General features: G+C 46.9%; 10 protein-coding genes and 1 pseudogene across 34 annotated transcripts; 5 read left to right on the top strand and 6 right to left on the bottom strand.

Moving 5' to 3' along the window:
* Positions 1 to 87104: 87104 nt before the first annotated feature.
* On the bottom strand, positions 87105 to 102956 carry PPP1R3F (protein phosphatase 1 regulatory subunit 3F). 4 transcript variants are annotated; one of them, XM_012106715.5, is made up of 4 exons: positions 101488 to 102956; positions 91936 to 91988; positions 91639 to 91718; positions 87105 to 88877 (listed from the first exon to the last, which is right to left on the bottom strand). In XM_012106715.5, the coding sequence occupies exons 1-4, from the start codon at positions 102474 to 102476 to the stop codon at positions 87582 to 87584; spliced, it is 2418 nt and encodes an 805-aa protein (XP_011962105.3). In that variant the 5' UTR covers positions 102477 to 102956; the 3' UTR covers positions 87105 to 87581. The 4 variants fall into 4 exon arrangements, with proteins under 4 accessions (XP_011962105.3, XP_014960390.2, XP_042098319.1 ...); XM_015104904.4 differs by having other exon boundaries at positions 91639 to 91721; XM_042242385.2 differs by lacking the exon at positions 101488 to 102956 and adding an exon at positions 92785 to 92906.
* On the top strand, positions 102721 to 121097 carry FOXP3 (forkhead box P3). 11 transcript variants are annotated; one of them, XM_060407206.1, is made up of 13 exons: positions 102721 to 103025; positions 103508 to 103630; positions 105630 to 105665; positions 105813 to 114159; positions 114679 to 114783; positions 114873 to 115011; positions 115393 to 115654; positions 116513 to 116600; positions 116777 to 116857; positions 117633 to 117783; positions 118457 to 118533; positions 119728 to 119829; positions 120029 to 121097. In XM_060407206.1, the coding sequence occupies exons 4-13, from the start codon at positions 113821 to 113823 to the stop codon at positions 120176 to 120178; spliced, it is 1494 nt and encodes a 497-aa protein (XP_060263189.1). In that variant the 5' UTR covers positions 102721 to 103025; positions 103508 to 103630; positions 105630 to 105665; positions 105813 to 113820; the 3' UTR covers positions 120179 to 121097. The 11 variants fall into 11 exon arrangements, with proteins under 11 accessions (XP_060263189.1, XP_060263192.1, XP_042097466.1 ...); XM_060407209.1 differs by lacking the exon at positions 102721 to 103025 and having other exon boundaries at positions 103364 to 105665; positions 105813 to 105975; positions 113928 to 114159; positions 115393 to 115480; positions 115550 to 115654; XM_042241532.1 differs by lacking the exon at positions 102721 to 103025 and having other exon boundaries at positions 103364 to 103630; positions 115393 to 115480; positions 115550 to 115654.
* Positions 121004 to 135831, bottom strand: CCDC22 (coiled-coil domain containing 22). The gene is made up of 17 exons (XM_004022084.6): positions 135679 to 135831; positions 134401 to 134578; positions 128580 to 128712; positions 127717 to 127820; positions 127502 to 127568; positions 127225 to 127403; positions 125026 to 125220; positions 124455 to 124517; positions 124242 to 124361; positions 123419 to 123538; positions 123209 to 123325; positions 123002 to 123103; positions 122587 to 122694; positions 122237 to 122332; positions 121961 to 122020; positions 121806 to 121880; positions 121004 to 121378 (listed from the first exon to the last, which is right to left on the bottom strand). The coding sequence occupies exons 1-17, from the start codon at positions 135726 to 135728 to the stop codon at positions 121265 to 121267; spliced, it is 1881 nt and encodes a 626-aa protein (XP_004022133.1). The 5' UTR covers positions 135729 to 135831; the 3' UTR covers positions 121004 to 121264.
* LOC114111211 (small ribosomal subunit protein uS2-like) lies at positions 130140 to 134393 on the bottom strand (annotated as a pseudogene).
* A 1361-nt stretch (positions 135832 to 137192) lies between the features above and the next one.
* CACNA1F (calcium voltage-gated channel subunit alpha1 F) lies at positions 137193 to 164390 on the top strand. 3 transcript variants are annotated; one of them, XM_027962784.3, is made up of 48 exons: positions 137193 to 137294; positions 138869 to 138873; positions 139343 to 139448; positions 139886 to 140025; positions 140278 to 140420; positions 140525 to 140677; positions 141875 to 142071; positions 142184 to 142287; positions 142816 to 143006; positions 143254 to 143337; positions 143450 to 143543; positions 143709 to 143735; positions 143884 to 144044; positions 145169 to 145394; positions 146379 to 146586; positions 146684 to 146804; positions 146921 to 147002; positions 148317 to 148359; positions 148544 to 148595; positions 149504 to 149651; positions 149877 to 150006; positions 150496 to 150555; positions 150771 to 150877; positions 150960 to 151047; positions 151639 to 151746; positions 151840 to 151892; positions 153598 to 153744; positions 154527 to 154728; positions 154819 to 154977; positions 155903 to 156013; positions 156460 to 156543; positions 157358 to 157378; positions 157588 to 157716; positions 158040 to 158105; positions 158363 to 158454; positions 159105 to 159264; positions 159495 to 159622; positions 159907 to 160003; positions 160191 to 160293; positions 160557 to 160658; positions 160840 to 160970; positions 161202 to 161333; positions 161813 to 161982; positions 162683 to 162790; positions 162902 to 163029; positions 163134 to 163246; positions 163628 to 163825; positions 164105 to 164390. In XM_027962784.3, exons 1-48 carry the CDS (start codon positions 137220 to 137222, stop codon positions 164333 to 164335), a joined length of 5718 nt encoding a protein of 1905 aa, XP_027818585.2. In that variant the 5' UTR covers positions 137193 to 137219; the 3' UTR covers positions 164336 to 164390. The 3 variants fall into 3 exon arrangements, with proteins under 3 accessions (XP_027818585.2, XP_027818583.2, XP_027818584.2); XM_027962782.3 differs by having other exon boundaries at positions 137193 to 137244; positions 138716 to 138965; XM_027962783.3 differs by having other exon boundaries at positions 137193 to 137244; positions 138716 to 138965; positions 142816 to 142973.
* Positions 164391 to 168507: 4117 nt separating this feature from the next.
* SYP (synaptophysin) lies at positions 168508 to 180660 on the top strand. The gene is made up of 7 exons (XM_027963106.2): positions 168508 to 168598; positions 169745 to 169810; positions 170925 to 171049; positions 174142 to 174337; positions 175034 to 175225; positions 176530 to 176860; positions 179036 to 180660. Exons 1-6 carry the CDS (start codon positions 168563 to 168565, stop codon positions 176854 to 176856), a joined length of 942 nt encoding a protein of 313 aa, XP_027818907.1. The 5' UTR covers positions 168508 to 168562; the 3' UTR covers positions 176857 to 176860; positions 179036 to 180660.
* Positions 180661 to 182362: 1702 nt separating this feature from the next.
* PRICKLE3 (prickle planar cell polarity protein 3) lies at positions 182363 to 191374 on the top strand. 2 transcript variants are annotated; one of them, XM_042242021.1, is made up of 10 exons: positions 182363 to 182461; positions 183942 to 184027; positions 184721 to 184827; positions 184915 to 185098; positions 186999 to 187112; positions 187432 to 187569; positions 188383 to 188586; positions 188679 to 188865; positions 189628 to 189927; positions 190508 to 191374. In XM_042242021.1, the coding sequence occupies exons 4-10, from the start codon at positions 184991 to 184993 to the stop codon at positions 191110 to 191112; spliced, it is 1656 nt and encodes a 551-aa protein (XP_042097955.1). In that variant the 5' UTR covers positions 182363 to 182461; positions 183942 to 184027; positions 184721 to 184827; positions 184915 to 184990; the 3' UTR covers positions 191113 to 191374. The 2 variants fall into 2 exon arrangements, with proteins under 2 accessions (XP_042097955.1, XP_027818694.1); XM_027962893.2 differs by lacking the exon at positions 184721 to 184827.
* PLP2 (proteolipid protein 2) lies at positions 191362 to 194413 on the bottom strand. 3 transcript variants are annotated; one of them, XM_027962895.2, is made up of 5 exons: positions 194215 to 194413; positions 193007 to 193159; positions 192806 to 192901; positions 191980 to 192070; positions 191362 to 191782 (listed from the first exon to the last, which is right to left on the bottom strand). In XM_027962895.2, exons 1-5 carry the CDS (start codon positions 194308 to 194310, stop codon positions 191760 to 191762), a joined length of 459 nt encoding a protein of 152 aa, XP_027818696.1. In that variant the 5' UTR covers positions 194311 to 194413; the 3' UTR covers positions 191362 to 191759. The 3 variants fall into 3 exon arrangements, with proteins under 3 accessions (XP_027818696.1, XP_042097956.1, XP_060264343.1); XM_042242022.2 differs by lacking the exon at positions 191362 to 191782 and having other exon boundaries at positions 192721 to 192901; XM_060408360.1 differs by lacking the exon at positions 191362 to 191782 and having other exon boundaries at positions 192707 to 192901.
* A 3083-nt stretch (positions 194414 to 197496) lies between these two features.
* MAGIX (MAGI family member, X-linked) lies at positions 197497 to 201536 on the bottom strand. 6 transcript variants are annotated; one of them, XM_042242024.1, is made up of 7 exons: positions 201238 to 201390; positions 200935 to 201150; positions 200268 to 200414; positions 199344 to 199426; positions 199031 to 199267; positions 198751 to 198922; positions 197497 to 198049 (listed from the first exon to the last, which is right to left on the bottom strand). In XM_042242024.1, exons 1-7 carry the CDS (start codon positions 201284 to 201286, stop codon positions 197739 to 197741), a joined length of 1215 nt encoding a protein of 404 aa, XP_042097958.1. In that variant the 5' UTR covers positions 201287 to 201390; the 3' UTR covers positions 197497 to 197738. The 6 variants fall into 6 exon arrangements, with proteins under 6 accessions (XP_042097958.1, XP_042097957.1, XP_042097960.1 ...); XM_042242023.1 differs by having other exon boundaries at positions 197497 to 198064; XM_042242026.1 differs by lacking the exon at positions 200935 to 201150.
* Positions 201537 to 209113: 7577 nt separating this feature from the next.
* Positions 209114 to 235726, top strand: GPKOW (G-patch domain and KOW motifs). Of its 2 annotated transcripts, XM_060408361.1 has the most exons (13): positions 209114 to 209266; positions 210127 to 210273; positions 211895 to 223645; positions 224553 to 224707; positions 224807 to 224931; positions 226773 to 226882; positions 227688 to 227901; positions 228303 to 228432; positions 228975 to 229101; positions 229304 to 229427; positions 229516 to 229585; positions 230122 to 230207; positions 230300 to 235726. In XM_060408361.1, exons 3-13 carry the CDS (start codon positions 223485 to 223487, stop codon positions 230432 to 230434), a joined length of 1437 nt encoding a protein of 478 aa, XP_060264344.1. In that variant the 5' UTR covers positions 209114 to 209266; positions 210127 to 210273; positions 211895 to 223484; the 3' UTR covers positions 230435 to 235726. The 2 variants fall into 2 exon arrangements, with proteins under 2 accessions (XP_060264344.1, XP_011962112.1); XM_012106722.4 differs by lacking the exons at positions 209114 to 209266; positions 210127 to 210273 and adding an exon at positions 224149 to 224238 and having other exon boundaries at positions 223450 to 223645.
* On the bottom strand, positions 234514 to 234873 carry LOC105605472 (large ribosomal subunit protein eL36-like). Its single transcript, XM_060407982.1, has one exon. The coding sequence runs from the start codon at positions 234871 to 234873 to the stop codon at positions 234514 to 234516; it is 360 nt and encodes a 119-aa protein (XP_060263965.1).
* Positions 235727 to 244404: the final 8678 nt, after the last annotated feature.

The following is a 244404-nucleotide window of genomic DNA, read 5'->3' on the forward strand; positions in this document are numbered from 1 at the left end:
TGTCAAATATATCATTGGCATCAGCATTGCCAAGATGGCTGCCTAACATCACCGAGGCCATCTTCAGACCCTTACTGCTTTCTCTGTGAAATCATTCACAATCTTAGTAGATCGGGTCAAACATTATAAAAATATTGGTGAGGAAATTTTGCTCAAGACAGGTAGACAGATCTGGTCTTATTTGTTGTTATCATAACCCAGGAAAAGCTATAAAGAACTCCTGCCTCAGAAACCATTTGAACATTTCCAAATGGATTTCTTTCAATTGCACAAATCATAAAATTTTGAATAATACTATAGGGGATTAAGATATGCAAAAATATACCCCTTTAACACAAGGATTATTTGGAACTGAAGGCAACTGAGGATCAACAGATGCAGAAAGAAACCTTCTCAGAGTTTCCCTTATCTATCTAAAAGCAGCAACCTCTGGGAAGCAAGGCTACCATAAATTCCCTCTTCAGGGTGCGTCAACTCCCAGGAGAGCGATCAAGAGTAAACCCACCATGAATGCCCTCTCTCAGGAAGTTTCAGTCATGAAGAGAGAAAGACAACTCAAACCTGAGCCTGCGTGAACAAACATCACAAACTTATCTCCCATTTGTTCTCCTAAGAACCCATTTGTCTCTTTCCTAAAGAACTTGTTTGTTCTCCAAATTAGAACCTTTTCTCCCCTTCCCTGTGCCCTTTCCTACTAAAGCTTATAAACCCCCAATTCTAACCACCCCTTTGAATGACTTATCACTCAGCATTCCCTCTTGTCTGCACATTGCACATGCAGATAAACTGTTTTTCCTCTTGCTAATCTTTTTGTCAGTTTCATTCACAAGCACCCTGGTACTGAACTAAGAAGATAGAGGAAAAGTTTTCCTCCCCTACAACACTTTAGTCAAGGTTTGTTAGTTTTATGCTCGGGTTGAAGTCTTCCCTTGCAAAAAGGCTAATACCATGCCACAAAAACAAAAAAGAGAATAAACTTTGTTTTTCCCACCTGGATAGTATGTTATTACTCTCTAGTGATAGATAATCTCACTTTACAGGTGAAATTCTTAGGCAACTGTGTAAAACATAAACTTTCTTGTCTACAATGACTGATAAAATTTTGGCCAAATCTTTTAAAATCAAAAGCATCCCAATTTTCAGAACAGTTTAATCTCCCTGACTTAAAATCTAACCATTAGCTCTAATGACAATGCACTCTTCACCTCAAGACTCCTCAGAAGCTCTCCTCATAGGAAATGATTCCAGGCCCTGCAGGACTGTTGTGACCTCTCCTCTGTCAGGCTCCACCTTGTTAATACTTCAGGTTTGTCAATTATTGTCCAGAATGACATCATATGTTCAACAGGTACACAGTGTGACCAAATATACCTTTACATGATTTGCAGTCAGGAGACTAGGCTACTAAGAAGAAACACCAATGAAAGTCTGCTTTAGAACTACACTGGAAAGGACCATTTCAGGTCCTTTTAACTACAAGTACTACATTAAACTTCAGGATGTTGCTGGGGAGGAAGAAATTTCCCTCAACACTTCTAGGTTTTTCTGGCTGGTCTAAGAATTAAATTGATATGAGGCACACTAACAGGAAAAAAAAATCAAACAAAAATTTAATAACATATACACAAGGGAAAGATCCAGGAAAACTAACTTATGAAAATGACCAAAACTGTCACCTTAAATACCATCTTCAGCTTTAAAAAATAAAGAGAATGTTAGGGGTAATGGTTTGGGACTTTAAAGGGGAGGAAGGCAATTCATGGGAAGCTAGAAAAGGAAGTGTTTGACAAACAAATGTTTGCCAGACCATATTTGGGCTTCCCTGGTGGCTTAGCTGGTAAAGAATCCACCTGCAATAGGGGAGACCTGGGTTCAATCTTTGGGTTGGGAAGATCCCCTGGAAAAGGGAAAGGCTACTCCAGTATTCTGGCCTGGAGAATTCCATGGACTATATAGTCCATGCGAAGAAGGCGATGGCACCCCACTCCAGTACTCTTGCCTGGAAAATCCCATGGATGGAGGAGCCTGGTAGGCTGAAGTCCATGGGATCTCGAAGAATCGGACACAACTGAGCGACTTCACTTTCACTTTTCACTCTCATGCATTGGAGAAGGAAATGGCAACCCACTCCAGTGTTCTTGCCTGGAGAATCCCAGGGATGAGGGAGCCTGGTGGGCTGCCATCTATGGGGTTGCACAGAGTTGGACACAACTGAAGCAACTTAGCAGCAGCAGCAGCATATAGTCCATGGGGTCGCAGAGTCGGACATGACTGAGTGACTTTCACTTTCACAGAGATAGTGGAACACAGAGAGGACTCATCTCTAGGCCCTGCCTTGAGTCTACCCCTACACAGACACACACCCGGCTGGTATTCATTGCAGGTATGTTTGTTGTTACTGTGTCCGACTCTTTGAAACCCCATGGACTGCAGCACGCCAGGCTCCTCTGTCCTCCACTGTCTCCTGCGGTTTGCTCAAATTCATGTCCATTGAGTTGGTGATGCTTTATTCCGGAAAACAGGCCCTTTATTTAAATTCTTTAAGCAGCTAAGGGAGAGATAAAAATAAAGACTTCCTAAATCTTCTATTTCTTAAAAACAATCAGCCTAAATTAATCCTCATGCCAAAGAGACACTTTTGGGGATGGATGGCAGATTTTGCTGCCCTATAGTATGCATCCAGGGGTACATGCAAGCTGGTGTCAATGACACCATAAACAACACAACTGTGCCTGTTCCATGTACACTCCTGGGATTTTCTTTGGTATAACAGATGGATCCCCTACACTTGTCACATTAAAACATGCAGTACACTTTGGTTACACTGATTCAGCCTTTCCAAGCATTCTAAATAGTACTTCCCAGTGCTTTCATTTTATTAACATTTTGACATTTTATCTTATCAGGAGATATCCAAGACGCTATCTCACTGATTTGTACAGGGATTTATACTCTGGCTGAAAGTGAAAGTGAAGTTGCTCAGTCGTGTCCGACTCTTTGCGACCCCATGGACTGTAGCCTATCAGGCTCCTCTGTCCATGGTATTTTCCAGGCAAGAGTGCTGGAGTGGATTGCCATTTCCTTCTCCAGGGGATCTTCGCGACCCAGGAATTGAACCCGGGTCTCCCACATTGCAGGCAGACGCTTTACCTCTGAGCCACTAGGGAAGCCCCACTGGTTATACTCTGGTTAGGAGTTGCTGAACTAGATCATGTTATCCATGTTACCAGACTGGCTCAAATAGCAAAAGGAACAGCTCAAGCATAAATTTATCAAAAGTTTTGTTTGCTCACCAGCCAAGGTAGAGTCTGAGAGATGGGTAACACATCTTTTTGTACTTGAATAAATACCTTAGGCGACATGGAAAAATCAGTCAGTTAATTCAAAAGCCACTTCCTTACCTAATATTATCCAAATTAATCCTTGTGAATAGCATTCTTGGTTGGACCTAGGCAAACTAAGTCGTTGGACATAAAGTAGATTGAAATATTTGTTCTTCGTATCATCCTTAGGCTTTTTGCCCCCCACCCTCCACTATCTAACATCCAGGTTCTTAAAATGTTCTTTCACAACCATGATCCCAAAACAACAGTTAACTCATAATCAGCATCAGAAGGAACATGCTATCCCCATGGTCAACCTACCCTGGTTGCTGAGTGACTTAGAGGGCTCGTTGAGAAATCCTGGGAAAGTTGCAGCTGAGATGGGGGTGCTAAGTGAAGACAGTGAAAGATTTAGTATACATTGCTTAGAGTTAAATTCCCAAGGTCTTCTGGGGAATCCATAAACAACCAAATTGCTTTTTTTGAGGACCCAGTCTGCTGCCCATGGGCAGAACATTCCATGTGGCCCTTTGCTGGTGGCCAGCTCACTCAACAAGAGGAAAACAAAGTTGACTATTTCAAAATATATTTGTGGTTTTCCTTCTTTCCTCTCTCATTTTTCTTGTAGATAAATCCTTTGTTAGATAAAATCAATCTTAGTTTTTTTGTAGTCAAGTAAATCAGTGTGATAATAATAAACGATGTCTTTGGATTCTTCTTTGACATACGTTACCTATTTTCTATGAGCCTCGGTTTCCTCATCTTGTAAAATATACAGTACACACCTAGAGGAAATTAAGTGAAATCACCAAAGTGCCAGTGCCTTCCCTCCCAGATACACTTGATGATGAAGGCATTTACTCAGGCAGTCAACAAACATGACAGGTAGAAAAGTGCTTATTAAGCAAAATGCTTGGTAGATTCCTAATCAATTAATGAACCTTCATGTGTGTTAAGCTACCTGTTCTGGGGAAGGTACAAGAGGACAGACAAAATCCCTTCCTTCAAAGAGACAGAAGATGAGCTGGGGAGATAAAATACACACACAAATCAATAGTTTGAGAATGTGGCCATAGTGGAATTTAAAAATTTGAATAAGCTGTGGAAAGACAAAGGAACATGAGGGTACTTACTCCAAGACTGCATGAAAAGTTTCAGTTATATAAGTTCGCTGTGCCTCAGTTTCCTCAACTGTGTAATAGGAATAGCAATGTCTACTTCAGAGAGTTCTGTGCTTTAAGTGTGATAATAGGTGAAAAGCACTTAGCAAAGTGCCAGTATAAACCAGGCAATAGTATAAACCAGGCAATATATAGTAGTTGTTGGCACTGTGATTTCAGTTATCTATTGTTAACCTTTATGTGCTTCATTCTCTCACATTCCCCTCCTGCAACCATGCTGCATAATACCTCTATGCCCCATTTCAAAAACACTCCCTGCATTTTCTGGCTTCTACCTTGTTTTTTCTGAATATGCCATCACTCCCTCCCCAGACTCAGATCCCTCCCAAATACATTCAGAACTCATCTACCTATCACAGCCCTTCTGAGCTTTCAATATTAAATCAGTTTTTTATGAATTTCATGTAACCGTTAGAACATCTGTATTAGTAATACCTACCATGCACTGTGAAACAATAGTTATTCACTTAGCCAAAGCAACAATGAAAAATTTCAAAGGCACTTCAATATCCTAAGAAAACTTATATCATGTACAAAATTCTTCTCTCGGGTTTCACTTTCCATAAGCCTTGGTTTTGTTTTTTTTACTTTCCGTATCCATCACCTTTCCCATTCAGAAACAGTCACCTGTAAGCCAAACCTACTTTCTTTTCTCTTAATAAAGTGTAATTTCATTCCTCATCTTCTTTACTGAAAACACACACCCTACTTTTCTTAAGTAACCAAGAACTGACCTTTATATTAGCATTTTATAGATGGGTGAGCATTAACTATTAACCCAAAGCTGAAGTTTCAGGCAAGGTGGGCTGTGTATCTCAAGTACATAAGAGTTAACTTCAAGTCTCTTTTTAGGCTTTTTTTTTTTTAAATGAGCTAGCTGTTTTTAATTGCATATGCAAAAAGAACCAGTTTTGCAATTTTATTTTTATTTTTTTAATTTTAAAATCTTTAATTCTTACATGCGTTCCCAAACATGAACCCCCCTCCCACCTCCCTCCCCACAGAGAAATTTTGTCTTAGCCAGTCTTCTCCAGAACCTAAAGAATATTGTGGCCACATTGTCTCTCTTTCTGTGGTCTTACTTTTGATATTACTTCTTAGAAGTAGAGATATCTCATATATAATGTGTACACAGACATAAATAGGCAGGTTAGAGACGTCATGGCTTCATTTAAAAGCTTAGTTATGAATCAGGTATTACAATATTAACTTACTAGTTTATAAGCAGTTGTTATACACTGAGGTTGCTTGTTCAGATGCCCAAGGCCTGTTGTCTGTAAGTTTGAATTAGGGAACTTTTTAAGTGTCACCTTTTTTTCCCTTGCCTGCAGGTCCTTGAAGCCTGTATTTACATTTTGGTTCAGATATTTGCAAAACAAAGACAGCTGCTTAGTTTTTCAAAGAAAGTTCTGTTACCAAAAGTTACTAAAATCAGTGACAAGATTTTTTAGTCAAACTGAAATTTACTTTATGAAGTTCTGTGTTCTATACCTTTAGAGTTAAATTATTATACCTTCAGAGCTTTGTATAAAGCAATCAGCAAAGTCCATTTGAATTTATAAATTGAGCCAAAGTAAAATTACTATTTTTATATAAAAGGCTCTGAGATCCCTGGAGTTGGATAGAGCCTAGGAAGTCAAGCCATTTTTACCTGTCTTAAAATAATTGCTGGACAGATATCTCAGTGTAAATTTTTCTAGGCCCTTATATATATGTAACTTAAAACTGAGGTAAGTAGAACAGACTTGTTTGACTATTAATGTTAGGGCCCAGTCTAGAGATCTCCTTAAGAAAATTAGAGACCAAGGGAACATTCCATGCAAGTTCAGTTCAATCAGTCGTGTCTGACTCTGCAACCCCATGGACTGCAGCACACCAGGCTTCCCTGTCCATCACCAACATCCGGAGCTTGCTCAAACTCACGTCCATTGAGCCGGTGATACCATCCAAGAATCTCATCCTCTGTCATCTCATTCTTCTCCTGCCTTCAATCTCTCCCAGCATCAGGGTCTTTTCCAATAAGTCAGTTCTTCTTCACATCAGGCGGCCAAAGTATTGGAGCTTCAGCTTCAGCATCAGTCTTTCCGATGAATATTCAGGACCAGTTTCCTTTAGGATTGACTGGTTTGATCTCCTTACATTCTAAGGGACTCTCAAGAGTCTTCTCCAACACCACAGTTCAAAAGCATCAATTCTTTGGCACTCAGATTTCTTTATAGTCCAACTCTCACATTCATACATGACTACTGGACAAAACATACCTTAGACCAGACAGACCTTTGTCAGCAAAATAATGTCTCTGCTTTTTAATATGATGTCTAGGTTTGTCATAGCTTTTCTTCCAAGGAGCAAGCATCTTGTTAATTTCATGACTGCAGTCACCATGTGCAGTGCTTCTGGAGCCCCCCAAAATAAAGTCTATCACTGTTTCCATTGTCTCCCCATCTATTTGCCATGAAGTGATCAGACCAGATGCCATGATCTTTGTTTTTTGAATATTGAGTTTTAAGCCAGCTTTTTCACTCTCCTCTTTCACTTTCATCAAGAGGCTCTTTAGTTCCTCTTAGCTTTCTGCCATAAAGGTGGTATCATCTGCATATCAAACTTATTGATATTTCTCCTGGCAATCTTGATTCCAGCTTGCGCTTCAACCAGCCAGGCATTTCTCATGATGTACTCTGCGTATAAGTTAAATAAACAAGATGACGACATTCAGCCTTGACATACTCCTTTCCCAATTTGGAAACAGTCCTTTGTTCCATGTCTGGTTATAGCTGCTGCTTCTTGGCCTGCATAAAGATTTCTCAGGAGGGAGGTAGGGTGGTCTGGTATTCCCATCTCTAAGAATTTTCCAGTTTGTTGTGATCTACATAGTCAAAGGCTTTGGCGTAGTCAATAAAGCAGAAGTAGATGTTTTTCTGGAACTCTCTTGCTTTTTCTATGATCCAACAGATGTTGACAATTTGATCTCTGGTTCCTCTGCCTTTTCTAAATCCACTTTGAACATCTGGAAGTTCTTGGCTCACATATTGTTGAAGCCTCATTTGGAGAATTTTGAGCATTACTTTGCTATCATGTGAGATGAGTACAATTGTGTGGTAGCTTGAACATTCTTTGGCATTACCTTTCTTTGGGATTGGAATGACAACTGATATTTTCCAGCCCTATGACCACACTGAATTTTCCGAATTTGCTGGCATATTGAGTGCAGCACTTTCACAGTATCATGTTTTAGGATTTGAAATAGCTCAGCTAGAATCCCATTACCTCCACTAGCTTTGTTCATAACCGATGCTTCCTAAGGCCTACCTGACTTTGCATTCCAGGATGTCTGGCTCTAGGTGAGTGATCACGCCATCGAGGTTATCTGGGTCATTAAGATCTTTTTTTGTATATTTCTTCTTTGTATGTATTCTTGCCAGCTCTTCTTAATATCTTCTGCTTCTGTTAGGTCCATACCATTTCTGTCCTTTATTGTGCCCATCTTTACATGAAATGTACCCTTTGTATCTTTAATCTTCTTGAAGAGATTTCTAGTCTTTCCCATTCTATTTATTCCCTCTATTTCTTTGCATTGATAACTGAAGAAGGCTTTCTTATCTCTCCTTGCTATACTTTGGAACTCGGCACTCAGATGTGTATATATTTCCTATTCTCCTTGCCTTTCACTTCTCTTCTTTTCTCAGCTACCTGTAAGGCCTTCTCAAACAACCATTTTGCCTTTTTGCATTTGTTTTTCTTGGGGATGGTCTTGATTCCTGTTTCCTGTACAATGTTACGAACCTCTGTCCATAGTTCTTCAGGCACTCTGTCTATCAGATCTAATCCCTTGAATATAATTGTCACTTCCACTGTATAATTGTAAGGGATTTGATTTAGGTCATACCTGAATAGCCTAGTGGTTTTCCCTACTTTGTTCAATTTAAGTCTGGCAATAAGGAGTTCATGATCTGAGCCATAGTCAGCTCCCAGTCTGGTTTTTACTGACTATATAGAGCTTCTCCATTTTCATCTGTGTTGACTGAAAAAGAGGTACAACTTGAAAGTTGTGAGTTAAATTTAATTGGGGCAAAATAAGGACTGCAGCCCAGAAGGCAGCATCTCAGATAGCTCTGAGAGACTGCTCCAAAGCGGCAGTGGGGGAAAGTCAATATGTAAGGTTTTGGTGAAGAGGGCATTCAATGCCATGAAGCACTCATTTCACAAAAGGTTTTTGTTAGTCATGAGGATCCGATGTCACCATGAAGGGATTTTATTGCTTCTCTAGATATGAGGAGATACAAGCATTGAAATCATAAAATCTGTTCCTAAAAACATCCAACTATCTAAAGACCTGTCCCAACAGATTCCCTGGAGCACAGAGTGCCTCACTCCACTTTGAACTCCCTCAGGGATTGTTGAAGGTCAGCCCTAAGCTATAGCAGCATGGGGTTCAATCTCCGAAGAGGCAAATGGCAAATGGCTTTATTGTTCAGTCACTGGCAATGCTCTTGGCAAGTGCCAGTTTGTAGTTGACAACTGCAAAGAATATAATCAATCTGATTTTGGAGTGTTCCACGCAAAGATGAGCACAATAAAGGACAGAAATGGAATGGGCCCAGCATTAGCAGAAGATATTAAGAAGAGGTGGCAAGGATACATAGAATAACTGTGCCAAAAAAAAGATCTTAATGACCCAGATAACCCCGATGGTGTGATCACTCACCTAGAGCCAGACATCCTGGAGTGTGAAGTCAAGTGGGTCTTAGGAGGTATTACAAGAACAAGCTAGTGGAGGTATGGAATTTTAGCTGTTTCAAATCCTAAAAGATGATGTTGTTAAAGTGTTGTACAAAATATACCAGCAAATTTGGAAAGCTCAACAGTGGCCACAAGACTGGAAAAGGTCAGTTTTCATTCCAATCCCAAGGAAGGGCAATGCCAAAAAATGTTTAAACTACTGTACAATTGCGTTCATTTCATATGGTACCAAGGTAATGCTCAAAATCCTTCAAGCCAGGCTTCAATAGTATGTGAACTGAGAACTTCCAGATGTACAAAACAGATTTAGAAAAGGCAGAGGGACCAGAGATCAAATTGCCAACATTTGTTGGATCACTGAAAAAAAGAGGTTTCCAGAAAGAAATCTACTTTTGCTTCATTGACTATGCTAAAGCCTTTGACTGTGTGGATCACAGCAAACTGGAACATTCTTAAACAGATGGAACATTCTTAAACAGACGGAACATTCTTAAACAGGCAGGCAGACCACCCTACCTGCCTCCTGAGAAACCTATATGCAGGTCAAGAAGCAACAGTTAGAACCAGACATGGAACAACAGACTGGTTCAAAATTGAGAAAGCAGTACCTCAAGGCTATATATTGTTACCTTGCTTTCTTGCAAGGCTGAATGAAGCCCAAGTTGAAATCAAGATTGCTGGGAGAAAAATCAATAACCTCAGATATGCAGATGATACCACCCTAATGGCAGAAAGCAAAGAGGAACTAAAGAGCCTCTTGATGAAAGTGAAAGAGGAGAGTGAAAAAGCTGGCTTAAAACTCAACTTTCAAAAAACTAAGATTATGGCATCTGGTCCCATCACTTCATGGCAAATAGATGGGGGGAAAAATGGAAACAGTGAGAGACTTTATTTTCTTGGGCTCCAAAATCACTATGGAAGGCAGCTACAGCCATTGAGATTAAAAGACATTTGCTCCTTGGAAGAAAAGCTATGAAGAACCTAGACAGCATATTAAAAAGAAGAGATATCACTTTGCTGACAAAGGTCCAAAGCAAGTAAAGCAAACCAGTCAATCCTAAAGGAAATCAGCCCTGAATGTTCATTGGAAAGACTGATGCTGAAGCTGAAGCTCCAATACTTTGGCCACCTGATGTGAAGGGCCAGCTCATTGGGAAAGACCCTGATGCTGGGAAAGATTGAGGGTAGGAGGAGAAGGGGATGACAGAGGATGAAATGGTTGAATGGCATCACTGATTCAATGTACCTGAGTTTGAGCAAGCTCACAGAGATAGTGAAGGACAGGGAAGCCTGGAGTGCTGCAGTCGGTGGGGTTGGAAAGAGCTGGACACAGCTGAGCCACTGAAAACAAAGGGAATCCCTCTTGGCTCATTAACTTGTCAAATCTGATTTTAATCATGTAAATATCCATTCTGTTTACTCCATTTTAAATAATAATCCCCAATTTTTTTAATTTGAGGCAAATCCTTTTTTTAAAAAATAATTACCTCCTTGAAATAACAGCTAGAATTCTTCCAAGTTTTTTTCTGTTGATATTCTTAATTGTTCTTAGACATTGAGGGGAAGGTCTGAGTGAGGCTTCCAAAACCAGTTTTTCTCATTCTCAGGCTAATTTGACTTTTGTTTTATAGGTACCAAGAAAACAGTTGCTTACAGTGAGAGCACTCTACATTTAAAAATTTGTTAGTTTCTCTGATTTTAGAAGGATCCATCATTTGGCCACCAATAAATTATAAAAAGACCTCATAAGCCTAACACAAACAAACACACAATAGAAAAACTTAGGAAGATCAGATAGAACATTTACATATGAAAAACACATAGAAATGTAAGTTTCCCCCAGGATGCCTTTTTTTTTAAGTTACAAGCCAGCTTTTTTTCCTTCTCATCACCTTAATTAATTACATATGCAACAAAATGCAAAGAAACAGAGGAAAACAATAGAATGGGAAAAACTAGAGATCACTTCAAGAAAATTAGAGATACAAAGGGAACATTTCATGCAAAGATGGGCACAAGAAAGGACAGAAACAGAATGGACCTAACAGAAGTTGCAGATATTAAGAAAAGGTGGAAAGAATACAAAGAAGAACTATACAAAAAGATGTTCATGACCCAGATAATCGCAATGGTGTGATCACTCACCTAGAGCCAGACGTCCTGGAGTGTGAAGTCAAGTGGGCCTTAGGAAGTATTACTATGAACAAAGCTAGTGGAGGTGATAGAGTTCCAGCTGAGATTTTTCAGGTCCTAAAAATGATGCTGTGAAAGTGCTCCACTCAACATGCCAGCAAATTTGGAAAATTCAGCAGTGGCCACAGGACTGGAAAATGTCAGTTGTCATTCCAATCCCAAAGAAGGGCAGTGCCAAAAATGTTCAAACTGTTGCACGCTTGAGCTCATTTCACATCCTAGCAAGGTAATGCTCAAAATCCTTCAAGCTAGGCTTCAATAGTACGTGAACTGAAAAGTTCCAGATGTTCAAGCTGGATTTAGAAAAGGCAGAAGAACCAGAGATCAAATTGCCAACATCTGTTGGATCATAGAAAAAGGAAAAGAATTCCAGAAAAACATCTATTTCTGCTTCATTGACACACCAAAGCCTTTGACTGTGTGAATCACAATAAATGGAAAATTCTTAAAGAGGTGGGAATATTAGACCACCTTACCTGCCTCCTGAGAAACCTGTGTGCAGGTCAAGAAGCAACAGTTAGAATTGGACGTGAAACAACTGACTGGTTCCAAATTGGGAAAGGAGTGTGTCAAGGCTGAATGTTGTCACCTTGCTTATTTAACTTACATGCAGAGTAAGGTAAGGTAAAGTGAAGTCGCTCAGTCATGTCTAACTCTTTGCGACCCCGTGGACTGTAACCTACTAGGCTTCTCCGTCCATGGGATTCTCCAGGCAAGAATACTGGAGTGGATTTCCATTTCCTTCTCCAGGGGATCTTCCCGACCCAGGGATCCAACCCGGGTCTCCCACATTGGAGGCAGACGCTTTAACCTCTGAGCCACCATATGCAGAGTACATCATGTGAAATGCCGGGCTGGATGAAGCACAAGCTGGAATCAAGATTGCCGGGAGAAATATCAATAACCTCAGATATGCAGATGACACCACCCTTATGGCAGATAGTAAAGATGAACTAAAGAGCCTCTTGATGAAGGTGAAAGAGGAGAATGAAAAAGCTGGCTTAATACTCAATATTCAAAAAGCAAAGATCATGGCATCCAGTCTCATCACTTCATGACAAAAAGATGGGGGGAAAAAATGGAAACAGTGGCAGACTTTGTTTTCTTGGGCTCCCAAATCACTGCAGATGGTGACTGCAGCCATGAAATTAAAAGATGCTTGCTCCTTGGAAGAAAAGCTATGACAAACCTAGATAGCATATTAAAAACCTGAGACATCACTTTGCCGACAAAGGTCCATCTAGTCAAAGCCATAGTTTTTCCAGTAGTAATGGATGGATGTGAGAGTTGGTCCATAAATAAGGCTGAGTGTTGAAGAATTGATGCTTTTGAGCTATGGTGTTGGAGAAGACTCTTGAGAGTCCCTTGGACAGCAAGGAGATCAAACCAGTCATTTCTAAAGGAAAGCAGTCCGAAATATTCATTGGTGGGACTGATGCTGAAGCTGAAGCTCCAATACTTTGACCACCTGGTGGGAAGAGATGACTCATTCAAAAAGACCCTGATGCTGGGAAAGTTGGAAATCAGGAGAAGGGGATGATAGAGGATGAGATGGTTGGATGGCATCACCAACTTGATGGACATGAATTTGAACAAGCTGTGGATGTTGGCAATGGACAGGGAAGCCTGGCATGCTGCAGTCCAGGGGGTCACAAAGAGTCAGACGTAACTGAGCGACTGAACAACAAGGCAAAAGGGGCCTTGGCAGCTGTGAAGGGCAACCTCTCTCCGGTTCTCCACCACAGTTCCAGAGTTCCCCAGCCAAGTCGGCAGGTGAGTCAGGTGTGATTCTGGGCAGGGCCCTGTGGCAGGAGCCCCTGGCTGTCCATTAGCCAAGGGCCCTACGGGGCCGCCTGCCCGTGACCAGATCCCAGATGAACCACCCAAGTTGTTGGAGGCCAAAATCTTGGCTTTCTCTGGCCACAGAAGCCAAATGAAAAATATGGGGACAGAGTTTGGAGGGAATAGAAAGATGGCTTTTATTCTCACTCAGTGGAGAGGGGAACACAGTCAGCTCATGCTGCAAGAACTGTGCTCCCTCCCCATGAATAGCCTAGGGGCTTATACAAGGCAAGGACTCACAGTCAGGAGTCAGTGATGAGGAACAAAGGTGATAGGATCTTGATTTATTCCTCTTGCATTGTTTCAAAGATAGTCATACTATGTCTGACGCAGGATGCAGCATGCTTGGGGCTGGTGCATGGGGATGACCCAGAGAGATGTTATGGGGAGGGAGGTGGGAGGGGGGTTCATGTTTGGGAATGCATGTAAGAATTAAAGATTTTAAAATTAAAAATAAATTAAAAAAAAAAAAACAAAAACAAAAAAAAACAAAGATAGTCATAAACTGGCATCAGTAACCCAGTAGTTGAGTTTGGCAGTTCGGTGGCTCTGAGGCCTTCTTTCTGATATGTAACTAAAAGGGGAAGGGTATTGTAAGAGTAAACACCAGATGGGAGATGTATTTAGCATAGAGTCTAAGGAAAATAGGTACTAAGTGTAGTTTCCGCAGAGTTAGGGGGCAGAAAAGTAAACTTAGTTACACACATTCAGAGTTAGGAGCAGTTAAAGTAAAAAGCTGGGAATGTTCAGGCCCGCTCACTGTTCTCTTTATATTCCTTGTTCCCAGGAAAGGGAAAGAGGAAAACTCATTCCTCCTTTTTCCTTTTCACTGCAACAGGAAGAGCTGGGATATATAGGAGTTTTTGCAACAAAGACCAGGTATTAATAATTGGAACTTTAAAAGATTACTGTTAATTAAAACCAGATATTTCAAGTTCAGAAATTTAGTGTTTTTCTGTGTAAGGGATGTAAGAGTCCAGGCTCACTGAACTCACTCCTTTGATATGCACTTCAGCTATCTGGGGCCCAAAAGTACCCTGTGCTTTCTCATCCTGAGTCTCTTCAGGGTGCATCCTTGGGTGGTAGCTGCAGGAACTGAGGGCTTGGCAGCAGGCAGGGAAGCCAGTGTGTCTCCATCCTGAATTCCCTCTGGGCTCAGCATCTGGGGTACCTGTAGTGGCTTGATGGCAGCAACATCCTTTGTTTACTGATAAGGCAGGCACCATTATTCATAGGCTAGCTTGACCCCAGAAGTCAGAAATTTTTGATTTGGCTTCTCCAAGATAAAAGACAAGTAACTCCCCCTGCCTTTAGAGGCCATTTGGATTCTGCATTGCAAGGGTAGGCCATCAGAGGGACTGATCTAGGAATGAGAACCAACAATCTAATAATCTTCATTAATCTGGCCTTCCCAGGTGGAGCTGGTGGTAAAGAACCTGCTTGCCAATTCAGGAAACGTAAGAGACACAGGTTCAATCCCTGGGTTAGGAAGATCCCCTGGAGAAGGAAATGGCAATTCACTCTAGTATTCTTACCTGGAGAATCCCATGTAGCCTGGCAGACTGCAGTCCCTGGGATCACAAAGAGTCAGACACAACTGAAGCGACTTAGCACACAAGGCATTTTGAACAATAAACCTTTCTGGTGAATGAAACCAGTGACAATGGTAACTCATAATTCCTGGTTGTATGTGTTCTGGTGCACATGTCAAAAACCAAGTGCTGCAAATCTGTGCTGGGTGACTTCCTGCATGTTCTTCAAGGTTTCAAAACCTACAGGCACCAGAGCACATTAAGCTCTAGCCTAGGCTGAGATAAGAGATTTCATTGTATAGGAACATGTGAGGATTCTTTTTAAACAAAAGCTAAGTGTTCCCTTTGGATGAATTGAATTCCTCAGTCTCACAGTGAAATACTGCATTTGTCAGTTTTGATTTATTATTTCTTTAAACATCACATCTTTGTGTGTTTATTAGTTTTATTAGAGATATTCTGCTTATATTTTTGAAAGACAAAGAAGGGCTCAGGGAGGGATTTTGGAGCCCCCTTAAGGGTACCCTTTCTCTCTGGTGAGTCCTTCCAGCTGTTTCTCTTCCTCTGGCTGCATCAAAAAACAAACCGGCAATCTTCTTCCAGCTTTTGCTATGGAGTTTATGAAAAGATATAGTAAATCTAATAACTTTGGTTGTGGTGTTCAAGCGGCAGTGGTGGTGAATGACATCTTGCTGACAAATGTGCTTCATGAAGACCAACTCTTACCTAGGGCTTTGGGGAAAATAAACAGGATAATCCAAAAAGACTTCTATGCAGTCATAGGAACCTGGAGCCATCTGGACAGGACAAAAATAAATCAGCAATGAAGCCTGCATGTATCTCAAAAAATTTGGGTGACTGAATTAACTTTACTCAGATTGAAGAGCAGAAGAAACTGGCAGCAGAGACCATTGAAACGACTGTAATTAACACTCATGGAGCAAAATGCTTTTAGAATAAAATGCTTTATATTGTCTGGGGCTAAAACCCAGATAATAAGTTGAAAGTTCCCCAGCTTGATAAAAGGCAAATCAAAGCATGCATTGATTGGAGGACAAACTCTTTTCTGGTACAGAAACACAACACAACAAAACAGAAAACAGAAATGTCATTTAATTGGTACTAAAAAAAAAACCAGAGGGCTCAGCTGAGCAGAGTTATTCAGCTGCCTTGTATTCAGAAAGCCAGTATCTGCTACCGCTCTCTGAGTCACTATGGACTTACATTTTTATATATGCTTAGGACTCTGGATTTAGAATGCGTGAATTTAACTCAGATGACCATTATATCTACTACTGTGGGCAGGAATCCCTTAGAGGAAATGGAGTAGCCATCATAGTCAACAAAAGAGTCCGACATGTAGTACTTGAATGCAGTCTCAAAGTTGACAGAATGATCTATGTTCGTTTCCAAGGCAAACTATTCAATATCATGGCAATCCAAGTCTATGCTCCGACCAGTAATACTGAAGAAGCTGAAGTTGAACAGTTCTATGAAGACCTACAAGAGAGAGAAGGGAAGAAGGAAATGACTGCTAATGGGCACTGAGTCTCTTTGGAGGATGAAAATGTTCTAGATTAGGTACATGTTCTAGATGATAGTACAACTTTGTGACTACACTAAAAAAAAAACCCACTAAATTGTACAGTTTTAAAAAATAACATAATTCCCTTTAGGAGTGCATTTTCTAGTTACCTCTTAAGATGGGTAATGTATGTCTTTTAACTTTTGCAGCCTTCCTGAATGCACATCCTTCTGGATACCTGTACAAAATGAACCTTCTTCTAGTTCCTTGTCAACGTCCCATGTTCTCCTGTAGACACAGCTTCAATGTCTTCTATCTTGGTACCTGAGCCATTAGTTATCACCCTACTAAATGCTAATAGAGGCCCAAATAGAGGAGTTGAGATTGTATCACAGGCCATTTTGTATAATAACCTATTTCAGGTCATACTGTAAGGACTACAAAATACCCTAAATTTAGGAATTATGTTTTCTTCTTTCCTCCTCTCCTGCTTTCCTCTATGAACCAGGAAACCAGTTGTCATGCTATGCTATGTCGCTTCAGTCATGTCCGACTATTTGTGACCCTATGGACTGTAGCTCCTTTGTTCAAGGGATTCTCCAGGTAAGAATACTGGAGTGAGTTGCCAGGTGCTCCTCCAGGGGATCTTCCTGACCCTGGAATCGAACCCGCATCTCTTTACATCTCCTGTACTGGCAGACAGATTCTTTACCACTAACACCACCTGGGAAGCCTCCGGTTAGTTTTAATCACATGAAGTAAACCCAGAAGGCCCAAGATTGCAGTTCTAGTGCCCTTTAGCTCTCTCGGCTTCACTTTCTACAAATATCAAGCTTGTGTTTAGGGCTTCCCCGGTGGCTCAGTCAGTAAAGAATCTGCCTGCAACACAGGAGACCAGGTTCGATCTCTGGTATGAGAAGATCCCCTGGAGAAGGGAATGGCAACCCCCTCCAGTATTCTTGCCTGGAAAATCCCCATGGACAAAGGAACCTACAGTCTGTGGGGTGGCAAGAGTTGGACACAACTTATGACTAAACCTCCACAGCTTGTGTTTAATTTCTCTCAAGTAAGGCTTCCCCAAAATGTCTGATGTACCAGTACCCAATAAATGGGCTGACCTGAAGATGGTAAAAGCCTCATGTTTTACCTTTCTCACTGCCATTAGCATTTTACCAAAGGTATACAGGTAATATATGTTCTAAATCAGCCCTCTTCAACCCTAGATATGCATTTAAATAAATTGGGAAATGATTTTTGACTACTGATGTCTGAACTCCAGGTGCAATTAATTGGTATTAGGTAGGGCCTGAAATTGATTTTTTTTTTTAAAGTTCCCCTAGGCAGGACCTCTCTTATATGTATACATGTATGTATGTGTACTTTTCTAAGTTCTAGTATAAAATGCATTAAAATGAAGGAAAAATAAAGCTCCCCTAGGCAACTCCAACAGGCAGCCAGAGTTGATGAAAACTGACTAAAAAAGGCTTGATTATTTTTAAAATTTAAATTTACTAATTACATTTGGGTTTCCCTGGTGGCTCAGTAGTAAAGAACCCACCTGCCAATATTCCTGGAGAAGGAAAATGGCAACCCACTCCAGTATTCTTGCCTGGAGAATCCTGTGGACAGAGGAGCCTGGTGGGCTACTGTCCATGGGGTCACAAAGAGTCAGACACAACAGCGACTAAACAACAACAATTACATTTTTTTATTGACATAAATAGCCACAGGTGTACGTGTGTCCACATCCCAAACCCCTCTCCCACCTCCCTCCCCATGCCATCCCTCAGAGTTGTCCAAGTGCACCAGCGTTAAGTACCCTGTTTCATGCATTGAACCTGGATTGGTGATCTATTTCACATATGATAATATACATGTTTCAATGCTATTCTCTCAAATCATCCCACCCTTGCCTTCTCCCACAGAGTTCAAAAGCCTGTTCTTTATATCTGTGTCTCTTTTGTTGTCTCACATATAAGGTCTTTATTACCATCTTTCTAAATTCCATATATATGTGTTAATATACTGTATTGGTGTTTTTCTTTCTGACTTCACTCTGTATAACAGGCTTCAGTTTCATCCACCTCATTAGAACTGATTCAAATGTGTTCTTTTTAATAGCTGGGTAATATTCCATTGTGTATGTGTACCACAATTTTCTTATCCATTTGTCTGCCAACGGACATCTAGGTTGCTTCCATGTCCTATCTCTTGTAAATAGTAACAGTTACATTTTTATCAAGCAATATAGATATAAAGTTTTAAAAGTCAAATGGTACTTACTACAAAGCTTTTTATAAAAGTAATTTCGGGACTTCCCTGGCAGTCCAGTGGTCAAGAATTCCCCTCTGAATGCAGCGGGTGCAGGTTTCATTCCTAGTTGGGGGGCTAAGGTCCCACATGCCTCACTGCCAAGAAGCCAAAACACAAAAAACAAAAGCAATATTGTAACAAATTCAATCAAGACTTTAAAAAAAAAAAGGACATGGGCTTAAAAATTATTTTTGAAAAAGCACACTCTTGCTCTATCCCTCCCCATCCCTGATTCTCATTTCCCAGAAGCAATCACATTCAACCCTTTGAACTATTCCCTGAAATTACCTACATCTTTTATCAGTGATATTACTATACAGATATCTTTTATTTTCAATTTTATTTATTGTGAGTTGATTTCCTACTATGGAAGATGACAGTCTACCTCTCTTCTTCTAGCATTCTGCATGCAAAAGTTTCTCTTTCATCTTCCCAGCATACTTATATCATAGCTTGGGATTAAAGCAGTATTCAGTGTTAACATATTTATGACTATGTAAATATAGTAAGATGGTAGACTTAAGCCCTAATGGATCAATAATTACCTTAAATATAAATAGTTTAAATTCATTGAATAAAAGGTTAGCAAAGTAGGTTTTAAATAATTAATCAAACTATATTCTGTCTGTAAGAAAGTCACTTCATACACAACCACATAGGTAGGTGGAAAGTAAAAGAATAGAAAAATATATACAATATATATCCTGTTTTTCAAAAGCAGAAGTGACTATATTAATATTAAAGTAGATTCCAGAGCAAACAAAATTACTGGAAATGAAAAAGAACATTCAGTTCAGTTCAGTCGCTCAGTCATGTCCAACTCTGCGACCCCATGAACTATAGCATGCCAGGCCTCCCTGTCCATCACCAACTCCCGGAGTCCACCCAAACCCATGTCCATTGAGTCGGTGATGGCATCCAACCATCTCATCCTCTGTCATCCCCTTCTCCTCCTGCCCTCAATCTTTCCCAGCATCAGGCTCTTTTCAAATGAGTCAACTCTTCGCATGAGGTGGCCAAAGTATTGGAGTTTCAGGTTCAACATCAGTCCTTCCAATGAACACCCAGGACTAATCTCCTTTAGGATGGACTGGTTATATCTCCTTGCAGTCCAAGGGACTCTCAAGAGTCTTCTCTAGCACCACAGTTCAAAAGCATCAATTCTTCGGTGCTCAGCCTTCTTCACAGTCCAACTCTCACATCCATACATGACCACTGAAAAAACCATAGCCTTGACTAGACAGACCTTTCCTGACAGAGTAATGTCTCTGCTTTTTAATATGCTGTCTAGGTTGGTCATAACTTTCCTTCCAAGGAGTAAGCGTCTTTTAATTTCATGGCTGCAGTCACCATCTGCAGTGATTTTGGAGCCCAAAAAAATAAAGTCTGACACTGTTTCCCCATCTATTTGCAATGAAGTGAAGGGACCAGATGCCATGATCTTCGTTTTCTGAATGTTGAGCTTGAAGCCAACTTTTTCACTCTCCTCTTTCACTTTCATCAAGAGAATGTTTAGTTCTTCTTCACTTTCTGCCATAAGGGTGGTGTCATCTCTATATCTGAGGTTATTGATATCTCTCCCGGCAATCTTGATTCCAGCTTGTGTTTCTTCCAGCCCAGCATTTCTCATGATGTACTCTGCATATAAGTTAAATAAGCAGGGTGACAACATACAGCCTTGACGTACTCCTTTTCCTATTTGGAACCAGTCTGTTGTTCCATGTCCAGTTCTAACTGTTGCTTCCTGACCTGCATACAGAATTCTCAAGAGGCAGGTCAGGTGGTCTGTATTCCCATCTCTTTCAGAATTTTCCACAGTTTATTGGGATCCACACAGTCAAAGGCTTTGGCATAGTCAATAAAGCAGAAAGAGATGTTTTTCTGGAACTCTCTTGCTTTTTGTATGATCCAGTAGATCTTGACAATTTGATCTCTGGTTCCTCTGCCTTTTCTAAATCCAGCTTGAACATCTGGAAGTTCACAGTTCATGTTCTGTTGAAGCCTGGCTTGGAGAATTTTGAGCATTACTTTAATAGCGTGTGAGATGAGTTCAACTGTGTGGTAGTTTGAGCATTCTTTGGCATTGCCTTTCTTGGGGATTGGAATGACAACTGACCTTTTCCAGTCCTGTGGCCACTGCTGAGTTTTCCAAATTTGCTGGCATATTGAGTGCAGCACTTTCACAGCATCATCTTTCAGGATTTGAAACAGCTCCACTGGAATTCCATCACCTCCACTAGCTTTGTTTGTAGTGATGCTTTCTAAGGCCCACTTGACTTCACATTCCAGGATGTCTGGCTCTAGGTGAGTGATCACATCATCGTGATTATCTGGGTCATGAAGATCTTTTCTGTACAGCACTTCTGTGTATTCTTGCCACCTCTTCTTAATATCTTCTGCTTCTGTTAGGTCCATGTCATTTCTGTCCTTTATTGAGCCCATCTTTGCATGAAATGTTCCCTTGGTATCTCCAATTTTCTTCAAGAGGTCTCTAGTCTTTCCCATTCTATTGTTTCCCTCTATTTCTTTGCACTGATCACTGAGGAAGGCTTTCTTATCTCTTCTTGCTATTCTTTGGAACTCTGCATTCAAATGGGTATATCTTTCCTTTTCTCCGTTGCTTTTCACTTCCCGTCTTTTCACACCTATTTGTAAGGCCTCCCCAGACAGCCATTTTGCTTTTTTGCATTTCTTTTCCATGGGGATGGTCTTGCTCCCTGTCTCCTGTACAGTGTCATGAACCTCCATCCATAGTTTATCAGGCACTCTATCTATCAGATTTAGTCCCTTAAATCTATTTCTCACGTCCACTGTATAATCATAAGGGATGGTCATACCTGAATGGTCTAGTGGTTTTCCTTACTTTCTTCAATTTAAATCTGAATTTGGCAATAAGGAGTTCATGATCTGAGCCACAGTCAGCTCCTGGTCTTGTTTTTGCTGACTATATTGAGCTTCTCCATCTTTGGCTGCAAAGAATATAATCACTCTGATTTTGGTGTTGGCCATCTGGTGATGTCCATGTGTAGAGTCTTCTCTTGTGTTGTTGGAAGAGGGTGTTTGCTATGACCAGTGCGTTCTCTTGTCAGAACTCTATTAGCCATTGCCCTGCTTCATTCCATACTCCAAGGCCAAATTTGCTGATTACTCCAGGTGTTTCTTGACTTCCTACTTTTGCATTCCAGTCCCCTATAATGAAAAAGACATCTTTTTTGGGTGTTAGTCCTAGAAGGTCTTGTAGATCTTCATAGAACTGTTCAACTTCAGCTTCTTCAGCGTTACTGGTCGGGGCATAGACTTATATAGCTGTGATATTGAATGCTTTGCTTTGGAAACGAACAAAGATCATTCTGTCCATTTTGAGATTGCATCCAAGTAGTGCATGTCGGACTGTTTTGTTGACTATGATGGCTACTCCATTTCTTCTAAGGGATTCCTGCCCACAGTAGTAGATATAATGGTCATCTGAGTTAAATTCACCCGTTCCAGTCCATCTTAGTTCACTGATTCCTAGAATGTCGATGTTCACTCTTGCCATCTCCTGTTTGACCACTTACAATTTGCCTTGATTCTTGGACCTAATATTCCAGGTTCCTATGCAATATTGCTCTTTACAGCGTTGAACCTTGCTTCTTCACCAGTCCCATCCACAACTGGGTGTTGTTTTTGCTTTGGCTCCATTCCTTCATTCTTTCTGGAGTTATTTCTCCACTGATCTCCAGTAGCATATAGCGCACCTACCGACCTGGGGAGTTCATCTTTCAGTGTCCTATCTTTTGCCTTTTCATATTGTTTACGGGGTTCTCAAGGCAAGAATACTGAAGTGGTTTGCCATTCCCTTCTCCAGTGGACCATTACATAATAATAAAAGGATCAGTTCACCAAGAAGAGACATTCAGGCAGAAGAAGCATATGTAGTCCAACACTAATTCATGATTTAAAAAAAAAAAAAACTCTCAGAAAACTAGAAATAGAGGGAAATTTCCTCAACTTGATAAAGAGTATTTACAAAAATTTACAGTTAATATCATACTTAATTGTGAAAGACGGAATCTATTTGCTCAGTCATGTCCAACTCTGTGCAACCCCATGGACTGTAGCCTGCCAGGCTCCTCTGTCCATGGAAATTTCCAGGCAAGAATACTGGAGCAGGTTGCCATTTTCTTCTCCAGGAAATCTTCCTGGCCCAGGGATTGAACCCACATCTCATGCATCTCCTGTATTGGCAGGCAAGTTCTTTACCAGCTGAGCCAACAAGGAAGCCCCACATAGCTACAGTAACCTAGGTAATTATTGTCTTAGCAGAGAGAAGGACATAGATTAATGAAGCAGAATTAAAAACTCATACAGACTCACACAAATACACCCAACTGATTTTTGCCAAAGATGTAAAGGCAATCCAACAGAGGAAGGATAGCCTTTTTAACAAATTGTGCTGGAACAATTGGATATTCATAAGCAAAAATATGAACCTTGGAACTTCCCTGGTGGTCCAATGGCTAAGACTCCATGCTTCCACTGCAGGGGGTTCAGGTTCTTTCCCCAGTCAGGAAACTAAGATCTCATGTGCCACGTTGCCAAGAAATAAATAATAAACCTTGACCCAAACTTCAGACCTTACAAAAAATAACTCAAAATGGATCTTGGAGTTAATGTAAAACTCTAAAACTTTTAGAAACAAAATATAGGAAAAAATCTTTGGGACCTCAGAGGACAAGGTGAAAAGTTCTTAGACTTGACACCAAAAGCACAATCCTTTAAAAAATGATGAATTGGACTTTATCAAAATTAAGCACATTTGTTTCATTGAAAGACCCTGTTGAGAAGATGAAATGACAAATTACAGACAGAGAAAATATTTGCCAACCACATACCCAGTAAAGGCCTTATATCTAGAATATATAAAGAATTCTCAGAACTCAACAATAAAAAAGAAGCAAACAATCCAACTAGAAACTGGGCAAAAGACATGACCATTCATTTCACCAAAGTGGAGATATGGATGGCAAATAAGTATCTGAAAAGATACTCAACAGCACAAGCCTTTAAGAAAATGTAAATTAAGATCACAATGAGATCTCAGTAGGCACCTATTTTAAAAAATTTTTTGAAATTTTTAAAAAATAGTGATAAATATCAAATTCTGGTGAGAACACAGAGAAATTGGATCTCTATATGTTCCTGGTGGGAATACAAAATGGTGCAGCCAGGCTGGAGAAGAGTTGGGGGTAGAGTGGATATGTACAAAGAAGTAATATGAAAGGATTATTTTGTGGTGATGGGAATCCGTTCTGTATCTTGATTGTGGTAGTGGCTTAGAATACACATATACAAAGAGAGAGAGATGCAGGGTGGTTTTAATAGTAAAAACTAAATGTAGCCTGTAGTCTAAGAATAATGGACCAATGTCAGTTTCCTAGTTTTGATGTTATAATACAGCTATATAAGATGTCAACCACTGGGAGAAGCTGGGTGAAGGATGAATTTACTGTTTTTGCAATTTTCTCTAAGTATGTAATCATTTAAAAATAATTTTTTTAACTTTAAGAAATATATCCCCCCAAAGTCTTTTTGATCTTCTAGAGTCTACTGTTAAAATGCAAATATCCCTGAGTGGGACAAATTCTTAAGCAATTGCTTTCCAGCGGGTCAGGAAGCAACAGTTAAAACTGGACATGGAACAATAGACTGGTTCCAAACAGGAAAAGGAGTACGTCAAGGCTGTATGTTGTCACCCTGCTTATTTAACTTATATGCAGAGTACATCATGAGAAACGCCGGGCTGGAAGAAGCACAAGTTGGAATCAAGATTGCCGGGAGAAACATCAATAACCTCAGATATGCAGATGACACCACCCTTATGGCAGAAAGTGAAGAGGAACTAAAGAGCCTCTTGATGAAAGTGAAAGAGGAGAGTAAAAAAGTTGGCTTCAAGCTCAACATTCAGAAAACTGAGATCATGGCATCTGGTCCCATCACTTCATGGGAAAATAGATGGGGAAACAGTGGAAACAGTGTAGACTTTATTTTGGGGGGCTCCAAAATCACGGCAGATGGTGATTGCAGCCATGAAATTAAAAGACGCTTACTCCTTGGAAGGAAAGTTATGACCAACCTAGATAGCATATTAAAAAGTAGAGATATTACTTTGCCCACAAAGGTCCGTCTAGTCAAGGCCATGGTTTTCCCAGTGGTCATGTATGGATGTGAGAGTTGGACTGTGAAGAAAGCTGAGCACCGAAGAATTGATGCTTTTGAACTGTGGTGCTAGAGAAGACTCTTAAGAGTCCCTTGGACTGCAAGGAGATCCAACCAGTCCATCCTAAAGGAGATCAGTCCTGGGTGTTCATTGGAAGGACTGATGCTGAAGCTGAAACTCCAGTACTTTGGCCACCTCATGAGAAGAGTTGACTCACTGGAAAAGACCCTGATACTGGGAGGGATAGGGGGCAGGAGGAGAAGGGGATAACAGAGGATGAGATGGCTGAATGGCATCACCGACTCAATACACATGAGTTTGGGTGAACTCTGGGAGTTGGTGATGGACAGGGAGGCCTCAGTTCAGTTCAGTTCAGTCGCTCAGTCGTGTCCGACTCCTTGCAACCCCATGAATCGCAGCACACCAGGCCTCCCTGTCCATCACCAACTCCCGGAGTTCACTCAGACTCACGTCCATCGAGTCAGTGATGCCATCCAGCCATCTCATCCTCTGTCGTTCCCTTCTCCTCCTGCCCCCAACCCCTCCCAGCATCAGAGTCTTTTCCAATGAGTCAACTCTTCGCATGAGGAGGCCTGGTGTGGTGCAATTCATGGGGTCGCAGAGATTCGGACACGACTGAGCGACTGAACTGAACTGAACTGATAGCTTTATCCAGCTCAGCTTGTTAGGTCATTTCCTGCCCCGATGGCATGTTGGGTTGTATCGGGGTACTTCAGGAGACAGAAGGAGGGAGCCCCAGGAGAATGGGGAAGGACCTCACAAGGAGGGTTGCATGTGCCAACCACCACAATGTTTGTCCAACATTAGCCAGCCCTGTCTCAGTATCTCTGCCAAAGCCCATTGGCCTCATCTACGCACAGAAGCAGCAAGACAGAAGTTAGCCTGCACCTGGATGGGAGGGGAGTTGGGGAAGAATGGATACATGTACATGTATGGCTGTGTTCCTTTGATGTTCACCTGAACCTCTCACAACATTCTCAATTAGGCTATACCCCAGTACAAAATAAAAAGTTTTTTAAAAATAAAAGTTATCCTGCAACTCAAAGTTTGCTTTGCTCTCACATCTGCCTTATGCTTGCTGTGTGCCTAGATTTCTCCTATGAAGACTAGGAATCATGCCATTGTGCTGTGGTAGTTTGAAATAAATGACTAAAGAAGAATTTGGGACTCCCCAGATGGTGCTTGTGGTAAAGAACCTGCCTGCCAGTGCAGGAAATGTAAGAGACTCAGGTTTGATCCCTGGATTGGAAAGATCCTCTGGAGAAGGGAATGGCAACCCATTCTACTATTCTTCCCTGGAGAATCCCATGGACAGAGGAGCCTGGTGGTCTACAGTCCATGGGGTCGCAAGGAGTCAGACACAACTGACTCCTTGCAAGCGACTTAGCATAGCACGGCACAGGAAAGAATTTTAAAGTACCATAATTGTAGTGATGCCAAAAGAATATTTTCTCACTGTGTGTGTCCCCCTGTCCTAACCTTTCCAGGTTCAGTTCCTAGGAGACTCACAATTTTAGCAAGTACTTTGCATAGTTACTAATACTTGAATTGCAACTGTTGTTGTTCAGTTGCAGTCATGTTCGACTTTTTAAGATCCCATGGACTGCAGTACACCAGGCTTTCCTGTCCTTTACTATCTCCCAGAGTTTGCGCAAGTTCATGTCCATTGAGTTGGTGATGCCATCCAACCATCTCATTCTCTGCTGCCCTCTTCTTTTGCCCTCAATCTTTCCCAGCATCAGGGCCTTTTCCAATGAGTTGGCTCTTCACATCAGGTGACCAAAGTCTAGGAGTTTCAGCTTCAGCATCAGTCCTTCCAATGACTATTCAGGGTTGATTTCCTAATACCTGAATTGTAACTATACCAAAACATTATATAAAATGCTTCATGCATAATATAATATTCCTTATTCACAGTTGGAGGAAGATATGATAGTTGGCATATGGAGGCTTGAAACACAGATCATTTTTATTGCCAGAATTTATTTTTGTTATACTATCCCATGGAGCCTAAAAATAAAAGTATGGTTGTAAAATTATAATAAACTAGAATTAAGAGGATAAAATACTATTTGTGAGTCCTTGTTTTGCAAATATTCATCAGTGTTTAATTTGTACAATGAATTCACAAAAACAAAAAATAAAAGTATCATAATTACAACTTGGATAATTAGAGCAGCTTGGGATTTCTGACAAGTTTAGGGTCTGAGCTTCTTTTTCAATTTTTATTGAAGTATAATTGATTTGCTATGTTGTGTGAATTTCTGCTGTACAACAAAGCAATTCAGTTATACATATATATATATATATATATATATTGTTTTTCGTGTTCTTTTTCATTATGGGTTATCACAGGATATTGAATATCATTCCCTGTGCTATACAATCGAACCTTGTTGTTTATCCATTCCATGTATGATAACTTGCATCTGCTAATCCCAAACTCCCAATCCTTCCCTCCCCTATCACTCTCCTCCTTGGCAACCACAAGTATGTTCTCTAAGTTCATGAGTCTGTTTCTGTCTCATAGATAAGTTCATTTGTGTCATATTTTAGATTGCATGTATAAGCGATATCATATGGTATTTGTCTTTCTCTTTCTGTCTTACTTCAGTAAGTATGATAAATGCTTGTTGCATCCATGTCACTGCAAATAGCATTATTTATTCTTTTTTATGGCTGAGTAATATTCCCTTGGGGGTCTGAACTTCTGACAGAAAAGCATCTGAAGTGGAGACAGGATCTCCAAATTCTTCAGCACTCAACAGGCTCCTCCTATCAGTCTAGATTTTTGCTCCAAAAACACCAGGCTTTAGGAGTCACTGAAAAGTTGTCCCCTTGCCAAACAGACAGAAACACATAGGCAACATCATCTCATTTTTCTTGAGAGGTTCATGTGAATGGCCTAACATCAAGGGAGAAGAAACTGCACCGTTCAGAGGAATTCTGGTTCTGACAATAGCAGGCCATTAATTTGGAGACAGAGATCACTGTTACAACTGAATGCCAGATGGGGAAATGTCAGTCTAACTGCTGACACAGTCTCAGCTGCTGGTATCTAAAACCAGGCCACACAGAGTTTGAGGAGGGAACAAGAGCTTGTCCTGGAAGATCGAGGGTGACAGGCTGAGGAAAGGAAATATGTGCTTTGTGACCAGAAAAAACTTTCTGGTGAGCAGTATTTCTTACATTCAAACTGCTCTGTGTTATGGAGCCTGGCCATGGATGGAACTAGTGCATGAAAAAGCAGAGAAGCACCTGTAAAAGCAAGAAGATCCAGAATCTAGAAAAATGGTACTGAGGAACCTATTTGCAGGATAGGAATAGAGATGCAGACACAGAGAATGGACTTATGGACACCATGGGGGAAGGAGAGAGTGGGATGAATTGAGAAAGTAGCATTGACATACATACACCACCATGTGTAAAATAGATAGCTAGTGGGAAGCTGCTATATAACACAGGGAGCTCAGCCTGATGCTCTGTGATGACCTATAAGGGTGGGAAAGAGGTTCTAGAAGGAGGGGATATGTGCATACTTAACAGCTGATTCACATTGCTGTAGAGCAGAAACCAACACAACACTGTAAGGCAATTATCCTCCAATTAAAATGCTTTTAAATAAATTTAAAAGAGAAAAAAAATCAGTTCTGAGAGACCAGAGATAAATTCATGCACCTCTTGTTGTTGTTTAGTCACTCAGTCCTGTCCATTTGCAACCCCATGGACTGCAGCAAACCAGGCTTCCCTGTCCTTCACTATCTCCTGGAGTTTGCTCCAACTTATGTCCATTGAGTCAGTGATGCCATCAACCATCTCATCCTCTGTCACCCCCTTCTCCTATTGCCCTCCATCTTTCCCGGTGTCAGGGTCTTTTCCATTGAGTCAGCTTTTCCCATGAGGTGGCCAAAGTATTGGAGCTTCAGCTTCAGCATCAGTCCTTCCAATGAATATTCAGGGTTGATTTCCTTTATGATTGACTGGTTTGATCTTATTGCTGTCCAAGGGACTCTCAAGAGTCTTCTCCAACGCCACAGCTCAAAAGCACCAGTTCTTCAGGGCTCAGCCTTCTTTATGGTCCAACTCTCACATCCATACATGACTACTGGAAAAACCATAGCTTTGACTATATGGACTTTTGTTGGTAAAGTAATATCTCTGCTTTTCAATAAGCTGTCTAGTTTTGTCATAGCTCTTCTTCCAAGGAGCAAGCGTCTTTTAATTTCATGGCTGTAGTCACTGTTACCATTGATTTTGGAGCCCAAGAAAATAAAGTCTTCCACTGTTTCCATTTTCCCCCCATCCATTTGCCATGAAGTGATGGGACTAGATGCCATGAAGTGATGGGACTGGATGCCATGATCATGGTTTTTGAATGTTGCATTTTAAGCCAGCTTTTTCACTCTCCTCTTTCACCTTCATCAAGAGGCTCATTAGTTCCTCTTTGCTTTCCTTCATTAGGGTGGTATCATCTGCATATCCAAGTTGTTGCTATTTCTCCCAGAAATCTTCAGTCCAGCTTCATCCAGCCTGGCATTTCACATAATGTATTCTGCATAGACGTTAAATAAGCAGGGTGACAATATACAGCTTTGTCGTACTCCTTTCCCAATTTGGAACCAGTGTGTTGTTCCACATCTGGTTCTAACTGTTGCTTCTTGACCTGAATACAGGTTTCTCAGGAGGCAGGTAAGGTGGTCTGGTATTCCCATCCCTTTAAGAATTTTCCACAGTTTGTTGTGATCCACACAATAACAGGCTTTGGCATAATCAATAAAGAAGAAGTAGATGTTTTTCTGGAATTTTCTTGTTTTCTCTATGATCCAACAGATGTTGGCAATTTGATCTCTGGTTCCTCTGCCTTTTCTAAATCCAGTTTATACATCTGGAATTTCTTGGTTCACATACTGTTGAAGCCTAGCTTGAAGGATTTTGAGTGCTTCCTTGCTAGCATGTGAAACGAGAGCAATTATGCAGTAGTTTGAACATTCTTTATCACTGCCCTTCTTTGGGATTGGAATGCAATCCACTCCTGTGGCCACCACTGAATTTTCCAAATTTTCTGGCATATTGAGTGCAGCACTTTAACAGTATCATCTTTTAGGATTTGAAATAGCTCAGCTGGAATTCCATCACGTCCACTAGCTGTGTTTGTAGTAATATTTCCTAAGACCTACTTGACTTCGCACTCCAGGATGTCTGGCTCTAGGTGAATGACTACACCATCATGATTATCTGAGTCATTAAGACCTTTTTTGTATAGTTCTTCTGTGTATTCTTGCCACTTCTTAATCTCTTAATATAGCCCCTTTATTCACCTAATCTCTACAATGGACATCTGACTGTGATTGTTGTAGCTCTGACCCTCTTTTCCCTGCTCTGATAAGAGAACTCCCTTATCCTGCAGGGAACTCATCATCCTTGCTGTTTGGTTGCAGCTGAAACCATCTGCTCCTCCTGGTCATAGGGCTGGGGCCTCCTATGTCCTAAGCAGGCCAGCATCCACCTTCCTCTGAGACATAGTGCTTGGATGAAGCGAGGGCAAAAGAGGAGCAAGACCATGGATACTGAACTAGTTATGGAAGCCAAAACTTGGCCCTGTGGGTAATCAGATTAGGGAAAGATGTTAGGATATACTAGAAAGAGACAAACACGGAGTTCTAATCTGAGAGCTTCCAGAGGAGAAGACATATCACCATGGCAGGTATCCAGGCTGATGAAACAAGACACAATTTTAGTTTTGTGAAATGGACTAGAGAGACCCAGAACCAATTTAGAAGCAAGCAGAGTCCAATACTAAGCCCAAAATGTTAAAGCAGGGCTCCAGAAGTTTTCACTGCAAACAGACAGTGTTTGTTACAGAGAATGAGGCAAGATTTAACCTTGAGATGGGAACTGAGGGGTCTTTTCAGGAGAAAAGACTAACAGTGACTAGAAATCCAGCTGGAAATGGCACTGCTACCATCTTGAAACCTCCTTCAGTTTATGTATGCCACTATTAGAACTGGATTTTGTTTTTAGCAAAGGGCTATTTCATTCCTTGTAAGAAAAATTCCTATTTGTATTGGGCCATCATTTAAATGGTTATTAGCCATTTATACCTTAGTATAAATTTGTTTACATATTTCCTTCTTGAGAGCAGGTTTTGACAGAAGTTGGAAGAAATTATTCATATAGCATGAGAGGCTAAGGGCTAGGCACTGTGCTATGCCCCAGAGGTAAAAAGATTAAACAAAGCACATGTGCTTCATCCCTGAAGAATTTGCAACCTTCTAGATTCAAGATGGAAAGGAAGCCACTAAAAGGAAAAATATGTGCAACAGGGAACCTGGATAGATTATAGAGAAATATTTTCTTATTTTCTAGTGTTTCCAAATGACTCATTTCTCCATGGAAATGTCCTCACTTCTTTCCTTAGCCATTAGCCTTAACTCTTCAAATAACATCAGGGCTTCTCGACCCATGCTTGCAGTCAGAAATAGAGATGCTAGGAAGATCATTTTGTCCAAGGAAAATGGTCTCACAAGGAAAACCAAGAATAGAGAGATAAAGCAACTGGAAGAAAACATGATGGGAGTTCATGACAAAAGTTCATGGGTTCCTCCAAACTTCTCAACAAAACCTTTTCACTCTACCACAGCATATCCTAACAATAGGCAGGGGGTGGGGCTACAATAACTGAGAAACCCCAGGGCACTTCAATGTGCACAACATGAAATTCAAATCCGTCTGTCTGGCTCTCAAAGCCTTCCATTCTCTTTGGTCTTTGTAACTGTACTACTTGATCTTGCATTGCTCATCTACTTCAATTATTTAACTCATGATTCCCAGGATAGAATCTGTACTTTCCTATTTCCATGCCCTTGCTCATGCCATCCTCTCTACTAGATATCCCATTGGCACCATCTCTATATAAAGTATTTCTATCAATTCTGTAGCACTGACTCATTTACTATTTCATCCCCAATTTCACCCTCCAGAAAAGATCACTAGCTATTTTTGTGCTTCTACCATTCCAATGGTTTTTTACCACATGCCACCTTCTCAGATGGGTGTTTTGTAACTGTCTTATCTATCCTAATGAAAGACAGGGACTCTAATGTGTATTAGAGAACTCTTCCAGCACTCCTAACACAGTACATTCTGAACATCATAGTATCTGATGAGGGACTAACCTGTTGGTTCAGTGGCTAAGACTCCATCTCCCAGTACAGGGGGCTTGGATTTGATCCCTCGTCAGGGAACGAGTCCCACATGCCACAACTAAGACCTACCACAGTTAAATAACATTTTTAAAAAATCTGATGAATGAATTAATTTGAATTCATGTCGTTGGCAGAAAGGTGAAGACCAAATCAAAGCAATTCCAAAGCTTAGCCTGGCAGAGGCGGGCAAATTGGCCAGAGAAGGAGAAACTGGAAGAAGGCTGCAAAGGAGCCAAATAAGTAACCTGTAAGTATCATGGAGTGAGGAGACAAAAGTAGAGATCCAGACAGTAGAACTGGACCTGAATAGGAAAGAACAAACTAGAAAGGCATTTCAAGCCAAGATGTGGGGCATGTAGGAGATGAAGGATAGGGTTTCATCTTGGGTGATTAAACATGGAGGTACGCTGGACATAATAAGCAGAGAACAATTGCCAAACTGTCTGTGCCTTTTTTCCTTCTTGATTCAAAGTCTAAACTTTGTTGATAATCACTCATTTTTTAAAAAAAAATTTGTTGAAAGGTCTTTGAAACCTTTAAGGCACAGATATGGAAGCTATGTTCCTGGTAACTCTGCCCCCTACATCCTCTCTTCCCATCTATGCTCTGTGTAGACATCTCTAGGCCACTGGGCTGTCAAGTGTCAGTACAGGCAGGGTTCTGGAACTCCACATAACCTCACTTGGTACTGAATTTTTATTTATCTTCCATTTTGGGGTTTCCCATAAAATGTTTCTTGAAAAGAAGATCTGCTATTTAAAAAGTGTTTCATAATACCCAGAAATTCCATTCCTTTTACAAGGAAACGAAAATATATGTCCATGTCTTGTATGTGAATGTTGATAGCAGCACTGTCAATAATAGCCAAAGAGTAGATGCAAGCCCAATGTCCATCAACAGATGAATAGATAAGCAAAATGTAATCTATCCATACAATGGAATATTATTCAGCCTTAAAAAGTAATGAACTACTGAGAATTCCCTGGGCTGGGAGTCCAGTGATTAGGACTCAGCACTTTCACTGCAGTAGCCCAGGTTCAATCACTGGTCAGGGAACTAAGATCCTGCAAGGGGCATGGCAAGGTGAAAAAAAGGTGGGGCAGGGGGGAATGAAAAACTGATCCCTGCTAAAAATGAGTGAACTTTGAAAACATTATGCTACATGAGAGAATTCAGTCACAAAAGGCTCATATTGTAAAATTCCATTCACATAAAATGTCCAGAATAGGCAAATCCATAGAAATAGTTGGTCAGTTAACCTTGGTGCAGTGGAGATGGTGAGGTGGGGGGTGGGAACAGAGACTGACTTCTAACAGGCATAAAGTTTCTTTAGGGGAGGACAAAATTGTTCTAAACTTGGATTGTGATGATGTTTGGTTGACCTTATAAATATATTTTAAAAACCACTTTTAAAGATGAATTGTAGAGGATTGGTTCAAGATGGCCGAGTAGAAGAACATGTGCTCATCTCCTCCTGTGAGAGCACTGAAATCACAACTAGCTGTTGCACAACCATTGACAGGAGGACACTGGAACCCACCAAAATCAGATCTACATCCTGTCCTGATTTGCTAAGTAAGGTTGTGCAAATGATCAAATTGGTACTCAAGGAGGAAGAATGAGAAAAAGTGTCCTCTCTCCTCCAAACTACAGGACAAATTATAATAAGTAACAAGAATAAAAGAATTCTGTTTCCTAGGGGAAAAAAATACCCCATGTCTAACAATAAAGGAGAAGCCACAGTGAGATGGTAGAAGGGGCACAATCATGATAAAATCAAATCTCATACCCACCAGGTAGATGACCCAAAAACTGGAGAACAATAATACCAGAGAAGTTATCCTACTATTGTGAAGGTTCTGAAACTCACATCAGGCTTCCCAGCCTGGGGATCCAGCAAACAGACTAGGAATTCCCAGGGAATCTGACTTTGAAAACCAATGGGATTTGACAGCAGGACTTCCACAGGACTGGGGAAAACAGACTCCTCTCTTGAAGGGCACAAACAAAATCTTGTGTGCACCAGGACCCAGGGGAAAGGCAGAATGACCCCGCAGGAGACTGAACCAGACCTGCTAGTGTGGGAGGGTCTCCTGCAGAGGTGTGTGTTCGCAGTGGCTCATCGCAGGGGTGGTGGCACTGTCAGCAGCAGTCCTGGGAGTTGCCCTTTGGTGTGTGCCCTCTTGAAGGTCACCATTAGCCCTACCATAGAGCCTGTAGATTCCAGGGCTGGGTCACCTTGGGCCAAACAACTAACAGGAGGGAAGCACAGCTCCACCCATTAGCAGACAATTGGATTAAAGTTTTACTGAGCACAACTCTGCCCACCAGAGCAAGACCCAGTTTTTCCCATCACCAGCCCCTCCCATCAGGAAGCTTACACAGCCTCTTAGCCTCATCCACCAGAGGGCAGACAGAAGAAGCAAGGACAACTATAGTCCTGCAACCTCCAGAACAAAAATCACAATCACAGAAAGTTAATTAATATGAAAATGCAAAGGGTCATGTCTCAGATGAAGGCAAAAGATAAAACCCCAGAAAAACAACTAAATGAAGTGGAGATAGACAACCTTCCAGAAAAAGGATTCAAGATAATGATAGTGAAGGTGATCCAGAATTTTGGAAAAAGAATGGAGAAGATGCAAGAAATGTTTACCAAAGACCTAGAAGAATTAAAGAACAAAAAGAGATGAACAAAACACTAGAAGGAATCAATAGCAGAATAACTGAGGCAGAGGAATGGGTAAGTGACCAGGAAGACAAAATGGTGGAAATCATTGCCACAAAACAGAATATAGAAAAAAGAATGAAAAAAAAATGAAGACAACCTAAGAGACCTCTGGGACAACATTAAATGCACCAACATTCACATTATAGGGGTCTCAGAAGGAGAAGAAAGGACCCGAGAAAATATTTGATGAGATAATAGCTGTAAACTTCCCTAACATAGGAAAGGAAATAGTAAACCAAGTCCCAGGTGGGATAAACCCAAGGAGGAACATACTGAGACACGTAGTAATCAAACTGACAAAAATTAAATACAAAGATAAAATATTAAAAGCAAAAAAGGAAAAATGATAAATAACATATGAGGAAACTTCCATAAAGATATCAGGTGACTTCTCAACAGAAACACTTCAAGAAGGGATTGGCACCGTATGTTTAAAGTGATGAAAAGGAAGAACCTACAACCAAGAATACTCTGCCCAGTAAGACTCTTGTTCAGATTTAATGGAGATATCAAAAGCTTTACAAACAAGCAAAAGTTAAGAGAATTCAGCACCACCAAACCAGCTTTACAAAAAATGCTAAAGGAAATTCTCTAGGGAAGAAATACAAGAGAAGGAAAAGAACCCAAAACAATTAAGAAATGATAAGATCATACATATTGATAAATATCTTAAATGTAAATGAATTAAATGCACCAACTAAAAGACATAGACTGGCTGGGTGGATACAAAAACAAGACCCATATATATGCTGTCTACAAGAGACCCACTTCAGACCTACAGACACTTACAGACTGAAAGTAAAGGAACAGGAAAAGGTATTCTGCACAAATTGAAATCAAAAGAAAGCTGGAGTAGCCATACTCATATCAGACAAAATAGACTTTAAAACAAAGACTGTTACAAGAGGCAAAGAAGGATGCTACATAATGATCAAGGGTTCAATCCAAGAAGATATAACAATTATAAATATATATGCACATATATATGTACCCAACACCCTCAATACATAAGGCAACTACTAACAGCCATAAAGGGAGAAATCAACAGTAACACAATAAGAGTGGGGTACTTTAACACCCCCACTTTCACCAGTGGACAGATCATCTAGACAAAAAATTAATAAGGAAATGCAGGCCTTAAATGACACTTTAGATCAGATAGTCTTGACTGATTTATAGAGTATTCCATCCAAAAGCAGCAGACTACACATTCTTCTCAACTGCATATGGAACATTCTCCAGGATTGACCATATGCTGAGCCACAAGGTGAGCCTTGGCAAATTTAAGAAAATTGAAATCATATCAAGCATCTTGTCTGATCACAATGTTATGAGATTAGAAAGAAACTACAAAAAATACAAACTCGTGGGGACAAAGCAATATGCTACTAAACAACCAACTGATCACTGAAGAAATCAAAAAGAAAATAAAAAGCTACCTAGAGACAAACGAAAATGAAAGTATAATGGTCTAAAACCTATGGGATGCAGCAAAAGCAGTTCCCAGAAGCTTATAGGATTACTGTCTTACCTCAAGAAACAAGAAAAATCTCAAATAAAAAGCCTAACCTTATGCCTAAAACAACTAGAGAAATAAGAACAAACAAAACCTAAAGTTAGTAGAAGGAAAGAAATCAGAAAGACCAGAGCAGAAGTAAAATAGAGACAAAGAAAACAATTGCAAAGATCAATGAAACTAAAGCTGGTTATTTAAAAAGATTTTTTTTTTAATTGACAAACTTTTAGTTAGACTCATCAAGACAAAAAAAAGGGAGAGGACTACTCAAACCAATAAAATTAGAAATGAGAAAGGAGAAGTTATGACTAACTCCACAGAAATACAAAGGATCACAAGAGACTACTATGAGCAACTGTGCCAATAAAATGGACAACCTGGAAGAAATGGACAAATTCTTAGAAAGGTACAGTCTCCCAAGACTGAACCAGGAATGAATAGAAAATATGAACAAACACATCATAAGCACTGAAATTGAAACTGAGATTTTAAAAAACTCCCAGTAAACAAAAGTCTAGGACCTGATGACTTCACAGGAAAATTCTATCAAACACTTAGATAGATAAGAGTTAACACCTAAGTGAATCACCTTTCTGTGCACCTGAAACACTGTAAGTCAACTATACTTCAATAAAATATATATATTGAGGAAAAAAAAATACTTAACACCTATTCTTCTGAAACTGTTCCCAAAAAATTGCAGAGGAAAGAAAACTTCCAAACACATTCTATGAGGCCACCATCACCCTGATACCAAAACCAGACAAAGATACCATCAAAAAAAGAAATTTACAGGGCAGTATCACTGATGAACATGAATGCAAAAATCCTCAACAAAATACTAGCAATCTGAACCCAACAATACATTAAAAAGATCATACACCATGATCAAGTGGGATTCACCCCAGAGATGCAAGAATTTTTCAATATCCACAAATCAATCAGTGTGATACACCACATTGACCAATTGAAGAATAAAAACTATATGATCATCTCAATAGATGCAAGAAAAGCTTTTGACAAAATTCAGCACCCATTTATGATAAAAACTTTCCAGAAAGTAGGCATAAAAGAAACATACCTCAACATAATAAAGCCTATACATGACAAATCTACAGCTAAAATCATACTCAGTGGTGAAAAGCTAAAAGCATTTCCTCTAAGTTCAGGAACAAGACAAGTATGTCCACTCTCGCCATTTTTATTCAACATAGGTTTGGAAGTCCTAGCTATAGCAGTCAACAAAGAAAAAGAAGTAAAGGGAATTCAAATTGGAAAAGAAGTTAAATTGTCACTGTTGCAGATGGCATGATACCATACATAGAAGGTCCTAAAGATAATACCAGAAAACTACTATAATTCATCAGTGAACTTGGTAAAGTTTCAGGTTACAAAATTAATAGAAATCTGTTGCATTTCTATACATTAACAATGAAAGATCAGAAAGAGAAATTCAAGAAATAATTCCATTTGCCATCACATCAAAAAGAATAAAATACCTAGAAATAAACGACCTAAGGAGACAAAAGACCTGTACTTCAAAAACCATAAGATGCTGATGAAAGAAACCAAAGAAAACACTAATGGAACTACATACCATGTTTGTGGATTGGAAGAATCAATATTGTTAAAATGACTATACTACCCAAGACAATCTACAGATTCGATCCAATCCCTATCAAATTACCAATGGCATTTTTCCCAGAACCAAAACAACAAAATCTTAACGTTTCTATGGAGACACAAAAGACCCCAAGTAGCCAAAGCAATCTTGAGAAAGAAAAATGGAGCTGGAGACATCAGGCTCCCTGACTTCAGATTACACTATAAAGCTACAGTCATTAAAACAGTATGGTACTGGCACAAAAATAGAAATATGAATCAATGGAACAGGATAGAAAACCCAGGAATAAACCTACGCACCTATGGTCAATTAATCTATGGCCATATGCAAGGAGGCAAGACTACACAATGTTGCAAAGACAGTCTCTTCAACAAATGGTGTTGGGAAAACTGGACAACTACAATGTAAAAAATGAAATTAGATCATTCTTTCTTTAACACCACACACAAAAATTAGCTCAAAATGGATTAAATACCTTAATGTGAGACCAGACACTATAAAACTCCTAGAGACAGAACACTCTCTGCCATGAATCACAGCAGTATCTTCTTCAATCTGTCTCCCAGAATAATGGAAAGAAAAATGAAAATAAATGGTATCTACTTAAACTCAAAAGCCTTTGCACATCAAAGGAAATTATGAACAAAACAAAAAGACAACCCGCAAATTGGAAAATATCTGCAAATGATGTGACCAACAAAGGATTAGTCTCCAAAATATACAAACAGATCATGTTGCTTAACAGCTTCAAAACAAACAAACCACTCAAAAAATGGGCAGAAGACCTAAAAAGACATTTCTCCAAAGACAAACAGATGGCCAAGATGTTCAACATCACTAATTATTAGAGAAATGCAAATCAAAACTACAATGAGATATCACCACACCAGCCAAAATGGCTATCATCAAAAAATCCACCAACAATAAATGCTGGAGCAGGTATGGAGAGAAGGGGACCCTCCTACACTGTTGGTGAGAACGTATATTGGTACAGCCACTATGGAGAACAGTATGGAGGCTCCTTAGAAAACTAAAAATAGAGCTACCATATGTCCCTTCAATCCCATTCCTGGGCATATATCTGGAGAAAAGCTAGATCCCAAAGGATACATGCACCTCAGTGTTCTTTGCAGCATTGTTTACAATAGCCAAGACATGGAAACAACCTAAGTGCTACAGAGGAATGGGTAAAGATATGGTACATATATTTGTTGTTGTTACTGTTTAGTCACCAAGTTGTGTCCGACTCTGATTCAGCCTTTAAAAAGAATGAAATAATGTCCTTTGAGGTAACATGGATGGACCTAGAGACTGTCATACTGAGTGAAGTCAGAGAAGGAGAAATACCGTATTACATCCTTCATATGTGGAATCTAAAAAGAAATTATATAAATGAACCTACAAAATAGAAGAGACTCATAGACTTCAAGAATGAACTTATGGTTGCCGGGATGAAGTATGGGGGAAGGGATAGTTAGGGAGTTTGGGATGGACATATAAGCACTGTTATATTTAAATAGATAACCGACAAGGACCTGCTGTGTAGCACAGGGAACTCTACTCAATGTTTTGTGGCAGCCTGGATGGGAGGGGAGTTTGGGGGAGAATAGATATCTGTATATGTATGGCTGAGTCCCTTTGCTGTTCACCTGAAACTATCACAACATTGTTTGCTAATCGACTATACCCCAAAACAAAATAAAAAGGTTTTTTTAAAGATATACAGAGTGTTTTTTTATTTAAAAAATTTAGAACCTTTTACTCTAGGGCAGTGGGCAGCAAGGAGATGATTTTGCCCCCCAGGAGACACTTGGCAATATCTAGAGAAAAATTTTAATTGTCACAAGCAGGGAGGTGCCTCTGGCATCTAGTAGGTAGAGGCCAGTGATGCTGCTAAATATCCTACAATGCACAGAACAGCCCCCACAACAAAGAATTATCTGGTCCAAAATGTCAGTAGACCTGAAGCTGAGAGACCCTGATCTAGGGTATAAGGGCTTTAAAAATAAAGATGATTGTCCCTAATACTCTCATCAGAGTTTGTTGTTGTTGCTCTTTTATGATATTTGCACCTGCACCGCCTATACGCCCATCAGACTCTGGAGTTGTTTCGCATCTTTTGTAACTAACCTCTCAGGCTAAAGTGGACACTGAGATGCATAAATTCCTGTGTTTATAGTAGTGATCAGCTCCTCTCTTTTCACAATGGTTAGAAAATACTTTAAGATTACAGTCAGAGATACTGAAAATATTTATGCAACAATTTTTTAAGATAGCTATGGCTCTACAAAATGGGCAGGGGCTATCTTAACATTCTAAATAAAGCATTATATAATAGAAAGTAAAGGAGAAGGCAGTGGCAACCTACTCCAGTACTCTTGCCTGGAAAATCCCATGGATGGAGGAACCTGGGTGGCTGCAGTCCATGGGGTCGCACAGAGTCGGACACGACTAAAGTGACTTAGCAGCAGCAGCATAGAAAGTAAAGAAACATCCATATTTTATAATCTATAAAATGCAAATTTATGCTTAAAAAAGAGACCTTACATGAAGTGCATACACAAGCCAGTAAGTTTATTTATCAGTATACAGTTGACCCTTGGACAATGTGGAGGATTAGAGGCTCTGACCACCCCAAGTATAGTTGAAAATCTGCATATAACTTTAACTCCACTCTCCCCTACACCCTCAGTTCCAGCAGTACTGTAGTGTATAGTTATTTGTCCCCCAAAATTGCATACATGTAATGGTGGACCCAGGCAGTTCTAACTCCTTTTGTTCAAGGATCAGTGGACTATTTATACAAAAGATGTATTGTGAAGCTAGGTAATCTGGTAAGACTACAGACCAGCTCCAAAAGAAGGCAAATGGGTGTGTGCTCAGTTGTGTCAGGCTCTTTGTGACCCCATGGTCTGTAGCCCACCAGGCTCCTCTGTCCATGAGATTTCCCAGGCAAGAATACTGGAGTGAGTTGCCATTTCTTACTCCAGGGGATCTTCCCAACCCAGGAATCAAACCTGCATCTCCTGTATCGCAGGTGGATTCTTTACCACTGAGCTATGGGGGCAGCCCTTATGAAGGCAAATGCCTGTGGAAAAATTTTGCAACAGGCAAGCTGAACTTCACGGAGATAAACTCTGTACAGGGGCAACTCTATAACACTGAGAAACCAGAAATACCTGTCTTCATTTGTCAGAGCCTCCCTTGCCTGCTTTAATGGTTTCCCTCAGGAACAGCTCTCACATGTTAGAAGCCTTATTCTTTCTACTTTAGCCCCATCACACTTCTAACAAAATCAATTGCAAGAAAAAAATTCTGACTAGGTCTTCACCTGGAAGTGTACATCCTATTGTGAATATGAGCTGGGGGCATGCACACTTCTGTGGGATTTGTCAGCAAGAGCAATATTTGACCAGCAATCTGCAACACTGTAGGTCTTGTTCTACTTCATATAAGCAGAATCATGCAGTATTTGTCTTTTTGTGACTGCTTTATTTCACTTAGTTTACTGTCCTCGAGCTTTATTCATGTTGTATTGGTAGCATGTGTCAGGATTTCCAGGATCTGTATTTTTTTAAGGTATAAGTCTCCACTGAAGATGTCACAGACTTGCTCCAGAACACTTGGAGTCTGAATTGGGATTCTCCCACTGGGGCTTGCTATAAAACTCTCCACCATCTTTTCCCATCACTGGATATTTGCAACATCCTAATGTCACTCATCTCACATGCTAGTAGAGTAATGCTCAAAATTCTCCAAGCCAGGCTTCAACAATATGTGAACCGTGAACTTCCAGATGTTCAAGCTGGTTTTAGAAAAGGCAGAGGAACCAGAGATCAAATTGCCAACATCTGCTGGATCATACAAAAAGCAAGAGAGTTCCAGAAAAACATCTATTTCTACTTTATTGATTATGCCAAAGCCTTTGACTGCATGGATCACAATAAACTGTGGAAAATTCTGAAAGAGATGGGAATACCAGACCACCATATCTGCCTCTTGAGAATTCTGTATGCAGGTCAGGAAGCAACAGTTAGAACTGGACATGGAACAACAGACTGGTTCCCAATAGGAAAAGGAGTACGTCAAGGCTGTATATTGTCACCCTGCTTATTTAACTTATATGCAGAGTACATCATAAGAAATACTGAGCGGGATGAAGCACAGGCTGGAATCAAGATTGCCGGGAGAAATATCAATAACCTCAGATATACAGATGACACCACCCTTATGGCAGAAAGTGAAGAGGAACTAAAAAGCCTCTTGATGAAAGTCAAAGTGGAGAGTGAAAAAGTTGGCTTAAAGCTCAGCATTCAGAAAACTATGATCATGGCATCCGGTCCCATTACTTCATGGCAAATAGATGGGAAAACAGTGGCTGACTTTATTTTGGGGGCCTCCAAAATCACTGCAGATGGTAACTGCACCCATGAAATTAAAAGACATTCCTTGGAAGGAAAGTTATGACCAACCTAGACAGCATATTAAAAAGCAGAGACATTACTTTGTCAACAAAGGTCCATCTAGTCAAGGCTATGGTTTTTCCAGTGGTCATGTATGGATGTGAGAGTTGGACTATAAAGAAAGCTGAGCACCAAAGAATTGATGCTTTTGAACTGTGGTGTTGAAGAAGACTCTTTTTTTTAATTTTTATTTTTACTTTATTTTGCTTTACAATACTGTATTGGTTTTGCCATACATTGACATGAATCCACCACGAGTGTACATGAGTTCTCAATCCTGAGCCCCCCTCCCACCTCCCACCCCATATCATCTCTCTGGATCTTCCCCATGCACCAGCCCCAAGCATCCTGTATCCTGTATTGAACATAGACTGGCAATTAGTTTCTTACATGATAGTATACATGTTTCACTGCCATTCTCCCAAATTATCCCACCCTTGGAGAAGACTATTGAGAGTCCCTTGGACTGCAAGGAAATCCAACCAGTCCAACCTAAAGGAGATCAGTCCTGAGTGTTCGTTGGAAGGACTGATGTTGAAGCTGAAACTCCAATACTTTGGCCATCTGATGCAAAGAGCTGACTCATTGGAAAAGACCTTGATGCTGGGAAAAATCGACAGCAGGAGGAGAAAGGGGCAACAGAGGATGAGATGCTTGGATGGCATCACGGACTTGATGGACATGAGTTTGAGCAAGCTCCAGGAGTTGGTGAGGGACAGGGAAGCCTGGTGTGCTGCAGTCCATAGGGTTGCAAAGAGTCGGACACAACTGAGTGACTGAACTGACTGACAATGAGGATCACCATTTCTACATCCTCTAGATGCTTAGAGGTGGCACTAATCTCAGCTATACCCCCAGGATGCAATATTTCTTCAGATTTAGTATCTTTGATTAGTGAAGGGAAGTGTTATGAGTTGACCTAAGTCCGCTTAAAGTTCATATGTTGAAGTCCTAACCCTCAGTACCTCAGAATGTGACCTTATCTGGAAATAGGGTTGTTGCAGATGTAATTGGGTAAGATGATGTCATACTGGAGCAAGATGGGCCCCTAATATAATATAATCGGTGCCCTTATGCAAGAGAAAATTTGGAGATACACACACAAAGGGAAAATGAGATGTAAAGATAAAAGCAGAGATTAGGATGATGCTGCAGAAGCCAAAGGGCACCAAAGATTGCCAGCAAACCACCAGAAGCTAGGAAGAGGCACAAATAGATTCTCTCTCACAACCTTAGAAGGAACCTACCCTGCCAACACCTTAATTTTGGAATTCTGGCTTTCAGAACTGTGAGCTGATAAATTCCTATTATTTAAACCAGCCAGTTTGTGGTACAGGCTAACAGGTTTCCAGTTAGCCTTCCACACTATCACAGCTCTTACCCTACAGGCCAAGGGACCAATATAGGAGTTGTACCAACTGCCTATGTCAGTCTCAATTATACATTCAAAGTCTGGCAAAATGACCACAGGTTGGGACCATGGACTCAGTGTCCCCACTGTCAACTAGACAAAGTCTCACTGGACTTGGGTCAGAACTCTGTTTATTACCTGGTCCTATACACCCCCACTCTGACAGTGAGGCCATGATGACATGAAGTTTCCAGATATCAATGTCAACTCAGACCGTATATCCAACAGTTCCCAGTGTAGCTGTCCAAGACCAGTTGCAGTTGCAGGGGTTCTAGTTCATCCCACTAATCTCCTTCTTCTAAGTTACCCCTCAGGAACATAGGTCCACCAGAACTTTGGAGGAGTAGCACCTGATCATATGTGCAGAAGTAGAGCCATGTGACACAAGGGGTGGTCTGTGCAGACACAAGCATGAGCCTCCCAGGCCTGCCTCCAGCTCCTTCAAGCTTCAGAAAACCACCTGGGGTACAGCCCTCCCAGGACTGTGCACAAGCAGTGTCAGAGGGAGGCAGGAGGGATAAAGGCCCGGCCAGCTCTGCCCACCACAGGACACTCTGATGAGCAATGCTTACTGCAATGGATTGAATGTTTGTGTCCCCTCCCCTCCCCCGCCTGCCCGCCACACACAAATTCATGTATTGAAACATCCCAAAGTGATAGTACTTGGAAGTGAGCCTAGGGGAGGTAAATAGTCATGAAGGTGGAACCCTCAAGTGGAATTAGTGCTTTTGTAAAAGAGACCAGATACCTATTGGTTCTTTTTCTTCCAGGTAAGGATACAATGAGAAGTCAGCATCATGTGACCCAGAGGAGGGTTTTCATGAGAACCTGATCATTCTGGCACCCTGATCTTAGACTTTAAGCCTCCAGAACTGTGAGATACAAACATCATTGCTGAAGCCCCCTGGCCTATGGTAATTTGTTGTAGCAGCCCAAATAGATAAAGATACTTACTTTAGGGTTCCCTCCCAGATTGGCTGGCCAAGGCTTTGTCAGGCTCTCAGTCATGTTTCTACTTCTCCCTCTGCCCTTTTCCACTTCTATCTCTCTTTTACAGGTGTTGGTCCTTAATAAATGTCTTGCTCCCAACTGTCTGGGGAGAATACAACATGTGACATCTGTGTTCATTCTATATTTGTACCAGAGTCATGTTTGTAAGTTTTTGAAAATTGTACTTTAACAGAGATTTCACAGGCAGTATACTGTGCTGTTGGAGAAGACTCTTGGGAGTCCCTTGGACTGCAAGGAGATCCAACCAGTCCATTCTGAAGGAGATCAGCCCTGGGATTTCTTTGGAAGGAATGATGCTAAAGCTGAAGCTCCAGTACTTTGGCCACCTCATGCGAAGAGTTGACTCATTGGAAAAGACTCTGATGCTGGGAGGGATTGAGGGCAGGAGGAGAAGGGGACGACCGAGGATGAGATGGCTGGATGGCATCACTGACATGATGGACGTGAGTCTGAGTGAACTCTGGGAGATGGTGATGGACAGGGAGGCCTGGTGTGCTGCGATTCATGGGGTCACAAAGAGTCAGACATGACTGAGCAACTGAACTGAACTGAACTAAACTGATAGGAGTGTTACAAGTGCAAACTCCTGGATGGAGCAAAGAAGTAGTTCTTTATTAAGAGCTGTGTGAGGTCAATTAATGTTTTTAATATCATCTCAAGCAAAACTTATTTTCTGGGTTCCTCTCCTTGGGAACCCATGGAGACTGGTGTAGAGAGGGAGCTACACTAAAGAAAATAAAGGGAAGGACTTCCCTGGTGGCCCAGTGGCTGGGAACCTGGGTTCAATCCCTGGTCAGGGAGCTAGATACCACATGCTGTAATTAAGTGTATGCATGCCACAACTAAGACCCAGCACAGACAAATTAATTAATTAATTAAGATAAATTTTTTTAAAACAGGAAAGGGAAAGGAACACTTCTTGTAACATTGTAAAACATTGTAAAACATGTTATATTCCTTCGCAGTCTTCACTTTTCTCTTTGAGAACCCTCTGCACCCCTCATTCTCCCCTGAGCGCTCACTGTGACCTGGGTTCCAAGCAAACCTCCAGGAACTTGTCCTTCATCAAACTCTTCTGCCCACTTCTGCCTACTGTGATGATGACTTCATCATCTCTGTGGGAAAGTGAAAGGCAAAGGAGAGAAGAAAAGATATACCCATCTGAATGCAGAGTTTCAGAGAATAGCAAGGAGAGATCAGAAAGTCTTTCTAAGTGAACAATGCAAAGAAATAGAGGAAAACAATAGAATGGGAAAGACTAGCAAGAAAATTAGAGATACCAAGGGAACATTTCATGCACAGATGGGCTCAATAAAGGACAGAAATGGTATGGACCTAACAATAGCAGAAGATATTAAGAAGAGGTGGCAAGAATACACAGAAGAACTATACAAAAAAAGATCTTAATGACCCAGATAACCACGATGGTGTGATCACTCACCTAGAGCTAAACATCCTAGAGTATGAAGTCAAGTGGGCCTTAGGAAGTATCACTATGAACAAAGCTAGTGGGGGTGATGGAATTTCAGCTGAGCTGTTTCAAATCCTAAAAGATGATCCTGTGAAAGTGCTGCACTCAATATGCCAGCAAATTTGGAAAACTCAGCAGTGGCCACAGGACTGGAAAAGGTCAGTTTTCATTCCAATCCCAAAGAAAGGCAATGGCAAAGACTGTTCAAACTACCACACAATTGCACTCATTTCACATGCTATCAAAGTAATGCTCAAAATTCTCCAAGCCAGGCTTCAACAGTACGTGAACCAAGAACTTCCAGATGTTCAAAGTGGATTTAGAAAAGGCAGAAGAATCAGAGATCAAATTGTCAAGATCTGCTGGATCATACAAAAAGCAAGAGAATTCCAGAAGAAAAATAATCTGCTTCATTGATTACACTAAAGCCTTTGACTATGTAGATCACAACAAACTGTGGAAAATTCTTAAAGAGATGGGAATATCAGACCACTTTACCTCCTGAGAAATCTGTATGCAGGTCAAGAAGCAACAGTTAGAATGGGACATGGAACAACAGACTGGTTCCAAATTGGGAAAGGAGTGCATCGAGGCTGTGTATTGTCACCCTGCTTATTTAACTTATATGCAGAGAACATCATGTGAAATGCCAGGCAGGAAAGCACAAGCTGGAGTCAAGATTGCTGGGAGAAATATCAATAACCTCAGATATGCAGATGACACCACCCTAATGGAAGAAAGCTAAAAGGAACTAAAGAGCTTCTTGATGAAGGTGAAAGAGGAGAGCCAAAAAGCTGGCTTAAAACTCTACATTCAAAAACCTAGGATCTTCACAGAACTAGAACAAATAATTTCAAGATTTGTATGGAAATACAAAAAACCTCGAATAGCCAAAGCAATCTTGAGAAAGAAGAATGGAACTGGAGGAATCAACCTGCCTGACTTCAGGCTCTACTACAAAGCCACAGTCATCAAGACAGTATGGTACTGGCACAAAGACAGACATATAGATCAATGGAACAAAATAGAAAGCCCAGAGATAAATCCACACACATATGGACACCTTATCTTTGACAAAGGAGGCAAGAATATACAATGGAGTAAAGACAATCTCTTTAACAAGTGGTGCTGGGAAAACTGGTCAACCACTTGTAAAAGAATGAAACTAGATCACTTTCTAACACCGCACACAAAAATAAACTCAAAATGGATTAAAGATCTAAATGTAAGATCAGAAACTATAAAACTCCTAGAGGAGAACATAGGCAAAACACTCTCAGACATAAATCACAGCAGGATCCTCTATGATCCACCTCCCAGAATTCTGGAAATAAGAGCAAAAATAAACAAATGGGATCTAATTAAAATTAAAAGCTTCTGCACAACAAAGGAAAATATAAGCAAGGTGAAAAGACAGCCTTCTGAATGGGAGAAAATAATAGCAAATGAAGCAACTGACAAACAACTAATCTCAAAAATACACAAGCAACTTATGCAGCTCAATTCCAGAAAAATAAACGACCCAATCAAAAAATGGGCCAAAGAACTAAATAGACATTTCTCCAAAGAAGACATACGGATGGCTAACAAACACATGAAAAGATGCTCAACATCACTCATTATCAGAGAAATGCAAATCAAAACCACAATGAGGTTCCACTTCACACCAGTCAGAATGTCTGCGATCCAAAAATCTGCAAGCAATAAATGCTGGAGAGGGTGTGGAGAAAAGGGAACCCTCCTACACTGTTGGTGGGAATGCAAACTAGTACAGCCACTATGGAGAACAGTGTGGAGATTCCTTAAAAAATTGCAAATAGAACTACCTTATGACCCAGCAATCCCACTGCTGGGCATACACACCAAGGAAACCAGAATGGAAAGAGACACATGTACCCCAATGTTCATCACAGCACTGTTTATAATAGCCAGGACATGGAAACAACCTAGATGTCCATCAGCAGATGAATGGATAAGAAAGCTGTGGTACATATACACAATGGAGTATTACTCAGCCGTTAAAAAGAATTCATTTGAATCAGTTCTGATGAGATGGATGAAACTGGAGCCGATTATACAGAGTGAAGTAAGCCAGAAAGAAAAACACCAATACAGTATACTAACACATATATATGGAATTTAGGAAGATGGCAATGTCGACCCTGTATGCAAGACAGGAAAAAAGACACAGATGTGTATAACGGACTTTTGGACTCAGAGGGAGAGGGAGAGGGTGGGATGATTTGGGAGAATGGCATTCTAACATGTATACTATCATGTAAGAATTGAATCGCCAGTCTATGTCTGATGCAGGATACAGCATGCTTGGGGCTGGTGCATGGGGATGACCCAGAGAGATGTTATGGGGAGGGAGGTGGGAGGGGGTTCATGTTTGGGAACGCATGTAAGAATTAAAGATTTTAAAATTTAAAAAATAAAAAAATAAATTAAAAAAAAAAAAACCTAGGATCATGGCATCTGGTCCTGTCATGTCATGGCAAATAGATGGGAAACAATAGAAACAGTGACAGACTTTATTTTGGGGGACTCCAAAATCACTGTAGATGGTGACTGCAGCCATGAAATTAAAAGAAGCTTGTTCCTTGGAAGAAAAACTATGACAAACCTAGAGATAGCATATTAAAAAGCAAAGACATTACTTTGCCTGCAAAGGTCCATCTAGTCAACGCTATGGTTTTTCCAGTAGTCATGTATGGATGTGAGAGTTGGACCATAAAGAAAGCTGAGCGCTGAGGAATTGATGCCTTCAAACTGTGTTGGAGAAGAATCTTGAGAGCCCTTGGACAGCACAGAGATCAAACCATTTGATTCTAAAGGAAATCAGCCCTGAATATTCATTGGAAGGACTGATGCTGAAGCTGAAACTCCAGTCACTTTGGCCACCTGATGCGAAGAACTGACTCATTGGAAAAGACCATGATGCTGGGAAAGATTGAAGGCAGGAGGAGAAGGGGACGATAGAGGACAAGATGGTTGGATGGCATCACCGAGTCTTGGACATGAGCTTGAGTAAGCTCCGGGAGATGGTGAAGGACAGGGAGGCCTGGCATGCTACAGTCCTTGGGGTCACAAAGAGTCAGACACGACTAAGTGACTAAACAACAACACCCCCATATACAAGTGCAAAGTAAAAAGTCATTAATCTGGATCAACCAGACTACTAATAGGTACTAATAGCAATGTAAACAGTACCCCCCCCTTGCTTTTTCCAGAAGAGGAGTATAATGCAGGGATTTTAAAGCCATATTGGGCCCAGTAATGCAGACTGTCATAAGTAGAGGCAACCACCAATTGTGGCTTCTCAGCAGCTGCTTTGACATAGAAAGACAGAGAAAGATCAAAGTGGGATTCCAAGAAAGAGTTAATAATAAGCACCACTCTGGGTTATGGCCCTTGGCAGCTAGAGTGACCTGGGATACTCCAGGGGCTGGAGAAATGGTGAAGGGATCAAGGAGGAAAGTGAGACTACTCAAGTCACCTGCTTACCCAGTCTGAATCTTGTATTCCGAGGCAATTCCAGACAAGTAACTGATTTAAACAGGCTGTTGGGACTTCCCTAGTGGTCTAGTGGTTAACAATCTGCCTGCCAATGTGCAGGACATAGGTTCAATCCCTGGTCCAGGAAGATCCCCATGCCGTGCAGCAACTAAGCCCACGCACCACAACTACTGAAGCCCTGTGCTCCAAAACAAGAGAGAAACCACTGCAATGAGAAGACCACGCATCACAACAAAGAGGAGCCCCTGCTCACTGCAACTAGAGAAAGCACACGCTCAGAAACAAAGACCCAACATAACTGATAAATAAATAAATATTTTTTAAACAGGCTGTTTATCCAGTCTGCCTTTGTCTTGGAGAAATTGGCTTCAGACAAATGACACCATTCTGATTAAAACAAATAGAAATCATTCAGAAATCTTGACAAAGATTGAAAAGACAATCAACTGAATACTGAAGACGGTATTGAATTGAATACTAGAGCCCTACTGACACAGTCAGTGAGAGTTATCTGGAAGACTACTTTTCTCTATGGGTTATCAATCAGATCAAGTGTGAAGTTCATTTATCCTCCTACAGTGTTGGTGGGAGTGTAAATTGGTGCAGCCACTATGGAAAACAGTATGGAGGCTCCTCAACAAACTAAAAATAGAACTACCACATGATCCATTAATCCCACTCTTGGGCATATATCTGGAGCAAACTATACTTCAAAAAAATACATAGACCCCTATGTTCACAGCAGCACAATTCACAATAGCCAAGATATGGAAACAACCTAAATGTCCATTGACAGAAGAATGGATAAAGAAGATGTGGTATGTATATACAGTGAAATACTACTCAGCCATAAAAACCAACAAAATAATGCCATTTGCAATAACATGGATGCAACTAGAAGTCAGTCAGAAAGAGAAAGACAAATACCATATGATATCACTTATATATAAAATCTTTTTAAAATATGACACTAATGAACCAATCTACAAAACAGAAACAGACTCACAAACACAGAGAACATACTTGCGGTTGCCAAGACAGAGGGGGTTGGGGGAAGAATGGAGTGAGATTGGAGTTAGGTGTAAGCTATTATATATAAAATGAATCAACAACAAGGTCCCACTGTATAGCCCAGGGAACTATATTCAATGGTGGTGGTGGTTTAGTTGCTAAGTCGTCTGACTCTTTGTAAGCCCAGGGACTGTAACCCATCACACTCCCCCATTCATGGGATTTCCCAGGCAAGAATACTGAAGTGGGTGCCATTTCATTCTCCAGGGGATCTTTTCGAACTAGGGATCAACCCCGCATCTCCTGCTTGGCAGGCAGATACTTTACCAATGAGCCACCTTGGAAGTCCCAATACAAAATAAGAGTTAAAAAAATAGCTAAGTTTTTTTTTTTTTTTAAGAGTGAGGTTCATTTCTGTATGCTTGTATTCATTTTTAGAGCTCGTTTTTCCTCCCATACTATCACAGGTCTACTTTTTGACTATGTAGCTTTCCCCACTTTAATATGCATCAGAAGAGAAAATCTTGGAAATATATGCAACACATATATTTCCAAATATACAAATATAGCAAACACAAATGTGTGTTGTTGCCTTTAGATAAAGATTTCTGTTGTGTTTTAAAATTAAATTGCAGTACGGTTTCAAGATAAACCTGGTTCGAGGCTTACTGTATTTCTGGAATTAACAGCAAAAACAAAACCCACATGGGAAAACATTTCACTGCCAAAGCACCAACTGCTGGAAAGTGGGTTCTCTAAGCAGCCCTGCTCTGTGGTCCTGGGCTCATGGGCCTTCCACCAGGGCAGGATTTTGTGAAATTTCCCTAAATCTCAAATCCGACGATGCAATTTTAGCAATGGAGAGAATGAATGACGAGTGCGAGGAGGTAAAATAAAGGTGCCCGCTGTACTTGTGACTGGCTTAGGGGCAAATGGGGAATAAGAGACTGCAGTTGTTCACTCGAGGTCAACCCCCATCACCCTGCACTCAAAGATACAGTTTTAAATTGTGCTACAGGAGAAGCTTCACCACCTTTGACAAGTGAAGAAACTGGCAAGCAGACAAGATTTGAAAGCTCCCGCTATCCGGAAAGCCCAGCCTCCACAGCCCAGAACTCTGCCCAAGCAACCACTGCGCCTGCGCCAAATCAGCAACCAATTGGAGTTTGGCGCTCGCCGCGGGGCAGGGGCCCTATGCACTCAGAAAAAGCTCCGGATTGGTAAAAACCCGCATTGACCAATCAGATCCCAAAAAGAGCTTCGAAACCCGCCCCGCCCCCCACCCCTCAGTTCAGTTCAATCGCTCAGTCGTGTCCGACTCTTGCGCCCCGGTGAACTGCAGCACGCCAGGCCTCCCTGTCCATCACCAACTCCTGGAGTTTACTCAAACTCATGTCCATTGAGTCGGTGATGCTATCCAACCATCTCATCCTCTGTCGTCCCCTTCTCCTCCCGCCTTCAATTTTTCCCAGCATCAGGGTCTTTTCAAATGCCTCTCCGTAGATCCAATCTCTCTCCATCATGTTCAAACCACTGATTCAAAGGTAAAACACTTGAAGGGCAGAGACCGAGAAGCTGCGAGGGAAGCCTCGGCAATGTGAAAGTCTCGGTCCAATAGAGGGTATCTGCCAGGGACTCGGATAGGAATAGGGAAGATGGGTATGGTGTGCGGACGGTCAAGGTACATTCCTGCCTCCATATGGAGCTTCTGTGGAAACCCCCTACCTGGGAGTGGTAGCGGCCCTTAGTGTCCTTCGCAGTGGTTTGTTCCAAAATAGATGCCACCTACCCAGTGGTACCTCTCAGAACTGACTATTCCGTCTGTGCCTCACGCAGTGGTATAACCTGAGTGCGTGCGTGTGTGCTCAGTCTTGTCTGACTCATTGCGATCCCATGTACTGCAGCCCGCCAGGCTCCTCTGCCCATGGAATTTCCCAGGCAAGAATACTGGAGTGGGTTGTCATTTCCTCCTCCAGGGAATCTTCCTAACTCTGGGATGGAACCCGCATCTCTTGTGTCTCCTGCATTAGCAGGCAAATGCCTCACCTGAGGCTCGCTTCCCTCATAGCTCAGTTGGTAAAGAATCTGCCTGCAATGTAGGAGACCCCGGTTCGATCCTTAGGTTGAGAAGATCCTCTGGAGAAGGGAAAGGCTACCCACTTCACTATTCTGGTACTGGCCTGGAGAATTCCATGGACTGTCTAGAGTCGGACACGACTGAGCGACTTTCACTTTAACTTACCTGAGGATACTGTTCTCTTACCAACTTCTCATCCCTGCGTCCCGTACGCCCTCTAGTGGTGTGATGAAGGAGGTTTCCACACAGATGCCCTGGGAACTGTTCCTTCCTTAGCCTCCTTCCACCCACTCCCTGGACCCTTCCATCCCTGTCTCTAACCCATGTCCCCAAATGGACCGTCCCAGGCCCTGACCCTAAAGGCCTTGCAGAAAGCGAAGGCGAAGGAGTACACCCATCCTCCTTAAAGCTGCTGCCCTGGAAGCAGGCTGAGGATGTCAGTAATTTGGATAGCAGTGTGGCAGCATCTATTTTAAAATAAAAACTGGAAATATCCTCCACTGTAATGTCAACTCCACGAAAGTAAGAGCATGTGGCTTTCTAGTTCCTCGAGTCTCCCCAACACCTTGAGCGCTATCTGGCACAAAGTAGGCACTCAGGTTGTTGACTGACTGACCCCTTTGACTAAGTAGTTCACTTCTAAGACTGCTGAAGAAACACACACATGTGCACATAGCTGTGTGCACAAGGCTGATAAAGGGAACTAAGGGAGAGGGTGGGGTAGACCCTAAATAACCATTTATAGCCAATAGCTTACAGAGTAAAATTAATGACTGGGGTTCATGTTATACCACACAGCACCTGCTGGGTATGATACAAAATGAGTGGGACCTGTGTGTGCCTACAGGAACAAGGGGTAGTGCCTTCTCCAGAACACGCAGTTAACAAAGAACAGCAAGTGGAATACGTGTGTTGCAGAGAAAAGTGTCTGACCCCATGAGGCTAGTGTGCCTGATCGCTGGAGGAGGAACAGGGACCAGGCTTTGTTCACCACAGGGCTTTCTCAGAAGCGGGGCTTGGGGAGGGCTGGCTTAGGAGCCTGGGGGTGAGCCATTCTGAATGTCATTCGTTTCTTCACAAATGCAGTGGGCTGCCAGTAATCTTTAGGACTTGGATGAAGCAAGAAGCTTGTCCAGACTGACAATGGAAGGACAGGAATCCCCAGATCCTAACTGTCTCTGGGTAGTCAGGCCCCTGGAGTGACCTTCAACAGGGCCCAGAATAAGGCCCTAACACCCAATTGAGCCCTTGCATTGCAGGGAAAGGGGGTTCCATGTTGCTTCGGGAAGGGACCTTTGGGAGCCACCCGGAAATCTTGGAGCCACTGTAACAGGAGTGTGGTCCATCGGGCTAAGGAATGGAGACTTAGCCCTAGGACTAAGGCTAGGGCTTTCTTAAAGTGACATGAACACTTTAAGAAATATGTAACAAAATAGGCACAATAAACTTGGGAGAATAGTGCTGTTATCACCTCCACTTTACATGTGAGAAGACCTTTATGCCTTCTTCCCCTGTGTCCCTTCTTGAACTTCCATGGGCTGCACTTCTAATTCAATGTTTTAAAAGGGTTTCATTAGCAAGCACTTATGAAATAGTTACTGTATACCAGAAAGTCTTTGAAATTCTTCTGAAATATTAACTCACATAATACTTCTCCCAACAACCTAATGAGGTCGGAAGTTTTGTTTTCCCCTTTTTTACAAATGAAGCACCTGGGAAACAGGTTTAGAAACCTGCCAGAGGTCACACAGCTGGGAAATCAAGGAGCCAGAATTTGCACCAAGGCCGCTGGATCTAGAGTTCCATCCTTGTAACCACACACCACAGTGCCTTATCATTTTCTTTTTGTGCTTGTGTGTGTGAGAAAGAGAGAGAGAGAGCACGTGTGAGCCTCCTTCACCAGACTATGTGACTCCTGAGGGTTTGCGTGATGCCTGTGGGGCTGCCGGCTTCCCAGCAGCCAGGATGTACTTGACATTGTGTGGGCATCCCTCAGCAGATGCTGACTTAATGGATTAACCCCTCCCCCTTCCATCCTGGAGCAGGCAGCCGGAGTGCCCTCAGTGTGGGCATCTAGGGGAGTGAGCTTCTGTGCACCTCACCCCAGGAAGATCCTTCTGGGCAGCTGGGAGTGGCCGAAGGGCCATGAGCCCATTCTGACTAGTACAGTTGTCTCAAATTTTCTGTAATATTGAATCATTTTTTGTTTTAAATGAAATGGAAAAGGCTATATCACTACACAAAATGAGAAGCAATGTATTACCACAGAAGGTAACTAAAAATAAACAACGAAAAACACCATATCTTATCATTCTAAATGCCTTTTCAAAAATATTTCAACATATCAGAAATCAAGAATGAATCTTACAGTCACTGAGATGAGAAGGCTGTGGGGCACAGTTTAATTCACCACACACTTTCTTTCTCGTGTGTTAGTCTGTGTTGGTTGCTCAGTCGTGTCCGACTCTTTGCAACCCCATGGAAGTCCACCAGATTCCTCTATCCATGGAATTCTCCAGGCAAGAATACTGGTTATTTAAAATAATGATGTGACACACTGTCTATAGCATCTGAGATTTAATGAGCTATGGTTAAAAAACATTCCGAAACTTTAAATTTTAAATTTAAATAATAATTTTGTTTTCAGTAATCATTGATCTGTCTGATTTGTAGTGTTCTAAGCACTTCTTTTTCCCAACTTTAGTGAGATATAATTGTTATATTCCATTGTATAAGTTTCAGGTGTGCAACATAATGATTTGATATGTGCATATATGATCACCACAATCAGTTTAGTTAACATCTATCACTTCACATAGTTACAATTTGTTTTCTTGTGATCATAACTTTTAAGATCTATTCTCTTAGTGACTTTCAAATACACAGTACAGTATTGTTAGCTATAGATAGTCACCATGCTGTACACTGGATCCCCAGGGTTTATTTATCTTATAACTGGTAGTTTGTACCTTCTGACTCAACCATTCCCCAGCCCCCACCCCGCCCACTCTACCCTCACCCTTACCTCTGACAACCACCAATCTGTGTCTGTTTCTATTAATTTGTTTTTTTAGATTCCACCTATTTATAAATGAGATTATTCAGTCTTTGCCTTTCTCTGTCTGACTTATTTCACTTAGCATAATGCACTCCAAGGTCATCCATGTTGTTGCAAATGGCAAAATCTCATTCTTTTTTATGGCTGATTCCAAGAATCTGTTAAGTGCCACCTCACTTCATCCTCACTAGGACCCTTAAAGAAAACCCTGTCTCCCCTGTCAGTGAAGATATTCAGGCCCAGAGAAGGCACTTAACAGACTCCGTTGTCCAGCTCCAGTGGAACAGAGCCTGGACAGGTGCCAAAGCCCATGAGGACAGCAGTTGGGGCCATCCTCACATTCGCACTGCCCCGGGTCCTCCCAGGGCTGTTCCCTGTCCTCATAGACCCAGCCCTACCCTGTGTCATCCCACCTCCCGCGGGACACTGAGCCCAGCTCCTCTCAGAGACCCCCTCCCTTTCCCCCCAGCCCTGAGGGAAGTGCCTTGAATGCCTGGTCTGGGTCTGGATTTTCTCTGGATCCTGGAGAGATTTTCAGTTCAGCCCTCACCAGGACTTTATGACAGACCCCTGTGTGTGGGCAGGAGAGAGGTGGCCTGCAGAATGTAGGGAGTAGGCAGGGTCCTAAGGGGATCCTCTGAGGCAGCACGGGTGCTGGGTGAGAGGCCAAAAATGGGCTGAGAGTGTAATTGAGGCCTGGGAGAAGGGCTGTGGGAGGGGCTAAAGAGGCCCCTGGGTGGGAGGGGAGGCCTGGTGGCAGGCAAAGGGAGGTTTGGGAACAGATGTGTTGAGGTGTCCTTAAGTCCTGGTCTAGACCCCTGTACTGACCTCCCTCCAGATGCCCACAGGAGACGGTCATTCTCCCTGGCTGCCTCCCCCTCATTCTCAACAACGAAGCCATTTTAATGGGGGACGGGGCTGCAGAGCTTTGTGCAAGGCATGCCCCATATGTCCTGAGGATCATCATCCCCTGAGTTTTATAGATACATAACCGCATAACTCTGTAGATTAAGCCACAAGTATAGCATACCATGCTCTCTGTGTGCATGTGTAAGAGACAGAGACATAGAGAATCAGAGAGTCAGAGACACAGAGAAAGGTGGAACCAAATAGCTTCTCTGTAGATTCATAAAAGGTAGTGATTTAGCCACTGCCTGCAGGCATGCTAAGTCGCTTCAGTCGCAGCCGACTCTTTTGCACCCTCATGGACTGTAGCCTGCCAGGCTTCTTTGTCCAAGGAATTCTCCAAGCAAGAATACTGGAATGGGTTGTCATGCCCTCCTCTAGAGGGTCTTCCGGACCTAGAGACTGAACCCACATCTCTTAGTCTCCTGCATTGGCAGGTGGGTTCTTTACCACTAGTGCTACCTGGGAAGCCCTGATCTGGCCACTAGCAAACCCTAAAATTCATCCTAAAATTCTAGGTCCATTAACGATCCATTCTAAGGAGGCCTCCCCTGACCTCTGGTGGTCATAGTCATAACTTGAGGCAGTGGCTAAGGGCACAGGCTGTGGAGAAAGCTGGTGTTCTAACCCTGGCTCCTCCACTATTCCTGTCTGCATGACACTGGGCAGATCATAGAACTTTGCTGGGCCTCAGACTCTCACTTGTAAAATGGAGACAGTGGCAGATATTATTCATGGAAAGCACTGGCACATGGCAAGCCCAGTGCAAACAATGACTCTTAAGATCAACATTGTCACGATTATTATTCCTAGGGCCATCTACTGTTGCTGTATTTTTCTCCTTTGTGGGATGGGGACCTGGCTACTCTCAGAGGTAAGCCCCCTCTCTCTACCTCTACGGACCCATCTGGAGACAGTGACAGTCACCACAAGGGCTTGGGGATGGGAAAGGAGGGTGTGATACACAGAATAATGGCCCCCCGCAAAGACGTCTACATTCTAATTCCCAGAACCTATGAATGTGTCACCTTACATGACAAAAGGGATTTGGCAGGTGTGATTAAGTTAAGAATCTTAAACTGGGGAAGATTATCCTGGATTATCTGGGTGGCCCCTACGTAATCACACAGATCCCTATAAATGAAAGAAGGAGGCAGGAAAATCAATGTCCGTATGACCAAATGCTGAGTCATAACAAAATCTTAACAAATTTAAAAGAACTGAAACAATGCACAGTATGTTCTCTGGCTGTGAAAGTGAAGTCACTCAGTCGTGTCTGACTCTTTGCGACCTCATGGACTCTAGCCTATCAGGCTCCTCTGTTCATGGGATTTTCCAGGCAAGAGTGCTGGAGTGGATTGCCATTTCCTTCTCCAGGGGATCTTCCCGACCCAGGAATCGAACCTGGGTCTCCCACGTTGCAGGCAGATGCCTTACCGTCTGAGCCACCAGGGAAGCTAAACTAGAAATCAATGACAAAAATATCTGGTAAATTTCCAAAGGTTTGAAAATTAAAGACATATAAATAATCCATGGGTACCTCAAAGCAAATTAGAAAATATTTTTAATTAAATGACAATGAAAACACAACATAATAGAATTTGTGGTATGCACCTAAAGCAATGCTTAGAGGAAAAATTATGACATTAAATGCTTATGTTAGAAAAGACAGTTATAGGAGAGGAAAAAGTTTCTCTTGACCCTCTTAGGGGGAAGATTAGATCATTGATGGGAGGCTTTGATGAGGTTCCAGACATGCTACTTCCAAATACGGCACCTTGGATTTTGAATACTTTAAGCTGAAGGGCTTTGAGAAAACAGAAGTAAGGAAGTAACTCTGACCTTCCCCTAACCCTTTTCAGACTCCCCTGGCTGGGTCTGAAAATTAAAATGACAAAGACATTCACTGAAGAAAAGTATGCAAATTTATTTAATATGAATTTTACTTGACATGGGAGCCTTCATAAGGAAATGAAGACCTGAGGAAACAGACCTGAGTAGTTTTATTCTAGGTCTGATGAAGCGAAGACAGAAATATGATAGGATCAGAGAGCATGTGATAAGTGTAGTAAACTGGGGAAAGTTAGCAAGACCTGTTTGTTCAGATGCTCCCTTCTTGTGGGTAGAGGGAAGGAACTTCTTATATGAGGGTATATGATCTGTTTCAGGGAAGAAGGGCAGTGGGGAGGTCAGGGTTATTTCCATACTTCTGCTGTTTTCTCAAAGTCCTTCAGCTTAAAGTATTCAATATGGCAAGATGCCATATTTGGAAGTAGCATGTCGTGAACCTCATTAAAGCCTCCCATCAATGATCTAAGCTTCCACCTCATGAAATTAGAAATAGGCAAACTTAAGCCAAGCTGACGTAAGGCAATAATACAGAAAATGAATCAAGAAAACAGAATAATAAGAGGGAAAAAAATCAATGAGGAACTTCCCTGGTGGCACAGTGGATAGGAATCTACCCACCAATGAAGGAGACACGGGTTCCATCCCTGGTCCAAAATTCCACAAGCTGAGGAGCAACTAAGCCCATGCACCACAACTACTAAGCCCTCGCCTGAGCCCTCGCCCCACAACTATCAAGCCCACAGGCTGCAGCTACCAAAGCCCACGCACTCAGAGCCTGTGCTCTGCAATGAGAAGCCACCGCAACCAGACGGCGCACTGCCACGAAGAGCAGCCCTGATGGCCACAACTAGAGAGAGCCCTCCCAAAGCAACGAAGACCCAGCACATCCAAAAAATAAATAAATAAAAGAAATGCAGATTTCTGGCCTCTTCCCATCCTAGACCTGTGAATCAGAGATTCAAAAAAAAAAAAAAAGAAAGAAAGGAAAAAACTGCCTGCCAATGCCAGGGAAACATAGTCTTCAATCCCTGGTCTGGGAAGATTCCACAAGCAACTAAGCCCATGAGCCACAACTACCGTGAGCCCTTGTGCTGTAACTCCTGAACCCATGCACCCTAGAGCCCGTGCTCCATAAGAAAAGCCACCGCAATGAGAAGCCTTGACACTGCAATGAGGAGTAGACCTTGCTCACCACAGCTAGAGATCTGTGCACAGCAATGAAGACCCAGCACAGCCATAAATAAATAAATAAATAATCTTTAAAAAACTGGTTCCTTGGAAAGATCAATGAAATTGATAGAATTCTAGCCAGACTGACCTAAAACACAAACAAAAATCAAAGAGAAGACAAATTACCAATATCAGGAGTGAAAAAGAGACAGAGGGGGAAATGGGAAGTTCATGTGTAATGGGTACAGGGTTTCAGTTTTGCGAAATGAAGACTTCTGGAGATGGATGATAGTGATTGTTCACAGTAATGTAAATGTACTTAATGCCACAGAACTGTACACTTAAAAGTGGTCTAAAGGGCAAAATTTGTGTTACTGTATCTTTAAATGCAGTTTTAAAATAAATAATTGTTTAAATGAAGCAATGGTTGTTACCAGGACCCCAAAGCAGAATGTTGCGTGCAGGAGGGGGAAGCTGCTTATCCACAACTGCTACAAATGCTTGTCCTGCAGCTATTGGAATTCCAGGTGCCCATGACCCTGACTGACCTGAACTGAGCATTCTGGAGGGGCTGATGCCTCTTAAGGGGAATTCATCCCCTGATCCTCAGCCTCACGATGCCCAGCAGACATAACCGGTGATTTCCGGTCATCCTAAAAGCCTTTGTTCCTGTGACATAGACAAGTCTGTGCAACTCTAAGCCTTACCCGGGACCTAGATAAGTATCTCTTCTCCAAGGTGCCCTGGCTGAGGGGGGTTGACACCAGTCTTCAGCAAGGCTTCTGACCCAGATACACAGCTCCTGACAAATGTCTGTGATCCAAAGCCAGAGCAATAAAAAGAGATTTCCAAACACTTTTAATGGGTAGACTTGAGTCAAAACAGACCAGATGTCAAGGATTTATCTTCTTCCATAAAAATAAAACCTCCCTACATCCCCTCATACCCTGCATCTTCTGTCCTTTGAGTGCCTCTTCACCTATATTTCTGAATCAGACAGTTATTGGGTGACTTGGGGGGAACAGCAAGCATCAGCCAGTTTTCCCTGGCTTTTGGCTCATTGAAAATGCTCCAAAGTTGATACAGCTTAAGAACTTCTGCTCCCATGGGCCATCTTTTGTCCTTTACAAAAGGTTGTCAAGGCTAGGGAATGCCAGGGTTTGTAAATCTATGGGCAACACACAACTCCAGTGCTCTGTAAACTCTTCCACTGGGGAGGGAAAAAATAAATTTTCAAGATTTTGTAGGAATTTGCGGTAATATTGGTATCAGAACTCAACAAAGAGATCTTAATTGGATTAGGTGTATGTTTATATTTTAAGCATCCATTCATTAAGAAAAAGTAGAGAAATAGATCTTTTTATTATTTTTTTATTTTTATTTTTGGCCACACCTCAAGGCTTGTAGAATCTTAGTTCCCCAACCAGGGATTGAACCCATGCCCCCTGCAGTGGTATCTCAGAATCCTAACTAGTGGACTTCCAAGGGATTTCCAAAAAGTAGATTTTTCTTTTTGCTCTTTGTATGTTTAAATTTTTTATTGAAGTGAAAAAACAGACTTCAAAAAGATCTCTTGGAAATCAGGTAGCTAATATAAAACATGTAATGGAAGACTTGAAAAAACAAGTTGAGCAAATCTTCCAGAAAGTTGAATAAACAGATAAAAGGAGTGAAACAATTTTTAAATCTTAGTAAAGGTGATCTAGAACTAGATTTTTAAAACTTTTCAGATACCGAAAACAGAGGAAAAGGCAGAGGAAATTCTCAAAGAAATAATGCAAGAATGCTCCTTAGAAATGAAGGCCATGTGTATCTAACACAAATGAATAAAGACTTAGACAAAGAGATGTTACTTAAAATTTCAAAATACTAAGTAAAAATAAATAGTAAATCCTTAAGAAAAAGAGGACAACCCAATAAAATATATACAAGAAATGTGAACAAACAAGAATACATACGGACAGACTTCCCTGGTAGTCCAGTGATTAAGAATCTGTCTGCCTGCCAATGCAGGGGACATGGGTTTGATCCCTGGTCTGGAAAGATTCCACATGGTGTGGGACAACTTAGCCCATGCACCACAACTACTGAAGCCTGTGCACCACAAGTAGAGAAATCCCACATGCAGAAACAAACAGAGACCCAGTGCAGCCAAAAATAAAAGAATACATATGGATGAAAAATTAGCACACGAAAATAGGTGCAACATACTAAAATGCGAATTCAAACCCCAAGGAGATGCCGCTCTAACCCTGCTTTTGTTGTTGTTTAGTCACTAAGTTGTATAGACTCTTTTGCGACCCCATGGACTGTAGCCCATCTTCTGTCCATGGGATTTCTCAGGCAAGAATACTGAAGTGGGTTGTCATTTCCTCCTCCAGGGGATCTTCCTGACCCAGGGATCTAATCTGTGTCTCCTACTTGGCAAGTGGATTCTTTACCACTGAGGCACCAAGGAAGCCCCACCCCTTTTAGAATGGCTAAAATAAAAAAGACTGACCATCCCAAGAATTAATGAGGATATGAAGCAACCCTCATATATTATTACTGATGAGAATGCAAAATTGTATAGCCACTTTGAAAAATATTTCAGCAGTTTGGCACTAAAGCTGTAATTAATAAATAAACTCCAGATGAATTAAAGAGAAAGAGTTTATGGCATAAGCAGAAAAAAGAAACATGTATGATGAGTGCAAATTAAGACTGAAGACAATATTTAAAACAAACAGATGGCTATAATGAGAAGTACACGGGCTTCCATGGTGGCTCAGTGATAAAGAATCCACCTGTCAATGCAGGTTTGATCTCTGGGTTGGAAAGATTCCCTGGAGGAAGAAATGCAACCCAATCCAGTAATCTTGCTTGGAAAATCCCATGGACACAAGAGCCTGGTGCGCTACAATCCATGGGGTTGCAAAGAGTCAGACACGACTGAGCACACACACAATGAGAAGTATACAGGGGTTCTAAAAGTCCTGGGTTCAAAACTAGCTGCACTGGGACTAGTGATTTGACTCTGAATAAGATATTTCTCTTATCCTCATTTATTTGACCTATAAAATGAGGATAATAGAACAGTGAGATTTTTTTAATGAAAGAGGGATAGTAACAGAGAGATGGAAATGTACTTACAGTCAAACAGTACCTAAAGCAAACAGTACCTGACCACCTGGGCTACAGAGCTCTCCTCTGTATTCTGAGCCTTCCCTGGCTCTCCCCTGCCCTGGCTCTCACCATACTTGTTCTATCACAGTCTTCTGGATGGTTCTCTACTCATTAACTCTGAACTCTTTTAAAACTTATATCCTGCATTAATCAATCATTCCTATGTCCCCAGAACCTGCTTCACCTAAAGCAAGGAGCTTGATTCCCAGCAGGTGCTCAAACAAGATTGTTTTTGGCTTTGGGTTTGGTTTGGTTTGGTTGGTTTGGTTTTGTTTGTTGTATGGGTTTTTGTCTGAGTGATGACGACACTAGATACCCAATCAAGTATATTGGATGATGGGGTTCAGGACACACTACCCCAAAATATGGCATCTTGGCATATTGAATATTTCAAGTGGAAGGAATTTAAGAAACAGCAGGTACAGGCAGGATTTTCTGAACTTTCTCTGAAACAGGTCATAAACTGTCATGTGAGAGGTGCCCTCCCTCTACCCAGAGGAAAGGAGCATCCTTATCTCCAAAGACACAGAGACACTGACAAGAATCTGAACAGACAGGCCTTGATGTTTCCCCTAGTTTATTACACTCGGCTCACATTCTTTTTTATCTTATCACATTTTCCCAGGACTCTTCATCAAATCTAGCATAAAACGCTCAGGTTTATCCACTTGAGACCTTGTAAAACTTATTAAATGAATTAATATGTTTTTCTCTTGTTATCTTTTGTTATAGCAGCCCCAGCCAAGAATTTTTAAGGGTAGAGAAAAAAGATATTTTCCCTCCCTACACCATTATTAAACCAGCATTTGGTTACTGGAAATAACATATTATATCCAAGATATTGTAGGAAATATCTCTGTAAATTTCTGTTCTTTTAAAGGGGGGGTGTGGGGAAAAAGGTGACCTCAGCAGGCCTGGGTTGCTCAATTCCTACACATACCAAAGAAAAGCCTGCCTCTGGGATTGGCACATGGATGGCTCCTAAGAGATAACTTCTGAGCCCCTGAAATATTTTGCCTGATAAGACTTTTTGTGTGTTTAAGACCTCAGCCCATGCTCTACCAGCAGGATCAAATAAGTTTATCCTAACAATGTGATTTATGGTAAATGTCTGGTTTTGCTCTGGGGAAATATGGTCTGAGTAGCCCAAGATCAGCCACATAAACTCTTGTGTTCCTATGTGACTGACTCCCAAGAAAAAAACATGGGCACCAAGGCTCAGAGAGCGCCCTGATTGGCAAAACTTCACATGTATTGTCCCACATCATTGCTGGGAGAATATATTAGGAATATGTCCCCATGCAACTCCTCTAGGAAGGGACCCCTGGGAATCTCGCACCTGGTTTCTCCTGGATTAAATCCCATACACCTTTTCCCTTTCCTGATTCTGATCTGTATCCTTTCACTGTAATAAACCAAACCATGTGTATAACAGCTTCTGAGTCCTGTGTGTCCTTCATCAGATCATCAAGCCTGAGAGTGGTCTTGCACAGGGAGCTTGTGCTCTTTACCCCACACTTTTGACAGAAGTATGTAGTACCTGTGTATTGCCCACTTTTCTATTTATAATGAATCTTTGTCACTGCTACTTTCTCAGATCAGCCCTAAGTTAGGCACTGCATCAGCTAATTCACTAGTCTTTCTATATAAAAAGAGGCCGAGGAACAGACTAGGCTCTCAATGAACACTTCTTGGATAAACACAACACTGCCAATCTTGTTATTAATTTGGCTCTGCCAGGTCTTAGTTGTGGCATGAAAACTCCAGCATGTGGGATCTAGTTCCCTGACCAGGGATTGAACCCTGCATTGGGAGTGCAGGCCCCCTGCACTGAGACTGCAGTGTCTTAAGTCACTGGACCACCAGGAAAGTCCTTGGTTATTTTAGTTCTAAATGTAAGGCATAGATGTCACTCAGCCTTGTATCAACAGAATCAAGTACGTGAACCCATACTTGAGATGTGAGAAGCCCAGTTGACCTCTTTCACCCTTATGAGTCTTCTCTCCTTGTTTTCCTCTTGCTTCGTGGCCACCTTACTCATCACTTTTTTTCTAGGTCCTTCCCCTGTGTTCCTCCTTTGCACTTCAACTACTCCTGTGTCTGTCTGCCCCATCAGTGTCATATCCCCTATGGCAAACACCATATGTATCCATCCTCACTTATTTCACCATAGCAATCATTTAGTGTCAATATTTTAATTCCTATTTTAGAAATGGAGAGACCCAAAGATATAAATACCTTTCCTACCATCACACAGTGCATGTCAGAGCCAGGGTCAAAACCAATGGCTAGTTCATGTCACAGCCTATAAGGAGACAGAGTAGGTAGGACCCAAGTCATTTGGCCTCAGTGAGATGCCCTGCTCCCTTTCCCTCTCCCCCCTGTTCTAATCCTTTCATCCAACTGTACAGCCTGGGGACTTGTCACATTGTGCAGCAAACTTGGATACCCTACATTTAGTCTTTTTATTTAAACCATAGATTTTCAGTCTTTTGGGGTCAGGAAGTATCTTTAACTCTGTATTAAGAGGGAGAAATAATTACATTTATCACTCCTTAAGCAGGGTGGATTCTCCTTAAGCAGAATCTTTAAAAAAAAGCAGTAGTGTCTTTTTCAGAACTGTTTCTGGGGGTGTGAAAATACAAATGGAAGCTTGGAGATGTAACCTGCTCTTCTTGTATATAGTTGGGGGTTTCTGAGTGAGATCTGTGACTGTTAAGGCAATAGAGAATTTTGCAGACTCGTGGCTGCTCCCACCCTACCTCTGAATAACTCTGAAGAGTACACACGTTTACAGGAGATGCTATGGCATTTTGCCAGGAGGCTTGTAGCATGTTTTTTCTGTCTCCCCATAAATTGTCCCCAAGAGGTTTACTGTTCTATTTTATGTAGCACTGTAAGATAAGCATATTATTTTTAAAGGTTTGTTTTTATATCGATGATTTCATCTAGAACACCATCTGGGTCAACATTTCATCTGTAATAGGTAGTCTGTGCTCCACTTATTGGGAAATCCTTCAAGAGAACAAAGCCTTTTAACAATTTTATATAATTTTTAAATTTTATAAAAAACATCAGATTATAACTGAAGTAGCTCAGATGGTGAAGCATCTGCCTGCAATGCGGGAGACCCAAGTTTGATCCCCAGGTCGGGAAGATCCCCTGGAGAAGGAAATGGCAACCCACTCCAGTACTCTTGCCTGGAGAATCCGATGGATGGAGCCCATCGCAGTCCACGGGTCGCAGAGTCGGACATGACTGAGCGACTTCACTCACTCACTCACATCAAATTATACCTGACACCATCAGTTCTGTACTCAACACTTCCAGAGCTACTCTGAGAAAAGAGCAAGGGTTTCGAACTTCAAACTTGAACCTCCAAATCTGCCTGTTACTGCAGTCAAGATAACTCAAGTTTTGTGAAAACAAACTCTTTGTGAGGCTGAGGTCATACATGCAGAGAACTTAGCACACATACACACTCTGTAAATGTGAGTTTTTATAGTAATTCCTATTATCGCTAAATAAAAAGAACTCAATAAATGAAGCTGTGGTCATAATCGTTTCTAGCTCCAGGGCAGCTCAGCTGGTAAAGAATCCACCTGGAATGTAGGAAACCCTGGATCAATTCCTGGGTTGGAAAGATCCGCTACAGAAGGGATAGGCTACCCACTCTAGTTTTCTTGGGCTTCCCTGGTGGCTCAGCTGGTAAAGAATCTGCTCGCAGTTCAGGAGACCTGGGATCAATCCCTGGGTTGGGAAGATCTCTTGGAGAAAGAAATCACTACCCACTCCAGTATTCTGACCTGGAGAATTCCATGGACTGTATAGTCCATGGGGTCGCATTAGAGTCGGACATGACTGAGCCAACTTTCACCTTCCAGGGTTGGTCAGCCATTTGTGACCAGACAGCACAAATCAAAATCAAACAGTGACTTTTAATTTTCTGTGTACTGAAGATTGATATCAGCATAGAAACAGGAGCAGGTAGTTTTCAGAGCAACATCATTCAAGGTATTTGGCAGGGAAGATGGGCACCTCACAAAATTTGAAGGGATGGGTTACTCAGTCTTGCAGCTCTAGAGAATTTTGAGGTTTTACATCCCAACTCATTGTATGAAGCTAGCGTAACTTTGATATCAAAGTCTAAGAAAAAGAATACATGAAATAAAAGCATATGCTAGGTCACTCATGAGGACACACATAATCCTAAACAAATTATTAGGACATAGATTACTCATGACAAAATTGGTTTATCTTAGGAATATAAAATTGGCTTAAACATAGAAACCTATCAATGTAATTCAACCTATTATATTAATAGAGGAAAGTGATCATCTCAATAGATGCACTTTATGTGTTTGATGAAATTCAACATATAATCAAGATGACTACTCTAAGCAAAATAATTATAAAATAGAATGATAATGATAAAGTATCTACCCAAAAAAAAGCAGTTATACATCATGGGGAAATACTGAAAATTTTCCATTTCTCATCAGAGATAAAACAAGGATGTACACTATCACCAGTTCTATACAACATCATTTTACTAGGTGAGTCTACCTAATGCCATGAGGAATGGAAATAAAAGCTATAATGCTTAAAATGACAGGAACAAAATTATTATTATTCAAAGATGATATGATTATGTATGTTGAAAATTGAAAATGACCTAAAGGTAAACTTTCGAACTTAATAAGCATATTCAGCAAGGTTGCTGGGTAGAAAAAAATGACACATAAAAATTATGTCTCTATATACCAGATCAAACAAAATACAAAATTTCCCAAAAAGGGGTAATTTTCAGTAGCATCAAATACCTAGAAATAAATTTAACAAAAGATGTATAAGACTTCTTTGGACAAAACTGCAAGGCTTTATTGAATTTTTTGTTTCAAACTTTGTCAATGTTATAGTCGTTTCAGATGCAATATTGAGAGAGTTTTAACAGCCACGTTTCCAACACAAGAACAGCCTGCATGGTTACAGTTTGTCTTCATTCAAATCTGTGGTTGCCCTTCACCTGTAAGTTAACAAACATTTGGGATTATTAGTTAGAACTTTATTGAGATGACACTAAAGGGATACAGAGGACACTACAGTTTTAGTTTTATAAAATGGACTAAAACCAGAACCCTAAGGATGACCAACCCTTGGCTTATCTACAGGTAAACCTCTGTAGAGACTTTGAAGGTAGACTTTCAGGCACATTAAGAGCATTTGCTAAACACATCACTCTTTCTGGCAGTACAGAGAAACAAAGAGACTATTCAAGTTCAGAAGTGATTAAACCCAATGCTTCTATTCAGAAGTAGTTTTAAGTAGAAAGTACAATTTTTTATATTTTTAGTAAAAATCCAACCAAACAACAAAAAAACCCAAGAAACAAAAGGAACTTTTTAAAAGTTCATTTAAATGTTTTGACTTGAAAAAATATTCTTAATATAGGGTATCTAAAACAATAATGACACACTTAGAATTGCTTAAATGAAAAACAGAAAGGTTGGTACTGCGTTTGTTTTGGCTATAATGTAGAAAAGTACAAAACTCTCTATGAGCCAGTTTAGCCCTTACCTAGTAGTAGGTTAACCATTTGTCCCTGTTTGCATCCATACTCCTGCTGTAACTATGAGTAGTGACTCTTTATACACACTTAAAAGCATTCCAGTTTGCATAATAAATTATGTGGTTACGCTAGTTTTAAGCCATTACCATCAAAGGTAACATCACATTGTGAAGGAAAACAGTACCATTTCTCAGTCTAGAAGGAGGAAAAAACCTGGAAAGCCAAATATCCAGATAGATAGATAATATAGTCAATATTTGTCTTTTTCATAATCCTTATTATGGACACTTGGCATTTTGTATTTTCATTTAAATTAGTGGGTCTTCTATTCACAAATATTTTTTTAAAGAGCAATCTCGATTTATTGGTTTTATTACTTTTCCTTCTCCTAATGATTCATACCTGTCTTAAGAATCCCCTTTCTTTCCCCTTAGGTTTATTTTATTACCTTTTATTATTTTTTTTATATTGAATGTTCATGTAGTTTATTACCTTTTCTTTTTTTAATAGCATATGTATTTAAGGCTATGATCTTCCTATGAGTACATCTTAGCCATGTTCAACAGGTTCCTGAAAGTAGTCTGAAAACTGTCTTGTAATGCAAAATGTCTTGTAATGTAAAATGGACCAGGACTGCAGGGTAACTTCTTCCCTAAACAACAAGTGCTTCACTTCAGTTATGATCTTTGAAATTCAATCTTACCAGTTTGATGCCTCAAGGCACAAAATTTTCATGCCACATTTGACATAGTTAGAGATGATTATATCAGTGTCCACATTTTATTAGGAACAATAGCTTAGTAAGACTGATAGTGGAGACAGCATACTCAGTTATGTTACTAACACTAACCTTGAGCATCCCTGACTACATGCATTCTCTCTACTTGATCAGCCACAAAGATTAGAAAACTAGACTATCTCTTGATATTTTATTATTTAGTTATTTGAGGCTTCCTTCAAGAAAGGATTTAAAATGCAACTGTTTATAATTTTGTCAATTATACATAAATAGAACTGGAAAAAAATAAAATGCAATTGTCATTAAGAGCCAGAGAATTCAGAATTCAACAGAATCTGAGAGGCATCAGAACTTGAACAGAAAAACAAACATCAAGCAAAGTGTTTTTGTTCATTTTCTTAGTAGTGATGAAACTTCAAATGTAATTTGACTCAGGTCAGGATTTGATGATTTATAATAAAAAATCTCATAAACCAGCTTATCTTTGTATTATATGCAACAGAACCAGAATAAGCAAAAATAAGAACTAAAAATAATTTTTCAATATCTGATTTGAAGTCACTATTTTCAGAAAAGCAAAGATGAGTTTAGAAGTTAAGGGGTTTGCCCAAGAGTCACACAAATTACGTTAAGAGTTGGTACTAGAACCTACTTCAGGACTTCAGTATATTTCATACAAATTGATGTGTGTTACAAATGCATTACATATTTGTTAAATGCAGAGCTCTATAAAAATATCTGAAAATTATTAACTGTTAGTTGAAAGGCTTATACTTAAAAGAAAATGCTTTTATTTTATAATTCACTATGGCTTTGACCCAATTTGTTTCTATATCTGATGTTCCATAAGTCAGGCATTTAAGCTCTTAACTACATTTCAAATCATCTATATTTATGTGAACTGTTATTAAAACAACAGTGTTATCCCTATATTATTAAAAATATAATATTGTAGAAAACAAACACTCTGTAATTCACATGCTTAATAAGATAACATACCTGCTTCCAGCATTTTCATGGGCTCTGGATTTGGCAGTCCCTTCCCCTCAATATCAGGACCATCTCCATGCTCAGGACCATCTCCATGCTCAGGATCATCTCCATGCTCAGGACCATCTCCATGCTCAGGACCAGTCTTTGGCTCAGCCAGTTCCTGTTGAGCAGCTTCCAGGGAAGGCCCTTGCAAATAAATAGTTTATCAATTAAAGAAATAAAACATGAGATATGAATAAGGGAATGGTAATATGCATTCCTTCAGGGTTATGAAATAAAAGCCTTAGGCTACTGCTACTGCAGTAATAAATGTGATGCATGAGAATCACAAGAGCATTATTTCAGGAGTCTGTTACCAAACACCAGGAAAACAGGGTTTTATTACCCCTCTTCCTTTTGCAAGACTGCCCTCAAACAAATTAGGTACTCCTTTTGTACTTATGCATACTGTAATTGTGACTGTACTTACCAATGACCTGTTGGATCTCTCTGACTAGACTGTGAGCTCTCATACATGGCATGAGCAGGTAACAATAAATATTGAGTTGGGGGAAGAAGTCTTTAGAAAATACCTCAAATTGATCAACATTCTGCAAACTGTTACGTTCCTCTTCAAAAATGTAGTGTTATGAATGACAGAAAACCAAAAGAACTATTCCAGATTAAAGATGATTAAATAGACATGACAACTAAAATACATTATATGATCCTGGACTGGACTTTGGATCAAAACAAATTCTATAAAGGGAATTAGCAGGACAACTGGAGACACTTGAATATACACTGTGCATTTAATGATTGCATATTCTCATTAATTTCTTGATTTTGATAACCATACAGTAATCAGCCAAAGAATGACTTTTTCTTTGTTCTTGGGCTATATATACATCACTGTACTTACAGTAAAAGGTCATAATATGTGAACCTTTATCTAAATGACTCAGTATTAAAAAGAGCCAACACATCAGTAAGTGTGTATATGTGTATGTGTACATATATACAGGGGAAGGGAAGAGGATATGAAACCAATGTGGTAAAAACTATTAACAGTTGGTAAATCTAGATGAAAAGTATCAGTTAATTTTTCTAGGCTTGCAAATTCTACGTAAATTTTATGTTTTAGAAATATAAAGTAAAAATTAAAGAGAAGATATGACATCTACATTGTACTTCAGGAAGACAAGAATTATGTTTAATTGTGGTTTAAAAACATATTAACAGGAAATTCCCTGGAGGTCCAGTGGTTAGGACTCTGCACTTTCATTGACAAGTGCCCAGGTTCAATCTATGGTCAGGGAATTAAGATCCCACTAAGTCATGTGGCATGCTCAAAAAAAATTTTTTTAGACAACAACAACAACAAAATTACCACCTTAACCATTTTTTAAGTGTATAGTTCAGTAATGCATCATGAACAGAAACTAGGAATAGACTTTACATACTTGTTTTCCTGTATTTTGAAACATTTTAAATGTCAGTCTAAGAATAATTATTTCTGTATTTTGCTGTAGTGTACTAAAAACAGTGAGCCTCAGCTATCTACAAAGCCTGAAGTCTACACCACACATAGGATTTCAATTACAATTAAAATGTAATTTTCTGAAGGGTTATCTGAGTGGATTTGTGGGTCTATAACAAATCTTACAGTTGTGATGCCCACCCTCTATTGTGGTAACCAGAAACTTACTTCATTAAAATAAATAATATTTAAGTCCAAAGGTCCAGTATGTAACTCTCCATAAATGAATCCCATTTTTGGTACCAAAAGTAACAGTGAAATTATGAATAACAGTCAAATATACAGTGAGAATAAAGGAAGTATGATAGAAGGAAATGAATGGGCATAGTTGCCCATCAAATTCTAAAAACTTTTAATAGTGGCCTGAGTTATGTGAATGCTTTGCTTCAAAATACTGTATATATGCAGGAGAAATAATTTGTCTTTATGTTAAGATTAACAGTCCTCCTTCTGAGGACTTTCCTGGTGGCACAGTAGAAAGGAATTCACCTGCCTTGCATAGGATATGGGTTCAATCCCTGGTCTGGGACGATTCCACACACTGCACAGCAGCTAAATCCATGTGCCACAACTACTAAGCCCCCTTGAGGCACAATTACTGAGTCTGTATACCACAACTACTGAGCACACATACTACAACTATTGAAGCCTGTGCCCTCTAGGGCCCATGAATCACAATTACTAAGCCTGTGTGCCACAACTACTGAAGCCCGTGGGGCTAGAGCCTGTCCTCCACAAATAAAAGCCACCACAATGAGAAGCCTGCACACTGCAACAAAGAGCAGCCCCTACTCACTGAAACAAGAGAGCGCCCACGTGCTGCAATGAAGACAGAACAAAACCAAAACTATTTTTAAAAAATCATACTAAACCAGTATGCCAGTACCCTGAACTATTCAGCTTTTATCAAACTTTCATGTAAAACTATCAATTACATAAACAATGGCCATCATTCATAACTAATTTCTCGAGTCTCTGTCTTATTACATTGAACTGGGCCAATACTGAGAAACATTACAGTACAGACATTTGAGTTTTAAGCAAAATCATTCACCTTTTTTACAGCCACATTCACGATAACGAGACTCAAACTTTGGAGTGAAATACAGATTTTGTATTCAATAGTCAAATGCTCTTTGACAAACACAATCCTTGAGCCTCAATTTTCTCATTTATAAAATGGAGGAAATTGATTATAGTGAGGGATTACTAAGCTGCGAACTATACACTCTTCACTTTTCCAGCCAATTTTCAGGCCATGTTTGAGATCCCTTTCTACTGCTTTCTTTCCACTACTAGTATATGATAATACAAGAGGCATAAAAGTGCGTGCATGCATGCGTGTACACACACACACAGAGGCATTCCTCTTCCCTTTCCCTTCACCTGGAAATGCAGATGCTCCTTCATCCTTTTTCTCTTGACCAGGTGTAACATTCTTTCTTTCAATTGATGGCCCCTCTTCAGGCTCCTCAACCTCGATCTACAGATGTGTGTGGCACAAATGAAAAGCTGTGTTACTAATACATGTCAACAATATAAATATACAAAATATAAACATATATTTGATCATAAATAAATCTAAAGACATTTTTCCAATACTACTCACACTTACTCTTAATAAACTTACTCTTCCCACAGTGAGGCTATTCTAAGAACCATTACCCACAGACTTCAGAAGCTATTTAAATCAACATTGGGATGGATGTGTGCAGTTTTGTTGTTAATAAGCTTGAGAAGAACGTCATCAGTCACATTCCCCAGGAACATAACAGCATACATCCAGGCAACATCAAAATGTAATCCTCCTGGATCAATGTTCCTTATTACATGGAATACCGTTGTCATTATATTGTTCAACAATACTTACAGGAATTAATGTCTAATAATAAAAAACAAACATCAAATGTTAAAATACTTAAAGCCACACTTACAACTGCCTGGGGATATGCACGACCAAAACCTCTTCCTTTAGGCCTGTACGTTGACTTTATTCTCCGACTCATATTTTCCACTGAAAACAGAATATTGTCATTTGGAAAATGCACTTAAGAGAAAAATTATATTTGAACACTTCCCTGGCCAAATCATGATGTATACTGTTTTTGTAAAGTTGAAAATATTTTCAAAATAACTCTGAAGGTAATTTAATTATGTGTGCGCTTTCCAGTTACAGCAAATCTGGCAACTTGCAAAAGCAACTGTTTATGTTATGGCTAAGCAGACAGAAAAATCATCTTAAAACACACAGTAAAAGAACATACATATATATATACATATATATATATGTGTATATATACACACACACACACACACACACATATACTTTTTTTTAATCACACCACGTGGCTTTTGGGATCTTAGTTCCCAGACCACGGTTTGAACCCAGGCCCACCACAGTAAAGCATGGAGTCCTAACCACGGAACGATCAGGTAATTACCAAGAATACATTTCTGATGAGTTTTGATTTCACAACTTGATTCACCATCATGGCGACATTTAGTGAAACACTGCTGGAAATTTAAAACTTGAGTGACTATTGATAAGAGTGTCACGCTCTCATTTGCCCAGCCCTTTCTCCTCCCTCCCCCACCATAAAATTTTATTGGAAAACAAAACCACACTCACTCGTTTACATTTTGTCTATAGCTATTTTTGCACTAAAATGGCAGAGTCGAGCTATGGAAATGAAGATTCTACGAGACACTCGCCTTCCTTCGCACCCTTTTCGAGGCATTACAAATCTCGCAATGCAGTCACAATCCCCACAGTGGTCAGTTTCTAGACCTTTCCGTTACCTCCTGCCCCGCCCCCAGGTCCCGAGGCCCGCAACCGCCTCAGGATTCTGTGCTGTGGTCAGTTCCAGAACCTCCAAAACCCAGACACAGCAAATAACGTACCCATGACTCGCCCCGCCTTCATCTGACTCCCTGACCTCGTCCGCCCACCACCCTCCCTCTCCACCACCAGGACAAGAGCTATGGCGACCGCGACACCTGTGAGGAGAAAGACAACTCGAGGACCTTTCCCCTCAGGGGCTAAAGACCGCACTGCCCGACTCGCCAGAAACCCGCTGGCTCACCCTCACACGCACGCACACTTAAACTCCAGGCAAGGAAGATCTGTGGCCCTACCTGGTGAATCTCAGCCAGGTAGTAAGAACCCAGACGTTAAGACGCAACCCGAACAGCTCGGCACCCAGAGCACGTTACACACGCTGCGTGCCAACGGCCCGGCGGGAAGGCACGCAACCCTGGGCATGCGCACTATGTCTCTCGCGTGCCACGTGGGCCGGTTTCTCCGCCCCTCCCCCCTCTCCGCAGGATGACTCTCCCCCCGCCCCCTCCCCTCAATGGGTAACTCCCGTTTCTGTGCTCTGTCGTCAGTTCTAGGGCCTCCAGGACCGATACTTCCAATAGCACAACAAGACTCACCCCACCTTCATCTGACTCCCTGACCTCCGCCGCCCACTGCCCTAACTCTCCCGCCACCAGAACAAGAGCTATGGCGGCTGACCTCGAGGGCCTTCCTCTTCAAAAGTTAAAGATGGCACCGCCTGACCCGCCCAAAGCCCACTGGCTCACCCTGACACACATGCACACTTAAACTCCAGACAGGAAATATCGGTGGACCTACCTGGTTAGTCTTAGCCAAATAGAAAGAAGCAAACGCTAAGATGCGATCTGCACAGCTCGGCACCGAAACCACGTTACACACGCTGCACCGCAAGGGCCAACGGGAAAGTGCGCAACCCTGGGCATGCGCAGTATGTCTCTCATGCGTTGCGTGGGCTGGTTTCCCCGCCCCTCCCCCTTCTCCTCATGGATGACTCTCCCCCCGCCCCCTTCCCTCAATGGGTAACTCCCATTTCTGTGCTCTGTCGTCAGTTCTAAGGCCACCAGGACCCAGATACCTCCAATAGCACCCCAAGACTCACTCCACCTTCATCTGACTCCCTGACCTCCGCCGCCTACTGCCCTAACTCTCCCGCCACCAGAACAAGAGCTATGGCGGCTGACCTCGAGGGCCTTCCTCTTCAAAAGTTAAAGATGGCACCGCCTGACCCGCCCAAAGCCCACTGGCTCACCCTGACACACATGCACACTTAAACTCCAGACAGGAAATATCCGTGGACCTACCTTGCTACTCTCAGCCAAACAGAAAGAAGCAAACGCTAAGATGCGATCTGCAGAGCTCAGCACCCAGACCACCTTGCACACGCTGCACCACAAGGGCCAACGGGAAAGCGCGCAACCCTGGGCATGCGCAGTATGTCTCTCGTGCGCCACGTGGGCTAGTTTCCTCGCCCAACTCCCCCAACCGATTACCACCCCCCTGCAACCACGGATGACTTCCATATCTGTGCTCTGTCAGCAGCTCCAGTTCTTCCAGGGCACAGGTGCCTCAAGTAACACCTCCAAGACTCGCCCTACTCTCTACTGTCCCTTTCCACTCTGGTGTACTGTTTTCCATTATCCCAGCCCTGCCACTAGGACGAAGGCTGTGGTGGCTGCCTGCGAAGTGAGATATAATGCCTGCTAAAACCAAAGTACAATATACTGCATAGAATTTACACATTCCCTGGTAGCTCAGCTGGCAAAGAATCCACCTGCAGTGCAGGAGACCCCGGCCGTATTCCTGGGTCAGGAAGATTCCCTGGAGAAGGGTTAGGCTACCCACTCTAGTATTCTTGGGCTTCCCTGGTGGCTCAGACAGTGAAGAATCCACCTGCAATGCAGGAGACCTGGGTTCAATCTCTGGGTTGGGAAGATTTCCTGGAGGAGGGCATGGCAACCCACTCCAGTGTTCTTGTCTGGAGAATCCCCATAGACAGAGGAGCCAGGCAAGCTACAGTCCATGGGATTGCAAAGAATCAGACATGGCTAAGCACAAGCCTCAGAACCTAATATTCAAAATGTCCAACGTATGATTCAAAATTGATCAGAAATACTCAAGAAAATAAAAATAGAACTACCATGTGACCCAGCAATCCTACTCCTGGGTATATATATCCAAAAGAAACAAAAACACTAATTGGGAAAGATGCATGTGCCCCAATGTTCATAGCAGCATTATGTATAGTTGTGAAGATATTGGAAACAGCCAAAGTGTACCCGAAGAGATGAATCGATAAAGATGCGTGATAGATACATACAAGGGAATAATACTAAACCATAAAAAAGAGTGAAGCAACCTGGAGGGATTTGGAGGGCATTATGCTAAGTGAAATGTCAGAGAAAGACAAATATTGTATGATATCACTTAGATGTAGAATCTAAAAAATACAACAAACTAGTGAATAAAACAAAAAAGCAGACTCACATAGAGAACAAACTACTGCATACCAGTGGGGGGAGGGGCAATATAGGGGTAGAAGCATTGAAAGTACACACTATAGGGTGCAAGATAGGCTTAATGTATTATACAACAGAGGGAATAGAACCAATATTCTATAATAACTGTAAATGGAAAGTAACTTCTAAAATTGTATTAAATTTTTAAAGTGGAAAAAAAAATTGCTCAAAATGTGAGAAACCAGGAAAGTCTGAACTTACATGGGAAAGACAATCAACTGACACCAATGTAGAAAAGACTAAGATGCCAAGTATTATCTGACATTGTCTTATTTTAAACATGTATTTATTTATGGCTGTGCTGGGTCTTTATTGCTGCTCATGGGCGTTCTCTAGTTGCAGAGATCGAGGGCTACTCTCTAGTTGTGGTGCACAGGTTTCTCACTGAAGTGGTTTCTCTTGTGGAGCACCGGCTCTAGGCGCCTGCTCAGTAGTCACAGCTCACTGGCCCTAGAGCACTGACTCAGTAGTTTTGGACACAGGCTTAGTTGTCCCTTGGCATGTGGGATCTTCCTGAACCAGGGATCAAACCTGTGTCCCCTGCCTTGGCAGTCGGATTCTTTACCACTAAGCCACCAGGGAAACCCTGATATCATCTTTAAAGTTTCTTTTTGTGCTTTGGCTGTGCTGGGTCTTGGTTGTGGCACACAGGCTTTCTCTAGTTGTGGTGTGTGGGCTTAGTTGGCCCTGAGGCATGTGGGATCTTAGTTCCTGGACCAGGATCCAAACCTGCCTCTGCTGCTTTGAAAATTGGTTTATGAACCACTGGTCCACCAGGGGCACCTATTTTTTTAATGCTTCAACAGATTAATCATGAACATTTTTGAAACAAATGGAGAAAGAGGAAATCTTGGCACAGAGAGAGAATAGTTCAAGAAATAAATGGAAATTTTAGAAGTGAAGAATATGATAGCCAAATAAAAATCTCAGTGCATGGGTTCAATGGCAGAATGGGGGTGAGAAAATAGTGTTCAACACACAAAAACTAAGCTTATTTCTATATACTATCAAGACACAAAACCAAAATTTAAACAGACACACACAATACTCTTACAACAGCTCCTTGAAAAATCTAACAGAACATGTACAGGATCTGTGGATGTTGAAAACTACAAGAAGCTGATGAAAGAAATAGAAGGCCTAAGCAAACGAATGTAGTGTTTATGGACTGACAGATTCGATGTAGTTAGGATGTCAATTTTCCCTGAATTGATCTTTAGATTTAATGCAATTCCATTCAAAATCTCAGCAGGAATTTTTTTAATACAGAATAATTGGTTCTAAAATGTATGTGGAGGACGTTCCCTGGCTTTCCAGTGGTTAGGACTCTCTGCTTTCACTGCCAAGGGCCTGGGGTTCAATCCCTGTTTGGGGAACTAAGATTGCATAAGCTGTGTGGCATGGCCAAAAAACTTTTTTTAATTAAAAAAAAAAGAGAGAGAATAAAATATATGTGAAAAAACAAAGAACTACAACTGTCAAAATAATTTTGAAAAGGAGGAACAAAATTGGAGGACTAATATGGTTTTTCGGGCAAAGTTGCTTCAGTTGTGTCCAACTCTATGGGACCCTATGGACTGTAGCCCGCCAGGCTCCTCAATCCGTGGGATTTCCCAGGCAAGAATACTGGAGTGGATTGCCACGCTCTCCTTCGGGGGATCTTCCCAACCCGGGGATCAAGCCCATGTCTTTTACTGTCTCCCGGATTGGCAGGCAGATTCTTTACCATAGTGTCACTTGGGAAGCCCCAACATGGCTTTTAAGAATTACTATAAAGTTACAATAATCAAGACAGTGTAGTATTGGCAAAGGGTTATAGACACAGCTTTGTAAAATATCAGTTAGTCATATTTGTGTGTGAAGGTGTGGCTATAAAGGGACAGCACAAGGAAGTTCTTTAGGGTGATAGGACAGTCATGTATCCTGAATGTGGTGGTACTTACATGAATCCACACATGTTAAAACTCACAGAACTCCCAAGGTCAATTTTACTGTATTATTTTTTTCATTTTTAATTTTTTTTGTATTTATTTATTTGGCTGTGCCAGATCTAAGTTGCAGCATGCTTGATTTCCTATCTTCATTGCAGCACGTGAGATCTAGTTACTTGACAGGGAATCAAATCCATGCTGCCCCCTCCAAATTGGGATGGCTATCTGCAACAGACCCTGACCTTAGACCAGAGTCTTCCAGGGTCCCCCAGTAGCAAGAGGCAGAGCTGACCTTAGGCTGCCCCCAGCTGTCCACTCACAGAGAAGGAGGCTCCAAGGGACACCCAGGCCTGGGGCTCACACACCCAGAGGCCTGTGACCTTCTCAGGTGTGAATGTTTCTGCCTCTGTCCCTCCTCTGTGTTCTCAGATACTTTCCCAGTCTTGGAGATGAGACGCCCCTGCTGGCAAAGGCAGGTATCGCTGTAATGTGGACAGTTGGTGGCTGAGCTGTGTGCCTGGTGATGCCAAGACCTCGTGCGGGGCCAAGGCTTTAGGCAGGCTTCCATGAATGAAAACAAAAGGCTGATTTAACTTAGCAGCATCCTTGGGTTTGGACCTGGACTCACCCTGCATCACAGACATCCAGAATGGGAAGTGGGGAGGTTATAGGAGGTGGTCCAGTAACAGCCAGGCTGAGGGCTGAGAGCTCAGGACAGAGAGAGAGGCCACTGTGAGATCAAGATACTGAGCCTAGTAATGAGGAGAAAGAGGGAGATCAGGAAGGCAAAGAACTGTACTCAGGGCTGATGAGAACATGGAAGGCACTCAGAGCCTCAGTTTGCCCATCTGTATAGTGGTGATAAAAGTTGAATTTACATCATGCAGTTGGTGTGAGAAAAGCATGATTCATGTAATGTGATCCACTAACGTCTGGTACAGAGTAACTGTGAGATTAATGGTGATGGTATTGTTATTTTTATTATTACAAGAATCACTCAGTCTTAAATAATTGTTGACATGCTCTTCTCCCCCATGGGGTGGGCATCTTGTCTCCTTCAGTGGTAAACCCCATTGGTCCACCTCTGTGGCTCCAGTGTGGGGACACTGGTGGTCACCAGAGAAGTATGGTGAAGGAGGGGGTATTTGATAAGGCAGAATAATGCCCCCTCAAAAGATGTCCATGTCCCAAACCACAGGACCTGGAATATGTCACCTTACATGGCAACAGAGACTTTGTGGATGTGATTAAATTTAAGTATTTTGAGATGGGGAGATCATCCTGGATTATCTGGGTGAGCCCAGTGTAATCATGAGGGTCCTTATAAGTGAAAGAAGAAGGCAAGAAAGAGAGTGATTTGATGTGAGAAAGACTCAACTGGTTATTGCTGGCTTTGAAGATGGAAGAAAGGGGCCAAGGACTGCAGGCCACCTCTAGAAGTTTGAAAAGGCAGGGGAATGGTTTCTCCCCGAGAGCCCCCAGAAGGCCCAGAAGGAATGCAGCCCTGAGGACACCTTGTGAGGCTTCTGACCTCCAGAACTGAAAGATAATACATTTGCGTTGTTTTAAGCCACTGAGTTTGTTGTAAATTTACTAATAGGAAACCACTAGATGGGGAAACACATATCCTCTCCACTCCCTTCCTTCCTCCTTCTCAGGCCCCCACTCTATCAGAAATGTCCAGTCCTGTGGCCCCTGGCCCTCGGATGAGATGGTGGCTCTGTCCCTTCCATCAGTCTCTGAGACAGGGGGAGACAGGAGGGTGCAGGTCCCCTGAGGAGGGTATATTGGGACCCAGTGCTTCTCAAGGAGGCAGACAGCGAAGGGGCCTGGGATACAAAGGAGGCCCCCACCCTGCCCATTATCCACAACTATAATAATACACATACTTGAGGGTAGACACAAAGTGTCATGAGCCAGTGATTGTGAGATCTAGAAGGGGCTGATAACGACTGATGTTTACTTGCTCAGGCCAAACACTGCCCCAGGTGAATGTGTTATCTCATTTAACCTTCACCACAACCCTGTGAGGAGGGAAAGTTATCACTCCTGACGACAGAGGAGCAAAGGGAGGCACAGAGAGATTGTGTAACTTGCCCATCATGTGACATTGTGGAAATTTAGTCCTGGACTGTGTCATTCCAGAGGCCCACCTCTTGCTCACCCTACTCCACTGCCTGGATTACTAGATTAATCAAATGTGGTCATGGGAAATTCCCTGAAGGTCCAGTGGTTAGGACTTGGTGCTTTCACTGTCAAGGGCCCAGGTTCAATCCCTTATTGGGGAACTAAGATCCCACAAGCTGTATGGTGCTATGGAAAAAAACATGTGGTCATAAATAAGGCCATTACACATGTTTTCTCCAAAGCCCAGTGGGCACTAACCCCCTTTTATGAATGAGAAACAAGGCCAGGAGAGGACAGATGATTTGCCCGAGGTCACACAACCAGGACTTGAGGTTCTGGCCTTTATAGCAGATTTACCAGACTCTAAAACCACATTTCCTCAATTATTATGAAAGTGAATGAGGTCCAAGGGAAGATGGATTCCAGAGTCTGAGGACAAAATTAGCAGATCCTATCCATCCCCTCAAACCTGTCAGTCCTAAAGGAAATCAGTCCTGAGTATTCATTGGAAGGACTGATGCTGAAGCTGAAGCTCCAATACTTTGGCCACCTGATGCGAAGAACTAACTCATTGAAAAAGACCCTGATTCTGGGAAAGATTGAGGGCAGGAGGAGAAGGAGATGACAGATGGTGAGATGGTTGGATGGCATCACCAACTCCATGGACATGAGTTTGAGCAAACTCCAGGAGATGGTGAAGTACGGGGAAACCCGGTGTGCTGCAATCCTTGGGGTCGCAAAGAGTAGGACACAACTGGGCGAATGAAGTGAACTGAACTGATCCATCCCCTCAGAGAGGTATCCCCACATCACCACTGGTGTCAGGAGATAAAGAATAAACAATTCCCGCAAATATGACTTCCACAGACAGGGCTGAGGGAACGTCAGTAACTTCCAGGACTGAAGGTCAGAGGACTCTGATTCCAGAGGAGGTTCTGACGGAAGTAGTCTACACTTTGCGGTCTAGACAAGGAAATTGGGGTGGCTCAGAGCCTGTGTGGAGGAGTCCCAGAGAGTCATATTACTCCTACTTCTCACTGCATTTTTAGTTGTTTCTTTGGTGTTTTTTTTACTTGAGAAATGTACATCTTAGTGAATATTAATGAATTTCATATCCATGAACAACCACCCAGATCAAGCAGTAGACCATTATCCACATTCCAGAAGTCCCCTGGATCCCTTCCCAATCATATTCTTCCCTCCTCCAGAAGTAAACACTACTATGACTTGATTATTATTCCCTTGATTCTCTTTATAATTTTACCAGTAGTAATGGATTCGCTTTACCTGTTTTCGAATTTTGTGTAAGTGGGTCATACAGTGTGTAAGCATTTATGTTTGACTTCTTTTGCTCAACAGTATATCTGTGCAGTTCATCCAGGCTGTTCCATGTATTCATAGATCTTTCATTCTCATTGCACAATATTCCATTCTACAAATAAACTATTTACACACTTCATGGCACTTTTGGTTTTTCTACTTGTAGTTTTTAATGTATTCTACATTTGAGTCTTTCATCAGTTAAATGTGTTTCAGTTATCTTCTCCCAATTTGTGGTTTTCATTCTCTTTATGGTAGTTTTGATTAATAGGCAGTCTTAATGTAATTGAATGTTTTATAGTTGTCATTTATGGTTAGTGTTTTTTCTGTCTTAAGAAAAACCTCTATACTATGTTAAAGTCTTCAAGCTCTTTTGTCTTTCACATTTAGGTCTTCAATCCATCTAGCATTATTTTTATTTGTGTTGTGAGGTAGGGATCCGATTTCATTTTTTTCAATATGGAAAACAGATTGTTCCATCTATTAGAAATCTAACCATGTTGGAAGTCTGATCCCACAGGACTTCCTTGGCCACATATAGCCTGTCAACACACAAGTGGGTCTGTTTCTGAGACTACTGTCTGTCATTGGTCTATTTGTCTACCCTTAAAGCAGTACCACACCATCTTAACTGCTATACCTTAGAATAAGTATAGGTGCCCTGGCTTGTTGGAACTTCCACATAAATTTAAGAATTATCTTGTTATGATACACAGACACAAATCTATTGAAATCATGACTTTATTTGTATTGAACCTATAAAACAGTTTAGAGGGAACTGAGAGCTTTATGACATTGAGTCTTCCATTCGATAAATACGTATATCTATTTAGTATTTTAAAATTTCTTTCTATAAAGTTTTATATTTTTTTCCAAGAATGTTGGATTCTTTTAATTCCTAAGAAGTTCATAAATGGTATCTTTATTAAAATTTTCTTTGTTGTTAGCATATAAAAGCAGTAGATTTTTAAATATGGATTTTGTATCAGAAATCTTAAAATTCTTTTTTTTTTTTGGCCTCACTATACAGCATGCTGGATCTTAGTTCCCCCACCAGGGATCAAATCCGTGGCCCCTGCAGTGGAAGCACAGAGTCTTAACCACTGGACCACTGAGAAAGTCCCAGAAATCTTAAACTCTTAGTAATTCTTATAATTTATCCATGGACTATTTTGAATTTTCTAAATATACAGTGGTATCATCTACAAATGGGGCTTCCCTGGTGGCTCAGTGATAAAGAATCCACCTATAATGCAGAAGACCCAGGTTCCACCCCTGGATCAAGAAGATCCCCTGGAGGAGGGCATGACAACCCACTCCAGTATCCTTGCCTGGGGAATCCCATGGACTGAGGAGCCTAGTGGGCTACAGAGTCCATGGGGTCTCAGAGTTGGACACGACTGAAGCAACTGTGCATGCACGCACACATCATCTACAAATAATGGCAATTCTGTACTTCTTTTCCTTGCCTTACTGTGCTTGCTAGGCCCTCCAGTATGATGCTGAGCAGAAATGGTGATAGCAGGCATCCTGTGTGTGTGTGTTAGTCGCTCAGTATAACTATAGACTGTGTTTGTGTCCCCTCAAAATTCAGAAGTTGAAACCCAATCCTCAATGCGAGGGTATTAGGAGGTCTTGTCTTTGGAAGGTGACTAGGTCATGAGAGTGGAGCCCTGCTGAATGGGATTGAAAAAGAGAGAATGAAAGTCGCTCAGTCGTGTCTGACTCTTTGAGACCCCATGGACTATAACAGTCCATGGAATTCTCCAGGCCAGAATACTGGAGTGGGTAGCTGTTCCCTTCTCCAGGGGATCTTCCCAACCTAGGGATCGAATCCAGGTGTTTCACATTGCAGGCGGATTCTTTACCAGCTGATCCACCAGGAAAGCCCGTGATGAATGGGATTAGTACTTTAATAAAAGACCCCAGAGAGTATCCTTATCCCGTCACTGTGTGGGGACACAGCAAGAAGAGAGCCGCCCATGAACCAGGAAGTTGGCCCTCACCAGACACCAAACCTGCCAGCACCTTGATCTTGGATTTCCCAGCCTCCATAACTGTGAGATATAAATGTTTTTGTCTATTAGCCACCTAGTCTACACTATTTTGTTATAGTAGCCTGAACAAAGATAGGAAGTTTTCATTTAGTTTAAAACATTTACATCTACTTTCTTTTTTAATATTTATTTATTTGTCTGCTTCAGGTCTTAGTTGCGGCATGTGGGATCCAGTTACTGGGGCCCTGCATTGGGAGTGCAGAGTCTTAGCCACTGAACCACCAGGGAAGTCCCACATCTATTTTCTAATTAATATCTCATTAATATTTCTTTCACTCAGAAGGTTTTAGTATCAAGGTTATATAAGTCCCATAAAGTGAATTAGAAATGCTCCCTCTTTTTCTACAATCTAGAATTGCTTTTATAAAATTGGAATTATTATAATTATTATACATTATTATTATTCCTCAGAGCATTTCACCACTGAAGCCATCTGAGACAGTGTTGGCAAGTTATATGTTTGCAAGTGATTTGTCCATTTTACCTAATTTTTCAACCCAATTGGCATAAAGTTTCTTTTTCAGACACTGAGCAAATTATCACATCAGTGGAAGGCCAAGGGCACACATCTAAACTTTGATACTTAACAAAGTCAGAGTATCCTCATTAAAAGGTGAAATATGGGTGTGTTGAAAGAATCCTCCTGCCAGCATAAGAGACACAGGTTTGATCCCTGGGTCGGGAAGATCCCCTGGTGAAGGAAATGGCAACCCACTGCAGTTTTCTTGCCTGGAAAATCTCATAGACAGAGGAGCCTGGCAGGCTACAGTCAATGGGGTCACAAAGAGTCAGACATGACTGAAGTGACTTAGCACACACAGCTGTTTTCTTGGCAGAGAAACTTGGGTAAACTCCGAGAGATGGTGAGGGACAGGTAATCCTGGTGTGCTGCTGTCCATGGGGTCACAAAGAGTCGGACACAACGTACCAACTGAACAACAACAAGCTGTTTTCTACTTCTAGACCTCAGCAATGCTATTCCCTCTGACGGGACGACACTCTTCCCTTCATCACCTGGTGGATTCCTTCTTGGTTTGTAGGGGAGAAGGAGGGTTGTTGTTAGTTTTGTTTTTTTGTGTGTGTGCCAAGTGGCTTACGGGATCTTAGTTCCCTGACCAGGGATGGAACCTGGGCTGTGGCAGTGAAAGCACCAAACCACTGAACCGGCAGGGACTTCCCATTTCTTGTTTTTCAAAATGCAGCTCAGGTACCACATCCTCCAAGAAGGCTTTCAGAGTCCCCACACTGGACTGAGCATCTGTCCTAGGGCCCCACAGCTCACTGGATCCATTGCTGCTAATGCTCTAACCACACTGTGGTACTAACCCCCTCTGTGTCTGTCTCCCCCAGTAGACCATGGGCCCATTCCTCTATGCCCTAGAGCAGAGCACACATCAACACTTGTGGAGCTGAAATGAGCTGTAAACACTGAATCATCAGCTAAGTTCTCTAGTCACGTCTCTGTATTTCCCCACACACATTTGTTTGTTCACTTATTTCTCTCAAAAGGTATTTATTGAACACTTACTATGTGCCAGGTACTGTTCTAGAAGAGTGGCCAGTGGGGAAAGAGGAAAACTTACAAGAGTGTGGTATCCTGGAAACCAAGTGAAGAAAGGATTTCAAGGTTGAGTTGATGGTCCACTGTGTCAAATACTGCCAATCAATCAAGTAAGATTGGGTCTGAGATGACTGTCAATAGCATAATGTGAGTATCGTCAGTGTCTTCAGCACTTTTGCTGAAGTGGCTAGGCAAAAAATCCAACTGGGGCTGTTTCAGAAAAGCATTGGAGCCCTGGAGGAGAAGGACTGAAGAAAGATGACAAAGTTTTGCTGTGAAGGCAAGTAAATAAATATATGGTGTTTTATTTTGCTATATAGTTTTTCATTTGCATGCAGTATATACATCTATCTTTTCTTTCAAAGGTTCTGGGTTTCCAGTTTTGAGTTAGAATGCAATGTCTTAGACAGCAACTCAACTATGACACATTAAGTCCTCTGTCCTTTCTGAGGTCATCCCAATCTTGAGGGCAGAGGGCTCTCCCTGTGTGTCAAAGGCTGTTTTTGTTTTTCACTAACCTCAAAACCTTGTGGCTGATTCACAACCAATTTCCCCTCATCCACAGCTGGCCACATGTCATAGAGTCATATGTGTGACATTAAACACTCATGTGGCCACCATTCTTCCTCCACCTCTCGCAGAAGGTGGAAAAGACCAAAGGATCTGCCCCCACTCCCGCAAGACCACCAGACTACATATTAGTACCACAGGTGAGATGACAAAGATCCTCAAGGACATACTGAAGCAGCAGCAGCAGGTATGACCACATCCCACCCCACCCATCCACCTCCACCCACTCTCCACCGTGGTCCTTCCACAGAATGTGGCCACCCTGCACATTTAGGCCCAAAGAGGAAAACACTGCACAAGACACATTGTTTCTCATAGAGTTCTATTGTGGCATATAATAATAGGTACTCTATATAAATTAAATTAAAAATAAAGCTCCAGCAGGTTGCACAGGTTGGCTGTTAATAAATACATCTCTGGGTAATTGTGCCCCAAGACCAGCTCATGACCACTCTCCCTCAACCAGAGAATTATACAAAAATAAATACAGGCTTGAGGGTGGGGTGGGAGGGGAGGACATGCCCAATTCCATTCTGCAAGTTCTTACACCATCCCCCCATGCCACTTCTCTCCACTGGTATTGCCACAGGGAACCCCATGCTCACTGGAGAGCTGAGGGACAGAGAGGCCTCTCTCCAGTCGAGCATTCTCAGAAGCAAAGGACTGTTCACTGAACAGACCACACATCCCATCTGAACCCTCTGGGGAGGGGGGCGGGTGATGCAGGGGCTGCCCCTCCCCAGAGAGGGGAAACCTGTTATTGCTCATCTCACAAGCAGCTCCTACAAGAACCAGACCAGACAGAGGCACAGTGCAAGCACCAGGAGGGACATACCATTGTTCAGAGCCACAGGGACCGCCACCAGCACAGCTAGGACCCCCAGAGTCTGGGTCAGGGGTCCCCAGAGCTGAGGAGGCAATACACACACGCTCTCTGCAGGGTCTGCTAGGGTAGGAGACCTCTTTGGGGGCTCAAGGCTTGGGCCTGAACCCCCTTCATCCTGGGGGCTTACATGGGGCCTGGCCAGGCTGGATGGACAGACTTCAGTCCCTAAGGGACCAAGGAGGGAGAGATCTTGCCCCTGCGAGACCAGAGTGGTTGGCTCCTGGCCAGATATAGAAATCAACCTGTCTGCCAACTCAGTGGTAAACTCCATCTGGGCTTCTGTGGCCCCTGAGGACCCAGTCACCCCAGATATCATCCTACTCACATGCAAAGAGTCAGAGTCCTTGCTCGTCCCCTTCTCTGGAGCCTCACTGAACTGACCCTCTATACCCAGAGCCACAGGGCTGTTACATCCAGAACCCTCTGCCCATGGGAGCCACACATCTCCCATAGTGGCTACCACAGAAGGGGCCCCCGAGAGGATTTCTGGAGGTGATTCCTTAGGGGTGTCCCCTTCTGGGCTGGAGGGTATGATGGAGAGCCCCTCTTCCCCCTCCCCCTCCTCATCAGGGTCCTCGGTGTCCTTGATGAGCTCCACACCGCGCCCCAGCCGGGCATAGTGCAGCGTGATCTCCTCAGCCAGGGCACTGTTCAGGGCCCGCTCAGGGCCAGGCCATTTCAAGATCAGGTCGCGGTCTGTGAGTATGCCCAGGGGATGGCTGGGGGACACCCCTCCATCTATGGAACCCTCCCCACCACCTCCTGCCCCACCAGCAGCCACGGCAGCCCGCAGGCGGCTCAGGTGGGACAGGTAGAGCTGCTCCAGCTCCTGGTCGATGGTGTCCTCTCCAAGCAGCTCCTCCAACCCACTCACGACCTCCAGCCCCCCAGGAGGCTTGTCCATGATAGCTCCCACTATGGGCTCCTTTCGGCCCCTTCCATTCTCGCTGGATACTTCCCACGTGGCCTCCATCTGTCGCTGGCTTGGTTCCAGGAGAGGCCCAGCTGCCCCCTCACTTGCATCAGGCCCCGAGGCCTGGTCCCGGGGAGAGCGACCCAGGCCACAGAGAGAAGAAGAGAGGGGAATCCTGATGGCCGGTGCCTGGGGAACCTCTGTGAAAGTCACAGGCGGGCTGCTTCTGGTGACATCACCTTCTTCTGGGGGTCTGCCAGTCACTGTAACTTCAGAAACCTGGAAACCATGTGGGGAGGAGGTGGGAGGGGAGAGAAAGAGAAGGGAAGAGGCAGGGAAAAAAGCAGAGACAGTAAGAACTGGTGACAGCCTGCATCAAGCCCCACAAGTGTTTCCAGATGAAATCTCCTTAAAGAACTATAATTTCCTTAACTCCAAAGACCATGCCTATATTAAAATAGATGGATAAAAGAGGACTTCCTGCAGATCATAAAGCTGAGGAATTCAGTAGGCACCAATATCTGGTGAACAACTATCAGTAAAAACTATTGGTTGACCTCCAAAACATATCCAGGACATCCATATGAATTCATGTTATTTTCTCTTTAAAAACATTGTATTTCCTAGCACTGTCTTTTGACAAGGCCTAGGAACAATGACCAGTCTAGTAGCAACAAGCATTCCTAGCTCCCAGATCTTGGTTTCTAAATACCATTCTCCACTAAAAGGAATCAGGGATCCTGAAATAAATGACTGTTTTTCAAGTCTGGGGCAGGAAAAGTACAAGATGAGGTTGTGACATATTGACATACCAGAATGTGAGAAAGTGCTCAAAGAATGTTGGGGATGTGTCAAAACAAGTCTGGAGCCAATGAAAATAAACTCCCACTGGCCAGAGACAGTTCAACTTAAGTAGTTAAATTTATTATCAAAATAAATAGGTGCAATGGTTGAAACTCATCAAATATGTTTAAAATTCATGAGTTAATAATTGGTCACCTTTGGTGTTCATTTCTTCTGAAAACTGGTAAATGAAAGGGGAAATTTTAAATATTTATCCAGCTTTTTCTATACAAACTATATATATCCTCAGTGTATATATGCTCAAGGTAGCCAAATAGTTGATATGAGAAAGCTTTTCTTTAGAGAAGAATTACAGCTAATAAATAAAATGGAAATAGAAGTAAACAGGATTGATTCTATTAAAATTACTTTAATAACAGATTTAATAAATTTATTTAATAAAATTAAGTTTAATAAATTAATTAAATCTAATATTAGATCAAATAAAATAGAATAAATTAATAAAAATTAAGTAGAAATGTGTTTCCACGTGGATGCAATCAGCCAAATCCAGTCTGTGGGAAACTCTATAGGACAAACAAGTCTTCATCAATAAACAAATTGTAAAATAGATTTAAAATTCTAAAAAGACTTATCAACCAAATGCAATGTGTTGACCTTGTTTGGACCCTAAAACACGTACAATATAAGGAAATTTGAACACTGACAAAATATTTGGTAATACTAAGGAATTACCATTAATCTTCTGAGGGGAATGATGCATTGTGGGGTTTTTTTTTTGTGAGTGCTTAATTTTCTGAAATATAAACTGAAGTATTCGTGGATGACATAATGTCTAAATCTCAAAAATAATTTCATAGGGAAGGCGAGAAGAAGGGGTGGGTGGAGTATAGAAAAAGTAGGAATGGATGTGCTAAAATTTGTTGAAGCTGGGTGATAAGTATATGTGGGTTCCTTATACTAGTTTCATTATTATTATTATTATTATTATCATTATTATTATTATTTTGGCTGCTCCTATGGCATGCAGAATCTTAATTTCCCTGACCAGGGATCAAACCCATACCCTGTGCAGTGGAAGCATGGAATCTTAACCACTGGACTGCCAGGGAATTCCTGGTTTCTTTACTTTGATATGTTTGAAAATCTTTGCAATAAAAAGTTAACACACACACACTTACATCTCTAGAATCTCTCTCTCTCCCTGCCAGCACCAGCATCATTCACCTGGACCACTGCAGTAACCTCCTCTTCCTAAGGGTCCCCCAGCTTCTGCCCTCAACCCCACGGTCTATTTTCCTCAAAGCAGCCAGAGGGAACCTGCTAAACCCTGTCAGATCACAGCCCTACTCTGTTCCCCTGACATGTAGAGTAAAAGCCAGAGTCCTCTCCACAGCCCATGAGGTCCCACACAATCTGTCCTCCCCAACCTCTCCCACCTCCCTCCTGCCGCTCCCCTGCACTCACTCTGCCCCTCTGCACTGACCTCCTCGCTGCTCCTCACACATATTAGCCACAGCCCCAGTGGGGGACTTTGCACTAGCCTGGGATGTTCTTCCCTTAGTTATCCACATGCCTCACTATTTCACTTTCTTCAGCTCTTCACTCAAATCTCACTGACCGCTAAGGCCTTCCCTGGCCACCCAGTCTGAAGTTGCAAACATCTCCCCTCCTCTAAACCCCCCTCCCACACACACATCCACATACTCTCTCCTTATCTCTTTATTTCCTTCCCTTAGCACTATCATCTAAAATACCATATTTTTAAAATTTGTTTTTTAATTGGTAAAATACCATATATTTTAACTACTGCTTTGTTTTATTATGTCTCACTCCACTAAAATGTAAGTAAACCCCATGAAGACAGTATTTTTGGTCATTACTATGTTACCAGTGTCCATAACAGTGCCTGGCACAGAGCAAGCACTCAATAAATATTTGCTAAACAAATGACATTTCTATAAGCCCAAGCAAATAACTGCATTCTACCCTTCTGCCACCAAGTTCTGACTTGGGGTCTCCCTCGACTCAGTGGACATGAGTTTGAGCAAACTCCGAGAGATAGCGAAGGACAGGGAAGCCCGGTGTGCTGCAGTCCATGGGGTCACAAGAGTCGGACACAACTTAGCGACTAAACAGCAACAAACTTCTACCGAGGGTTGACCCAGAGCAAGTCAGTCCCCACCACCCAGCCTCTCATCGGGCCACTCATCCAGAGGCTTCCAGGTCTGCTTACCTGAAGTGTCATCTGGGGCCACGGACGGAGAGGTGTAGGGGCCACCAAGGGACCCACTGTCTCCTGGACATCAGGACGCTCTGCTGGAAAGAGGAGGACAGTGTTGGGGCCAGGCAAGTATATGAACTGGCCTGGTTTGATTAAGAAAATATATGCTTCTAGCCAGTAGTCAGATTTGCCTCTGAAGCTTTCTGTGACAATCTAAGGCAGAGGGTGCCTCTTAATTTATGGAGAAAGAAGAGGAAGATAGAAATGGTAAATATAAGCTAAAACTCCCACAGCCTGCCAATTGCTTACCCACAGCAGGGGTATTATCGTCCGCACTCTTCATCTTCAGCTCTTCGTTAGGCCTGTGGGGCGGAGGAGAGAATGCATGGATCTGATGCCCTGAAAGGCCAGTTCTGCCACCTACCGGCACTTTCTGAGCCTCTCTGCTGGCCCACCCTCACCTGATAGCTGCAGTTTCTCTTCTGCTGCCTCTCTCTATCCTCTGGTCATAAAGTCTACACACTCACTGTAGAAAACTGACGAAATACAGGAACGTGTAAAGAAGCAGGAGAAAAGTCATGCATCAGCCAGAGGCAACCACCATTACTGTTCTGGAAAATTTCATTCCACACATTCTACGAATCATTTAGATTCTACAGGCATAATTTTGCAGCTGGTTTTGTCCATTTAACAGTAAGAAGCAGAATTATATACTTTTGTAACCATCTGAAATGGCTGCTTACTGCTCCTATCACATGGGCTGACCTTAACGTACATAGCCATTCCCTTCCTACTGGGCAGCTAGGTTATTTCTTTCATCTTGCTCTGGCAAAGCAGACTTCAGCAGACATCACTGGACATAGCTTAATGAACATTTTGGATTATTTCTCTAGGGTATATTTCTGGCTGTGGAGGAAACCATCTTTTCCAAGAAATGGTAAGTGAGGACTGTGGGACACAGGAAACAGCAACAGGAAGGAAAGAAGCAAATGGAAAATGGGAAGGTCAGAAGAAAAGGCAGTTATTTGAGGTCACAGAGGCCTAGGTCCCTCCGCCAACCCTCCACCCATTGCTGTATCAGCCTGGCAGGATACTTAACCTTCCTGAACCTCACCCTCCTCATCTTAAAAAGGAGCACAGAGGAGCCAGGATGCGTACACCAAGCACAGGGCAGTCGTGGGAAATGAGGACTTCAAGCCAGACACCAGGGCCTGGCACAGAGCAGCGGCTGAAGAGATATTTGTTGGTCTTTTCCTCCTTTGCCAGGCAAGTCTGACCCCAAGGTCTGAGTAGCAGAAACCAAGCGTATTTCACCCAGTCCCTACCACAGGTGAGGGCATGAGAATCATGCGGAAATCATTGTTCTCATGAGTATCAGCTGTTTCCAATGAGGGAACCATTAACTAAAATCATGTGGAGATCTGAGAAGAGCTGAGGCAATAGCTCAGAGCTTTTCTCTTTCTAAGAAGTAACAGTATGATATTGGTACTTCCGGAAGTGGTTGCAACTTTTTTGAAAACATATAATCAATTATCTTCACAATTACCTACAGAAACAGAATTATCACTAGCTGACCTGAATATAGTACTTACTATGGTACTTCGTAGCATAGCTTCACATAGCTTCACATGTATTCACTTAATTCTCATGAGAACCCTATGAGATACTTTTATTCCTTTGAAGTAGACAGTATTATCCTTATCTTACAGATGATGAAACAGAACCCAAGTAAACAGCTCAGTCATGCAGTAAAGATAGAAATGTAGGCCTTTCAGCTCCTAAGTCTGTGCTCTCAACCAACAAACTGATGAGGGAGGCTGGGATCTTACCATAGCCCCATCTCCAATCCTTTCCAGAGTAGATAGGAAGCAGCAATAATGGACAAGATCCCTCCCTCCATCTTCATTCAAGCTTTGCTTTCGATCTGCCTTTTGCCCACACTGTCATTCCCAGTTTCCCTGCCTGTGTGGGACATGTGGCTAGGAGACCACCAGACACAGAAATGGCTGAAAGAACTGCTTTTTATTAGCACCCTTGGGGAGGAAGCTTGAACAATGCACATGGATCTAGAGTCTGGAAGATCCAGAAAGGACCATCTGTCCTTCTCCACAGACTGGGGCTCACATCTCCCAGAATCAGAGACTACAGGGCATGGAGTGGGTGACTTTAGGAGCTCAGCCATCATCTCCTGCACTTCATGGATGAGAAAGGGAGATTTGGAGCAAACTGGCTTGGTCCTGCACCAGTCCCCTGAGTAGGCTGAAAATCCAGGTCTTTGGATTGTGGCCCAACACAATTCCCGCTGACTTCTTTGGCTAATGTAGTCCTTCATTAAAGAAAATGTCATCTTCCTAGGGTTTTCTCAAGCATCCTTAAGAAGACCCACAAACAGACAGAGAGGCAACTCTCCTTCCAGGGCAGGACTAAGCTAGCCTTCCCCTGCCATCTGGCCCAGTGCATGTACACATCAGACTTCTACAAGCCACTCCAGAGCCCTGGGTGTATATGAGAGATAAGAGGGGAAACTCAGGATGCAGCAACCAGCAGGGAAAGAACTCCATGGTCCATTTGAAGGAAGAGAGAGAAGAAAAACAAAGACATAACAATCCTTCTGCCCCTAGAACATCTCTTCCACAGCCGGAGAGGGTGAGAAGAGGCGGAACATCCAAAAACTGGGTCAAGCAATTCAGCCAATCCCAAGATCCACGAAGCCAGCAGAAGTACACAGGTCACTCTCCCTTCCTCCGACGTCAGAGAAATGAAAGCAGGAGGCACAAACATCTATCGTTCTCCTCCTCCACCGTGGACCCTTTTCACTGATACACCTAAGTCATCTGAAAACCTTCATATCTATCCTTCAAAGCAATACCCTTCCTTTTGCAGAAACTGTTCACAAATGCAGAAACTGAGGCTCAAGGAACTGTCTATACACACTAACTACACACCACTCTGGTAACATCCAAAGAGGGTTCCATTTTGAAGACAGTTTGAAACTTTGGGCCTCAAAAACAAAAAACAAAACAAAAAAAAACCCACTAACTATCCTTGAACTGTCATTCACAGTAAATATTTGGAGGCAGGTAGGATTTTAATCAAAAGGAGGATAGTAAAAGAAATGGGAGTACAAATGTATACTGACTCACTAATCGGTAACAGAGAAGAGGGGTTCTTAGAAAACTGGGGAGATTAAGAACAAAACTGTACCTCCAGTGTGCTTGCTAATTTTTGAGAAGGAAACCCTGCCCTTTTGGCACCAACCCCACACATGCCACATGGTATCACCTTAAGGGTTATGAGCAGTCACAAGCTGGAGCACACAGATCAGGGGGCATCTTGGGCATGCATCTTCTGGGTGCTCTCCTGACAGCTAGTCAAGACAGTGTGGCCTAGAAGGGGCCATGTCAGGCCTGCACGCCTGTCTTGTGGGCCTGAGAAGTCTTCCTGCCATCAGGAGACTCAGTGGCCTCTGACCTGATGGCAGCTGAGACTGGGGGTGGGGTTTCTGAAAGAGCTGCTGGGGCCCCCAGCCTGGGCCAGCCAAGACAGAACAAAAAAGTGCATCATCACACAGTGAGTGAGCAAGTGATGGCTGACAACCCCCGTGGAGAAGAGCAAAGCAGACTTTTAGGGATGTCACATCACTGCCACCACCACCCAAGTCCTCTGAGAGCACCCCCAACACTCGTGTTTTCAAAGAACCTGGCCAGCCCAAAGTGGGTCATGCACTGAAACCCAAAGGGAAACTCAGCAGACCCCAGTTCCCATGCAGTCAGCCCAAAGATAATGCTGACTCTCCAAGGGGACAGGTGGCTTTGCAAACTTGCCCAAGATACTTGGAATCCCAGTTTCCCTGAGCCATATGCTTTCTGAAAAGAATGGGGTTTGAAGGAGGCTGTGAAAGCCAAGTTATGTGGGGCACTGCTTTGCTTTCCCCAGCTGTGTGTGTCAGTTCTGGAACTTACAGACAACCCAGTAGGGTGGAGGGAGGAAGCCGAGCAGTTTATTGTGCTAAGAGTTTCTGTTAAAGCAATGCCTCTATTCACTTCACAGTGACCCACAGTAACAGATACATTTTGCATCATAACCCAGCACACGCTCATACATGTGTAAATATATAGACATATATCTGAAAACCAGTTGTTCTTTGAACACTTACCTTTACTACATGTTGTGATGCACTCATTATTTTCTATGCTGTTTTTTAATGTTTGTTGGAGTCGAGTAAACTGATCTCACATCTCAATAAAGGGTCATGACATGTAGTTTTGAATAACCCCAGCTCTGCCACCTACCAGCTGTGTGACCTAGAGCAAGTTACTTAACCTCTCTGTGCCTCAGTTTCCTCATTGTGAAGAGGGTGTAATAGTAATACCTACGTCAGAGAGCTGTTTGGCAGATTGAGGAAATATTTGGAAATTGCCTTTAAAGTGCTTAACCAACAGTTGCTGCTGCTGCTAAGTCGCTTCAGTCATGTCCAACTCTGTGCAACCCCATAAACGGCAGCCAACCAGGCTCTGCCATCCCTGGCATTCTCCAGGCAAGAACACTGGAGTGGGTTGCCATTTTCTTCTCCAATGCATGAAAGTGAAAAGTGAAAGTGAAGTCACTGAGTCACAGTGACTCCCCTCCAAATTCCCACTGAAAGAAACTGAGGCTCTGAAGAGGAAGGAAAACTTGCCTAGCTGGTAAGACCCATCACCCAGCCTGGCACAGCAGTTGAGAACTGGGGTGCCAGAGCAAGAGCTCCCAGCTCAGATCCCGGCTGTACCATTTTCATAAAATGTGGCCTCAGGCCCACATTCTCAACCATGATGCCCTACTAGTTTTCCATGGAATAAAACAGGATCACTTTCCCACTAAAATCCTCACTCTCCAGACAACTAAGATGACCCCTGGCCTGTCCTGTTTCAACTTTGATTGTTCTGATGTCCCAACTGCTAACTCGGATAGCAAGTCAGGTCCCCATTCATTCGCCTACAGATACACCTAAAAATCATGGAGGCCTTACTGTGCATCAGCCCAGGGACAGACCCTGGAGACAAAATGGTGAGCAAATCCAACTAGGAGGCTTACAATTCAGTGTGCAGGAAGATAACAAAAAAAAGATACTCACACTCATTCTTTCAACAAACATTTATTGAGCACCTGTTAAGTGCCAGGCACCGTGACAGGCCCTGTGGGAATACAGTGGTGAACAAAAGCAGACCATGTCCCTACCCCTCACGGAGCTTACAGTCTAGCAGGGCAGAAAGGGTCATCCAATAATCCCCTAATGAACGTCTCACTACAAACTGAGGCCAGGGCCTTCAGAAAAGGAAAGAATGCCCTAGAACAAGGGGCCTTGGCCCAGACTACAGGGTCAGAGAGGGCTTAGGATGCTTAGAAGAAAAATGAGCAATGGAAGGGTTGGGGAGTAAGGGGCTGCTCAGGACTCTATGGAAGAGGTGACGGAGTCAATCTTGAATGAGGAGGATTTGAGGCATCTTTGGGACATCAGCCAAGTAGAGGTACTGAGTTAAAACATATGAGGCTGAAGAAAAAAGCAGAGAGAAAGAGAAGGGCCAGAGAGTTCAGAGGAAATGCAGCAGAGGGTGGTCCCAAGGCAAGGAAAGAAAGTATTTTAAATAGGAGTGCTCAACCACTTCAGGAAAACAAAAATACCCCTATGGAATCTGGTAGATGCAGAGGCAGAAGTGAGTGGAGAGGTGTAGGTACCTCTTCAGAGAGGGGTCAACAGTGAAGGGGAGAAGAGTGATTGGGTGCTAGCCAGGAGCAGCATGGACAGAGGTGAGGTCAAATGACATATTGTTAAGACAGGAGAGACGCTGGCATATATAAAAGCCAATAGAGAGGCTCAGCCAAGGAGGGCAGTGAAAAGCTGCCAGAAGAGAGAGTGTAACTGATTATGTCAGGTTCTGGAGCAAGGTGCAGAAAAATGGAACCCAGAGTGTAAGTAGGGGACTGGCCTAAGGGAGGAAACACAATGGCGGGAAATCAGTTTGCAAGCTTGGGGGCTACAAGTCGTAGGGAGTTCCATTCTTACGGTTTTTACTTGTTTTTTTGAAGCAGGAAGTCTGAAGGTAAAGAACATTCAAAAGAGTCACTTTAGGGACAAGACAAGAGTGGCTCAGAAAAAAGTAGGACTGCCAGGCAGGGTGGAAAGTGATCCTGGATCTGTGGAAATGCTCATCTGCTCTGCTATATGACAGTCTCTATCAGGGCTTGCCTGCTTGGCTGATCAGTGCTATAAAAAGACCTGGGCCTGAGGTCATTGGGACAGACAGGCTTCCAGGAGGGGAACTGAAGGATCAAAATGAGGAGCTACAAGGGGCACAGGACCAACATTCTTGGTGAGGGAAACAGCAGGGACAAAGGCTCTGAGGCAGGGGAGGGCAAAGCACCTTGGAAAGACCCCAGTGACAGAAGCTCAGAAGGCAAAGGATGGCGTGAGGTGACACAAGTAGACCTGGAGGCCAGACTGGGGGAGAAGGCAGGAGGTGCTCAAAGGACATGCTGAGGCCTTCCTGGTCTTTATTTTTAAGAGGAATAGGACAATTCCCAAGGGTGTAAGCCGAGGCAGACCTGGAAGACTCTCCTCCCCACACCGGCCCTGGGATTCTGGACTCTGGGAGCCTCAGTTCGCTCATCCAGAAAAGAAGGATCAAAACAGTCTTTCTCATAGAGAACGTTGAAAGGGTTAGATAAGATTGTGCACACAAATACTCCGCAGGGTCTCTGCCAGGTCTTGTTCAACAAGCCCTCCATCCCTGCCCCTCCCACCCAGTTCCACCACCAACCCTTTGACAACTTAGCACCAGTGTGCAGTTTTTGCCCTATTTGAACCTAGCACTGTGCCCAGCACACGGCAGGCCTTCAATAAATGCTTGTTGATGGGTCATCTCTAAGCCTGAGGGTTATCAAAAGCTTAGTCCAGCAACTTGAGGAATGCAGCCATTTCAGTTTCTGAGCTGTATCCTAAGGGCTAGCGCAGACTTCTCCCATGTCCCAACACGATGTGGCTGTGCTGGTGCACAACAGGCCTGCAGCCAACACTTTCTGAATGGGGAGCCTTCTATGACAGGGCTCCCGCAGAAGGCTAGCCCCTAAGATCCTCTACCATCTCCTAAGAGGGCTGGGTCACAGGGAGTGGCTGTTCTTCAACAGCGCTCCATGTCACCGGCAGCACCCAGCTTTTAAAACAATAATAAGTTGAAATGTACTCGCCAAGAAAGCCACCGACCTACAAAGAAAATCTTATCACTGATCATCGCTGATCTTGCAGTGAGCACCAACCTCCCTTTTGCAAGAGCTGAGATCAAGATAAAGAAGCTATCAAAAGCCATCTGCCCACTTAAAATAATATCACAAGTCATGTTAGGAACCACAGACCTGGGGCCAGATACCAAAACAATTGTCTGAACGGGCCGCTTCAATTTCTCCTTAAAACCACCCATGTATTTTAAAAGAAAAACACCCTCTCCACCCACCTTGGCCCTGCAAGCTTTTGATTTCTCTGTTCCCTTCCTTTCACACTCTAAAATGACCAAACTCTGCTACCCAAACTGTCGCGTCTTAGACAGAGCTCCCACAACAGCTGCCTGGGATGACGACTTGGGAAAACTGACAGAAATGAGGGTGATTCTGGGGCACTGGAACAACTCAATTATCTTGATCTAGGTGATGGTTTCACAAAGGCGTACATATGTAAAAATCTACTGAGCTTTACACTTAAGATCAATAAAGAAAAAAAAAAGATAAAAGGAAAGCAAGACATGCTGGAAACATAGAAACACCAGAAGTAAAACGTAGAATTTGCCCTGAATCCTATCAGGCCTTCAAGAGGAACAGTAGTTTTTTAAAAAGTCCCTACCTCTCTTCCCTGGTCCTGTCACTCACTAGCTGAGTATACTTGAATAAGTTGGCTCACTTCTCTGAGCTACCTCAGTTTTCCTCTCTATTAAATGGCCATTATCATAGCGTCTACAGCATACAGCATGCACAGCAGGACTCAAAAGAGAACAAACTCGAAGCCCTCACAGAGATCAGTAAATGCTGGCCACTGTCAATCTTTCGAAGCTGCTACTATGCTTCAGTTACCTTGCCCATGCTTGCTGCATCCAATCCAAGCACCAAAGTGACTGTCAAATCCCTTTAGCAGATGGGAAAACTGAGGCTCACAGATGAAGAAACTGACGCAAGGCTACACAGCTGATGACGGGCAGAGAGGAGATGGGGAACAGAATCCAAGAAACCATCTGTGATTCCCTAAGTATTAGTATTGACATCTATATGGCCCCACTAAAAGCCAGGCTCAGTTCCAAATGCTCTTGTCTCCTGTGAAACAGGTGCAATAATTATGTTTTACAGATGAGAGTACTGAGGCACAGTGCAGTGAGATGAGTTGCCCAAGGTCATGAGGCTAATAGACAGGACCAGGATTTGAACTCAGGCACTCATGTCAGAATCCACTCACCGCTGCAAGGACAGCCCTGCTGCCTGCCCTGTTCAGGTTACTGTGGGGCTCACTGGTTGGTAAGTGGGTACTTGTCTGCTTGCTCACTTACCCAGGCACATCTGCACACCAGACCCAAGCTAGACCTTTTGAACCACTCACAGCCTAAGACTTTGCCAGAATCACATCTTGCTGCAGCCAGAGGCTTCTGATTAAGCATATACAAGATCCAAAAAGCATTTTCCCATTCCAATTTCCAGTTCTCCAAAGAGCGGGGAAATGTATGCATTTCCCTCAAGTGCACAAAGAATCTACTTATCCCAGGTTAGACTTAGGTGGTTCCCCTCAAAATCAGGCCTAGCCGCTACTCTTGAAGAACTCGTGACTTGATAGGAGAATCTTATATCAAGACCTTCTGGGATTAACGGGTTCATTCTCCCAGGACCTGAATGGTCCGTCATAGGTGGTACAGCAAAAACAAAGATCAAGAGCTTCCAGTCCAGGCCCATCTGGTTCTGCCTCTGCCAGAGGCACTGCTTGCCTGTGAAAGCAGGGGCTCAGCCCAACTCCACAGAAGATATCAGACTATATTAGAGCAAAGCAGGAAAGAGCACACAGGCTTCAAGGTCAGACATGGCTGAACTGGAAAAGCCAGGCGCCCTCACTTCCTCAACCAGTTAATCTCTCTGTAACCCTGGCCTCCTGCTCCATCAAATGGGGATCAGATTCCCCGCCTCCCACTGGCAATGCCCTTGGTCCACACTACCATATCACTGCAGTTCTCTTCACTCCAGCACATTATTCTTCATTCACACCAGATTCATTCCCACCTCAGGACCTTTGCACTTGCTGTTCTCGCTCCCTAGAACACCCTTGCTCCCATATGTGCATAGCTATTCTTCTTTATCATTTAGGGCCCAGTTTAAACAGCACCTCCTCAGAAAGTCCTCCCTGTTCCCTTTTCTACAACTCCCCATATCTGTACATAACTCTTTATCAGCATCCAGGATTCACTCCCTCAAAGGCCCTCCCCAAACATCCTGCCTAAAGCAGCTATTCCCTCCCAAACTATCCCCTTACTCTATTTTACTTTTCTCTCAGCAGTTAATCTTATCCTAAGTATCTTATATACCTGTGGGTTTTTTCAAACCACGCTTATAAAAGCTTGTATGAACCTTGAGGGCAGGGAAGATGTCTGTCTTGTTCAGGGCTTTACAGTGGACCTCAATAAATCAATGAAACCCCAGTAATTAAAACAGCCTAGCACATGTTTGGTCTCCATTACTCTTTGACTAACTGAACGTGCCCTCCTCCCTGTTCTGGACAGCAGGCCTAAGGGTTGTTGGAATGCTTGTCCTCCATCCTAAACACAGCCCTGCGTTGGCGGAGGTGGCGCTGGCAGACATTACCTGCGCCTCATCGGCTTCATGCAGCTCTTCAGCTGCCTGGCCTCAGCCTCCACGGGGCCCTGGCACTCGGGCTGTGGCTCCAGCTGCTGCTGCTGGAGCAGCCCTTCAGCATCAGTGGGTATGGGAGCGGGTGCAATCCGGAGCAGAACTGTGTAGTTGCGGCCGTGGTTGTTGGCCCAGAAAGTGCCCTCGGGGGTCTCATAGCGCACCACGAAGTCCAGGCGCGCCCCATCGCCCGCGCCCTCAGCAAAGGGCAGCTGGAAGGCAAAGCGGTCGGTGCGGCCACCGTCGTCGGGCGAGGAGGCGGACACCTGGCCAGGGCCCAGGCCAAGGCCCAGATCCAAGATGGGATCTCCTGCTCCTGGTCCTCCCACTCCTGCCCCCGGCGGGCTGCGCGGGACGTAGCGTGCTGGGTGGTCGCAGAAGGAAGCCCAGCCGTCGTGTGAGGCCCGCACGTGCACCACCTTCTCGAAAGAGCGGTTCAGCACGCGGACCAACCCTCGCAGCACTGGCGGGCGCCCCCCAGGCACCCACACCCCGGCACCCCCGGGGACCGCTCCGGGAGGCGGCAGCAGCGCCTCCAGCTCCACCATGACGCGCCCCAAGCGCTCCAGACGGCCCGGCGCGGGCGGCAGCGAAAATGTGGGCACCAGGTAAAACCCCCCGCCAGCGGGAACGGGGCACAACGGCGAGGGCTCGAGGCAAGCCTCCTCTTCCTCCTCCCCTTCATCCCCATCCTCGCCATCGTCGTCCTCAGCCCCGCCGCCGTCACCATCTTGCCCGGCCGCCGCCGCCATCTTGCCCGCCCCGGGCCCGCCCCACGGCCGGTAGCGGCGCAGCTGCGCCAGCGGCAGCCCCAGGGCCTCGTCGGCGAACAGCACCCTCCGCGGGGCCACCGCTGCCTCTACTGAGGTGCGGGGCTCGCCCGAGGCCAGCGAGGGGGGCGCGGGATGCCGCAGCGGGGGCTCCACAGGGGCCGTGCGCGCCATATTGGCGGCGGCGGCGGCACCGACGGCACCGGCGACGGGACCGGCGGGGGCAGGGCCTGAAGCGGCGGGCAGCCAATGGGAAGGCCAGCGCGGGGGCGGGTTACGACTCACGGGGGACGTAGGCGGTGAGACGAAGACAGGTATAGCAGAGAACCAATGGGGATCCGCGCATGCGTGACGTAGGCGATGAAGCGCGTGCAGGGGAAGCACACAACCAATGGGGATGCCCGAGAGTGGGCGGTGTAGGAGGCGGGATGATCGAGGAATCAATGGAGAGGCCTGGATGCGTCGGGGGTGCGGGCCCGGGATGAAGAGAGCAGACGTAGGATAGCTAATGGGGAAGTGTGAGCAGGGGTGGCGGGGAAAATGGAATGGCTACAGAAGATGGGAGCAGCAGGGAGCGAACAGAAAGGCCAGAAAAGTAGGAGATCCGTAGGTTGCGTAGGTAGTGGGACGGAAGAGAGACAGCAAGGAGCCAATGGGGAGCCGCGCGCCCGTGATGTAAGGAAGGATGACGCTAATAGCGTCAGTGAGCCAATGGAGAGTCTTGTAAGTGTGCACTATGCCTTTAAGGGGCGGTGCCAGGGCAGACGTAACCAATAAGGAGGCTAAAAAAGATGAACAGGAAGTGGTGTCAGCAGCTTCAGCGGGGAGGGGAGAGGAAGAGCCAATGGGGTGGGCGATGAAGTAGCAAGGAAGAGCTGCCGGGTAGCCAATGGGGGAGCCAGAGTGAAAGCAGTTGAGACCGCAAAGGGCAGTGCTAGAACTGGATGAACCAGTGCCGAAGCCAGGAAGTGTAGAAGGACCCGGAGGCGGGACTGCAAAGAGCAGAACCAACTGGGATGTTTTAGGTGTTGTGAAGGAGATGAACAGCCAATAAGGAGGCCAGAGAAGAGGACAGTGCGTAGGCCGCCTGAGCTGTAGGGTGATCATGCCACTGATCTGTAGAATGTAGGCAGCCTTTAGGAAGAGTACACCTCTGACGGATGAATTTACGTTCTCCTTAATCCTCTGTGACTCCGTTACCCCAGGAGTGTGAATGCCCAGAGCCCCTGAAGACCTAGATTGCATCCTCGTGTGAAACCTAAGAAGGCAAAACGGACCTCTCCTGTCGCAGTTACTGGCCTGCCCGACTCAGCTCCGAGCCTTGAGCGGTACCACTCACTAGCCAAGAATGCCCCTGATTATCATCTTCAGTATTCTCCAGACTTGGCATCATTCTTGAGTGAATGGCCAAATGAAAGTCAGAGCTTTGTGGGGAAGATTAGCTTTTTCTAACTCCAGCTCAGAAACACTGATGACTGTGTGCATTCAGGAGTTGGTTGGGCATGTTGGCAGATATTGACTAATGTAATCACAAATCAGAGCCCAGTCTTTCTTGCCTGACTCCACACCCCACAGTGGCCTCACCTCCCTTCTTTCTGTCTCGGGTCTCTACTCCTGTTCCCTTCAAGAGTAACGCTCCTTCTTGTCATCTAATGAACTCCTCTCACTCCCCTTCCACTCTTATTTTGAAACCCTGCCTCCTGTGGGAACAGAATTGTAGCTTATGTCCATTGAACATGACCATTCATACATTCTCCCTCCATCCTGGGAGGATTTTTCTGAACACCCACTGTATGGAAGGTTCTGACTCACAACATCCCTAGGAGAAAGGCAGTTCTCCCGGCGGGCTCCCCTCCTCAGGTCTGTGTCCAGGATAGGGTCGTGGGCCAGGAACTAATATGTTTAGTTGCAAATAACAGGGAAACCCACACAAAATAATACGGGCTTAAACAAGATAGAACTTTTTTTTTTTTTTTTTCTCACCTAAAATTTCAAGATGTTAAGTAGTCCAGGAACAACTTCGTCTGTGTCCTGGTCTGGTCTAAGACTGCCATCCTTCAACAAATCCTGTCAGCTCTCCATCTGCTATATTTCCCAAATACGCCTCTCCCACTCCCTCCACTGCCAGCACCATCACCAGTCACATGGGTTACAGTAGCCTTCCTCTCACTGATGCCTCTGCTTCCACCCTCACTCCTACAGTCCATTCTGCATTCAGCAATCAAAGGGATCCTGTTAAATCCTATGACAGTTCACATCTCTCCCCTGCTCACAACCCTCCCATGGCCTTCTGCTCATTCAGTAAAAGCCAAAGTCCTTACCATGGGCTATAAGGTCCTGTATGGTTCAGTGCCCCTCCCCCCAGAACCCTCTTTTACCTCACCTCCTACCCCTGTTTCTCTCACTTGCACCACTCTAACCACACGGACCTCCTTGGTATATTTTGAGCAGATCAGGCATATTCCCACATCAGGATCTTAGCACTGGCTATTTCCTCTGGAATTGCTCAGATATCATCCACATGACTCCCCGCCTCACCTCCTTCAAATCTTTGTCAAAGGCCCACTTCTCTGCAGACTTTCACCAACCTCTCTATTTAATCCTGTCCCCTCTCCCACCGAAGCCTCCTCTGCAAGAGGATGTAGTCCAGTGTAGAGAGGCGGTGACCCCAGCCTCTGCCCACTTGACTCCTTGGTCCTCGCTGTGCACGAGTCCTGGCCCCCAACAGCAGCAGCATCACCCCTCACTCAGCCTTCTCCCTCCTTTTCTGGTGCTCCTCTCACAGAGTAAGAGGATGGGTAGGGGCCCTGTGGGGAGGATACAACCCACGCCTTGGACTCTGAAAGGGAAAAAAGAGCCCCCTCTCTCAGGAGGGAGGCAAAGGTACTGGGGCAGGGAATGGGGCCTCAGCTTCTAGAACTGACCTGGTTTATAGTTATATAGTTCAGACCACCCAAGTCCACAAGGAGCAAGGGGACATCCGTAAAGTCAGACTCCTTCCTGACAAGCACATTCCTCACCCCATCACTTGCTCTTAACCACATGCCACATTTTTTAAGCTCCTGCTGTATGCAGGATCCCTGAAGGCCTCCAGCCTGAGACCTTACCCCACTTGGTGCCTCCCCTGGCTGCTCAGCACACATGGGCCATCTTTGGGTCTCAGACATATCCTACCACCTCAAACACCTCAACCAGTGAAATTGTTTTGAACTAATGGTAGGGAGAGTTGGTGTTTTTTTTTTTTTTCTTTATTGTTGTTGTTGGCTGGGTTTTTTTTTTTAGGTCTTTTTTTCTCTATTCACTTTTTTTTTTTCTTGTCTTACAAAGCCAGGCCACCAGGCCCCTCTGCGCTTTTCCAGAAAGGTAAGTCTGAGTGGAGGAAAGACGCTCTCCTTCTTTTGAAAACTTGGGAGGTGATGGGGAGAAAAAGAAGTAAAGGGGTGGGTCTTAGACAGGAGGCTTATACCATGTGAATAAGCTCTTCCCAATTTCTTTTCCCCATGCCTGAAGCCGGTCTTGCAGATGGGTTGGAGTAGACGTTGGATGGCAGAACCCTAGGCTCTGCAGGGCACTGGAGTGCCAAGGGCAGAGTCTCAGCCATGGCTTATCTGGAGAAGCCCCTGGGAGGCTGCTCACGCCTGTTGACCATTGATTGGAGGGAATGCTCACTGAGGTGAGGAAATGCAGCCACCAAGTCTTGGACAACCTGAAACCTTCAAGCCCACCGAAGAATCTCCAAATCTCAGAACCTCCCTGTCATTGCAGCCTAGAATTTAACATGTGAGACCATTGTGCTCAAGGAAACATGGGGGTTTCAAACTCCACCACCAATGGGACACAGGGCCCCTATTCACCAGCTCTGTCATCCCAGTCACATTGCTGGACTACCTCATGTCTGTTTTCCAGATATGTGTAACAGCAGTGATGACAGATGGATCTCCAAGGGCTGTGGTGAGGATTGAACATGATCAGTTGTGAGAAGTGTTCAGTGCTGTGCCTAGCACATGGAAAATCTGAGAGAACTGTCAGCTATGGGGATGATGGTGGATATTTGGAATTCTAAATCCTTAGAAACCGGGATTTGTCAGAGTAGAAAATTACAAAAGCTGAGGGCCTCAGAAGCATCAGAACATGATGTACCTGACCATGAGAAGTTTGCTGTCCCAATGGGCCTCTCCAGGCTTTGTGAGGATGGATATATTAATACTGGGGCCTGGTTGGGACCTTCCTGGTAGGGTAGCCTCTGGGTCAGAGTTCTCAGGCCCTGAGATATAATGAGGCAAGACTTTTCTCCCTTTCCTCATTCAGTGATGTTCAGTAGATTCTGGGAGTGATTCCCAGACTCTTGGATTCTGTGACTTGTGAGGGGGTAGGGAGGGACTCCCTGCATTTTTTCTCGGTGAATTAACTTCTATGACCCTCACCCTCGGTGAGAAGATGAGTTGCAAGAATGTCCAGATCTCCTCATCCTTGGGCAGTAAAAGCGTGATGACCATGTCAGTTCCACTTAAGGGTAAACAGGCCTGAGAGCAAGGCCTCTGGAAATGCAACCCTATTTCATTTCTTTCCCTGGCATTTACTATCCACACATAGTCTGTAGTTCGTCTCTCCCTTTCCTCGGAGACCCTCACATATGCCTTCACTCACGGAGTGGCATCTCTATGTGCCTTAGAAGCCCCTGTGATTTATTTGAGTTCTTTTCCCTTTTTTTTCTAACTCTACACAATTGTTTTAAAAACTGTGGTTTCTCATGAGCCTTGTTATCTCATTGATACCTCTCACCTCTGTAGTGAGGGGAAGAAATCATATTTTCAGATGACTCGTAAAGGGCAAAGAAAAAACCCAAAATTTCAAAATTTCCGTTTAAGTCTCATAATCAAGAAGAGAAGAAACAGCAAGCGAGTGAGAGAGAGAGAGAGAAGAAAAAAACTATGAGAACCCCCCCCACCCCGTGATTATCAGCGTACACACTCATCAAAAAAATTGGATTATTAGAAGAGAGAGGTCTGTGGCTTCCACACCGTGGTTTTTCTTCTCGGTATAAAAGCAAAGTTGTTTTTGATATGTGACAGTTTCCCACAAGCCAAGCTGATCCTTTTCTGTCAGTCCAGTTCACCAAGGTGAGTGTCCCCACTCTCCCCCACCAGATGTGGGTACAACGGAAGAGACGACAGTGAGGTAGGCATTGAGGGGATCAGGGGCCCTTGGGGACTGTCAAGACGCACACAGCTCCTGTGGTCCTGGTCAGGTAAGGTATTATTTACAGTAATAATAGTAATAACAAACGCCAGAAGACTGATCAATCAAGCACTTAATCAGTGCTGAGGCAGAGGCAAAGATAAATAAATGGATCAATGTGTGGATGGGTAAGATATTTTAAATATATCAACTGCCAATCTTTATGAATTGCAGAGCTTTGAACAACTTGAAATTTTATCCGGGTAAAACTGGAAATTTTAACTATGTCTGTGGCATCTCTTCGGCTCTTCTCTCTTGATACCTCCCATCCCTCTCTGTCTCGTTCTTTTTATGTTTCTCTGCCCTACTCTTTTTCTCTTTCTCTGGAATGCACAATCTCCATCCCTCTGTCTCGCTCTGGCTCTGACCATCTCCCCTGTTGCTGTCTCCTCCATCTTGACCACACTCCGTCTGCCTCCTTTCCTTCATCTCTCCCACCACCTTTCCTATTCACTTGTCTTGCCTTCTCCCTGCCTGCCTCCCCACACCCCAACGTCTAGCACGTAACCTTGTACAGTTGGCGGTTAATAAGTGTGTTAAGTAATGTTGAGAAGGACATTTACATTTTACGAGAATGAGCTTCGATTCTGTTTGCCCTGATCAAAAGAGGAGTTGGGTTGGGCTGAGCCCTTAACATGAACTTGTGCTTGCACCGCATGATGAAAGCCTCCTGGGGGGCACTTCACACCATTGTCAACCATGGTTTAGCTGCGGGGTCATACCCTTAGGACCTGGTGTGTGTGTGTGTGTGGCCAGGATCCATGTCCAGTAACAGAGTAGATCATTCAGGGTCAGTGTGATTTTGTCTCTGCAGGCTTAGCAAGTGCCCAGAGTGTTAACTGTTAGTATTTTTTTTAACCAAATTAGAATCATGCTATCTGGCTACCTGTTGATTTTGTTTCTGCTTTATTCAATTAATAGGAGCATTTTTTTAGGTCACTGAAAAAATGTTTCAACATAAAATGATCTTTTATAACTGTCCAGACTATCCTCACATTGGTGTGAACCACAGCTGATTTGACCAAGTGCTGATTTTTGGACATTCGGGTTGTTTCTAGTTTTTTCCCATAAGCATCCCTGATTAATCCCTCAGATTCCTACAAGTCGAGTGGCTAGGGCAAAGGGTTTGTGCATTTTTAAGGTTTCTGACCCTTTCTACAAATTGTTCTCCCAAATGGTTGTCCTGTTTTATGTTCCCTCTACTTTAGCTAACCATGGGTGGGTATTATCATTTTTTAGTCCTTTCTCAACATAACAGGTAATAAAAATATTACCATGTTGTTGAAATTTGCACCTTTTGATATAGTGTTTGTTGACCATTCGTGCTTCTCCCCCCCCCCCCAGTTGTCTGGTCATGTCCTTAGTCCTAATAGGGTGTTCATTATTTTAATTTATTGATGTATCACAGCTCTTTATATGAAAGAATATTAACCTTTCCTCAGCCATACATATACAGCAAATATTCTCTCTCAATCATATGCTGAAGTTGTTTTTCTATTTCTGCTGTTTTATGATGCTTATGATGTTTTTATATTGTCAACGAGGTTAGTCTTTTCTTCTGTGGTTACTGTCTCTGGTTTTATGCTTAGAAAGTCCTTTCCCACTTGAAAATGAGATAAATGTTCACCTGTGTTGGCTTCTATTCTCTTTTATGGCTTCATTTTTTCCATTTACTTTAGAGGTTAAGAGTGTGGGTATTGGAGCCAAACTGTCTGGGACAAACCCAACCTCAGCCCAAGCAATCTGTGTGATTTTTAGCCAGGCATCTAACTTCTCTATACCTTCATTTCCTCATTGGTACTGTGATGGTACGAACCTCAAAGGGTGGTTGCAAGGATTAAATCTCTCATCCTTCTTAAATGCTTAGCATAGGGCCTGGCATACAATAAACCCAAGATCAATATAAGATATTATTATTTATCCCTTTAATGAATCTGGAATTTATTTTAGGGTAGATGATGAGGGTGACATTTCACACTGGGCAGGGAGGGGTTGGTGGGAAAATGGACTGGTCAGTCATTAACTTTATTGTCCCCTTAATTATCCCAGAAACATTTGTTAAACAGTCTCTTTCAAATGTCTCCTGATTTGAAATGCCACATGCCACATTCATCACAACTCCATTCCCTGTAGATGTTGGTCTGTATTTGAGCTTTTCCCCTTCTGTTCTGTTCCTCAGTGTCTCTTCTGGTGCCAGGGCCACAGCATTTTGTGATTGTTGCTCTTTGCTACAATGTAGCACCCACTGAAAGCCCTGGCACCTTGCCCTTTGTTATTCCTCTGTTATTGTGGAATAACAAAGGATCAGTTCCTCCAGCCAGAGACCAACAACTGTTCTTACTTGGAGCATCTCTTTCTCTGTCTCTCTCCGTCTCCCTCTCTCTCTGTCTCTCTTATCTGTCTCTTTGTCTCTCCCCATCTCTGTGTTGTTTCTGTCTCTCTTGTTCTCTGTCTTTGACGTTCTGCTCCTGTGGGTTCCTTAGTCCTCACTGTCTCTCCTTTCTCATTATCTTTCTCATTCTCTTTGTTTCTCTCTCCGAGTGTCTCTCTGTCCCTCCCCATGTCTCTCCCATCTCTCTCTGTAGCTCTTGTCCTCTGGGTCTCTCTTTGTCTCTCTCTATCCCTGTCTCCAGCCATTCCCCTGGATAGAAGGGCAGTTATCAAATCAAAGGCCTGCAGACACCTAACCGCTCACCCAGACACAGAGCACAAGGCCACTGGCCCTCATCCACTCCACACCCCTCCCCTTCGCAGCATACAGAGGGGTCAGGTTGAGGCCAGGACATGGGCAGGACGACTCCATGAAGCCCTCACAGAGACATAGTGGCAGAGTTGAGACCCGAGCTCAGATTCCGAGACTCTTAGAGGGGCCCTGGCTCTGTCTCTCCCCAACTGTAGGCCTCAGACTACTCCTCGGCACCCATCACAGGCACAGGGGGACCCTGGGCTGCCTCCCATCTGCTGCCGTTCCCCCTTCAGCCCTCTCACGAGTTGGACCCTTAGGGTCACAGTGTGGGGCCAGCCTCACAAGAGCTAGGCTGGGTGGGGTCCCAGGGCCCCATGAGTCAGGAAGCCTCATGGCCAGAGGGTGGTGATACTAGAGGGACATAAGTTGGTCTGTTTGTGAGTCTGGCTGTGGACAGGGCTCAGCCATGTCCCCAGAGTTGGCATTGGTCCCTGGGACTCTATCCCGGAGCCCCTCCAGAGAGCCTGATGGTGCACTCTCTACTGGCAAAAACCAGGGCCTTTCCTGCTCCCATGAGGTCCTAGCCAAAGGTGTGCTGGCCTCAACGTCCCCTTTCTTCCCTCCCCCATCTCTGGCAGAGTGGCTGTGAGTCTGGGAGCTTTGTCCCAGAATGGACCAGAAGACAGACCCTTCACGGGTCCATCTACTGATCACTGACATTTCATTAAGCATTTAGCAGGCATTAAATTTGGAAGATGGGTACTATTACTGTTTCAATTTACATATGAGCCTGAAGACAGTTACAGCTGGTTAGTGTCAGAGCCTGGTTCCAGGCTGGGGGAAGCAGAGAGGATGATTCTGACTTTCCTGCTTTCCCAGAACTTAGGAGGGAGGCCGAGGGGAGGCTTGCTGCAATTCCAGGCCTGGTAGGCAGGAGGCACTGTGAACTTCAGGAAGTTCCAGTGAATTTGGGCACCAGGGACGTTGGCCTTCACATACTGAGAAGTTGAGCCCATGGACTCCACAGAGTCTGTGGGTTTGAGATTCTGGGATCCTTTGAATCTAAGAAATAACGTTCTATGATTCTAAGGTTCTCGCATAGCACCATTTGAAGACTCCGAGGGCCCCAGTCTCTGTGGGGTCTGCATGGCACTCCCCAAGCATCAAACCTTGGGCCTCTCCATGGCCCAAGAAGGGCCAGGTCTACAGGGCCCAGGGTTCGTCATGGTGGCCAGATGGATGTCACTTACCACATCCGCCAGCACCCACATCACCACACCTGGGCCAAACCAGCTGCAGGACGGGATGGCCAATTCTCGGAATGAAACCCGTGGGGTGGGGTACCTGCCCCCTTCTTTTCCTCCTTGGTACTGATGAAGCCCAGTGCATCCGGCCGCCATGACGTCAATGGCAGAAATATCTGGGGAAGTCGGGGGCCGTGACAGCAGGGCTCAGATGCAGACCCCGATACGAAAATACAATCTGTGTCCCAGAAACATCCTCCATGTGGCTTCTGAGAAATAGTCAGAAAGGGACGCCCCAACAGACAGTGCAGGAAGCCGGCTGCCCAGTCTGGCCCTCCAGGTACCCCACCACCAGACAGACCATATCCACGGCCCCTTTCTGAGAATGTATCTATGCTGCCCTGACTCAGGTGGTTCCAGATATACCTGGGGAAGTGGTTTCTTACATGCTGTGGACAAGGGTCCAGGCGACTGGAGAACCGACCACAAGCTAGCCTTGTGGAGTAGGCCAGAGTGCTGGGAAACATTCATGCATCCACCAAAATCGGTACTGGTTTGCTCAGGTCTTCTGTGACAAAGTACTACAAACTAGGTGGCTTACAACAATAGAAATGGTTTGTCGCACAGTTCTGAAGGCCGAAGTCCAAGATCAAGGTGTTAGCAGGGGTGGTTCCTCGTAGGGGTATGAGAATCTGTTCATGCATCTTTCATAGCTTTGGATGGTTTGCTGGCAGCCTGATGTCCCTTGGCTTGTTCAAGCCTCACCGTGATCTCTGCCTGCCTTCATCCACTCATTCATTCACTCACGTCTTCAGGGTCTTCAACACTCTCTGGCCCTTGTTCTGAGCCTCCATAGACCCAGGCTCTTAATTCTCAGGCAGTAATGTCCAAGCCCCTGAAAGACTAGGGGTTTAAATACCTGGATTCTTACCCCTACTTCCTTCAGCACCATAGCTCTGACACCCACTTTGAGCTGACAGCAAAGGAAAAAAGGGGTTACTGCCCCCTCAGAACCCTCCCTTCTACTCCTCAGGTCTGCTCTCAGCAGCTCTGTGCCCATCCCAGTGCTGTGGGGTGAGATTGGGACATGAACACACACACACACGCACACACTTTCTGGAGAAAGTAGAGTTCTCAAGTCACCATGGGGCTGTGGGACACTGTACCTGGTTAGCCACTTTCACAGCATGGAAGTTGGACTTGGCAGTCCCTTCCAGTTCTGGCTTCCTCTCAGACTGGGATTACATGAATCTGAGAAACCAAAGCCCTGCCTAGCGAAGAGTGTAAGGTTCTGGAGCCATTTAGGAGGACTTTCTGGACAGGGCTTGCATACAGGAAGAGGAGCAAGCATTCTGGGTAGGTCGAATAGCATGAGCAATGGCTGGGAGGCAGGCCTGCAAAGCAGAGATTGGGGTAAACTCTGGTGGGAGCCAAGTCAAGGAGCTTATACCAGCCCTGGCTCAAGAGAATCTGTATTTCCTCCTCTCTGGTACCTGCTCTGCCAGCTCTGTGCAGGGTGGGAGTGTGGAGATGATCTTAGAGATGCCCGCCTAAGCTCCAGACTTCACTCAGCTCCTACCCAGCCTTGCCACTTGCACATCTAATGCCAGACTTTCCATGTCCCTCCACGCCTGGATCATGACCCCCCAACCCTGCTCCCCTATGTCTCTCCCATCTCAGGTCATGTCAGCTCTGTCCTTCCAGCTGCCCAGCTAACACCCATAAGTCACCATGACCCGCCCTCTCTCACTTCCCACATCCAAGCTGCCATCCAGTTCTCCTGACTCCACCTTCAAAACATAACTAGAATCCACCCACTTCTCACCATCTCCACTGCCATCAGCCTGGTCTGGACTATTGCTTGCCCTGGACTATTGTAGTAGCCTCCTCACTATTCCCCCTACTTCTGCCCTCACCTCCCTGGAGCATCCCCCTCTTACAGCAGCCAGAGGGATTTTTTGAGTCCATGCCCCCCTCTTACTCCCAAATATGCCCAAGTCACTGGGGTAACAATGCTCCCAGGAGAAAATCAGAACCCAGTCCTAGCAGGGTCAGCAAAGGTTGTGTGGCTTGTACCCAGTTCTGGGAGGACAGGAGGGCAGAGGCTTGAAGTCCACTGCTCAAGTGCTGATATCTACCCTGACTGAAGCCCCCAAAACCAGCCTGAAATCCCCAGCAGGGTTGTGCCAGTGTGTGCGGGCAAGCTGTGTACTCGGTCTATGTATGTCTGCATGGGGGGGTGTGCTTGGAGACACAGTAGGCACACCTGTGTCCCTGACACCAAGTATGTGCGTGCACATGCACACACATGTGACCAGAGCTGGGGTCCCTTTGGGACAGTCCCTGGCCAATGCCTGCTCTGACCAGAGGGGGTGTCCGCATGGTTCAAACAGTTAAGTATTTCGTACACGCACAGCCCAGCACACATGTAACTTCCTTCTTCTTGTGTCCCTGCAGCCTGCCCTTGAACAAGGACCCAATGCCCAACCCCAGGCCAGCCAAGCCCTTGGCCCCTTCCTTGGTACTCAGCCCATCCCCAGGAGCCTCGCCCAGCTGGAGGGCTGCACCCAAGGCCTCAGACCAGCTGGGCACCAAGAGCCCGGGGACAATTTTCCAAGGCCGGGATCTCCGAAGCGGGGCCCACACCTCCTCTTCCTCCTTGAACCCCATGCCACCATCACAGCTGCAGGTAAGACCTAGGGTCCAGGATAGGGCAGGCAGGGTGGGGCACCTGGGCCTACAGGTGCCGACCTTTACTGTGGCACTGGGAGGGGGGGCCCAGCCGGGGCACAGGAAGTGGTTTTCTGGGTCCCAGGCAAGTCTGTGACTTATGCAGATGTCACAGGGCCAAGAAAGTCCCCACATAGCAGGTCTCAGAGATTCGAGGCTCTCGCCGACCTCCCAACCCATATCTCAGGAGAGGAGACCCCATCATCATCCCACAGGCATAGCTGTGTGTGTCTCCACCCCCATGTAACAAAGGGCTGGGGGCCCACGGAGGTAAGGTGACAGGATGGAAGCCAGCTCCGAAACTTGCTAGCTGGCTTGACCTTGAAATAGTCACCCAATCTCCCTGAGCTTCAGTTTCCACATATGTAAAATGGGGATGGTCACAGTACCTAGTAGGCAGGGTTGCAGTGAGGAGTATAGGGATTAGACGTGTAGAACGAGCATAAGGATAGCATGTCACCCACCTGCCTTCCCCCAGATGCCCACAGTACCCCTTGTCATGGTGGCACCCTCTGGAGCTCGGCTGGGTCCCTCGCCCCATTTGCAGGCGCTCCTCCAGGACAGGCCACACTTCGTGCACCAGGTACCAGCTCAGCATGGGTAGGGAGGGTGGAGCAGGCGGGAGAACTGGGGAGGGGACCAGGCTGAACCACAGCCCTCATGTGCCCCCAGCTCTCAACGGTGGATGCCCATGCCCGGACCCCTGTGCTGCAGGTGCGCCCACTGGACAGCCCAGCTATGATCAGCCTCCCGCCACCCACTGCTGCTACAGGGCTCTTCTCTCTCAAGGCCCGGCCCGGCCTGCCACCTGGTAACACTGTACCCCGCAGCTCCACAGAACCCCAGAGCCCCCAATCCTTGAACTAAAGCAGTGTGGGCTGCTGAATCACGGCCCTCGGGGGGCCAGAGGGGTCAGGTCTTATCATCTTGGAAACTCCAACCTCTCAAAAATGTCAGAATCTTAAAGACGCAGAATGTCAAAATCCCAGAACCACAGATCTTTTGCAAAGTTAGTCGAAATGTCAGCACAGTCTTTGAGCTGCTCTACAGAAGCTTTGGAGGTTAGGGACCACAGAGCCCCCGGGAGTCTGGGCCTGCTAAACTCAGAGGGGGTCGGAAGCTCAAAACGAGAGGCCCGGTCGGGGCCAAGCTTCAGAGCCTGGCACCCAGAGGTGCCCTGTCCCCCCTGCAGGAATCAACGTGGCCAGCCTGGAGTGGGTGTCCAGGGAGCCAGCACTGCTCTGCACCTTCCCAAGCCCTGGCATGCCTAGGAAAGACAGGTCAGTGTGCAGGGCTGGGAAGGCTCCCTGCCCTGCCACCCCCGCCCCTGACACTCTTTGTCCCCCCAGCACCCTTTTGACTGTGCCCCAGGGCTCCTACTCACTGCTGGCAAATGGTGTCTGCAAGTGGCCCGGATGTGAGAAGGTCTTCAAGGAGCCAGAAGACTTCCTCAAGTGAGTGAGCCAGGCCCACTAGGCCCATTCTGGTCCAGGGGTAGGGGGCAGTTTGTGGGAGAAGGTCTGGGGGTGCTGGTTTCAGCTCAGGCCTTATCCTGATAGGGAGTAAGATAAAAGAGGCAAAAGCTGAGACTGTGGGTTCACAGCCTGACTCCATCACTCACGGGCTCTGATCTTGGGCAAATTACTTAGTTTCTCTGAGCCTATTTCCTCATCTGTATAATGGGGCATCACAATAGACGTGTGTGCTATGATTGCCTCCATTTTACAGACAAAGAAATTGAGGCCAGCGATGTTAAGTGTCTTGATCAAGATCACCCAGCTTCTGAGCAATAGCCAGGCTCCAGAATCCACACTCCTAACTGCTTTGCCCTGCTACCCTGTCATGCCAACACACCAGCCTGATTTTATTGATCCCCGAAGTCCCAGATCCTCACAGTGGCTGTTGCTGCCTCCTCTCAGCCCCATCACACACACATACACATTCTGTTTCTGTCTCACACCCACCCCCTTCTCCAACCATACCCAACTATCAGTGGCAACTCAGTGCATCCTGTCTTCATGACCAGGCCTTTGCACAGGCTGTCCTCTCCATCTGGAATGCCTTTCCCACTCTCACTTACCTGGCCCGCTCTCAGCTCACTCCCCATCCATCGTCATCTCCGGCACCCTGGCCATAGATGCCAAGTGGCATGCGTTGAAGGAATGACAGGGAGACTGAGGTCAACAGAGGGGAGGGAGGCTGAGACTCTGAAGAGACCTTCCTCCCAGAGTCTGAGCCCTTTCCCCTCAGAATGTTGAGCCAGAAGGCTGGGCCCACCATGGTCACCCGCGTGGACTCTTCCCCCTACCCAGGCACTGCCAGGCAGACCATCTCCTGGATGAGAAGGGCAGGGCGCAGTGTCTGCTCCAGAGGGAGGTGGTGCAATCTCTGGAGCAACAGGTGATGTGGGGGCGTGGTAAATGGTCAGTCCACCCCATGCCAGGAGCCAAGCTCACCCAGGAAGGGGCCTGGCCTGAAGGAAGGGGGCAGGGCACTCCCAGGGAAGACCACAGCCCGGGCAAACAAGTGGAGGAGAAAGAGCGGGTCGAGGCCTCACTCTGTGCCTGTCCTCACAGCTGGTGCTGGAGAAGGAGAAGCTGGGTGCTATGCAGGCCCATCTGGCTGGGAAGATGGCCCAAACCAAGGCTCCATCTGCGGTGAGCCACCCCAGACCCACAGGTGGCATGGACGGCTGGGCAGTGGGAGAGGCTCCTGCAGGGGGCAGGGGACCTATCCTTGCACCCAGGTCCTGGGATCTCTGGGCCCCTGTCCTCAGCTCCAAACATACCCAGACCTGGGAATCTGTTGCTTTCTGCTTACAAATTCTCTGATCTTAAGATCCCTAGGCATCATGATCTTGAGTTAGCAAAGCAACAGCAAATCACCCAACACTGAACACAGACCATGTGCTGCTGGCAGAACCACCTATATAACTCACAGGGCCTGGTGCAAAATGAAATCGCAGGGCTCGGATTTCAAAATAATGATTGCAGAACATTAAACAAAGTGCCAGGCCCTGGGCACCTGCAGCGATCATACAGAAGCCAGCCCTCGGTGTTAGGCATTGTTTCTGAGCACTTTGGTGATGTTACCTTATTTAATTCCTCATGATGCCTGTGTGAGGTTAGGTATTGCTATCATCCCCACTTCACAGATGAGGAAAACTGAGGCCAGGGAGGCTTGGGTGACTTCCCCAAGGTCCCAGTTGGGTGGCAGAAGAGCCCAATTCAACCCTAGCTTGTGGCCCCATCACTGGTGCTCTACACCCATTTGTCCACCTCCACTCTAATAAATATGGTTTGTGCTGCTTCGTCGGATTCTACATCAGAGTGGAATTGAGGACACTCTTGCTTTTGTTAATAAAAACACTTATTTAAAACTAAAGTGGAAAGTTTAAGCCTCTGGGTCACCAGCCCCTCCCTCTTCTCCCAGGCATCATCTGACAAGGGTTCCTGCTGTATCGTAGCCACTGGCACCCCAGGCACCACCGTCCCGGCCTGGCCAGGACCCCAGGAGGCCCCTGATGGCCTGTTTGCCGTGCGGAGGCACCTCTGGGGCAGCCATGGAAACAGCACATTCCCAGGTAAGGGTGGTGCGTGTCCTACACTGTGCCCCCGACCCCTCATCTCCCTAACTGGTACAAGGTAGGGGACCACTCTTCCCTACCACTGCCACCCAGCCTTTAGGAAATGGCAACTGCTTGCAAAAGCTTCCTTTCTGGAATTCCATGGCCTCTAAGCCCCCATTGTGGTCTCAGATGTCTAGCCCTGTCTTCCCTGGAGGTTGGGACTCACTCACTCTGAGCTTCAGCTTCTCACTGCATTTGGTCATCAGGAGGGAGAGAGCTAGCTTAGTAATTCCCAGGGACTCTGTCTCCCCACCGCCAAGAAAAAGCAGGGTGACTTGCCGAGCTCACCTTGCCCTGCCATCCACAAGGTCTGGGCTATGGGTTTAACAGGGATCAGGACCTTTGAGTGCCCTCCTGGCCCCGCCACTTAACCAGTTACATCCCTTTGGTGTGGAAGTTACTACTTTTAAACCTTGGGAAGAATAAGCCCTATAGTGGTGGGAGCAGTGTAAAGAGGAAATGGTATCATTTACGTAGAGTGCTTAGCCAACAGTGGTTGTGATCCTGGAAAGCGGTGTACACTGTGGGATTTCAGGCATGCAGACTCCACAGCTGGTGGAGAGCATAGGGTGGGAGAGGGAGTGAGGAGTTCCCAGATGGCACCTGATCCCTCCCCACCTCTTGACAGAGTTCTTCCACAACATGGACTACTTCAAGTTCCACAACATGCGGCCCCCTTTCACCTATGCCACCCTCATCCGCTGGGTAAGCGGGGTGCCAGGCGGAGGAGAAGGAAGAGAGGGCTGGGGTGGAGGACCTTCCCCTCACCGAACACCCCCAGGGGGGCTCCTGTGTGAATAAACCCATGCCTTAGATGTGATCCCCCATCTACACCCCAAACCCACACCTCAACTGCTATCCAAGCCATGGCAAGCCAAGAGCCGGCCTTAAATCCACTCCTTTCCTAACGACCACCTCAACCCCATGCCTAACTGCCCCCTGGGCCCCCAAACTAATCTGATCTCTGCCCCTTCTCCTATGCCCACCTCAGGTTCACCCTAACTCCTTCCTCAGCCCTGACGTACCCCAGTCTGTCAAGACATCCCCCCGCTAGACCCCATCCCTAACCCCTTCCTTGTAATACCTGACCCTTCACCTCACCCCATCCCAACCCCTTCATCTTAATCTCCCTAATGCCTTCCCCAAGGCTTCACCAGATCCCACCTGGACCTTCATCCCAGGCCCACACCTAACTCTACACAACGCCACTCGTTCACCTGCCTCACCCCATCCAAACCCGGAGGCTCACTGCAGCCATGATCACTGACCCCTGATGCAATTCCATTCCTAAATCCAAGCGGATCAAATTCCCAGACCCTCAGCCTCACTCCCCCAATCCCATCCCTAAATGACCACACACAGTCAAGACCTAACTACAATCCAGACACACAAAATAACGAGGCCCATCTCTGCCTCCTGACCTAATGCTACACGTCATCCCACCCCTCACCTTGACTCACCCCAGCTCATCCCCAGCCTGACCCTTAACCAGTCACTTCTCTGACCTCTAACTCTGCCGGGCCCTTTACTCCTTCCAAACCCCTACCTGTACCCCACCCCTGGCCCTTATACTTCCTAATCCCTGAAATCTCATCCCACCCCCATCCCGAGAGCTCCACCGGGCAACTCCACCCCAGAAATTTAAATTCACTCCAGCCCTGACCCTGAACCTGACGCCACTCCAACCCCAGCCCTGATCCTTCACCTAACCCCATCCCAGCCCCACCCCCACCCCACTTCTAACCCTGTCTCTGACCCGTCTCCCCTCACCATCTCCCTCCCTTCCCCTGTCCCCACAATTCCACTCAGGTCAGAGGCCAGCCCAAGGTGGGCCAGTGCCCCTGTCAGGCTGCATTTGGGGCAGCAGCTCCCCTCACCCACACACCCCCTAACCTCCAGGCCATCCTGGAGGCTCCTGAGAAGCAGCGGACACTCAACGAGATCTACCACTGGTTTACACGCATGTTTGCCTTCTTCAGAAACCACCCGGCCACCTGGAAGGTGAGTTCCTCTGGATGGGGCAGTGGCTGGGAGGGCCTCAAATGCCACCACAGGTGGGCCTGGGAGGGGGCTTGGAGGCGTGCTGTAAAAGGGCAGGAGGTCAGTTTGGGGTGGGCACTGCTGGCATCAGTGCATGACTGCCTGATCCCCCCACGCCCCTGGCCCTGGCCCGGCTGGCTGGCTGGTCCTCCTTGCACAGAATGCCATCCGCCACAACCTGAGCCTGCACAAGTGCTTTGTACGCGTGGAGAGCGAGAAGGGGGCTGTGTGGACCGTGGATGAGTTTGAGTTCCGCAAGAAGAGGAGCCAGAGGCCCAGCAGGTGTTCCAACCCCACACCTGGCCCCTGATCTCAGAGCCAAGAAGAGAAAGGAGGACAGGGGAGGGGATCGAAGTGGCTGGGGGCAGGGGTGACCAGCCCTGGACATGCCCACAGGGACCAAGAAGTAAGGTGTGCACTGTCCTGCCAGTCAGGGACCCCACTCCCCAGCTGACCACCCTCTTGGATCACATGCTCTGCACCAAGGATGCTCAGAGGGACCCCAGGCCCAGCCCTGCACCCACTCCCCAGCCCCCTGTGACGGGCTCCTCAGCCAAACTGAGACTTCACAACCAGTCACACACACAGCCTGCCTCAGTCACTCACAGTTGACCTTGGAACTGGAAAAGGACACATAAGAGTCACAATCCTGTCCCCTGGACTCGATACAAACCCCCAAAACATGAAGAGCCTGCCTCAGTACACTCACACCACCTCAAGTTTGCAGTCACACAGTCACACCCACACACAGTCAACCCACGTCCCCCAAAGCACATACCCACAGCTGGCTTCCAGGCCCACAGGTGCAGTGTCACATGAGGCAGGCCCCGACAACAGCACAGAAGCAGCCTCAGGACCTTCAGGAAGTCAGGCTCCAGAAAGCCACCCAGACGCATGCACGCAGGTCACACACGGTAACGCATGGCTCCCGACAAACATGCTTGGTCACACAGACTCTGAACTCACCAGCACATCTCATGTGCACATGCACACCCACACAGCACCCTGAGGGGCCTCCGGAGTCCCAGGCAGATGCCCAGGGCTACACACACCAACTCACCAAATGTATCCAGTGTCTCACCTGCCACCCACCCCTCCCCCACCCTGAGCCCTGCACCCTGTTCCATGCCTCAGCTTTGACTGCAGACAGAGCCCCTCATTTATTTGAGATCCAAGACCCCAACCCCCGCCCCATGCCCTCCACAATAAACTGAAGCCAAGCTCCCACACTCTGGATGATTGCCCCAGATAAGGGTCGGGGTGAGGTGGGCGAGGGTCTGGGGCCAAGGCTGCAGCAGGAGGAACTGGATGGTAATCAGAGGGCATAGCGAGGGCCAGTGCCACCAGCACTCCATATCCCTGCCTGAGGCCGGGGGCAGACCTCTGGTGGGGCTGCTCAGGCCTCGCGGACCCGGCCCAAGAGCCCAGCGTTCTCCTGGCGAAGGGCTCGGTAGTCCTCGCGGATCTTGTCCAAGTTGCTGAGGGTCTTCTTGCCCATCTCCGTCTCAATCTAAGGCAATGTGAACCGCAGCCCTTCAGCACGCAGGGCCCCCTTCCCAGTTCCTGCTTGCCGCCAACACCCCACTGCAGCCACTCAGGGCCCCACTGTGCTCCTCCCACCCCCTGCCCCAATAACAGCCTACTCTGTTCCACCACCGGGCCTTAGCAGATGTCACCCATCCACCTGAAGCATCCTTGGCTGTGTGGCAGGATCACCCAGCCCATACTTAAGCTGAAGCCTCTGCCGATGGCCCTGGAGGCAGGTATGAGGACCCTCAGGACGGAAGGTGGGGGTCAGAGCAGGCCACTGGGTGGTTCCAGGTCACACAACCAGTTACTAACAGGCAGGGCTAAGACCCAAGCCATTGGCTAGGTCTGGTCCCACAGCCTCTGTCCCCTGGCCTGCCTTGCTGAGCCCTCCCATCCCCTGGCCTTACCTGCTCCTCCAGGTCTCGAACCTCCCGCATGATCGTGCCTGTGTCCTCGATGGTCTGGATAAGCTGGCTGCAGTTCTGGGGATAGCAGGAGTGGAAGGCTTATACCCAAATTTGTCTCCTCCCCAGCCAGCCCCCAGGCACACTTTTCCCCTCACCTCGTGCAAGGCAGCTAGATACTTGTAGGCCTTCCGAACAGCATCGTCCTTTTTGGCATCCTGATGAAACAGGAGATCTTGAAGGTGTCAGTGGGCTGTTCCTGCCCCGCTCCCACCCCACCCCCACCTTCTCCCCACAAGGCCACCCCTTCCCACTCCTCTGACTTCACCTTCCATGGGGCAAAGCCAGGCGCAAACGTCAGTGTAACTACAAGACTCACACCTGGCCCAAGCCCACCCACCCCACCCCTGCACCCAGCCCAGCCTGCCCCAAACCTTGAACACAAGTTCATCAGTCACTGCAAATGTCCGGTCCAGCTTCCCAGACAGAGAGTTGATTTCCTTCTGAAGCTCCTTTGTGTCAGACAAGATCTGGCAGAGACCAGGGTACCCGTGAGCCCATGTCTGGGACAGGCAGCCAGCCAGCTGAGGCCATATTCATGCTGTCACATCTAGACAGGCTCAGGGGTGGCTGGAATGGACTATGTGGGGCTGTGCTGTGCCAAGTATGGCCAGATAGCTCTGCCTTCCATAGGGTGTGAGGTCCCTGTGTCACCCTCAACACACATCCTGCCCTTGGGCATGTCTGCCTGCGTGACCCACCTTCCACAGCCACAGTGGTGTACCTTAGTGATCTCTTCCTTCTGCTTCCGGATGTTGCCCACAATCTCCAGGATGCGCTGGGTATAGGCCAACCGGGACACATCTTTGGGCAGGGTCTCAAGCTCTGACACCTACACAGAGACAGCGGGTGTTCCTCTTGGACCCACACCTCCCCCACTCCGAGCCACCCAAGGCCCCCACACAGGTCTTTGGTTGTTGGTTGGTCAGTTGCTTCAGTCATGTCTGACTCTGCGACCCCATGGACTGTAACCCGCCAGGCTCTCTGTCCATGGGGAGTCTCCAGGCAAGAATACTAGAGTGGGTTGCCATTTCCTCCTCCAGGGAATCTTCCCAGATCAGGGATCAAACCCATGTCTCCTGCATTGGCGGGTGGATTCTTTACTGTCTGAGCCATCAGGGAAGCTCCACAGGTCTTACCAGCTGCTTGTAGACCTCCTCCTTCCGGCGGGCTTCTTCGGCAGCTGCCCGAACACTCTGGTGCAGCTCCTGGATCTCTGCCAGCCGTCGAGAAGATTCCAGCTGCCAGGGTCCCACAGAGAGAGGGTAGTGAGGCAGAGCACAGGACTAGCCTCCTAGGGAGGGACTGAACCTGCCCCACCCGTGGTCTGGGACCCCACCACCTACCTCTCTGCAGTCCTGGAGCTTTCGGAGGTGGCGGTATTCAGCGAGGAGCGGGACCCGGTGCTTCTCCCACTGACCCGCCAAGTGGATGACCCGCTGGGCACTGCTCTCTACCACAAGCTAGAGGGTGATGGTGGGAGGGGGGCTGCAGATAACAGAGGCTGGGCCCGCTCAACTCCAACCCTCCCAGCCCAGCCTCAGCACCAGCCCCACCTGCAGCTTGGCGAGGTTGGCAGCCCCATCGGGCAGCAGCTCCACTGCCTGGCTCTTCAGACGCAGGGCTTGCTCACGCTCCACGATGCTGAGCTCACTCTGCCGACACTCGGTCTCCACCTGGCACCCCAGAAACCCTTACTCCCAGTCAGTGGGGGAGCCCAGGAGTGGGCCTGGAAAGCCCTGGCCCAACCCCCACAGATGATAATACATCCCTCTAACCCTTATGGCTTCCCAGGTGGCGCTTGTGGTAAAGAACCCGCCTGCTAATGCAGGAGATGCAAGAGATGGGGGTTCGATCCCTCGGTCAGGAAGATCCTCTGGAGGAAGGCATGGCAACCCACTCCAGTATTCCTGCCTGGAAAATCCCATGGACAGAGGAGCTATGGTTCATGGGGTTACGAAGATTCAGATACAACTGAAGTGACTTAGCATGCCCCTATAGGCCCCTCAGACCCCTCCCAATAGCAACAGAGACATACAAGCAGAGACAGGCACCCACAGAAGACCCCTCTGACTCCTTGACCTCAACACTGACTCCCCTGGAAGCCCCGAGGAGGCCCACAGGCCCCTCCAGTGCCCATGGACAGTCACACCCCTCCCGACTCTCACAGACAGCAAGGCACCTCTAACCCCTACAGGTTCCGCACCCCGCTCCCACTCCCCCCGATTCTCCTGAACCCTCAAGAGTCCCACAGGTCCCCAATGGCTTCCATGAACCTTTCTGACATCTGCAGACCTCTACAGAGTACCCTCAGCCCCCACAAGTCCCTCTAAGCCCCCTAGGCCCGACCTCAGTGGGCAGCCCCTCCCCCACCCTCACCTGCACAAGGTTGATTCCCAGCGTCTTCATGTTAGCTTCAACCTCTTCAATGTTGTGGTTCACCCCCTCCAGCTGCTCCCGAAGAGACTCCAGCTCCTGCTCCTGGGCTGCCCATGTGTCCTGGTAGACACAGGCCAGGCGGGGTGGGGGTGTCAGGCCCAGTAGACAGCCAAGGGCCCAGGATACCGCCCCACCCACCATTGCTCTGCTCACCTGTTCAGGCCGCTGGGAGGTGGCCGGCACATCTGACACCTGGGCTGCCTGGGCCTCAGGCTCCTGGGGAGGGAGGAAGGAGCATCTTCGCTGTGGGAAGGCCCGGTCCCTTACAGCCAACCTCAACCTCCTGTCGGTGCCCTCCCAGCAGTACTCATGTACAGTGCACTGATGGCTGTCGGAATACGTGTGAGGATCAAGGCACTCTCTGTGACCCTAGACTGGAGTGTTTGCTTATAAAAAATCTCCCTGACCCTGACACAGCTCCTGCCCACCTGCCCATGAGAGGGGTGAGGGCCCCTCCGGGTGACCATCCAAGAAGAGATGTCCAGAATAAACTCTCCAGAGAAAGCTGAGCTTTACACAAAGAGCAGTCCTACACATTTACACAGCTCCCACCCCTGGACCCTTTCTCCACAGAAGTTCCCAAGAAGCCAGGGACTCCTCTGGGTACCCACCCCAGTGGGGAGCAGGCAGGTCTGGTGGGAACAGGGGCCTCTTGTGTGGAGAGAGTGTGGTGTGTATACCTACAGCAACCCTGGTGCCATCAGCATGCCCTAGCCCCACCTACCAGATGGAAGGTAAACTTCTTGGAATGTGTGAAGCGGGAGCCTTTGGGAGCACCAGGCCTGGTCCCAGCACCCGAGGCCTGCAGCAGTTCTCCCAGGTCTCGGGCTTGTTGGGGGGGCCCTGGCCGGCCCCAGGTCTGGCGCAGATGCTCAGCCAGGTGCTTCTGTAGCCGCTGCCGCTGAGCCCGTGTGTCCTCCTGGAAACAGTGGAAGGGGGTGGAGGTCTGCTGGGTACCCGAGGCCATGCCTCCACCAGGGAGCTGCCTGACAAAGGGCCACCCCCAAGTCGCACCCACCCTCCAGCCTCTCCAACAAGAGGACCCGGCCCCACTGTCTGGGCCCACCAGCCTGGGAGCTCCCTGAGGACAGCCCCATTTCTCTCCACCCACTCGGCTCTCCACGCTGGAGGAGGCTATGGGAAGGGAGAGAAGCCTGCAGCCCCCAAATTAGAGACCAACACTGAAAGGACATGTGGGGACAGAGTGGAGACTGAGTCAGATGAGCTGGGAAAAGAAGGGGGCGGAGGCAGAGTGGAGCAGAGATATGAGAACAGAGGCAGTTTTGAGACAACTGGAGAAATCTGATTATGAACTCAGTGTTGGATAGTATTAAGAGGTCACTGTTCATTTTCTTAACTGTGAAGATGGCCTGCTGGTTGCATTAAAAAGTGAATGTCCTGGGGCTTCTCTGGTGGCTCAGTGGTAAAGAATCCGCCTGCCAATGCAGGAAACACAGGTTTGGTCCCTGATCTGGGACAATCCCACGTGCTATGGAGCAACTAAGCCTGTGAGCCACAACTGCTGAAGCCTGTGTTCTAGAGCCTGTGAGCCACAACTGCTGAAGCCCACATGCCTAGAGCCTATTCTCTGCAATAAGAGAAGGCACCTCAATTAGAAGCTTGCGTACTACAACTATAAGTAGCCCTTGCTTGCCACAACTAGAGAAAAGCCCACGCAACAACAAAGACCCAGCATAGCCAAAAATAAACAAATTTAAAAAATTTATTTTTAAAAAGTGAATGCCCTTTTGAATTACAAGATGTCTACCTAAGTATTCAGAGTTAAAATGACATGATATGTCCCCCCATCCTGAACGCCCCTCCCACCTCCCTCCCCACCCCATCCCTCTGGGTTGTCCCAGAGCACCAGCTGGGACACATGTACACCCGTGGCTGACTCAAGTCAATGTATGGCAAAAAACACTAAAATATTGTAAAGTAATTAGCCTCCAATTAAAATAAATTAATTTTTTAAATGACATGATATCTTGGATTTGCTTTAAAATAATACACACAAAAAATAAAGAAGAGATGAGGAAAGATTGGAAAAATGCTTGGATTTTTTTCTCTTTTTTTGGCTGCACCACACAGCTTGCAGGATCTTAATTCCCTGACCAGGGATTGAACCCGAGCCTGGCAGTGAAAGCACGGAGTCCTAACCACTAGGCTGCCAGGGAAGTCCTGCAAAATGCTTTAATTGAAGGTGGATGACAGGGCCATAGGGCTCATGAAACTACTCTCTCTAGTTCTGTGTTTGAAGTGCCTGTAAGTTTTAAAATGAGAGAAAAAGATAAAGACAAAACAAATGGCAGTGGGGGAGGCAGAAGGGGACAGTTATAGAGGTAGACAAAGTGGGGAGGGGATGGAGACAGACACTGAGGTGGACAGAGGGGACATGGGGACAGATATAGAGGTAGACAGAGGTGGGGAGACAGTACAGAAATGAGACAGTGGTGGGGAGAGAGGGGGGCAGCAAAACCACAGAACGAGAAAGTCAGTGGTGGGAAGAGATGGTCAGAGATCTGGAGGCTGTAACTGGTGATGACGACAGAGAGAAAGAGGAAGCGAATTGGGGGCAGGAGGGAGGTAACAGAAGCAGGGAGAAAGGGAGGAGATCCTGATGGCTCTGGCTGCCCGTGCACAACCTTCGGTGGAACATCACCCTCGGAGGAGAGCAGCATTACCACTCATGTCTCAGGGCAGGACACCGAAGCTCCAAGGGGCCATGCTGACTTGTGTGAAGACTGACTCTCTGGCTCCAGCGTTCTTTCAGGCAGGGAACCAGGTAGTTGCACACAGAGAGGAAACAATGGAAGAAAGGGACAAAGTGGGGAAAGGAGAGGGGCAGAGGACTAAAGGGAAATGAAATGGGAGCTGCGGGGAGGAGTGGTCTCATCAGTGGGGGCCAAGCACCAAGCAGTACCTGGGCGGGGAGGCGGGATGTCCGGTGGCCCCAGGCCTCGTCCCCAGCACGGTCCCGGCCTGTGTGCTGGCAAAGCTGGATGGCATGGTGTTCGAGGAGCGAGGCCGCCCTGGCAGCCAGCTGGGGCACCTGGGTGGGAACTGGTGGCAGCAGGGGACCTGCCTGGAACTCCCGGGACTCTAGAGGAGCAACAGAGTCAGCCAGCCCTCCAGCCTCACCACACGGGCAGGCCACCTCTGCCCCTCCCTTCAGCCCCTCTCCATAGCCTCCTGCTCACCTCCTCTGGAGCTCAACTCAGGCATGACCAGCCTGCTGGCATGGAAAGGCTTCTGGTGGGCTGAGCCCTGGTGGGAGAGCAGAATCAGAGAGCCTCTAGGGTGAATTGTGTTTCGGTTGCAGGGGGCAGAGGGAAGGGGCCAACTGAGCAAACAACTGGGGACATGGCAGGCAAGGCAGTGACAAGCAATATTAACATGAGTTGAGGGGTCCCACCTGGAGGTACTGTAGTTTAGGAGTGCGAAGGAGGGGTGGGACCCAGGGCAGGGCCAGGTGGTCCCGGATTCGGCTCCCGATGGCCCGGAGGATAGCAGATTCACCTAGGGGAGAGAGGAGGGGATGTCAATCAGGTGACAATGCCACAACTCCAAAAATGCATATACCCTGGGAGAGTAGCCTGACCCCCTTGCAGAGATACATATCTATGTAGCTATCATTTTCACAATCATTCAAGGAACACTTATTAAGCGCCTACTCTGTACCAGTCCCCATTCTATACCCTTAGGCTACCTCAGTGAACAAACTGATAAATATCCTCCTGCCCTCCCAGGGCAGCAGGCTGATAGAGGCATGACCGAGGTCATAGGTACAATGTAGAAAACTGGCAGGTGGTTGTCAGGAAAGGAGGCTAAGGACCAGGGAGAGGAAGATATCGTTTGGAACAAGGCAATCCAGGGAAAGCCTCCCTGAGGTGACACATGAACAAGAAACTCCAAGGGGTAAGGGAGTGAACCATGAGGTTACCTGGGACAGTAAGCCAGCAGATGCAAAGGCCCTAAGGCTGGAGTGGCCTGATGTGTCTGATGAGCATCACTGAGGCCAGTGTGGTTAGAGTGGGGACAGGCAAGGCAGGAGGTAAGGCCACAGGACCCTTCCAGCACCAACTCCCCACCTGGGTCAGCCCAAGCCCCAGTTCCCTCCCCCTGACCTGTATCCCCCTCCCCACCCTAGTCCTCCCGCTTAGCTCTCCCTAAGACACATACTCCACCCCCACCAGTCAAACTTTTCACCCCTTCCTCTTCTCTCAAGCCCCACAACACTCTCTCCCTCACTTCCACCACACCCCAGGCACCCCATACCAGCAGACTGGTCTGCATCCTCAGAGGCATCAGTGGGCAGACGCTCAGCCAAGAACAGAAGCAGGTCTCGGAGGTCAGGCTCACTGGGGTAGAGGAAGTTCTGATAGCCAAGCTCCAAGGGGTAGCCCAGGTCCTGGGGGTTGGAAAGGGTGACACCTGTGAGTCTGGCAGGCAGGATCATCCTGACCTGAGAGCCGAGGGCAGAGACTGCAAAAGCTACTGTGCTCTCACCAGCCACCACCCCCTGAACTTTCTCTTGGCTCCCCATGGCCTCCAGAACTTTAAAGTTAAAGCTCTGGCCTTGCTAAGTATGATCAAAATCCAGAGGCCATAAAAGAGAAGATGAGTGTTTCTGAATACACAAAAAAAAATTTAAAGAAAAAATATAATGAGCAAAGTCAAAAGCATAATAACAAGATGGGAAAAATAGTATTTGGAGTTGATTTTTTTTTTAATTTAAGATGTTGCAACTGGCTGTCACATATCCAGCCTCTTGTCTGCATTCTTTTTTAAAACATTTATTTATGTTTAATTGAAGGATAACTGCTTTACCATATTATGTTGGTTTCTCCCATACATCAACGTATCAAAGGCAAAGAGTGAATCTACCTAGTATATAACATACATGCTAAGTTGCTTCAGTCGTATCTGACTCTTTGTGACCCTATGGACTGTAGCCCACCAGGCTACTCTGTCCATGAGATTCTCCAGGCAAGAATACTGGGTGAGTTACCATTTCTTTCTCCAGGGGATCTTCCCATCCCAGAGATCAAACCTCCGACTCTTGTCTTCTGCACTGGCTTTACCACTGGTGCTAGGTTCTTTACCACTAGTGCCACTTGGGAAGCCCACCTAGTATATAAAGAGTGCCTAAAACCACACAAGCCGAAAGACCAGTAGTGCAACAGCAAAGGAGGCAAAAGATAGGAACAGATAGACAATTTCCAGAAAAAGAATGAAAAATGGTCCTTAAACATATGCAAACATGTCCAACCTCACTTACAAGGGAGACTTGAATTGAAAGCACACTGAGCCCCAATGTATCACTGATCTGGGACAAACTGACATTATGTTCTCCTGTAGTTCCACTTGGGTAGAGAGAGACTATCACTGGCACAGAGGTACTGCCCCAGTTCTGAATCTCGTCATGAACAAACAATCAGATCAGATTGTGTGCATTCCATCAAACGACCAGCCTCCTCGCTTCAAAGACATGGGTCACCGCAAAAAGAAATAACGAAAAACTAAGAAGGACTGCTGCTGGATACAGAAGATTAGAGATATAACGGTGAAATAAAATGTATGATCCTTGATTGGATTCTGTAATTGGAAAAAACCAGCTGTAAAGGATATCTTTGTAACTACTGAGGAAATCTGACCATGTACTAAATATTAGATACTATTATTCTATCAATATTCAATTTCATGGGTGTGATCATGGTACTACGGTTATACTGGTGATTGTCCTTTTATCAATACTTAGGAGAGGTGCACTGAAAGTTTTAGGTATGAAGTATCACAATGTCTGCTGCTTTCAAATGGTTTAGAAAAGAAATGTGTGTGTGTGTGTACCCAGATAGAAAAGAATGAAGTAAAATGTTAACAGTATAGAAAGTAGGAGAAAGATGTTATGTTTCTATTTTCATTTTTCCTTAAATTCAAAAGGTTTTCAAAGTGCAAAACTAGCAGGAAAACTATATGGAGATACTATTCCTCACCTATTGAACAGGCATCACTCTGACACTACACTTACTCAGTGCAAGACGCTGTGGGGAAACAGATACTCTCTCGTACACTCCTGTCAGGAATACAGAAATGAAACAATCCCAATGAAGGTGATTTGGCAAAATTTAACAAAATGACACATGTATTTACTTTCACCTAGCAATCCTACCTGTAGGAGTTTACCATGAAGATATGCCTCCAACAACTGATGAATATAGATGTGCAAGATTATTCATTATAGCATTATTTGCAAAATATTGGAAACTCCCTAAATGTTCAAGCATAGGAGAGTAGTTGAATAAACTACAGTGCATACATATAATGAACTACTCTGCCACTGCAAAAAGGAAAAAATGAGGAAGGGCTCTATTGTCTGATATGAAATGATTTCCAGCATATGCTGCAAGAGGGGAGAAAGGATAAGAATTTAGGTATATGTTCTCTTTTATGTAAGAAAGGGGGGAAATAATATATATTTATATTTGCTTATATCTTCATTTTTTCTGAAAAACTGGAAAGATACACAAGAAACTAATCAAAGTAATCCCCCTCTCAGCAGCCAGGTAAGGGTAACCAGGTGAGTGGTTTGGAGTGCACATGAGACTTCTCAAGGTATCACGTCACTTCTGTCACACCTTGGAGATTTCTTTTACTCTTTCAGTAATTAACCATCTTTCACCTAGTTAACAATTCTTGTTCTTTTTTAAGAAACTGTTTATTTTCTCTCAACTGAATTTCCATTTTAAGAGTTTGTAGAAGAACACCTTAAGACTCCTCAGTAGTTGTCCCTCCCCGTTCAGCGGGCTGGGCAGTGAGAGCTGCAGACAAGTCTCCAGTGGCAGGCTGCTGAATAAGCACAGAAGGCACATGGGAACCTTCAGACCAGTCCTCCACCTCAGGCTGAGCTGCAGCTGGAGTGGTCCATTCACCCTGAAATTCCTCCTTGGTCACAGCTTCTCAGTTGCCACCTGCTCTTCCTTTTCAATCTCTTCAAGATTTCTGTAGAAGTAGAGATCAGGCTACACCTCTCATGGGTATTCACGTGAGATCGTGCCACACAGGCACAGAGCATCCACCACATCTGACCCACTGAGTGAGCTCCCCTGTTGCTGCATGGGATAGCACTGTCCACATCCTGCCGAGAAGAGTCTGTGTTGCATCGAGCAACAGTAGGCAGGTTAACGTAAGAGGCTTCTGTGAGAGGCTTGTGGTCAGTAACTGGGATCAGTAACCACCAGGAGTCTTGGCTCCTAGAAGGCTGCCTGGATCTGATTAGTAAAGTTTCCAGGAGTGAAGTGGCCAGCAACAGGAGTGGCTCCAGGGGCAGCAGCAAACTTTAGCCCAGCTCACTGGCCAGTATTCCTGGAGAATGTGACACTGACATCAGCTGGGTTTTCAATGGCAACAACGGCATGAGCTGCCAACAGAAGCTTCTCCTAGGTTCTCTTCAGATTTATGATGTAGATGTCATCACTTTTCCTTCTGTAGATATACTGTTCCATCTGGAAGTCAAGGTTGGTGCCACCTAAGTGGGTTCCTGCTGCAAGGAATTCAAGGACCTCCTCCTTCATCTGTAGGGTATCAAGGGCTCCGGACACTGTGAAAGTTCCCCTTTAAGTTACGATGGGAACCCAGAGCAATGCCATATGGACCCGTGTCTAGGTAGTGTCAAAAGGCAACAGTTCTTCATATTAAATTTTCCCTATTCAAATTACTGCTAGGGTTTCTGTGTCTGGACTGGACTCTGATAAAAAGTGACCTCCATAAAACAGTAAATAATTGTTTTAAAACAGACTATGGGCTTTGGAGTCAAAAAGGTTGCAGCTGAAATCTAGCCTGTGCTACTTGACTCGCTATAAAGCTTTGAACTCGTTACTTAACCACCCAGTTCAGTTTCTAGCTGTAAAATGGGGCTGACAGTACTGTTTCTATGTGGATGCTTTAAGGGGTTAAAAAAAAAAAAAGGCTTTCCTGATGGCTCAGATGGTAAATAATCTACCTGCAATGTGGGAGACCTGGGTTTGATCCCTGGATTAGGATCCCCTGGAGGAGGAAATGACAACTCACTCCAGTGAGTTGTCTCCAGCCTGGAGAATCCCCTGGACAGAGGAGCCTGGCAGCCTATAGCCCATGGGGTCAAACACGACTGAGTGACTAACACTTTCATTTTCACTTAAGTGGTAAAAAGGCCCATCAAGATTCTGGTCTGGAGCTGCATGGATTCTGAAAGCAGACTTTCTGGATTCAAATCTAAGCTTTGCTTCTTACCAACTGTGACCACAGGCAAATCACTTAACCTCTCTGAGCTTTACCATCCTCACCTGAGTAAAAGGATACCAACAGTGCCTACTTCAGAAAGCTGTCTCAAGAATTCAATGGCTTAATGCCAAGTTGCCACAACAGCCAGCACAGAGCAACACTCAGAAAACATCACGATTATATATAACATCATTATTATACAGACATATGTGTATTTGGTCACAATATAGGACATATTTATTTCAGAGGGTCACAGACAAAAAGTGTGAAAACCACTGTCTTTTAAGCTACTTTACTTTGGGTTTTTCCCGACACCTGCAATCAAAGAGTTGTGACTGATACAGAAACTCATTCCAGGAGTGGGGTGTGTGAAATGACAGACACCAAAATATGGAGGTGGCTGAGTTGCAGAAAGCGGTGTCAGCAGTAGGGCACATGACAAGGCAGACACCAGAAGGTGGCAGTGCTAAGCCAAGGTGGGCTACAGAAGCAGCACCCAGCTGAGTTAAGAAACTTTCTCTACTTGCTTTTGCATCCCCTGAAGAAGGAAATGGCAACCCACCCCAGTATTCTTGCCCAGAAAATCCCATGGACAGAGGAGCCTGGCGGGCTACAGTCCATGGCGTCACAAAGAGTCAGTCACAAAGAGTCGGACACATGGCAGGCTTTCTAGCTGCTCAAGCCAAAGCAAGACTTTGGGGCCAGACAATTATGTGAACTTCTCCATCATTGAAAAAGCCACTCTCTCTTCCCCACACTAACGGTAGTGTGCAGAAAAGTAGATCACCATCAAATCCAGTGGGAAACAACACTGAGAGAAGCGGGTAACAGAAAACTGGGGGAAGCCTAAGCCCCAGCCCCTCCTCAACATGTCCCACTGTGCCCCCATCTAGACAAACAGGGGACCCACGTTCCCCCTTATAAAGTGCCATTCTCAAGAAGACAGCCCCAGGCCAGAGGACAGACTGCTTGTCTCGAAGGCCACCAAAAGCCCCAGACAGAAGAACCCAAGAACAACTAAGAGCTAGGTGAACCTGAGAGCCGAAGGCTGGGTAGAGGCCTATTTCTAACAGACAGAAACTGCACAAGCAAGGCACAAATTCAAGAAACCTGACCACCCTGTCCCTTGGGGCTAAGTGGAACGTTTCACTGTAGTTAACACTATTGGCCCTCTACCACCAAATACTGGGTATGTTGGGTATGCTGACATTCACTACATAGCCACAGGCTGTTGGAATGCAAGAAGCCAGATCAAGCCTATCTGGCTAACAGGGCAGAGAGAAGTTTTAGTGCAGACACTGTTTAAATTAACCAGCATATCTTCCTTTGGATAACCCTCCCTCCCCCAACTCCATGTGATTCTGAAAGAGTAGCTAATTACAGTGCCCTATAGGGATGACCATGGGATCCAGGCTGGGCCAATCAGAGAAAAGGTGGTTAATTTCAGCCTGAGCATTTAATCAAACAGGGCTGTTTCAGAACTGGTAAATGGATATTATAGGGTTTAGAAAAGTACTTGGTGCTAAGCTCAAAATATGGAAGCCAGGAGTCACCCAGGTGCAAACTGGATCAACTCATTTGATGATCCTAACAACCCTACTTTTATCATCCCAATTTCACAGAGAAGAAAACTGAGGGCTACAGGGTTTAGGGTCACACACATCAAGTGCTGTAGCCAGGGTCTCAATTACTTAGGCAGTTTGACCACAGAGCCAGCAGCCTTAACCACTAAGTCACAAGGGGAGGTAGCAGAGAGGAAAGTCAAGAGTTTCAAAGGAGTCTGGCGACTGTAAAGGAGGAAGGAAGAGGCTGTGTATATCAGGAGGAAGGCACTCACCATGCAGGCCTGAGCCAGGCTCATGGCCAAACGGAAACGGGCAGACATGGCAAGAGGCAGCAGGGGGCTGAGGCCAGAGCCCACAGCGGGGTTGATCACACGCAGGCAGCGGACCACAGCTTCTACCACCAGCTCAGTGGTGAAGGCTCGCAGGGTCTGCACATCTGGAGGAACTGCCCTGAAGAAGAAGGGGGCAGGCTCAATGAGGGGGATGGGAGCAGTCAGGAAACAGGGATGAGGCACAGCCATGCAGTCTCCTGGAAGCCCTAATACTGGGATGGGGTGGTGAGGATGGACCACAGTTCAGAAAAGTCCTCAGTGCTGCTGGCTGACTTCCATTTGTAAAACTAAAAATGGTGGTGGTAGTGGGAGGTAGTCCTCAGGTCCTAAGACCTCAGTGTAGAATGGTGGATGGAAGAGATCCAAATTCAAAAAATCTCAAATTTCCCTATGCCTAAAAGTCCCAAATGCCTGGGGTCTGGGAAGGCCTAAGAGATGGAATGGTCTCCAGGTTTCTGCATCCCCAGATATCATGTTCCCTGCATGTCAGGGGCTTCTAGATATTGAACTGCTAGGGTTTTGAGACCCGACGTCAGGAAGCTGGGATTTTCAGGAGTTCCAAATGTCAGAGTCCCTGGATATCAAGAACACCTAGTCTCAAGCAATCTGGAAGTCAAGCTCCCTACATGTTGTCATCCTGGGTTTTTAGGACCCTCAAATGCAGGAGTCCCAGTGTGTCAGGGTCACCAGGCATTAAGAACACCAGATTTTAAAGTCCTGGAATTTTAAAAGACTTAGGTGTTGGGAAAAGAGGTTTGAAGGTTCCCAAGTATCCAGTCCCAGAGGGCTTTGGAGTCCCTGAGTGCCAGGACCCCAGGGTTTTAAGTTCCTTGGTTCTCAGGATACAGCTGTTTTAGAATTTCCAGATATCAGGGTTCCAGGGTACTGATGTTAAGATCCACAGATTTCAGGAGCCCAGGCCTTGAGATTGCAAGGTTTTAAGGTCTCGAGGTGCCTAGGTCCTGGAGTTTGGGGTTTACCAAGTGTAGGGGTCAAAGGTTTGGGAGTGTGTGTGTGTGTGTGTGTGTGTGTGTGTGTATGTGTATGTATGTATGTGTGTGTGTGTGTGTGTGTATGGAGGAGGGAGGGTCTTAGGGTCCTGGAGGTTGGATCCCTAGATGTTAAGGTCTGGGGTTTTAAGGTTCCCGGGTGACTGGATCCGGAGTTTTGGAGTCCCGGATGTGGGCATTCCGAGGTAGGCGGGGGCTGTGTCCTTACGTGCCGGCCTGGCGCAGGGAATGGATGAGGATTCGGTCCGCCTCCTCCATGGTGGAGCCGTTTTGGAGTCCGAGGTTGGGTCCAGGGCCGGGTCCGAGGAAGAGAGGCGCAGCTGAGGAAAGCCCGCTCCCCGCTCGCGGTCCAAGGAGTGTCACGGGCTCCGCGAGGAGAGTCGGGAAGTGTAGTCCCGAGAGCGCGTTTGACGCAAGCCGGATGCCTGTCGTACTGGTGTGAATGAGCGCGTGCACGCTTGAGCGCGCAATGACTTCTGGGAGTTGTAGGTTCCGTTTTGTTTTGTTTTGCCTACAGCCCAGTGCGTTTTTCCAAGTGCGCAAGGGATTGTACTGAGCACGCGAGAGAGGGAGAGGCTTCTTGACCCATTCCTTTTAAGGCATTCAACTTCTAGATTGTAAAAGTGTACAAGTTAATTAGGCAGGGGCTTTCGCACAAAGCAACCAGGTTTGAGTCTCAGTTCCGCAGCCTGCTAAATGTGCAACAGTGGGCAGGTTACATAGCTTCCTTTGTCTTAGTTTCCTCATCTGTAAAATGGGACTATTAATAGTACCTGTTTCCTAGGATTAAAGCAGAATTAATTCATGCAAAGCAGCTGTTAAACTGTGTGTGATACATAATACAGTAAGAAAGCACCATGTAAGCTACAGTCGCTAGTATTCATGCATTCAATAACTGCTTTATTTTAATGCCTGGAGAATCCCAGGGACGGAGGAGCCTGTTGGGTGCGGTCTATGGGGTCGCACAGAGTCGGATACGACTTACGCGACTTGGCAGCAGCAATGTTATACATATGTGTACACTCCAGAGAATAATTACCTAGTAAACATTCATATAACCACCAGTCATTGAAAAGACCACCCTGTCTTCACTGATCAGTAGTGCCACGTTTGTCATTAAATCATGTGGGAAATTACTCTAGCTCTATTACAAGTTTTGATATCTAATATGGCAAGTCCTTCCATCTTGTTATTTTTCAAAGATTTTGCTTTTCTAGGTCTTTTGTATATCAACATACATTTTAGAATTAGTTTGTCAAATGTCAAGGAAAAATCTTTAGAAATTTATTTGGGACTGCATTAAATCTCTGGATCACTTTGGGAGGAATTGACATCTTCATACTATTGACTATTTCAATTAGTAAATTTAATCTCTCTCTTTATTTAGATCCTTTTTAATCATTTGATAATATTTGATAATTTTTTCCCATGGAGATCTTGCACATATGTCTATTCCTGCATACTTCAAATTTCAGATACTTTTGGAAAACGATTATCATTTTTCTTATTTTAGTTTCTGCCTCTGGTGCTGGTATATATTTTGTAAAATAAATATACATATATGTATGTGTATATTTTTAATCAGTGCCTTTTCTGTTGCCAGGCTCTGGCCCACAAGTGTCCCATCTTCACCCGTCCTCACCCTCCCATCCGACCCTGTCATGGCCCCGCCCTGTGACCTTAATCCCTCCAAAGCTGGGGGAAGAGACGGGGGCTGTGTGCAGATGGCTCTTCAATCTCGAAAGGAGGATGTCGGCATCTGAAGGCGGGAAAGGTGAGAGCAACCTTCCACCCCTACAGACCCTTGGAGCAAGCCTGGCCTCTGCTCTATCCTCTGCCCCTCTGACCCACCAGGATCCTACCCCTGGAGAGCCTTTTGGGGACTGGAATCATATTACCCTGTTCCCATCCCAGACAGCCCCAACACAGCCCACAGCCTTAGATCCCAATTTGAAACCCAGCCCCAAACCTGGCCCTGATCTCTATCCTAGCACCCACCCCAACTTCAACTCCAATGTCAGCCCCAAGCTTAATCCTAACACAAACTTTACCAACCAGAGGGCAATCCACTGTTAGAGTCCAAATCCCAACATGGATACAGACCTTACCATGAGCTCTAAAGTCACCTAAACTCAACCCCAACCCCTGGATATCAGCACTGTTGGTGAATGGGTCTCTGACTTTCCAGAAAGAGCACAGACCCATTTTTAAGGATCAGAGAGAAAGACAGAATGCATACTTGATGGTGGTAATAAGTCGTGAAGGTTTAGAGTCAGAGACTCCCTGGGTTTAACTCCCAATTCAGCCGCTTCTTCAAATAACTTAACCTCTCCTTTTGCATCAATTTCTCCACCTGAAAGATGGGAATAATACTATGTGTCAGACATTCTTCTGAATGCTGAACTCATTTAATCCTCACAACAACCCTATGTTGTAGGTACTCTTATTGTCATCTCACTATGCAAATAAGAAAATTGAGGCTCAGAGAGATTACATAATTTGCTCAAGGCCACAGGAAGCTACCAAGTGGTAGAATCAGGAGTTAAATTCAAATAGCTTTTATCCTCCAAAGCTGATGGTATCTTAACCAGGCCAACCCACTGCCCCTTAGAGGCTGAAATAAGGCCGTGGGAATTGGGAATGGATTTAGCTGAAAACCCCAGTGTAAAACTCAGATCCCACCTGAACTCAAACTCAACTTTAACGCTAACCTTGATGCTGATTCAAATCCCAACTCATTCAATTGTCTAGGCCTAACCCTAAATCATATTTCAAGCACACTTTACTCCCACCTGAATTTAAACCCAACCCAAAATCTACCACTCAAGTTTAACCCTAAATTTGCTTCCAGCTATAAACTCAGTCCTATCCCATGCAAATTTAAGCTCCCCACCCCCTGCAAATCTAACACAAACTCTGCTTCAGTTAGAAATATAATCTCACCCTCACTCACCTATAAACTTGCACTTTACCCTCAGTCAATTCTAATACCAACTCATCCCCCAGTCCTTAACTCAGGTACCCTCAGTTCAGTTCAGTTCAGTTCAGTCACTCAGTCGTGTCCGACTCTATGCGACCCCATGAATCACAGCACACCAGGCCTCCCTGTCCACCACCAACTCCCAGGTACCCTCAACTCCCCCTAATTTTACATGCTTTTCTCTCCTTCCCTCAGATAGAAGAATAGCATCAGGTAGGAGGCAACCAATACCTTGTCCTCACCCTGACTTGGTTTCTTCACACAGACACCACCCCAGAGCCCAGTCCAGCCAATGGGACAGGCCCTGGGCCCGAATGGGGGCTGTGCCCTGGGCCCCCAGCATCAGATGGTGAAATCAGCGGGGCATCGGGCCTAGAGACCCCTAAGCGAAAGACTCAGCACAGTAAGCACAAGACAGTGGCAGTAGCCAGTGCCCAGCGGTCACCCCGGGCACTCTTCTGCCTCACCCTGGCAAACCCCCTGCGGCGGTCCTGCATCAGCATTGTGGAATGGAAGCATCCTTGAAGGCCAGGGGCAGGGCTCAGGGGTGAAGGTCATCAGGGTACCAAGAGTCAAGGATCAAGCCAGGGCTGGAATGAAAGAGGGCTGAGATCACCAGGGATCAAGGGTTAAGACTGAATTCAAGGGAGAGTTGAGAAAGGTGAAGGTCTGGAGGAGGGAGTGGTGTCAAGAGTCAAAGACTAAATCTCAGCCAGACTTGAGGATGCTAAGGTTTCCCGGGGGGTCAGAGTCAAGGCCTTGGTCAGAGCAGGGGCCGGGAATGTCAAGGTTGGTCATCTTAGGGTCGAGTCAGCACTAGGTGGGGAGGGCCCCAAGGGAATGTCATATTCTGAGGCCACTCTGCCTGGGTCCTTAACTGTGTCCACCTGAGGCCCTTCGACATCCTCATCTTGCTGACCATCTTTGCCAATTGCGTGGCCCTGGGAGTCTACATCCCCTTCCCAGAGGACGACTCCAACACGGCCAACCACAACCTGGTGAGGCTTGCCCTCCCTGCCTCCAGCTAGATACAGCTCCAGTAGAGCCACACTTCAAGCCTTCCAGCCAGGCCCCGCCCCTGCTGACCCAGATGACCCTCTCCTGCCCAGCCCCACCCTCTGTCCTGCTTTGCTGGCCTCCCCCTGAAGTGAAAGTTGCTCAGTTGTGTTGGATTCTTTGCAATCCCATGGACTGTAGCCCACCAGGCTCCTCTGTCCATGTAATTCTCCAGGCCAGAATACTGGAGTGGGTAGCTGTTCCCTTCTCCAGGGGTTCTTCCCAACCCAGGGATCAAACTCAGGTCTCCCACATTGCAGGCGGGTTCTTTATCCTCTGAGCCACCAGGGAAGACCCGCCTCCCCCTACCCCCTATCAAACAAACCCCACTCCGAAATAACTTCCCAATCTCCCGCCTCGCCCCCGGCTCTGCCCCCAGGAGCAGGTGGAATACGTATTTTTGGTGATTTTCACTGTGGAGACGGTGCTCAAGATCGTGGCCTACGGGCTGGTGCTTCACCCCAGCGCCTACATCCGCAACGGCTGGAACCTGCTCGACTTCATCATTGTCGTGGTCGGGTGCGCATCTGCAGGGGACACACCCCACCCTAGTTCAACTTCCCACCACAGACCTGTTAAATTCGGGGCTCAGGGAAGTGACTGCTTCAGACTGCCCCCATTTGGCAGCCAAAATCAGGAATATTAACATATTTAAACCTATTTGCATTTCCAGTTACAGGGATTTGTACTTCTCAGAGGAGAAGGAAAAGAAGGGAAGGGGGGATCCCAAGGCCTGACCCCCTACTTCCTTTTCCCATGCTCCCCCATCAGGCTGTTCAGCGTGCTGCTGGAGCAGGGTCCCGGACGCCCAGGGGACACCCCGCATATGGGAGGGAAGCCAGGGGGCTTCGATGTGAAGGCATTGCGGGCATTTCGGGTGCTGCGGCCACTGAGGCTGGTGTCTGGGGTCCCAAGTGAGTGGCACATCCCCCAGGCTTGGAGGTGATGGACGGGAGTGGGAGGGGTGGGGGCCTGAGCTGACCCCGCCCCTACTTTGCCCATCCCTCGCTCCCTACAGGCCTGCACATAGTGCTCAATTCCATCATGAAGGCTCTGGTGCCACTGTTGCATATCGCACTTCTTGTGCTCTTTGTCATCATCATTTACGCCATCATCGGACTGGAGCTGTTCCTTGGACGCATGCACAAAACATGCTACTTCCTGGGATCTGGTCAGCAAGCCCACCTGTCCTGGGACAGGACTTGCCCCCTCCATTGGCTCCTAAGCCCCACCCTGTTCTCAAGGAAACACACTCAGATACACGAGATTCTGCTCCCTGGTTCAGGCTCTGCCACCAGATCAACAAGCCCTACCCCAATATATTCGGGCTTCCTAGTGGTGCTAGTGGTAAAGAACCCACCTGCTAATGCAGGACACATAAGAGACAGGTTCAGTCCCTGGGTTTGGAAGATCCCCTGGAGGAGGAAATGGCAATGCACTCCAGTAATCTTGCCTGGAGAACCCCATGGACAGAGGGGCCTGGCGGGCTATAGTCCATGAAGCCACTTAGCACACACACACAGCACACCCCATGTATTCAAGACTCTACCCTTAATCTCAGACCTTTCTGTGACCCCACGGACTGTAGCCCACCAGGCTCCTCTGTCCTTGGGATTTTGCAGGCAAGAATACTGGAGTGGGTTTCCATTTCCTTCTCCAGTGGATCTTCCAAACCAGGGATCCAACCAGTGTTTACCGCATCTCCTGCATTAGTGTTCTTTACCACTGAGCCACCAGAGAAGTGAAGACTCCTAGGCAGGCCTTTTTTATCCAGACCCAAACCCAAGGCTTGCCCCCACCCTTCTTTCAAATGACCCTCTGAAATTCACAAGACTCTGCTCCTAGGCTCATGGCTCACTGTTACTCACAGGATTCTGCCTCAGAATTTACAGTCCCACTCCCCAGATCTCTGTGGTTGGGCTTCACAGCTTCCCAGCGGTTCAGAGTCCTGACCCAGCAGTCAGAGGCTAAGGGTTGTCTATTTTTTAAATTTCGTATATTTATTTATGGCTGTACTGGGTCTTTATTGTAGTGTGAGGGCTTCTCTTGTTGTGGCTCAAAGGCTCTAGAGTGTGGACTTCAGTAGTTGTAGTTCATGGGCTCAGTAGTTGTGGTTCTCAGTCTCTAGAGCACAGGCTCAATAGTTGCTCTGAAGTATGTGGGATCTTTCTGGACCAGGGATCAAACCCTGGCCTCCTGCATTGGCAGGCATATTCTTTATCACTGAGCCACCAGGAAAGCCCTAAGGGTTGTCTGATTTAGAAAAATCTAGAACCCTGAGGCAAACTTCCTAGGTAGGCGGGCTTCTAAGGTGCCCATGACTGTGGCTGGGTGCACTTCGGATTCCAGAGCTCCAGTGTTCCCACAGACATAGAGGCAGAGGAGGACCCGTCACCCTGTGCGTCCTCAGGATCAGGGCGTGCTTGCACGCTGAACCAGACGGAGTGCCGTGGGCGCTGGGCAGGGCCCAACGGAGGCATCACCAACTTTGACAACTTTTTCTTCGCCATGCTGACAGTCTTCCAGTGCATCACCATGGAAGGCTGGACCGACGTCCTCTACTGGGTGAGATGGAATGACAGACACTCAGTGCAGAAGCTGAACCTGCCTTTCCTCCCTGAGCTCAAGCAGGAGGGTCTGCATACACTGAGAGATGCATGTCCTCCCCCCTCCCTAGATGCAGGATGCCATGGGGTATGAGCTGCCCTGGGTGTATTTCGTGAGTCTCGTCATCTTTGGATCCTTCTTCGTCCTCAACCTTGTACTTGGTGTCCTGAGTGGGTGAGGAGCCTAGACACTTACACAACCCCTCAGCCCCTGTCCCTTTTCTTTGTTCCTAGCAAACTTCTAGGCATCCTTCAAAACCCATCTAAAATACCCCTTCATTCATTCAGTCAACACTGAGCATCTACTGTGTGTGAGGCACTCTTTTAGGAATGGAACAAAAGACAAAAGTCTCTGCCTTATTGGATATTACATACATACATACACACATATGTGTTTTGTCTCATATGAAATATGTACTATGGAAAGAAAGGAATGGGGAGATATTGTAATTACAAACAAGGACAAGCAGGGACAGGCCTCCCTGAGAAGGTGTTATCTGAGTAAAGATGGGAAAGATACTGAGCCATGTGAATATCTGAGGAAAGAGTGTTCCAAGCAAAGGGAAGAACCAGTGCAAAGTCTCCAAAGCTAAAACGTTCCTAGCATATTCAAAGAACAGCAAGGAGGTCAGTGTGGCTGGGATAGTGATGGCAGGGGGCCCAGGGTGGTTCCTCTGTCTAGCCCTCTATTCTCCTTCCTCAGGGAGTTCTCCAAAGAGAGGGAGAAGGCAAAAGCACGAGGGGATTTCCAGAAGCTTCGGGAGAAGCAGCAGCTGGAGGAGGACCTCCGGGGCTACCTGGACTGGATCACACAGGCGGAGGAGCTGGACGTGGAGGACCCCTCAGCTGCTGGCAACTTTGGTTCCGTGGCTGAAGAGGGCCTGGGCGGCCACCGTAGGCAATCTCAACCCAGCCCACTCCCTGCCTCACGCATCCCTCAGATGTGGGCTGCCCTCCGATCTAGCCCCAGCCCTCAGCAACTCTAGGCCCAGCCTCTGGTTATGGTCTATGACACAGAACCCAGACTCAGATACCCTTCCCAGACTGTACCCAGAACAAAGACTCCAAATAACACCCCTCACCCCAGAGCCCTAACCTCACTCCAGACCCTGTTCCCCAAATGCCCTCCCTGTGCTTACAGGGCCACAACTGGCAGAGCTGACCAATAGGAGACGAGGACGTCTGCGCTGGTTCAGTCACTCCACCCACTCCACCAGCAGCCACGGTGAGGATCCAACCAGGTTGAGGAGGGGGTGGGATGAGTAGGCAGAGGGGAAGGCCAAGAGCAGAACCCTGGCATCTTCATGTGCTGACTTCTTCTCCCACCCTGCCCACAGCCAGCCTCCCAGCCAGTGACACCGGTTCAATGGCAGAGACCCAAGGAGACGAGGAAGAGGAAGAGGGCACTCTAGCCAGCTGTACACGCTGCCTGTGAGGCCCCCAGCCCTTGACCCCTGACCCAGCCCAGAACCCGGAACAGATCCTGGCCCCAGTCCTGACTTCAGCCTCCAACTTCCTAGCCCTGACCTCCAACCCCTGCTGGTGAGTGCCTCTCAGCCCCCAATGATGCCCACCTCCCATCTTCCCCTTTTCCAGAAATAAGATCATGAAAACCAGCGTTTGGTGAGTTGGGAAAGCTGTGTGACTCCCAGACCCTATGACTTTGTGAACCCCACCTCCAAGCCCCCCATGACCAACAGGCTCCCCCACCTGAGCCCCCAGGACAGGTTCAGGTAAGTGATCTCTGTCAGTGGGTTCCCTGTCCCCACAGCCGCTGTCTCCGCCGAGCCAACCGGGGCCTTCGGGCGCGCTGCCGGAGGGCTGTGAAGTCCAATGCCTGCTACTGGGCCGTGTTGCTGCTTGTCTTCCTCAACACTCTGACAATCGCCTCGGAGCACCATGGGCAGCCCTTCTGGCTCACCCAGATCCAGGGTGCACCCTCCCAGCCTGCCAGCCTTCTCCCCAGCCCCTAATTCCTTCCACCCCAGAAGCTCAAATGCAGGATCTCTTGGGTGCCCCAGATCCCCAGATACGGCCCTCCCACCCAAGTAAATGCAGAAAGCCTGTCCCGTCCTACCTTGCAGCTTACACTTATGTAGTGCTTGCTGTGTATGTCAGGCTCTGTTCTGGGCGGTTTACGTGCACTCACTCAATTTCTCTTCACTGCAACTTTATCTGAATTAAGTACTAAGGCACAGAGGCCTAGCACCAAGGTCCTGAAGAGTTAAATGACTAACCCCAGGACTCAGCTACTGAGTGGCAAACCCAGGCAGCCTGGCTCTAGAGTTCAGGCTCTTAACACCCCACTGTCTGGACAAGTTAAACTCTCTGTGCCTCAATTTCCCCATCTACAAAATGGAGGTAGTGATAGTATCCACTTCATGGGATGCTAAAAGCAAAAATGAAAGTGTTAGTTGCTCAGTTCTGTCTGATTCTTTGAGACCCCATGAACTGTAGCTTGCCAGGCTCCTCTGTCCATGGAATTCTCCAGACAAGAATACTGGAGTGGGTAGCCATTCCCCATCTTCCCAGCCCAAGGATTGAGCCCACATCTTGTGCATTGCAGACAGATTCTTTACCATCTGAGCCACCAGGGATGGCGGGGAGGATTAAATGAGTTAAAGTGAAAAATGCTTAGAACGTTGCCTGACCCACATGGAGTTAATACTGTATAAGTGTTATTAATAGCCCTTACTATTATTCATTTTAATCACAGCCCCAACCTGAATACTGAGCAAACTTCTAACCCCAACCCTCAAACCGGCCCCAGTCCCAGCTAAACACTAGGCTCTAAGTCTACCCATGAATCAGAGTTTCTCTGTATTCACAGAGGCTAACCCAGGCCCACACCCCAGCTCTGCCCTTGCCCCGGCTCCAAAACTCTCAAAACCTATTGCACCCTGACCTACAAACTCACCCTATCCTCAATCCTAACCACATCACCAGCTTGTGCCTGGTCCGATACCAGCTGCCCCAGATCGCTCCATGGCCCCTACCTCCCCACATGTCACCACAAAACCTGGCTAGCCCACTCACCCCTGCCTCTCTCTCCACAGAGTATGCCAACAAAGTGTTGCTCTGTCTATTCACGGTGGAGATGCTTCTCAAGTTGTATGGTCTGGGGCCCTCTGTCTACGTGTCCTCCTTCTTCAACCGCTTTGACTGCTTCGTGGTCTGTGGGGGCATCCTGGAGACTACCCTGGTGGAGGTGGGTGCCATGCAGCCCCTGGGCATCTCGGTACTCCGCTGTGTGCGCCTCCTCAGGATCTTTAAGGTCACCAGGTATGTGGGGGGTGAGTGGTAGAGGGGGGTGTGTTTGTATGTGGCGAAGGGTGAAGGCTGAGACCCCAAACACAGCTGCAACAGCCACCACCCAAGCTCCAATGATGACTATATTTGCATCACCATTCATTTATCAAATATCCATTGAGTGCCTACTGCATACAAGGTGTCCTTCCAGGCCCTAGGGAAACACCAGGAATCAAAACAGACAATAGCTCCTGCCTTCCTAGAGATTAAAGTCAGTTGGGGAGGGTGTCTACTCCACTTCCCTCCCCTTCCTCAGCCTCAACTTCAGCTAGAATATGATTCTCAACCCCATCTCTAAATTCAACCCTGTACTCATCACCAACCCAAACCCCATCCCTCACCCCCAACCATAACACTATCTCTAACTCCAACCACCAGCCACTCATCATCCACAAGGTCATTTACAGCCCCAATATCCAAGCCCAAGCCTAGCCCCACCTCCAACCTCATTTCTAACTTCCAGATACATCCCCATCACTAACCACAACCCCCACATCCCAAACTCATAACCATTAGCCTATCTCCAACTGCAAACTCGTCCCCAGTCCCAGCCCTAATCTCATCCCCATCCATCCGCTCCTCTATCCCAACCCTCAACCACAACCTTATCCCCAATTCATTCATCTACAACTCCAAATATTCCCTAAGCCCATCCCCAGCTACCATCCCTTACCCCAACCCCAGTCCCAGGCCCAACCTGAAACCCAATTCTAGCTTCACCAACTTCCATATACCCACCACACTAATCTCATCTTCCCTAACGCCACCCTAACCTCAAAAAACCCCTTCCCCTTCCTTCTTATTCTCACCTCACTCTAACTCCCAAATCACATCCAACATTGACATCAAAGTTCACCTTAACCCAGTCCACCCCAGTACATCCCAAGCTGAAGCCCTGCCCTGGCACCTGACTCACCACTGGACATGTCAACCCTTCCCCCTCCATCTCTGCTGCAGGCACTGGGCATCTCTGAGCAATTTAGTGGCGTCTCTGCTCAATTCAATGAAATCCATTGCATCCTTGCTGCTTCTCCTCTTCCTCTTTATCATCATCTTCTCCCTGCTTGGCATGCAGCTGTTTGGGGGCAAGTTCAACTTTGACCAGACCCACACCAAGCGAAGCACCTTTGACACCTTTCCCCAGGCCCTCCTCACTGTCTTTCAGGTGGGACCTGGAGATCATGGGATGGGTGGGCGAGTGGGGAGGGACCCAACATTGGGGAGAGGGTCCCAAGGACTTCATGGTGACTTCCCACCCCTAGATACTGACGGGTGAGGACTGGAATGTGGTCATGTATGATGGTATCATGGCCTATGGCGGCCCCTTCTTCCCAGGGATGCTGGTGTGCGTGTATTTCATCATCCTCTTCATCTGCGGCAATTGTATCCTCAGAGCCTTGGGAGGCTGGGTCATGGCAGGGTTGGGGGAGGATAATGAGGACCTGGGCACTCTGTAGGCAGTCTGCTTCTCCATCCTCTCTAGCCTGAGCTCACCCCAGACATCCTATTGAATGTGTTTCTTGCCATCGCTGTGGACAACCTGGCCAGTGGAGACGCAGGCACTGACAAAGATAAGGGCAGGTGAGGTCTGACTCTGCCTCCAAGACACTCTTGCCCTGGAATCCCTGACTGGGACCCTCATACACACATCCCCTACCACCAAAGATGCCTTGGTCTCCCTGGAAATCTCTATCTGCAGATCCAACCTGCCAGTCCTCATTCATTGGGCATGCATTTACTGAGCACCTACTTTTAACCTGGTGGCTCAGGGCTTCCCTGGTGGCTCAGATGGTAAAGAATCTTCCTGCAATGCAGGAGACTCATTGTTACCCAGTTCACTCCCTGGGTAAGGAAGGTCCCCTGGAGAAGGGAATGGGGAGGAATACCCACTCCCGTATTCTTGCCCGGGGAAATCCCATAGATAGAGGAGCCTGGCAGGCTATAGTCTATGGGGTCCCAAAGAGTCTAACACAACTGAGTGACTAATACATACGTGCACACTTTTTGCCAGGCCCTGTTCTATATGCTAAGGAGACAGCAGTGGTCAAAGTAAACAGAGTTCTTGCTTTCATGGAGCTGACATTCTAGCTGGGAAAGGCAAGCAAAACACAAACAAATGAATATATAACAATATAATTTAATTAAATATATGTTTACAATATGTAATGAAGGAAAAGAAAGCAGAATAAGAGAATAGAGAGATATGATGCTTGCTGTTTTGGTTAGAGTAATCAAGGAAGGTGACTATTGAACAGAGGCCTGAAAGAAGTAGGGGAGTGAGCCATGCCAATATCTGGAGTAAGAGTGTTCAAGGCAAGGGGACAGCAAATGCAGAGGTCTTGAGGTGATAATATTCTTAGCACATTTTAAAAACACCATGGAGGGGTTTCCCTGGTGATCCAGGGGTTAAACCCCATGCTTCCACCACAGAGGGGCAGGGGGCACGAGTTCAGTCCTTAGTCAGAGAACTAAGATGCCACATGCTGCTGGGAGTGGCAAAAAAAAAAAAAAACAATACCATGGAGACACCATGGATGCCATGGAGTGGCATGAACAAGGAGAGTGATAGGGCATGAGTTCAAATAGGGGGAAATAGAGAAGCCAGATCAAGGGTATCCTGGGCCATGGTGAGGACTTTCGGTTTTGCTCTGAGTAAGGGAGGAGCCAAGGGAGGGGTGTGAGCAGAGGAGGAATGTCCCAGACTTAGAACTTAATAGGATCTCTTCTGCTGCTGTGAGAATAGACCAAGGAGATGAGAAAGGAAGCAGGGAGGTTCTATGGGACCTAAGAAAGGTCTGTTCTGACTACAGTGACCCCCTCCTCCACCAGCCTTGCCTATGTGCTTCAATCTTTAACAGTCACCGCCCACCCCACCCCCCATATTTCTTTGCCCAGGGAGAAGATCACTGAGGAAACTCCACAGGAGAATGGAGCACTGGTGAGTTAAAAGCCTGGGCACTGTCTACACCTCCCACTACCACCAGTATCTGTCTGTCTGCGTGTCTTTAACCCCCATCCTCTGCCTATTCATTCCTTCTTTATTGCATCCCTTCTGTGCCTCCCCTGTGTCCATCCTCTGGTGAATCCCCCATCATCGATGACCCCCATCTTCCTGTCCCCAGGTGCCTGGTGGGGAGAATGAGGAAGAGGAATCTGCAAAAAATGAAGGAGCAGGCAAGTGGGCAGGGTCAGGTGGAAGAGGCGTGGGACCTTGGGGAAACCACCCAGGCAGACCTTGTGACCCCTGAGACCCTCTTCTCTGGGGAGCAGCCTTCTCTGAGATGGTCTTGAAAAAAATGGACTTGGTGTGTGGCCAGGAAGTTTCAAGACACTGAGATTAAAGATGTACTTAGTCGCTCAGTCGTGTCCAACTCTTTGCAACCCCATAAACTGCAGCCTGCCAAGCTCCTCTTTCCATGAAGATTCTCCAGGCAAGAATACTTGCCATGCCCTCCTCCAAGGGATCTTCCCAACCCAGGGATCAAACCCAGGTCTCCCACATTGCAGACGGATTCTTTACTGACTGAACCATCAGGGAAGCCCAAGAAGAGAAACCAAAATTTTGCTTTATTGCAGAACATCTCAGAGCCTTTATTATAAAATAGTGTGTAAATGCCTGAAGAGGGGCTTCCCCAGTGGTTCTGATGGTAGAGAATCTAACTGCAGTGCGGGAGACCTAGGTTCAATCCCTGGGTACAGAAGATCTCCTGAAGAAGGGAATGGCAACCTGCACCAGTATTCTTGCCTGGGAAATCCCATGGGCAGAAGAGCCTGGTGGGCTACAGTCCTGAAGATGGCGATGTTCACTCAGCACACATTTACTGAGCCCCTACTGTGTCCCAGGGCTTCCCTTGTGGCTCAGCTGATAAAGAATCTGCCTGCAATGTGGGAGACCTAGGTTCGATCCTGTGTTCTAAGTGCTGAGGACACAGAAGTAAACAAAACGAGCTGAAATCCCTTCTCTGAGGAGCTGCCATTCTAGCAGGGAGATGAGAATTTTACCATGGGAAAGCACTGTTCTAGGTGCTCTACATACATCTTCTCAATTCATTCTCTCTCTTTTGATATTCTTCTGGTGCCAGGCATGGAGGAAGAGGAGGAGGAGGAAGAAGAGGAGGAAGAGGAAGGGGGGGCTGGGCATGTGGAGCTCCTGCAGGAAGTTGTACCCAAGGAGAAGGTGGTACCCATCCCTGAGGGCAGCGCTTTTTTCTGCCTCAGCCAAACCAACCCGTGAGTGCTGCGAATGTGCAGGTGGTGGGGGCTGGGGTGGGGGGGACAAAGGAGGGGAGGGAAACAGGAGGGCCTGGGGTAGGGAGAGAGGGAGGACCAGGGAGCAGCCAAGGCTCAGGTGGGGTGCACAGCCTGATGCAACAGGGCCCAGGCTGTCTCTCTTGGGCTCCCTCAGTCACTTCTGTGGTCCTGGGTTCTGACCACGGCCATTTCTCCACTCCCCAGGCTGAGGAAGGCCTGCCACACCCTCATCCACCATCACATCTTCACCAATCTCATCCTGGTGTTTATCATCCTCAGCAGCGTGTCCCTGGCCGCTGAGGATCCCATCCGAGCCCACTCCTTCCGCAACCACGTGAGCCTTGGGCTGGGGGCTCAAGGGGACACTCCCGGGGCTGTCCTACTGGATACAAGCTATGGCCAGGGTGCAGACAGGGACAAGACCCCCTAGTTAGGCAGAGAGAGATGAGAAATAATGGTAGGTGTGGCAGTACTAGCCTTTATTACGTGTGCAACACCCTTGGGGAAGCGCCGGGGAGGTGATCAGTATTTGGAAGAGGAGGAAGCTGTACTCAGAGGCTGAGCAGACCAAGGGTGCCCGTGAAGCTGGGTAGAAGGTGAGGAGGCTAGATCTGAAGCCTTGTCTCTCTGATGGCCAAGGTTTTTGCCTTGTAGAGAAATCTTTGATGGTGATGAGAGAGGGGAAGGAGAGGGAGGGAAGGAAGGAAAAGAGTGAGGAAGAGAGGGAAGGAAGGAAGAGGAACAGCAAAACCTACAGAGAGGGACACACAGCTAGGAGCCCCCTCAGCCATGACTTGGTGCCCCCATCTTTCTCGTCCCCCAGATTCTGGGGTACTTCGATTATGCCTTCACCTCCATTTTCACTGTGGAGATTCTACTAAAGGTATGAATGGGCCTCTGAAGTTCACGGGGTCACAAAGAGTCAGTGAACATGACTCAGCAACTGAACAACAGTTGATATGCCCCCATCATGCCCCCAGTTGCCCCAATCTACTCCCCACCCACCCTTGTAGCCCACCACTCCTGTTTCCATCCCCAACTGTCCTCCCTATCTCCAGATCTGTGGTCTAACTAGCCTTATATCCCCCTACTCCCAAGATGACAGTGTTTGGGGCTTTCCTGCACCGCGGCTCCTTCTGCCGTAGCTGGTTCAATCTGCTGGATCTGCTAGTGGTCAGCGTGTCCCTCATCTCCTTTGGTATCCAGTGAGTGACACCTTGCCCACTCCATCCCTCCAAGAGCCAAGGCCAGGCCCCGGCCATGGTCTGAGGACTGCCCTCTCCTCAGCTCCAGCGCCATCTCAGTGGTGAAGATTCTGCGTGTGCTCCGAGTACTGCGGCCCCTTCGAGCCATCAACAGGGCCAAAGGACTCAAGGTATCCACATCCCACCCAAATTCATGGGACCCAGACTCTGCCCCACCCCTGGGGCCAAAGATCATGGTCAGAGTGGCCATTTGCAGTGATGCCTGACCCTCTTAGTTCAGTCGGTAAAGAATCTGCCTTCAATTCAGGGACTCAGGTTCATTTCCTGGGTGGGGAAGATATCCTGGAGAAGGAAATGGCAACCCATTCCAGTATTCTTGTCTGGAGAATCCCATGGACAGAGGAGCCTGGCAGGCTACAGTCCATGGGGTCACAAGAGCCAGACACGACTTAGCGACTACAACCACAATCTGACCACATAGCCTGGACCTGATGTTGTAACCACCCAGCCCTGAACACTGGGCACAGTTACAAGTAACTGTCCATTCCTTACCAAAGGCCACATTTCTATGACCCAAGTTTCTGATGTGCGGACTCATACCCATCTGGCAAACACTTATTTCCAGTTGGTGCCCACATGTCCTTCACCCAAGACCACATGTTCTCAACCCAAGTCCCTGAGCTCCACACATACCAAGAGTTTGTGCCCCCTCGCTGTCATGGCCTGTGGTGTCCATGAGCCATATTTGTGGGTGCCTGCAGCACGTGGTGCAATGTGTGTTCGTGGCCATCCGGACCATCGGAAATATCATGATCGTGACCACGCTCCTGCAGTTCATGTTCGCCTGCATTGGTGTGCAGCTCTTCAAGGTGAGAGGAAACACTGGAAAGGCTCAGAAGTGAGTCAAGGTTGGAAGGGGGGGGATGAAGGGTGGATCTGTTTGACAAATATCATCCCTGCAGGGGAAATTCTACAGTTGCACTGATGAGGCCAAACACACACCCCAAGAATGCAAGTGAGTGCCCAAATCCTGCCCTCCATGCAGCCCAGGACCCCTCCCAGAGTCCAAAGAGGTCCCTGGATCTCACCCAGGCCTCTGAAACCCCTAGACCTTCCTCCAAAGAACTGTAGAGACCCTTAGAGTTTTAAAAATATTTATTTGGCTGGGCTTCCCAATAGCTCAGTGGATAAAGAAGCCACGTGCCAATGCAGGAGACACAGGAGATGCTGGTTCATTTCCTGGGTTGGGAAGATCCCCTGGAGGAGGGCATGGCAACCCACTCCAGTATTCTTGCCTGGAGAATCCCATGGACAGAGGAGCCTAGCAGGCTACAGTCCATGGGGTCACAAAGAGTTGGACTTGACTGAGCGACTACACACACACACATTTATTTGGCTAAGTCGGGTCCTAGTTGCAGCACACAGATCTTTGTTGCATCACGCAGGATCTTCTGCTGCAGCTGCAGTGCACGAACTCTCTTGTTATGGCACGCAGGCTCAATAGTTACAGCCCATTGGCTCCAGAGCACATGGGCTTAGTTGCTCTGTGGCATGTGGGATCTTAGTTCCCCAACCAGAAATCAAATCCACATCCCCTGCAGTGCAAAGCAGATTCTTAACCACTGGACCACAAGGTAAGTGCCACCCCCAGATTTTATAAAGGCCCCCAAGACCCCAGAATTCCTCAAGGCCCTGATATACCCTGAGAATTCTAAGAACTGCAAAGACTCTCAGAACTCACTAATCCTTAAGATACCCCCAGTAACTGCCCCAAACCCCTCTTCACATTCCCCACAGTTACCTCCACTCCACTCCAACCCCCCCAGAAATTCCCAAACACCCACCACCGCCACCATCAAGTCCCCAGCTTCCACCTTGAGACTCCTATAGAGGGTAGTTGATGTTTAGCCACTAAGCCATGTCTGACTCTTTTGTACCACCATGACACTAGCCTGTCAGGCTCCTCTGTCCATGGGGTTTCCCAGGCAAGAATACTGGAGTGGGTCCCCCTACTTTAGGGGATCTTCCCAATCCAGGGATCAAATCTGCATCTCCTACGTCTCCTGCATTGCAGGCAAATTCTTCACCACTAGGGCACCTGGGAAGCCTGTAGAGGGTAGTAGTTAACTGAAATTAGACATTCCTGCTTCAAATTCATCTCATGAGACTTGAGTATGTTTCTTAACCTCAATGAGTCCCATTTTCCTTAACTGAAAAATGAGGATCAAAAGAGTATGGATCTCACAAGGTTGTTGTGAAGAGTAAATGAGTCACTACATGGAGCGTGTACTACAGTGTAAAAGTAGTACATGTAAAGCCTAGCACAAAGCCTGGCATATACTTAGTGCTGATAAATGTTGGCTATTATCAGTATTGCTTTTTCCTGAATGACAATGATGATGATAATAATAGTGATGATAGCTAACGTATATGGTCCCAACAATGCACCAGACACTGTTCTCACTGATTGACAAAATTAATCCTTTTAACAAGCCAAGAAATATGTTCTGTCATTATCCTTATTCATAAATGGGGAAAACTGAAGCACAGAGAGGCTAACTGCCCAAGGTCACCCAGTCAGTAAATGGAAGTTCAGGATTTGAACCCAGGCTATTCACCCCCACCACTATGCCCTGCTGCCTCCATGCTGGAGACCCCAGTCACCTTCCCATAGCTCCCCACCCCTCCTCACCCATCCAGCATGTCTGCAACATCCGCAGGGGCTCCTTCCTGGTCTACCCCGATGGAGATGTGTCAAGGCCTCTGGTCCGGGAGCGGCTCTGGGTCAACAGCGATTTCAACTTTGACAATGTCCTTTCAGCCATGATGGCCCTGTTCACTGTCTCCACCTTCGAAGGCTGGCCTGCGTGAGGGACAGGGCCCTAGGGATGGGCAGGGGACTGGGCGAGAGTCTCTAGTGGACTGGCTTGGGATATTCTGGGGATGAGTGGAAGGGTATCTTGAGATGTGATGAAGGTCTCTGGAGAATGGATAGAGTTTTCTGGGGACTGGTAGGTGTATCAGATGACTAAGTGGGGATCTCCTAGAAGTTGGTTGAGGGTGCTTTGGGGACCTGGGTGAGGGGGCTTCTAGGAATTGAATAGACATCTCTGAGGCACTAGGTGGAAGTCTAGAGAGGACTGGAAACGATTTAGAGGGTACCTGGGTAGGGGTCTGGGGGACTGGGTGGAGGTCTTGGAGGAGATGGAGCTGGAGATTCAGTGGTTTCCAGATACCTGCACAAGTCTTCAGGGGTATTAGTCAAAGATGTTTGGGGGAGATGGAACAAGGAATTCAAGCTGATGGGACAGAGGACTTAGAGATCTTTGGGGGCTTGTGGGGGAGTTCTGGGGAGCTGCATAGGGACCCCAAGATGACTGGAAGAGAATTGGGCATCTGTGGGAACTTAAGGGATTTGAGGGTCTCAGAGAGCCTGATTGGGGAATTTTCTGGAGGGTTGGATGGGGATCTCTGGGTCTCTGGAGGGCTGGGCTTTGGGAGTCTTTGATGACCTGATATGGAGGTCTCTCAGGTGATTAGGTTGGGGGGGGTGGATATTTGAGAAGGATATTCTGGGGTATCTAAGGTGTCTATGGGTAGGTTGGAGGAGTCTGGGATATCCCCCCACTTGCACCCACTGGCTCCCCAGGCTGCTATACAAGGCCATTGATGCAAACGCAGAGGACAAGGGCCCCATCTACAATTACCACGTGGAGATCTCAGTGTTCTTCATTGTCTACATCATCATCATTGCATTCTTCATGATGAACATCTTTGTGGGCTTTGTCATCATCACCTTCCGAGCCCAGGGCGAGCAGGAGTACCAAGACTGTGAGCTGGATAAGAACCAGGTGACCTCTAACCCCTGATTCACCAACTCCCCTCCCCAACTCCTTGCCTTGGGACACCACCGCTCACTCATGCTTTGCACCCATATGCAGCGCCAGTGTGTAGAATACGCCCTCAAGGCCAAACCACTCCGTCGCTATATCCCCAAGAACCCACATCAGTATCGTGTGTGGGCCACTGTGAACTCTGCTGCCTTCGAGTATCTCATGTTCCTGCTCATCCTGCTCAACACAGTTGCTCTAGCCATGCAGGTCTGAACTCCCCACCCTGACCCCCACCAGACACCTGACCCTATTCTGTCCACGCAAATCCTTGAGAACCATCAGAAATGCTTTAGGCTGCAAGTAACAAAACCCCCAACTGAGAGAAACTTAAGCTTTGAAGATATGTGTTACATTTTTTCAAATTACAGACCTATTCACCCTAATTTCAGGAATGTGAGAATGTGAAAAAATATGGCAGATGGCAAATATAAGTTGCCATTGACTGTGAAATGCACCCAAATTTCAGAGATTCTAAAATGTGAAAAGATGTATATCCTGGAATCAATAAAATGTGAGTTAGCTCACATAGCGAGCAGAGGTAGGCTATTTGCTTATTGCCCACCAGGGACCCAGGCTCTTTCTGTTCCACTATTCTTAGCAAATTGGTTTTCATTCTCATGATTGTTGCTTCATGGTCACAAAATGGCTGCCATAGCTCCAGGCATCAAAACCACATTCAAAGCAGGAAAAAGGAAGGAAGGTTGCAGTAAAGGACTTTCCTCATTTGTTGTTTAGTCTCTGAGTCATGTTCAATTCTTTGTGACCCCATGGACTGTAGCCTGCCAGGCTCCTCTGTCCATGGGATTTTTCCAGACAAGAATACTGGAGTGGGTTGCCATTTCCTTCTTTGATCCTTTTATTGGAAATCAAAAATATTTTTCACAGAAGCTGTCCAAGCAGCAGCAAGCTTATGTTTCAGTCTCATTAGTCAGAACTAGCTGCAAGGAAAGCTAAGAAATCAAGAGCTGGGCTTTCCAATATCCATAATGGGAAGTGGACAGTGTGAGAGTTTTGGCCAACTCATCATGCTTCCACATCCCCAGACTCCCCTCAGTCCAAGCCAGAAAATATTTGACTGTTATGGGGGTTTTCTGCCTCATGCTATATCCCCACATCTGATTTTCTCCCACAGCACTATGAGCAGACTGCTCCCTTCAACTATGCCATGGACATCCTCAACATGGTCTTCACTGGCCTCTTCACTGTCGAGATGGTGCTCAAAATCATTGCCTTCAAACCCAAGGTATCCCCCTCTCAGACCTAATCCATTCCTTAGGGTGGAGCTCATTGCATACCTCTCAGGGGGTACTTCCCTCATAGCTCAGTCGGCAAAGAATCTGTGTGCAATGCAGGAGACCTGGGTTTGATTCCTGGGTTGGGAAGATCCCCTGGAGAAGGAAATGGCAATCCACTCCAGTATTCTTGCCTGGAAAATCCCATGGACAGAGGAGCCTGGTGGACTACAGTCCCTGGGGTCACAAGAGTTGGACACAACTTAGCAACTAAACCACCACCACCAGGGGGCAGCAACCAATGAGTCATGAGACTAAGGAGGAAGAGGGATCTAGATGCAGCCCTATCATGGTCCAACCCAGGCCCTGCCTCCCCAATGTCCCCAACCACTACTAGCCCCATACCCTAGCTTGCTAGCTCTGAGAAGACAGGACACTGCTTTCCTCTTGTCTACAGCATTACTTTACTGATGCCTGGAACACATTTGATGCTCTTATTGTGGTGGGCAGCGTAGTGGACATTGCCGTCACTGAAGTCAACGTGAGGACTGGCCTCTCTACTAACCCACTCTACTCCTACCAACCTTCTCTCACCTCAATCCCAGGGCTTTCTCTCATGGGGAGGTGGTTCCCACTCACATCCTACTCACTCCCAGAGACTCAGAACTCCTTCCTCTAGCACTATCTCTCTGAGTCTGTGTTGGGTTCAGCCAAAGCCCTCTTCTCCCAGCCCTCCCCCGCTCCCATTTATTTGCAAGTTATGTCCTGTCTCCAGCAGTTCCTAAAATAAGTCTCTTGTTTTTACCATTATTTTCTTCATTGCCTCTACATCCCCCTCCGTTGGCCCCATCATCTCCACCAACTCCTGCTTTGACTGCATCATCTCTTCTGATTCCTTTATTGGCTCCATTTCCTCCACCAATACTATCGTCTCTGACACTGGGTCTTTCACGGCTCTGTCATCACCACTGATTGCACCGTTGGCTCCATCATCATCTTCATTGGGTACTGTGTGGTCCTCCGTTGACAATGCTGCTGGGTCCATATCTCCATCACTGGCTTCTCCATTGGATCTTCCATCGGATCTCTCATGTCCATGAAACCACTGGCTCCACCATTTCCTCCATTGGCTGCAATATCTCTCCTCCATCACCTTCTGTACCTTCTCCTTTCCCTTTCACCCTTATTACCAACTTTTCCTTCAACCATCCTGATCCATCACTTCATAACCTTCCTCATCATCCCTGGATAATAACTCTGCCATCCTCTATCCCTCATATCTGCTCCATCATTTCTCCTCTTGTTCACTGGCCCTGTGATCTCATCACCTCTGTTTCGGTAATATCTCCATCCAGAATGGTGGCCACCTGGGCGAGGTAAACCCCCACCTCACAGCAGGGACTCTATACCTTACTCTTCACCTACCATCCTTTTCTTTCTGCCTGAAAGTCCTTGGAAATGTTCCCTAACCACTCTGGGGCCTGGGTTCTGAGGGATTTGATGGCTTCGGGAGGTCAAAGTACGAGACTGGGAGGTGGCTGAAGCAAATGTGAACTGAGCATACTCACCACACACTCAATCCCAGAGCTCTGAGGACAGTTCCCGCATTTCAATCACCTTCTTTCGCCTCTTCCGAGTCATGCGATTGGTCAAGCTTCTTAGTAAGGGTGAAGGGATTCGCACGTTACTCTGGACATTCATCAAGTCTTTTCAGGTAACTCCCCCACTGCTTTGTCCACTCCTCATCCCTACCCCACACCTCTCAGCTTGTCCTTTTACCATTCCCAGAACTACCCCTTCCAGCATGTCATACCCATCAGCAGCTTACTATTTCCAGTTTTTTGTCTTCTGTGGGCTTCCAATTCCCAACGTGTCTTGGCCTCACACACCTTACTCTATTGTACTTAATACTGTGTTGTAGGCACCTTGGGGATGGACCACATCTCTCATATGTCCCAGGCTTGAGGGAGCAGTGCATTCTGGGGCTTACAGTTCTCTACCTGGACCTGAGTACCTATCGTCCTCTCTCCCCCCCAGGCCTTACCCTATGTGGCTCTTCTCATCGCAATGATATTCTTCATTTATGCAGTCATTGGGATGCAGGTACGTGGAAACACTTGGGAGCATCCCTCGGGCACTCTTCTGTTGACAGGGGTTAGACAGGAATGAGCCCAAAGTGGGGGTATAAAGACAGACAAGCCGCATAACCCTGAGTCAGTCCACACATCTGTGTAATGGGGTCAGCAGTGCCTGCTTGTCAGCATGGTGAGGATCCTTCAGGTATTAGGTGTTGTGAAATGGGTGCGATCCTGTAAAGAGCACAGAGTCACCCCTCTGACACAGCCCTTGTGTGCCCACAGATGTTCGGCAAGGTGGCTCTTCAGGATGGCACACAGATCAACCGAAACAACAACTTCCAGACCTTTCCACAGGCTGTACTGCTTTTGTTCAGGTGACACAAACACTCCTTCCCTGCTGCTTTGATCTCCAGCATGCTTTTGGGGGGTGGCCACATAGCCTCTCTGGGCCCCAGACTGCCTGAGTTATGGAAATAACAGGGCAGCATGGGACTCCACGGGGTGTCCTTGGTGGCTCAGATGGTAAAGAATCTGCCGGCAATGCAGAAGACCCAGATTCGATCCCTGGGTTGGGAAGATCTCCTGCAGAAGGAAATGGCTACCCGCTCCAGTATTCTTACCTGGAGAATCCCATGGACAGAGGAGCCTGGCAGGCTACAGTCCATGGGGTTGCAAAGAGTCACACATGACTGAGCAACTAACACTAATGCTGGTGCTGTGAGACTCCATATTCCCGAAGACCTTTTCTGGTTGTGTTCTAAAGAATCTCTTAGAATAGTCTAGCCTCAGCCATCCTTTTTCTGGCTGCAAGATGTATACCTTTCATAGACCTTGCATCCATAAAATGAAAACATGACTGTCATCAACATGGCCACACCAGCTTTTAAAATATTGAAATGCTATCTTTACCGGATGTTGCGCCTGGCAAGAAGTAGGTCATCTCCTCACCCCTCTGGCCCCTACAGCCCCTTGTCATGATGTCACAGCCTCCCCTCCAAGATGGCATCCCTGTGTGACCCCCCAGGTGTGCTACTGGTGAGGCATGGCAGGAGATAATGCTTGCCAGCCTTCCCGGAAGCCGGTGTGACCCTGAGTCTGACTTCGGCCCTGGTGAGGAGTTTAGCTGTGGTAGCAATTTTGCCATCGCCTATTTTATCAGCTTCTTCATGCTCTGTGCATTCCTGGTAAGGACCATTTCCCCACCACTATTACCACTGTCTCAGGGGCTGGCTCTGAGGAAGTCCGGGGATGAGGTGGGGAGCCCAGATCTTCAGAGCTGATGAAAGGGCTGGCCTGACAAGATCAAACCAAGGACTCCTGAGTCAGTGACCATATAAGCTTACCTCAGCCTCCCACCAAACCCACATACCCTGCTCTGCCCTTCACCTAACTTCTCCTACTCACTGGCCCACAGATCATAAATCTCTTTGTGGCTGTGATCATGGACAACTTTGATTATCTAACCAGAGATTGGTCCATCCTGGGCCCCCATCACCTCGATGAATTCAAGAGGATTTGGTCTGAATATGACCCTGGGGCCAAGTATGCCCTCTAACCCCATACCTGGGATCCCAGAGGACGGTGTATTGCCCCACACAGTCCTCCAACCCCAGAACCACTCACCTGTGCTTCCCATTACCCAGGCAGTAGATGCTGCAAGGTTCCCACAGCTGCTGTCCTCTGCCTCTTCCTCTCCCAACTCTTCCCTGGCAGGCTATGGGGTGTTGGTGCCGGGAGGGAGTGATGAGCTGGTAGGACCTTGAGTAAGGACTAGAGGGGTTATCTCCAACCCAGTAGTGCCTCCTATCCACCCCTACCTTGCCCAGAGGCCGCATCAAGCACCTGGATGTGGTTGCCCTGCTGAGACGCATCCAGCCCCCCCTGGGATTCGGGAAGCTGTGCCCGCACCGAGTGGCCTGCAAGGTCTGTGCACCTGCCCACCACTACCTCGGAGAGGACTGTCCACCATATGACCGGGGTGGCCAGGGACCCTGCCTCGGGTGGGGAAGGGGTGTTTGGTGGCATCCTCAAAGGCTTCTGCCCTTGAGCATCACATGTCTGCATCCCTGGCATTTGCCCAAAGTGGCTTCCATATCCCTGCTGTGCACAGAGACTTGTGGCGATGAACATGCCCCTCAACTCAGATGGGACAGTGACATTCAATGCCACACTCTTTGCCCTGGTCCGGACATCCCTGAAGATCAAGACAGAAGGTATGTGGGGAAGAGGGGGAGGGGCAGGAGGGAGAGGGTTCCTGGGGAAGGTGCCAGGAGCAAACTAATTGGAGAATGGGCCCCACTCCTAGCTCTGAACCTCAAAATAGGTGAGTTTGTCTTCTCCAAGTCTGTTTTCCCACCTGTCCAACCAGAGCAGTGTGTGGCTGCAGTAGAAGCTTGTGACGCCCTCTCCAACAGTGAGGGAGTAGCTGTGAAGTGTTCTTCCCATTGGCTTATGCCCATATCCTCTCCCGATGCAGGGAACCTGGAGCAAGCCAATCAGGAGCTGCGGATTGTCATCAAAAAGATCTGGAAGCGGATGAAGCAGAAGCTGCTAGATGAGGTCATCCCGCCAGCTGACGGTGAGCTGGCTCCACCCCAATTTCTTAAGCCCGCCTCTGAATGTCGAGGATTTGCTCACTACCACCAAACCATCCCTCGCTACAGATGGAGGGTTGCAGGGGAAGAGTCCAAGCCTTGGTGGGAGAAGCGGGGAGAGCAGAGGACTTCTGTGTGACCTTGCTTCTTCTCCCTTGCTCCCAGAGGAAGAAGTTACCGTGGGCAAATTCTACGCCACATTTCTGATCCAGGACTATTTTCGCAAATTCCGGCGGAGGAAAGAAAAGGGGCTACTAGGCACCGAGGCCCCCCCAAGCACCTCCTCTGCCCTTCAGGTCTTGGGAGCAGGGGCCGAGCTGGGTGGGGATATGTGGAAGCATTGTAGCTGAGGCTGACTGCCTTCTTGATCTCACGGAAGCCATGTCACAGATGAAGAAACTGAGGCCCCAGGACCCATAGAGGGTCAGGGGTGGCTGTGGGGCTCCTTTCCCACGCCACACTCGTACCCAAGGGCAGGGAAGTTTAGACCCTGAGCTGCCTGCTTCCCTACTTTTCTACCCCCACAGGCTGGCCTGAGGAGCCTGCAAGACTTGGGTCCAGAGATGCGGCAGGCCCTCACTTGTGACACAGAGGAAGAGGAAGGGGAAGAGGGGCAGGAGGGAGAGGAAGAGGAACACGAGGGCCTGGAAACATACACAGTAAGGACAGTAAGCTTTCACTCCCCCAGACACTCTTGATCGTAAAATATTGGGTTGGCCAAAAAGTTCGTTTGGGTTTTTCAGTACCCTGTTATGGAAAAACCTGAACGAACTTTTTGGCCAACTGCATCATCGACTCAATGGACATGAGTTTGAGTAAACTCTGGGAGTTGGTGATGGACAGGGAGGCCTGGTGTGCTGCAATCCATGGGGTCACAAAGAGTCGGACACGACTGAGTGACTGAACTGAACTGAATACTCCCTCAACTCTTTGAGTGACTTCCATACTGCCTCTGGGAGGAAGCCCCCCAGAGAAGACACCCTACAGTAGACAAACGTTTATTTGGTACCTACCACCCACTGTTGGGCTAGGGGCAAGACTCAGTTTCAGCCCCCGGGGTAGTTCCTGGATACACACTATTTGACCAAGTGACTTGGTTATAACCTGGATGCAATCCTCAATCCTGTGATTTCCATAGGCCCTAATGGGCTCCCAGCCCACATCTCGCCGGAGCTCCGTGATTTCTGTGTCTCTGCCTGTTGGAGACAAACCTCCAGATTCACTTTCCCCTGGACCCAGTGATGACGATGGGGGGGCTCCCAACTCCAGACAGTCCAATGTTCCCCAGTCTGGGTCCCATGCCCACAGGTATGGCCAAAGCTCTGTGGGAGGCTTGTGAGGGAAGACAGGGACTAGGCACTATATGGGGACTTCAGGGCGCAGAGGTGGTTAATATAAGAGGGCCTTCAAATGGAAATGTGGGGAGAACTGGAGGGGATTCAAGAGCTCTGGTGGGAACAGAGAGTAATAAGAGATTCATATGAGAGAGGCAATAGAGGTTTAATATACAAAAACACATGATATGGAGCAAAATGGGTTTAAGTTCAAATCCTGGCTCTGCCATTTGCTAAGTGACCTTGAGCTAGTCACTTAGTTTCTTGGTCCTCAATTTCCTCACTTGTGAATGAGGAGTGATGGTAGCACTTACCTCATGGGAATGATGGATGAAATGAGGTCACACCTAGCTTTTACAGCCTCCCTCTCACCACCTCCCCAACACACCCCCAGTTCTTGTGTTGAAGCTCTCTCTTCAACAGGCCAAAGAGAGAGCCTGCTTTGATTTTTTGGAAACTTCGGGTGCTTCCTATGAGACAGACAACTGTTAAAGAAAGCCTGTGTTTGCCTTAAAATGATGACATGTTAACTATGTTTTGTGAATTTTCTCAATTAGGAAAAAAATAAAAGTCCAGTGTTTCTGTAGAAGGTAGGGCATGGAATGAGAGGGAATCAGGGGCTCAGGACCACATTGAGAGGATCTGGTCTGCCTAACTTGCCTCACTTTCCCCAGGAGAAGCTCTGGGGTTCTCATTTTCACCATTCCAGAAGAAGGAAGTTCTCAGACCAAGGCAACCAAAGGGCAAGAGAAGCAGGATGAGCAAGAGGAAGTCCTGAGCCAGCACTCTGGCCATGACATGTAGGATGAGCCCATGAGCCCATGTGTGGGAGGAATGGTAACCCACTGCACATGCCCAGGCCTGAGCTCACCCCAGCCATTCCTCATGAACAGGCTCTCCTACCTAGATGAACAGGCAGGGACTCCCCCACGCCCCATCCTTTTGCCATCTCACAGACCCCAGAGATATGTGGATGGTCACCAAGCACCACGCCGCCGTCTGTTGCCCCCAACACCTGCAGGTGAGAGTGGACATGGGCCTGGGCCCCCTCCCTGGGCCATCAGGGCAGAGGGCTGGGGAGGCACTGATATTCCTCTTTGCCCATGGTGCCCCCCACACCCCCAGGTCGGAAGCCATCCTTCACCATCCAGTGTCTGCGGCGCCAGGGCAGCTGTGAAGATTTACCCATCCCAGGCACCTATCATCGTGGACGCAACTCAGGGCCCAGTAGGGCGCAGGTGAGGTGGGGGAGGGAGGCTGAGGTCTGGAGGGGTGGGGGCAGCCGAGGCTGAATTTATCAAATACACTACATATTAGGTTCTTCTGAAGAAGGGGGCACATGTGAATTCACACAGTCCTCACTGTGCCTATAAGGTGGGTACTATTAGCCTCAGTTTACAGATGAAGAGACTGAGGCCCAGAGAGGCTTACCCAAGATCACATAGCTAGTAGGTGGCAAACCCAGGCCTCTGTGCTCTTAAATAAACTCAAGTCTGATTTATACCCTTTAAGTTTGACCTCAGTTGTGGTTTGGGATAAGAGGTAGGCACGGGAGTGATTCCTAGATCCTCATACCCCATCCACCCATCACTATGCCCCTGATGTTTATTCTGGTCCAGGGTTCCTGGGCAACCCCTCCTCAACGGGGCCGACTCTTATATGCCCCACTGCTATTGGTGGAGGAGGGTGCAGCAGGGGAGGGATACCTCGGCAAATCCAGCAGTCCACTGCGCACCTTCACCTGTCTGCATGTGCCTGGAACCCACTCGGACCCCAGCCATGGCAAAAGGGGCAGTGCTGACAGCCTGGTGGAAGCTGTGAGTCCAAAAGGGGAGGGGGCAGGAGGGACGGGAGAGAAGGGGAGGAGGTGGGAGCTTGGGAAGGAGGGGAAAGGGGTCCCCAGTCTCTGTGTTGTGCATGTAGCTCTCTCTTTGCTCTGCAACTTCTGCTCAGCAAGATGTGTGCCCCACTGTCCCCCACAGACATCCCCGTGTGCCTTCATGGGTTCATCACTAATTCACAGCAGCCCTTCTGTGCATACTGCCTTGTTTCCATGCTGCACCCACTGTTAACACAGATCCCATCTGTGCCCCCAGGTGCTCATCTCTGAGGGCCTGGGCCTCTTTGCTCGAGACCCACGCTTCGTGGCCCTGGCCAAGCAGGAGATTGCAGATGCATGTCGCCTGACCCTGGACGAGATGGACAGTGCTGCCAGTGACCTGCTGGCACAGGGGACCAGCTCACTGTATAGTGACGAAGAGTCCATCCTCTCCCGTTTTGATGAGGAGGACCTAGGAGATGAGATGGCCTGTGTCCATGCCCTCTGAAGTCCTGCCCCTCCCCCACTGCTCAATAAACTTCCCTCCCTCCCTTCCTCAGAAAGAGACAGCCGTGGACCACACTCCTGGATTTTGGTGTCTTTGCACTGGAGGCCTGGGGCTGCCCAGCGGCTCCCATCTATCCATCCCCTGTATCAGGCCTGAGCCACTGCCCACACATGGGTATTTCCAGAAACCAGGACAGCCAGGCCTGATTATTCAGCGTCAGGGAAGGAGGGAGGAGGAGGAGGAAGAGACAGCAGCCAAAAAAAGCTGGAGACAAAGTGGAGGTGCTGGGGGAGGGAGGGTACTAGACAGATGGAGGGAAGTGGAGAGAGAGAGAGGATATGTGGGGGTTTGGATGAGGGGTGGGGGAAAGTCAGAGATTCCACAAGGGGTCAGGCAGATCAGACTGAGGCAGGACAGATGGGTGGAAAGGAGAGATACAGAAACCTCTAGGCGAGGCCTGCCAGTAGTCAGGCCTGGAGGTTAGAATTAGCCTGGCATGTGATGTGTCTTAGGCAGAGGGGCAGAGAGGGAGACTAAATTGGGATCACCCTGTCTCCTACTTTGCCTTTTCTGCTGGAACAAAAGGAAATCTAGGACTTCCCTGGTGGTATGGTGGTTAAGATTGCACTTCCACTGCATGGGCATGGGGTCCGATCCTCGGTGGGGAAATAAGATCCTGCATGCTACACAGCATGGCCAGAAAGAGAGAGAGACAATCTAACTCCATTTGTAAAAGACATGGGTGACAGCTTAGGGTGAGGTTTCTAGCCTGGGAGAACCCACTCAGGGCCAACCTGGCTTTCCTGAGACCAACTTAGAGTACCTGATTCCCAGATCTCACAGATACTCTTTCTGCTTCTTTTCCTACCTTGAGTCGTTGCCCAAACTTTGGGGTCTCATTCATTCAGTGAAGGTTTAACAGGCATTTGTTTTGTGCCAGGCACTGTTCTGGGTTTCCCTTAGCACAAACTGAACTGGCTTAGACATGGGTCAAGACTTGTCCAAAGTGTTAGTCATCCCCATGCCAAAGGAATTGAAGTAGTGTTGGAAGTGGCACAGGATGGGGCCACCTGCGGGGAGAGTCTGACCTAAGGTCTCCCCCCAGCTCTCAGAGCAGGGGTGTCTCATTTGTATAATTTGTGTCAATTGAACTAAGACTGAAATTTGAGAGAAACCAAAATTGGAGATCTGGGACTCAGAATATAGAGTTGCACTAGGTCTGGAAACAAAGGCTTAGGGTGGTTGGGCTTGTGTATGGTGGGAAAGTAAGTTATGGGCAGGGTAAAGAGAGGGAAGGGAGTTGTTGAGGGATGAGGTGGGACAAGCCACCTGAGGCCGGATGATGCAGACCCTTGAATGCCAGGCCCCAACCCCTGGGGATTTTCCTGAACGCAGTGGGGAGCCATGAGAGGCATTTGAGCAGGGTAGTGATATAGTTAACTTTGCATTTTAAATAGATGCTCTGACGTTTGTGCTGAAAACAGAAGGGAGGGGGAAGAGACTGGAGATGCTAAATTTGGCAGGAATGATGGTTGCCTTAGCCAGGGGAGGTGGCAGAGGAAATGGAGAGAAGGGAGTAGGTTCCAGAGATGTGTAGAGGTAAAATGAGCCATTTACTGGGCCCCAAACTAGGTGTGTTACAGTGATTATCTTGTTTAACAGTGCAGCTATCCTATAAGTACCATTTTAAATTATCTTACCTGTCCAAAGTCATACAGGAACAGGTATTAGAGGTGGGATGCAAATTCCAGCAAGTGGATGCCAAAGCCCAAGCTCTTCATACATACATTTGAACTATACATTCAGGTAGTTCAAAATTCAAAAGTACAGAGAAGTATAAAGTGAAACTTTCCCTTCCCGCTGGAGGCAACCAGTGTTATCAGATATCTTTTATACAGTTACAGAATGCTGTACTGATACGTTAGCACAATGGCTAACAGTAACAGGTGCTGGAGCCAAACTTCCTGGGTTCAAATCCTAGCTCCATCACTTACCAGCTGTTCAAAGTTCTGCCACTTACCAGATGTTCAAATCCTAGTTCTATCACTTTCCAACTGTATTACTTTAGAAAATTCCTTCAGCTTAGTTTGGGATAATAGTAGTACCTGACTCATAGACTTGTTGTGAGGATTTAAATGAGTGATAATATGAGAAGCTCACAGAATCACCATAATTAAAAATGTTAGTTATTCTATTATTATGATGCAATCCCTTCATTCTGTTTGTACACAATTCCCACATAGTTTGGCCTCTTGCACTTCTTAAGTATCTTGGATATCATTACACAGCTCCATATCATTAGTAATGACAGCTACATCATACTCCATTTTGTGGCTCTAGCTGAGTTTTTTGTTAAACTGGCCACCAGTAATGAGCACTTGGGAAGTGTCCACACTTCCTTATTTTTATAATAAAAAATAAAGAGCACTGCAGTGTATCATCTTATACATACCTCCTTTAGCACATGTATGAATCTCCCTGCAAGACAAATTCCTACAAGTGTAAGTGCTGAGCCACATATGTAGACTTGCTAGTTTGCTACGTCCTGCAAAATTATTCTCTACAGAAGTTATACCAATTTAACTTCCATGGGCAATTTATGAGAATGCCTGTTTCTGGCCAACCTGCTAATATAGAGCATTATCAAACCGTTTTATATTCCCCACCCTCAAAGGTGAAAAAACAATGTTTTGGTAGCTTTTATAGGCATTTCTTTTAGTATGAGTGAGGCTTAGCATTTTAAATTCCAACTGTATTTATCCATTGGCTTCTACAAGGTGGCATTTGCCATTGACCTCGGTGGGCCTAGTTTTGGCAGCGGGAAGGAGGTATAATCCAATTAAGAGAGGACTGAGGAATAAACAGGTCGTAACAAGTGTAGAAAGGGGAGAGTGAAAAAGTTGGCTTAAAGCTCAACATTCAGAAAACGAAGATCACGGCATCTGGTCCCATCACTTCATGGGAAATAGATGGGGAAACAGTGGAAACAGTGTCAGACTTTATTTTGGGGGTTTCCCAAATCACTGCAGATGGTGATTGCAGCCATGAAATTAAAAGACACTTACTCCTTGGAAGGAAAGTTATGACCAACCTAGACAGCATATTGAAAAGCAGAGATATTACTTTGCCAACGAAGGTCCATCTAGTCAAGGCTATGCTTTTTCCAGTGGTCATGTATGGATGTGAGAATTGGACTGTAAAGAAAGCTGAGTGCCGAAAAATTGATGCTTTTGAGCTGTGGTGTTGGAGAAGACTCTTGAGAGTCCCTTGGACTGCAAGGAGATCCACCCAATCCATCCTAAAGGAGATCAGTCCTGGGTGTTCATTAGAAAGACTGATACTAAAGCTGAAACTCCAAAACTTTGGCCACCTCATGCGAAGAGTTGACTCATTGGAAAAGACCCTGATGCTGGGAGGGATTGGGGGCAGGAGGAGAAGGGGATGACAGAGGATGAGATGGCTGGATGGCATCACCGACTCAATGGACATGAGTTTGAGTGAACTCCGGGAGTTGGTGATGGACAGGGAGGCCTGGCATGCTGTGATTCACGGGGTCGCAAAGAGTTGGACACGACTGAGCGACTGAACTGAACTGAACTGAACTGAACAAGTGTAGAGTTGGAGTAGGGAGTTGACTAAGTTATTCCTTAGTCAAAGCAACACTTTGACTAAGGAAGAGAGAAACGGGAGATAGTTGGAGTGGGAGGGTGGTGGTTTTTTTTTTTAATGTGTTGAAAATGCAGAAAAGAAGAAACTCTCAAGAAATTGCAGGGACTTTGGGCACTGTCAGTAACTAGCTGGGTAACCTTATACAAGTTGCTTAACCTCTCTGGGGACTAATTTTCCTCACCTGTAAAAATGGGGACAATGGTCCCTACCACATAGGGATGTTCTAGGATTAAATAAATGAACACATTCAACAAATTCAGTAAAGGGCTGGCAAACTGTCCTACTGTAGGACGGAACGGTCCACCTCCCCAAATCTCTAGCCGTGTTTTCAGAGATCACGACCTTCCCAGGGAATTCTCACGGTTCCAACCTCCCGGCTGGAATGGCGACCAGTGAGATTTAGACACGGCCGCTGTGCGCAGGCTCCCTTGGCGAGTGAGGCGGGGGTGCGAGGGGCGGAGCTGCGGCCGCTTGGGCTGTTCCGACGATCGCGCGCCGCCCCCGCCGCGCCCTGCGCCCGCCCTTGCCAGCAGGCGCCTCCCGCCCCCCGCATTGCTGATGCTGCTGCTGGCCGACATGGACGTGGTGAATCAGGTACGCGTTCCAGCACCGCGGACAGAGCCCGCCGCTGCCCGGCCTCCTAGCCCGGGTCGCAGCGAATCTGCCTACTCTTAGAGCTGGTGGCCAGAATTCTAGCAGCGGACGCCTGGTCCCTGGCTCTGGGGCTGGGGTCTGCGGCAGACGAGGGGAGGGAAGGGGAGGTGGAGAAAAGGAGTGCGCCCTTTGCCGCAGCGAGGGCTGCCCTCACTGCCGCAGCGGGAGCCGCCAGAAGCCATTTCTTTACAGGCGAGAGAGGAAGAAGAGGGGTCTTAGAGCTAGGGTATAGGCAAGGAGGGATGGGAAGGGAGAATGGAAGGAAGATTGGGGGGGGTGCTGCGGATGAGCTAGGAAATAGAGCGACAGAAGGAGTGGGGGCGGGGGTGCAAGGGAGGGCTGACACCTGCCCCTCCCAGACCCTTCCAGATGGTACCCTGGTAGACGACCACCTCTTCCCCCAGAGCAGACCAAGGGGGACGATCGGTTTCGCTTCTCCCAAACCCCTAGTCTCCCTTCCCCCAGCACATACACAGTGAAGCCATGTCCCAGCTCTCCTCCACCTTAATCAGTCCAGACCTTCTGCCATCGCACTCTTCTTCACCACCTCAGAACCTCGCCCACCTCTAACCAGGACTAACCTTTCCCCATCCTCATCATCTCAGACACCCCACCACCATCATCTGACTCACCTTTACCGCTGCAGACCCCTCCCCCACCCTAGCCAACCCAGCTCCCTCCCTGTTGACTCACCTTCACCATCCAAGACCATTTCCCCCACCTTAATGAACCCCAACTCCTTCCTCACTCTCTCCGCCTGATCCCCTTTGCCATCTGACTCATCTTTACGATTTCAAACCTTCTCTCCTTCCTTAATTAGTCCTGACTCCATCCCCACCTTCCTCATCCTTGAACCCCTCTACCATCTCTCTCCCCATCTCCCTGAACCCCAGGGATCTTCTTCAGAGACCCTGAACTCACACCTTCCTGAAAGTGTCACTTTCTCCTTTTCACCTTCTCTCCAAACGTTACTCTCTCCCTGAGATCACATGCCTTATCCCCAGGGGTTATTGCCTGGTGGCCTTGTCCCTCACCTCCCTCTCCATCCCCAACAACCCCACCCTTCCCCACTACTTCTCTCCTCAGCTGGTGGCTGGGGGTCAGTTCCGGGTGGTCAAGGAGCCCCTCGGCTTCGTGAAGGTGCTGCAATGGGTGAGTGTGGTCTGAGCTGTGGGGAGAAAGAGGGAGGTACTGGGATTCGGAAGAGCAGAGGTGGAGTATGGATGGGGAGGGAGGAATAGATGGGTGGGTGGGGGGCAAAGGGTATGGGGAAATTGGGCTCCAGGGTGAAGTCCCAGGGCACTGGGGCCAGAGAATGGATGGGCCGTGATGTAACATCACATAAGGTCAAGGGTACCCACATCATGAAGTGGAATATTGTGATGTGCTACTTCCTCTCCTGAGGTGAGAGAGGGGCGAGGGAGGTGAAGCCTGAAGCTGGTTCTCCAGGGAGAGACACAAAGCCAGAGAAACCCAGAGACAGTGAAGGAGACAGAGAGAATGGGAGATCAGGAATGATGGAGACAGAGATGGAAATACCCAGAAAAAAGATAGAGATACACACAAAGAAATGGGAGACAGAGAAAGATGAACAGAGATGCAAAGAGAAACAGACACAGGAAGAGAGGAAGAAAAGTGGGGTGGGGAGAGAAAGAGATAGAAGAAGAAGAGACCCACTGCAAAAAGAGAAAGAGATAAATTGATAAACAGAAAGGCAGGAGGGAGACAGAGAGAGCACCACAGAGACAATGAGTCAGAGACAAAGCAGGGAGTTAGAGACAAACCAAGAAAGAGAAAGGCACACACACAGAGAGACATACATTCAGAGAGAGAGAGAGAAGAGGCAGAAAGAGCCTTACATAGATACTAGAGAAGTAGAGAGAGAAACAGACAGAGATATTTGAGAAAGACAAAGACAGAGAGAGAGAGACTGAGAGAACTAGAGACACAGAGGACAACAGAGACAGGCAGAATACAGAGAGAGAGAGAGACAGAGAGAGAAATAGAGACTGAGACAGAACAAGGGGAATCAGAGCATTGTTGAGATGTAGAGCCCAAGAGAGACAGTGGGAGAAAGACTGGAAGAGATAGTCACACCCCTCTAATCAGCTTGTCCTTGGGCCCCATGAGCCCTGATTAGGGGGTGGGGGTGGGGACTAGTCCATCTGCTGCTGCCTATACTGGGTCCTGATCTGTCCAGAGGAGGGCAGCCCCATCCCACGTGCACACAGGCTCACTGTGGCCATCCCCACCCCTACTGCCCAAGGTCTTTGCCATCTTCGCCTTTGCCACATGCGGCAGTTACAGTGGGGAGTTCCAGCTGAGTGTGGACTGTGCCAACAAGACCAAGAGTGACCTCAACATCGAGGTCGAATTCGAGTACCCCTTCAGGTGTGCCCCCACTCTAGCCCACCCCTGGGATCCTGACAGGCCTGGGATGGGGGTGGGGGGTTGGGACTGGCCAACACCTCCACCCCAGAGGCTCCTGCCCAGCCTCCACCTCGGGAGACCACACCCACTCAGGTCACTGCGCATGCACTGAGCACCTACCTTGTGCCTGGCACTGCTCTGGACATCCAGGACACGTGGTGACCAAGACAGGCATAGGCTGTTGCCCTCTGGCTATGTTCTAGTGAAGGGGAGGGACAGGAGACTAGCAATAAATAAGATTCAAAATTATATATATATACACACACACACATATATGTATCCTTAATGCCATAGGATAATAATGTTAGCCAATATTATTATTTAATTCCCATTCATTCATTCCATATAAATATCTTGAGAACCTGTTGTATGTCAGGTACTGCTCAAAGTGCTGGGGATAAAACAGACCAAGCTCCCTACCCTCGTGGAGCCAACATTATAACAAATAAACAAATTAATGAAGATAATTGCAGATTTGGAGAAATCCGAGGAGAGATCCTCCTGCAGGGTCTTATGATAGAGAATAATGAGGGGGTGCTGCTTAGCCATAGAGAAAGATTAAACCCAATTAAGTAGTTCTGAGAATTATTGAGCTCTTACCGTATGCTGGGTGCTAGGTACATGAGAGTGAGCACAAGCAGGCAAAGTGGCTGCCCTAATGGAGAGGCTTCCCTCCTAGCCATGGAAAGACAGAGACTTACAGGAACAATTTCAATGGAGGCTCCTGAGGCTTTTCCACTCCTAGGACAAGTCACATACCTGCTCCATGTCTCCATTTCTTCACCTATAAAAGGGGATAATAATACTCATCCTACAGGGTTATGATACATACTAAGTGAATTAATACTTGTAAAATGCTTAGCACAGTGCCAGACACACAATAAGCACTCCATAAGTGTTTGTTAAAATAAGGGAAATTAAGAAGTTTAAAGGACTCAGGAAAGAGGTCAGGGATTGAGTTGGAAATTAGGGATTTTTGAGCATTAAGGGTAAATGTAGGCTCAGGAGATCATCCAAGGTGAGAGGGAAGACTGAAGAGAGGATAGTCCAGCAGTGGCCCTGAGCAATAATCAAAAGAAAAGCGCCAGGGAGGCACGGTCTGAGAGGCTGGGGAGGGGGCATGGGAACCAGGGATCCACCAGCTCACAGAAGCTAAGGTAGTTTGGGGAACGAGTAGGGGTTGCAGCATGAGATATTTTGGAATCTGCTGCTGCTAAGTCGCTTCAGTCGTGTCCGACTCTGTGCAACCCCATAGACGGCAGCCCACCAGGCTCCCCCGTCCCTGGGATTCTCCAGGCAAGAACACTGGAGTGGGTTGCCATTTCCTTCTCCAGTGCATGAAAGTGAAAAGTGAAAGTGAAGTTGCTCAATCGTGTCCTACTCTTAGCAACTTCATGGACCGAAGCCTACCAGGTTCCTCCGTCCATGGGATTTTCCAGGCAAGAGTACTGGAGTGGGAGTTGCCATTGCCTTCTCCACTTTGGAATCTAGAAGGTCACAAAAATGTATGGCCCCCAACACCTACCATGCCTAGAGCCTCAGGTCCTGAGGATCTGCCCTTTACCCACAAGTCTGCCAGGGAAAAAAATCTTTAGCCTATGTTCCCCTTGACCATCCCTGCCACTGCCCCAATAACCCCCCTTAAGGACTCCACATTCCCCCTAGAAACCCAAAAACTCAAACCAGACCCAACTCCTAGCTCCATCATTTAGCAGCCTTGCAGCCCCAGATAAGTAACTTAGTCTTGCAGAGCCTTGGTTTGTTCTTCTGTAAAACAGGTATAATAATGCCTCCTTTAGAGAATTGTTGGGGAGAGTCCTTAAAAGAGGCAATTATGTAAAATGCTTAGAGCTGATCAATACGTTTAAGTCCTTCCCTTAGGGCCTTTGCTATAGAGGGCACCGTCACCATTTGCTTATCTCAGAATCCTGCCCCCCAACCTGAGGTCGGAGCTCAGGGACGTCACTCCAGTCTTTCTCCCCACACACATTCTTCCTTATGACCCCTCTTCCCTCACACCACATGTCTTCCCAGTCTGCCCCTACCCGCCCCACCCACACCTGACATACACCCATCCTGTTCTTGCATCCCTTCTACCCTCCTGTCTTTCTGTCCGTCTCCTCCTATCTTGTAGTCTCTGGGCTCTCCTCTGCTGTGTACACATTTGTTTTTCTTTTGAGGACCTGAAGTGAGGTGGAGAGAAGAGTCAACATGACATAGGGAAAAAACACAGGATTCAGATCCCAATTCTGTCATTCCCATGCCAGCTGTGTGACTTTAGGCAAGTCAGTGCGTTTCTTGGAGCCTGTTTCTGCCTCCACATATTTCATTTAATAAATACTTACTGAGCGCCTACTATGTGGTAGCACTGTTCCGGGACTTAAGGGCACAACACTGAACAAAACCAAGGAAAAAGCCCTGCCCTCTTGTACTTACAGCAAAAATCAAGGAAAAAAGTAACATACATGGTATGTCCAGGGGTTTCACAGTTACAGAGAAAATGGAGTAAAGAAGAGGCTAAGGAGTGCTGGGAGGGAATGGTTAGATTTAATTTTAAATAGATCAGGGAAGACCTCACTGAGAAGACCTCACAGGGTAGCAAAGCTTGAAGGAGATGGAGTGGGTAAGATATGAGATATCTAGGAGAACATTCTAGTGCAAATATCCTAGGGTGGGAGGGTGCCTGGTGTGTTCTATGAATAACCAAGGGGCTGAATAACACCTATTTCACCAGGATGTTCTCAGCAATCACTGAAATGTGACTGCAGGACTTTCCTGGTGGTCTAGTGGTTAGGACTCTAGCTTTCACTGCTGAAGGCACGGATTCAGTCCCTGGTCAGGGAACTAGGATCCCACAAGCCCTGTAGTACAACCGTAAAAGCCAAACAACAACAAATAATGAAATGTGACTGGTACACAGTAGGTGCTCATGAATGGTTATCTCCTCCTCTTCCTGGGACCATGTCAGAATCTGGGAGGCCCCATGACTGGGGAGGGGGGAGGGGAAGGGAGTTCTTAGGGCCTAGGCCACACCTGCCCACCTCTCTCCACAGGCTGCACGAAGTGTACTTTGAGGCACCCACCTGCCAAGGGGACCCTAAAAAAATCTTCCTGGTGGGGAACTACTCCTCATCAGCTGAATTCTTTGTCACCGTGGCTGTGTTTGCCTTCCTCTACTCCATGGGGGCTCTGGCTACCTACATCTTCCTGCAGAACAAGTACCGAGAGAACAACAAAGGGCCCATGCTGGTGAGCTCCCACAGCCACTCACATGCATGCAGGGGCCAGGGGACATGGAGCCTTGGGGACACAGCCATTTTCAGAGGCCACACCAAATTCCAGACAGGCTCACACGCAAGCACTGCTGCTACGAGCATCAGAGACACTGACTCATAGAGTGACAGGGACACTCTACAGCCCACACGGAATCCCAGACACCTGGAAACTTACCACCTCTCACCAAACCCCACAGTCTAGATGAAAGAAAGGAGCACACAGAGGTTCATTACATCAGTCATGCTTGTCATCCATCACACCACACAGACACACTGGTTCCTATACAGCGGTACTCATACACCCTCATTCCAGATACAAAATAACACAAATCTCCACATTCAGACAAACGTGGAAAGACACACTACTTGCCACAGATTAGACAACCAACTCACAGAACCCTCCTCATACACACACACACCCCAGATACCACAATCACACTCTCACACCCTCTGTGTCATACATACACACACACACATATGCACGTCCAAGCAAGAAGGGCCACCTTCAAGTGAGTGTTGGGGGCTTCAAGAGCTGGAAAGGCAAGGGAGAGACAAGCCTCTTCTGGGGGACCTGCCCTCCCAAGAAAGCCTGTGATCTGAGGAGGCTCCAACAGCCCAGCATGAAGCAGCCCACTCATGGTGCTGTATCCCTCTCCCCTGCCTGTCTTAGGACTTTCTGGCCACGGCAGTGTTTGCCTTCATGTGGCTGGTTAGCTCATCGGCCTGGGCCAAGGGGCTGTCAGACGTGAAGATGGCCACAGACCCAGAGAACATTATTAAGGGGATGCATGTCTGCCACCAGCCAGGGAATACATGCAAGGAGCTGAGGGACCCTGTGACCTCTGGCCTCAACACCTCAGTGGTAAGTCCTGGGAAGCTGGCTGAGACAGCTGGGGAGGGTGGCTGGGAAACTTAATCTGGCATGGGGAGGAAGAGTGTTGGAAAGAAAAAACTGAGAGGAGAATTCCAAAGAAATCTGAGAGGGCTCCTTGGAGGAGGCATGCAAGCAACAGAGCCTTGAAGGATGAGATAGTAATTGTAATCACTGTGACACCACAAACTGTTCCCAAAAGGGGGGCATGAAATTTTCTGTCCAGTTAGGTCCTGGATCCCAGGCTCAGCCTAGTCATGTAGAATCTCTGGCAACTCAGTGAGTACCCTCTAGGGACCTGTTTCCTTACAAGCAAAATGAAAGAATAACTTGAAATGTTTCTCATCTGGACGCCCCCTACTGGCCAGACTCAGGCTGAGCTAAAATCCCGGTTCTGCCACTTGAAAGTTCTATAACCTGTAACTATCAATAGATAGCCTCTCAGACCTCAGTTTGAGCATATAAATGGAAAACAAGAGTTGATTAGTGCAATAATAACATACAAAATGCTTAGAAAAGGACCTGACACATGGTAAGTCGTATACAAGTGTTACAGATGCTAAGGTTCCAATTTTTTTCTGTCAATTGCTGGCTATCAGACCTCCAGCCACTTAGTTTCTCTGGGCCTCAGTTTCCTCAACTGTAAAGTAGAAATATTACTTTCTGGCCCCAAACTGAATTATATTTACATATTTATACAAATTCCATATCTTTGTTTTAGTATAAATCATATATTTATATACTTTACACATATGTATTTATACATAAGCCCCTGGTGACTTAGTGGTAAAGAAACTGCCTGCAATGCAGGAGACACAGGAGACGCGGGTTTGATCCCTGGGTCAAGAAGATCTCCTGGAGAAGGAAATGGCAACCCACTCCAGTATTCTTGCCTGGAAAATCCCATTTATGTACTTTATACATATATGTATATACATATGTGTGTATATGTGTTTATTAGTGTTATGCCCACGTATTTAATAAAATTTTATGCTTAACATTTTACTATATCTTACAAAATTAGATTCATTTACTCTATTCTGTATATGTACAAATGTGTATATATGCAAATACATAAGCACGTACATCCCTGGGAATGTGAATTCTAATCACCCCACCAAGGTGATTTTTTTGCACATAGACATTCATGTGCTGGGACTCAGAGGGTCAGGGTCTCAGAAACCACCACCCTCTGGGCGCCTGGGAATCCAAGCTCGATGCAAACAGTCTCAATGTTCCCCGGGACCACTAGGGCAATGGGCGCTAGATGACAGCAGAGCTTTGTCTCCCCGCAGGTGTTTGGCTTCCTGAACCTAGTGCTCTGGGTCGGCAACCTGTGGTTCGTGTTCAAGGAGACAGGCTGGGCCGCCCCATTCCTGCGCGCTCCTCCTGGTGCCCCCGAGAAGCAACCAGCGCCCGGGGACGCCTATGGCGAGGCAGGCTACGGGCAGGGCCCCGGCGGGTACGGGCCCCAGGACTCCTACGGGCCCCAGGGCGGCTATCAGCCAGACTACGGGCAGCCGGCCAGCAGCGGCGGCGGTGGCTATGGGCCTCAGGGCGACTACGGGCAGCAAGGCTACGGCCCTCAGGGTGCACCCACATCCTTCTCCAATCAGATGTAGTCTGGTGAGTGACAGATGGGTGAGATAGCCAATGAGGGCTCATGAAAGGAGATGGGCGGGTCAATGAACCAATAAGAGGCAGGAATATATGGTCCATAGGACGCTAGCTGGACAAGTAAGGACGGCCGTTCGAAGGCCCCAATAGAGAGGCGGAGCTACATGTTAAGGGCGACTAACTAGCCAATGGTGGAGAGGAGAAGAGTGGCTTTTGAAAATAGGCAGAATGAAGAGCCAATGGGAGAGAGGTGGAAGTGCTGCTCCGATAGAAGGGAGGGGAGAGAAACGGACAGAGCAACCAATGAAAGGAGTAATAACAGGAGGATTTGCGTATTGGAAAGTCGGCTGGGCGCAGGCGCAGAGGAGGGAAGAGGAGGTGGATCTTAGCCAATGTGTTATGATAAGGGCAGTGGATGATGAGGGTAAATGGGCTTGAATCATGAAGGTCAGCGATTACTAATCTGGAAGGAGGTGACAGATCTGCCACCTCTCCGCAACCGTGGAGATGAGGGGGATGGTGTGGAATTTCCAAGAGGGAAAGGGGCGGGGCGGAGCGAAGCAGAGGGCATTGGAAAGTCTTGCTTGCCTTGTTGGTACCCTAAAGAGAAGCGAGATGTCCCTCACATATGAGAGGGGAAGATGGGAAATAGAGACAGGCTGATGGCGTTAGAGGGAAAGGCAAGGAAATGGCAACACAGGTGGAGGTAGCTTCTGGCACTTGGCCAGGATGGAAAGGGCAGGGAGGAGTTTATTAGGTATCTCATATACAATTCATTAAAAATTCCTGTTGGCTCTACCTTCAAAATATATCTATAATCTTCACAGTGTCCCCCTGGACCTCTTCACTGATTTCCACTCCCATTCCCATTATATTCTGCTCACAGCTTGGGGAACGACCCTGTTAAATCCTAAGTCAAGCCACAGCCTTCCTGTGCTCAGAACTCAGATCTCTGCTGGGGCTCACTCAGATTAAAAGCCAAAGCCTTCATTATGGCCCATGAGGCCCTGCACAATCTAGCCCCACCCCTCACTTCTCTGACCTCTCATCCCCAACCACTCCCCCTGACTCTGTTCCAGCCACACTGGCCATCTCGATGTGTCAGGCCCAGTCCAACTTCATGGTCTTGGTACTTGCTTTCTCCTTGGAGTTTCAAACCCACACACACTGATAACCTTCCCTGGCCAACTCCTTACAAGTCCCTTTTCTTACCTTTCCCTATGTTTTCTTTATCACAGTCTGTAATTATATATTTATTTACTATCTCTTCTACTAGATTAGGGGACGTCCCCATGACTAATTCATGCCGTAGATAAATCAGAGCATTACTAATGTTAAGAAACATTTACTGAAACAACATAGCATGAAACATTTTACTATCATTTTAAAATATCCAGGGTCAAAGCTGAAGTCCTCACAACTTTGACCACAAGGTCCTATGTGACCCCATTACCTATCTCTCTGACATCACCTTCTATCACTCTCCCTTGCTCACTCCACTGAAGCCCCATGGATCTCCTTGCTGTTCCTCAAACACACTAGATGTGGTCTCACCCCAGGGCCCTTGCACTGGCGGCTGTGCTCCCTGCCCAGAATGTAATTCTCCTTGGTTATCTGCATGGTTCATTCCCTCACCTCCTTAAGTCTTTATTCCAATGTCACTTCTTCAATGAGGTCTTCTCTGACTACCTACTTACTAGAGCAACCTTTCTTTCCCTACTGGCACTCCTAATACCCCTCATTCCAGTCTAATTTTGTTTTTCCATTTCACTTATTATCACCTTATGTCATACTAGATAACTTATTTACATATCATGGTCATTGTTTGAAGTCTCTCTGTCTCCCCTGCTACAATGTAAGCTCCACAAAGATATGGATCTTCACTGCTCAATGTAGTTTATCAGCAATGAGGAGAACAGTACCTGTTAACAGATATTTTTGGATTAGGGGAAACCAGTCCAAAAGGAAACCGTAATTTCTTTGGTACCTAATCTAGTGGAGGTAAGGTATATCTTCCCGACAGGAGCAGCTGGGATGAAGCTGATCCCAAGACTATAAGTGAAGGAAGAAGGGCATGGCAGATAGAGGGTAAAGCCTGGGCAGAGGCATAGCAGCCCAGCCCTTCCCTAAAGGCACTACCTGTGTCTAGACCACCTCTCCTTTTTATATCTTTTGTCTCCACAGGTCAGTGCAGCCTGGGAGGACCCCATGGGTAGGCAAGAGCTCAGGAGAAGGCCTGCCCCCACTTACCACCCCTACACCCCAGGTCTCCACCCCTCAAGCCAGGAGACCCTTAACTGTCTTTGCTGTTTATATATATATATATTATATATAAATATCTATTTATCTGTCTAAGCCCTGCCCCCGCTCCACTCCCCTTGTGCATTAAGGACCCGATCTTGAGTGGGCCCTTCTCTTACCCCTACCCATTCCCCTTCATCCTTTGGCCCCTCTCTGTTCCCTGGCCCTGTGCCCTGAGGTTCGGGGGACTCTTAAATAAGGGGCACAGGGAGGAGACAGAAGGCTGCGTGGGGAGGGTGGGTGTGAGTTCAGACTATCTCTCCTTTCTCTCTCTCCTCCTCCTGACTCTGGCCTTGATTTCCTCCAGTAATTCCTGAACAGGGGCCATTAGGGAAAATCCAACACTGAAGAGGGGAGAAAGGCAGAGACTGGGTGAGCCTGGGACCCAAGGTGGTCTTGGAGAGGAGTTCTAGAGTAGAGGAGACTAATAAGCAGATAGGTTGGGTTCCAGACATACTGGATTTGGAGTCTCAAGAAGAAGGGTGCCCTACAGCATTCTAGAATGGGGCTTGGAAGGAAGATGAGGGTGGGGGTCTAGAAGGGGTGGAGCTTTGAGTGAGGCAGTGGTAGGGCCCACAGTGAGCAGGGGTTAGAGTAGGACAGAGTTCTAAGGGAGGAGTGTGACTTGAGACCTAGGAACCAGGTAGAGAAAAACGCTGAGGGCTGGTTTTAGAGAGGGTGGGGCTTGAACTAGACAGTGGGTGAGGCTCCAGAGTGGGCGGGTCTCGGATTGGGACCAGAATCTATGAAAGGGGTGTGACTTGGAACATTCCATAGACTGAGTTTGATTCTAAAGGGGGCAGACCTTGGGCAAGCCTAGAAGTGGGGTTCAGGAATGAGCCAAACTTGGAGTGAGGTCATGGTCAGGATTCTAGACAGTTGGGGGCTCATAGTGGGGCCTGCCTGGTGGTTTCAAAAAGGGCAGCCCTGCCCCCGCAATGGAGCAGTGAAGAAAATATATTTTAAAGTGGATGGGCTTGGCAGTGGGGAGGGTAGGATGAGAGGCTTGGCTGGGGCTGAGGGATGGGTTTTGTTAGGGGTGGGGGGAATATCTTTGGCCAAGGCTGGGGACTGAGGTGGCCCAGGAAGAGCTGAGAAATAAGACTTGGAGGTTAAGGGGTGGGATCCAGAGAGAGGCACCCCCCACACACCTTTGCCCACCCTGAGATGGGCCAGCTAGGCAATCAGTGGACAAAGCCAAAGGGTCTGTGGGGCCAACCCACCCTCTCTCCCCCCTTCCCTTGCCTCCTCCCTCCCTTCACACCCGCTTCTTTCCCGGGGTGGTTGGAGGCCCGGTCTGGAGCCCCTATCCTGCGCCCTCTGCTGTGTCTGTGGCGTCTGTAGTGCCTGTGATCGTGTGTTGCCATTTTGTCTGGCTGTTGCCCCTCCCCCACCCCTCCAGACCTTCTCCCTTTCCCGTGCCCTTGGATATTGTTTGAAGACTCCCTCCCCGAGGAAGAACAAATATGATTAATTCTCCCCTAAATAAATTCCTCAACCACCTAGTCCACACGGCTCTGACTTCTCAGTGTCTTTTGGGGGGGTGTTGCAGAGGCGGGGGAAAAAGGGAAAAGAAGGTGAGAGAAAGCTCCACCTCTGACCTGCTGGACACCGTTCAAGAAACCCCATTTTCAGCCCCTCCAACAGTGTTTTGCTGAGCTGCATCCTCTGTGAAGCCTCGCTTGCCGATTGTTCTAAGTCACACTCAGAGTAGCCCTGCCCACTGCCCTACTACTGGCCACTGAATGCCCAGTCGCATCCGACTCTGCAGTCTCATGGACAGTAGCCCACCAGGCTCCTCTGTCCATAGAATTTTCCAGGCAAGAATACTGGAGTGGGTTGCCATTTCCTCCTCCAGGGTATCTTCCTGACCCAGGGATCGAACCCAAGCTTCCTGTGTCTCCAGCATTGCAGGCGGATTCTTTACCACTGAATCTCTCTACAGTTCGGTTCTAATTTGGGTTCCTTAGACAGGCCCTTTCCCAGACTCTGGGGAGCCCTGTCCTTGAATCCCCAAAGGGTTCAAATAGGATCCCCATGCTTCACAAGGAGACTTCTTTCTAGTCACCTGCCTCGCATTCTTCAGACCCTGCTGTCTCTCCGTTTCCTTGCCTGCGCTCCTGCTGGAGAACCGGGAGACCGACTAGGCAGCAAGGCGAAGGCGGGGCGCCAAGGAGACTAGTTAGTTCCTTCATTCATTTCATAACCTTTCCTGGCTCCTCCCTGGGGCAGGGAGGGGCGGGAAATGACCGGGTTTGCGTAATGGGCCCTGGGCGGGGTGGGGTAGGGTTGGGTAGGGTAGGGGGGTGGGGGTGAGGGGTGGGGTCCCCAGCGCCCACCGTGAAGGGCCGGTGGACCGCTGCCCGTTGCGGTGCCTACCTTGGCCGACCATCAGAGTTCTGACTGTGTGCCAGGGACCCCCTCCTCCCACCTTGAGGCATAGCGAAGCCTGAAAGGGCGAAGGAGAGACTCCTAGCTCAGGGAAAGAATACCTGGAGAGAGAAAAGGGGGAGCAGGGGAGAGAAGCCTTTAAAATATATTTCTAAGGACTTACAGGGCCTCGCAGTTGGAACTATAAGGATGGAAAGAGGGCCGCGGAACCTGGCCAGTCAGTTTAAGCCCTTTCCCATAAATCTTAAATAACCCTGGCTTTCTCTGAAAGAGGCTGTGAGCAAGGACATGGGGAGCGGGGGTGAACAAGGTCTAGCTTCCAGACGGGCCTGCAATAGGGTTGGAGACCGTTCGTGCAGCATTAATCGGAGGGAAAGAGACCCTCAGATCATCACCAGTGAGGGGAGGACCAAGAGGTGGCTTTAACCCATCCCCCAAATAAACATCCAAGATAAACTGACACAAAGTGCCAATACAAGTACTGTAGCGCACACTCCTTGCAGTCATGTCACCACTTCCAAGTTCCCCTCCTCCACAATGGAGCCCTCCAGCCCTAGAACATCTAGTGAGTGATCATATGGAACCCTGGGGTTCTGGGGGCTGTGATTTCTGAGGCCCAGCTCCCGCCCAAGCACGAGTGCCGGGAAGCTGTCGCGCACGGCGCTCCTGGGCTGCGCGCCCCTCACCTCTAGGCAGGGGGCGCCTTGGCCCGGGAGAGACAACAGGCCCAGGGGCGGAACCCGCTGGGCGCGCTCCTCCTACGCCGGTGTCAGGTTTACGGAACCGAGAGCTCCCCTGCCGGACGCACGGTGGCCAGACGGCCACAAGGATTCAGTTCGCCTGACCTGGCCCAGCTGGACCCTGCCTGGGCGCGCCATGTTCGCGCGTGGGTCCCGGAGGCGCCGCTCCGGGCGTGCGGTGAGCGAGACTCGGGGCAGCAATGGGGGTCGGGGTAAACTGAGACCCAGGAGAGGAAGCAAGGGATAGAGAGGAGGTGTTCCACAGAGGATCTGGGAATCCCCATCCCCAGGATTCCCAGACCGGAGGGCTGCTGGAAGCATGTGGATGAAGGAACGTAGAAATCTGGTGGCCCTTGCTCCCTAATCACCTTTCCACACACCTTTATCAGTACGCAAGGGACTTGGTGCACTCCCCTCTTAGGTGAATTATGGGAGGGGACTCTGAGAGCCAAAAGATTGGGTCCTGAAGTCCTAGATTGAGCAGAGGCCTCCTGAACTTCTGAAGAAAGGGACCTCACCCTGTACCTGGGTGGAAGGTGAACTGAGGGGTGAGGCCTTACACTCCTGGGGTGCCGGAATATTGAGAGTCAAGTGGTTGGGATATGGGGGTAAGAGAGCTTCCAGGCTTCCACTTGAGTCACGGAGCTTTTGACTTCCTAGATAGGAAGGTCTCTGTCTTCCTTTGGAGGGGCTGTCTGGGTGGGGTCTGGTCCAGAAGAGTGAATAGCCCTAGGATATGAGGGATAAGGGCCAAGGCTTCTTGGGGTGTGAGTTTCTGAATGGCTCAAGGGCCTCCTGAGATCCCAGAGAAGGCTCTCATTTCCTTGGGTTTGAAAAGGTGAAGCCAGGGTTTGGGGAAGAGCTCTTGCTGCTGCTGCTGCTAAGTCGCTTCAGTCCTGTCCGACTCTGCGACCCCATAGACGGCAGCCCACCAGACTCTGCCATCCCTGGGATTCTCCAGGCAAGAACAGTGGAGTGGGTTGCCATTTCCTTCTCCAATGCGTGAAAGTGAAAAGTGAAAGTGAAGTCGCTCAGTCGTGTCCGACTCTTCCCCGACCCCATGGACTGTAGCCTACCAGGCTGCTCCGTCCATGGGATTTTCCAGGCAAGAGTACTGGAGTGGGGTGCCATTGCCTTCTCCAGAAGAGCTCTTGAGCTTCTGAAAATAGGAACAGGGTTCACATGGGGATACCAAGTAAGGATGGGGTCTCAGACTCCCAACCTGTGGAACTGGAGTGCTGCTGGTTCCTGAGTGGAGAAGGGGCCCAGTGAGATGAGGCCTGGGAAGAGACACCCAGATTAGGGTCTCTGCTCTGGTGGGGAGAGTACTCTGAGTTCAGGCGTTTTGAGGCCTGAAGGATTCGGAGGCTGGTGGGAGGTGTCCAGGCTGGGTGAGGGGAGTCCGAGGCTGGCCCAGGGAGGGGAAACTCCCCTGAAAGGGGGGCATGTAGGGAGGTATCCTCAGCTGCCCCGCCTCTACCTCGGTGGTGTCCCCCTCTGCTCTGGGCTCTGTCCCAGCCTGCCTGGCGTTGCCCTGGTGGGACAGGCCCTGGCCTGTGGTTGCTGTCCTTGGAATGGAGAGGCGGGCGTTGATTTCTCTCTCCCTCCCCGCCCTCGCGCACCTCGCCCGGTCCCGCGTCTGTCCCCGCCCACTACAGCCTCCAGAGGCAGAGGACCCAGACCGCGGCCAGCCCTGCAACTCCTGCAGGGAGCAGTGCCCCGGCTTCCTGCTACACGGCTGGAGGTAGGTGACCTTGCCTTCGTCAGGGTCCTGCCCTTAGGGCAACCCACCGAGACTTAGGCCACTCCCCTTGCCTGGAGCCGGGTCTTCGAGAAAGTTCAGGTCCAGAGCCCCTCCCTCGCCAGAATCGGTTCTAATTGTTGCGTTCCCAGGAGATCTCCGCCTACTACATGTCCCCGCCCCCAAAAGTATCCTCCTAGTTTCCGAGCCTTGTCTCTAGGGAGAGCCTGGGTCCCGGGTTCTGAGCACCGCCCACTGACCTCCAGCCCCCTTCTTGGGCTCTGAACTCTCCCACACCCAGGTCCTATCTTCCTAGTAAAGCCCTGTACCCAAAAGCTCCCATAGAATACAACAGACAGAGCCCTACTCACGGGCTCAGAGCCCGACCTCCTCACGAGTTCAGAGCCTCAGCACAAGCTAGACCCCGCCTCTAGGAAAAGTTCCCCCAACAACTTCCAAAGTCCTGAGGAGAAACCCCTAGATTTATAACTCCAGTCTCAGATTCAGCCCCGCCCCTACTCAGGTCCGCTGCCAGGAGAGTGTGACCCAAGTCCCAGTGCTGAAAGTCAGGGCCTGGAGACCTCCCACAGCCCCACCACTCGCTTCACATCCTCTGGCCAGGCCCACAGCCCCGCTCGCAGCTCCCAGCCCAGGTGGCCTCTCCGCCCTTCACAGCCGCCGCCCATTCCCCCACAGTGGTTTGGCTCACAGCCTCACGTCCGCTCTGCACCGCCTCCAAGCCCAGAGCCCTCTCAGGCTCCAAGTCTTTTGCTGGCGATAATCTGCGTATCTCTGGCCCTCCGGTTAGACTTCCTTAGGCCGCCAAGCGGGGGGGGGGGGGTCCCAGTGGGCTATCCCTTAGGAACTGACCCCCATCCCCGCCCCCTCAGAAAGATCTGCCAGCACTGCAAATGCCCGCGGGAGGAGCACGCCGTGCACGCAGTGCCTGTGGACCTGGAACGCATCATGTGTCGGCTAATCTCAGACTTTCAGCGCCACTCCATCTCCGATGATGACTCAGGCTGTGCCTCAGAGGAGTATGCCTGGGTGCCCCCTGGTCTCAAGCCTGAGCAGGTGACCAAACGCCACCACCCACTCTTGCTCACCAGTGGGCATTCACACACACATACTCACACACACACTCAGGTGGGAACCTATTTCCAGAGAAACACTAGAATATGTGGTCAGACTGTGCATGTCCTTCTGACCCCTCTGTGATCTAGCAGGGAACCCTGATTGATGGCTGGGCCAGTTCCTCAGGACCTGATCACCCCACTCCTGTTCTCGCCTTACCTCAGGCCTTATCCCAGCACTTTTCATTCACCATATTTCCATTGATTCATATGTCAAATGGTAGAAGAGCTATGGAATAAATAGAGCAGGGAAGTGGGGGAGAGACAGAGATGTTGGAATTGTAAGTAAGGTGCCCAGGTCAGCCTCTGTGACAGTATGATGTTTGAGCTTCCTGAATAAGGTGAGGATGTGAGCTATGCAGATATCAGAGATTAGAACAATCCAGGCAAAGGGAAAAGCTGATGCAAAGGCCCTGATGCAGGAGTGTGCTTGGCATGTGTGAGAAACAGTGAGGATGCCAGTGTATGTGGAGCACAGTGAGCAATGGGGCCAGTGGTTGGAGATGAGGTCAGAGATGGTGGGGCCATGGACACAACTTTGACTTCCACTTTGAATGAACGAGAGGACACCAGAGGCTTGTGAGCAGAGAAGGGATGTGATTTGTCTTAGGATTTAACAGGATCCCTCTGGCTGCTGAGTGGAGAATGGACTGTGAGAGTGAGAATGGAAGCAGGGGATTAGCGAAGAGGAGGCAACTGCAGTGGTCCAGGTGACTGATCCTGATCATGACATTGGCAGTGGAAGTAGTGAGAGGTAGTCAAGAGTCTAGTTATATTTTAAAACTAGAGCTTAGAAGATTTTCTTGTGGGTATGAGAGAGGAGTCAAAGATGACACAAAGGATGGATGGACTGACTGATATGGGGCAGGCCAAGGCAGGAGCAAGTTTGAAGGCTAAGAGCATACATTTGGTTTTGGCTGTCTGGAGTTTGAGATGCCCGTTGGACATCTGAGTGGTCACATGAAAATGGAACTCAACAAGAAGTCACAGGGCTAGAGATATGCATTTGTGAGGCATTAGCCAGGAGATGGTATTTATAGCCATGAAGTTGGATGTGATTCCCAAAGAACTGAAGGTAGACAGAGGGAAGAGGACCAAGGACTGAGACTAAGGACCCTTCCACATTTAGGGATCAACTAGCTGAGGAGGAACCAAAAGAGGGACAGAGAAGGAGCAGTCAATAAGGTAGGAGGAAGCAAACCCAGGGCTCTGTGGTCTTGTGGAAGCTAACAGAACATAGTGTTTTCAGGAACAGGGAGTGACTGGCTGTGTCCAGTGTTGCTGATGGGTCAAACTGGATGAAGACTGAGACCTGAGAAATGAGTTTAGCAATCTGGATATCATCGATGACTATGACAGGAATAGCTTTGGAGGAGGGACAGAGACAGAGGAGGCGGAGAAGCCCGACTGGAGTGGGGTCTAGAGAGAATGGGAGGAGACAAAATGGAAATAGCAAACGCATATATTTTTGAGGAAATTTGCTATAAATGGGGAAAGAAAAGTGAAGCATCAGATGAAGGGTCAAGACATTAAGGAACTCTTAGTATGTTTGAGAGATGGCAGGAAGGATCTGGCCTCTAGGAAGGAGAAATGGAGAGGGGTCAGTAGAAGTTCCCTCCTGATGACTTTAATTTTCTCAGAAAAGTAGGGATCCACCAACACTGACTCAACGGACATGAGTTTGAGCAAAGTCTGGGAGATAGTGAAGGACAGGGGAGCCTGGTGTGCTGCAGTCTATGGGATCACAAAGAGTCAGACACAACTGAGCCACTGAACAACAACCACCCCACTGCATCGCCTCTATTCTCAATTATTTTTGGCCATCCCCTATGTCCCTCCAGGTATACCAATTTTTCAGCTGCCTCCCAGAAGACAAGGTCCCCTATGTCAACAGTCCTGGGGAGAAATACAGGATCAAGCAGCTGCTGCACCAGCTGCCCCCACATGACAGTGAGGTGAGGAGGCAGAAGACAGGAAGGGCATGCCGGGTAGGGGGCATGGCCTGAACAAATGCTGGGAGCTGGAAAGCAGTGGGCAGGCTCAGAGGAGGAAAGGTGAACTGATGTGAGGGGATAGGCCTAGACAGGCAGGGGCGATCAGGGGACAGTCCTTGGTAAAAACCGCAGCTGGGCCTTGGGAGAAGTAAGGGGTGGGTGTTTGAGGTACCTATACAAAAGCCTAGAAGTAAACTTTCTGAGCAAGGATGAAACCTGGGAGAAGGTCGGGGTGGGGCAGGCCTCAGGGGAAGAGCCTGGAAGACCCCTGCTACTCCAGGCACAGTACTGTACAGCACTGGAAGAGGAGGAGAAGAAAGAGCTCAGAGCCTTCAGCCAGCAGCGGAAGCGGGAGAATCTGGGGCGTGGCACCGTGCGCATCTTCCCCGTGACCATCACTGGCGCCATCTGCGAGGAGGTGAGCCATGGAGGGTCTCAGTGAGTAAGCAGTGCCTTTGCTCCAAGCCTTTGGGTGCAGACCCATCTCCCAGGCCCTGGGAAGATGAGGCTGGCCACCTAAGCCCTAGTGGTCTGTCTAGTGTCCCCTCTGGTGGGTGGGGTCTTTTCCTCACGTTCTGCTGTTGGGCAGGGACCATATCTAAGGCCTCCCTGACCAGCCAGGTCTGTCTGTAGGGCCCCCTGGTGGACTGGGGCCTGTTTCTCAGATCCCATGTCAGGTATGGTCTGCCTCTAAGGAGAGCCTAGTAGACCTCTATTCATTTTCTCCCTTCCATGCTGTGGACATGGGATGTGGGCTATCTCTTTGGCCCTCTTATGATCGAGACTTGTTCTTAAGAACCAACCCACAGTGGCAGGGCAACCCACAAAGCTGGGCGATGGGTGGAATTTGTCTCTGAGGCCCCCCCTGGTGGGTGGACTCTAACCTTAGATCTTATTGTTAGGTGAGGTCTGTTGCCCAGAGGTCCCCCAACTGGGCTTGACCTGTCTCTATGGTTTTCCCAACCCCCTAAAAGCAAGACTTACCTTTGAGGCCACCCACAAGAGATAGGGCCTGTCTCTGTGGTTTTCCCCAGGAGCAGGGTTGTTGTCTAAAGGCTCCTGCTCCCACCTTCACCCCCAGCCATGTAGGCAGGGCCTATCTTGAAGTTACCCCCTGGATGGGGCTGGTCACATAGGCCATGGGGAAGGCCCAGGTGTGACACACCTTGGCTAACCCCCATGCATCTGACCATCTTGGTGATGGTGACAGTGTTCACCTGTCATTTCACAGTGTGGGAAGCAGATTGGAGGTGGGGACATTGCCGTGTTTGCCAGCCGTGCAGGCCTAGGTGCATGCTGGCACCCACAGTGCTTTGTGTGTTCCACGTGCCGGGAGCTGCTGGTGGACCTCATCTACTTCTACCATGCTGGCAAGGTCTACTGTGGTCGCCACCATGCCGAACGCCTGCGCCCACGCTGCCAAGCCTGTGATGAGGTTTGTGCCTTTCTGCCCAATGGTGGGAATGGAGGGTGGGCAGGGCCAGGGGCAGACCCTTCTGATGGCCACGGATGGCCTTTGCTCGCCAGATCATCTTCTCCCCTGAATGCACGGAAGCCGAGGGCCGGCACTGGCACATGGGTCACTTCTGCTGCTTTGAGTGTGAAGCATCGCTCGGGGGGCAGCGCTATGTCATGCGTCAGAGTCGCCCCCACTGCTGTGCCTGCTATGAGGCCCGCCACGCGGAGTACTGTGATGGCTGCGGGGAGCACATTGGTGGGTGAACATGGGACTGGCTGGGTGATGGATGGACAGCTGGGTCATAGCCCCACCCCCAGGATTCCTCTGTCTTCCAGGCCCCATCTCCCATTATACCCCATACTTTAATTCTAGCCCCAGCACTGTAGCCCTATACCCTTCACTGCAATTCCATTACTGATGTCCCCCATCATGCCATCTTTTCTAAACTCAGCTACCCTAGGCACCACTACATATCTAGGCCCACCCCCAGAGTGCCCTCTAATTTCTAGCACCCCCCTCCAAGTTACTCTCCTACCCTCTCAACCTAGCCCCTACTCTAAGCTATGCCCTGTTCTCTCACACTCTCCTCCATCAGCCTAGATAAACCCTACCTTCTAAGCCAGACCCAGCCTTCTAAGATCTACTCCCTTCCCACCAAAGCCACGCCCTACCTTTTCTGTCCTGCTGCCACCACCCAAGTCTCTTCAGGTCTACCTTCCATTCTCCTTCCACCTGAAGCCACCTCTTATTGTCTAAGCCTGACCCACATCTTAGAGTCTAATACCCACCTCTACTCTGGGAGGGGCTACCTGGGGAAAGAAAGGGAAGCAAAGGAGACATTTATCAACCAGTTTCCAGGAGAGGAGGGTGAGGAAGGGCCCCAATCTGGAGAGGTGGGGGAAAAGGGTATCTTCAGGAACCCTGCCCCAGATTCCCAAGAAGGGCTCCCATTCAGTAGGGATAGGGATATGCCTGAGGGCTCTGCCTCAGTTTTCCCCCTCCTGTCCATCCCTGCAGGCCTGGACCAAGGCCAGATGGCTTATGAGGGCCAGCACTGGCACGCCTCAGAGCGCTGCTTCTGTTGTAGTCGCTGCGGGCGAGCTCTCCTGGGCCGCCCCTTCCTGCCACGCCGTGGCCTAATCTTCTGCTCAAGAGCCTGCAGCCTGGGGTCTGAGCCCATGGCTCCAGGGCACAGCCGCCGCAGCTGGAGTGCAAGCACGGTCTCCACACCTCTCACAGCCTCTACAGCCTCCTTTTCTGCTGTGGAGGGGGCATCTGAGACTACCACCAAAGGCACCAACACCGAGGCAGCGCCTGGTGAGCCACCCCACCTCCCCCAACCCTGTCCAGTCCCCTTGACCAGCCCGGGCCCTTCATCCTGGCATCTCTGGCCCTACCCCCATCTCAGTCCTGGCTCCATCCCCAAACCATTCCAGGCCTAATCTCCAGCCCAAACCACACCCCAGGTGAATCCTGGTTCCACCCCACTTTTGTGCAGGGCCCTTCTCCTACCTCAACTTGTCCCAGCTTGAGCCCAAGTTCCTCCTCCAAACCCTCGACCCCTCACCCTCTGCTCCCTTACCCCCTCACCCTCTGCTCCCTTACCCTGCCCGGATTCTGCTCCATCCAAACCACGCCCCTTCCACCAGAGGCCGCACCCCCACCCCTGGCCACACCCCCTACGCCAATCCAGTCCTGTTACTCCTGCTTTCACTTCCACCCAGAACCTGCCTAAGGCCTCATATTTCCTGGACTCCCCACCTTTCTGCCTCACCCCGATGCCTGCCCCCATTTTCCCAGTCTTGATCGGGGAGAGAGAAGGTCCTTCCCAGTGGCCTCTCCTGGGTGGGGTGGGAGTGGAGCAGGAGGTATAGGGCGACTCTCCATCTTTTTTCAGCTGCAGGCCCTGAGGAGCCCACCCACTTTCTGAGAGGGGCTCCCCACCGCCACTCCATGCCTGAGCTGGGGCTCCGCAGTGTCCCCGAACCACCCCTGGGGCCTCCCAGCCAGCCGGATCCACGACCAGAAGATGGTGCCTTTGGTCGCCAGAGCGCTCCTCGTGTCAGCTTCCGTGACCCTCTGGTGTCTGAGGGAGGCCCTCGGCGGACCCTGAGTGCGCCCCCAGCCCAGCGCCGCAGACCACGCAGCCCCCCGCCCAGGGGCCCCTCGCGTCGCCGCCACCGCCACCACCACCATCATCACCACCACCATCACCACCACCGCTGCCACTTTGGCAGACGTCGCCGCCATCAGTGTGACTTGGGATCAGGGTCAGACTCAGGATCTTGCTCCAGCTCACCCTCCAGTTCCAGTTCCGAGTCCTCAGAGGAGGACGGCTACTTCCTAGGGGAACGCATCCCACTGTCCCCGCACCTGTGCAGGCCAGTGCTTGCTCAAGACACTGTAGCTGAGACCACCAACTCCCCATCTCCACAGCTCCCTGGGAATTCTCGCCCAGGAATGTCTCGACAGGCCAGAGATAAGAACTGCGTTGTGGCTTGAAGGAGTGACAGTTCTGGGGGGGGCTTCATTCTCAAGCCAGTGTAGATGAAGACCTACACCCCAACTTAAGTCATTGATCCCCTTCCTTCCTCCCTCCTTTGTCTGTTTGTATTACTAATTTAATATTTGTTGTAAAACAGGCTTGTCTTCTTTACCTCCTTGCTCCAGCATCCCCCCTCCCCAATTTTCCCCCTACTGATGTTTGAGATTTATCTACATTTAATCAAAGGATTAATTTATTCAGTATCATACGTTCTAATAATCTGCATAGTATTTATTTATTGCTCCACAGAACACCACCACCCCCTACACATACTGAAGAGGTTATTTAGAGTGGGTTACAACATGAGGCCTGGAGTCTGAAATCTGAGGTACCCTCTTTCGTTATTTTGTGACTTAGGTGGGGCATTGTCCAGGCAGAACTGATGTCTCTGTTTGGATACTGCAGAAGGGGACCCTAGGCACACGCATAGAGGCAGCCATACCCAGGAGGGTTGACTGGCAGGCTGGAAGACAAATTCCATGACAAAGGCACTTTTACCTCAATAGGGAGCTGGGAGTTGACTGGGAGTGTTGTAGGGGTGGGGAGGAGTTATTTCAATAGAGGTGTTATTTGCAGATTGCTGAGAGAAATGAAGAGAGTTCACCTACACCGGGCCATCTGCAGGGTCTGCAAGAGGAAAAGAGAGAAAGCATTAGCTGGATCCATATGCCTGTTTTACAGATAAGAATACTGAAGCTTATGGTACTTATTGGCACTAAAGCCTTAAGTACCAACAAGAGACAGAGTTGGCATTCATGCCCCTTGGGAAACCCATCTTCTTCTCAGCCCCCTTAGCAACACCCCCAGCACACTCACACACTTACCAGTAGGGGCTGCTGTATGTCTCTGCTGCCGCAAGGGGAAGGTAATGTAGGCATCATAGCCAAAGAGGCCTGCAGCACATAGGCCCAGTACCTGGGGATGGGAGTGAGGGAGGGTAGATTAGACTGGTCAGCCTACCCAGCTTCCTATCTCCTTGTATCCACCACCTCCAGTGACTAGCCCGTGCAGGGATGATGGTTAAAGCCGCAGGTGGGGATCCCAGAGAGCCCTGGGGAAAGACCAGAGACTGGATTCTACCCCACCCTCCTCCTTCCTAATACATCTCAACACAGTACAGCGACACAGTGGCCCAATATATGTTATTGTTGTTTAGTCCCTCAGTCATGTCCGACTCTATCCATGGGATTTTCCAGGCAAGAATAACTGGAGTGGGTTGCCATTCCCTTCTCCAGGGGATCTTCCCGACCCAGTGATTGAACATAGGTCTTCTGCATTGCAGGCAGATTCTTTACTACTGAGCCACCAGGGAAGCCAGGCCCCACATATAGGGGATGCCATTCATACTGTGCATTGAAACAAAGGTCTAGCAGATGGTTTAGTCTAATGTATTGACACTGATAGTGTTTTGTGCTTCCACCTCTATGTGCTTCGCACAAAAGTCCTTGTGTCAGACAAGGGATGGCTCTTTACAGCAAATGATGATTTGGGGAGGAAAACCAGGGCCTCAGTTTGACTTCCCTGCAGGCCCTGAGGACAAGTGTGACCTACTGTGAGTCACACACTTTCTGGCAGAAGCAGGGGCAGAAATAGCCCAAGGATCCTCAAACCCTTCTCTCTGTGCTTAGAAGCTGACTCCACAGCCTTTACCCCCGCAGCGATTTTGGAGTTGTTTCCTCTCTCAACGAGCACCACAATGGAGGTGATCAGGTAGAGAATGACCGCTACAAGGGTTCGGAAGAAATCCTGTGAGGTGTAGGGAGAAGAGGGAAGTCAGCATTCAGAATTGCCCCCCACAATCACAACTTCCGGTATCCCTCCCTAGCCCTGCCATTGTGGCCCCTTTCTCACACTCCAAGGCCAGTTGATGATCTGTATCTTGGTGTGCAGGTCACACATGTAGACAACAAAGAAGACAGCGGCAAAGATCATCTCTATCACCGACAAGAAAGAGTACCCTGATGTCGAGGTGCTAAAGCAGATCAGAATCACCAGGCATAGTATCTGGAAGGACATGTGAAAGGGGGCCTCAGTCAACTCCCAGGGCTGAGGGGAATGGTTTCAATTGGGGCGGGCGATCATCTCAAACTCAGGACTGGGAAAATGACAAATAGCAATAGCTAAACTCTTAGTGTGTGCACACTGTGTTCCAAATGTTGTTCTAAGAGCTGCACAAGTATTAATTCACTCAGTCATCACAATAACCTAGTGAACTGGGTACTATTATTAGTACCTTTATTTTTTATATCTGAGGAAAGTGAGGCACAGAGATGTGAAGTGACTTATCCACAAACATCCAGCTAATAGGTAAAGTTGGGTGCTTCGGTTTCCCATCTTTTTCCTTCTAGGATGCCCTGTATTGCCTCCAGCACTCGGGGCACCAGCTTCAGGGCTTTGACAGGGCGCGACATGCAGTTCCCCCAGCAACCTCTCTGAGAATCAGTGAGAGTAACACCCGAGGGGCAGGGCTCCGTTAAAGGCGCTGCACCTTTTACAAAGGACTCAAAGGAGGCGCCCACTTTGAGAAGTACGGGAAACCGAGGCTCCTGAGCAGCCCAGATAGCTAAAGACCTTGCCCCACCACAGAGGGGCTAGGAAGAACTGGGGGAGAGCTAGTCACCCTACCCTGCAGGACTAGAGCGCGCGGGGCCCCACCCCAACAGGTCCCGCCCCTGGGCGCTCTGCCAGCCCGCCCGCCTGTGCCCAGGCCGCGCCACGCCCTGCCACAGGATGTCCCCCCAACACCCAGGACCTGGGGACACCTTCCAGGAGTCCACCGATGAGTCTACTGGGTCTCTCTCCACCAAACCCGCCATACGCCCTGTGGGCCTCTTGCCTGACCGCGTGGGCCAGCAGCTCCTGACCACCTTCTCTAAGACCTCACTGATTTGGCCCTCCGTGTGCCCCTGGTTTCGGGCCTCTGCCATCAACCCACCCATTTGGCGCTCCACTGCCGAGAGCCCCCGGCCGCGCGCCTGCCTCCCCCGGAGCTGCCCCGCTCCGCGTGCTGCTGCCACCACACCCCGCATTTGCCCACCCGCCAGTCCCGGGACGCTCACAATCTCAGCAAACAGAAGAAATCCCTTTCGGGTGCGCGAGAAGCTGGTGCAGGCGGCCCAGCAGCCGGGGGCGGTGAGGCGCTCGGAATCCGCCATGGTGTGGACCCGAGTCCCAAGAGGCGCAGAAGACCTGCTCGCTGGCTCGTGTTTACGAGGACGCTGCACACCCAGCCGTCTTGCCAGCCGTCTGGCCGGGAAGGGGGCCCCCGGGGCGAAGGAGGGAGTGAATCACCGCGCAAAGCAGAAGCGGGCGGGGCTTAAGCGAGTCGGGCCAGGTGGCCACCGCCCCGGAAGCCCCCTCGCCCCGCCCGCCAAGGATTCTCCCCGCTGGGCTCTCAGCCCCCAAGGCGCCCAGTTTTCAGGGGCGCCAGTTTGGCAGTTCTGCGAACCAGAACTGTGTTATAATGGAGAGACCCTTCACGCTTTTAGAATACCAATGCGCCTGGGACTGCCTCAGAACCGTGGAGATCTGGCTTTGGGAGGGAATGCCTCAGTTTCCTTAGCTGTAAAAACTGCCCAGGCCAAGGTTAAACTCAAGTATGTTTACAGAATTCAGAATAATTCAGAGTTTGGAAAATTTTCCCAATGCATACAAGGTATTATTGAACACTCTCAGGGGGATCTGAGACTGCCTCGTTTTTAAAAAAAAAACACACACACACACACACATGTTAATATTTCCTCAAGGAATGATGTGGACCTTCACAGTAAGTGGGATAAGACAGGACCAAAAAATTGTTCCTGGTTAAGTCAGGTCAAGTTTTGTAACCAAATGGTGCCCAACTTGTGGGAAATATGTTGGTTTCCAAAGCTTTTTGGATTTCAGGATTGTGGATAAAATGTGGTGGATCGTGGAATAAACTTCTTAGATGGGGATGAGACCTTGCCAGGCTGAGAGAGAACAAAGCCTGCTGAGCATCACGCTGCTCCCTAAATGAAGAGTGGACGTTATTAACAGTGTCAGAGCCCAGGGTCTGTTTCTCTGTTCTGCAATTCTAGGGAAGTCCTGGCCCCAAGTGTTGGGCTTCTGTTTCCTGGTTCTAAGTAGAGGGTCTGTCAGCCTGGTCTTAGATGAAGAATGCGGAAGGAGCACAGTTTTATTTATTGCCATCAGCTTGGCACAAGGAGGGGAAGGCTCCTGGGTGCCAGACTGGGTGAAAAGGCTGATGACATTTGAAGAGTGAGTTATCCTGAGCAAGTAATTTCTCCTGACTCAGCCTCAATTTCTGCGTCTGAGACCTGCACCTGATAATGGAATCAGGATCTCCCCCAAGGTGTGCTCCTCTGGCACACTCTCTCCAGAGTGGGTGTTGGTTTCATTCTCATTTGAGGTGAGGAGAGCCATGGCTGGAAGGCCAGGATGGTTCAACTCAAGGGCCTGCCTGCTTTCCCCCCTGAACCTTGGGTCCCACAAAACCAAATAAGGGGCTGTCCTCAGTCCAGGTGGCTGAAAGAGATTGGATAGTGGAAGGCATGAAGCATACCCTTCCCAGGGCTGAGTGTGTGCTTTCCAACTATGTGAGGCCATGCCTGAGTTTCTAGAACAGAACAAACTATCTTCCACATCAGAGCCTTTGAATTTGTTTCTCCCACTGCTGTCAATGCCCTTCTCCCCACCCCCACTCCCACCCCACCCCTTCAGACATCTAGCTTCCTGTCACTCAGGTCCCAGATCAAATACTATGTCTTCAAAGAGGTCAGCAGCCCACCATCATTACCTCCCCCACCATAACCTTTTGCTATCTTCATAACTCTCACTTCTCTCTGAAATTCTTTTATTCATCTTTTGTCTTTTTTGACATCAGTCTACCCCCCTCCACTACATCAGCTATACAAGGATAGAAATCTATGTTTCATCTCTCCAACATTTCAGCAGTGCCTATCACAGTGCAAGGTAAACAGTTGGGGTTCAGTTAATACTTGTCAAATGCAGGTGAGATTAAGAGGACAGGCTTGGGAATCGGGCAAGATTAAATCTTGCTTCAATCCTCAATTTCGTCAAGCTATTTATACTCACTGGGCTTCATTTCTCTGCTCTGTGAAATGGACACATCAGGATTGTTGAGTCAATGTGTAACTAGGTGGAAATAGCGCCAGTAAAGCCGGTAGCCAGGATAAGACCAAGTAAATGGTGGTTGGGGTTACTATTGTTAGACTCCTGGGTGTGACTAAGGCTCTGAAGTCCTTCCCTGACTTCCCTAGAGCCACACCTTCTATCATGCTGAGTAAGGGTCAGCTAGAAGCCCCAGTGCACTCTCCCACAGTTGCTACAGCGCTAATCATTCAAGGGTTCACCTCTTCACCTCTTTATACCCCAACTCCCAGCCTAGTTTCACGGTCCCTCTCTCCTCTACAGAGCCTCCCTGGACACTCCCATGAGGGTCCTTTACTTTCTCCCACCTCTCCAGCCCCTCCCCATAGAGGTGAGAGTTGCTCATTCCCTCCAGACCACAGCTTCCTTCGTTGGGGGGATAGGGCCAAGTGTCGTTGAGTGTGGCGACCACGGAGGTGACTGGACATTGCTGACCTCAGTCAGCGCCGGCACTGGGGCTACACCGGAGCCCAGCTCGCCATATAAGACCGGGCTTTGGGGCTCTGTTCCCAGGACAGAGGAAACTCTGGCCTCTCCCAGGACTGGGAACGCCCAGCTTGTAGCGTGTGCACACAAGCCGGGTTGCAGTTCGTCACCATCTGTGGAAGAGGGGGGCGCGGCCCAAAGGTTCTAACAGCCGTTTTTAGCCCAGCCTGCTGACTCACACCTTCCTGGCTCCGCCCCGAAGGGGGGCTCCGGGGCCCCAGCCAGTGCCTTGAGGGTGGCAGTCTACAGCCAGCGAAAGCTGGCCGACCAGGCCGGAAGTGAGTGACCGCAGGCTCTCGGCGAAGGAAGCTGCCAGGCTCTAACTTTGCTATCAAGTTCACTTGAGGGTCTGGACGATTCCCGGCCGGCCGGGGTTGTGGGTAAACTGGTGCCCTCTCCCCACAACAGGCCCACCTCTGCATCCCCCACGCCATGCGCAATAATTAGCTGCGAGCCCTGTAGACCTCCAAAAAAGTGAAATGAATGAATGGGGAAAGAAGCAGGAGTTGGCAAAGTGGGAACGGAGTGGGTCCAGAGCGCGCCGGCATAAGAAAAGAGCTATTTAGAGTCATGAAAGAAACAGCGCGCGCGAAGTAAAAAGGTTGCTTGTAGAGGCCCTCCTCGAAACCAGATCGACCCTCCCCCTCCTTCACGTGTGGGACTCGGGATCCCCACCTGGCCTGGAGCACCTGGCAAGTCAAGACTGGATTGAACCATTTTATTACCTCCCCGGCCCCGAAACAAGAAGCGCCGGGCTGGCCGGTTGGGAAGGGCCATACCACTGACGCCGTGAGGGGAGCGCGGGCGGGTCGACTAACGAAGCAGGATGGGAGGCGGGGGGGCGGGAACAAGACCAAGGAAGTTCTCCCAGTGATGCTAAGTGAGCGGCAGGGGGAGCACGCCAGATGTAGGTTGGGAAATGCCAAGTGAGCCTTCCGCTGCAAGCTCAGTGCCTCCGCCTTCCGGCTGCCATTTCCAGGGCGAGCTGCTCGGCCCCCGGGACCCCTAGGGCCCGCGAGAGCCGTTCCTCGCTGGGCGTCAGCCAGGGTCCAGGAGAATCCGGAGTTTGGTCGTTGGGGTCCTCCGTGCGGCGCTCTGCAGCAGGAACCGCGGGGCCGTCGGCCGCCCCTTCTGGGCGAGACTCCTGGCTGCCCCGGTTTTCGGGGGTCATACGGGGTCGTGGGTGCTGAAGTGGGGAGGAAGTGCTGGCGCTGCGAGACTTCGTCATCTCTGGTTCCCCAGGATCTGGAATGCGATCTGGGGATGGCAGGACTGCGGATAAGATTGGGCGATAAGTTTGGGCAATGGGGATGGAGCTCTTTGGCGGAGGGTGGCCTGCAGACTCTAAGGGATGCAAAAGACAAAGACCCTGATACTTGGACAAAGGCATGGACACGCACTCCGGGAATTGGGGCCACACCTCAAGACCCGATGCTTCCTTTCCCCTCCTTTCCTGGATCCAGAACACTCCTCTCAGAAATCAATTCCCACAACCCCTAAATGCAGTCAAACCCTCCCATCTAGGATCCCAGACTCTCTCCTTGCTCATCCCATCATCCTCAACTCCCAGCCCTTACCCTAGTGGATCTCTCATCTTTCAGGACTAGTCTCCCTACCCTCTGGCTCCCTATCCCATCCCCTCTCCGCTTAGACCTACTCTGTCTTCCCATCTGAGGACCACAACTCTTCCTTCTGAACACACATTTTCACCCCAAACACCATCTTTTCTCTTCTCTCCCAGTACCTCAAAACCCTTCCCTCTGAAATCCACCCTTACTCCTACCCTGGGACCCCTGTCTTCCCCTCCCCTTTTGAAAATACCATGACCCTCAGACACCGAGCCCCGATCCTCCTGGTTGAGACTACCAAGCCCTTCTAACGAGGTCCCCAGCCACTCCACTCTGTGACCCTCTTCTTCCCCTCACAGATCCCTGACCCTTCTCCCCTAGGAAACCCACCATCTTCTTTCTGGGGCCTTCCCACCACCTCAGGCTTGCCAGGGTGGGTTTCAGGAGGCCTGCTAAGCACAAGGCAAAGCCGGGGGCCACCTCTACGAATGCGATCCACGACCTCAACGTGACTAAGGCCCTGAGTTGACTCTCCATTGATGTGAAGCACGAGGTCGCCGGCCTGCAAGAGTGCAAGGTAAGGGGTGTTGTAGGAAGGTCAAAATGGAGAGCACACCAACGGGAGAGGACAGGGCTGGCACCATCAAATGGAGGGTGCCTTATGGTTCACCTGCAAGCGACCACAGCGCTGAGCTGGTCCATCCTTCAGCAGCCGGCGCACTGCCAGCGGAGCATCCCCACCTGCATCTCGGCCTCCACTTAATGTGAAGCCAAAGCCAGCGGAACTGCGAATGAGTTCAACAGAGAACTGACCAGAGGCCTGGGGTGACTTCAAAGGAGGACGAGCTTTACCCTGGGTCACTTGGGGTGGTGCAGTAAGTATACCCATGGTCTCTGACCGACGATGCTGGAGTAAAGACACAAGTGTACATACATTGCCAGTCCTGAGGCAGGTGGCCTTGATTAGGAGGACAAGGTGGTACCTGGGGACGCTGTTCCACGAAATTGGCATTAGGAAGGCGATTGTCTGTGACCTCTATCTCGGCAGAATACAGCATGCCAATGGCTGGGGGATGAAAAAGGCAGTCGGAAGGATACTATAAAGAAACGAGGACCTGTCTATTGAATTAATATTCTAGCCTCATCTCATTTCCGTCCCTTTAGGATGCACAGACTTGCTCATTCATTAAACTAGGCTCCGCCCATATGAATAACTATCTTGATTGCACCTTCTTAACTAATAACCCTGGCAACACCTATTCTAGTATTCCCCAAACTTTCCTACTAATAACATGCAGATACTACCTCTCATATTAAACCCTTAGGCCCACCCTACACGGTGCTTCTCCAGGATTCCAGCTGGTGAAGATATCAGGCCTTGCTCTCTAATTAGCCTGTAAAACCTCAACCTATTCCTGACAATTCGAGCCGCTCCCCCGGTGCCTTTATACACTCCACCCCCTCGACTGACATTCCAGGCCCGCCCCTCAGCTAAATGCCCGCCCCCAAACCTCTCCAGGCCTGGCCTCAAAAATACCACTTGAAACCCTTCTGAAGAAAGTAAAGATCAAACTCCGCACCAACAGCTAAATCTTGCAGCGTTCACCTTCTGAAATAACCCTCTCTATGTAACTCCAGGAGCTGGTGATGGACAGGGAGGCCTGGCGTGCTGTGATTCATGGGGTCGCAAAGAGTCGGACATGACCGAGCGACTGAACTGACTGATGTAACCTCCTAGAGGAATATTCTAGTCTAACCCCAGCACTCTCAAATCACAGCCGAGCGGGGGCGTCCCTACTCACGTTCATTGGTCCCACCAAGGGGAGTAACTAAAAATCCTGGGCCCGCCCCCTCAGAACCACCCTCCACTCCGACCACGCCCCGGAAGGCCACGCCCCATCACTCACCCTCTTTGGGGCGCAGGCGCAAGGTGGCGCCGGCCCTGCGTACCAGCGCCGCCACGTCGGCCGCAGCTCGGGCCGCCAGGGGGCGAGCTTCCAGCCGCGCCAGGAACTGTCTGGCGCGGGGGCCCTCGGGCTGGGGACCGCCACCGCCTGCGCGAGTGAAAAGAACAGATCAGGGCCCACCCTGAGTCTCAGCGAACCCTCACGGCCCCCTAGAATTCCCCTCAAGATCCCCGAGACCACTCCTTTTCAGAGTCCCGAAGGTCACCGACTGTGCCTTTCACCTCCCTGGACCCCCGCCTGCTCCCGCGATATCCCTGGCGAGCTATTTAACTCCAGCACTCCTGGACACCTCCGAACACCCTGTGAATATCTCTGGAGGTTTCTGACGGGCCCCCCCCGACACAACCCCAGATTCCAAACTCTTCCCCCCAATATCCAGAAGGACTGCGATTCTCCCAGATGTCCCAACAGAACACGGTCTGCTCCCTGTGGCCCAGGCACTCCCGATGCCCCTCTAGATGTCCTAGGTAACCCTGCTGGTCCATGTAGCCCCAGATGGCCCCTCCACCTATCCCCAGAGGCTCCAGCCTAACCTCCCACAATCCAACAGACACCCCCCCGATTCTAACAGCCCTCCCCCGCCCAGTGCCCAGGTGTCCCCAGTGACCCTGGGCAGAACCCTCCAGCACATCTCCCCGGAGACTCCTGGGAGTCCCGGGGTCTGGTGCGCCGCCCCGCGGCGCAGGTGTGGATGGGGGTGCGGCTCCTCGAGCCCAGCTGGGGTCGCTGGGCCGCTGCCCTCCACCGCCGCCGCCCCCGCCGCTCGCCGCCGCCGCCGCCGCCGCGGCCGCAGCTCGGGCTCCAGGGCGGCTTTGTTTACCACCTGTCAGAAGGAGAAGGTGAGGAGCAGACAGGAAGTGTGAGGGCTGGCAGGGACGTGCCCACTACCCTCCCACCCCGAGCCCGGTACCTCCTTTGCTTCCCCTAGGGTCCGTGCCGCCCCCCGGGCGCCGCTCCATGACCTGTACTTGGCCTGGTGGACGCACGGCCGCCCGCAAACGCGTTGGGAGCGCTCGGGAGCGCTCACCTGGTGGCCAGCTCGGGCCTGGACGTGGCTGAAGCCGGCCGGTCCCGTGCTCAGCGCCCCAACCAGCGCGGTGACCTACCTGGCAGCCGCCAAGGAGTCCTGGCCCTGGGAGCCAGCGCGCACTCTTGGCCTCGCCCTGCCTCAGCCGCTGCCTCTCTTTCCCATCACCAAGGGAAAACTCTTTCCACCTCGGGGATGTTGTTATTCCAGTGTCAGAGGGGAAAGTCGAGGCCCAGAGAAGTTAAAGGCCCCACCTGAGCTCTCACAACTAAAAATGGGGTGCAAAACCGGAACCCAAGTTTACCGAGGTGTACTGCAGCCTCCAACAGAGCTTTCCACATCTTACGTGGAAAGTCGCTCAGTCGTGTCTGACTCTTTGTGACCCCATGGACTGTAGCCTGTCAGGCTCCTCTGTCCATGGGTTCTTCAGGCAAGAATACTGGAATGGGTTGCCATGGCCTCCTCCAGGGGATCTTCCCCACCCAGGAATCGAACCCGTGTCTCCTGAGACTCCTACATTGGCAGGTGGATTCTTGACCACTGAGCCACCTGGGAAGTCCCTTTCACATCCTAGACACTCAGTCAATCTGCACTGAATGTTTCCCTGCTGGGGAACTGGAAGAGTATGGTGGCCTGAGGAGTGGGGGCACCCTGAGAGTCGTTGGGAACCCTGGGAGGTATCAGGGCCCTGAGCATGATAGGGTTGGTGGACCCCCAAAGTAGGGAAGGGCAGGTCTCCTGGAGAGTGGAGGGGCAGTAGGAGCCTGGACTTGAGGAAGCTTTGAAGGCATAGGGTGTGTGTTGGGGGCGGGGACACTAGCCAATGAGAGGGGAGTAATGAGGCTCCCCCTAGGTTTGAAATGGGGTGAGAGTGTCTGGAGACAAAGCCCCCAAGATGGAAGCCCATGGGCAGAGTGCTACTCTAGTGACAGGAGGAATGGGGAGGGGTGAGAGAAGGCCTGTGGCCACCACTTTGTGGAGGAAAAAACAGACAAAAGATGTGAACACAAACTTTACCAAAGAACATATACAGATGGCAAATAAGCATGTGAACCTCGCTTAATATGATTAGTCTTTAGGTAATACAAGTTAAAATCATGGCAAAATGCCACTACACACATATTAGCATGGCCAAAGTTAATTAAACGTCTGACCATACCAACTGTATGTGAAGTTGTCCAGGAAATGGAACTCTCCTTTATTGCCAACTTTTTTTTTCCTCTGGCTGTACCTCAAAATTTGTAGGATGTTAGTTTCCCGACAGGGAATCTAACTTAGGCCCTGGTCTGTAAAATCCCTGAGTCTTAACCAGGAAATTACCCCATATAATGTTGATGGAAATGTAAAATGGTACATAACATCTTTAGGAATCAGTTTGGCAGTATCTTTAAAAAATTAAACTTACACATAGAATCTAGTCATTATACTCCTAATGTATTTATGTAAAAGAAATGAAAGCATATGTCTCTACAATATTTGTATACAAATGCTCATAGCTGCTTTATTTTTTGTCTTATTTATCTCAGGCTTCATAACAAAATACCATGTGACTTAAAAATTATTTCTCAGAGTTCTTAAGACTGGAAAATCAAGGATCCAGCTGCTTTCCAATTTGATTCCTGGTCAGGGCTCTCTTCTCAACTTGCAAATGATCGTGTTCACTCAGTATCCTCACGTGGAACAAAAACAGAGAGAGAGATCTTCCTCTTTTTTTATAATTTTATTTATTTACTTATTTTTGGCTGTGGTGGCCCTTTGTTGCTGTGCGAGCTTTTCTCTAGTTCTGGAAAGAGAGCAGGTACCACTCTCTAGTTAAGGTGCATGGGTTTCTCATTGTGGTGGCTTCTCTTGTTGCAGAGCCCGTGCTCTAGGACGTGCAAGCGTCAGTAGTTGTGGCACATGGGCTCAGTATTTGTGGCTCCCAGGCTCTAGAGCACAGATCATTAGTTTGGTGCATGGGCTTAGTTGTTCTACAGTATGTGGGTTCTTCCTGGATCAGGGATTGAACCCGTGTCTCCTGCAATGGCAGGTGGATTCTTTACCAGGGAGCTACCTGGGAAGCCCCTCTTCCTCTTCTTATCAGGCCATATCCTATCAGATCAGGATGCCAGTCTTATGACATCATTTTAAAAAATTTTTAGCCATGCCCTGTGGCTTCTGGGATCTCAGTTCCCTGACCAGAGATTGAACTCGGTCCACAGCATTAAAAGTGCCAAATCCTAACTACTACAGGACCAGGGAATTCCCATCTTATGACATCATTTTCCCTTATTTTCCTTCTAAAGATTCTATCTCCAGTCACATTGGGGGTTGTTGCTGAGTCCTTAAGTTGTGTCCGACTCTTCAATGCTATGGACTGCAGCACACTAGGATTCACTGTCTTTCACTATCTCCCAGAGCCTCATGTCCATTGTGTCTATTCAACTATCAACATTGTGATACTATTCACCTATCTCATCCTGTGTCATCACCTTCTCATCCTGCCTTCAATCTTTCCCAGTGTCAGGGTCTCTTCCAATGAGTTGGCTGCTTGCATCAGGCGGCCAAAGTATTGGAGCTTCAGCATCAGTCCTTCCAATGAATATTCAGGGTTGATTTCCTTTAGGATTGACTGGTTTGATCTCTTTGCAGTCCAAGGGACTCTAAAGAGTCTTCTCCAGCACCACAGTTCGAAAGCATCAAATTGGGGGTTGGGGCTTTAATATATGAGTTTTGGGGAGATACAAGTCAGTCCATAGAATATGTTAATAGCCAAAAAGTGAGAACAACCCAAGTGTCCATCAATAGGTGAATGGATCAACAAACTGGAATATTTATGCAGTAGAATAACACACTGCAATGAAAATGAATGTAGAATTTGGATGGATCTCAAAATATATTAAGTGAAATATAATCTGTACTCCCCACAGAGTACATTGTGTATAAAAATGTCCTCTTATCCTCATCCATCAGAGGGGAGACAGAATGAAAATCACCATCAGAGAAAGCTAACCATATCACACTAACTCAGGTATCCATATGATTAGTTTGGTTAGTTTTCTGTTATTGTGGTTTTCATTCTGTCTCCCCTCTGATAGATGAGGATAAGAGGCTTGTGCAAGCTTCCTGATAGGAGGGACTGGCTGTGGGGAGAACTGGGTCTTGCTCTGGTGTGCAGGGCCATGCTCAGTAAATCTTTAATCTGACTTTCTGCTGATGGGTGGGACTGTGTTCCCTCTCTGTAGTTTGGCCTGAGGCAAAACTATGTAAGGATAATGGTGACCTCCTCCAAAAGGACATATGTCAGTATGCAGCACCTCCCAGGACTGCTGCAGTCAGTGTCCCTGACCCGGTGGCAGGCCACTGTGGACCCACATCTCTACTAGAGACTGAAAACACTCACAGACAAGTCTGGCTAAGTCTCTTGTGAGGTCACTGCTCTTTTCTCCTGGGTCCTTGTGCACACAAGATTTTCTTTGTGCCCTCCAAGAGTTTCTGTTTCACCAGTCCTGTAGAAGTTCGGTAATCAAATCCCACTGGCCTTCTAAATCAAATTCCCTGGGAATCAAATTCCCTCCTAAATCAGTCCCTTTGCAGGATACCCAGGTTGGGAAATCTGTTGTGAGCCCTAGAACTTTCCTAACAGTGCGAGGCATAATTGTTTGGCATAATTGTTTTCCAGTTTGTGGGTCGCCTGTTGTGCAGCTCTATAGTGGGCTAATGGTGACCTCTTCCAAGAGGACTTATGCCACATGCTGCACCTCCTAGGACTGGTGCTGCCAGAGGCCCTGTCCCCACCGCAGGCCACTGCTGACCTGTGCCTCAGTAGGAGACACTCAAACATTCAAAGGCAGGTCTGGCTCCGTCTCTTGTGGAGGTCATTGCTCCTTTCCCTGGGTCTTGGGGCACACAAGGTTTTGTTTGTGCCCTGGAAAAGGTCAGTTTTCATTCCAATCCCAAAGAACGGCAATGCCAAAGAATGTTCAAACTACTCACAATTGCATTTATTTCACATACTAGCAAGGTCATGCTCAAAAATCCTCCAAGCTAGGCTTCAATAGTATGTGAACCAAGAACTTCCAAATGTACAAGCTGGATTTAGAAAAGGCAGAGGAACCAGAGATCAAATTTCCAATATCCATTGGATCATAGAAAAGGCAAAATAATTCCAGAAAAATATCTACTTCTGCTTCACTGACTATGCTAAAGCCTTGACTGTGTGGATCACAACAAATTATGGAAAATTCCTAAAGAGATGGGAATATCAGACAACCTTACCTGCCTCCAGAGAAACCTGTATACAGGAAAAGAAGCAACAGTTAGAACGAGACATGGAACAATGGACTGGTTCAAAATTGGGAAAGGAGTACGACAAGGCTGTATATTGTCCCCCTGCTTATTTAACTTATATAAAGAGTACATCATGCAAAATGCTGGGCTGGATGAAGCACAAACTGGAATAAAGATTGCTGGCTGCTGCTGCTGCTAAGTAGCTTCAGTCGTGTTCGACTCTGTGCGACCCCATAGACAGCAGCCCACCAGGCTCCCCTGTCCCTGGGATTCTCCAGGCAAGAATACTGGAGTGGGTTGCCATTTCCTTCTCCAATGTGTGAAAGTGAAGTTGCTCAGTCTTGTCCTATTCTTAGCGACCCCATGGACTGCAGCCTACCAGGTTCCTCCATCCATGGGATTTTCCAGGCAGGAGTACTGGAGTGGAGTGCCATTGCCTTCTCCGAAAGATTGCTGGGAGTAATATCAATAACTTTGGATATGCAGGTGATACCACCCTTATGGTAGAAAGCAAAGAGCTTTAGATGAAGGTGAAAGACGAGAGTGAAAAAGCTGGCTTATAACTCAACATTCAAAAAACTAAGATCATGGCATCTGGTTCCATCACTTCATGGCAAATAGGTGGGGAAACAGTGACTACAGACTTTATTTTCTTGTGCTCCAAAATCACTGTGGACGGTGACTGCAGACAGGAAATTAAAAGACACTTGCTCCTTGGAAGAAAAGCTATAACAAACCTAGACAGCATATTAAAAAGCAGAGACGTTATTTGCCAACAAACATCTGTATTGTCAAACCTATGGTTTTTCCAGTAGTCATGTATGGATGTGAGAACTGGACCATAAAAAAGGCTGAGCGCCGAAGAATTGATGCTTTTAAACTGTAGTTTTGGAGAAAACTCTTGAGAATCCCTCGGACTGCAAGATCAAACCAGTCAATACTAAAGGAAATCAACCCTGCATATTCCTTGGAAGGACTGATGCTGAAGCTGAAGCTCCAATACTTTGGCCACTTGATGAGAGCAGCCAATTTATTGGAAAAGACCCTGATGCTAGGAAAGATAGAAGGCAGGAGGAGGAGGGGATGACAGAGGATGAAATAGTTGGATGGCATCACTAACTCAATGGACATGCGTTTGAGCAAGCTCTGGGAGATGGTAAAGGACAGGGAAGCCAGGCCTGCTGCAGTCCATGGGGTCACAAAGAGTTGGACATGACTGAACAACTGAACAAGTAAAGTGCAAACTGATACACAGTGGAAGAAAGTATATCAGTGTCAGGGGTGGGGAGGACAGCAGTAAGGAAAGAAGACTCACACGGGGCAGGAGAAAACATTTGGCAGTGAGGATTATGTTCCCTGTCTTGAGTGTAGTGATAGTCTCACAGATGTAAACACTTTGAAACTGTGCCCCATAGGGTCAATGTTTCTGTTCTCGTGACAGAGATTCTTGAGCTTGTCTTACAGAACGGCAGATTTGGGAACAGCTTGTTAAAGATCACTCTGCTTTGTAACCTGCCTTCACTGACTTATATAAAGAGTACATATAACAGTACTTATATAAACAGTACCTATATAAAGAGTACATGCCTTAATTATTTTTGACTCCTTCACCACTCCCTATTATCTATAGGTGTTATCACACCTCTGACATATGGGTTGCTATAATAATGAGGGCTTTGTGTTGTTTTTCAGGAACTTGGAATTAGATATTGTCCAGTTCAAACTGGCTAAGATTGGTTGGGACCACCGACCCCAAACTGGGCCTGCACAGGAGTATGATGAATAACCTTTTCACATCACATGGTCCACCTTCAGATCATGGTGCACCTCCATTTTTGCACATGCATCCCCTGAAGCCGCATAAAACTCATATACACCTGCACAGAACACCTGTTAGGTCACCTTTTCCCTACCTCTAATCACTTTTCCCTGGGTCAAAGACAACCCTGCTTCTTTATCTCATAAATATCTCAAGCCCTGTGCCTTTTGGGAGGCACTTTCCTTTCTCTGCTGCAGATCTTGGTGTCTCATCCTTTGACTTGCTGCATGTTAAGCAAATGAAACTGGTTTTGTCACAGGTTCAAAACCTATCAAATTTTATGTCAATTAACCTGCAATCTCCTAAAGAAAAGAAAGATTTGCTTAAATTAATCAGAATTGGGTGGGGTTGTTAGAGGGACTGACCTACATCCGTGAACCAAGTGATGCTAAAAGGGGCAAAAGGATTATTTTCAGGAATGTCTACAACTAAGAGGGGCGTTCGATTTTTTTTCTTGCCTCACGGGGCATCTTAGTTCCCTGAACAAGTATTGAACCTGGAAGCAGTATATGAGAGTCCCATTTCCTGGACAAATTCACATACAGTTGGTATGGTCAGACGTTTAATTAACTTTGGCCATGCTAATATGTGTGTAGTGGCATTTTGCCATGATTTTAACTTGTATTACCTAAAGACTAATCATATTAAGCGAGGTTCACATGCTTATTTGCCATCTGTATATGTTCTTTGGTAAAGTTTGTGTTCACATCTTTTGTCTGTTTTTTCCTCCACAAAGTGGTGGCCACAGGCCTTCTCTCACCCCTCCCCATTCCTCCTGTCACTAGAGTGGCACTCTGCCCATGGGCTTCCATCTTGGGGGCTTTGTCTCCAGACACTCTCACCCCATTTCAAACCTAGGGGGAGCCTCATTACTCCCCTCTCATTGGCTAGTGTCCCCGCCCCCAACACACACCCTATGCCTTCAAAGCTTCCTCAAGTCCAGGCTCCTACTGCCCCTCCACTCTCCAGGAGACCTGCCCTTCCCTACTTTGGGGGTCCACCAACCCTATCATGCTCAGGGCCCTGATACCTCCCAGGGTTCCCAACGACTCTCAGGGTGCCCCCACTCCTCAGGCCACCATACTCTTCCAGTTCCCCAGCAGGGAAACATTCAGTGCAGATTGACTGACTGTCTACGATGTGGAAGGGACTTCCCAGGTGGCTCAGTGGTCAAGAATCCGCCTGCCAATGTAGGAGTCTCAGGAGACACGGGTTCGATTCCTGGGTGGGGAAGATCCCCTGGAGGAGGCCATGGCAACCCATTCCAGTATTCTTGCCTGAAGAACCCATGGACAGAGGAGCCTGACAGGCTACAGTCCATGGGGTCACAAAGAGTCAGACACGACTGAGCGACTTTCCACGTAAGATGTGGAAAGCTCTGTTGGAGGCTGCAGTACACCTCGGTAAACTTGGGTTCCGGTTTTGCACCCCATTTTTAGTTGTGAGAGCTCAGGTGGGGCCTTTAACTTCTCTGGGCCTCGACTTTCCCCTCTGACACTGGAATAACAACATCCCCGAGGTGGAAAGAGTTTTCCCTTGGTGATGGGAAAGAGAGGCAGCGGCTGAGGCAGGGCGAGGCCAAGAGTGCGCGCTGGCTCCCAGGGCCAGGACTCCTTGGCGGCTGCCAGGTAGGTCACCGCGCTGGTTGGGGCGCTGAGCACGGGACCGGCCGGCTTCAGCCACGTCCAGGCCCGAGCTGGCCACCAGGTGAGCGCTCCCGAGCGCTCCCAACGCGTTTGCGGGCGGCCGTGCGTCCACCAGGCCAAGTACAGGTCATGGAGCGGCGCCCGGGGGGCGGCACGGACCCTAGGGGAAGCAAAGGAGGTACCGGGCTCGGGGTGGGAGGGTAGTGGGCACGTCCCTGCCAGCCCTCACACTTCCTGTCTGCTCCTCACCTTCTCCTTCTGACAGGTGGTAAACAAAGCCGCCCTGGCGCCCGAGCCGCGGCGGCGGCGGCGGCGGCGGCGGCGGTGGAGGGCAGCGGCCCAGCGACCCCAGCTGGGCTCGAGGAGCCGCACCCCCATCCACACCTGCGCCGCGGGGCGGCGCACCAGACCCCGGGACTCCCAGGAGTCTCCGGGGAGATGTGCTGGAGGGTTCTGCCCAGGATCACTGGGGACACCTGGGCACTGGGCGGGGGGGGGGGGGGGCTGTTAGAATCGGGGGGGGGGTGTGTGTCTGTTGGATTGTGGGAGGTTAGGCTGGAGCCTCTGGGGATAGGTGGAGGGGCCATCTGGGGCTACATGGACCAGCAGGGTTACCTAGGACATCTAGAGGGGCATCGGGAGTGCCTGGGCCACAGGGAGCAGACCGTGTTCTGTTGGGACATCTGGGAGAATCGCAGTCCTTCTGGATATTGGGGGGAAGAGTTTGGAATCTGGGGTTGTGTCGGGGGGGGCCCGTCAGAAACCTCCAGAGATATTCACAGGGTGTTCGGAGGTGTCCAGGAGTGCTGGAGTTAAATAGCTCGCCAGGGATATCGCGGGAGCAGGCGGGGGTCCACGGGCATTCCCGTGATAGTCGGGGGTCCAGGGAGGTGAAAGGCACAGTCGGTGACCTTCGGGACTCTGAAAAGGAGTGGTCTCGGGGATCTTGAGGGGAATTCTAGGTCTTTGATCGTAGGGGGCCGTGAGGGTTCGCTGAGACTCAGGGTGGGCCCTGATCTGTTCTTTTCACTCGCGCAGGCGGTGGCGGTCCCCAGCCCGAGGGCCCCCGCGCCAGACAGTTCCTGGCGCGGCTGGAAGCTCGCCCCCTGGCGGCCCGAGCTGCGGCCGACGTGGCGGCGCTGGTACGCAGGGCCGGCACCACCGTGCGCCTGCGCCCCAAAGAGGGTCAGTGACGGAGCGTGGCCTTCCGGGGGCGTGGTCGGAGTGGAGGGTGGTTCTGAGGAGGCGGGCCCAGGATTGTTAGTTACCCACCTTGGTGTGAGGGCTTCCCTGGTGCCTCAGAGGGTAAAGCGTCTACCTGCAATGCGGGAGGCCCAGGTTCGATCCCGGGTCAGGAAGATTCCCTGGAGAAGCAAATGGCTAACCCACTCCAGTACTCTTTCATGGAAAGTTCCACGGTCGGAGGGGCCTGGTAGGCTACAGTCCATGGGATCGCAAAGAATCGTACACGAGTGAGCAACTTCACTTCTCTTGGTGGGACCAATGAGTGTGAATATGGAGGCCCGCGCTTGGCTGTGATTGGAGGGTCCTGGTTTTAGCCTAGAATATTCCTCTAGGAGGTGACATAGAGAGGGTTATTGGAGTAGTTGAACGCTGCAAGAGTAGCTGTGGGTGCGGAGCTTGATATTTATTTTCGTCAGCGGAGTTTCAAGTGGTATTTCTGAGGAGGCCGTGCCTGGAGAGGGTTGGGGTCGGGCACTGGCTGAGGGGCAGGCCTGGAATGTTAGTCAAGGGGGCGGAGTCTATAAACGCACTGGGAGTGTGGCTGGAACTGTCAGGAATAATAGGTTGAGGTTTTATAGGCTAACTGGTCTTCCCTCGTAGCTCAGTGGGTAAAGAATCTGCCTGTAATTCAATTCAGGAGACCCGGGTTTGATTCCTGGGTGGGATGATCTCCCAGAGTAGGAAATGGCAACCCACCTAGTATTCTTGCCAAATCCCATGGACAGAGGAAGTCTGGCGGGCTATATAGCGCATGGGGTAGCTATAGTGTATGAATCGGACACGATTTAATGACTGCTGCTGCTGCTAAGTCGCTTCAGTCGTGTCCGACTCTGTGCGATCCCATTGACGGCAGCCCACCAGGCTCCCCCGTCCCTGGGATTCTCCAGGCAAGAACAATGGAGTGGGTTGCCATTTCCTTCTCCAATGCATGAAAGTGAAAATTGAAAGTGAAGTCGCTCAGTCGTGTTCGACTCTTAGCGACCCCACAGACTGCAGCCCACCAGCCTCCTCCGTCCATGGGATTTTCCAGGCAGACTTAGTGACTAAAACCCGGCTAATTAGAGAGCAGGACCTGGAATCCTGGAGAAGCACGGCGTAGGGTGGGCCTAAGGGTTTAAAATGAGGGGCAAAATCTATGTTTTATTTGAGGGATGTAGGAAATTTGGAGGATTGCTTGAATATTTGTTGCCAGGGTTGTTAGCTAAGAAGGTGGGATCAGGATGGTTATTCGGGTAGGTGGAGCCTGGATGATTACTAGGGTCTCGGCTTACATAGTAAGAATGGTGAAACCCGGATGTGAATTCAAAGAGAAGCGGCTAGAATGTTTATATAGGGAAGAGCCCTATCCAGTTTCACAGGACCATCATTAAAGATTTTCTTTAGCAATGTGGGAGACCTGGGTTTGATTCCAGGAAGATCCCCTGGAGAAGGGAATGGCTATCCACTGCAGTATTCTTGCCTGGAAAATCCCGGACCGAGGAGCCTGGCCAGCTACAGTCCATGGGGTTGCAAAGAGTCAGATAGGACTGCAGGACTAACACTAGTCTCTTTTATTCTTTAGCCCTTAGAATACCAGAAGGACAATGACATCATGGATTTGTCCCAAGATGCCCTTGCCTCCTAGGAAGAGTTCCTGGCATGTCAAGTACAGTTGGTTTTAAAAGTCTTGCATTGCACTTCCCTGGTCGTGCAGTGGCTAACGTTCAAGGCTCCCAATGTAGGGGGCCAGGTTCAATTACCTTGGGGAATTGGATCCTAAGTAACTAAGACCTTGCACAGCCAAATAAATAAGTATTTTTTAAAAAAAACTTGTGTAATTTTGGGAAGCTTGAACTATCCATCTTGCCAATATTTCCTTCATGAATCTTGGGTTATTGGATTGTGAGAGAGGGTGGAAGAGAAAGATGGGAGCTGCAGGAGAGCACTGAACAGGGCCATGCTGAGAATCCAGCACAAGCTTTGAGTCAATATTGGATGTCTCTCCATTTATTTAGGTCTTCCTTAATTTCTTTCAACAATGCTTTGCATTTCCTAGAGTACAATTTTTATGCTTCTTTTGTTAAATTTGTTCCAAAGTATTTTTATTATTTTCAGGCTGTTGTGAATGAAGTTATTTATTTCATTCTTGTCTATAGAAATACAATTTATTTTTGTATATTGATTTTCTATCCTGTAACCTCGTGAAACATTAGTTCTAATTGTTTTTCAGTTGGTTCCTTAGGATTTTCTATGTAATGACATTTGCAAATAGAGATGGTTTTATTTGTTAAAAAGGAAACAATCAATGCAAAATGGAGTGACTTGTGCTAAGCTCCACTGATATTTAATATCTAACCTAATTGTACTTGCAGGCTATCCTAGGAATCGAATTTTAAGCCAATTAGTCTGTGAGGTTTTTTTTTTTTTTTTTTCCTGGTCAGCCCTAGTGAGGTAATCTGCTTAAGACATCCTCCCTTCCCTTCAAGGTGACCTTCCCAGAAATAATTCACTGTTTAAATTGTGGTTTAGTCACTAAGTCCTGTCTGACTGTTGGGATCCCATGGACTGTAGCCCACAGTCTGCTCTGTCCATGGGATTTCCCAGGCAAGAATGCTGGAGTGGGTTGCCATTTCCTTCTCCAGGGAATCTTCCTGACCCAGGGATCGAACACGCATCTTCGGCATTGCAGTCTCCTGCACTGCAAGTGAATCCTTTGCCACTGAACCACTTACTTGTCCTTTCTTTTGTCAACATTTTCCAATATGGATGCTTTTTATTTCTTTTTCTTGCCTACTTTTCCCAACTAGAATTTCAGGTACAATATTGAATAGAAGTAGCAAGAGCAGACATTGTTTTATTACAGATCATGGGTACAAAGTATACAGAGTTTCATGATTGAGTAAAATTTTAGCTGTTTTCCGGACCCACTGTTTATGATAAGAAGCCTGCTTGGGACTTTCCTGGTGGCCTAGTGGATAAGAATCCGCCTGCCAGTGCAGAGGACAAGGGTTTGATCCCTGGTCCGGGAAGATTCCACATGTGTTGATGTCCTTTAATGGACCAGAACCTGGTGGTCTGGAATCGATGATGAGAAAGTGAAAGGAGAGAGGCTAATATTTCCTGGGTTGCAGCCGGCTTTTGTGTTCCAGGAAATCAGCCAGAAATAGAGAGAGAGAGAGAGAGAGAGAGAGAAAGAAAGACATGGGACCAAAGCTCTGATGGAACAAAGGTGTTTTAATCAACATGGTGTGGGCATATATACTGTAGTTATTCTCAGCAAAGATAAAGATTAAAATTCCAGACTTACAAAACATAGGCGATCCATATTAAAGAGAGAGTTGTAAACAATCACTTTTACCCTATGGTTCATAAGAAGAAGAGGGTACTTATCACCATATTGAAAAACTAACGAAGGAAATGCCTGGATCCCTGAGCCCCGGGAGAGGCTTGCCTATAAGGAACAGAGGATTCCTGACAGATCCAGAACAGCACACAGGAAGCCTCCTGTTAAATGCTTCCTGACACACATGCCAAGGAGCAACTAAAGCCCTTGAGCCACAACTACTGAGCCCGAGTGCTGCAACTACTGAAGCCCCTGTGTCCAGAGCCTGTGTACCACAATGAAAGAAGCTATCCCAGTAAGAAGTATGTGCACCGCAAGGAAAAGTAGCCCCCGCTCACTGCAACTAGACAAAGTCAGTGAGCAGCGATGAAGACCCAATGGAACCAAAAAAAGAAGACTGCTTGTAATATTAGTTACCTTGGGGTTACCTTGTAGATTAGTCATTTTTCTCTTTGTTCTTTCAAGGTTTTCTCTTTGGATTTTAACATTTTTGACTATGATGTGCCTAGGTATCTATTTCTTTGCATTTATCCTGCTTGGAGTTGGTTAAGCTTCTTGGACATGTAGATTTTAGCTATTACTTCTTTGAATCTTTTTGGCTCTTCTCTCTATCTCCACTTCTGCTTCCCCATTACACATATGCTGGTGCACCTAGTCGTGTCCCATATTTGTCTGATGCTCTATTCATTTTTTTCTTCATTCCTTTCACAATCTGTTCTTCAAATTGCATAATTTGCATTGAACTCTCTTCTAGTTCATTGCTCCTTTCTTCTGCTAGCCCCAAAGAGCTACTTTTAGTCCTTCCGCTTTTTTTTTTTTTTTCATTTTGGTTATTGTCCTGTAGATGAAAAACTAATTGGTTGATTCAAAAAAGAAATGAAAAATTTTATTCAAGTCAAATTTGAGGATTATAACCTGGGAAGAGCATCTCAGAAAGCTCTGAGAACTGTTCTGGCCCTTAGAAGTCAAGATACAGTTATATGTTTTTTGAGACAGAGGGCTATACATCAAGTGATGTATGATGGTTTACATAATCCAGATCTAAGCATCATCATGGTAGGTCATGCTACAAGATCAAGAAAGAATATTGTCTTTTAAGGAGTTGTCTTGTTGATGCTTGAACCCGCTGTCTTTTAATTAAGATTTTTGCAGGAAGGGGGACCCCTTCCAGGGCCTCAGAGTGGACTCTTGTCTAACACTCTGTTAGACAGTTCACTCAGAAAGGAACTGTCTGAGGAGACCCCTGTGCTGACAAAGCAAGAGACTGTATTGGGAAAGGGCATCTGGGTGGAGAGCAGGAGGGTAAGGGAACCCAGGAGAACTACTCTGCTATGTGGCTCAGTCTCGGGTTTTAGTTAGTTTTGGGGTTATCTCTGGACCATGACTCTGACTCAGAGTCCCTCTTCCATGGCATGCACACTGCTCAGCCAAGATAGATTCCAGCAAGAAAGTTTCTGGGAGGTTGGTAGGATATATGGACTAGCGTCCCCCTCTCTCCTTTCCTGAATTATTTCGGTTGTTGGTAGCGTGTTAGTTCTTTGTTCTTTACCAGGACCTCCTGTTGTTAAGATAGTTCATGCAAGTTGTTACTGTGTGCCTGGCCAGGGCAGGCAGTTTCAGTTAGTGCTGCCCTAACAAAATCACTCACCTGGCATCAGGACTTACTGAAGCTCAGGTTCTTTATGTCTCAGCACAGAAGGAATTCAGAAAGAGACAAAGCAATGGGCAAGAAGTAGGCATATTAATGTTGGACTCTTATGAGGGAGACAGGCGTGCAGGCAAGGGGCACTGCCCCAGGAACTAAGTGGGAAAGTAGGTTTATTTAGGGAGATACACATTCCATAGATGGACTTCTCATTGCTCTGGCTTCTCTTGTTGTGGAGCATAGGCTCTAGGGTGCACAGGCTTCAGCAGTTGTAGCATGAGGGCTCAGTAGTTGTGGCTTATGGGCTTAGTTGTCCCATGGCATCTGGAATCTTCCCAGACCAGGGATCAAATCTGTGTCCCCTGCATTGTTGGGTGGAATCTTTACCACCGAGCCAACTGGGAAGCCTTGTAACTTTATTTCTTTACTGATATCCTCTATTTGATGAGATATTGTTTTCATACTTTCCCTTACATCTTTATACATGATTTCTTACTTCTTTCAGCAAATTTAATAGCTGATTTTGAAACTGCACATCTCAGATTTGGACTCAAACCCAGCTGAGACCCAGACTGGGCCTTAAACCCATTGCCTTCTCATTGAAATCACACACCTGGTCTCAGGACTTAATGGAGTTCAGGTTCTTTATGTCTCATCACAGAAAGAACTGAGTGAGAGACAAAGTGATAGGTAAAAAGTGGGTGTATTTAGAGATATACATTCCATAGACAGAATGGAGTCCATCTCAAAAGGCAAGAGTGGCCTTGGGAGAAACACACTCCACAGACAGAGTGTGGACCATCTCAGAAGGTGAGAGGCCCTGAAATAAGGTGTGGTTAGTTTTCATGGGCTGAGTATTTCATAGACAAATGACTAGGAGGATTATTCCAACTATTTTGGAGAAGGGGCAAGGATTTCCAGGATTTGGGCCACAACCCACTTTTTGCTTTTTTATGGTTGGTCTGAGAACGGTCATGGTGCCTGTAGGTGTGCCATTTAGCATGCTAATATATTAAAATGAGCATATAATGAGGCTCAAAGTCTACTGGAAGTCAAATTTTCTGCCATCTTGGACCTAGTTGGTTCTAGTCATTTTATGTCATATCCTCAACTGGTATGTAATTCTTTTAAAGGTCGTGCCCTGCCCTCTTCCCTCCTGTTTCACTTTGAAGTTTATCTGCCAGGTCTAACATTTGAGTCCTCTAATAGTTTCTGTTTCCTGCTGTTCCTGCCACTTTTCTTGTTTCTTTGCATGTTTCATAATTTTCTGTTGAAAACTAAACATTTTGTATAATATATCGTAGCAACTCTATATATAGAGCTATCCATTTTTGTTATAATTTCCTTGTTTACTGTTTAGTGGCTTGACTGGACTAATTTAGTTAAATCTGTTTCCACCTTATAAACTTCTTCAAAGGGTTCAGCTTTGGGCATGAACATAGTCCCTTTCATGGATCACAGCTTTGTCATGGTGAAGGGGCTTATGTAACTCAGTGAAGCTAGGAGCCATGCAGGGCCACCCAAGACAGATGGGTCATAGGGAGGAGTTCTGACAAACCCTGGTCCACTGGAGAAGGAAATGGCAACCCACTCCAGTGTTCTTGCCTGGAGAACCCCATGGACAGTATGAAAAGGGAAAAAGATATGACACCAGAAGATAATGCCCCTAGGTCAGAAAGTGTCCAATATGCTACTGGGGAAGAGTGAAGAGCAATTACTAATAGCTCTAGTAAGAATGAAGTGGCTGGACCAAAGTGGGAATGATGCTTAGCTGTGGATGTGTCTGGTAGTGAAGGTAAAAGTTGATACTATAAAGATCAATATTGCATAAGAACCTGGAATGTTAGGTCCAAGTGTTAGTTGCTCAGTTGTGTCTGAATCTTTGTGACCCCATGGGGTGTAGACCACCAGGCTACATTCCTGAGTCTTAGTCACATAAAATGTTTTTTTTTTTTTTCTTTAAGCCCAGAGCTGATGATTACACAACAAAACAACTCAGCTTAAACTCTGTACTAAGGTACTAAGGATTATATCTGCTTCCTTTGTGGCTCATTGTTTACTACAACAACATGTGGTAGAGAATCTACCTGCAATGCAAGAGACCTGGGTTTGATCCCTGGGTTGGGAAGATCCGCTGGAGAAGGGAAAGGCTACCCACTCCAGTATTCTGGCCTGGAGAATTCCATGGACTGTACAATCCAGGGGTCACAAAGAGTCTGACAAGACTGAGTGATTTCACTTTCACTTTCAAGGATTAGATAACAATGTATCCTGCTTGAGGATAGTTTCTCCTTCTTGAAAACCTTCTGACTAACCCTGTTATCTTAAAATGTACATTATGATAGTGGGTCTGGTAAGATCTTTCTATTGTTAGTTCTAATCCTGTCATCTTAAAATGTAAATTGTGGGAGTGGGTCTAGGAAGATTTTTATAACCTTGAGATATTCTTTTGATTTATTGTAATAGCCAATTTAAAAAGTATATAGCTCCCTAGCTAAGACTAGCAAGTGGGGCACTCTCCACCCCTTTCTGATGTCTATGTCAGAAGCTTTCTCTGTCCCTTTTCATTGTAACAAAACTTCTGCCACACAAGAGCCCTGAGTGGTCAAGCCTGGTCTCTGGTCCCAAATCTAAATCTTTTTCTTTAGAGATCACGAATCTGACAGCGTTCACCGTAAGCTATCAATACTATACCTAACGTAACTGCCACTGAAGTTTTACAATACTCTGGGGCATAACTTGTTCTAATTAGCCAATTAAAATCTTATTCCATTAAAGTCAGGCCCCTTATTCAACTAAAATATTGGGTAGTCTTTTTAATCTTTTTTTTTTAAGTGTAGTTGGTTTACAGTGTTTAAGGTGTAAGCATGGTGTAGTCTTTGAGAATAGCTTTTTTTTTTTTTCCTTGAGAGGAGTCTGTAGCTTGCTCTGCCCCTAGAAGGACTCATCAGCCGTTTCTCCCTGTTTTGCCTGTTGCTATCTTAATGGCTTCTAAAGCTCTTGTTCTTCAACTTCTTGACTTTCTGTTTCAAATAAAGTCAGTCCTCTAAGGGAAAGCTGTTAAACTCTCCGTTCTTTATATTCTCCCTCAAGAGTTGCGGGTCTATCAAAAGCCCACCTCTCTTAGAGTGACCAACACTCCTCTTCTATGAGCAGGGAGCTGGGGAGGTTATATCCTTTGGTATTATCTGCTTGTCTTTCCCAGTGTGGAACCTCCAGTCTAACAGTAAGCTATGGAGTAGGCAATTGGGGCCCAATATTCTTGGTCTGCTATACTGGGGTACAGTTTCATCCTTATGAACAGGGTCTGGGTGGTGGAAGAGAGCCTCAGACCTCTTAGTCATGCCTTCCCAGAATACAGTTTCTGTAATATGGGGCTGAGCAGATGAGACATGTTGGTTACCTGCCCCTCCTGAGGAGAAATCACTGTCCTAGACCAGGAGCTGGCAGGGGGAGAGCCCCATGTTCTTGTCCACAATCTTGGAGCAGAGCTTCTATCACACTGAGCTAGCATGTAGGGAGGGAGCAAGTCATAATTAAAGTGCCAGACTCTTGGTGTTCTCATAGTGATTTATTGGATTTTCTTGAACAAATGTTTCTCCATTTCCTATATGCCCTTATGCAATTCCCAAAGACTTTATGGAGTTGGTTAAACTCAACATAGCTCATTATTAGAGAAATGCAAATCAAAACTACAATGAGGTATTACCTCACACCAATCAGAATGGCCATCATAAAAAAAAAAAACTACAAACAATAAATCTTGGACAGGATGTGGAAAAGGAAAACCCACTGCACGGTTTGCGGGAATGTAAATTGATATAGCCACTATGGAGAACAGTATGGAGATTCCTTAACGAACTAGGAATAACACTACCATGCGTGTGCTTAGTCACTCAGTCGTGTCTGACTCTTTGTGACCCCATGGACTGTAGCCCACCAGGCTCCTCTGTCCATGGGGATTCTCCAGGCAAGAATACTGGAGTGGGTTGTCATACCCTTCTCCAGGGGATCTTCTTAACCTGGGAATCAAACTGGGGTCTCCTGCATTGCAGGCAGATTCTTTACCAGTTGAGCTACCAGGAAAGCCCAATCCCACTACTGGGCATATACCCTGAGAAAACCATAATTCAAAAAAATACATGTACCCCAATGTTCATAGCACCACTGTTTTCATATTTACAATAGCCAGAACATGGAAGCAACCTAGATGTCCATCAACAGATGAATGGATAAAGATACAGTACATACATATAATGGAATACTACTCAGCCATAAAAAGAAATGAATTTGAGTCACCTGTAGTGAGCTGGATAAACCTAGAGTCTGTCATACAGAGTGAAGTAAGTCAGAAAGACAAAAACAAGCATCATATACTAATGCATTTATATGGAATCTAGAAAAATAGTACTGATGAACCTATTTACCAAGAAGTCATGGAGACACAGACAGAGAGAACAGACTTGTGGACACAGCAAGGGAAGAGAGGGTGGTACGAATTGAGAAAGTAGCATTGGTTTATATACACTATCATGTGTAAATTAGAGAGCTTGTGGGAAGCTGCTATATAACAGGGAGCCCAGCCTGATGCTGTGTGACCACCTAAAGGGGTGGAATGTGGGCCGGTAACTGAAACTCAAAAGGGAGGGGAGATATATATAATTATGACTGATTTGCATTGATGTATGGCAGAGACCACCACAACATTGTAAAGCATTTATCTTCTAATAAAAAATAAAAGAATAAAAAGAAGTAAAAAAAAAAAAAGTTCACTAGTGTTGCTTGCTTTGTTGAGGATAAGGCCCACCAAGCTCCTAGTACTACTATTCTGAATTCTCTATTTTTAAAAAATAGTGAAATATACCTAATAGAGAACATACATACTACATACACAAACAGTTTGACAAACTGTAAAATCAATACCTGTGTAACTCTCACTAGGTTAAATAACATTATTAATTTTCTAGAAATTCCTACATACTCCTCAAATTGCTTTTTCCATTTAACACAATACTGTAACTATTATTCCTTGTCAAACCATGAAGAATTTTTAAACCATTTTAGTCAGGGTATAATGTAGATTCACTCATTAGCATACAGAATATCCTGCTCCAATTTTCCATTCTTTCCTTCAGATCTATTCTTAGAAATGTAGTCACTGAGTCAGGGAAGGCATGTATATTATTATACTGCCCTGGATAAATGTTGAATCAATTTGTGCCCTTATTAACAGTGTATGAATGTGCCTGTTTTCTTCTATCTTTAGTAGCTCTAGGATTCATCCATAGTACTTACTATTTTGTGATCTTGGCCAACTCAGCCTCTCTGGGCTGCAGTTCTCTTACCTGTAAAATGGATTTTTAAACTAGTTCCTACCTCACAGAATCCTTGGGAGACTAAGTGAGTGCTTAGATGGGCAACTGGCATAGAGAACCCACAGTAGAAGTGTTTGTCTTTTTTATTTTACCAGTGAGTTAAGAGAAGAACAGCACTTTATTATTTATTTGTTTGCATTGCTTTGAGTGTTTATTTATTTATTTGGCTGTGCCGGATCTTAGTTGCAGCATGTGGGATCTTTAGCTACAAGACCAGGGATTGAACATGGGTCCCTCATATTGGGAGCCCAGAGTCTTAGCCACTGGACCACCAGGGAAGTCTCTGCTTTGAGTATTAGTGAGGTTGAGAATCTTTACATGTGCTTCATGACTATTTGTATTTCTCATTTCGTGAACCATCTAATTCTGTCTGCTCCCATTTTTTAGTTGGGAATTGCTTTCCTTTTATAGTTACTGAACTACAGGAGTGCTTTGTGTATTGAGCACGTTGTCTCCATACCTTTGATATACATTATTTTTCTAAAACACAAATTTTGTCATGCCACATAACCTTCACGTGGCACCCTTATCACATGCAGCAGAAAGTCTTTGAGGATCTGAGTCAGTTGTAGTGAGGTGGCCAAACTCCAGCCCATCACTCCAGCTTCATTTCCTGCCATCTTTCAGAATGCTTTCTGAATCTTCATCCCATCTTAGAAGTGGTATCATGTAAACCTATCCCCTCTGTCTTCTCAGCCACCCCTTCCTACAGTCCTTTATGTCTGCAGTCATAACCACGCTTGGAACCATGGATTGTCCCATTATCCCATATGAGTACCTGGAGGGAAGAGTATATAATAGGGTAGGTGCTCAATTCATGTTATTCAATGAACAAAAGAATAAATGGTTGAATGTGCAAAACTTTCCTATAGTCTTCTTACACTGCATGGTAAGCAAGTACTTTTCTTAATGCTTGCAAATAGAAAAAAATTCCTGATTTTGTTTTCAGAATAAAGGAAAAACAGAAAAAAAGTGTCTTTTCTCCCACTATATTTTCACCATGAAGACTAGGGTAGCTTGGCATGATCTCTGTGGTACATGTCAAGAGTTAGTCACAAATCAAGCGTGAACCAACTGAGACGGTAAGATTCTCAGGGACCTCTGGCCCTAGCCTGTGTAAGCCTGTATTGTGCACACTATCTCAGGTGGCTGCTTCAGGAAGTGGGTATCACTTCAGCCATGGACAGTTAGCCTCCCAGGCAATGTTCACATCATTAATAATAAAATAGAATGTTGTTGGGACTTCCCTGGGGGTCCAATGGCTAAGACTCCTTGCTCCCAATGCAGAGGGCCTGGGTTCCATCCCTGATCAGAGGACTGGATCCCATATACCACAACTTAAAAAAAGATTTTTTTGTTGTTGTTGTATATTTTGAAAACCACAATGGCTTCTCTCTTGAGATTTCAGGGCCCATCCCAGGATGCCTAGGGCTTATAAGCCTGAAAGCATAGCCAAAAAATTTATTGAATATTGGGCTACCTGTTTTCAAGAGCTTCCTATAACCCACTAAATCATTATTTACTTTCCAAACACTGTGACTATGTCCTCATTTCATTTAATTATAGCTTCACATTTAAAAGCTCTGTATTGGTTCCATCCAAACCATGTGCTCTAATTCATTTAGCCCACCCCCTTTTGTTGTTCATTTTAGTGGTCTTCAAGCTTTGCTACAATAAATAAGATATAAAATACTTTTTAACATCTTAGATGGTTTCCTTGGGATGAATTTTTAGATTTGTAGTTTTCTTTCTTATGACTATTTAAGTATCGGTCTTCTACTTTACAAACTCTAAGGTCCTACTCAGAGGACTGTCTCATTAATCTTCTGAGGCCTTAGGAGGTGGCTCTCACAACATTTAAAGTTGTTAGGAACATTTTTTTTATCCGTTTTGAGTGTCATTGTTTCCCACTAGACTTGGAGTCTCAAGAGAGGAAGCCAGACTATTTTATTAATACCACTGGCCTTTGAACGATGTAGTGATTAGGGGCAACAATGCAGGGCAGTCTAAAATCTTCCAGATTCTGCATCTTCAGATTCAACCAACCTTGCATCCAACCGACCTCACATCATGTAGTAATGTAGTAGGTTATTTAGTGAAAGATCCACGTATAAATGGACCCTCACAGTTCAAACCCATGTAATCCAAAGGTCATCTGTATTTGAATCTAGAGTTTGTCCACTATTACATCTATCATCTTGAAGGCACCACTTACATGTCTATTATTTATTATTGTACACAATTGGCACTCACAGATTTTTTTCTTAATTATTTACTTTCCCTACTTTCCCACACCAGTAGGGCAAAGCAGGCGATTAATAATGCCCACACATAGGAATGAATACTTAGCAAGAACGAACCCATCTTCTATCACGCCTACCTTCCCCAAGAACCCACCTGCCAACGCAGGAGATGTAAGAGACGTGGGTTCCATCCCTGGGCCAGGAAGATCCCTTGGAGGAGGGAATGGCAACTCATGCCAGTATTCTTGCCTGGAGAATCCCACGGACAGAGGAATCTGGCCTATGGGCTATGGTCCATAGGGTCGCAGAATCGGACACGACTGAAGCGACTTAGCACGCATACAGCTTCCCTAAGAACTACATTTCCCTCTATGCTTGGCGTCACGCGCTCCTGTGAAGTAAAAAGAACGGCAGTTACTTCCTACGGTCTCTATCCGCCTTCGCCGGCCAGTGCCGCAATGCTTCATGGGAAGGGTAGTTCTACCGGTCGTGCTCAAGGCCCCGGCAAAGTGAGCGTAAACTAAGCTTCCCAGAGAGCAGCACGACGGCCTGGGAAGAGGGGCAAGATGGCGGACGCCGAAGATGGTGTTTTGCGGCCGACGGGATCCTCCACTGCCCCGATTTCCTTCAGCTTCAATCGCACGTCCGCCCGAAGATGGCTAGCGGGAGACACGGCTCCGGAGGAGAAGGATTTCTTGAAGACCGTGGAAGGCAGGGAGCTGCAGAGGTGAAGTGCTGGGACTTTCATCCCTTGGAAACCGGTGCGGTGGGTGCCTGCGGGAGGGTGGAATCAGTTCATGTCTTGGTGACAGTGGCCTGGGAAGTCTGAAGGACAGCCGGAGAAAATCTGTGAAGGAGAAAAGTCGGGAGTCAGTAAGAGAGGTGGGGAAATTGGATCTGTTGGCCAGAGGGGTTGAGAGGAGAGGATGTATTCCTGAGAGAGGATGTGTTTAGGAGTCGGGGGGCCCTGCGGAGCGTGTGTTTGTGTTCTGAAAGAAGAAAAGGAATGAGAATGACAGGGCTCCTAGTGGCCCAGGTGAAGCGGTGAGGCTTCTTCGATATGGGGACCGGAATTGAGCGCCAGATTCAGGTTGGGGGGAGGCTATCATCAGCTTAATTCGGAATGGACAGTTTGAGGGAGGTGATTCCAGAAGAGAATCAACCATCCAGGAGGCTGGTATGGAGCCTGGAACTGGGGGGAGAGTCTGGGCTGAAGATGGTGATTTCTAGGTCCTTGTGGAAGCCACAGAAGTGGGTCTTGGGATGAACAGAAGGTCCAGAACTGAGGACTGATTCCACGAAGGCACTGACATTTAAGAGGTGGGGAGAGAGGGTTCTCTGGTGGTCCAGTGGTTAGGACTCCGTGTTTTCATTGCAGGGGGCCCAGGTTTGACCCCTGGTCAGGGAACTACTATCTCGCAAGTCACCGGGTGCAGCCAAAAAAAAAAAAAAAGTTTGTGGTGGGGGAGAGAATCCAAAGAAAGCACCACTAGGGTATAACACGAGAACAGAGGGCGTGATCTATGGGGCTGGGGGTGAGTGTGGCTCTTGTGTTTCTTCTGAGTGAAGGGTTGTGGCTCAGGACTCACTGCTTGTGCTACTCTCCCAATTTCACTCCTCTGTGTCCACATCAGTGTGAAGCCCTCAGAAGCCCCCAAGGAACTTGTCATCCCTTTGATCCAGAACGGCCATCGAAGGCAGCCACCAGCCCAGGCCCCTGGGCCATCCATACATACTGAGGTCTTGATGGATGGGATGCTGTCCCAGGCTGTGAAGGAGCTCATTGAGGGTGGGTAATCCCTCCTTTGCCTTGCCCTAGTGAAGGAAGAACGGGAGGAAGATGGAAGGAGAGGGTGGGACCTCATTGCTCCCTACCATTCTTCTTCAGAATCCAAGAAGTCTCTGGAGGAGAGAGAGAATGTGGGTGTTGACCCCACACTCACTATCCCTATGATCCAGAAAGGATGCATCCCCAACGGAGAAGGGACAGACAGCGAACCCCAGGCTGAGACAGTGAGCTGGCCCCTCACCTCCCCGCTTCCCCAGTCTCTCATTTTCCTGTCTGCCAGGCTTGTCTCCCTGCACCAGCAGGAAAAGTCTGTGTGTATACTACAGGTCTGCCACCTCTCCCTTCCTTCTGTCCTTTTTGGAAGCATTGACAAATGAATCCAAATACTGAGGTGTGAAAAGGTTTGGACTCTGGGATTATCTGAAGGAGGTGAGGAGCAAAGGGAACAGGAAATGTAAAGATCCTAAGGGTAGACTCTGCTTGGAGCATTTGAGGAACACCAGGGAGACCAGTGTAGCTGGAGTGGAATGAGTGAGAGGGAAGGGTAGCAGATGAGGTCGCAAGTGGGCCATCGTGAGGACTTGGGCTTTTACTCTGAGTGGGATGAGAGCAATGAGAGGGCTCTGAGCAGAGAAGGGACAATACTTATGACTTGACAGGCTCTCTCTGGCTGCTGTGAGCAGAACAGACTAGTAAGCAAAGGTGGAGGCAAGGAGAGCAGCAGTCCATGCTAGAGGTGATGGTGACCCAGACCAGAGTGGTAAGAGTGAGGCCAGGAGGATAGATAGGGTTTAGTGAGAGAAGGAAGAGGAGGTTGAGTGCTCCTAATGGCAGCAACCACCCAGACAATGGCATAGTGACAGGAAATCAGCATGGTATGTGTCCATCAGTGACACCTTGATGTGTCTAGAGTGAATATAAAGAATTAAGGGAGTGATGATTCTGATAACAGGAGAGATGAGGGGTGTGTCCACAGAAGTAACCAAGTCTGCCTTTCATACTCATGGACCCTACTTTCCACCTGTTCCTTCACAATTTTTTGGCAATGCTTATTTGGGTTCTAGTTCTCCTACAGCCCCAAAGCGGAGAGATTCTTTCAACTGAACCATTCTCCTCAGTCTTCAGACAACCTCTGGGTTTCTTTCATCTTAAAAAAGACCTTCACTTCACTCTCCATCCTGTTCCAGTTTTGGCCTCCTTTCCCTGATTTTCCCTCCTCTCAGAGCCTTCCACATCTCAGTCCATCACAGATCCATCCATCCTTCCTCTCACTCAGCCTAAAAACCTTAGAGTCATCCTTGAATCCCTTCATTTCATACCCTATATACTGTCAGCAAAATCCCGTCATCTCTCTTTTCCACAACTCCTCTGGTCTGAGCCACCAGCATTTCTCATTTGGACTATTGCAGTAACTTTTTCACTGGTCCCGTTGCAGCTGCGATCCTATCATGGCTTCTAGCCAGCTCTCCTGATTAATCTCTTACCACCCCTCTTTGCCTCCACATCTGTTTCAATCGCATTGGCTTTCACGATGCTCTTCACACACAACAGATCTTGTCCTGCCTTGGGGCCTTTGCTTTTACTGTCCTCTCTGGAGCACTCTTCCTGTATCTTCAGGGTTCCCTCTATCATCTCCTTTGGTCTCTACTCAAATATCAACTTGGTGACACTCCCTTCTCCATCCCTCTGCATCCCCTTAACCTGCTTTATTTTCCTTCATCTGACTTATCCCTACCTGACATATCATGTTTTAGGCATTTCATTTATTCTGTCTCCACAACTAGAATGTAAGCCACACAAGGGCAGGAGTTTCTGTCTGTTTTGTTCACTGCTTTATCCTCAGCACCTGGAACAGTAGCTGGCACAGAATAGATGCTTTATAAATATTTGTCCAAGGACTGAACATGGAGGAATAAAGTGAGGGATGATGAGAGGAAAGAAAAACTCACCCTTGAGCTCACTGGAAAAGAAGCCTCAAGTGTCACTCAGTGGGTGATAGCAAGTACACTTCAGTGGGCCCATGGTAAGCCAAGCCTGACCGTCCTTCCTCTGCCTAAACCCATAGGTGCCGGAGGAGGCTGATTACGAGGCAGTCCCTGTAGAGGCCTACGGGCTGGCCATGCTGCGGGGCATGGGCTGGAAACCTGGCGAGGGCATCGGCCGGACCTTCAGTCAGTGAGTTTCTCGGGTAGGGACAGGGGACAGCAGACCGACCAGGGGACAACTGATGGGCCAGGGAACAGACCCCCCCCCCCATGATTACCGCCCACCCAGAACCATCAAGGCAGGGAGAGGGCACGTTACCACCCTAAGTATTTCAATAGTCCCTTCCACTGCTGTTATAACCTCCTGTTTGCCCTTTGAAACTCCATTAAGAGATCCTATTTATGTAAACATTGCCTCCCTGGGCATCAGCTAACTCATCTGAAAAATGCAGATAATAACAGTACTGACCTCACTGTTTTCAAAGTTAAGTGAAATGGTACACATAAAGCCCTTATAGTAGCCCTTGGCCACAGATAAGCATAGGCTAAACCCTTGATATTGTCATGATCATACAGACCTGTAATCCCTTCTCTACCATTCCAAAGAATTCTGAAAACAAGACTTTTTTTTTCATGAAATACTTGGCAGCCAAATATGACGTGAATTGACAGTGAGCATTTTACAGTCTATTTATCTTGTTTGGTGTGAATAGTTTCCCATGTAGAAATATTGGTATATTTGGCTATTGGGACCTGTCTCAGAATCCACTCTAGATACCATGTCATAGATGGTATACTCAGCATGTTATTCGGTTGAACCAAATGAAATTGCCATTTCTGTAGGTCATAAATAGTCCTAATATGAGATTGGGAAGGATGTTCTTGAACATGTTGATAGGATGGGAGTTTAGTAGTGGTTGGGGATAGTGGTGGGGAACAAGACATTGAAGACTGATGCATCCCCCCAACAAGTCCATATTCTGTGCTCCCTGCAGAGTAGTGAAGCCCTGTGTCAATTCACTGAGGCCCAAGGGGTTAGGACTGGGCGCCAACCTGACCGAGGTCCAGGCCCTGGCCCCTACCAGCCCCTGCCGCCTGCCGAGGCCAGATGAGGAGCAAGAGAAGGATAAGGAAGACAAGCCTAAAGGACTGGTGCCTGGAGGAGCTGTGGTGGTTCTTTCTGGCCCCCACCGAGGCCTCTATGGGAAGGTAAGGAACCTTGATGTGCCTGGAGCCAAAAAACAGGCAGCAGGGAAGATTGACGTGAGGGTCAGAAGGAGGCAGAATTGGGTGTGGAGTATAAAGGCTGGAAGTCCTTGTCTTTTAGGGCTGCCAGACCCACATCTCATTCCGTAACTAAGGACTACTTGCCAGGCCTTTCTGAGCCTCAGTTTTCAACTAAAAGGGAGAGAATGCCTTTTGCCACAAGTCCCTGAGGATTAGATACTTAAAATGTATCCAAGCCTCAGTCTGCTGGGAGAGACGCATATTAGAGATAAGACGCTTATTAGAGATAAGGGTGGACAACTTGGTCCTAGGAACATGGGTCAAGTCCACTCAACCCCTGCCTTATTTCCCCCCCGCCCTACCCCCCCCCACACACACTTTAGGTGGAAGGCCTTGATCCTGACAATGTTCGAGCCATGGTCCGTCTGGCTGTGGGGAGCCGCATGGTGACTGTTAGTGAGTATTGCCTGCGGCCTGTCTCCCAGAAGGAGTTTGACAAGAACTTGAATCTGAGTAAGTGAGCCTGTTACTCATCTGGGGGAGTTGGAGCAGTGTTCCTGGGGGTGAGAGTTAGATCTGTAGAGGGATGGGACATTGGTCTGCATGGCAAGGGTGACTTCTGATCAGAATTAAGAGGTGAGAGTGAACATAGTGGTTTATGCAGTTTGACTGAAGAGAAGTTTCTCTAGTAACCCTGGGTCTTTAGCCTCTTTCTAGGGAGGAAGCAACAGGAATGGAAACCAGTTCCTACCCTTGGAAAGTTTTTGTCTCTCAGGTGGTGGACTGCTCCATTGCTAGGGATGGAGAACAGCTAGGACTAGGGCATGATGGGGAGGAAGGCATTCTAGGCATGGATGGGCCATTTTGGCACATGGGAGGTGGGTTAGACAGCTGAGAGGAGGCAGGCAGTGTTCTAATAGCTAAGGCAAAGGCTGGATGGTGAGCCGGGGTACTCTGGCGGATGAGAGGTGGCCTGAGGCTGAGGTGTGGCCTGGAAGGGAAGCGAGTGAGATACCAAGGCTGTTTCTGGGTTCCCTTCACACCCTATTGAACAGGTCAGGTGAGCAGAACTTCCCCTGGGGAACAGCACAGAACAACCTCATCACGGAAGACCCTCCAGGATCAGGACAGCCACATATGCTGGGAGGACTCAGAGAGGAAGCGGAAACACCATCCAGACCGGTGGGACACTGAGCATCTCAGGTGTAGGGGTAGGGGCAGAACTGTGGGGAGGCTCCAGCAGAGAAGGCTTCCAGGGCAAGGCAGGTGCCTAGAAGGAACTAGGAATGGCATTATGGGTGGGTTTCAAAACATCGGCAAAGGTGGGGTGACTGGAACATGCCCCCCATAAAGAGCTATGCCTGGTGTTGACCCCTCTCCGCAGACAGGATGGGCCTGCAGCCAAGAATGAGAAGGCAGCCCCCCGGAGTCAGCACTGGCTGCACAGGGATCTGCGAGTGCGGTTTGTGGACAAGCTGCACAAGGGCGGCCAGTATTACAACACCAAGGTGGGAACCCTACACCTGGGTCTGCTTCTTCCCCCCGGGAATGGGTCCCCTTAGCTAACATTCTCATATCTGCTGACCCTTTCCCCAGATGACAATTGAAGACGTCCTGAGCCCAGACACCTGTGTGTGTCGGACAGATGAAGGCCAGGTCTTGGAAGGTGAGTCTGAGGGATGGTTGCTGGGTCTTCATCATCCTGGAGGCAGATGAGAAGACTATCTTGGGTCAAGAGCCTGACCCAGGCAGAGGCTGGGAGTTTGGGCAGAATTGGGTTTTTTTGTAAGGCCCAACACCCTCTGACATATCATTAGACACTTCTGTGATGGTGAATATCTGAGCCCCACTTGCCTCTTCTGAAAAATTATCATGAAGATAACCTATTTCTCCTTCTTGGGACTGGTGCCTTGCAGGGATGTGTGTAAGCTCCCCATGCAGGGCAGGGCATACGATGTGCCCACAATAAATGGTGTCTGTTATCACCCCCCACTCATCATTGTTGTACATAAATGGTCCCTTTATTACAACTATTGCCAGGAATGGCTCCTTAGGTTTCCTCCTTTGGGAAATGAATATGGGGGACCACCATCTGTCAACAGGTATAGAGTGGCTCCAGGGAATACAGGAGAGGCCCTTCTGACAGGACCCTGGCTGGGCTGGCATTTGCTGCAGGTTTCACTCCCCTTTCCTTGTCCACAGGCCTGAGGGAAGACATGTTGGAGACCCTGGTCCCCAAGGTCCCAGGCGACCAGGTGATGGTGGTGCTGGGGCAATGGGCTGGAAGGGTGAGTTGCAGACCTAGGAAACGGGGGCAGGGGCCCACGGGAACGTCTCTGGTCTGGCTTGGCCTTGCTGACTCGACCCACCCCTGCTATAGGTGGGCCGTCTGCTGGACCGGGACAGAGCACGGAGCCGGGCTCTGGTACAGCTGCAGAGAGAAGACAGGGTGGTGGAGCTGCACTATGATGCCGTCTGCCAGTTTGTGGGCCTCTGGGACGTGGAGGAAGACTGACCTGTGGATATACTCCCATCCCCCGGGCTGTTTCCAGTTCTGTACAATGTGAAAAGCCCGCCTTTGTGAAGGTGGGGGGAGGGGGTCATGGTTTGCCCTCCACTTGGCAGTGCAGCCCTGGGACAGGATGGGTCAGAAGGGAGGCTAGAAACAAACCCAGTTTATCAGAAGTTAGTATATAATAAAAAGTTCAAATCGTTGGTGAAACAAAGAGATCATAAATGGTGTGCTAAGCTGTGAGTGGAGATGGGAACCATTCCTGTTTTCAGCCCCACCTCCAAGCTTGGGCTGCCAGCCAAGTGGAAGGATCCATTTGCTCCTGAGCACACTGTCAGAATCCCAAAGCTATGAACCCTGTCCCTGAGCAGAGACTAGGGATTTGGGTATGCTGCATCTCTGGAGAACATCCTAAGGAAGAATCTTGCAGGCTCTGCTTTTACTTGTGATCCACAGAAGATGCCCACAGGGTATCTTAAGCCTATGACAGGATTCAGGCTGAAGGGAGGCTTCTCCCCACCAATGGCACGTGTTAGCACTACTTTCCAGAGGAGCTAGTTAATCTCGGGGCCCCTGTTTTAGTCCCAAAACTTTGAAGGTAAAAAAGTTTTGTCTATCTTGGGTAGAATTTCTCTGGTTTCTCTGAGTAACTAGATTCTCAAAAGGTTATCTTTTTCCTACTAAAGGATTCCAGAGAATCCTTTTCCCTGTTTAATGTCCTAAGATAGAAAATCAACAGGGAAGAAAAAAAATCCACAAGGGAAGTCAGAGTTTAGGCACAACTGTTTGTAAATCATCCTCAGTCATTAAATCATTGATATAATTAGTGGTATTTGCATTAGATCTAGGCTTCTGGTATAAACTCCTGATGCTTCAGAACAGGGCACTGCTATGGAGAATTTGAATACTTTCCCCTCAAGAAGAATAATACAGGTAAGCTGCTGTCTACACCAAGCAGAAGCAGATTATTGTTCTGAGCCAAAACGAGCAGGTATAGAAAGACAATGAGTTGGCCATGGGCCCAGTAAACCAAGGGATTAGAAAACCTTCTAGTATTGTCACCCCAGTATGAGGGACACTTGCACAGACTGGCTTAATTTTTTTTCAATCATCACTAATTAATTCCAGAACTCATCTGTTTTCAAGATTAGCCAAACAGGGTTATTAAGGCAGATACCAGAGAATAACCCCACCCTCAACCCCTCCAGTTCTTGCATCATCACTGTGATTGTACACACTGCCCTGGAATTACAGGCTGACTTGTATTTTTAATCTTGGAAAGGGTTGGGAGTTCTGTGCTTAGTCGCTCAGTTGTGACTGACTCTGCCACCCCATGGACTAGCCCACCAGGCTCCTCTGTCCATGGGGATTCTCCAGGCAAGAATACTGAAGTGGGTTGCCATGTCCTCCTCCAGGGGATCCTCCCAACCCAGGGATTACAGGCGAATTCTGCCATCTGAGCCACTAGGGAAGCCCCCATCCAGAAATCAGTTTCCTATGTTGTTAAATGCTTCACCCAGTCAAGAAGGCCTCCTCTTTTCTCCAAATCATAGTAAATCTGTCTTGGTAATGCCCTGGAGAACATAAAGCTCCCCAGGGAATGGCCCTGGTGCCGTGTCTGCCCTGTAATGATACATGACCTGGCAGTTTCAGACAATTCCTCCATCTCCTCTGTGCTCCTTGACCCTTAAAATAGATCTTTTATCAGATCCAGTTTCCTGGAGTTAATGTTTCTCCTGAGCCCACCTTTGGAAATGGGGCCTGAAGTTCTTGAATACAACCCTGTGTTCAGAAGGCCTAGCCCCTGGCAGATGGCCTGGTGCCGCTGGGCAGATCATTGGGGCTTTTCATGCTTCTCCAAGAGGATCCCTCCTGATCCCTCAGTATGAGGACAGGCCTCCTTACATTCCAGGAAGCACAGACAGTACGAGGAAGCCCTCCCAACCTGCCCCTTGTTCACTGCACAAACACCTTCGGAGTCTACATGGTGTTCTCAGCTGCTGCACGTGCTGCCAGTGTTGCCTCCTTGGCAGCGGTTACTGCAGCAACAGCTTCCATGAGCTCATGAATACTCCACAGACCACTCACAAGCAGGGGACCATGACCTGTACAATTTATCCAGACTGGCTTTTTCCCCATCACAGGGTCTGAGCAAGATGTGGGTGAAAAAGCATCTGCCTCTTTTGCCAAATCTCCAGAGTTTTCCTTGCAGGGTGCTACCCTGTTAGGAAGCTGTCCAGACACTGAGCCAGCCTTTGTGACAGACTCTGGAAGAAGCTTCTCTGCCTTTCTGAGAGAAGTCAGTTATTTGGGTGACTGGGACTGCTGCCTGGGGCTGAGCTTGGGGGCAGATATATACAGGTAGGCTCCTCTTTTCTGACATGGCTTCCTCAGCTCCTCAGCCTCTACTCCCACAATGGAGCCTCTTAACTTTCATGTTTGTTGCATCCAGCAGAGAGAGTAAGTAACGACTTGAAAAACTACTTCCTTACCAAGGAAGTAGTTGGTATTGCTACTTCCTATTGCTCCAATTGCTATTGTTATTGCTCCAGTTCATTCAGTGGGCATCTATAAGTTATGACCAACCTAGACAGCATATTAAAAAGCAGAGACATTACTTTGCCAACAAAGGTCCGTCTAGTCAAGGCTATGGTTTTCCAGTGGTCATGTATGGATGTGAGAATTGGACTGTGAAGAAAGCTGAGTGCCGAAGAATTGATGCTTTTGAACTGTGGTTTTGGAGAAGACTCTTGAGAGTCCCTTGGACTGCATGGAGATCCAACCAGTCCATCCTAAAGGAGATCAGTCCTGGGTGTTCATTGGAGGGACTGATGTTGAAGCTGAAACTCCAATACTTTGGCCATCTGATGCGAAGAGCTGGCTCATTTGAAAAGACATTGATGCTGGGAAAGATTGAGGGCAGGAGGAGAAGGGGAAAACAGAGGATGAGATGGTTGGATGGCATCACCGACTCGATGGACATGGGTTTGGGTGGACTCCGGGAGTTGGTGATGGACAGGGAGGCCTGGCGTGCTGCGATTCATGGGGTCGCAAAGAGTCGGACATGACTGAGTGACTGAACTGAACTGATTGAACCCCTACTGTATACCAGGTACTGTTCTGCATGCTAGGGATACATAAAAGGTACATCATTCATTCAACAAACATCAAGTCCCTATTCTGTGCCAGGCTTGATACTAGTTACTGAAGATCATGAGCAAAACAAGACAGATCCTTGCCCTTGCGGAGCTGACATTCCAGTGGGGCTGAGAGGCAATAAGCATGAGAATTATCCAGTATGTTAAAGGTGTGAACAGCCATGGAAAGGGGTGCAGGGAGAAAGTACAGCAGGGTAAAGGGGATCCAGAGTGGGCAGTATTCATAGGATGATCAGGGAAGGTTTTATTATGAAGGTGGCATTTGAGCAAAGATATGAAGTGGTGCTAGTGATATAAGAATCCACCTGCCAATGCAGGAGACCCAGGTTGCTTTAAATTTTTTTTTTATTGGCATATAGTTGCTTTACAGTGTTTTAGTTTGATGTACAGCAAAGTGAATCAGTTGTACATATACATATATCCCACCCCCTTTTTTTTAAAATTTCCTTCCATTTTGGTCACCACAGAGTATTGAGTAGAGTTCCCTATGCTGTACAGTAGGTTTGCATTAGTTATCTATTTTACACACAGTATTGTAAATATCAATTATTTATTTTACTCATAGTAGTGTAAATATGTCAATCCCAAGCTTCCAGTTTGTCCCACCCTCTTTCCCCCTTGTTATCCAAACATCATTTGTTCTCTACATCTGTGTCTCTATTTCTTCTTTGCAAATTATTCATCTATTCCATTTTTTCTAGCTTTAAGAATCTTTATAAAGATTAGAGATACACCACCCCTTTTGCCATATCCTATTAATAGACCTTTCAAAAAGTAGTTCTTATATCTTCTGGATACAGACACTTCATCAGATATATGCTTTGCAAGCATTTTTCTTGGCAGTCTGTGGCTTGTCTGTTTTTTCTCTTAACAATGTCTTTTTTTTTTTTCTGAAAAGGTTTATTGTGGACAGAGGGGAAGGGCTCAGTTGTTCTTGGCTGCCACTTTCCTCATGGTGGCCAGGACATTGCTCAGCTCCTCTCTCTTCCTCTTGGCACGGATGTATGTCCTCACCCTTTTCTTGATGAACTTGCGGGCCCGCTTGTCCTTGAAGACCTTGAGCAGCTCCATGGCCTGCCGCTCATAAGGGGTGAAGCTGCACACCTCCCGGATCATGTCCCGCATGAACTTGGTGTGCTTGGTGAGGCGCCCGAGGAGGTGGCTGTGCCTCAGTTTGCTCATGTTCTTGGTCATCTTGTGGCCCTTGTTAAGGCCCATGGCCATGGGGAAGAGCAGAGCCACAGCCACCGCTCTGCAATGGCTGGTGAGGCAGAAAGTTAGCATTGGCTTTTGAAAAGCAGAAATGCTCAATGTTGATGTAGTCAAATTTATCAATTTGTTCTTTGTGGATTGTCCTTTTGATGTCTTATCTAAGAAATCTTCGCCTAATCCAAGATCACAAAGGTTTTCTAGAAGTTTTATAGTTTCAGGTAATATATTTAGGTATTTAATCCTTTTTGAATTACTTTTTGCAGTACAAGAGACCCAGGTTTTATCCCTGAGTCAGGAAGATCCCCGGAGAAGGGAATGGCCACCCAATCCAATATTCTTGCCTGGAGAATCCCTATGGACAGAGGAGCCTGGTGATCTCCACTCCATGGGGTCGCAAGGAGTCAGACACAACTGAGCAACTAACACATTGTATATAGTAGGAGGTATGAATCCAGGCTGCTTCCTTTGGTTGTGAATATCCAACTGTTCTAGCACCATTTGTTAAAAAGACCATCCTTCCTCCACTGCATGGCTTTGTGCCTTTTAAAAGAAATTGGTTATCCAGGACTTCACTGGTGGTCCAGTGGCTGATACTCCACACTCCCAATGCAGGGGTCCTGGGTTTGATCCACATGCCACAACTAAGGCCCAGTGCAGCCAAATAAATAATTTTTGAAAATCAGTTCTCCACATTCTTTTTTTTGGCTGTGTTATGCAGCATGTGGGATCTTAGTTCCCCTGCAATGGGAGCACCAAGTCTTAACCACTGAAGTGCCAGAGAAAGTACAGTTGATTTTCGTACATTGATCTTGTATCCTCCAATCATGCTAAAATAACAATTTTATTACCTTTTTTATAGATTCCATTGGGTTTTCTACTAGATAATCACGTTTCTGCAAATAAAGACAGGTTTATTTCTTTCCAATCCAGATGCTTTTTATTTCTTCTTGCTTTTATGCATTGACTAGAATCTTCAGTACAATGTAAAAGAGCAGTAGTGAGAGTAGATATGTGTCTCATTCTGGGTTTTAAGGGGAAAGTAGTCAGTCTTATGCCATTAAGTACACCATTAGTAGTAGGGTTTTTTTTTCCCTGTCTCCAACATACTTGTCATTTATTAAACAAACATTTAGTACCAAGCAGATTCAATTCCTGCTAATCCTAAACCTGTTTGTAAATTCAGCAAAGTCCCAGCTTCCTGTCATTCTAGGGACTCTGGCCATATCTTGAACCAAGGGTTCCCATGAGGTTAGGACAGTTCTCCAGGGGCAGAGTTTTATTACTTTGTGGTATCAGGTAAGCAATGATTCTCAAAGTATGGACCCCAGACCAGCAGCAGCAGCATCACCTGTAAACAGGGCAGAAATACAAATTATCAGGTCCTTTCTGGACCTAATGAATTTGACATTCTGTAGTTGGGAACCAGCACTCTGTTATAATGAACCCCCCAGGGGCTTATGGTACAAGCACCAGTTACAAACTACTCTTCAAAAGAAAACTGCAGGACTTCCCTTGTGGCACAGTGGATGAGAATCCACCCTGCGAATGCAGGGGACATGGGTTCCCTGGTCCAGGAAGATCCCACATGCCGCAGGCCCACCAAGCCTGTGTGCCACAACTACTGAGCCCCTGCTCTGGAACCTGTGAGTCGAAACTACTGAACCCACTTGCCTCACGTACTAAAGCCTGCATGCCCTAGGGTCCATGAACCACAAGTGCTGAGCCCGTGTGCCCAGACCCTGTGCTCTGCAACAAGCGAAGCCATCTCAATGAGAAGCCCACGTACCACAACTAGAGAGTAGCCCCTACTCTGCAATTAGAGAAAGCCCACTGGCAACAATGAAGACCCAGTGCAAACAAAAATAAAAATAATTAATTTTGAAAAGCATTTAAAAGAAAATGGCAGACCCATTTCAGTGTCAAACCTTGGGCAATGTCTCTAGGACAAAGGCCACAGTGACAACTAGACTCTCATTAATGCAAAATGGAGAAGGCTTCCAAAATAGATTAACCAATCCGTATTTTTTTTTCTTGCAAAGCTTTATTTTTTAGATCTTATTGTGATGAAAATGCTCAACATAAGATCTCTGCTTTTAACGAATTTTAAGTATATAATGCATTATTGTTGATTACAGGTACAATGTACAGCAAATCTCCAGAGCTTATTAATCTTACCTAACTGAAACTTTATGCCTGTTGATTATTAACTTCCCATTTCCCCCTCTACCCAGAACCTGTTAACCACCATTCTAGTCTTTAATTGTATGAATTCGATTATTTTATTTTTAATATGTTTATTTGGCTGTGTTGGGTCTTAGTTGTGGCACATGAGATCTTCATTGCATTATGCAGGATCTTTAGTTGCAGCACCCAGACTCCCTAGTTGTGGCACATGGGCTTCAGTAGTTGCAGCATGCAGACTGTCTTGTGTCTCACAGGCTCTAGAGCTCATAGGCTTAGTGGCCCTGTGGCATGTGGGATCTTAGTTCCCTGACCAGGGATTAAACCCACGTCCTCTGCATTGCAAGGTGGATTCTTAACCACTGAACCATCAGGGAAGTCCCAAATCTATTTTACATACCTCATAAGTGGAATCAGGTAGTACTTGTCTTTCTGTGTCTGGCTTATTTCACTTAGCAAAATGTCCTTGAAGTCCATTAATGTTGTTGCATATGGCAGTGAAAGTGTTAGTCGTTCAGTCGTGTCCAACTCATTTGTGACCCCATGGACTGTAGCCCGCCAGGCTCCTCTGTCCATGGAATTTTCCAGGCAAGAATACTGGAGCAGGTTACTATTTTCTACTCCATGGGGTCTTCCTGACCCAGAGATCAAATCTCCATTCTCTGCGTCTCCTAGATTGGCAGGCAGATTCTTTACCACTGCGCCATGTGGGAAACTTGCTATCACTTACCTGTGACTCTTACATGTGAAATCTAAAATATGATACAGAGACTTCCCTGATGGCCTAGTGGTTCAAAATCTGCCTTCCACTGCAGGTGGATGCGGGTTCAATTTAACCTATGGGAACTAAGATCCCACATGCCCTGGGGGAATTAAGCCTGCAGATAACTAGAGAGGCCTGCATGCTGCAACAAAGACCCAGCACAGCCAAAAAATAAAATATGATACAACTGAACTTATTTCCAAAATAGCAACAGACTCACAGACATAGAAAACAAATTTATGGTTAACAAAGGGGAAAGGGGATGGAGGAGGGATAAATTATGAGTTTGGGATTAGCAGATATATATATATATGTATATATATATATACATATATATATATATATATACACACACTTTTTTTTTGGTTGCACTGGGTCTTAATTGTGGCATGCAGGATTTTTAGTTGCAGTATGTGAACTCGTAGTTGTGGCATGTGGCACCAGGAATCAAACCTAGGCTCCCTGCATTGGGAGTGCAGAGACTTAGCCACTGGACCACCAGGGAAACCCCAGAATATATATATTCTTAATCACTTATGCTGTACACCAGAAACTAACACAATACTGTAAATTAACTGTACTTAAAAAAAAAAATCTAAAATGTAGTACATCCAATGTTTGGGCTTCCTTAGGGATGGTTTCTGGAGAAGGCAATGGCACCCCACTCCAGTACTCTTGCCTGGAAAATCCCATGGACGGAGAAGCCTGGTAGGCTGCAGCCCATGGGGTCGCTAAGAGTCGGACACGACTGAGCGACTTCCCTTTCACTTTTCACTTTCACGCATTGGAGAAGGAAATGGCAACCCACTCCAGTGTTCTTGCCTGGAGAATCCCAGGGACGGGGGAGCCTGGTAGGCTGCCGTCGACGGGGTCGCACAAAGTTGGACACGACTGAAGTGACTTAGCAGCTTAGCAGCAGCAGGGATGATTTCTATTTAGTGACTTTCCCCCTGTGTATGGTTTATACTTTATTTTTATTTTATGTATTTATTTTTGGCTGTGCTGGGTTACTCTGTTACTGTGGGCGGGCTTTCTCTAGTTGTGGTGAGTGAGGACTACTCTCTAGTTGCAGTGTGTGGGCTTCTCACTGTGGTGGCTTCTCTTGTTGCAGAGCAGAGGCTCTAGATTGTGGGCTCAGTAGCTGTGGCACACGGGCTTAGTTGCCCTGCAGCATGTGGGATCTTCCTGGACCAGGGATCAAACCCATGTCCCCTCCATTGGCAGGTGGATTCTGAACCACCAGGGAAATCTGGTTTATACTTTCTGCTTTCATTGTAATTTAAAATGTGGACATTTGAAATAATGTGGCAGCTCTGAAATTCAGATTCTCTCCTCCCCAGGATTTGTTGTTGCTGCTGTTTAGTGACTTTTCTTAACTAATTTTGTAAAGTCCTTTGTTGTGTGTGCTCACCAAAGTGACCTTCATTAACTTAGTAGCCTCTTTGAACCAGGTCTTCAACCTTTGCCTAGGGTTTCTGTGTGTGTCACTGAATGCTTTGAAAACTCCAGCAAGGTAGTTTACAGCTCTGCCTTAGCAGAGTTTTCCACAGGGCATCAAGATCACGCAGAAGTGGAAATAATGCCATTTGTAGCAACACAGATGGACCTAGAGGTTATCATACTAAGTGAAGTAAGTCAGGCGAGGAAGGACAAATACCACATGATAGCACTTATATGTGGAATCTAAAAAAGAATGATACAAATGAGCTTAAACAGATTCACAGATCTCAAAGTCAAATTTATGGTTTACCAAAAGGGAAACATGGGGGAAAGTGATTCATTAGGAGACTGTATTGGTCATATACACACTACTATATATAAAATAGATAACTAATAAGGGCTTACTGTACAGCACAGCGAATTCTACTCAATGTTCTGTAATAACCAGTATGGGAAAACAATTTGAAAATGAGTGGAAATATGTATATATATATATATATGGATAACTGACTCACTTTGCTGTACACTTGACACTATCACACATTGTAAATCAGCTATATTCCAATAAAAAAAAAAGTCACCCAGAGGTGAAAGCATACGGTCTCCTCAGCTCTTTCCTGGGCATGCTTGCAGTCCTGCAGTTGTACATGGATGTGGCCTTCCAGATTCCCAGAAATATGTCAGAGTTTTTCAAAGGTCCCTCTGGACATCTCACTCCCAGTTTTTCATGATTTTTTGGTCAACTTCTTGTTGATTCCAGCTGTTATCACCACCTCAGCAGATGTGATTCAGAGAGAGCTCTGTATCAGGTCAAATAAAGACAAGCCCTGTAAGTGAAGGTTTCCAGGGAACTGCCATACAGATCAAGAATGATAATTCTCTGGGCCTCACACTCATTAGGATGGTTACTATGAAAAAGAAAAGAAGTGTTGGTTCAGATGTGGAGAAAATTAGAACCCTTGTGCACTCTTGGTAGGAATATAAAATGGTGCAGCCACTATGGAAAAAAATATGTATGGCAGTTCCCCCAAAATTAAAAAAAAAAAAAACAATTACCATATGATCCAACAATTCCACTTCTGCAAAAATATCCAGAATAATTGAAAGCACAGTATGATGTAGAGGTTGGGCCACTGGACCAGCTGAGGCTTGGGATACTGCTGGGAGGCCTGGGCTGTTTTTTTCTTAAATATATTTTGTAATACTGTACAACCAAATCTACCCTCCAGGGCCCTGACGCCTCATTGGTTCCACTGATTGAAAGCTCTTTCTCTTCCATGGACTTTAAACCCAGCAGGAAAGAGAAATAAAGAGGTGAATCTTCCAGGCCCTTGACTGCTCCTTTGTGTGGGGCCAAGGTTTGTACTTCCCTGGTGGCTCACTGGTTAAAGCGTCTGCCTCCAATGCGGGAGACCTGGGTTTGATCCCTGGGTTGGGAAGATCCCCTGGAGAAGGAAATAGCAACCCATTCCAGTATTCTTGCCTCAAGAATCCCATGGATGGAGGAGCCTGGTAGGCTACAGTCCATGGGGTCACAAAGAGTCAGACACGACTGAGCGACTTCACCTTCAAGGTTTGTACTTACTATACCATGCATGACTCAGATGCCCTCAGGTCCTTTTCATTACAGTATGTATCCTGTGTTTGGGTTGAAACATTACCTGACATTAAAGGAAGGATCTGGAGAGATACTGCGTTGGTTGTGTCCATCTTTTGAGTTGTGACCACCCAGTATCCCGCACAGGTATAGAATTCCTATTCATTTCAAGGTATATGAGCTTTTGTAAACAGGTTCCTGCCTTTATAGGAGGAAGCTTTTTCCCTAGGGAGCTTCTTGTTCCCTTTAGAAACACTTAACTTCTTAAAGCCAGTTCATCCTATAACTTGCATGCTTGCCCCCTAGAGGCTTGTTTTTAAGCCTCCTACGTACCACACCTGCAACATGGGAAACTGCCGCCCGGTGGATGATGTCTTGAATAGAACACAAATCAGATTGGATTTGTGTTCAGATCAGACCCATGGCAGTGACGGAACATTGCTTTTTCAAAAAAATGAAATTGGTAATGTTTTAGTTACCATCAGAGCCAGCTTTATAAACAGTCATTTATTTGGATTCATAGTTTTACAAAGGGAGTTCTCTCCCACCTTGTAGTAGAAGAATGATACAGTCACGTTTAGATCATTATAAGTCAGCCCTTTTCAGGGAGATGTTTAAACATATATAACCTTAAAATACTGTAAAGTTACCACAAAAATAAAATAACAAAACTACCTAAAAAAAAAAGAAAGCACAGTATGAAATAGACTTCACATACCCATGTTCATTGCAGCATTAGTCACAAAAGCCAAAAGGTGGAAGCAATCCAAGTGTCCATCAATAAATGAATGGATAAGCAGAAAGTGGGATATTCACACAATAGAATATTATTCAGCCTCTAAAGGGAAGAAAATTCTGACACATGCTGTAACACGAATGAACCTTGAGAACATTATGTTGTGTGAAATAAGCCAGTCATACAAATACAAATACTGTATGTTTCCACTCCTGTGAGGTATCTAAAGGAGTCAAATTCATAGAAAATGTAAGGTAGAAAGGTAGTTGCCAGGGACTGGGGAGGGGCAGGAGGCTTAGTGGAGAGATGTTGTTTAATGAGTCTAGAGTTTCAGTTTTGTAAGATAAAAAAGTTCTGAAGATTTGTTTCACAACAATGTAAATATTCTTAACACTCATGCACTGTATACTTTAAAATGGTTGAGGTAGTAAATTTTATGTTATGTATTAAAAAGTGAAAGTGTTAGTCACTCAGTTGATCCCATGGGCTGTAGCCCACCAGGCTTCTCTGTCCATGGGATTTTCCAGCCAAGAATCCTGGATTGGGTAGCCAGCTATTCCCTTCTCCACGGAATCTTCCCCACCTAGGGATCAAACTCGGGTTTCCTGCTTTGAAGGCAGATTCTTTACCTTCTGAGCCCCCAGTGAAGCTCTTTGTTGTGTATATTTTGTTACAATTAAAAGTACATGGACACCTACTATGTGCCTGGCATTCTGGTTCATCTTTGTACACCCAGTGCCTGCATATCATGAGTGCTCCTTATCATTCCCTCTCAGCAACATTTGACTCCCTTCTTGAAATGCTTTTTCTCTTGACTTCCAGAAATCCTCCTGGAAAGGATTTGGTTCTGTTCCTGCCACACTGGCTGCTCCTACTCAGTCTTTTGCCAGTTCCTCCTCATTACACTGACTTTTATACCTTGGAAATGCCCCAGGGCTTAGGCTTCTAACCTCACCTACTTTCACTTCCTAGGTAATTTCCTCTGGCTGTAAATGAGTTTGATATTCTGATGCGTCCTAAATGTGTTGTCTACAGCCTGTACCTCACTCCTGACCTTTAGTCATATCCAATCACCTACATAACATCTCTAAATGATATTTCAGAAGCATTTCAGAGTGCACAAGGACAGTACAAAACTCCTAATCTGCTTCTCCAGCTGACTCTCAGCTTAACTAAAACCTTCTGAGTCATTCTTAACTCTTATCATCCACACACTCTGTATCTAATCCATCAACATAGTCCTTCAGCTCTACCTTCAAAATAATTCCAGAAAACATCTCCTCCACTGCCCAGTGTCCAAAGCACCACTGTGTGATTTACTGAAATAGCCTCTTAACTGTCTTTCTTGCTGCCTCTTCCCCCTACTTCCTGCCTTCTGTGTGGTCCACACACAGAAACCAGTCTGGTTATGTTTCTCTTCTCTGCCCCAAACCCTCCAAATGGCTCCCTATCTCACTCAGAATAGGAGCCAAAGCATTTAAAATGGCAATGAGGCCCTGCATATTCTGCCCCCACAACATACTTCTGTGACTCACTTGCTCAGGCTGCTGTTCCTTCTCCCAGAATGCTCTTTCCCCAAACTTCCACAGACTTCATTCCCTCAGGTTTCTGCTCCAATGTCACCTTATCATAGAAGTTTCTCTGATCATCCCAAATAAGGTAGCAACCCTTCCTATCTCCTAATCCATTTTATCTCTAATTTATATATAAATATATGTTTACTCATCCATTTATTCACCACCTTTTTCTTCTAAGGACATTGTTCTGTTTATTGTTCCATTCTCCAACACTTAGTACAGGTACCTGGTGTGTTGTAGGCACTCAATATACATTGGATAAATAAACAAACACATGTTAATAATTAGCTATTAATGAAGGGGATTAGTATGTTACTTTTCAGAACATCAGAGCAAAACCTAATTTCTCACTTGCCAAACAATCAATTTTCCAGGATGTGTTAAGAGAAAATTAATTCATTGAGTCATATCCACAAAAGAAGGTGAAATGTTCCAAGGAGAAATTCTAATTTAAAGTTGACCCAACTGGGTTTGAGCAGAGCCATGTTTAACTTCAAGATTTCTGTTTTAAGAAAGATTTTGACTGAGCTATAGATACTTGAAACTCATTCCCACAAACCTGGAATGCCTAAACATTCATCCTAGTTTGGATTTCTTCCACAGGTTACTCAATCATGACAGGTGGGTCCTTTTTGATCCTAACGCCCTTCTTGTGACAACTTGGCATGACAGGTATGTGCATCATTCTTCATTCTCTGGTGACTGTCCTGTTAAGTAAATAATCAGACTGCTAGTTTGAAAAGCAAACTAAAAAGGATTAAAGACTTAGGAATACATCTTAATTCAAATAAGATGCTAAGTCCTATTTGCTCCAGGAAAAAAAGGTGAGGTGAAGGGGCGCGGTGGTACTCCTACTATCAGAAGTTTTAACAGCACCAGGCAGGTTGTTGAAAGTCAACCTTGTGTTGAAGGACAATTCAGTTCAGTCCTCAGTCATGTCCAACTCTTTGTGACCCCATAGACTGCAGCATGCCAGGCTTCCCTGTGCATCACCAAATCCCGGAGCTTACTCAAACTCATGTCCATCAAGTTGGTGATGTCATCCAACCATTTCATCGTCTGTCGTCCCCTTTTCTTCCCACCTTCAATCTTTTCCAGCATCAGGGTCTTTTCCAATGAGTCAGTTCTTCCCATCAGGTGGCCAAAGTATTGGAGTTTCAGCTTCAGCATCAGTCCTTCCCATGAATATTCAGGACTGATTTCCTTTAGGATGGACTGGTTTGATGTCCTTGTAAAAGCATCAATTCTTTGGCGCTCAGCTTTCTTTATAGTCCAACTCTCACATCCATACATGACTACTGGAAAAACC

The sequence above is a fragment of the Ovis aries genome, chromosome X, assembly GCF_016772045.2.
Source record: "Ovis aries strain OAR_USU_Benz2616 breed Rambouillet chromosome X, ARS-UI_Ramb_v3.0, whole genome shotgun sequence".
NCBI classification, from domain to species: Eukaryota; Metazoa; Chordata; class Mammalia; order Artiodactyla; family Bovidae; genus Ovis; species Ovis aries.

Bases quoted from the DNA above. Each gene is read 5' to 3' on its own strand.
- MAGIX (XM_042242023.1), bottom strand. From the start codon at position 201,286: ATGGAGCGGCGCCCGGGGGGCGGCACGGACCCTAGGGGAAGCAAAGGA. The intron at 200,415-200,934 runs GTCACTGGGGAC...TCACTCGCGCAG, and splicing joins GCTGGAGGGTTCTGCCCAGG to GCGGTGGCGGTCCCCAGCCC. The intron at 199,427-200,267 runs GTGAGTGATGGG...TTCATCCCCCAG, and splicing joins GCGCCTGCGCCCCAAAGAGG to CCATTGGCATGCTGTATTCT.
- PLP2 (XM_042242022.2), bottom strand. From the start codon at position 194,310: ATGGCGGATTCCGAGCGCCTCACCGCCCCCGGCTGCTGGGCCGCCTGC. The intron at 193,160-194,214 runs GTGAGCGTCCCG...ATGTCCTTCCAG, and splicing joins TTCTTCTGTTTGCTGAGATT to ATACTATGCCTGGTGATTCT. The intron at 192,902-193,006 runs GTGAGAAAGGGG...TACACCTCACAG, and splicing joins TCATCAACTGGCCTTGGAGT to GATTTCTTCCGAACCCTTGT.
- CACNA1F (XM_027962782.3), top strand. From the start codon at position 137,220: ATGTCGGCATCTGAAGGCGGGAAAG. The intron at 143,007-143,253 runs GTAGGCAATCTC...CTGTGCTTACAG, and splicing joins AGAGGGCCTGGGCGGCCACC to GGCCACAACTGGCAGAGCTG. The intron at 143,338-143,449 runs GTGAGGATCCAA...CCCTGCCCACAG, and splicing joins CCACTCCACCAGCAGCCACG to CCAGCCTCCCAGCCAGTGAC.
- FOXP3 (XM_060407206.1), top strand. From the start codon at position 113,821: ATGCCTGCTCTGACCAGAGGGGGTGTCCGCATGGTTCAAACAGTTAAG. The intron at 115,012-115,392 runs GTAACACTGTAC...TCCCCCCTGCAG, and splicing joins CCGGCCCGGCCTGCCACCTG to GAATCAACGTGGCCAGCCTG. The intron at 118,534-119,727 runs GTAAGCGGGGTG...CCTAACCTCCAG, and splicing joins ATGCCACCCTCATCCGCTGG to GCCATCCTGGAGGCTCCTGA.
- LOC105605472 (XM_060407982.1), bottom strand. From the start codon at position 234,873: ATGCTAACTTTCTGCCTCACCAGCCATTGCAGAGCGGTGGCTGTGGCT.
- PRICKLE3 (XM_027962893.2), top strand. From the start codon at position 182,420: ATGTTCGCGCGTGGGTCCCGGAGGCGCCGCTCCGGGCGTGCG. The intron at 184,028-184,914 runs GTAGGTGACCTT...CCGCCCCCTCAG, and splicing joins TTCCTGCTACACGGCTGGAG to AAAGATCTGCCAGCACTGCA. The intron at 188,587-188,678 runs GTTTGTGCCTTT...TTTGCTCGCCAG, and splicing joins GCTGCCAAGCCTGTGATGAG to ATCATCTTCTCCCCTGAATG.
- PPP1R3F (XM_015104904.4), bottom strand. From the start codon at position 102,476: ATGGCGCGCACGGCCCCTGTGGAGCCCCCGCTGCGGCATCCCGCGCCC. The intron at 91,989-101,487 runs GTAATGTCTGCC...TCCGCCCCACAG, and splicing joins ATGAAGCCGATGAGGCGCAG to GCCTAACGAAGAGCTGAAGA. The intron at 88,878-91,638 runs GTAAGCAGACCT...CATGGTTTCCAG, and splicing joins GGCCCCAGATGACACTTCAG to GTTTCTGAAGTTACAGTGAC.
- GPKOW (XM_060408361.1), top strand. From the start codon at position 223,485: ATGGCGGACGCCGAAGATGGTGTTTTGCGGCCGACGGGATCCTCCACT. The intron at 226,883-227,687 runs GTGAGTTTCTCG...TGCTCCCTGCAG, and splicing joins ATCGGCCGGACCTTCAGTCA to AGTAGTGAAGCCCTGTGTCA. The intron at 230,208-230,299 runs GTGAGTTGCAGA...CCCCTGCTATAG, and splicing joins TGGGGCAATGGGCTGGAAGG to GTGGGCCGTCTGCTGGACCG.
- SYP (XM_027963106.2), top strand. From the start codon at position 168,563: ATGCTGCTGCTGGCCGACATGGACGTGGTGAATCAG. The intron at 169,811-170,924 runs GTGAGTGTGGTC...CTACTGCCCAAG, and splicing joins TCGTGAAGGTGCTGCAATGG to GTCTTTGCCATCTTCGCCTT. The intron at 171,050-174,141 runs GTGTGCCCCCAC...CTCTCTCCACAG, and splicing joins GAATTCGAGTACCCCTTCAG to GCTGCACGAAGTGTACTTTG.
- CCDC22 (XM_004022084.6), bottom strand. From the start codon at position 135,728: ATGGAGGAGGCGGACCGAATCCTCATCCATTCCCTGCGCCAGGCCGGC. The intron at 127,569-127,716 runs GTGGGACCCCTC...CTCTCCCACCAG, and splicing joins CTAAACTACAGTACCTCCAG to GGCTCAGCCCACCAGAAGCC. The intron at 121,881-121,960 runs GTGAGGGGAAAA...TGCTATCCCCAG, and splicing joins ATCTAGCTGCCTTGCACGAG to AACTGCAGCCAGCTTATCCA.